This window comes from Caretta caretta, chromosome 4, assembly GCF_965140235.1.
Source record: "Caretta caretta isolate rCarCar2 chromosome 4, rCarCar1.hap1, whole genome shotgun sequence".
In the NCBI taxonomy this organism is placed as follows: Eukaryota; Metazoa; Chordata; order Testudines; family Cheloniidae; genus Caretta; species Caretta caretta.
Window position 1 is genome coordinate 95,585,332 of NC_134209.1, and position 258,059 is coordinate 95,843,390.

The 258,059-nt window shown below is 41.9% G+C and overlaps 4 protein-coding genes across 8 annotated transcripts; 2 read left to right on the forward strand and 2 right to left on the reverse strand.

Annotated features, from left to right (window-relative positions):
• Window positions 1–4,663: 4,663 nt before the first annotated feature.
• Window positions 4,664–101,102, forward strand: MTMR7 (myotubularin related protein 7). The gene is made up of 14 exons (XM_048848143.2): window positions 4,664–4,946; window positions 34,937–35,059; window positions 37,295–37,457; window positions 44,376–44,533; window positions 48,273–48,401; window positions 49,072–49,206; window positions 66,916–67,048; window positions 77,098–77,207; window positions 84,683–84,808; window positions 85,433–85,482; window positions 90,492–90,692; window positions 92,853–92,993; window positions 97,141–97,267; window positions 97,919–101,102. The coding sequence occupies exons 1-14, from the start codon at window positions 4,890–4,892 to the stop codon at window positions 98,273–98,275; spliced, it is 2,010 nt and encodes a 669-aa protein (XP_048704100.2). The 5' UTR covers window positions 4,664–4,889; the 3' UTR covers window positions 98,276–101,102.
• Window positions 100,962–123,283, reverse strand: VPS37A (VPS37A subunit of ESCRT-I). 3 transcript variants are annotated; one of them, XM_048848156.2, is made up of 12 exons: window positions 122,966–123,280; window positions 118,008–118,082; window positions 116,550–116,664; window positions 114,381–114,481; window positions 113,083–113,290; window positions 112,802–112,872; window positions 111,141–111,268; window positions 110,999–111,057; window positions 110,848–110,916; window positions 106,929–107,072; window positions 105,642–105,722; window positions 100,962–105,318 (listed from the first exon to the last, which is right to left on the reverse strand). In XM_048848156.2, exons 1-11 carry the CDS (start codon window positions 123,091–123,093, stop codon window positions 105,642–105,644), a joined length of 1,179 nt encoding a protein of 392 aa, XP_048704113.1. In that variant the 5' UTR covers window positions 123,094–123,280; the 3' UTR covers window positions 100,962–105,318. The 3 variants fall into 3 exon arrangements, with proteins under 3 accessions (XP_048704113.1, XP_048704115.1, XP_048704116.1); XM_048848158.2 differs by lacking the exon at window positions 106,929–107,072 and having other exon boundaries at window positions 122,966–123,283; XM_048848159.2 differs by lacking the exon at window positions 122,966–123,280 and having other exon boundaries at window positions 118,010–118,082.
• A 120-nt stretch (window positions 123,284–123,403) lies between these two features.
• On the forward strand, window positions 123,404–165,643 carry CNOT7 (CCR4-NOT transcription complex subunit 7). Of its 2 annotated transcripts, none has more exons than XM_075127883.1 (7): window positions 123,404–123,566; window positions 124,968–125,173; window positions 125,669–125,862; window positions 128,905–129,066; window positions 143,534–143,678; window positions 149,607–149,717; window positions 165,452–165,643. In XM_075127883.1, the coding sequence occupies exons 2-7, from the start codon at window positions 125,057–125,059 to the stop codon at window positions 165,500–165,502; spliced, it is 780 nt and encodes a 259-aa protein (XP_074983984.1). In that variant the 5' UTR covers window positions 123,404–123,566; window positions 124,968–125,056; the 3' UTR covers window positions 165,503–165,643. The 2 variants fall into 2 exon arrangements, with proteins under 2 accessions (XP_074983984.1, XP_048704127.2); XM_048848170.2 differs by lacking the exon at window positions 165,452–165,643 and adding an exon at window positions 153,388–155,047 and having other exon boundaries at window positions 123,406–123,566.
• Window positions 165,644–173,401: 7,758 nt separating this feature from the next.
• ZDHHC2 (zDHHC palmitoyltransferase 2) lies at window positions 173,402–245,570 on the reverse strand. Of its 2 annotated transcripts, none has more exons than XM_048848160.2 (13): window positions 245,315–245,570; window positions 220,789–220,815; window positions 209,536–209,630; window positions 204,815–204,935; window positions 203,599–203,668; window positions 200,889–200,921; window positions 194,684–194,804; window positions 189,516–189,648; window positions 187,443–187,569; window positions 187,142–187,234; window positions 182,824–182,933; window positions 182,186–182,272; window positions 173,402–178,296 (listed from the first exon to the last, which is right to left on the reverse strand). In XM_048848160.2, exons 1-12 carry the CDS (start codon window positions 245,463–245,465, stop codon window positions 182,223–182,225), a joined length of 1,131 nt encoding a protein of 376 aa, XP_048704117.1. In that variant the 5' UTR covers window positions 245,466–245,570; the 3' UTR covers window positions 173,402–178,296; window positions 182,186–182,222. The 2 variants fall into 2 exon arrangements, with proteins under 2 accessions (XP_048704117.1, XP_048704118.1); XM_048848161.2 differs by lacking the exon at window positions 245,315–245,570 and adding an exon at window positions 244,895–244,910.
• Window positions 245,571–258,059: the final 12,489 nt, after the last annotated feature.

The window sequence follows — 258,059 nt, forward strand, 5'->3', positions numbered from 1 at the left end:
TCTTATGAAGCTCCTACAGGAGACAGTGCCTCTATCATCCACTGTCTCGTTCTCCTCCCTCCTTTCCTTTCTTTCCTTATATTGAATGCTGCACAGTCTCACTCTTCTTTTCTCTCATGCTGCAGAGCATGGTTTATGCAGACCACTTACAGGTATAGCCCCAGCCGTTCAGGTTTTCTTCTTGAAAATTTTGGAAGTTGCTTTATAATCATTTTATTTTTATTATTTTTCAGACAGCAATCCCATGTTCAGAGAGAAAAAAAAGAGATCTGCTTTGAATACAGAGGTTTTATTTGTCTCTAAGGGAATGTGAGAATTTTGGAAACTCTCTGAAATCTGCCAAGGGTTTGAAAAATGTCCAGGCCTTCTCAATGTACTGCAGAAGATCATGGGGTGCTGGAAGAATTCCCAGTTCTGATTGACCTTCTGATTCTGAACTTTGGGATGAAAAGAACTTGAAAAGATAAAAATATACTTCTCTCTTTTTATATTACTCTCATATAATTTATGGAAAAGTTCCCTGTATGGGATCTTGGATGAAATGTTCTAAAAACATTTAATGTAACACAGCCAATGTCATCTGGAGAACCCCTACATGATTCTTTATGTGTTGGGATATACTTAACATTTCTTCAAAAAAGAGAAGATCACTCACTATTATTCCCATTATTCATGGTTCACATTTGCACGTCAGTAGAGTTAGTTGTAAAATCTCAAATTTTGAATTTGTTTTCTGAAAAAGGGACACATTTTCATGAAAAATGTTGTTTGTTTGTTTGTTTGTTCTAGTCTTCATTCTCTTTCCACAGTTGTAGACTTATCAGAGGACCAGGCCGGCCCAAATACATCCTTTCTGGGGCTGCTAGCACTGCTGATATAGTGGCTGACCTCCCTTTGCAGGATCCCCAGTAGAGACATCCAAATATAGTTGTTCAGATGCAATGAGGGATGAGGGGAGGAATCATCTTTCCTTTTATTATCTAACCAACTAATTGGCAAGACAATGTGGTTAGAAATATTTCCATGGTCTTGGTGATGGATTCATTGACCCAAGTGAAACTCTGTGCTCATTAGCTCCTTTGTTTGTCTACTGTACCTTTTGATGTGTTGTAGCGGATCTGTATTGTGTTCTTCTGTACAGTGGGTGCCCTTAAAATTTTGTACATTTTGAAAGATTGTAGCATTTCAAGTGAAATTCCCCATTCTGTACCCTGTAAATATTGCTGAATGGAGTAGGATCTTCCAAAACATGGAATTTTTTAGTTTGCCTACTGTATTCACAGTAGTTTTACAATCTGCTCTTCTAGTTATGGTGAATCTTTCGCTCAATAGGGAGACCTTTCTTATCTTGCCAATATACTAACAGCTGTTTGCTCAATTTTGAGGATCCTTGCCCTAGAGGTGATCCAAATTAAATCCTCAGTAGTTCTACAGTTGGATCTATTTTATTTCTCTTTCCTACTTCAGACCAATAGCATTTCAATTCAGGATATTCTGACCATAAAAGTCAGAAAGCTCCTCATTTCCACGGTTTCCCTAGCACAACTCATTCCCTCTTTCATTAGATCTAAGGTAAGGTAGCAATGAAATATTTATTTGAATGACAAAGTAAAAGTTAAACCAAATGGCTTTTAACCAAATTAAAGGTTAAAGTTAAAACTGACCGATCCTCAGGTGCAAGTTCTGTCACATGCAGCTTCCTGCTGGACCAACTGGAGGAGAAGTTTATTTGTCCAAGCACATCAGCATGGAGAAACTTGGGATATGCACTTTCCCAGAAAATGGCCACATATGTTTATATTTGTTATGCAAAGACTTATCTAGCATTTCCAGATCCATAAAAATTCATTCCTCTGGTTACATATACAAGTACTGTAAAAATACAGATGCAAAGTATAGGTGCATTTGCACACTTGGATGCATGCCCATGTTCTTTAAATTAAGCATGTGCTAAAATGCTTTGCTGATACTGGGGTCTGAAAGCTGTCTCATTCTAATGACTATTTGGGGGACTATATGAATAAGTGTAGTGGTCCCAGTTCTCAATGGACAGGTATTCACATGACAAAAAATATAATCACTGCTATGCTTGGTGTTAATTGACAACTGGGTTGGAGGTTTCAGCAGATAACTCAAGCACTGAATGGGCATGAAAACTGAACTATTCTGTCACCCCTGAAGATAGTCACTCTAGGTCAGGGTTGAGGTGCATTGAAGGAGTTTATTGCCACTACCTGTGCTGTACCTCTCATCTAGATAAACAAAGGATTTCAGTCTCCAGGGTTGTCAAAATGGCACATTTCATGAGCACTAAATACACATGAAAAATGTAAAAGAAACTTAAAAAAAAAGCAGAGCTTACTACAGCTTTCTATGACAAGTGCGATTGTCATAACTTTTATTTAAACACTGTTTCTATTGCCGTTTCTACGTGCAGTTCTCCATTAATGATTTAATCAGTTCAAGACAGTAGCAAATTCTTGCAGCATATTCAAAGGCTGGTAAATAAACAATACTATGTACACATTCTTGTCTTAGCACCCACTTAGGAATCTGAACTGGAGATGAAGGTACCGGTCATGTTCCCATTTAAGTCTGGTAGCTTTGCTATTGACTTGAGTGGGAGAAGGACTAGGTTGAGTTTGCACAAAATGTACCCAGGAAAATATAGATATCAGTGGTGACAGGCAGGAGTGCTAAAACAATTTTTATAATGGGGGTTCTGAAAGCCATTGAACCAAACTGTAAACCCTGTCAATAATGGAAAGCATTTCAAGCCAGGGGTGGTCCTATGGTGACAGGGCACTGAAAATTGGAAGCCTCTTTCTTATTCCAACATGATGATGTTCTCTTTCAATTTTCCCTATTGTACTGACAGCAATGACTGCCAAATGATGATAATATAAGCAGTGCACCATATTATTGTTACTACAAAGGAAACATTTAATGACTGGATAATTCTTAGCAGTTGTCTTTGCCAAAATGATCAGAAGAAAGAAAAAAGTGCCACTAGTTAAATGTCTGTGAGATTCAAAACCTAGTAAATGCAAATAAGTTTATGGATCCCACTCAGTGTATTTTCAAGCAAGGCAGTGCATCCCAGCCCTCATTCCAGATCATAATTAGATACTGTCAAATGAACCATTAAAACCTCCCACCCTATTAGTTGATGATGCCTAGTGGTGTCTCAAAACAGAGGAGTTCAGGGGCTGCACAGAGATGTAGAACTCCTCCATGAAGTTAAGATTTATGGAGGTGAGCACACACAAACACACATCCGGACCTCCAACCAGGGATTTTCCGCAGGAGAGTGCAGCAATCCCCACGCAGGCACAGCCCTGGCAAGTTTCAGGGTAGATTATCATCCTCCGTTAGGGAACGTGCTTAAGCCATCCGAGCATGCCCAGTAAGTAACATCAAAACATCCGCTGAAGCAGCTGCAGAAACGGGGAAGAGTGTGCAAAAATGGGGGCGAGAGAGGGGGAGAGCTGCAAAAATAAGGGAGAAGGACTGGCCCTTGATAGCACCCCGTACACAGAACTGCGGCACTGAAGTCCCAGCCCAGCCCAATGCTTACACAATGCAGCGGTGCTCTGTCAGGAGAGCTGTAAACAGCTGCCCACTAGGGATTGATCCAATTACTCTCATTCCGGCCCCCATCTCTCTCCAGGGTTAAATGCTTCCTTCCAGATATGGTTTCGGTGTTTAAAAGAATATCCTGCCGATTGAATCAATGCTCACACAGGCGCTTTTTGCCCCACATTCACCCCGCTGAAAAGCAGGGAAGAGGCATGAAACTGGGGCTAGGGGAGGACAGCTGCTGATCCAGCGGGGGCGTCGCTCCACACCCCCATTCTTCTGCGCTTTTGCGCGTGTGTTTGCCTGCCTCTCTCCCAGCCACGTGCGCCTCCAGCCCTCACGCAGGAACCGTCATTTCGGACAGATTCAGCACAATATTTACGTCCGATCCTCCCAGAGGATCAAAGTGAATCCCTTGGGTGGTTCACGCCAGTCTCTCTGTCTTATTGACGGGTCTAGCCGGAGGCACATAGAACCGAATAGTGGCTACAGTTTCCCCTCTCTGTTCAGAGAAGGGTGGCAATTCCCGGTTGGTTTAGAGACAGCTGTTTCTCTCCACTTTGCTCTCCGGCCCCAACAGCAAAGGACAGGCTGGGGGAGTCGAGGTGGTTCTCTTTGGTCCCTTAGCCTGCATCCTGGGGCAAGGAACGGGTGGGGGCAATTTCTGACGCAGGACAGTGATTGTGTCAGGATTGTGTCTCCCCTTGCACAAAGTTGGGGATGCGATTTCTGACAGGGCTGTCTGTCAGATATCAGAAACGCCATCTCCTGGACCTTGGGATCATGGGATGCGGCAAGGCCAGCGACCGCAGCGTCTGGAAGTCGCTTACACTGGACCAGGGGATGAGAAAAAGAGAGGGGATGCAATTCTGGCAGAGTCCCTTTCTCATCTGTCACATTTCCCTTCCCCAGGACCTAGGATAAGGGGATGCTTTTTAAATAATGGAGAAAATACTGATGTCAGCTAACGTCAGAATTTGCAACTGGATGCAAAATTAGACAGAGATGCATTCATTGGCACTACTCTGGCATCTCTGGAGCGGCACTAGATAAAGGCAAGCCTGAACCTGTCAGTCTTTAGGGCCTGGCTGACGGCGGTTCCTTGCAGCCTGTGCGGGCTCAGGCTGCATCTAAGCTGGGGGGGCATGGCAGCTGCCCTTGGGGGTGGAGCCAATGACTGACCTGCAAGCATCGAAACAGAGGTACAATGTATCCCCCCGCCCCATCTTCCCCGGCGCCCAGGAAAATAAAAATCTGATCTACAGACTAGAGATCCCTCTGAATCCATCCCTGCTCATTGTGGAAGGTGCATGAGACTCTCATCTGGGAGCTGCCTGGACGCCATGGAGCACATCCGAATGCCCAAGGTTGGTACCGGAGAAGCAAAGCGGAGGAGGTTGGATGGCTGCAGTGATGAGTGATGGCGAGGCTTCAATGCTTGGCTCAGGAGAAGCCAGCAGGAAAAAGATGTCTCTTGTGTGTTGCTGATGTTTTATTCTGGTTCGTATGGAAAGAGATTAGTTCATCTCTAGTTATTAAAAAAAATAATAATAAAGCCCTGTAGATATCAGGGATGAATATCAACCTACCTAGCTGCTTTAACATTTTAGACAACTTCCTATTAAATTAGGCAAAATATTCCAAGACATGCAAAGCATTGATCTGTAAAGTTGATTGAAATGTATGCGACGGCTTAGTTACCCTGGCTTAGCCATTGTTGCTAATGGAGACCTCAGCCATGGCTGCTCTTGCTTACCAGAAGTAAGGGAACCCAAGCTTATCTGCTTTTCATATTCCTTTACTTTTATTTTACTATTTAATTATCTTGGCCAAGATTTTATTTAGATTTTGGAATCTGGTATTTACCTAGTCTAATCAGTATATTTATATAGCTGTGCAGAGAGAAGGTCTATATTTATTAACAAAACTACAGGCTTCCTAAACAGAAGGAAATGTGATTTCAGCATACCAAAATTCAATATAACAGAAAATTCAATCTGAAGCAAAAAATTAAATTGTAGCTACAAGTAACATTTAATTTAGAGGAATAAATGCTAGTTTAGTTATTTATTTATTTTAGTTTTGGCTAATTTTGTGTGTGTTTATAACCCTAAATCTGTGCTTCAGCATTGTTGTTTTTATCTGGTTTGTATATATTCCTTGTTCATTATTGTTAGCCATCATGGTACCATGAATTCAAGATCAGGGCCTCTTGCTGCTGAACCAAGATTACTAGGCCTGTAGCTGCTGGACAGTGAGTATACTGTGAAAATAGAGTGATTTTCTGCATCAGAAAAGGCCTTCTTATTTCTTGGGATTTTGCTGCCTTCCTGGGTAGAGGAAGAATACCTGTTTTTAGGGTCTGTTCTACCATGGAAGGAAACACCCATTGAGAATAGTGTGTGTAGATCTTCTGCCCATCACACAGTGAAAGTGTGCATGAGTAAAAATTGAAAATACTGACAGATGGGAACAAAAACTTAAACTAAAATAAATATTTGTGTTTCACTTTAGATAAAGGGCCTGATCCAGCTGCCATTAAGGCAATGAGATTTGGCTCATTGGCTTTTCCAGAAGGAGGCTTTCAAATTGTTCCCACATAAAAAGAAAATATATTGTATATCAGAGTGGCAGTGACTTGAGACTCCCAATGTTTCTTTTGCATTGAATACTCTATTAAAAATTGGATGGCGTTGGCTCCTTGTCTTCCAGCCAGGCCCTTATATTGTGTATCAGTAATAATGAAAGAAGTTACCTCTCTGATATAATACAAGACATTTAGAATTAATATGTTTATTTAGAACAGTAGCGTTGTTACAAAATCATTTGTAATCATAATCATAACAGTTGATGAGAAAACAAGATGCTAAATGTGAGTGGGGTTTGAAATAACTCACCTGCCCAGTTACTCCCAGATACCACTGAAATATCACTACTATCAGCAGTTAGCTGACCTGCCTGGTAACAAAACAAAAATCTTTGGGTTCAATGTGAAAAAAAGAAAAAATTAAAAAAGGAATTACCAGAAAAATAATTGTGTTTCATTGACTTCAATCCTGAAGCACTTACATGAGAGGAAAGTGATCAGGAACAGCCAGCATGGATTCACCAAGGGAAGGTCATGCCTGACTAATCTAATTGCCTTCTATGATGAGATTAGTGGTTCTGTGGATGAAGGGAAAGCAGTGGATGTATTGTTTCCTGACTTTAGCAAAGCTTTTGACACGGTCTCCCACAGTATTCTTGTCAGCAAGTTAAAGAAGTACGGGCTGGATGAATGCACTATAAGGTGGGTAGAAAGTTGGCTAGATTGTCGGGCTCAACGGGTAGTGATCAATGGCTCCATGTCTAGTTGGCAGCCGGTGTCAAGTGGAGTGCCCCAGGGGTCGGTCCTGGGGCCGGTTTTGTTCAATATCTTCATAAATGATCTGGAGGATGGTGTGGATTGCACTCTCAGCAAATTTGCGGATGATACTAAACTGGGAGGAGTGGTAGATACGCTGGAGGGCAGGGATAGGATACAGAGGGACCTAGACAAATTGGAGGATTGGGCCAAAAGAAATCTGATGAGGTTCAATAAGGATAAGTGCAGCATCCTGCACTTAGGACGGAAGAACCCAATGCACAGCTACAGACTAGGGACCGAATGGCTAGGCAGCAGTTCTGCGGAAAAGGACCTGGGGGTGACAGTGGACGAGAAACTGGATATGAGTCAGCAGCGTGCCATTGTTGCCAAGAAGGCCAATGGCATTTTGGGATGTATAAGTAGGGGCATAGCGAGCAGATCGAGGGACGTGATCGTCCCCCTCTATTCGACATTGGTGAGGCCTCATCTGGAGTACTGTGTCCAGTTTTGGGCCCCACACTACAAGAAGGATGTGGATAAATTGGAGAGAGTCCAGCGAAGGGCAACAAAAATGATTAGGGGTCTGGAACACATGACTTATGAGGAGAGGCTGAGAGAACTGGGATTGTTTAGTCTGCAGAAGAGAAGAATGAGAGGGGATTTGATAGCTGCTTTCAACTACCTGAGAGGTGGTTCCAGAGAGGATGGTTCTAGACTATTCTCAGTGGTAGAAGAGGACAGGACAAGGAGTAATGGTATCAAGTTGCAGTGGGGGAGGTTTAGGTTGGATTTTAGGAAAAACTTATTCACTAAGAGGGTGGTGAAACACTGGAATGCGTTACCTAGGGAGGTGGTAGAATCTCCTTCCTTAGAAGTTTTTAAGGTCAGGCTTGACAAAGCCCTGGCTGGGATGATTTAATTGGGGATTGGTCCTGCTTTTGAGCAGGGGGTTGGACTAGATGACCTCCTGAGGTCCCTTCCAACCCTGATATTCTATGATTCTATGACTTTGTCTTTAGTTTTTACCACCTGGAATTTAGTATAAAGCAGACCCCTTTCAACCCCAGCAATTTTAAAGGAAATAAAACAGAATAGTGTGCAGGTAAAAGATATCCTCACTGAGCTGTCTGTGTTCCTCTGAAATGGATTCCCCCATTCCAAATCCATCCTCAATCAAGTAACTGGCTTGTTCTGTGACTGTTTCTCATCATACTGACACCCCCTTACACCCAAAGAACCCTAACCAACCCCTCAAAACAAATGTCCCAGGAAATTAATAAAATCTAAAAATTCAAAAGAAAATCCCTACCCAAAGAGAATTTTCACCCTGAAAAGGGAGAAGTGCTGAGATTCCTTGAGGTCCACTAGGGACTTCATTATTGCTATTGTTTTTATGAAGAAGGTGGTTAGATGCTACTTTGATGGCTGCCAGTATAAAACCCTGAGATAAACCAGAAGTGTTATACATATAGCTTTGAATATCCTGGCATGCAACTGTTTATTTTTATTTATTATTTTTAATAATCTATAATTATTTCACAAAAAGAGTGACTAGCCAATCTACTGTTGTTAAACTACTTAATAACTAGCATGTCCTCCCTCTGAAATATACTGTGTAAAATATATACCTATTTTAGGAATAGCGTATGAAATATAGTAAGTCCCTGAAGTGTAATTTATAGAGCTGTTTGAAAAAAAATCAGATTTTGAAATTGTCTAGCAAAAAAGGGGGACAAATTTTCCACCAAAAGTTCATGAAAATTTCCAACTTTTCAATGAGCGCTAATAATTTAGTCAGGCAGATCCACCTTTTTAATCTGAAATCTCCGTAAGAATCATCCTTTTAGAAGTTGAGGCATTAAACCAGGGGTGGGCAAACTTTTTGGCCCGAGGGCCACATCTGGGTGGGGAAATTGCTTGCAGGGCCGGGGCAGGGGGTTGGGGTGCGAGAGGGTGCGGTGTGCAGGAAGGGGCTCCAGGCAAGGGGTTGGGGCAGAGGAGGGGTGCAGGGTGTATGAGGGGACTCACGGACGGGAGTTAGGGTGCAGGAGGGGTGTGAAGTGCAGGAGGGGGCTCGGGCAGGAGGTTGGGGTGCAGAAGGGGTGCGGAATGCGGCAGGAGGCTCAGGGCAGGGAGTTGGGGTGCGGGGTGAAGGAGGGGTTCAGGCTCTGGCCCGGCGCTGCTTACCTAGAGTGGCTCCAGGGTGGCAGCGGCGCGCACCGGGGCCAGGGCAGGCTCCCTGCCTGCCTGCCCCGGCCCTGGCCCCACGCCATGCCACTCAAGGAAGCAGCCTGCACCACATCCCTGTGCGGCCCCTGGGGATGGCGGGGGAGTGCAGAGGGCTCCGCGTGTTTCCCTCGCCTGTGGGTACCTCCCCCGAAGCTCCCATTGGCCGCGATAACCCGTTCCTGGCCAATGGGAACTTTGGGGGAGGTACTCACAGGCAAGAGCAGCGTGCGGAGCTCTCTGCTGCCCCACCCCCACGGGCTGCAGGGACATGGTGTGGCCGTTTCCTGGAGCGGTGCAGCGCCATGCGGGGTGACAATCCCATGGGCCGGATCCAAAGACCCAAGGGGCCGGATCCGGCCCGTGGGCCGTAGTTTGCCCACCCCTGCATTAAACTATGGCTGTATTGATCAGGGTCCTTCCATTTCCAAAAATTTCACCTTAATTCTGAAGGTGTGCTCCAAGCACAGTACTTTTTGGACAGTACTCAAGTCAAGTAGAGAAGCCCATTTTTGCCACAGTTGACTTCAGCCAGTTTATCAGTTCCCAATATACTACAATTTGTGACTTGTTCCGTTAAGCATGTTTTAATCATAGAGGCTGACTGAGTTATTTAAATACTCTGTGGCCAAGAGAAAAAGATGCAAGCAATTTAACAATTATCTAACAGTGATATTCAGAAATGGTATAAGTGAATGTACAGCTTTTCCTGCAATTAGTGATAAGAAAGAGACATATTATTATTATTTACAACATGTATTACAATAGCACCTACATGCCTCAACCAAGATCAGGATTCTATTGGGCTTGGTATTGTACAAACAATTAGTCAGGGATAGTCCCTGCCCCAACAAGCTTACAGTTTAAGTAAACAAGACCAGCAAGTGTGGGAAGAGAAACTGACACACAAAGAGGTAAAGTGACTTGCCCAAGATCACAGAGCAGCTCAATGGAAAAGGCGGGAATAGAAAAGAGATCTCTTGATGCCTATGCCTATGCCAATGTGCTAGCCACTAGACCACACTGCTTTAGTTCAGTACTCTCTCTTTTGCATTCCTTAATCTCTTTGGGAGCCAGTCTCTTCCAAAAATTGTAGCTGGCATGGGAGTGGATGGTAATTTCTGCCATTAGCACTGTTTAAGAACATGAATTCTTGCCATTGAAACATTCCGATTCTAGTGTGCTTGATAGCTATGTTTTCTACAAACCTGTTAAGATCCAGCCTTATATTTCTAAGGGTGTTGTAGGTCCTCAGCACCAATCAGAATCAGGTCCAGTAACGGCAATAGAGTCATTCTAAGTTAAAAGAAGATATGGAGACCTTGAACATGAAGCATTCTATTTCCAGTTACACACAAACCAATGCACATATTTCTAGTAGCACATATAGTAATAATTAACTGCACATAATCCATTGAATTCCCCAGTAAGTAATTATGTAAGGCTACATATATATTATACTATGGTAAGGTCCTCTTCACACTGTAGATGCCTTCTTATGCAAGAGAGGTATAATGTGACCAGATTTAGCAGCAGCTTACAATCACCCATTGTTAAGCAGTGCTGTGCATAGCATGAAAAAAAGGACTATCTTTTTAGAAGCAAAAATGAACAGTCAATCACTTTTTGCCATTAATATGGATCAGACAGTAAGGAACTTTAGAGAAGCTGCCACTAAGTGAAACTAACAACCCACAACAATCTTCAAAAATTAATAAACTATGTTCATGTACAGACTAAAAATACACGTTGTTAATCTATATAGAAATGTTTCTGACCATGGACATGTTAAGAGAAAAAGAGCCCAAAAGATACATTGGCTTCAAATAGAAATTTCATTCACTGTTGCTAGTGAGATGTTACATTTTGTTTAGCCACATCTTGTAGCGTTCATCTTTCACTGTGTATTGGCAGCAGGCCTTCTGAACTGCAATATTATCATAATGAATATACCAGACTGATCCCTGGTGTAATTCTGTTGTCTTCAGTGGAGTTATTCCAGGGATGCATTTGGCTCAGTATCTCTTGTTAACATAGCACTTACGATGGTTAAGGTTGCTCTAGTACTTCCATTTTTACGCAGTTATAAAAAGATCTATTTTGATAGTCTATAGCTCAGTAATTATTTAAGGTAGTGGTTCTCAGCTGGGGGTATGCAGCAAGGAGGTTTCAGGGGGTCCACCAAAATAAATCATGCTTCAGCCCTGGGTGACAGGGCTCGGGCTTTGGCTTCAGCCCCAGGTGGTGGGGCTCAGGCTTCAGGGCTGTGGGGCTCGAACTTTGGCTTGAGCCCTGTGTGGCGGGACGAGGGCTCTGACTTCAGCTCTGGGCAGTGGGGCTCGGGGAGGGATTGTTATCTTCACCCCCTGACTCCCCTTAGTGGGCCACCCAGTAACAAGTTTCACACTGAGTAAGTAAAACAAATATTTTTTTATTTTTGTACCTATTTTATCCTTTTCTCTTTTATATTATATGTGTGTGTGTTTAACTGTATAACTATCAATCTAATACAGCTTTTAAGCTCCTGGGTATGCAGAAAAAAAGCCATGCACAGGTGGGCTGAGGCATTGTGAAAGCACGCTGGGAGGCATCAGAAAGCAAAAGGCTGAGAACCCCTGAGTTAAGATATAGATACCATTGTATATGCTTATATGACAATATTCTTGCCTGCCATATTACACTCCAAAGATAATTTTAAGTAGTCAGACTGAAAATTTGTATCAGTGTATTGTCTCCTTTAGTTTTAAATTCATTTTTAACTATTTTCGGCCAATAAAAATAATAATACTGTGCATTTATATCGTGCTTAGCCTACTTTTCTTCTGAGGAACTCAGTGTGGTTTCTTAAAGCTTTTTAACACTTCCTCTGTGAGGATGCAAATATTAGCACATACTTATATATAGGGCACAGAGTGTAGATGATTTGCCCAATGTCACATCTGGGTCAATGGTAGAGCCAGGAACAGAATTCAGGAGTACAGTCTTCCACTCTCCTCTTATGATCACAAGACTATGTTCCCTAATGGGAGCAGAAGCTCATACTTGAATCATCCCTGTTGACTTGCCAACATTCCAGTTTCAATGGGCAGAACATATTATCTAAACTGATTACAAGATTCAAATTGGTGAAAGTGGAAACAACTTCTGACCTCTGATCTTTTACTTGCAAAAAAGCACACGTGCTTTTTTTTTTTTTTTGATAAACCACTCGTGCATGTAGAACATGGACTGTCAGCAAGTTTCTTTCTTTTTTGGAGCTGTGTAATGTGACCAAATTATAACATATGTCCAGTTTCACTGCTACTGAATACCACCCCATGACTTCACTTTTGAATGCTTGGCAAGTAGCTTGGCAACAAATCTGTGTTTTCCATGACCTTTATGTCTCAAAAGAATTGGATTGGAGGACTCCGCCACTTCAAGGACAACCTCAACTAAAATTAGCTATTCTTTTTCTCATTCTGTATGTAGAGGCATAGCAGTGATGGGGCTTGTTTGGCCTTTGCTCCTGATTGAGGCTTTGGGTCATTTACTTAACACTGTGTAAGGTACTTGTAACACAGTGCAGACTCACCACCACAGCATCTCCTGCTGGTCACTCTGGGAATTAGCTCACATAGCCACAGAGCACCCTCTATGGGCCGGTGTCTCGCCCTCTGTTACTTGCCCCATTGTCTCCACCACCTCTGGCCCCGTGTCCCTCCCAGACCCCAGTGACCCTTACCTGTGGGTGCTGCCCCACAACAGTGCCCCCACACTCTGGGTCTCCGCTTCCAGGGGAACCCCAAGCCCCTATACCCACCTTGCTTCAGTGTCTGCTACAATTCCTCATCTAGCCCCTTCTCTCAGGGGCAAACACTCATCACTGGCAAGGGAGTTGGACCTGCTGTCTTTTTAGTCCCAGCTGCCTCCTTACAGTCCTAGTACCTCCCCTGGCCTTTAGCAAGGCCTTAGCCTGGAGACTCACCAGGCCAGAGCTCCTCAGCTCCGCCTGCCCTTCCCCAGCCCTGTTCTGCCTCAGATACCCTGCTTGCTCTCCCGGGTAGCCTGGTCCTCTCTGCTCCCCAGCTGAATCAAGAGTCTCTCCTATTGTATCAGCCTGCCCTTTTATTAGGGCCAGCTGTGCCCTAATTGGGTGCAACCACACCTGTGGCTGACTACCCAACCAGCCTCCCTGGGCTGCTTTTAACCCCCCACTACAGTACTATGACCCCTTTTGAGTGCCAAGTTTTTTGTCTGCTTTCCAGGCACTGTTGTGGCCATTATTTACCATTCTGTTCTGTAGGCATGTAAAAGAACTCAGCAAGTACTGGTGCTTTCAGATTTGGTAACCATTGTTCGATCTTTTACTGTGTTCAGAAGATTTTAGTTTACATTTTGATTAGCCTTTTTCTTCTATTTTGAATATGATCACGGTATTTGACTTAGATTTGAAGTAATGGATTTTAACAGTTACTCACTCACTTAACTGAAAACGGCCTTGATGTCATGATTTTGTGATAGTGCATTATTGAGTTTTTCTTACAGATAAGACTCCTATTTTTAGGCCACTATTAAAAGATTTTTTAAAAGATTCCAGTTACTTTGGTTTTGTGCCCTTTGACCTTGACAATGACTCAGAATCTGACTGCTAATGACATTTAAAAAGTAATGCACTGGAAATCATTGTGATCAGACACTCCAGAGATACATTTTCTAGAGATGGGCAAAAACTTGAACTTCATGTCTGAACCATTGGGAATATTTGTGGACAAAGGGTTGGATTTGAATCCCTAGATCTGTACTTAATCCTAAAATTTTGGTTCTGGGTTGAATCAGAGTGCTGAAGGGGCTTGTTTACTAGTATTAGTTTGGATGTAGCCTAACTCTTTCAAGAACAGCTATTCTAATAATATTTCATCATAAAATTGTGGAAATCTTATGAAAACAATTGGTTTTGTGCAATTTCCATCATTCATAGAATCATAGAATCATAGGACTAGAAGGGACCTTGAGAGGTCATCTAGACTAGCCCCTGCACTCTTGGCAGGACTAAGTATTATCTAGACCATCCCTGATAGGTGTTTGTCTAACCTGATAGGTGTTTGTCTAAAAAATCTCCAATGATGGAGATTCCACAACCTTCCCAGGAAATTTATTCCAGTGCTTAACTACCCTGGCAGTTAGGAAGTTTTTCCTAATGTCCAACCTAAATCACCCTTCATGATCGTTACCTAATGAAATGTCAACCATTTGGGTCTGAAATTATACACAAGAACATCTCACAAGATTTCAGTCCTTTCAAATCTCAGCAAGCACTCTAGTAGAGATTTGAACCCCAGACCATAGCCTAACTACAGTGTGGCTCAGAACAGCTCTAGAATGGATGTTTATGTTCTAGTTCACTCACACTATTTTATTTCATAAGCTAATGACACTGACCTACAAGCCAGCTAGGAATTTCCCATCTCGGTCTCAGTTTTCCTATCCGCTTCATGGTACTTTATGGTACTGACTACTTTATGGTAGTCAGTACCTCTTTAGGAGTAGCACTGTTGGAAATCCAGATCTGTCTTTGATTTGGGTGGGCTTCAACATGATTTAATTATCTAGAGAGTTAAATTAGCTTCTTCTAATCAGCAATACTACACTACAGTTTAAGTGTATGACATAGCCAGAATTGCTCTTCAACGGTTTTCTTCATTACTCTAAGCATCATTGTTGTCTCGCTCATTTCCCACTATGAGGAGACATTGGGATTTTTTTGTTTATCTAGATTAGCAGGATTCTGCTCAGTAAACTGTTTTTCCTCTTCCTTGTTCACCATCTTTGATATTTGATTCCTTTCCCCCAGGTTTATTTAGTAGTATTGTTGTGCTCGTGTCCTCTGTTAGAGTGTTAGTTTAAATTACTCCCCTCTGTCCACTCTCCATCCTCAAGTTCCACAAGTTATGGCTGATCCTCTTAACAGTATAGTTAATTTATTGCATGCATCTTGCTTTCTGTCAGAATTTCAATGTGCATTAATTGTTCCTGTTTATAAAAATGTGTCATTCATTCATAGCCTTCTGTAATTCACAATTTCTGGCCTATAGGCCTGATTCCAAGCTCGCTTATGCCAGTGTAAATCAGGATTAACTCCACTAAAGTCCCTGGGCCTCATTCATCTGTGCCTCACAGTTCCTTTATGCCAATGTAGCGGAGTCATAATATGGTTGTAGGTACCTGCTGGAGAAATTCCGCCAATATTGAGGGAGCTCTTCGGTAGTTGTAGAGACAGATTCTCAGGCACTACGCCATCCTCCCACACAGAACCCCAGGCATAGGAGATGTTCAGGGAGTTGGAGAAGACATGGCCAGAGTGTCCCTTAACCCATAGCAATACATCATTGCTGAAATTGGGCACAAGTTATAGGGCAGGCCTCAGGGCTGCTCGAGCTTGACCCAAGGGCCAAACCAACCTCCAGGAGCTCCAACATAGGAGAGGCACAGAGGTGTCATAAAGCCCCAAATGCCCTCCTCCCTCCCCCTATGCCAAACTTGACTGTAGTATGGGGTGAAGTTGGCCTGATGAAGTTATACTGATGTAAAATTGGTGTAAATCAGATCAGAACCAGACCACAAAATGTCTTGTTTTTTTTTTGTCTCAGAATTGTTGGAATTTAAAAATTTTATCTGAAAATTGAAAAGGAGTACTTGTGGCACCTTAGAGACTAACCAATTTATTTGAGCATAAGCTTTCGTGAGCTTAGCTGTAGCTCACGAAAGCTTATGCTCAAATAAATTGGTTAGTCTCTAAGATGCCACAAGTACTCCTTTTCTTTTTGTGAATACAGACTAACACGGCTGTTACTCTGAAACCTATCTGAAAATTGTTGCTCAGGATCAGTTCGTAACAATCCTCTCTCTTTTTTTCATCTGAGCTCAGAGTGGGTCACTCAACAGAAACTGATATGTGGTCTGTAAAGACCTTGACAAGTCTAAATCAAGTGGGTTGTCATTTCTCTTGATATTTTTGGCTCTGGTGACAGCATTTGACATATTAGTACATGCAATACTGGTATCTAAATGATGTTGTTCATTTGGCACCAAATCCTGTTCCTGTTGGAGTCAATGGCAAAACTTGCTTGATTTCACTTGGGAAGGATTGGAACTTTGGTGTCCAGTTTTGGTTTGAATTTTACCTCTCTGATCATTTTTTCCCCCAGGTAGTTTGCAGTACTATTTTCCCCTCATGATTTCCTTTTTGGTGGTCATTTGGGCTCTATGCTTTATAAGCACCTCTTCCCCTTATGTCTTTACCTTCTCATTACACTAATCTATGTCTCTGGTTTTCATTATTGTTTTAGATCTCTTCCCATCTCCTTTAGTCTGAGTCACATCTCTAAATGGATGTATGCTAATCTCCCATTATAAAAGAAACAGAAAACTGCTTTTGGCATGTCCACTCATCTTTCCACTTTTGAGCCTTTTCTCATTCCATATTATAGTACTTCTGTGTCTGTAATATAGAATCTGAGTAACATCTTTGATTCTGGCCTGTTGTTTCATATGCAGACTTGATTAAGTTGTTAAGACCTACTGAGACATTTGAAAAATTTAACATTTGAAAAATCTATTCTGGTTTATCAGTCATTACACCTAAAATCTGGTGAATGCAGTTGATTACTCTATAAATTCATTGCTGATTAGCATTTACTGGCTATGTCCGAACTGCTGTCTATCTAGAATCATCTGGCTCATCTGATCATTTGTTGTTCATACTTGTGTCAAGTGAATCAATTATTCAAGTGCATTATACAGAAATTGTCATACCAGATCAGACCAGCTGTGCATCTAGTCCAATACCCAGGGTTTCTGACAGTGATTACTAGCAGATGCTTCAGAGGAAGGTGCAAGAAGCCGCATAATGGAATCACCTGCCTATATGACATTTCTTTTTAATTTATGCCCTGAAGCATGGGGGTTCATGATCCTGATCCAAACCCCAGTTAAGTCAGTAGAAGACTTCCATTGACTTTAATGTGTTATATCCTTCAGACATTTTTTTATCCTATTTTCATTGGTGACTTTTATTTTTATACAACAATTGAAAGTTTGGGTCTAACAGCACAGCTCTCCAGTTTTGGATGTTTTTCTAAATGTGAGATTTGATTTTCATGAACATCCCTGCTCACAGTCTCTGGTACGATTCTAGTGTAATACTTTTTTTTTTTTTTGCCACTCTGTCTAAATATCATGTTTTTCTCACAATGTCCAAGCTTGGAGGAACTTGCTCCCTTGTGAGATCCATGTCATTGACTCATTGTATTAATTGAAAAGAAAAAGAAGAAAGTTTAAGTCTTTTTATATTTTTATATTTCTAGCTATTATTTTTCCTAGATCTTGTCTCTATTCATATTACATTGCTACAATTCTTGCAATGAATGATTTAATAAATCCACCATAATGTAAGTATTTTTCTCGTTCTCATGAAATTGGCAGACTATGCTCAGATTTTCTATACCAATCTTGTATATTTTCAATAATGTTAATCTTACTTACTGGATTAAGCAGTATAAAGTGTATGATATAGCCACCATCTTTCAATTTACAGCCTGTGTCGATATCAGCCTCTATCTAACACAGTGCATCCAAAGTTTAAATTCCATTTAAAATATGAAACTGATCTCATTAAGCAGCTTGACTGCAGTACAATCTCTTTATAAACTAGACTGGAACACTACATGTTTGTTTGTGACTGATGTTCTGGCGGGTATTTATAGGGAGCCGATTGTTAAAATTCTGCTAACAAACTGAAGGGAGGATTAGGATGATTTCCCTGAGTCCGCTAGAGCAGTGATTTTCAACCTTTTTTTGTTTGCAGATACCTAAAAAAATTTAAATGGAGGTGCAGACCCCTTTGGAAATCTGAGACATAGTCTGCGGACCCCCAGGGGTCCGTGGACCACAGGTTGAAAACCACTGTTCTATGATAATGACAACCTTTCGCAGACCCCTTAGACACAGCCTGTGGACCACCAGGGGTCCGTGGACCACAGGTTGAAAACCACTGTGCTAGAGTTAACCTCCCTCTGGATACTGCTGACCTATTCCTGACAGAAATCTCTTATCTCTGAGGCTCTACAACAGGGGTGGGCAAACTTTTTGGGCTGAGGGCCACATCTGGGTGGGGAAATTGTATGTAGGGCTGGGACAGGGGGTTGGGGTGTGGGAGGCGGTGCGCTGTGCAGGAACGGCTCAGGGCAAGGGATTGGAGCAGAGGAGGGGTGCAAGGTGCATGAGGGGGCTCAGAGAAGGGGGTTGGGGTGCAGGAGGGGTGCAGACTGTGGGAGGGAGCTCATGGCAGGGGGTTGGGGTGCAGGAGGGGTGTGAGGTGCAGGCAGAAAGTTGGGGGCGGGGGGCAGGAGGGGTTCGGGCTCCAGCCTGGTGTCACTTACCTAAAGCGTCTCTGGGGTGGCAGCGGTGTGCACTGGGGCCAGGGCAGGCTCCCTGCATGCCTGCCCTGGCCCCACGCTTGCTGCTCTGGGAAGCTGCCGGAAGCATGTCCCTGCGCAGCCCTGGGGGCAGGGAGGCACAGGGCTCCGCACACTGCCCTTGCCACGCCTCCAGGTACCTCCTCCGAAGCTCCCATTGGCTGTGGTTCCCCATTCCCAGCCAATGGGAGCTTCAGGGGGCGGTGCCTGGAAGCAAGGGCAATGCACAGAGCCCCTCCCCCCACAGCCAGTTCTGAGAGCAGTGCGGGTCCTGCGGCACCATGGGGGGCAATCCCACAGGCTGGATCCAGCCCGCGGGCCATAGTTTGCCCACCCCTGCTCTACAATATACTGTTGACATGCACATATTTTTGCATGTGTAATGGAGCAGCTTACTCCAAATGGTAGGTATTTAAAAATTAATTTTCCCCAGGAAAGGATACTTCTTGGTTTCATACAAGGTCTTCACTCTCCACTCCTGGTGATCATTGTGCTATGCTGTCAGAATTCTCTGTATATATTTCAGGAACAAAATATAAATATTTTGAGTAAATGCAATAAATTTGACTGGCAAGAGGGGTTGCTTCTTTTCATGGTCATAGCTACATGAAAGGATTTTTGTCCAAATGAGACACCAAATTAATACATTCCCTAGTCCTTCTCTTCCTCCCTCCGCCTGCCCCCGCTTTCCTATGGGCACACACATTCCTAGTACATGAGGTTTATCGCAGGCTAAGGGTGAGAAATTTTGTGGAAAACGCTTGTTAAAATATTCACATTGTATCATTGGGTTATGTCAGTGGTCCCCAAACTTTTCAGGGTCATGCCCCCCCTTACCCTTGTCCATGCTCCCCCTCCTCCAGAACCGGGGACAGGAATGTGGCCATGGCTCCCAGGGTTGAGTGGGGGACGTGGACAGGGATAAGGGAGCTGAGGCTCAGGCTTCAGCTGGGAGTGAATCTGGGGCTGGGAGCAGGGCTGGGGCTGGGAATGGAATCGTGGCCAGTGCCCGAGGATGGGGGTGGGGCTGGGTCCAGGTGTGGAGGCATGGCTGGGCCATGGCCAGGGGCCAAGGCTGTGAGTGGGGCTGAGCGAGGGGCCAGGAACTGGAGCTGGGGTTGGGGGCAGGGCTGGAGCAGAACTGGGAGCGGGGCTGGGTGGCGCTCCCTCCCTGCCTCCCATGGGGGCTGGCCTGGGCCCTGCAATGCCTCCTGAATGTTCTTCCCTGCCCCCCAAGGGAGTGTGCCCCATAGTTTGGGGACCTCTGGGTTATGTGAAACTGTAAAATGGCACAGGAAGTGAGTGCTGTGCTATCCAGCATATGATCACTTCTCAGTTATATGTGGTAGGATGAACATGACATCCTATCTGTCCTTCAGATCATAGTAATAAAAATTAGAGACGAGAAGGATCTATTAGTTATGCTAATTCATTCTCCTGCCAACGTACCAGTTGTTTCCTACAATATATTTTTCAGTGCTTTGTCTTTTCCAGTTTTAGCTATTTCAGTTAATGAGATTTCTACCATTTTTCTTAGATGATGGCCCTCTAGTCTAATTAAGTTTACCCTTAGGAAGCTTTCCTGATATTCATCCTAAGATGTCTCTGTCTTAATTTTATTTTATTATATCTTGGCCATGCTAGTTAAATCCTAGTGAGGAAAATAGAAAGGAGCATAAACACTGGCAAATGAAATGTAAAAATACAATTTGGAAGGCCAGAAAAGAATTTGAGGAACAATTAGCCAAAGACTCAAAAAGTAATAGCAAAAAGTAATAGCAAATTTTTTTTAAGTACATCAGAAGCAGGAAGCCTGCTAAACAACCAGTGGGGCCACTGGACGATGGAGGTGCTAAAGGAGCACTCAAGGACGATAAGGCCGTTGCGGAGAAACTAAATGAATTCTGTGCATCGGTCTTCACCGCTGAGGATGTGAGGAAGATTCCCAAACCTGAGCCATTCTTTTTAGGTGACAGATCTGAGGAACTGTCCCAAATTGAGGTATCATTAGAGGAGGTTTTGGAACAAATTGATCAATTAAACAGCAATAAGTCACCAGGACCAGATGGTATTCACCCAAGAGTTCTGAAGGAACTCAAATGTGAAATTGCAGAACTACTAACTGTAGTCTGTAAACTATAATTTAAATCAGCTTCTGTATCAGATGACTGGAGGCTAGCTAATGTGATGCCAATTTTTAAAAAGGGCTCCAGAGGTGATCCTGGCAGTTACAGGCCTGTAAGCCTGACTTCAGTACCAAGCAAATTGGTTGAAACTATAATAAAAGACAATATTATCAGACACATAGATGAACATAATTTGTTGAGGAAGAGTCAACATGGTTTTAGTAAAGGGAAATCATGCCTCACCAATCTACTAGAATTCTTTGAGGTGGTCAACAAGCATGTGGATCAAGGGGATCCAGTGGATATAGTGTATTTAGATTTTCAGAAAGCCTTTGACAAGGTCCCTCACCAAAGGCTCTTATGCAAAGTAAGCTCCCATGGGATAAGAGGGAAGGTGCTCTCATGGATTGGTAACTGGTTAAAAGATAGGAAACAAAGCGTAGGTATAAATGGTCAGTTTTCAGAATGGAGAGAGGTAAATAGTGGTGTCCCCAAGGGATCTGTTCTGGGACCAGTCCTATTCACCATATTCATAAATGATCTGGAAAAAGGGGTAAACAATGAGGTGGCAAAATTTGCAGATGATATAAAATTACAAAAGATAGTGAAGATCCAGGCAGACTGTGAAGAGCTACAAAAGGATCTCTTAAAACTGGGTGACTGGGCAACAAAATGGCAGATGAAATTTAATGTTGATAAATGCAAAGTGATGCACATTGGAAAGCATAATCCCAACTATACATATGAAATGATGGATCTAAATTAGCTGTTACCACTCAAGAAAGAGATCTTGGAGTCATTGTGGATAGTTCTCTGAAAATGCACAATGTGCAGCAGCAGTCAAAAAAGTGAACAGAATGCTGGGAATAATTAAGAAAGGGATAGATAATAGGACAGAAAATATCATGTTGCCTCTATTTAAATCCATGGTACGCCCACATCTTGAATACTGTGTTTAGATGTGATTGCCCCATCTCTAAAAAGATATGTTGGAATTGGAAAAGGTTCAGAAAAGGACAACAAAAATGATTAGGGGTATGGAACAGCTTTTGTATGAGGAGAGATTAATAAGACTGGGACTTTTCAGCTTGGAAAAGAGATGGCTAAGGGAAGATATGATTGAGGTCTATAAAATCATGACTGGTGTAGAGAAAGTAGGAAGTGTTGTTTGCTACTTCTCATAAAACAAGAACTAACAAATGAAATTAATAGGCAGCAGGTTTAAAACAAATAAAAGGAAGTATTTCTTCACACAGTGCACAAAACAAATAAAAGGAAGTATTTCTTCCACAGTCAACCTGTGGAACTCCTTGCAGGAAGATGTTGTGAAGGCCAAGACCATAACAGGGTTCAAAAAAGAACTAGATAAATTCATGGAGGACAGGTCCATCAATGGCTATTAGCCAGGATGGGCAGGAATGGTGTCCCTAGCCTCTGTTTGCCAGAAACTGGGAATGAGCAACAGGGGATGGATCACTTGATGATTACCAGTTCTGTTCATTCCCTCTGGGGCACCTGGCACTGGCCACTGTCGAAAGACAGGATACTGGGCTAGATGGACCTTTGGTCTAACCCAGTAGGGCCATTCTTATGTTCTTATGATAGCAACACCTTTCTTTCCTTTGATGTTTACACCCTTCAAAATAGTTCTGTTTCAGACCACCTATTATTCTACTGCACATAGCTTTCAAGAAGTTAGGAGCAGTCTTTTCAGTTAAGAACATGTAAGGAAGAACATGGTAACATGGGTGAGGCTTCATGACTTGTGAAATATTTGGTAGAAAAGCACATTGAATGGCAACATCAGTTCACAAATCAGTTTTCCTGTGTTCTTATTCCAAACCTGGGTAGAAGACTAACAATGTATATTGTGTTTGATGGACACTATATTATACTGTATTGGCATTAGCACTTTGTGCTACAAAACCATTGGTTGTCACTGTTCCACATTTCATAGGTTTTTTTGTTTTCAAGATTGATGGTAAGTGTAGCAAAGAGGCGTGGCCGCCCTCGGAGATTGACAATGAGGGACAGCTAGACACCCTCTGTTGGGCAGAACCAGGAAGGCCACGCTCTCCATACCGTAAGCAGAGGGGGGGACAGGAAGAGGAAGTATAAAAGGTGGGCCCTGTAGCTCAGGTGGGAGGCAGCTGCCAAAAGAGATAGATGTGTTCTCCCCACTGCTGGTGCAGGAGCCCACAGAAGACTACTGCAGTCCCGAGGAGGGCCCCGAGCTACCTGACATGCCTGATGTTGAGGAGTTCCTGGGACTGCTGCTTGCAGTATACCCTGTAGAGATGGAATATGACCCTTGGATGCAGGTACACCCAAGGGGAAGTGTAGAAAGCATCCCGGGGAACCAGACTACTGTCTGGCTGTGGTGCTGCCAGAGATATGGTCAGCATGTTGCTGGTGGATTCCCCGCTGACCCAATGGCAGACCACTCTACCACTGCTAGGATCCTGGGCTGGGATGTGGGGGAGTTGGGTGGGTCTCTGTCCCACCCCACCCCTGGGTGGCAGTATTCCCCCTCCTGAGGTCAGGAGGCCTGCACTTCTTGGATGAGCACGCTAGACTGTTTGCTGGGTGCTCTACCTCTGCCCTGCCTAAGGGCCTGAGCCCCTGAACTGTTTGCTGCTCTACGCTGCCTGTGGGTATGAGCCCTAGAGACAGCTAATTTCCCCCATGTACACACTGCCGTTCCAGGTGTGTGACAGCAAAGAGGCATGGCTGCCCTTGGAGATTGACAGTAAGGGATGGCCATGCGTGCCTACATAAGTATGTAGATGGTTGGAGTCAAAACTCAGATATTCCTCTTGGGCGCAAATTGTACCAGCTGTGCTCTGTTTTTACTGCTAGTCTCAGCCTCTTGGCTGTACAAGTTCTTTCCTGTAACTTTCATTACTGTAGCTGTGTGCCGGCAATATTGAAGTCAATGGGAGTTTTGCCATTGATTTCACATGAAGCAGGGCTGGATCCTAAAAGACAATTCCTGCTTGCCGTACTCACACATATGATACTATTGAAGCCAGTGAGATTATTTGAGTGAGTAAGGGAAGCAGGGTGTGGCCCCCAACTGGCTGTTCAGCCCCAATGGCTCCCAGTTCCCGTATTTCTTCCTCCATTGACACTTATGCAGCGTGTGTTCCAAATAGTCTGGATCATCGTTAATCTTTCCTTTTTTTATGTCTTTCTGCTGCTCCCCTTCCTGAGTCAACCCCAGACTTGCAAAAACCACATTTTCATCAAGGCTTTCTTGTAATAAAATCCTCATTGGGAAGGGGGATTGAGATATCGCTGTTGTCATTTTTACTCATGCAAGTTGCTCTGATGCTATGGTGATGGGGGCTGGGGGGCATAGAAGAACCTAGACAGAAAGACATGTCCTTTAGAGAAACTTTCAGAATTCAGTCTCTCAGTCATGGCTTCAGACGTTCCACTGGGCCTGGTGACGGAGATCCTCCCATATTCTCATTTTCTTTTACTAACTCCTGATGAGCCACAACAATCTCTATTTTTTACAATTGAGGCCAAATGATGTGGGCCTTAACTCAATTTATTCAGATCGTATTCAGGCAAACTCCGTTGAAGACAATGGAATTTTACCTTAGTAAAAACTAAGTCAGATCCTCAAGTTTTGGCCTTAGCCAGGACATTTTCTGGTTGCCATTAGCTACCAGAACTCTCAATACCTGACATGTAACATCTCCAGATTTTATTAACTGTCATACCTTTGAGGCTTGTCTTACTTTCTTTAATGGTGTTAAAGAAATGAGAGCTTTAAAGGGGTCTTTGGTGGTGTTCTGTTGTAGGAATATTTTTTTTCAGTTTGGCAGTTAGCTGTGGTCCTTCCATTTTCCTTCAAGATGTATAATTTTGATGCCTATTGCCCTTATGGCGACAGACCACAGCAGCTGCTGAAGAATCGGTGATAGTAGGCCCCTGTAGTTAAGGTTTAGTTAATAAACTGGAAAAACTGATGCAACTTGGTTTATGAGAGGGGTCCATTGGGGTGACTTTGCCTTCTGTAATTTTAACTTTCATTGTATTTGATATTTCTGAGGTGAGACTGTTAGTTTATGGCACTGAAACAGGTAGACAAATGTCACTGTCGTATGAAAACATTTATTGCACCCAGGGGCAAGGAGAAAGCAGGGCTGCAGTTGTGACTGAGAGGTATATCTCTGAGGCACAATGCTTCTCAAAGCTTCGGCGCAGCTTGCACAGGGCTATACTAGAAATAAAAATCTAGCCCACGTTATTTTAGCTGAAAATGCTTTTCTGTACGAAGTTATAAAGGACATGAAAAATAGAACTAATCCCAGTTGCCTGATATTACAGTGACGTGGTAACAAACCCCTGCCCTATTCATATTAAAACAAGTTGTCTCATGGTTGGAAGTGCTTTCATTTGCCAGCTGTAATATTTAGTTAGGCATGAGATTAAAGAAGCATTTAAATACAAATACTGCTGTCAGTACTTATCCAAAAATATCTGTATCAAATGTGAAAACATATTAGGGTATAACTAATATTTTTAGGGATGTTTTTAGGGGCATTCTGGCATGCTAACTTTTAAAAAAAATCTCATAGGGTCACATCTTTGGAGTCCTTACTTACTTAGATAAAGGTCCCATTGAAATTAATGGGAGTAGTTCCTGAATAAGGATTTGGCCCATGCTTTTCCTAATGTGACATTTTTCTTGAATGACCTCCCAGCAACCTGGTCCAGAGGTCATTTGTCATGTTTATTCTCTGAGTAAAAAGTGCCAACATCTGTTCTTAATTTACTTTCCCATTAACTTCTATTTTTGCCTTTTTTTTCTCTCATCTGTGTTTTATTGCAAATAGCATTTCTGGTAAACTTTATTTATACCCATGTAAGGGGTTCTTATAGTCAAAATAAGTCCCTTGAGTGTCTTTTGTTCAAGTTTCACATTCTCCTTTAAGCCTACAAAATCCAGAGTCCTCAAGCAAAAATAAATTATGAGGAACACAGTTTGATAAGTGACTGAAGTTGTATTTAGGTGCACAGGCTGGCACAACTCTGGAGACAGACTCAGTTCTCTCTCCCTCTCTCTCCTCTTTCCTTTGTGAGCGCTCCTAGCTCTCCACTATATTTCACAGGTTGGCTTAGCTATCTTTTGTCCATTACTGGCCATTTCAGATCTACCCTCCCTCATGTGTGGCTTATGTTGGGCAAGGCTCTTGCAAGTTACGTAGACAGCTTGACCCAAACTCCCAGATTCTATGGCACTCCAGTGCAGCAGAATATAGTTTATGTGGCATCTTCACATGAAAAAAATTGAATGGTTTTAGGTAAATTAAATAGGAAAATCAAGTAATTATTAGTTTCTGTTCTGTTCTGACTCCTTTGATGAACTTAATGAAATCAAAACTTGCTGCTGCGTCTCTTTCTGTCTAAGGGTGAAATCCACTTCTCTTGCATAAAGTTTGAAAAAGGGTGACAGAGGCAGGAGAGTCTTTGGGAAAAAATCCACACAGCCACCAGCCTGGGGCTAGGGAATAGAGCTTCAGCACAAATGCCCACAACTGCTATTCCAGCCCTAAACATGACTTGCTCATTACAATCATACAATTAATAGAGAATAATAAAGGGCGCCTTGTCACAGAATGTGCTATATGCAGTTCTGAATTCCAAATAAGCATATGGATTGGAAAGGGGATTATAGGAACAAGTCCAAACAATGCAAATGTACAATATTCCCTTTAAGAGGTGGTAACCATAAAGCTCTATCCATGCTACCAGTTTCAAACTGTGTGGGTTTAAAACTGGATAGTGTGCTTTGCATTTGCATGACAGCGTTACAATAGAGGTGTTCCAGTCCTGTGTTGGAGTTTAGAGTTTAGCATGACCCTGATTTAGCACAGTTCACGTTGCCTCTGGAAATAGTGCTAGATGCACAAAAATAATTCCCAGAGGGCTAGTTTATTAGTAAATCTGTTTTCAGAAGTGATTTAGCTTTCTGTTAGTGTAACCAGAGCTTGACATAGGTCTTCTAAGAACTCACCAAGACTAATCAGTGAATCATAGCAATTTTTATTGAGCCAAATCCTGAGGTCCTCACTAACTGTAACTTCCGTCACTCAGTTAAGTTGAAATCACTGATAGTAAGTATTGAGTAAACGCTCATTAAGGACACTAGTCACCCACCTCTCAAACATTCCCTTTTTTTTGTTTGAGTAGCTTGACAGGAAATAATTCTAGTTTGTTCTGATCCACACCCATTCACTCTGAAAAGCCTGATAAGGATTCGGGTGTGTTCCCATGTAGGATACTGAGAGTTTATAATATTTTGAACAGTTGGCTCATTTTAATGAGGCATATCTTACCACAGTGGCCTATTTGCAACTCTTTCCATTAGTTTATATCTTTTTTTGGGGGGTGGTGGTGTATATTTAATATACATACATAGGTCTTTAGCATTGTCATGTCTTAGAGTACATTTCCTATTTGCCAGACTGTACCTTAGGTACCTGCTTTTGTTTGGACAAGCCTAATTTTTTCTCTTTTGTTTATTTGTTGGTTTGTGATGGGGTGCACTCACTCCCCACTGAACAGGTAAGGGTTAACTCTGCATTGTGGGCTGAGGATGCCACACCCTCTTGACCCTACTGGGCATGCTCCAAGTGTAGCTGTAGTATAAAAGGGAGCAGATCAGCTCAGACAGGGCTGACAGCTGAGGAAGAAGGATGCTCACTGTAGGCACCAGCCCAGGAACTGCCAGAGACTGTGACAGCAGGTACTATGGATGTTGAAGCCTAGGTGGAGACCCAGACACTGGCAGAGGTCTGCGAGAACCCGGGGTTGCTGGTAGCCATCTGCGCTGGAAACCTCGGAGATGCCCCGTGCTCAACTTCAAGGGACAAGATAGGAAGTATCCCTGGGAGAGGTGGCAGCTGCACACTCGGGAACAGTCAGAATGTTTCAGTCTGGATCCCTGCTGACTCAGTGGCAGAGACCCTTGCTACTGATAGGGTCCTGGGCTGGGACCTGGTGGAGCAGTGAGGGCCCAGGTCCCCAAACCCTGGCTGTCACCCATCTCCAGATGGTGGCCCACTTTCCTGACTGGCTGCTGGGCCACTCAGCCCCAAGAGAGGGGGCAATCCTATTGACTCTGGCCATGAGGCCTTACAGACCTGAGAGCCAGGGTGACGCTATTGACTCTAGCTGCTAGGCCTTACGGGGTGAAATCCACTTCTCTTGCATTAAGTTTGAGAAATGGTGACATAAACAGGAGAAGTGCAGGTGGATCTTTCAGATAAAATCCACACAGCTGCCAGTCTAGGGCTGGGGAATAGAGCTTCAGAGGCCAATAGCAGTCCATTGAAATGATTCATGGGGTGCACTGACCCTGCACTGGATGGGGTACACCCACCCCATCACATGGCTCTTTTTAGAAAGTATTTTTAAGCTACCATTTTATTGCAATCCCTGTTTTGTATGACATTCAGTTTTTTTCATGGGATCTCCTCTTTCACTTGATACCAAACGTTTACTGGGGTTGTGCTGTGTTTCTTCCATTCTTCCTTTCCCCAGTATGTGACCTCTGAAGTAGATGGTCCTGGGAAAAGACTTCATCCAGGCTTTCTAGCAGTTTTATTTTTGTTTAAAACAGATTGTAACTGGCCTTGTGGGAGCATACTTGGTTTTATAATTTAAGAATTTTTCTACCAAACTGGCAAATGGTGGTTTTGAGGGCTTCTGTGTAAAATCACTGATTTCTCTTTCCTATTTTATAAAGTGGAACAATACACTCAGTCTGCATATTACATGCATGTGATTCTCAGGTGATGTCAAAAACAGAATAATGCCTTAATTCCTAGCAATTCATCTGAAGTTTGCATGTGTACGTCCATTTTTAATGTACTCGTTTTCTTGCATACCCCCATGTAAACAGTAAGGTCAAATCCAGCTCGTTTAAGGGTATGTCTACATGGGAAAAAAATACCCATGGCAATGAGTCTCAGAGCGTCGGTGTACAAATTCAGGCTCATGCTGCAATGTCAAAAATAGCCATGTAGATGTTTGGGCTCAGTCTCTAAAATCCACCCTCTTTCTTGGGCTGCGTTTGTTTCAGGATGGATTTTATTTTAATCAAATTGATTTAAAACACTAGTCAGGAAGACTCGATTTAATCATGGATTTCTACATAAAAGTGCATTCTTGGTGGTGGTTATAACCTTAATACATATTCTTCCCAACTCAGAGATGGATGTAGGTTTCATTTTTAGAAGGTACACACTATACATTTTTTTTTTTAAGTGATTGATTTTGAAAACTTTTCAGATTAGTTTTACAGCTGTATCAGAAAATGAATGATTGTTTGGTTATTTCAATTACCAAAGATAAGTGAAGCAGATATTTATGAAGTCATTGGGAGGTGAACTATCTCCAATTCAACAGGTTAATATTTGGAGGATTTTCTTGCCATGCTATATTAGGAGGAGAACATCACCAGACAGACATTTAAATTGTTTTATTTAACTAAAACAATAATGTTATGTATTCAACAGCGAATAGATAATATTTTAACAAAACAAGCATATGAATTTTTGAAGTTAAACATTCAAATTTTTTAAAATCAGTTTTTGTTAAAATTGTTTAACTAAAATAGTTAAATGAAATATATATTTTTTTATAAAACAAAAATTAAATCGACTTTGTAGCCAGGTCAACATGAGAAACTTAAAATATTGGCTCCTGCAGCTAACTCAGTCGTCTTCAGCTTCATTTTCCTGTTTGTTCATAATCTGGAAAAGAAAAACAAGCTTTCCTGCTTTTTCAGGTCAACGGATTTCTCAATTTGGAATAAATTAGTCCAAAGGAAGAAAATATTCTTTCTACACCAGCAGAAGAAGCTACTGCTGTTAAAAGTGAGACTATCTCCAACAGTCTCTGAATCCAAGTGCTTAAGTAACTTTCACCAGTTTACTGGTGTGACTTTCTTTAAAGCATCATCTGCAAACATATGTTTCTTGAATGGTTCTTATTCTCAAACTGGGTCTCTTTTATGGCCTGCTGCCATTATAGGTTTTCCCTTCTAGTGAGAGGATAGTATGGTAGATCTCAAATCAATGAAGGCTACACTCAGAAAGACCTCAAGAATTCTGGAATATGCTGCTCAAACAGTTTCACTTTTGTTTCTAATGCCTGTCCTTCCCTTCTCACATTTATTTCCAGACTTCTCCTTGTCCAGATCTATTCTGCCCCCAACAATCTTTGCATTTTTAGAGAGAGGTAAGGGATTGACTATGTGTACACAAATTTGCAGAGGGACAATAGAGTTGAGGTCTCTTATTTCTCACCTTTATATATTTATTTATTTTAAAACATTTTTGCTGTTAACTGTTAGAGGGCTTTCCCTCAACCCTCCCACTTCCCTGGTTCTTGTCATACAGACAGCAAGCAACAAAAGACCAGAAGTCCGAAGTGCAGACAATGCGATGTTCATTGGGGTTAGTTTCCAAGCAAGCATATTCCGAAAGTCCGACTGTTGTGAAGGGCATCTCTATACGCCAATAGAATCGGTTCCCCAGTGTCTCCCTTCCCAGCTCTGATGCCGCAGAGCCTTGCTTGTGTCCCTGTTCCCCATTCCCTATTCCCGTTTCCCACCCCCCCACTTAGCAAGCATGATTCCAATTTCCCCTTTCATTTCCTGTTTGACCCCAGTTTATATAGTAATATTCTCAACTATACCTTAACAAATCATTTTACTGAAATTAAACTAACCAATCCTAACACATTGTAACATAATTCTCTAACCAATTATATCACACTACCCTAATTAACTTACACCTAGCAAAATTAATTATACAGCAGACAGAAACAATTAGAGAACCAGACAAATAAACAATAGAAAGGTGGGGGCAATACAGATAAAACAATATAGAAATGAGGGTTTCACAACCATTGATAAGTGATTTCTTGCCAGACAGGATGCTATCAGACTAAGTTTTCTTTAACCATCTTAAGATCTGTTTCTTTAGCTGGTGGTGATGGGCACTATCAGGACAGGATGGTGGTGATGGGCACTATCAGGACAGGATTGTCTTCCTAACAGCCCAATACCACCTTATTTCAGTGTGACTGGTTTGGAATGTGAGGATGAGCCAAAGGCCTTAGCGTAAGAACAAGGCCTCAGACTAGCCTAGTGAGAGAAGGCCCATACACAGGCAGACTTGTAATTTTGATTCTTTGTCTTATACCTCTATAACTAGCTAAGTGATTAAAAATACACCTGTGTTCTTAACTTATGCGCCTTTACAGGCAGGCCTGAATATCTATATTCTAACATTAACAAGCATGGAGTACTAGTGGCACCTTAAAGATTAACCAATTTATTAGAGCATGAGCTTTCATGAGCTACAGCTCACTTCATCGAATGCATCAAATAAATTGGTTAGTCTGTAAGGTGCCACGAGTACTCCTTTTCTTTTTGCGAATACAGACTAACACGGCTGCTACTCTGAAACCTGTCATTAACAAGCATGTTATCTCTGGAGACACAAATCCACAGTTTGAGAACTGCAAAACTAAGCATCTCTGATGGTATCTTCTAGACTGAGTCCCATTGGATAGAGAAAGATTAACCTCAGTCTATAAAGAAACCCTTGGAACCCCGTAAGATTGGATCCCTAATCCATGAACTACTGGAACTCACTTACAAAATTTTTCATAAACATTACATGAATATGTTGTCTCATACTATAGAATTAGAATTTATAATCCCTATTCCATGATGAGATATCAGCAATTTCCACCCCACCATCAACCTCAGCCTAGACCAGTCCACACAAGAGATCCATTTCCTGGACAGTACAGTGCAAATAAGCGACGGTCACATAAACACCACCCTATACCGGAAACCTACTGACCGCTATACTTACCTACATGCCTCCAGCTTTCATCCAGACCACATCACATGATCCATTGTCTACAGCCAAGCCCTAAGATACAACCGCATTTGCTCCAATACCTCAGACAGAGACAAACACTTACAGGATCTCTATCAAGCATTCTTAAAACTACAATACCACCTGCTGAAGTGAAGAAACAGATTGACAGAGCCAGAAGGGTACCCAGAAATCACCTACGACAGGACAGGCTCAGCAAAGAAAGTAACAGAACGCCACTAGTCATCACCTACAGCCCCCAACTAAAACCTCTCCAGTGCATCATCAAGGATCTACAACCTATCCTGGAGGACGATTCCTCACTCTCACAGACCTTGGGACACAGGCCAGTCCTTGCTTACAGTCAGCCCCCCAACCTGAAGCAAATATTCACTAGCAGCTATTCAAGGGACACGATCATAGGACCTAACCACATCAGCCACACCTTCAGGGGCTCATTCACCTGCACATCTACCAAAGTGATATATGCCATCATGTGCCAGCAATGCCCCTCTGCCATGTACAACCGGACAGTGTCTATGTAAAAGAATAAATGGACACAAATCAGACATCAAGAATTGTAATGTTCAAAAACCAGTAGAAGAGCACTTCAATCTCCCTGGACATTCAATAACAGACTTAAAAGTCGCCATTCTTCAACAAAAAAACTAAAGAAACAAACTTCAATGAGAAACTGAAGAACTGGAATTAATTTGCAAACTTGACACCATCAAATTAGGCCTGAATAAAGACTGGGAGTGGCTGGGTCACTACAAAAAGTAATTTTCCCTCTGATACTCACACCTTCTTGTCAACTGTTGAAAATGGGCCACATCCACCCTGATTGAATTGGCCTCGTTAGCACTGACCTCCCCACTTGGTAAGGCAACTCCCATCTTTTCATGTGGTGTATATTTATACCTGCCTACTGTATTTTCCACTCCATGCATCTGATGCAGTGGGTTATAGCCTACAAAAGCTTATGCTCAAATAAATTTGTTTCTAAGGTGCCACAAAGACTCCTCGTTGTTTTTGCTGATACAGACTAACATGGCTACCCCTCTGAAACCTAATAAATGAGCGTACCCCAAAGTAACAGGCAAATCTGGTGACAATCCTGATCATGAACCGATTATGTAGGTTTTGGTAGTCAGGAGTTTTGTTAAACCCACAGAATTCCTACATTTTAGGTGGGCAAATGGACTCAGTCTCCTTTGACGTTCTGTAAAATTCTCTCAGTGCCTAAGAGCACTGTCTGCTGAAGGTCACTGATAAGTCATGCACTCCTAATGTGTTCTTTAGCAGCTCATTCATAACCTTAGGGTTTATTATTTATTTTATTAATACTGAAATACATCAGAAAATCTAAGTGGAGATTCAGGTAGCTCTAAATTCCTGTCACACATCACGCCCCCCAGCTCCCCTATGTATAAACAGTCATTTTGTGCAGCATCAAATGAACTTGGTTTTGGAGGTCTTGGGGAACATCATTTTGTCATACTTTTGCATTGTGGAGTGTATTTATCTGAACGTTTTCTGGTTACAAACTGGTTTAAACTCTGTTTTTTTCTGTGCATTTTTTCCATGCTGAGGCTAGCTTCCCTCATTATTTACATGTAGTTTGGCTGTGCTAATATTGAGTTTGCTTGTTTTCAATGTTATTCCCCTTGTAGTCATTCTGTACTAGTCTAAGAACCAGTAGTGCTATGGTTACCCGGTGGGATTTTGGTGGGGAATAAACTGTATTCTCTGCTGCCACACCTTTCAAAGCAAAACAAGAACCTTAGGGTCAAATTCACATCCCTAATTTCATCTGCCCCAAATTCCAGATTAAAGTCACTCATCCTGTCAATTGAATGGGGTTGCATGTATATTACTGAAGACAAGACATGGAACGCACACACGGCTTCCACTGAGATCAATGGGAGCTGCATGCATTTGGTGGCAGAATATGGGTCTAGATGTACTTTTTGCTTGTTTTGTTAAAGAAAATAAATACAATGGTGTCAAGGTTCCTCCCCGACTCTGAACTCTAGGGTACAGATGTGGGGACCTGCATGAAAAACCTCCTAAGCTTATCTTTACCAGCTTAGGTCAAAACTTCCCCAAGGTACAAAATATTCCACCCTTTGTCCTTGGATTGGCCGCTACCACCACCAAACTAATACTGGTTACTGGGGAAGAGCTGTTTGGACGCATCTTTCCCCCCAAAATACTTCCCAAAACCTTGCACTCCACTTCCTGGACAAGGTTTGGTAAAAAGCCTCACCAATTTGCCTAGGTGACTACAGACCCAGACCCTTGGATCTTAAGAACAATGAACAATCCTCCCAACACTTGCACCCCCCCTTTCCTGGGAAATGTTGGATAAAAAGCCTCACCAATTTGCATAGGTGACCACAGACCCAAACCCTTGGATCTGAGAACAATGAAAAAGCATTCAGTTTTCTTACAAGAAGACTTTTAATAGAAATAGAAGTAAATAGAAATAAAGAAATCCCCCCTGTAAAATAAGGATGGTAGATACCTTACAGGGTAATTAGATTCAAAGCATAGAGAACCCCTCTAGGCAAAACCTTAAGTTACCAAAAAAGATACACAGACAGAAATAGTTATTCTATTCAGCACAGTTCTTTTCTCAGCCATTTAAAGAAATCATAATCTAACACATACCTAGCTAGATTACTTACTAAAAGTTCTAAGACTCCATTCCTGGTCTATCCCCGGCAAAGACAGAATATAGACAGACAGACAGACCCTTTGTTTCTCTCCCTCCTCCCAGCTTTTGAAAGTATCTTGTCTCCTCATTGGTCATTTTGGTCAGGTGCCAGCGAGGTTACCTTTAGCTTCTTAACCCTTTACAGGTGAGAGGATATTTTTCTCTGGCCAGGAGGGATTTCCAAGGGGTTTACCCTTCCCTTTATGTTTATGACAAATGGTATAAAAAGAAGATAATTTCCTTGAATGAAATCTGTAGGCATGACCAGAGTACCAGGTATAATGTAATATTTGTATGTTTCACTCATGCAGTCATTTGTTTTCTTCAAAATATTTTTAGTCTTAGAATTCATTTTGTTTATATAAATGGAACAACCTCTGTTATAATTCAGTTAGTGTTCTTCTTTGTTTACATGGTAAAATGTGTTGTATATTTTAGCATATAAAACTATATTTGATTCACTTTGTTGTTATGGGTACAAGTATAAGCAATGGGATTGCTCTACAGTAAAATCAGACTTGCATGTCTTAATCTAACTTTCTTTCTTTATATGTCATCTTTTTGTTTAGGTGGAAAATGTCCGCTTGATTGATCGTATATCTTCCAGGAAAGCTGCACTGGGGACTCTGTATTTAACAGCTACTCATGTTATTTTTGTGGAAAATGTGTCTGAAACTCGTAAAGAAACCTGGGTATGATTATGTATTAGACCTAATTTTTACACATAAGCTTCTTGTAGTGGCGATCTTATCTTATTTTACAATAAAAATAGTTTACATAGTAAAATATTATGTAAACCTATGGCATTGTACCAATTAATAATGTTAACATTTGTAAAATAATTGGCTTAAAGTTGATAACTGAGCTGATGTATATTCCTTTATCCATTCAGAATCTGAATTTTAGATGAAAACTTAATTACCTAGATAAATTTAAAAATTTTATAAGAGAATTGGGATTAGAAACACAGGAATAGAAATGTAAGGACCCCCATAAAAATATTAGGGTACTACTGTAATCCCAATGGGAACACTGTTTCAAACTAGAATTAGTGGTATCCTGTGGGGAAGAATAGTCCAGAAATCCTGAGCTGCTCTGAATTTGTGTTCCTACATGAAGGTTAAGATGCTGATATCAATAGCTGTCTGAGCAGTATCAGTTATTTCTCTCTCTCCCCCTTCCGCACAGAGAGGTAATTTAGTACAGTAACTCTTTGCTTAACATTGTAGTTATGTTTCTGAAAAATGTGACTTTAAGCAAAACGACGTTAAGCGAATCCAATTTCCCCATAAGAATTAATGTAAATGGGGGAGGGGGGGAGGTTCTAGGGAAATTTTTTTTACCAGACAAAAAACTATATAAACACAGTATAAGTTTTAAACAATTTAATATTGTACACAGCAAGGATGATTGTGAAGCTTGGTTGAGGTGGTGAAGTTAGAGGGTGGAAGAGGTTGGGATATTTCCCAGGAAATCCCTTACTGCTAAATGATGAACTAGCATTCGGCTGAGCCGTCAAGGGTTAATACATTGTTGTTAATGCAGCCTCACACTCTACAAGGTAGCACAAATGGAGGGAGGGGAGACAGCATGGCCGACAGAGACAGACACACACCCTGTATGAGAGAGAGAGACGTGCATTGCCCCTTTAAGTACACTGACACCACTCTAAGTACATTGCCTTTTTAAAAAGAAAAGGACTACTTTTCTCCTTTCTCCACAAGTACTCCTTTTCTTTTTGCGAATACAGACTAACACGGCTGTTGCTCTGAAACCTGCCTTTTTAAGTAGATCAAGAAGTTGAGACAGCAGCTGCGGCCAGTAAGCTCCCTCCGTCCTGAGCCCTCTCGTGTTCCTCCCCCCGACTCTATGGAGAAGGGGTAAGTGGGGTGCAGGAGCAGGGGGACACCCTGACATTAGCCCCTTTCTTCCCCCCCTGCACAGCAAGTAGGAGGCTCCAGGGAGCAGCTCCAAGGCAGAGGGCAGGAGCAGCACATGGCAGCGGGGGGAGGCTCAGCTGAACTGCCGGCAATTGATAGCCTGCTGGGCGGATGCCGCACAGGGAACTTAGGGGAGCAGGGAGCTGATGGCGGGCTGCCGGTCAACCCTGGTTCCAAGCCCCCCCCCCAGCTAGCTGCAACGGGCTGCTCTTCCTGCAAGCACTGGACAAAGCAGGTGGCTGCCAAACAACATTATAAGGGAGCATTGCACAACTTTAAACGAGCATGTTCACTAATTGATCAGCAACGTAACAAGGAAACAGCATTAAGCAGGATGACTTTAAGTGAGGAGTTACTGTATCTCTGTCTACCTGTTTTGTGTCTCAACCAATTTGTCTGTCTATTTTATCAAATCTATCTAGGTACTGATGTGCCTCCCTCACTATATTGAGTGTCTATCTGTAGTTTAGTTACTAATTCTATTGCCCATTTGACATTAACCATAAATTCTGTCATTCTTCCCTCTAGTCCTCCCCTTTATTGTACAGTATCATTAAATAAGATCTGATATATGAGCTTTTGCCAGTGGAGAGGGGCAAAGTTTTGGCCTAGATTTTTTTTTATTCATATCACTGGTGCTGTTTCAACTTCTCATTATAAAGCTGGATCCAAAGAGCTGTCTCTTTTACAACCACTAACTTACATTTTAAGAAAGCAATTGGATGTCATGAATTAGTTAGTGTTTGTAACACCCTTTGAATATCTGAAGCATTAGAGAACTTTTTCTTCTGGGTTATGTTAGGAGCAATATCAGTCTCTTATCATTTGTGCCCGGAAGTGGAGAAAAGAGCTATAAGAGGAGGGTTGTGAGGATTCTCTGAAATGTCTTTGCTATTGTTTAGACCATGGGAAATCAGTGTAGTGTTGTGTCTCCTTACCACAGATGTCATTTTTGCTTGGCATACCCAATTTTTGTCTTTTTTTCAGATTCTTCACAGCCAAATTTCCTCCATTGAGAAACAGGCCACAACTGCTACTGGCTGCCCTTTGCTGATTCGCTGCAAGAACTTCCAGATCATCCAGCTTATCATACCTCAGGAAAGAGATTGCCATGATGTTTACATATCTTTAATACGTCTGGCCCGGCCAGGTATGCAAGGGGAGCGCAGCACTAGACGTTAATGCTTGTAAGCAATTAGCCTGATTGAATGCCCTTTGACAGGAGCTGAGGTTGTTAATGGACTGTTGCCTGCTGTTTGAAAAAGATGCTGACATCATCTCACCATCAGGGCAAGGGCAGTTTCTGTTTGTAATCTGCCTGGAGAGGCTCCCCTCGCTCCACCAGCAGCACTCCTATAAGAGGCAGCCATAATGTGGCAGTAAGTGCTAGTGAGCGCATATATAGTGGGACAACTAATGCTGTCAGTAGAACAAACAAAGCCCAGGGGCATGGCTAGGTAGAGGTCACTAGCATGCACTAGCTGGGGAGCACTGGGCTGATGGCAGGCTACCCCTTATGGAAAGTCTGAAAGAACTTAACAGTTATAACCTTTCCACGCAGTTTTGAAATGTGGCTGTACCTCACTGAAGCCAACCACAAAAAGCTCAAATACCCATGATCATGCTGTGAACAATTGTACAGTCTTCTGTGAATGTCATCCCATTCTGTGCCTCAAGTGGCTGGATCTAGTTTAAGTGACAAAACCTGGAAGAGATTTTCTGCCTTTTTTCTCCTCAGTTCATTCTGGCCAGTGGCACTAGTCTAAATTGTTTCTTGCTATGTGCAGATTTGCACATGACAACAGGAGGAAATGAACCTCTCCCTGTGTCAAGGTTCCTCCCCCACTCTGAACTCTAGGGTACAGATGTGGGGACCTGCATGAAAAACCTCCTAAGCTTATCTTTACCAGCTTAGGTCAAAACTTCCCCAAGATACAAAATATTCCACCCGTTGTCCTTGGACTGGCCGCTACCACCACCAAACTAATACTGGTTACTGGGGAAGAGCTGTTTGGATGTGTCCTTCCCCCCAAAAATACTTCCCAAAACCTTGCACCCCACTTCCTGGACAAGGTTTGGTAAAAAGCCTCACCAATTTGCCTAGGTGACTACAGACCCAGACCCTTGGATCTTAAGAACAATGAACAATCCTCCCAACACTTGCACCCCCCCTTTCCTGGGAAATGTTGGATAAAAAGCCTCACCAATTTGCATAGGTGACCACAGACCCAAACCCTTGGATCTGAGAACAATGAAAAAGCATTCAGTTTTCTTACAAGAAGACTTTTAATAAAAATAGAAGTAAATAGAAATGAAGAAATCCCCCCTGTAAAATCAGGATGGTAGATATCTTACAGGGTAATTAGAATCAAAAACATAGAGAACCCCTCTAGGCAAAACCTTAAGTTACCAAAAAAGATACACAGACAGAAATAGTTATTCTATTCAGCACAATCCTTTTCTCAGCCATTTAAAGAAATCATAATCTAACACATACCTAGCTAGATTACTTACTAAAAGTTCTAAGACTCCATTCCTGGTCTATCCCCGACAAAGACCAGCATACAGACAGACAGACAGACCCTTTGTTTCTCTCCCTCCTCCCAGCTTTTGAAAGTATCTTGTCTCCTCATTGGTCATTTTGGTCAGGTGCCAGCGAGGTTACCTTTAGCTTCTTAACCCTTTACAGGTGAGAGGAGCTTTCCCCTGGCCAGGAGGGAGTTCAAAGGGGTTTACCCTTCCCTTTATATTTATGACACCCTGCTTCACACCTGCTCAGGATCCAAGCACAATGTAGCTGAGGAGTGCAGAAAACAATCTGACCTTTCATTTGTAATATTACTGTTCTGATATCACAGCTGCAATATACAAAACAGCCTCTCTTTTTTTCACCCCTGTATTTAAATTTCTGGAAAAATGTTCAAGGAAGGTAAAATGAAATTCAATAGCCTTGGATGTTTTCATGCTTGTATATTCCTTGTCTGTACTTTGCAGTTTCACTTCTATTACATCTAGGGTCAATACGAGGATATAATGATCCTATTTTATTCTTTCAAGATAAACTAATTGGTTAAGTATAAAACTTAAGAGAATTAACTTAACTGAATTAGACACATTAGGAGTAAATATTTACATCATCATAGCACCCAAAAGCTCCAATTGTGCACAGCACTGTGCAAACACAGAAAAAAAGATTATCTTTGCCCTGAAGGGGATAGAAAATAATGGGGAAAATGTAGCTGCCTTTGTGCTTCCCAGTTTTAGGAGATATATTTCATCCAAATATACCATGTAAATTGTGTGATGGGGAAATAGGGCAATGAGCACAATGGGATATAATTAAAATAATGGTAAGTGCTGGCTGTACACAAAAAATTGCTTAAAAAGTGAAGAGTTTGTGTTAAGTATCTCCTGAGAAAGATTTAGCTGTACAGCATCAGTGGTATGACATTACTTTGTGAATAACACCTGCTTTAAGGATGTTTAGTTAAAAGTTAAACTTGGGGGCCTTATTGAATGTGCTTTGAATGTATAACCTGTTCAGTTTACAGCTGTTGCTAAAAGGCTACACTATATCTTGCAGATATGTCAGATTTCATTATGTTTTGCTTCTTTTTACACTGAACACAGATTGCCAGGTATCAAAGAAAAGCTGCAGAGCAGGTGTTGTATAAAGAATATGCAGGTTGGCAGCTTGGCAGTGATTTAGTCTACCAGTGAATCTGTGTTTTGATTCACCTGTATCTGGATTTTGATCATGTTCAAATCTAGGACCTACTGTCAGTTTAAAATACTGAATTCAACTGTGCAACCGAAGGTAATTTTGACCCTTTACCCTTAAAAGTGAGAATCCAAGTATTGTAGCGGAGTCCAGCATCTCCTCCTGTGTTTGTGCTGTTAATTTAAGAATTAATTGGAAAGAATGCTGGACGCAGACTGGTTTGATGCAAACAATCCAGTCTGAAGCACAAGGTCCAACTCTGTCTTTTAATGTTATTTTGAACTTTGTGTAAAGGAAACATTGCTATAGCTCACACAAAACTGACAACATCAATGTTAATTTTCATCTTGCAACAAGACAGCTTGTTAGAGTCGATTTTCTCTGGTGTGTTAGAAAAAATTGCATAGCAAGCCACAGCAGCAGTTGAAGTTGGTAAAGTGCTTACTATAACTGGAATACCATGAGGGGAATATGTACACTGGAGTGCGTGTATTTGAGTAAGCTAGGTGATGTAGGGTGAAAATAATTGGAGTGAGTTATAGAAACAATTAATCAATTTAAGCTCTTGGTTACGCTGATGTAAATCTGGATTAACTCCACTGGCTTCAGGAACTCATCATGTTTTCATACAAGACTGGAAAAATGAGATCCTGTAATGCTCCTTCCCTTGACAGGACAGAAGGTGTATATTAATGCCCGTGGAGAGGTGGGATTTTGACCCTGGTGTTGCTGTTCTCTGGAATGCCACAATGAAGAACAAATGAGGCCAGGAATGCAAATTGAATGGTAGGCAGCTTTTGAGAAGATGCCTGTTGGGCAGATCCACTGGTAGCATAGCAGAAGCAACTTGAGCAGGACACCTCTGTGAATGAGGACAGACAAAAGGATGGATTTAAGTGGCAGGCCACAACTCTATTAAACTTAATACTGGGGAAGGACATTATCTACCCCATCTCCCTCATTTAAGTGAGTCTAGTGTGGGATTTACAGGCCTCCTATAAGATATCCCATAACTCAGGACAGATATTCCTCAGCCTTCACCTTGGATTTAGCTCATTCTGCTGAAACATCTCATCCCTTTCTCCCATGAGGGAGAAAGACAATACCAAAGAGATCTCTGTCTGCAAAGGCTTATGGTCTTTCTCTTGCTCCCACAGACCTAAGGTCTATTATTTCTGGGCAATGACCCTTTTGGCCTTTTATTTGCACTGGACACTGTCTGCAAGTTGTGTAGAATAAAATATTCTTACAAATTACTGAGATGAGACTTCTAAATCTTATTCCTATTGAACCTAACTGTCCTTCCATGTTGCTGTCATGAAGCCAAAAAAAACCTACCAGGCTTCTACCAATTTTTTCCTAATTGGAAAAATATTTCCTGACCTCTAAAACAGGCAATTGGTCAGACCCACAGTATCCTAAAAATACAGTCTTTACAGTATAACTACAGAAGGGGAGGTTGGGGGTCAACTAAAGTGGAACAAGAGGCAAGAAAAATCTTGGGCAAGGATTTAAATTAATGGGGAAGGACAGGGAGTCCATTGGCTCCTATCTCCCTCTGGCTGGCCAATGAGTGGCAGAGTGCCTATGGGGATTAGAGACCTACCCTTGCAAGGACTGCCCCTCCCCTTTCCTTCTGAGGCTATCCAGTGCTCTGCAGATCCAGTCACATTTTCCACCAGGTGGGTGACATTGCTGCAGAGCAACATCATGTTTTGCCTCTAGCAGCAAAGCATCTGACATTGACATTGTGGGGGGGATGGGAATCTTACTCACCTGATGTTGAAAGGACTGATTGTAAAGTGAGCAAGATTTGGCTTACCAATACTAGTGGTTGCAACTTTTCTATCCTTGGTTTCCATCTGCCAGAGTGCTGCACCCTCTCGAAGGGTAATATAATTGCTGTACAGTTGTGGACTGCGAGTCTTCCCCAGGAGGAACTCTGGCTGAGTCAGGCTCTATTTTCCCTCCCCCACTTGCCTTTTTTCGTGCATTATACCGTACCTGAAACTGTGTCAGATCCCATCTTCTGTAGTGATATTGTGTAACGTATTGTAACAGTTTGTGACATAAGGTGGCCAAACCAAACTAAAGGGTCTAATTCTACTTTCAGTTGTACCTGTCAACTTCTAATGGAGCATGCACAGGTACAACTGAAAGCAGAATTTCGCCCTTTAGCTTAGGCTACTTTGTGTCACAGTAACATTTGAAGTTGTACAAAAGCAGGATTTGGCATAATGACTATAATACTGTGTCTGTGTCAGGTCCTAAATATTACAGAAGGTATATGTTAACTAAGCTTTAAGGCACAATTGATGCATTTGGAAAACCTGTATGTACCACCATATGATATTAAAACCTGAGATGATAGGCAGGCTAGATTTACATACAACCAAGATATGTATATTTTAATTTGATATACAGTAGTTGTGAAAGTTTCCACTTAATTTTGTGAGTAGGTACAATGGAAAGGAAATATCTGAAGTGTAGTTTTATTCAGCTAGTTTAATGCATGCTTTGGCAACTGGGGTGCAAAATAAATGTCAAGATTCCAGCCAAATTTGTTATTTGAAGTTAAGCTTAACCTGAAAAAAGTAACAATTGTACATTAGCAAATGAGACATAAGCAAATGAGACACAGGTTTATGAAACCTGTGCCATAAAAAAACAAACAGAACGAAGTTTGATCTATCAAACTGCGTTTCAGTGGTCTTCCTTCTCTTTCTCTAAATAATGACTTTGCTGATCTTGAGTTCAGTGCCTGAGTCACAAAGATTTAACAAGGGAACTTTCCTTCCTTTCTGTCCTCATATTTGTTAATAATTGTTTCGAAAGAGGGAACTGAGTTCCCCAAGGAACTGTGATAACATTACAAACCACACCAGCTTTTTAGTTATGGAAACCATGTTATTAGAAGCCACAGACGTGTTTAGCTTTATTTTTTACCCCTAGATTCCATATACTATATATTTAATGGAAACTTAACTACTCTTTATTGCTCTGTTAAATCTAAAAAAAAAAAAAAAAAGAAATTACCTATGATGGAAGTACAATAGATGCTTGCTGCAGAAGAGGATGGAAGTTAAAATGAAAACTATTTTTATTAAAGCCATACATAAGTCCCCATTCTCTATTTTTTGACCTATTCTCCTTATCAAGGGCATAAAATAGAAGTAACTGAGGGTTGTATTTAAACCTGTCTGAAATCAAGACAGTCTGAAACAGATTTATCAAATGGTGACGTTTTGATAACAGGTGTGACTCAGTTTACCAGAATTCAGTGTACTTCAGTTCGTTTATATACTAAAATCTTTGATCCAAAAGCTATACGGACCTTACAGTGAGAGGATGAAACATGAACTTTTGATGTGCTAGAGTTATAGTTCTTATAACCAATTTTCTTCAGTTTATATTCAGATTGGTGGGATCATCTCATCCACAGAACACAATAGTTGGCAGTGGAGTTTGGCCATGAAATATCTGTTTATATATAAATACTGTGTTTGAATCCAGTCAAGTCACTTCATATGCATAAATACAGCTATTCTTAAAACAAAGTTAAAACTATTTAAAATTATATTTATTGTACGTTCATGAACTGAAATGTGAGAATTGGCATAATTATGCAAACAAGAGTTTGAAATAATTTACATGCAATAATTTAGATAAATAATATTTTCATGCTGCTACAAAGTAGTCTGTGTAGCTAGAATGTCATTGCTAATCATTTAAGGACAGATTTTCCAGTCTTTACTCATACAAACCATGGAGTTAATAGAAATTTTACTTGAGTCAGGGCAGAGTAAAACTTGAGTTAAGATTTAAGAATTGATGCATTATTACTGAGTCCAGTGAAAACTTCAGGATTTGGTCCACTGTCTCTGCCACTGGCTCTGTAATCCACTAATTAAAACAACTAAATTATCTCTGGTAAAAGAATTCTGCTGGACCACATGTGTTGATCCTTTCTTGATCTTAGTTTTTCCTCCTTTCAAGGAAGCATGTTAGCTTTGACACTGCACCCTTTTGCTAGCTATGAGAATGTTTACAACTGAGCAGCAAAGAGGTGTGGGAGAGCTACTATATTGTAAGTAGGATCGATAATACAGGCCTATACAAGTAGGGGGCAAAGGGCCACAAACAGCAGAACAGCCCACTACTTTCAAAGTAAGCTTCTATGGAGTTAGATGCCGGTATGTGGGCTTTTGCATAGCAAAACATATGATCTGAATGGGATAACAGAGAATAGCATCCCATACAGAGAATAACATACCAGCTTTGCTTTTGGAGACTTTGATCTCAGCTTAGATTTATTGTCCTGTCTTATTGCCTCTTTTTCTCTTTCAGTGAAATATGAAGAGCTCTACTGCTTCTCATTCAACCCAAAATTAGATAAAGAAGAGCGAGAACAAGGATGGAAGCTTGTGGGCCTCAATAAAGAATATAATCGGATGGGCGTTCCAAATAACTATTGGCAGATCAGTGATGTAAACAGAGACTACCAAGTGTGTAATTATAATTTGTATTACAGTAGATTTTAGAGGCCCCAACCAAGGCAGGGGCCTCATGGTGTTAAGTGCTCTACATAGCATCCTAAGAGATAGTCCCTGTCCCGAAGAGGTTAGACAGAGTGGGAGAAAGGACTCATAATCTGTTTTACCCATGTGGAATGGAAGTACAAGGAGATAAAGTGACTTGTCAAAATCACTTTAAGCACATGCTTAACTGCTTTGCTGCACAGGGCTAGATTTAAGCACATGCATAAAGTTAAGCACATAAATAATGGCTTTGGTGAATTGGGGCTAGTGAGTATTTAAAAAAATTTTTTTTTCTACCTAATAATTACACAAGCCATTAGTTTGAAAGAATTAATTTAACACTTAATCTTACCTTCTTGTTCCTGAAATTACATGCAGTGCTGCTGAGAATTGTTTGTGATGGAATATTCTCACAATGGTCTGAGAAGTCACAAATCTTAATTCCACTCCTTTCTACCTAGCTAGTTGATGTTCCTATCCTGCCCTACATTTGTTCAATTCAAACTTTTAAAATGTGATGAAGTAACACTAATGGAAAGAGATAACAGACTAAAGTTCTGAAGTCAGCCTGTCGATACAGGTCAGCTCACTCCCATTATGCCTTGGCACTGGAGCACACACATGCTACACGTAGATCACTTGGGATTTTGAGACCTCCTCAGAGGGGACTGTATGTTCTGCCAGAAGTTAATTGTTTTTTCTTGTTTCTAATATAAAAAGCTTGAATTTATTATAGAATTGTGGAAATAGTATGATAGCAGTCATAATTTAGGGCAGGGGCTCTCAACCTGGGGATTACAACCACCCCTGGGAGTGGGGCTGGTGTTTCAAACAGGTGTCAGGGGTTGTGTCCACCCTTCACTTCCTAAATGATAAGGGAGGAGGAGAGAGAAACAGGTGGGACCTGGTAAGGAAGAGGTTGAAAACCTCTGGTTTAGGACAAATTTAAGGGTTAGTGTGACACAACTTTAAATGTAAGGGATCAGAATGAGCCACAGAAGGAAGGATGAATCATGAAATGTTATAGAAAAGCAAGGGAAATTAGACACCAAAAGCACTGGAAATGATTCTTCTAGATGGATCATAGAAGGGAAGAAAAGGGTAATGAAGGCAGGGTAAGGGAGAAAAAGGAGGAAAGGATACACAGAAGGAAGAGACAAAGTAGTTATTTTTATTATTTAATATTAAGTAATATACATTATAAATAAAGAAGTGTTTTTCATATATACATACATAAAAATCAGTCATTTTTTCATGCCCCAGAAACAGGCCTGAAGCTGATCTCACTTAATCAAAAATAACTACATTGGAGCCAGTCTTCATTGTTGCAAAACCAATTTCTCATGTGACAATGGTAAAGAATTACAAGAATTCAGTGCTCTCTTCCAACACTGAAAAGGGAACTCTATTAAAATAACATCCAAAAGAAATACCTTAAAAGAACATTAAGGTTGCAAAGTCAAGCCCTTACAAGTTAGGAAATGCCAGCATTAAGGTTGCATGTGTAACCTCAGTTCAGCCTCCCTTATGTGGCTAATTACATGATCACATTTTTTCTATGGCATCCCTGCCTCATCAGGGAATGAGTAGTTATTAAATATTTCTTTTTCTCCTCAGTCAGCTTGTGCCCCCAGATCTTAACCACACAATATCCAAACCCAGCACTGAATATACAGTTATTAATTTCCTCCTGAGTGTTTCTGTGGTGCTCATCATACTATGGTAGGTGGTATTTTTATCCCCGTTTTACAGCTGGAGAACTGAAGCACAGAGAGGTTTAGACCTAAAGTTGTCAAGTGTCCATCAATTTTGGATGCCCAGTTACAGATACTTAGGAACTGATTTTTCTAAAGAACTTAGCATTTTGATTGCACTTTTTATATTCAAAGTACAGCTCCTGGTGACTTCAGCTGCAGCTATGAGCACTTAGCACTTCTGCAAATCTAATCTCAGGTGTCTCATGTTGGGCACCCAAAAATGATGAACATACAGTTAGTCACTGACTGCAGACACTTCAGATGAAGTGAGCTGTAGCTCATGAAAGCTTATGCTCAAATAAATTTGTTAGTCTCTAAGGTGCCACAAGTCCTCCTTTTCTTACTTCAATTTAAGTGACTTGCCCAGCATCACCTAGGAACTCTGTGGCAGAGGCCAGATTCCTCAGGACGGCATTCAACTGTATAACCATGAATCAGCCAGGAAGAGAAAAGGCAATTTCCTTGCACACCTTCCAAATTCTGCAACTGATAAGACGGGGTCCTACAGACAATACCTTTCTTTACTACACAATCCTGATTCATTCCCAGAACCCCTGTTCATCCTGTGTACTGAAATAGGCACATAAAGTTATTGGATACACGAATATATAGCACTCCCCTTTTTCTGCTTCAGTTTTACCATCTGTAAAATTGGGATAATGATAATAATAATTTCCTATCTCCTAGAGGTCCTGTGACAGGCTGTCACATGGTGAACACACCATAGCACTGCCTCATGCCAGAACATGGCATTGCAAGCCTTCTTCTGTTCTTGTACTGCCTTCTCCACTGTTCTGGTTCTGCAATGGTCTGCAGCTTCCATGGCTGGGCCCGCCTGCCTGGTCACCTTTCAGTTCAGTCTCCTTCTGGGGTAACAGAAAAGTCCAAACAGAAAACCCAGAATCTTTATGCCAGGCCCAAGGTCCCCAGCCCCAGCTAGTATTCAGCTGTCTTTGCCTCTTTCAGTCCCAAGACTTGTACCTTCCGTATTGCTGGGGGAGGAGAACCCAGGTCCACCTTCTCCTCTGGGTTCCAGCCCAGGAACCCTGCGTTAGGCAGCTAAGGACCACTCCTGCCAATCTTTTGTCACTTCCTTGAGCTGCTTCTCTTTCCCCCCACATTTGTCCACCTTTCTCTCAGGCCTACAGCTTCCATTACTTCCACCCTGGAGTTTTGTCTCTTCGTGTGACTTTTCCCCAGCCTGCTGCTGAGGAGCTTCCTTAAGATCCTACGCAGTTTCTCTGGCAGCAGCTGGGTTGTACTGCAGACAACCACCCTCTCTCTCCTTAACACTGACGCCCACCCTCCTTCTGGAGATGGGGTTGTACTTCAAACAATCTTTCTGGTTTCCACTCCTCTTAGAGTCAGGGTTGTGATTTAAACAAGCTGTAGGGCCTTAGCTAGCTTTTCTTTCAACTAGCTTCCTTTCCCCCAGTCAATACTCAGAGGATGCACCAGACAACCTCCTCTTAGTGGTGTCTCCCTTGCTATGAAGGAGAGACAGCAGATATACTAGTCCCTTCCTAAAGCTCATCCCAGTTGGCTGAGAGAGAGAGGAGAGCCTTGTGCCATCCACTCTGCAAGGCTCCTGGTCCTAGGCCCTTAAAGAAACAGTAATGGGATTTCCTTCCAAACACTCCTTATTTCCAAACCACTTTCTTTCTACTGGTATCTGCTTGGTCCTTATATATATCAGGCCTTCCAAAATATTAAAAGGACCGTGCCAAGTGGTGGGGGTGGGTTAACTCTGAGGCCCTCTTCCATTAAGGGGATTAACTACCCCGTCACAGGGGCATAATTAATGTTTGAAACACTTTAGGATCCTCAGAATGAGGGTGGTATGTAATTGTGATTTTGTTTTTGTAATGGTGATGATTAAAGTTAACATTCATGCTAAGTTCTATTTGAATAAACAAAGCAAGCAGACAAACAAAAGTTTCCTTTGGCAGGTCTGTGACTCATACCCTACTGAAGTGTACGTACCAAAATCTGCAACTGCACACATCATTGTGGGGAGCTCTAAATTCCGGAGCAGAAGACGTTTCCCAGCCCTTTCCTACTACTGTAAGGATAACAATGTAAGTGTGGAGCTGTGGTTTGGGGTGAGAGGGTGTGTGACCACCTGCCCTGTAACCCTGGTGCCTTAAATGTTCTGCTGCTGTAGCTCACAGCCTGGACACCAACAGTCACCCAATAAGCATATAGTTCCCTGACCCCGCTGGTGGTTGCTACTCTGCAAATTATCTCTTCCTGCTGCAACCTCTAAACAAATGAAGAGCCCATTGAATTTGGCCACACCTGGTTTGAGGTGTTGGACTCTTTCCATTGCCTGAACAAAGGCGTTTATCAACGCCTCCTGACATGCCTGGTTTAAACGCCTTTTAGTCACAGACTTTAAAGCATAATATCAGTGAGCATCCATAATTTCACATACAGCATTGTTACATATATTTTACAATGATACTATTGACCAGAATATTAGTTTTCAAATGGTATTTCACAAAGCATATTTTATACAAAAATCATTGCAGTAATATGTAGGGTGTGAATACGGGTGCCTACAGACACAACAACATTAAATTATTAATATTCAGCTACATTTAATTAATAATATTGCTCTACTCTTCCTGTTAATTGTACATGTAATGGAGCTATTTTGTTCATTTCCTAGTGATCTGTTTTGTAAATAACTTTGTGTAGTAAATTATTAATGCACATTAAACACACGGGGGATTTGTTTTAATTCAGGCCTCAATCTGCAGGAGCAGCCAGCCCTTGTCTGGCTTCAGTGCTCGGTGCCTTGAGGATGAACAGATGCTACAGGCCATCAGAAAGGCAAATCCTGGAAGCAATTTCATATATGTTGTTGACACTCGGCCTAAAGTAAGTATGTTACAATGCTGGCACATTTAACAACACCAGGTATGTGTTGCGAAGTCAGAGAAAATATAAAAGTCCAAAGTATGGTGGCCACTAGGGGCTAGATTCTAATCTCAGTTGCTTCCAGGTAAATCCACAGTAATGCCGCTCTGTAAAGTTACTTTGGATTTACCTTTTGAGTCTGAACTCCAGGTTATAAATCTTTGAAATTTCACAGTTCACACATGCTTTGTAGAGAGTTGCTAGAGCTTAACAGCTCAAATCTCCAAGATTCTATCTGCACTGAGCCTCCTCCATCCCCTCACAACTCCTACCTGTGACTGGACTGAGTATATGCCATTCCAACAGAGTGACTGAACATGCTCCAGCCCAGAGTTAAGGGCTCAGAGAGACTTCCTCAGTAATGGCTGCTCACAGCTGCTCCAGGCCAAGGTGGGGCCAGGCACGGGTACTGAGAGCAGTGAGCCTGTCTCTCTTGGGCTCTCAATGGTGGCACCCAGGCAGTGTGGAAGAGGAAAAGATCTGATTCAAATTCAGGGTGGACAAAAGCTGAGTCGAGGGCATTGCAGAAGAAGGATGGGGGAATATATTGGCACAAGGAGCCTGGGAGGCAGAGACTGATACTGGCTGGGCAAGGAGACTGGGACCTGGGTGGGGTAGGGAGGCTAGGACTGGCTAGGTAGGAAGGCGGGAAGGGGAGGCTGGCACTGGGAGCCAGGGGAAGTAGAAGGCTGGGACTGGTTGAGCAAAGAATCCATTGGGAACCGTGGTAGGGAGATGGGAGTTGGAATCTGTTGGGACAAATAGGGGGGTTGGGATGGTTGGTTGTTGTTGCTGAGAGGCTACATCACTTTGTGTTCGAGAGAACACTCATGTCTAATTCAAAAGGAGAGAGAGAGAGATTTGAATTCAACAGATTATTTATATCCTCCTAGCAAGGCATGCTGAGGACCGTCCTGAAAGAACACTGTCCAGACGCAACTTCTTTTACCTTGTTCACTGACATTAAAAGATGAGCAGATGGGCGTTTAGTGCACTTGGTAGAAAATAGTCTCCCTACTTCTATATATATATAATAAAGTCTGCTTACTTATATATAAATAAATGAATGTAACCCTTCTGTCCATCAGAGTTGGCAGCAACAAGGGCCGGGTTCAATATCTAGGGGATCCATTCCAATAACACAATGCAAAACTGGCTCGAGCCCCCACCCAGTGACCTGGGACAAATATATACCACCCCCGCTGGGCGCCTCTAAGAGGCAATACTTCCCCTCTCGCAAGCACAGAGTCTGAGTGTAGCAAAAGCCTTTTAATAACAGAGAGAAACAACGTGGCATTATGTTGGGGAAACACCACCAACAGGATCCATAACACAACCCATGAGCAAAGAGCAAAACCCCACCCCAAGCAAATTGGGCCGTGTTCTTTCTCTTCGGCTCTTGAGTCCAGCAACCCAAAAGTCATCCAAAGTCCCAGAAGTCCAACAACCTAAATGTCTCTGTTCCTGGTCAGTGCAGCCCCAGAGTCTGAAAGTTTATCTGCAGAGTTTTACCTCCCAACCTGGGTGGAAATGGGGTGGGGGGGAGCTAAGGGGCACCTTACGTGGTCCAAAGCCAACTGCCCCACCTCTCCATGGGGGCTCTTCTCTGCTCCACCAGCTGTCCCATGAACTGCTCTGCTCTGCTCTGCCAGCTGCTCTGCTCCACCAGCCATCTCGTGAGCCACTCCAGCCGTCCTGCAAACTGCTCCATTCTGCCAGCCGCTCCGCTCTGCCAGCTGTCCTGTGAGCTGCTCCAGCAAACTGCTCCGCTAGCTGTCCCATGAGCCACTCGACGAACTGCTCTGCAATATATCTTCAGCCCCCCCCCCCCACTACTTAACACAACACTCAGTGATTTCAGCTCTTAGTAATTTTAGCTCTTTAGTGATTTCAGCTTGTAGTAGGGGAGCCTCAGTGCTGGTGCACCATTGGCTCAAAGTGAATTCAGCTCAGCAGCCTGTAACTAGACTCCAAGTGGAATCAAGACTAGCTCTGATATTCCACAGTGGAGAGAGGAAAAGGTGCAATTGGCATGTAGAGTCTCTCTCCATTCACTGGGTTTTGGAACCCATGACCCTTGCCTAGCGAGTGGTGCTTAGTTGATGGTGGGTCCCTCCATCATAACAAAAGGCCAAGTACAGTTCAACTGTCCTGGTTTCACGTGATCAGGATAATAACAGTTTATTTTTCCTGCCCCAATAACAGAGAAACTGGGGCTCCTACAGCAGCCAAAGTGACCGTCTAGGCGGGGTGGGTGTGCCTATGCAAATGAGATCAGCCCCTGAAGTTCTTTTCCACAACCCACCACGACTCGCCACCAGATGTCAGGGTAGAGCTCATCCTGACTCTGCTTACATCTACCTATCTGTCTATCTGTCTAACTATCTATCTATCTATAACACACACACTGCAAGTTAAAAGAGCTTTCCGTATTAGAGATCTGGGATTAGATTCACAGGACACCCAACAGCCTCTTTAGGCTGCTTTGTCCAACATTTAGGTGCCATTCTGAGTCACAATGATTGGGCAACTGAGCGGTCCCAGTCTCTTTCATGTGAGGGGAGGAGAGAAGCCTGGAGTGGGGTGAGGGCTCCATCTCTTCATGCTGCCGCCTCCTCTTTTGCTCCCAGGCCTGCTCCAGAAGGAGAGATTGTGACTTGGTTTGGACATGATGGTAGGGAACCTGGGAAAAAACCTGCTCCTTAGGAAAATTCTAGTTGTGCCCTTGCACCACTGGCATTCACAAGACCTTTGCTCAGCCACTGTTTAACCCAGCAGGTGCCTAAGTTTCCACTGCTGAAGTCTTATAGGTGCCTAAATTTCAGCCAATGGGCATGTGCAAAGTCCCTAAATCCTGACACCACCAAGCTGCTCTGAGCCTAACCCATAAACCCTGGTGGGATTCATAAACTAGGGGTTCCCCTGCCTGTGTCACCTGTGGGGCCCAAGTCAGTAGACATGCTCAGAGTACATCTAACCTGCATAAAAGACAGAGGAGGAATTGGAACCCACACCTTAGCCCGCTTGCTAAAATACCCAGTGATTAGAGCACTCATCCAGGATGTGGGTGACCTCGGTTCAAACCCCTCCCTGTTCTGGAGCAGAAATTGGAATCCTAGTGTCCCACATTTTGGATGAGTGCTCTAACCATTGGGATACTAGATGTAAGGAAGTGGCATCACCACTATCTCCCCATTGTTTTTCACAAGAAAGGGCTGGCTTAGGCACCCAGCTTTGGGAGAGGGTTCACAGCTGTGAATCCCAAGTGGAGATAGATGCCTCCCTCTGACTAGGACCTAGGCATCTAACTTCCTTTGAGAGGCAGGGCCACCATCCTACTGGCCATCTGACGAGAAGCACATTCCTGTATGCCTGCCCCGGTACCATTTCTTGAGTACTGAAATATCATACTATTGTCAATTTTAGAAGAATGTAGAAAATGAATTGTGTGTATAGAGCTGCTCCCATTTTAGAAATGTGGTACTCTGGTGGAATGAGGCCTGCAGATTAGCAATCAAGGGAGGAAATAGGGCATACAAACAAGCAAAAAACTCAATGAATAGTAAAAAGTTAATGAATTATAAAAGATGTAAGGCGGTGGCACAAATGATTATCAAAAAGCCAAAAAAAGAAAGAAATTGGAGAAATTTCGGTGGGAAATTGAACAAAGATTCAAAGCTTTCAGAAATATATAAACACATTAAAAGTGAATGGATTTCAGAGTAAAAGTAAATATCTATCTGGTCTTACTGTAAGCCATGAAACTGAGGTTTTCAACTTAGGAAAGGCAGGCACTTTAGGAAAAGAATCCCGAAAGGCCAGTAGTGATATGAATCAAAACAACGAGTTTGGGGGCGGGGGGGAAGGGGAAAGGAGGTTTATTGAGGATAACTGTGATCTATTATATGGCTGGAGGGTCTATAGTGATGATGTGTTAAACAAAAATGTTAGTGTGTAGGAGCTTATTGCAGCCATTAGAAACAGGAAAAATACAGCTCTAGGTAAAGATTGAACACTTGTCAGAAGGGAGCCTTAAGATTCTATTATGATTTTGTTATAATGATATATGGAAAAAGGACTGCTGCTAATAGAATGGAAACAAGTATTGGTGCTACTAATTAAGAAACAAGGTGTAAAACCCTGTGAGATTAGAACCTGGGACTATTGGGGATGCTGCTACATTACCATTGAAAGCTTAGGGGAGACTTTTTCTGGAGGACCCTGTAAAGCTAGGCTCTGCAGGAAGTACCACCCAGCAGGGCTTGAGTAGCAGCTCCTGCAGCCCACTGATTGGCTCATGCTGGTATATAAACAAGAAAGCTATCCTAGAGAGTGGCCTGAACAATGATGCAAACTGCCTGCTTGCTTCTGCTATAGACCCTGCTTTGTTGTAGACCCTAGACTCTGGCTTCTGTCACTGCTTTGTCTCTGACTTTGCTATTTGCCTGCTGTCTGTAAGCTGGTGCATGACCCTTACTTCCTGGTATCCTGACCCAGCTTGATCCTGATCCTGCTACAGAGAAACAAAAAAGCATGAGGACCAAGAACTTTATGATAATGGTCTTCCTGGACATTGAAAAAGCTTTTGACAAGCTATGGAGGGAAGTTTATAAACTAAACACACTTGAGTAAAAGAGACAGTATTTCAGTGGATAAGGGACTTTTTAAGTGACAGAACTATACAAATTAAAGTTGGAACAGCTTTATCAAAAATGTACAGACTTACAGATACAACTCCACAAGGCTGTATTATCAGCCCACTTTATTTTCTGTTATGATGTATGACTTCCTGGAAAGTGTGCAAATGGGAGTAGGTTCTTCCCTTTTTCCAGACAACTATGCTATATGGATTAAACATAAAAGACTTAAAGTAGCCATGGAAAAGACAAATCCGGTACTCCAGAGGATTTCCAAGTGGTGAAATGATTGGGGATTTGAATTCTCACTTGTAAAAACTAAGGAAATGCTTTTAACTAGAAAGAAAATTAGGGAAGAATAGGATTTATGGTGGAAAAAAATCAGATCATTCAAAAGTTTATGTACCTAAGAATAGTGTTTTGATAATAAATTAACTTGGAAAGATCACATAGATAATACCATGTAAAAGTAGGATCAATTTACAGGTGTAGCTCAAAGCAAATGGGGTACAGAAAAGAAGGTATTGATGATGTTCAGAGCATTGATAAGAACAGTTTCAGACTACAGATGCCAAGCTTTTGGTTTAGCCTCAAAAACAATTCTTAAAAACTTGGAACTACTCCATGCCCAAGATCTGTGATTGACACATGGTGTAATGTGACACCAATGTGTGTGCTGCAAATAGTCACTGGAGAGCACCTGTCATAAATATAAAGGGAAGGGTAAACCCCTTTAAAATCCCTCCTGGCCAGTGAAAAAAATCCTCTCACCTGTAAAGGGTTAAGAAGCTAAAGGTAACCTCGCTGGCACCTGACCAAAATGACCAATGAGGAGACAAGATACTTTCAAAAGCAGGGAGGAGGGAGAGAAACAAAGGGTCTGTGTGTCTGTCTATATTCTGTCTTTGCCGGGGATAGACCAGGAATGGAGTCTTAGAACTTTTAGTAAGTAATCTAGCTAGGTATGTGTTAGATTATGATTTCTTTAAATGGCTGAGAAAAGAATTGTGCTGAATAGAATGACTATTTCTGTCTGTGTATCTTTTTTGTAACTTAAGGTTTTGCCTAGAGGGGTTCTTTATGCTTTGAATCTAATTACCCTGTAAGGTATCTACCATCCTGATTTTACAGGGGGGATTTCTTTATTTCTATTTACTTCTATTTCTATTAAAAGTCTTCTTGTAAGAAAACTGAATGCTTTTTCATTGTTCTCAGATCCAAGGGTTTGGGTCTGTGGTCACCTATGCAAATTGGTGAGGCTTTTTATCCAACATTTCCCAGGAAAGGGGGGGTGCAAGTGTTGGGAGGATTGTTCATTGTTCTTAAGATCCAAGGGTCTGGGTCTGTAGTCACCTAGGCAAATTGGTGAGGCTTTTTACCAAACCTTGTCCAGGAAGTGGGGTGCAAGGTTTTGGGAAGTATTTTGGGGGGAAAGACGTTTCCAAACAGCTCTTCCCCAGTAACCAGTATTTGTTTGGTGGTGGTAGCGGCCAATCCAAGGACAAAGGGTGGAATATTTTGTACCTTGGGGAAGTTTTGACCTAAGCTGGTAAAGAGAAGCTTAGGAGGTTTTTCATGCAGGTCCCCACATCTGTACCCTAGCGTTCAGAGTAGGGGAGGAACCTTGACATGGTGGCAGCGGTGGGATTAACCTGAAATCATTTTGAGGTCAATTTGAGATTTTTTGAACTAGAAATACAGATTTAAAAAAAAAAAAGGAGTACAAGTACTCCTTTTCTTTTTGCGAATACAGACTAACACGGCTGTTCCTCTGAAACCTGTCAGATTTTAAAAAGGAATTTTTTTTTCCTTTGGAGCTGCTGGAAAAGCAGCTTGTTTTCTCTCTGCTTTGGAGCCAGAGCTGAGACAAAAGGGGATTATCTTTGTGAATTGCAGGTTTTCTTTGCCTGGAGGCAAGGTACTTAACTCCTGCAGGGAAATTCACAGTCTTCCAACCCAGAGTTTTTCTTTCCCTAAAAGTAAATGGTGTGTGTGGGGGGGTGTTCTACCCATTTGCCTGGAGACAAAAGTGGCAGGGTTTTTTTTTAGGATTTTGATTTTTTTGTTTTACAAGGAGCACAGGTTTGAAAAGGAATTTTTTTTCCTTTAGGCTGCTGGTAAGCAGGTTTCCAAGTAGTTGGAGGTTTTTTGCTTTGATTTGGGCCCAGAGCAGAGACAAGGGAATTGTCTTTTTCTGTAGGCTGACAATCACTATCAGAGAATAGGTATTCTATTCCAGCACAGCAAAATTTTACAGCCCAGTTTTGTTTGTTTATTTCTAAACCTCGGGTGTAAAGTTAGTTAAAAACAGAGAGGTAAAGATGTCAGACACCAAGGCACTACACAAATTGGAGTTAGCCAAACTGGAGACAATGAAAGCAACCGAAAAAGCTCTAGAAGCTGCTCACAGGAGAGAAATGGAGGCAAAGGAGAAAGAAAGGGAGGCAGCGAAAGAGGCAGAACAACACCAAGCGGCTGCTCACAGGAGAGCTATGGAAGCAAGGGACAAAGAAATGGAGGCAAGGGCCAAAGAACTGGAGGAGAAGGAAAAAGAGAGGAAACATGTGGAGGAGATGGAGAAGATAAAGGCTCAGCGGAATATCCCAACAAACCCTAGCAGTTCTTCTCCAAGTACCACTTCCCATCCCAGAAAGTTCCCCACCTACAAGGCAGGTGATGATACTGAGGCCTTCTTAGAAAACTTTGAAAGGGCCTGCCTTGGGTACAGCATCTCTACCGACCAATACATGGTAGAGCTGAGGCCACAGCTCAGTGGACCCTTAGCTGAGGTGGCAGCTGAAATGCCTAAAGAACACATGAACAAGTATGAACTGTTTAAATCCAAGGCGAGAGTCATAATGGGGGATAACACCCGAGCATTCTCGTCGCAGGTTCAGAGCCCTAAGGTGGAAACCAGACATGTCATTTACCTGACATGCCTACCACGTTGTGAAACATTGGGATGCCTGGATATCAGGAGCAAGTGGTGAGTCTCCAGTAAATTTGCCCTTCCTAATGCAAATGGAACAATTCTTAGAGGTTGTTCCTGAGGAAATAGAAAGATACATCCTAGACGGGAAACCCAAAACTGTAATTGAGGCAGGAGAAATTGGAGCCAGATGGGTGGAGGTGGCAGAGAAGAAGAAAACTGGTCGCAGTTGGAGCGGAGACCAGAAGGGACAACCCCAGACCACACCCTATCACTGGGGGCCGCCCAAAGTCCCACATACCTCCCAAAGAACCCTCCAGACCCCTTATCGTCCCACCACCACTTTCTCCAGCAACCCACCTCGCCCCAGTGACCCGTCAGCTGGACGATGTTTTAAATGTAACGAGCTGGGGCATGTAAAGGCCAACTGCCCCAAGAACCCCAACAGATTACAGTTCATTGCACCGGAATCACACCAGAGGTCCGCAGGCCCAGATACCTCCCAGATACCCTTGGAGCGGAGGGAAACTGTGAGTGTGGGCGGGAAGAAGGTCACCGTGTGGAGGGACACCGGAGCACAAGTGTCAGCTATCCATGCTTCCTTAGTGGACCCCAATTTAATCAACCCGGAGATCCAAGTGACGATTCAACCCTTCAAGTCCAACTCTTTCGATTTGCCTACAGCCAAGTTGCCTGTCCAGTACAAGAGCTGGTCAGGAACGTGGACTTTTGCAGTCTATGATGATTATCCCATCCCCATGCTGTTGGGGGAAGACTTGGCCAATCATGTGAAGCAGGCCAAGAGGGTGGGAACGGTCACCCGCAGCCAGGCTAAACAAGCCGTGAGGCCTAGCTCTGTTCCGGAAACTTCTATCAGGACCCAGTCAGAGGTGATGGACCCGGACCCCAGGCCAATGTCTGCAACAGCAGTAATGGATCCAATCCCAGAGACCCAGACGGAACCAATCCCAGAACCGGAGCAGCCGAACAACCAACACCAGACCCATGGCCAGCACTGAATCCAGTACTTGCAACCTCAACACCAGAGGGCCCCACCGAACCTGAACTGGCAGCTGCCGATAACCCTACACAAGAGGCTCAGCCGGAGCCTGAATCCCAACATAGTGCACCAGCGGAGAGCGGTTCACAGTCAACAGAAACAGCTCCATCCCCTATATCGCTTCCAGAGGGACCAAGCCTAGGTCCACAATCCAATGAGAAACTGATGTCTCCAGCATCAAGGGAACAGTTCCAGACCGAACAGAAAGCAGATGAAAGCCTCCAGAGAGCTTGGACGGCGGCACGGAGCAACCCACCGCCTCTCAGCTCTTCTAATCGATCCAGGTTTGTTGTAGAAAGAGGACTTTTATACAAGGAAACTCTTTCTGGTGGACACCAGGAAGACTGGCATCCTCAGAGACAGTTGGTAGTTCCAACTAAATACCGGGCCAAGCTCTTGAGCTTAGCCCACGATCACCCTAGTGGCCATGCTGGGGTGAACAGGACCAAAGACTGTTTGGGGGGGTCATTCCACTGGGAGGGAATGGGCAAGAATGTTTCTACCTATGTCCGGTCTTGTGAGGTGTGCCAAAGAGTGGGAAAACCCCAAGACCAGGTCAAAGCCCCTCTCCAGCCACTCCCCATCATTGAAGTTCCATTTCAGCGAGTAGCTGTGGATATTCTGGGTCCTTTTCCGAAAAAGACACCCAGAGGAAAGCAGTACATACTGACTTTCATGGATTTTGCCACCCGATGGCCGGAAGCAGTAGCTCTAAGCAACACCAGGGCTAAAAGTATGTGCAAGACACTAGCAGACATTTTTGCCAGGGTAGGTTGGCCCTCCGACATCCTCACAGATGCAGGGACTAATTTCCTGGCAGGAACTATGGAAAACCTTTGGGAAGCTCATGGGGTAAATCACTTGGTTGCCACTCCTTACCACCATCAAACAAATGGCATGGTGGAGAAGTTTAATGGAACTTTGGGGGCCATGATACGTAAATTCGTAAATGAGCACTCCAATGATTGGGACCTAGTGTTGCAGCAGTTGCTCTTTGCCTACAGAGCTGTACCACACCCCAGTTTAGGGTTTTCCCCATTTGAACTTGTATATGGCCGTGAGGTTAAGGGGCCATTGCAGTTGGTGAAGCAGCAATGGGAGGGATTTACACCTTCTCCAGGAACTAACATTCTGGACTTTGTAACCAACCTACAAAACACCCTCCGAACCTCTTTAGCCCTTGTTAAAGAAAACTTACAGGATGCTCAAAAAGAGCAAAAAGCCTGGAATGATAAACATGCCAGAGAGCGTTCCTTCAAAGTAGGAGACCAGGTCATGGTCTTAAAGGCGCTCCAGGCCCATAAAATGGAAGCATCGTGGGAAGGGCCATTCATGGTCCAGGAGCGCCTGGGAGCTGTTAATTATCTCATAGCATTCCCCACCTCCAACCGGAAGCCTAAGGTGTACCATATTAATTCTCTAAAGCCCTTTTATTCCAGAGAATTAAAGGTTTGTCAGTTTACAGCCCAGGGAGGAGACGACGTTGAGTGGCCCGAAGGTGTCTACTACGAAGGGAAATGTGCTGGTGGTGTGGAAGAGGTGAACCTCTCCATGACCTTTGGGCGTATGCAGCGACAGCAGATCAAGGAGCTGTGCGCTAGCTACGCGCCAACGTTCTCAGCCACCCCAGGACTGACTGAACGGGCATACCACTCCATTGACACAGGTAATGCTCACCCAATTAGAGTCCAACCTTACCAGGTGTCTCCTCAAGCTAAAACTGCTATAAAACGGGAGATCCAGGATATGTTACAGATGGGTGTAATCCGCCCCTCTGGCAGTGCATGGGCATCTCCAGTGGTTCTAGTTCCCAAACCAGATGGAGAGATACGTTTTTGCGTGGACTACTGTAAGCTAAATGCTGTAACTCGCCCAGACAACTATCCAATGCCACGCACAGATGAACTATTAGAGAAACTGGGACGGGCCCAGTTCATCTCTACCTTGGACTTAACCAAGGGGTACTGGCAGGTACCGCTAGATGAATCTGCCAAGGAAAGGTCAACCTTCACCACCCATCTCGGGCTGTATGAATTTAATGTACTCCCTTTTGGGCTGCGAAATGCACCCGCCACCTTCCAAAGACTTGTAGATGGTCTCCTAGTGGGATTAGAAGAATATGCAGTCACCTACCTTGATGATGTGGCCATATTTTCGGATTCCTGGGCAGACCACCTGGAACATCTACAAAAAGTCCTTGAGCGCATAAGGGAGGCAGGACTAACTATTAAGGCTAAGAAGTGTCAAATAGGCCTAAACAGAGTGACTTACCTTGGACACCAGGTGGGTCAAGGAACTATCAGCCCCCTACAGGCCAAAGTGGATGCTATCCAAAAGTGGCCTGTCCCAAAGTCAAAGAAACAGGTTCAATCCTTCTTAGGCTTGGCCGGTTATTACAGACGATTTGTACCGCAATACAGCCAAATCGCCGTCCCACTGACAGACCTAACCAAACAGAAACAGCCAAATTCTGTTCAGTGGACCGAAAAGTGTCAGAAGGCCTTTAACAAGCTTAAAGTGACACTCATGTCTGACTCTGTACTAAGGGCCCCAGACTTTGACAAACCGTTCCTAGTAGCCACAGATGCGTCCGAGCAGTTTTAATGCAGAAAGGACCTGATCAGGAATTCCACCCTGTAGTGTTTCTCAGCAAAAAACAAAAGCAACTGGTAAGTCACTGAAAAAGAATGTTACGCCATTGTCTATGCTCTGGAAAAGCTACGCCCATATGTTTGGGGACGGAGTTTCCACCTGCAAACCGACCATGCTGCACTGAAGTGGCTTCACACCGTCAAAGAAACTAGCAAAAAACTTCTTCGGTGGAGTTTAGCTCTCCAAGATTTTGATTTCGACATCCAACACATCTCAGGAGCTTCTAACAAAGTGGCTGATGCACTGTCCCGTGAAAGTTTCCCAGAATCAACTGGTTAAAATCGTCCTTGAGATGTGGAAAATATTGTTAGTCTTTATGTACTTGGTAGTATATTTAGAGATACATGTGTCTTATTAACTCTGTTTTCCTAGAGCTCCAGGAAAAAATCCCAGCCAGTGTTTCACCCTAGCTGAGATTTGGGGGGCGTGTCATAAATATAAAGGGAAGGGTAAACCCCTTTAAAATCCCTCCTGGCCAGAGAAAAAAATCCTCTCACCTGTAAAGGGTTAAGAAGCTAAAGGTAACCTCACTGGCACCTGACCAAAATGACCAATGAGGAGACAAGATACTTTCAAAAGCTGGAAGGAGGGAGAGAAACAAAGGGTCTCTGTCTGTCTATATGCTGGTTTCTGCCGGGGATAGACCAGGAATGGAGTCTTAGAACTTTTAGTAAGTAATCTAGCTAGGTATGTGTTAGATTATGATTTCTTTAAATGGCTGAGAAAAGAATTGTGCTGAATAGAATAACTATTTCTGTCTGTGTATCTTTTTTGTAACTTGAGGTTTTGCCTAGAGGGGTTCTCTATGCTTTGAATCTAATTACCCTGTAAGGTATCTACCATACTGATTTTATAGAGGGGATTTCTTTATTTCTATTTACTTCTATTTCTATTAAAAGTCTTCTTGTAAGAAACCTGAATGCTTTTTCATTGTTCTCAGATCCAAGGGTTTGGGTCTGTGGTCACCTATGCAAATTGGTGAGGCTTTTTATCCAACATTTCCCAGGAAAGGGGGGTGCAAGTGTTGGGAGGATTGTTCATTGTTCTTAAGATCCAAGGGTCTGGGTCTGTAGTCACCTAGGCAAATTGGTGAGGCTTTTTACCAAACCTTGTCCAGGAAGTGGGGTGCAAGGTTTTGGGAAGTATTTTGGGGGGAAAGACGTTTCCAAACAGCTCTTCCCCAGTAACCAGTATTTGTTTGGTGGTGGTAGCGGCCAATTCAAGGACAAAGGGTGGAATATTTTGTACCTTGGGGAAGTTTTGACCTAAGCTGGTAAAGAGAAGCTTAGGAGGTTTTTCATGCAGGTCCCCACATCTGTACCCTAGCGTTCAGAGTGGGGGAGGAACCTTGACAGCACCTATAAAATTATGACGCTAGTAGATCTAATCTTTTGGGCAAAGATAAAAGGAAATCTTGAAAATAAAAGAACATAAAAGATTTATGAGGATTGCTAGGAACTTAGTAGACAAAAGTAGTATGAGGAAGTCTTTGACAATCCATGTATCAGGCCAAAAAATGGGTAAAGGAATTTTATCGAAAGAAAAATCGAGAGAACTAAAATATTTTAATAATGGAAAATCAAACTACAGCTGGACAATAATTCACCCATATGTGGATATGGAACTGTATGGAAAAAACTGAGGGAAAGAAAAACCACACATTATGACTAAGGCTGCGATTCCGTGACTTTCTGTGACTTCTGCAGCAGCTGGTGCTGGCTTAGGGGTTACCCCCTGAGGTCAGGAGCAAAAGTTTGGGTGTGTGGGAGGGAACTTGGGGCAAGGAGTTTGGGGGTGCTGAGGGGTACTTACCTTGGGGTGGGCAGCTCCCCGGCTCCAACTGGCATGGCTCTGCAGCTCCTAGGTGGCAGAGGGGCCAGGGGGCTCCGTGTGCTGCCTGCATTTGCAGTCCCTGCCCCGACAGCTCCCATTGGCTGCAGCGGGAGCAGCACGCTGAGCCCCTGACGCCTCGACTGCCTAGGAGCTACAGGGACACGCAGAGCCGGGTAGAGAGACACCTTGCCCCCCAGCACCAGTGGGGGTCCCGGGCCATGCGCTGCTGCCCCCCCCTGCACCAGTCCCCCCCCCCCAAAGTTTTAGTTAGGGATATATAGTAAAAGTCATGGACAAATCATGGGCCGTGAATTTTTGTTTACTGCTCGTGACCTGTCCATGACTTTTACTAAAAATATCCGTGACTAAAACGTAGCCTTAATTATGACCAATTAAATTTTTGAATTTATTTGTGAAAAACTGGGCCTGCTTTGCCAAATCTATACAGACAGATCAAAAGATGATAGCACGGGTAGAGCGGGAACAGCCTTCTGTGTTCCTAGTCAGAATCCAGAAATCTAAAAGGCTGTTGAATTATGTGACTGTTCTGATGGCTGAACTAATGGGGATAATTGTGGCAGTAAACCTGTGTTGGCACTAACCTGGATAAGAGATGTGCATCCGGCTGCAGCTGTAATTTTAACTGATTCCTTCTCAAGCATAATGGTAATCAGAACAAGGACTTCAGAAAGCAGAAATGACATAAGTGAAATAACGTTCCTAACTATGGAAGAAATGTGAGCAGGTATCCATAACAACAGCACGGATTCCGGTTATATTGGAATACCTGAAATGAGATGGCTGACAAAACAGCAAAACATGCTCTACAAAATGAGGAGGTGGATATTAAGATACCTTTAAGCACATAAGAATTTAGAAGTGTGGTCACGAAGGAGCCTGCAAAGGAATGGCAAGAACTATGGACAGGTGATGGTGGGAAAGGACAAACTTTCTGTGATGTAGGCTCAAATTGAAGATAATACTGTACTCCCCCGCCATGCTAGAAAAAGTGAAGTAGTCATTTTTAGAGTGTTCGATCATTGTGCCTTAAATGATAAGTTAAACCTATTAAAAAAGACAAAGTGTGCACAACCAAATAAACGGTGGATCATGTTCTATGGCAGTGTAGTGGGCAATATTTTATGGAAAGAAAGTCTCTATATGAAAACTTGACTTGGCTTGGAATCAAAGATTTTTCCCTAAAGGGACCAGTGAGAATGCCAGAGAAATGTAACAGTTATTCCCCACCCTCCCCATGCAAAAAAAAATCTTTGCTGCATTTTCTTAAGGATACTAGAATGAGTGAAAGGATATTTTAAAAAACAAAAACAAACTTTGGCTTAAAAATGACGAAGATAGTGATGGTCAACTCGTATGATGAGGCTGCTGGGCCAAAAACCAAACAAAAAATAAATGGGGGAGAGAGAGACTATAGGAAGTAGGTTGCATCTTGTGGTAGTCCTTAGAGTAGGGAGAGAGATGGAAGAGGAAAGGCAACTGGGTGTCTGTTGAAACGTGACCCATAAATCCCTCAATGCCAGCTGACAAGGGGGTTACCAGAATATCCTGATACTGGTATGTACATTCTAGTTCACTAAAGAATATCATGTGAGCTCTTAAATGAAAGCCAGGATCACACTGGTTGTTAATATCATTGTAAAATGTATGTACAGATACTGTGTAAGGAGTTATCTGTGCATACTAAAACATGTTCCGAAAGTCTGCATTGAGGCAGAGTTGAAAAACAGGTTTCTGCTAGACAAAGGATGTTTATTCACCTGTCCTCTCAGTCAGTGTTTAAATTAAGCACTGTCGGCCAACACAATGGAATCTCCATTTACATACAAAGTTGACGGGAGGAGCACACTGGAGAATGAGCTATGTGAGGTCATTCTGACTCAGAGATACAAACAGCCAACTTTGGAGAATATAAGGAGAAGGCAAGGGAGACACCCCTTTAACCTGCACCTAGGATGTAATTGGGCAGTGTGATTACATTCCTGAAGATGGGATTACAACCAACTTTGGTTGAAACACTGCAGCCTCCCCAAACTTCAAGAAAGTGTGTTTTGTTAACTCTCTGGTACATTGGGCAAACTAATTCTAGCCATGGAAGATTAATGATCAGGGAAGGATTAGTATACTTACAAACATGAAGCTGTGGAGTGGTCAATAGGACACTTCTGGTTATATTCTACCATTAAAGACAATGTTCAGTAATTGATTAAAAAAATAAAATTAGGTCAGCTGTGTAAGAACAAATAAAACCCATGACCTTGCAGTAAGATCCCAATAATCTATATACAAATGGAGCTTATACAGAAACAAGGATCAGCCTCTCTGAACTACAACTTATATAGACCATACTTTTAGTCCTTAGGGCCTGGCTAAATCCTAGGTGTTTCATGCCATAAGGAAGCTAGGAGGAGGGAATGTTTCTAGCTACAGTGGGAGGGCTGGGTTGGGACTATTGGGAAGAGCCACTTCAGATCCAACCTGTCGCCACCCCACTTGGAACCCTCTCCAGCCTCCCTCAGCTACTCGTTTCGGCTAAGAACCAGCATGGCACCTCTGGTGCATGTCTAGAGGTCAGGCCAGAGAAGGGAAGAACTGGCACAGACACCAAAATGGCTCCATGTGACTGTTGGCCCACTAGAACGTGGGACCTCTTCTGGCATGCAGGGTTCAGAGGTTTGGAAGGGGCTCATTTGTGTTATGGGAAAGAGGGTCAAGAAGCAGGGAGAGAAGCTGAGCCCCTGATGACAGAGGGTGAGAGGAGTGTATTTGCCTCATGAGTGTAGAACCCTCAGGATGTTGCATACTCATCCCCACAGGGTTAAATTGCAGTGCTGTACTCTCCTCTGCCAATGTCTGATTTGATTATTATTTAAAATTCTGACATTCCAGCAGCTTCGTTCAAGGTGACAATGTTGGTACTAGACAGTGTCTGTCCACTTATTGACAGATTGACAGAGCCAGAAGAGTACCCAGAAGTCACCTACTACAGGACAGGCCCAACAAAGAAACTAACAGAACGCCACTAGCCATCACCTTCAGCCCCAACTAAAACCTCTCCAACGCATCATCAAAGATCTACAACCTGTCCTGAAGGACAACCCATCACTCTCACAGATCTTGGGAGACAGGCCAGTCCTTGCCTACAGACAGCCTGAAGCAAATACTCACCAGCAACCTCACACCACACAACAGAACCACGAATCCAGGAACCTATCCTTGCAACAAAGCCCGTTGCCAACTGTGTCCACATATCTATTCAGGGGACACCATCATAGGGCCTAATCACATCAGCCACACTATCAGAGGCTTGTTCATCGGCACATCTACCAATGTGATATATGCCATCATGTGCCAGCAATGCCCCTCTGCCATGTACATTGGTCAAACTGGGCAGTCTCTACGTAAAAGAATAAATGGACACAAAATCAGACGTCAAGAATTATAACATTCAAAAACCAGTTGGAGAACACTTCAATCTGTCTGGTCACTCGATTACAGACCTAAAAGTTGCAATTCTTCAACAAAAAAACTTCAAAAACAGACTCCAGCGAGAGACTGCTGAATTGGAATTAATTTTCAAATTGGATACAATTAGCTTAGGCATGAATAGAGACTGGGAGTGGATGGGTCATTACACAAAGTAAAACTATTTTCCCATGTTTATTTCCCCCCCACCCCCCACTGTTCCTCAGACGTTCTTGTCAACTGCTGGAAATGGCCCACCTTGATTATCACTACAAAAGTGATAATTATTCCCCCCCCACTCTCCTGCTGGTAATAGCTCACCTGAAGTGATCACTCTCGTTACAGTGCGTATGGTAACACCCATTGTTTCATTTTCTCTATGTATATAAATCTCCCCACTGTATTTTCCACTGAATGCCTCCGATGAAGTGAGCTGTAGCTCACGAAAGCTTGTGCTCAAATAAATTTGTTAGTCTCTAAGGTGCCACAAGTACTCCTTTTCTTTTTGTCCACTTATGAGTGATTGAATAAAAACCTTTAAGGCAGTGGTGGGCAACCTGCAGCCTGTCAGGGTAATCCGCTGGTGGGCCGCGAGACAGTTTGTTTACATTGACCAACCACAGGCACGGCTGCCCGCAACTCCCAGTAGCCATGGTTCGCTGTTCCCAGACAATGGGATCTGGGGGAAGTGGCGGCCAGCATGTCCCTGTGGCCCCGCCGTTTCCTGCAGCTCCCATTGTCTGGGAATGGAGAACCGTGGCCACTGGGAGCTGTGGGTGACTGCGCCTGCAGATGGTCAATGTAAACAAACTGTCTTGCGGCCCCCCAGCGGATTACCCTGGTGGGCCGCAGGTTGCCCAACACTGCTTTAAGAGTTGAAGCACCCTTCTAAAAAAGATAAAGCTACTAGAATACACAAGTGAGATGAGAATATTCAGTTACAAGCTTTGCATTTTTAAATAACAGCTTAATTAATCCCTTTTTCTTTTCTTCACTGCAGTAGACTGAGAGTTGTCTTTTGAGCATGACCTGTTTCCTGCTCTCACCCAGTGTTTTTTTTTTTTTTACCTTTGCAGCTCAATGCAATGGCAAACAGAGCAGCAGGGAAAGGATATGAGAATGAAGACAATTACTCCAACATCAAGTTTCAGTTCATTGGTATTGAGAACATCCATGTCATGAGGAGTAGTCTGCAAAAAATGCTAGAAGGTAAAACTTTTCTTGATCTCGATATACAGAGAGGTGGCCTAATTCTTCTGTCATGCAGGTGTAAATCCAGAGTAATTTTCTTCGAAGTCAGTTGTATTTCACTTGTAAAACAGGTGAGAGAGGAGAATCAGGCCTATTGATATTGTACAGTGTATATCTCCCTGTTTGCTAAAACACTTGTGCCAAATATCATCATCCAGAGAAGAATGTTCTCTTGATTACAACAGTGTTTTACTTTAAGTGATATTTCACCAATATTACTTTTCTTATGTGGTTTATAACTTGGCTGTTTAAAAAAAACCAACAGTTTGAATTGAGGGGGGAGAAGTGGAATGCCATGGATACAGACTGGAGCCAGGAGGTTGATAAGAGTGTGTTGGCAGTATCTGGGGGGAGCATGGGAAAGAGTTTTACAACAGCGGCTGCAGGGGAGGATGGGCGTGGAGCTGCTTGGTTTGAAGAGCTAGTATCTCCTGGAGTGTGGCTGCCTGGCATTCCATAACCTTTAAGAGCCGCTCCGTGGCTTCATTCTGGCGCACCGCATTCTCCTTTCGGTCCCTCTTCTCACTGTCCTGCCTCTCCTTCAGTTCCTGTTTGTTGGTGGCGGAGTGCATCATAACATCACGCAGAAAGTCCTCCTTAGTTCTTCTTGGCCGCTTTCTAATTCTGCGCAGCTGTTCAGCTGCCAGTAACAAAGAGGGAGGCTGGGCTCCCAAGGTCATCTCTGTGAAGTTTTTAAATGCAACATTTTACAGAAGCAGTGTTGTTTGCAACACAGAGGACACTGATTCAGTGGTTTAAAACACAGCCAATACTCTAACACCTCTCACTAACTGGCTGGCCCCAGGCAAGTACACATGAGCCACAAGACCCACAAAATGGTGACCTGGACCCTGCCATACACTGGGCACATGGCTCTTGGGGAGAGCTAGCACTGTAGGGGGGTGCCTGATAATCATTCCTGTCCCCACACTTTGCTGCTGAGAGTGAGCAGGGAATCAAGGGAGGGTCTTTTCCAAGACTGCGGCTTCCGCCCTTGTCCCTATGTGGCTCGCTTGTGTACAGCAATGGTCTGTGTGTCATTGTCCCCCCTCCCCCCCGTGACGGCACAGTGATGTGGGAAAGTTACCGTTAATGGGGCAAGAGACAAAGCAGCTCTGCCAAAGAACCTGTGGCAGCAGATTGCCCAGCATCTCCATGAGAGTTTCCTGGAGATCTCTGAGGGTGATTCCTGTGAAGTGAGCGAGTCAATCAACAGCCTGTTCCAGCACTCAGACTAGGCATGTGGTGGGAGACAAGCCTGCTTTCTGCAACCCTCCTGCCCCCAACAACTCACTTCAGCAATTCCCAAAATCAAATCCACTTACTAGTGGCCTCCTCTCCTGTTTGCGCTTCTCCAAGATTGAACAGCTGTGACTGGTTAGCCTCCTCCGGGGTAGAAAACAGCTCCTGGTTGCATGCATCTCTGGCCTCCGAGTCATCCCCTGCCTCTGGGTCCCCCTCCCTCTCCACATCCTCATCCAAGATTTCCTCTTCCTGGCTCAGTCCACTTTCGACTGGCCCACAAACCACCTAAGTATCCACAGTGGCCTTTGCAGTGGAAGTGGGGTCGCTGCCAAATATCGCGTCCAGCTCTTTGTAGAACCGGCAGCTCGTGGACTCAGCACCGGAGTGGCAGTTTGCCTCCCGTGCCTTGTGGTAGGCGTTCCGCAGCTCCTTCACACTGCAGTGTGTCCTGGTCATGTGCCCTTTCAGTCATGCATCATGAAATCTGCCCGTAGGTATCATAATTCCTACGGCTGGAGCGCAGCTGGGACTGCACAGCCTCCTCTCCCCAAATGCTGATGAGGTCCTGCAGCTTGGCATTGCTCCAAGCGGGGGATCGCTTAGTGCGTGGAGCAGGCATGGCCACCTGGACACGTCACCAAGCAAACAGGAAGGGGACTTTCAAAATTCCAAAGGAATTTATGGGGTGGGGATGACAGTTGATCACCTGAGGGCAGGGCAGTAGAGTTCAAACCGATGACCACAGAGGCGAGAACAGGCATTGTGGGACACCTCCTGGAGGCCAATCGCAGCGCTGTAATTGACCAGGGTGTCTACATTGGCACCGCGGTGCTGTAGTCCCGGTGCAGAAAGCTGTATGCCTCTCATTGGGGTGTTTTTTTTAGAGCACTGCAACTGCGCAGTTTCTGCACACTAAGTGGCTTGACAGTGTGTGCACCTTGGGAGTTACACCGAGAAAGTTTCTTCACTGCGCAGAAACTTCCAGGTGTAGACAGGGCCTAAGATATTAAACTCTAGAATTAACTATTGCAATAGCATATGTGTTGTGCAAATTACAGACCGCACCTGAATCTTCAGCTAATCAGTTAGCTAAAACCTCTAGAGTAGGTTTTGCCGCAATAGTGCCTTAATATCATAGTGAAATGACAGAAGCATGAATCATGGTAGTGAGATCTGCATCTGAAAGAAAATCACAGCCTCCTGGCCAGATGCAAAGGTAAGAAAAACTCCCTGGGCTGTCCACTTTTAATGGGAAGTGCAGTCACAATTGCTCTCCTTTGTATGGTGCAGCATAGACCCCTGCTGCAAACCAGTCTCAGTTTGTAGACTGATACAGAGTGGTGGGGAGGCCATGATACCCCCCCGCACCACCACCACCACCACCCAGTTTGGACACAGTACATCTCAGGGGAGTTTGGAGGGACTGTAGGCTTTCCTGGCCTGTTAAACATGCTGTCTGATTCGGGGGAGAGTCTCCTTGCACACGGCTCCCCAATTATGCACCCATGTAAACTCGGCCCTAAATGAGTTTGCTGGTTAATCCAATATCTGCAAGGCAATTTATTTTCATACAATACATCAGCTTCTCTACAGGGTATTATTATTAAGTTCCTTAATCTAAGAGTTTTAGGATTAAGGCGCAGTGGATTTCCAGTTAATGGTAATGTATTGTTTGGCTAGAAGTAATGCCAAGTGAAGAAACCTGTCCTTGTATTTGTTCAGCGCAAGTCCATCAAAGATAATATAGTAAAAAAACACCAAGCTGCGTGGGATACTAATGTGCTTTGGCTCTAAAATGATGCAAAAGTTCATCAGATGGGACCATGCCCAAAACCCCTATCAAGCAACATCATTTATTTATTATGTATCTATGGTCTTAACATCTCACACAGTTTGGGAACTAAGCATCACAGCATCTATTTTAAAGAAGACAGTGTGTTGAAGCAGCCTTTTTTTCTTATAATATCCCATCTATAAACCTGGAAAGATTGATAAAAATTAGAAGTTTGAGAGGCCCAGGCCATGATTACAGGTACCAAGATATTTAAGCACATCACCATTATATTGACAGATTTCAGAGTAACAGCCATGTTAGTCTGTATTCGCAAAAAGAAAAGGAGTACTTGTGGCACCTTAGAGACTAACCAATTTATTTGAGCATAAGCTTTCGTGAGCTACAGCTCACGATGAAGTGAGCTGTAGCTCACGAAAGCTTATGCTCAAATAAATTGGTTAGTCTCTAAGGTGCCACAAGTACTCCTTTTTTTTTCACCATTATATTGAATCTTTTACTGAGTCTTATGGCTTTCAGCTCATGAGGACAAGTTAAGTCTGGTTTAAGAGTCAGGAAATCAATTTTAAAACAGTTGAAGATGTTTTATAATATACAAAGATGTACTCTGGAGCCTCTCTCTTCTCCTAGTTACAGTAGCATGCCATCATCTGCTTCTCTTGTTGGCCTTTTTCAATAGGTCTTACCTAAACTGTTTACAAAAAGTAACTCTGATTCAAAAGGAGACAAATAATATTAATATACATTTAATACTAGTTTTAAACCTTTGTATCAATGTGTATTTAGCTTAACCCAGTCCAATCTACAATGTAAATGTTTGTTTTTCTTACTTTCAAGCAAATATTTAGATATTAACACACAAACTGTCTACTGAGTGTGAGACATTGTGGAGCATTTCAGGGAACATAGAAATCTTTTAAAAGAGTAAACTGTGGATGCTGATCGAAAGTGATTTCAGTTCACCATGTGCTGCTGCTGGTTTTAAGTGGGCAGTGTAGAGAAGAAGATACGGAGACACAGAGCACCTGTTTCTGATTTCCCACTGGCATAAAATAGGGGTACAGTAACTCCTCACTTACAGTTGTCCTGGCTAACATTGTTTTGTTATTTGGTTGCTGATCTATTAGCAAACATACATGTTTAAAGTCGTGCAATGTTCCGTTACAAGGTTGTTTGGCTCGCCCCACTCCGCCCACCTGGCGTTCCAGGCAGGGAGTGGGCAAGCCCCTAACCCTGCTCCCTGGCAGGAGTGCCAGGCGGGTGGAATGGGGCAAGCCCCCCTGCCCGAACTCCTCTACGCCCCTGCCTCAACCAAGCTTCACAATCATCATTGGTGAGTACAATATTAAATTGTTTGTTTAAAATTATTTAAAACGTATACTGTATATGTATATAATGTCTTTTGCCTGGCAAAAAAAAATTCCCTGGAACCTGTTCCCCCCCCCCCATTTACATTAATTCTTATGGGGAAATTGGATTCACTTAACATCGTTCCGCTTAAAGTAGCATTTTTCAGGAACATAACTACAACATTAAGCGAGGAGTTACTGTACTATAATTCCATTGACATCAATGGAGTTAAGATGGAGCAAGAGGAGAATTGGTTCATGAGTCTAGGATAGTGAAGGTTGCAGATGGCTTTTCTATGATGGAGCTCAGATAAATTCCCTGATAGAGCTAGCTGAATTTTTTTTGACAGAACAGTTTTCCATCGGAAAATCTAGTTTCTTTGGGACTGAAATGTTTCACCGGTACATGTCAATTGTGAAGAAGAAATTTTCTATGGGAAAATGTCAAAACAGTTCATTTCAATTTTGTTTTGATTAAAGTAAAAATATTTCTTTTTGGCTTTATCAATTGATATAATTTCATTTTGACTTTATTGTATATTGATGCATGTATTTAATATTATAATAATTTGTATTAAGATTTACTCATCAAAATGAAACCATTTGATATTATCAAAATAATTTGATGATTGTGAATCAAAAATTTTTCAGAATTTCCATTCCAGGAGAAGTTCTGAAATTTTGTCTTTTTGTCCCGATTCAGAATGAAAACAAATTTCAAAATGTCAGAATTTCCCATTTTTCAACCAGCTCATTCTTCGCTAATTAGTGTGAGAGAATTTAACTGTAATACTGTAATACACACTTAATGACTAAGGGAAAATCCTACCCCATTGTTCACCCATGGGAGAACCCAAACAGTGGATGAACTGCACATCCATTGCATGGGGAAGCCAGCTTGCAAAGGGGCTGAGCACTGCAGTGGCTCTTTGTGCTGGAACATAGCGGTGATATATGTGCAGTAGAGAGAAATACCTGAACTCTGGAACAATGATTATAGCCACTTTTCTTCTTCATTCTGTGGAGGAGCACATCTGTTGCGCCACCCCACACCCTAATTATCCTTCCTCAGTTTTTCTCCATTTTGCTTTACCCTCCCCCACCCCCCAACAGGATTTAGCTCTAATTTTAAGGACAATAAACTTTCACTGAATTGTTGTCCAGATGAATAAAAAAGTAATGTTTAATGTACTGAATTATATTAACGAAGGGCCAAATTCTGGCCAGTGTTCCACATACTCACCTCAGAAGATCCACAGCCAACATTGGGAGTGCTGGGCAGAAGTTGGCTGACTGTATCCTGCCTCCTGTGAAAAGCTGCAGGGAGATTGCTCCTCATATGTCTGGAAGGACATAACAGGGCATGGCCAAAGGGTCAGGCAGTGTGGTCCACACCCTCATGTGTGTACACATTTGTGGTCACTGTGACCAGGCAATAGCCCCTATGCACAACCCTGTGCCAAATCATTCCTGTGCTAAGCAGGAAAGAATGCATAAGGGAGCTGTTTGTAGGGCTGGTCTCAGCCAAGTAGGGGAACCAGATATCCCAATTTTATAGGGACAGTCTTGATATTCAGGGCTTTTTCTTATATAGGCACCTATTACCTCCAGCCCCGGTCCCAATTTTTCACACTTGCTATCTGGTCACCCTACAGCCAAGATTCAGGGGCCCATTAACATGGATTTGGTAGCATATTTGTATTCCTCACTGGGTGAGTTTAGTTTCCAGGTGGCAACCAGAATTTGATCCGTTATGATCTTTACATTTAGATGATGCACATCATGCTTTTTGTCTGTATTTGAACAACAAAAATAGTGAATAGGGACTTCTCTTCTATTTGTATTCAGAACATCAGTTGCTTAGATAGGAACAAAACCTACAGTCTTCGGACTTCATTGAGAGTTCTGCTACGGTAAGCACTGCAGGGTTTGGCCCACAGACTTTAACCCAGTGGTCTCCAACCTTTTTACACCCAAGATCTCTTTTTGAATTTAAGGGTAACCCAGAATCTACCCTGCCCCTTCCCCAAGGCCCTGCCCCTTCCCCAAAGCCCTGCCTCACTCACTCCATCCCCCCATCTCTCTGTTGCTCGCTCTCCCCCACCCTCACTCACTTTCACTGGGCTGGGGTAAGGGGTTGGGGTTTGGGAGGGGGTGCGGGCTCTGGGCTGGGGCCGAGGGGTTTGCAGTGTGGAAGGGGCTCTGGGCTGAACCTGAGGCAGGGGGTTGAGGTGCAGGAGGGGGTGAAGGGTGCTCGCTCCAGGAGGGGGCTCTGGGCTGGGGTTTGGGGTGCGGCCTCCTGCCAGGCACTTACCTCTGGCAGCTCCTGATTGGTGGTGCAGCATGGCTGCTGCTAAGGCAGGCTCCCTGCCTACCCCAGCCCCACGCTGCTCCCAGAAGGGGCCAATGGAGGCAAGCAGGGGTCACATCGCTCCATGCGCTGCCCCTCTCTGCAAGCACTGCCCCCGCAGCTTCCATTGGCCACAGCTCCCCATTCCTGGCCAATGAGAGCTGCAGGGGTGGTGTTTGCAGGCAGGAGCAGCACGTGGAGGGAAACCCTACCTCTGGGACCGAGCTGGCCGCTTCTGGGAGCAGTGTGGGGCCAGGGCAGGCAGGGAGCTGCGACCAGTTGATTGCGATTGACCGGTTGGTGACCACTGCTTTAACCCTTCCCCCAACTGAGCAAAGGCCAGCTATAGGATTTGTGGGGCCTCAAGCTGCTGGAAATGGGAAAATTAATCCGGCAGTTGCCTCCCCATCTGGTGCTATTGCTGGTGGGCACTATAGATCTGACAGTATGCTGTTTCTTCTCCCCCTCCAGTACAGTTAATGGGGAGAGAAATAAGGGCAGCTTGTGAGTTGCTGAGTTTCCATACAGTGTACTGCCCCAAGTGGCTCCTTGATTTTCCTGTGTGTAAAGTCAGCTCTGCCCCATACCATTCTCCTTATGAAATAGCTGAAGAGCCTTCTATAGTTCAAATGTTTTGATTCCTTTTCTGCTGATACACAGATATTTTTGTGTCTTCATATATGTTTTGCCTAGTAACTGAATTCAGCATTAGTTGAATTTAGTATTAAACTACAGATCAGTAGCCAGCATTACAGATCAGTAGCCAGCATCACTTAAAATATGTGGCATTTGTCTCTAATTTAGGACAAAATGGACTTTGCTCAGTAAAATGGTAAGTAAATATTGATTCTGATTTGGTAGCAGGAATGAGCAAAGTGTATTTCAGCTTTACCCTGGGCTTTTGCAAACAGAGCCAGCAGCTTCAATTAAAATTCAACGTCTAATTGCTGATGCTTCCATCTGCACAGGAGCATTAATCATCTGAAAGACTGTTTGCTTTCAATACTGTTACTCAAGGTGGTTTTTTTTTGTTTTGTTTTGTTCTTTTAAGCCTTTCAAAAATGACTTGTAAAATAAACTTCCGTGAGAACCTGTATATTCAAAGATTGCAATGCTTTATATAGTACACGTTAGGCTAATGTGCCTTAGAATGGAAAAGGGTTAAAAAAGTCCAAAATTGAGACCTGGTGTGCACTAATTCTGAATTTCACTTATAGAGTGAATTTCTAGCTACACTGAAGAAAATGGGAATTTATTTCTTAGGATCAAATTCACTGATGCAGCTGTACCCAAGTCACCAGAGTTGCATGGTCTTATGTCTGTGATGGATATGGCACATGAAACTTTATAATGGCTGACACAGAATTTTATTGCCCTTTTAAAGAAGGGTTTCTACTGGATTGAGACCACATACCAGATTTCAGATGAGAGCGAGGTGCTTTTTTATTTTTTGATTATTTTTTTTGCCAGTGTTACTAATTTTGGAATAGTTAAAAAGAGAGAGAGGGAGAATGAAGACACACACTTAACTACAATGGGATGAAACTATCTCTATCATACAGACTCTAAAAAAAATCAGACATTTTATAGAGATGAAAATATATAAATGTTATAGTAATTTATGTGTAGCATATAAGATTTCAAGGGATGAATTTTCATGTAAGATAGCATGTCCAATTTTCACTCACAGATGGTTTAGCAGGACATCTGAATCCCATGTTAGGTACATAAGTTCTCATTGTGTATATCTACAAATTGATTTAGCATTCACATTTGGGATTTTGACATCCTGTTAAAGCCACCAACGTTGGAAAGATGAGCTGAGTAACTCTCCTCCCTAATATTTGATATCTGCTTTGAATGTTGTGTGAATTGTGTGTTATTTCAAAATTAAAGGGAAATAATTAATAGAGATTATAAACTCTTTGAGGCATGGGCCATCTTTTTATTTTGTGTTTGTCCAGTGCTGGGCACCATGGGGTCCTTGTCCACAGCTAGGGCTCCTAGGTGCTACAGTAATACAAATAATACAAAAAAAACTACATGAGAAATCTTCACCCAGCGTAGTCAAGCTAAATGATGTTGTAATTTCAAATTAAACTCTTGCTGAGATGGTGGCTGTTGGGATTCCCTCTCAGACCTTTTCCACTTGGCTTGTCCAGAACACCTCAGCCAATTCTAGGAGAACACTTGTCTGCACCTCCACTAACATATACCAAGAAAATAACTTTTGGAATAATATGTGGGCTCCTAACAAACAGTATCGATTCTTTGTGAGAGGAAAAATTGTTCTGAATGGATTGGTGCAGTGGGCAATATCTCTGGCTATAGTGGATGAAAAAGGGCCCCTACGTATCACAGGAGGTGCCTTGGAGCCTGCAGGCAGCCAAGAGAATGGATTTTATTCACCCTGTCCATTTGCAGGATATCCAGATAAACATCAAATATTTTTGCTGTATACAGGGCTTCTGAATGTCACCCTTGGATGCTTAGCCCAGCACATATATGAATAAAATGGCCATTTACCTACCTAACAGCTGATTAGAGCATTAGAGTGTGGGATTTAGACTTCCTAATACATTTATTTTCAATATTATTTAACTTCTTTAGGACCTTCTATCTGAGGAGCTTAAATTTTTTTCACAGTATTATTGAGTTAATCCTCAGAACCTTCTTACAGATGGGGAAATTGAGACACAGTGAGATTAAGGCCAACAGCTTCAATGGCTGGCTTAATTTCTTTGTGCCCAACTTAATGGCCACTTTTGAAAATTTTATCCTGCAGGACTTGGCCAAAGTCACACATGAAATCTGTGGCAAAGCTGGGAAAAAACCACAACCCTCTTGACTCCAGGTTCTGATAATTAATAACAGGTTAATCCTTCCCCACAGTAATGGATTTAATTACTACTGTTAAAATGGTTATGCTTATGGAAAACCTGCACCACGGAAGAAATATTTATATAAAATTCCAAAGTACTGCTTGGGAATCTTTTAAAAGAAGCATTTCTCTTATAAGTTTTGTAAAACCTTCCTTTTTTTCAACAACTTTTTTTGAGGCCAGATTTCACCCAATGCTGTCCCTTTAATTTATGCTTTCATACATACTGTATAGAACCTTATATATACTTAAAAGTAATCTTTCCATTTCAGAAACTGTCTGTTTTAACCAGAGAATCTGCAAACATATCAATTCTTAGGTTGAACAGTCAGTCGGAACCTATGAGTTAAAATGTTATGTTGTGTGTTAAAAATGTGGCTTACTTTGCAGTTTGTGAGCTGAAGTCCCCTTCTATGAGTGACTTCCTCTGGGGCCTGGAGAATTCTGGCTGGCTAAAACACATCAAAGCCATCATGGATGCGGGCATCTTCATTGCAAAGGTAAATTATGTAAAACTAAATCAAAATTGATTGACCTGATGCAGAAAACTGAGGGCCAGCGTCTCTGCCGGTGAAACTCCATTGACTTAGATGAAGTTACACTAGAAAATAATCTGGCCCTAAATGTGTAATGTTTCTGTGATGGAAGAAGAGACAATTTTTAGTGTGGCAAAAGTTGTCATTTGGACACTTTGCTTGTAAATTAGGGTTTTATTTCCCTCTATTCTTGTGTGCTGTTTACCTGAATTGCAGTGCAGCCTCCACTACCCAATGCTGTATATCTTAATTTCTTAACTTTTCCCTGCAGACAGTTACTAAACCTGTTTCTCCTTAAGTTCCCCTTGTTGCAGGTTAAGTGTTGCAGCACTACCTCAAGGTATGATTGTCCCTGTGCACACATGTCAAACTTAATTATACTCTGGTCCCACTTATTTAATGGCTCAACTTCATTCATCGCCTGAACGAACTCCTTTGTGTTACCAAGGTATGCAGTGTTGTGACCATGTCGGTCCCAGGATATTAGACAGACAAGGCGGGTGAGGTAATATCTTTTATTGGACCAACTTCTGTTGGTGAGAGAGAGCCAAGCTATCAAGCTTACACAGAGCTCTTCTTCAGATCTGGGAAACTTACTCAGAGGGCAGATTTACAGTACAAACTTCCATCGACCCAGCTGCGTAGCACTTCTGGTGAAGATGTTCTAAGCTGACGGGAGAGAGCTCTCCTGTCGGCTTAAAACCTCCACCTCTGCAAGAGGCGGTAGTTATGTTGGTGGGAGAGCTGTCTACGCGGGGGTTAAGGTCAGTATAACTACCTCACTCATGGTGTGGATTTTTCATACCCCTGAGTGACATAGTTATACTGAATCAGTGTGTAGTGTAGACCTGGCCAGAGTGTCACAATTAAATACAAGGTGGAACAGATGATTTAGCATAAGTAGTTAACACATATTTCAAGGAACCATTCAAGATAAGTGGCCTGTTAACAGTCCTCCAGTCATAGGGCAGAGAGCTTGTGGGAGTGGGGAAAGCAGCTGGGGGGGGGGGCGGGGAGGAGTAGCATTGTTAGTGGGTTATAGACCGTTGTAATAAGCCATAAATCCAGTTTCTCTATTCAGTCCATGATTTTTAGTGTCTAGCAAAGTTATGAATTTAAGCTCCCAGTGTTAACTTACTTAACTAAACAGTGTTAATTAAACAATCTGTTCCATTTTGTATTTAGCTGTGACACTCTAAGTAAGTTTCCCGATCCTGAAGAAGATCTCTTTGAGTTCGAAAGCTTTTCTCTCTCTCACCAACAGAAGGTGGTCCAATAAAAAATATTACCTCACCCATCTTGTCTCTCTGTTACCAATATCTAATTCAAGAGAAGCCCCTTTTCTTCATACTTACCTATTTGTCCCAAGAAGCAGTTGTTTATGGTACTGAGAAATTGTTTATCCCAGTATTTTGCATTTCATAGAATCATAGAATCATAGAATATCAGGGTTGGAAGGGACCTCAGGAGGTCATCTAGTCCAACCCCCTGCTCAAAAGCAGGACCAATCCCCAATTAAATCATCCCAGCCAGGGCTTTGTCAAGCCTGACCTTAAAAACTTCTAAGGAAGGAGATTCCACCACCTCCCTAGGCAACGCATTCCAGGGTTTCACCACAATCCTAGTGAAAAAGTTTTTCCTAATATCCAACCTAAACCTCCTCCACTGCAACTTGAGACCATTACTCCTTGTCCTGTCCTCTTCTACCACTGAGAATAGTCTAGAACCATCCTCTCTGGAACCACCTCTCAGGTAGTTGAAAGCAGCTATCAAATCCCCCCTCATTCTTCTCTTCTGCAGACTAAACAATCCCAGTTCCCTCAGCCTCTCCTCATAAGTCATGTGTTCCAGACCCCGAATCATTTTTGTTGCCCTTCGCTGGACTCTTTCCAATTTATCCACATCCTTCTTGTAGTGTGGGGCCCAAAACTGGACACAGTACTCCAGATGAGGCTTCACCAATGTCGAATAGAGGGGGATGATCACGTCCCTCGATCTGCTCGCTATGCCCCTACTTATACATCCCAAAATGCCATTGGCCTTCTTGGCAACAAGGGCACACTGCTGACTCATATCCAGCTTCTCGTCCACTGTCACCCCCAGGTCCTTTTCCGCAGAACTGCTGCCTAGCCATTCGGTCCCTAGTTTGTAGCTGTGCATTGGGTTCTTCCGTCCTAAGTGCAGGACGCTGCACTTATCCTTATTGAACCTCATCAGATTTCTTTTGGCCCAATCCTCCAATTTGTCTAGGTCCCTCTGTATCCTATCCCTGCCCTCCAGCGTTCTACCACTCCTCCCAGTTTAGTATCATCTGGAAATTTGCTGAGAGTGCAATCCACACCATCCTCCAGATCATTTATGAAGATATTGAACAAAACCGGCCCCAGGACTGACCCCTGGGGCACTCCACTTGACACCAGCTGCCAACTAGACATGGAGCCATTGATCACTACCCGTTGAGCCCGACAATCTAGCCAACTTTCTACCCACCTTATAGTGCATTCATCCAGCCCATACTTCTTTAACTTGCTGACAAGAATACTGTGGGAGACCGTGTCAAAAGCTTTGCTAAAGTCAAGAAACAATACATCCACTGCTTTCCCTTCATCCACAGAACCAGTAATCTCATCATAGAAGGCGATTAGATTAGTCAGGCATGACCTTCCTTTGGTGAATCCATGCTGACTGTTCCTGATCACTTTCCTCTCATGCAAGTGCTTCAGGATTGATTCTTTGAGGACCTGCTCCATGATTTTTCCGGGGACTGAGGTGAGGCTGACTGGCCTGTAGTTCCCAGGATCCTCCTTCTTCCCTTTTTTAAAGATTGGCACTACATTAGCCTTTTTCCAGTCATCCAGGACTTCCCACGTTCGCCACGAGTTTTCAAAGATAATGGCCAATGGCTCTGCAATCACAGCCGCCAATTCCTTTAGCACTCTCGGATACAACTCGTCCGGCCCCATGGACTTGTGCACGTCCAGCTTTTCTAAATAGTCCCTAACCACCTCTTTCTCCACAGAGGGCTGGCCATCTATTCCCCATGTTGTGATGCCCAGTGCAGCAGTCTGGGAGCTGACCTTGTTAGTGAAGACAGAGGCAAAAAAAGCATTGAGTACATTAGCTTTTTCCACATCCTCTGTCACTAGGTTGCCTCCCTCATTCATTAAGGGGCCCACACTTTCCTTGGCTTTCTTCTTGTTGCCAACATACCTGAAGAAACCCTTCTTGTTACTCTTAACATCTCTCGCTAGCTGCAGCTCCAGGTGCGATTTGGCCCTCCTGATTTCATTCCTACATGCCTGAGCAATATTTTTATACTCTTCCCTGGTCATATGTCCACCCTTCCACTTCTTGTAAGCTTCTTTTTTATGTTTAAGATCCGCTAGGATTTCACCGTTAAGCCAAGCTGGTTGCCTGCCATATTTACTATTCTTTCGACACATCGGGATGGTTTGTCCCTGTAACTTCAACAGGGATTCCTTGAAATACAGCCAGCTCTCCTGGACTCCTTTCCCCTTCATGTTAGTCCCCCAGGGGATCCTACCCATCTGTTCCCTGAGGGAGTCGAAGTCTGCTTTCCTGAAGTCCAGGGTCCGTATCCTGCTGCCTACCTTTCTTCCCTGTGTCAGGATCCTGAACTCAACCAACTCATGGTCACTGCCTCCCAGATTCCCATCCACTTTTGCTTCCCCTACTAATTCTTCCCAGTTTGTGAGCAGCAGGTCAAGAAAAGCTCCCCCCCTTGTTGGCTCCTCTAGCACTTGCACAAGGAAATTGTCCCCTACGCTTTCCAAAAACTTCCTGGATTGTCTATGCACCGCTGTATTGCTCTCCCAGCAGATATCAGGAAAATTAAAGTCGCCCATGAGAACCAGGGCATGCGATCTAGTAGCTTCTGCGAGCTGCCGGAAGAAAGCCTCATCCACCTCATCCCCCTGGTCTGGTGGTCTATAGCAGACTCCCACCACTACATCACTCTTGTTGCTCACACTTCTAAACTTAATCCAGAGACACTCAGGTTTTTCTGCAGTTTCGTACCGGAGCTCTGAGCAGTCATACTGCTCCCTTACATACTGTGCTACTCCCCCACCTTTTCTGCCTGCCTGTCCTTCCTGAACAGTTTATAACCATCCATGACAGTACTCCAGTCATGTGAGTTATCCCACCAAGTCTCTGTTATTCCAATCACGTCATAATTCCTTGACATCACCAGGACCTCCAGTTCTCCTTGCTTGTTTCCAAGGCTTTGTGCATTCGTATATAAGCACTTGAGATAACCTGCTGATCACCCCTCATTCTCAGTATGAGGCAGGAGCCCTCCCCTCACAGACATTCCTGCCTGTGCTTCCTCCCAGTATCCCACTTTCCCACTTACCTCAGGGCTTTGGTCTCCTTCCCCCGGTGAACCTAGTTTAAAGCCCTCCTCACTAGGTTAGCCAGCCTGCTCGCAAAGATGCTCTTCCCTCTCTTCGTAAGGTGGAGCCTGTCTCTGCCTAGCACTCCTCCTTCATGGAACACCATCCCATGGTCAAAGAATCCAAAGCCTTCTCTCCGACACCACCTGTGTAGCCATTCGTTGACTTCCACGATTCGACGGTCCCTACCCAGGCCTTTTCCTTCCACAGGGAGGATGGACGAGAACACCACTTGTGCCTCAAACTCCTTTATCCTTCTTCCCAGAGCCACGTAGTCCGCAGTGATCCGCTCAAGGTCATTCTTGGCAGTATCATTGGTGCCCACGTGGAGAAGCAGGAAGGGGTAGCGATCCGAGGGCTTGATGAGTCTCGGCAGTCTCTCCGTCACATCGCGAATCTTAGCCCCCGGCAAGCAGCAGACTTCTGGGTTTTCCCGGTCAGGGCGGCAGATAGATGACTCAGTCCCCCGGAGTAGAGAGTCCCCGACCACCACCACCCGCCTCCTTCTCTTGGGAGTGGTGGTCGTGGAACCCCCCCATCTCAGGACAGTGCATCTCATGCCTTCCAACCAGCGGAGTCTCCTTCTGCTTTCTCCCCCCAGACATATCATCTGGTCCACTCTCCGCAATGGTACCTGTGGAGAGAACATGAAAGCGGTTAGTTACCTGTGTCCGTGTTGCTGGAACCCGGACATTCCCCCTTCTTCTTCTGGAGGTCACATGTTGCCAAGCTTCTTCACTGGCCTCTTGGCTCCGCTGTGCAACCTGCTCTAAATCTTTAGAGCTTTGTGCCCGTAGAAGCATATCCTGACTTTTGTCCAGAAAATCCTCCGTTTCTCGTATGCAACGCATGGTCATTATCTGTTGCTCCAGACCTTCAATCTTCTCTTCCAATATGGAGACCAGCTTGCACTTTGTACAGACAAAGTCGCTTCTGTCCTGTGAAAGAAAGACAAACATGGCACATCCAGTGCAGGTCACAACAGCTGAACCCCCCCCTTCCATATTACCTTCCTACTATGAGCTTTCTCAGAGAAGTTGGCAAGATGTAAGCCTCACTGGGCTCACTCCAGGCGAACTCCCAGGCAAACTCCTGCTGTGTGCTGCTCTGCTGTTCCCCGTTGCTCAGCTGGTTCGGGAAGCTCTGGCTATTTTTAAACAGCCAGGCTTCCCTGAAACAAACAAACAGACAGCCCCAGTGCCCGCCCCCTGCAGGCTACCAGCCAATCAGGCACTCGCTCAGGCTCTCCCACTGCCCTCCCAGCAAACACACACTCGGATACTTACTCAGCAAACACACACTCGGATACTCACCAATCCCTGGCAAACTCCTGCTGTGTGCCATCAGTGTTCTCCTTTTGAGCCTGCTATTACTCTCCCAGCTAGTGTATTTTATTGTAAAGACCTGGTGTTTCTGCCTAGAGCAGTTCTACTTCATGGTATTCTCCTCAGAAATTTTATTTTGTTAGTCTGTGATATCTGTTATGGTGACTGCTATTCCCCTGCCTATCGTTTTTATAGTGAATAGAAATTATGCCATCCCTTTGATAATCGCATACACCTCATGTTTCTGAAATGTCAGCTACTTGCAGGTCTTCCCAATGTCAGACACTCCAGTTCTCTCCTTTTGGCTCTTACAGTGGTAATTAGTATATAAGTGTTTACATGACTATTTTTTTAAAATGACGTGCCCACTCTCATGTTTTTGCTGTCACTCTGTAACTGTCAGAGTTCTCTTTCTTGCCTTGCTTCTACCTTTCCCATATGTAGCTGTAACTGTCTGTTTTATCCCAGGTGCAGGCTAGATATACGTGTTTGTCTATCTATAGCAGAATTCATTAGGTGAAATCTTGGCCCCACTGAAGTCAATTGGCATTTTGCCATTGACTCCACTGCTGCCAGGATTTCACTCACTGACCTCAGCAGTTGCCATCTTTCCCCCAGTGGCAAGTTTAAGTAATGTCTGCAAATCTTCTTTATTTTTGTTGCATATGTGCCCACCGTCTTCCTGTTTCTCTTTGTTCTGGAATGCAGATCTACTTGTATAATTTTGGTTCCTGGGTAAAAAGCTACTTGGAATTTTTGCTCTATTTCTGGCTAGTCTCTAGTATCCAGAATTTTACCATTGCCAATTGTTAAATATTGGTATTTTGCCCAAATGGATCCATTCTGGTGGAATTATCTGCCTCCTAAAATAAACATTGGTGATTAATTATTAGTCATTGTTCCACTTCGATTTAAAGTTTTCTAGAGTTTATTTTTCTAGGTACTATCTTTCTTAACTCATTTTATTTTTCCCCATTGAGATTTAAGTACACCTTTCTTTACAAATCATAAAGAAACAAAAAAAGGCAAAAGTCTTATTTAAAATAAATCCTTTTAATCCACAATGAATTCTAACTTCCCCAAAAGGATCTCCCAGATTTACTAAACATAACCCCTTCCTTGTACGAATCGCTTATACTAGGCATGAAACAGCTCTCTTCCTAATAATGTAAATTAAGATTACAGAATTATAGACTTCAAATCTTGCATATCGAATATTGACATATATCCCAAACACAGGGTTCCCCTGAAGTTTCCCTACGTGCTTTGGGGTCTGATACTCTTGTGTTCAGTAAGCTCCTTGAACTGAGAAAGCTATTTTTCAGATGGAGATACTACTTTTATCGGTCTAGATACCTCAGTGCTTACATATCCACTGTTACCATGGTGTCTGAGCACCTCACATTCTTTCATGCAATTACCCTCACAATATACCTCTCAGGTAGGGAAGACTTGCTATCCCCATTTTATAGATAGGGAAACTGTGGCACAGAGAGGCTCTTTTGAAATCAGTAGGAGTTAGGCTTTTGAGGACCTGGGCCTCGGCTTACACAGGAAATCTGTAGCAGAGCAAAGACCTGAACCCAGGCCTTCCAAGTGCTAGGCTACTACCCTAAACCACTGAACCAGCGTGCATCTCTACTGTTACCCATTGCCATAACCTTATTTACTACTTCTATGAATCTTTCTGTATTTTTAGGCTGTGGCAGAGGAAGGCGTGAGTGTTCTGGTTCATTGCTCAGATGGCTGGGACAGAACAGCTCAGGTTTGCTCTGTAGCAAGCCTTCTATTAGATCCATTTTACAGAACTATGAAGGGATTTATGGTAAGCAAGCGTATTTTACAGTGGATGTAAATGTTCTGTTACATCATGTGCACAGTATTAACACTAATGTTCTTCCTGTGTGTAGAGAAAATAAGCTTTTCCTTAAAAATGTCTTTTTTCTTAAGTAGAAAGTTTAAAAAAACCCAAAGTGGTTCAGATTATTGAAGCCAAATTATCCAAATTAACATCAAACATTTGGTTCCATCAAGTGCAGTCTGTCTTTGCTTTTTGAACCATGACAAAGAAACTGTCCTGGGGGCATCAGTTTATATTTAGGATAAAATTTTCAAAGATGGGCACCAAAGTTTTGCCTATCAAAATTGGGTGCAAACCAGGGGGGTCGGTTTGGGGAAACCATGTTTGAAATCTGTTCCTTTTCAACAAGGGGACCGATGTACAAATTGGCTCTGGCAGAGTATGCACGAATGTTTACCAACCTTATCGTCATTCCTGCGAAGATAGGTTTGCAAGGCTTGTAGAGTTTAATAAAAAATGATAGGCGGTCATTCTGAATCAAGCTTTGTTAAAATACAGCAGTGCTCATTTCCATCATTCTTTTGCTTGTTCTAAAAATTAATCTTGATTCCATGACATGACACTTAAGTGCACTTTTGCTCATTTTAGGTATTAATTGAAAAAGATTGGGTTTCCTTTGGGCACAAATTTAATCACAGGTAAGGGTACTCTCAGGTTTGTTTTCTATGTACACTTTTTTCATAAGGGAAGGTCAGCTCTCTTCTGATGCTATTTTAATTTTATTTTCAAATGGCAATGAGAAAGTAAATGAACATGATGCCCTCAAGTTATTCCTCATAACTTTTTTCATTATTTATTATAGACCGTTGGAAAATAAAATAGAAATATTATTTTCTTACCATTCTTTCCCCATTGTTTACTATTGAGTATATTGGATGCTTGTCTCATGCTTACTTTTACCATTGAAGCATTCATTTTGGAGAGAAATTTCTATTGAAGTCAATGGGAGTTCTGTCATTGACTTCAATAGGAGACAGGATTTCACTCATGCAGAATTAAGGCCCAGATCACGAAAGCATTCCTACTCAGGACAGCACTTAACTTTAGGCATGTGCTTAAGTGCAGTTGACATCAAGGATCTGTGATCTGAGACCTACTGAGTCTATAGGTAAATATTCTGTCAAATTAAAGCAAAACATACTTCAGGTAAAGGGAATATAAAATGTACTGATTTTACAAATTGTTTTATGCCTCCAAATATCATAAGAACGGCCACACTGGGTCAGACCAATGGTCCATCTAGCCCAGTATCCTGTCTTCTGATGGTGGCCAATGCCAGGTGCTTCAGAGGGAATGAATAGAACAGACAATCATCAAGTGATCCATCTCCTGTTGTCCGCTCCCAGCTGCTGGCAGTCACATCCTAAAGACACCCAGAGCATTGGGTTGCATCAGTGATCATCTTGGCTAATTGTTGTTGGATCTATCCTCCATGAATGTATCTAATTCTTTTTTTAATCCTGTTATAGTTTTGCCCTTCACAATATTCCCCTGGCAATGAGTTCCACAGGTTGACTGTGCATTGTGTGAAGTATTTTCTTTTGTTTGCTTTAAACCGGCTGCCTATTCATTTCATTGAGTGACTCCTGGTTCTTGTGTTATGTGAAGGTACAAATAATACTTCCTTATTCACTTTCTCCACACCATTCATAATTTTATAGATCTATGTCAAATCCCCCCTTAGTTGTCTCTTTTCCAAGCTGAAAAGTCCCAGTCCTTTTAATCTCTCTTTATAGGGAAGCTGTTCCATACCCGTAAATGTTTTTGTTGTCCTCCTCCAATTCTTATCCATCCATCCATCCATCCATCCATCCATCCATCCATCCATCCATCCATCCATCCACTAATGGTTCCTAACATTTTGTTAGTTTTTGTGACTGCCGCTGCACACTGAGCAGATGTTTTCAGAGAACTATCCACAATGACTCCAAGATCTCTTTCTTGAGTGGTAACAGCTAATTTAGATCCTATCGTTTTGTATGTATAGTTGGGATTATGTTTTCCAGTGTGTATTACTTTAACATTTATCAATATTGAATTTCATCTGCCATTTTGTTGCCCAGTCAGTCAGTTTTGTGGAATCCTTTTGTAACTCTTAGTTAACCCCAAAGCAGACTATCTTGAGTAATTTTGTATCACCTACAAATTTTGTCACCTCACTGTTTACCCATTTTGCCAGATCATGTATGAATATGTTGAACAGTACTGGTTCCCGTACAGATCCCTGGCAGATACCATTATTTACCACTTTCCATTGTGAAAACCGACCACTTATTCCTGCCCTTCCTTTCCTATCTTTTAACCAATTTCTGATCCTTGAGAGGACCTTCCTTCTTATCTCATGATTGCTTACTTTGCTTTAGAGCCTTTTGGTGTAGGACCTTGTTAAAGGCTTTCTAAAGTCCAAGTATACTATATTTGCTGGATCACCCTTGTCCACATGTTTCTTGACCCTGTTCAAAGAATTCTAATAGATTGAGGCATGATTTCCCTTTACAAAAGCCATGTTGTCTCTTCCCCAACAAATCGTGTTCATCTACATGTGAGATAATTGTATTCTTTACTATAGTTTCAACCTGCTTGCCTGGTTCTGAAGTTGGGCTTACCAGCCTGTAATTACCAGGATCATCTCTGAAGACTTCTTTAAAAATCAGCATCACATTAGCTGTCCTCCAGTCATCTGGCACAGAAGTTCCTTTAAGTGATAGGTTACATACCATACTTAGTAGTTCTGCAGTTTCATATTTGAGTTCCTATAGAACTCTTGGGTAAATACCATCTGGTTCTGGTGACTTATTACTGTTTAGTTTATCAGTTTGTTCCAAAACCTCTATTGACACCTCAATCTGGGACAATTCCTCAGACTTGTCACCTAAAAAGAATGGCTCTGGTGTGGGCATCTCCCTCACATCATCTGCAGTGAAGACCAATATAAAGAATTCATTTAACTTATCTGCAATGGCTTTATCTTCCTGGAGTGCTCCTTTAGCACTTTGATCATCCAGTGGCCCCACAGATTGTTTGGTAGGCTTCCTGCTCCTCATGTACTTAACATTTTTTTTTTTGCTGTTAGGTTTTGAATCTTTTGCTAGTTGCTCTTCAAATTCTTTTTTGGCCCACCTAATTATACTTTTTAATTTGACTTGCTAGAGTGTATGCTCCTTTCTATTTTCCTCAGTAGGATTTAACTTCCAATTTTTAAAGGATGCCTTTTGGCCCCTGACGGATTCTTTTACTTTGTTGTATAGCTATGGTGGCACTTTTTGGGTCCTTTTACTACGTTTTTTAAATTTGGGGTATCCATTTAATTTGAGCTTCTATTATGGTGTTTTTTAAAAGTTTCCATGTGGCTTGCAGGCATTTCACTTTTGGGATTATACCTTTTAATTTCTGTTTAACTAGCTTCCTCATTTTTGTGTCGTTCCCTTTTCTGAAATTAAATGCTGCTGTGGTGAGCTTCTTTGGTGTTTCCTCCCACCTCTCCACCCCTCACAAGGATGTTAAATTTAGTTATATTATGATCATTATTCCCAAGTGGTTCAGCTGTATTCACCTCTTGCATCAGATCCTGTGCTTCACTTAAGATTAAATCAAAGAACTGCCTCTCCCCTCGTGCATTCCAGGACTTGCTGCTCCAAGAAGCAGTCATTTATGGTGTCTAGAAACCTTATTTCTGCATCCCATCCTGAGGTGACAAATATTTAGCCAATATGAGGACAGTTGAAATCCCCCATTATTATTGAGTTTTCTATTTTTTTCGTCTCTCTAATTTCCCAGAGCATTTCATAGTCACCACCATGATCCTAGTCAGGTGGTTGGTAGTATATTCCTACCTCTACACTCTTATTATTCAATCATGAAATTTCTATCCATAGAGATTCTATGGTACAGTTTGATTCATGTAAGTTTTTTTTGCTCTATTTGTCTCTATGCTTTCTTTTATATCTAGTGCCACTTCCCCACCTACTCTGTCATTCATATATATTTGGTACCCTGGTATCACTGTGTCCTATTGATTATCATCATGCCACCAAGTTTCTGTGTTGCCTATTATATCTAAATCCTCATTTAATACCAGGCACTTAAGTTTACCAATCTTAGTATTTAGACTTCTAGCATGTATCACTTTTTAGTTGTTTGCCATTATGTGATACAATTGAATGGGACTCTTTTTCATTTGACTGTTTCTCTTCAGTTCCTACCTGTGCTTTATTAACTTCTATCTTCTCCTCCTTGCTAGAATAGAGAGAATCCCCATTAATAGATCTTCTCGTAGGGATGTCTCTGTCTGAACCATGTGCTCCTACATACCTGTCGGCTTTCTCCCAGCCCTTGTTTAAAAATCCCTCTACAATCTTTTTAAATGTACATGCCAGCAATCTGGTTCCATTTTGGTTTGTCTGGAGTCCATCTTTCCTGCATTGGGTCCTCCTTTCCTAGTCTATAGGCAAATATTCCATCAAATTAAAACAAAAGATACTTCAAGTAAAGGAAATATAAAACAATGTACTGATGTGACAAGTTGTATTTTGCGTCCAAATCTCAACTGTCTTTTTGCTAATTAAATAAATTGCAGGCTTTTTGTACATAATGTGGACATATGTCTACAGTTCCCTGGTTTCGTGGGTTAAGTCAAGTCCTTAGAAAAACATTCAAAGTGCAAAAGTTATGCTGAAGGTTCATTGTCATATTACTTAATTTCTCTATAGGCTGAGCTACCGTGAGAGTTATTAAATAACATTCAATAATTTGAGGCGGTTTTTACTGGAATAAAGTTTTATAAGATTCCAGCAGGAGTTTCAGTGGTTAAAATGACATTCTACAACATATTTATAATAATTTCTACATACATAGATTGTAGGCATACAATCACCATTGATAACTGTGATCTCCTTAATGATACTGTTATACCTCTTTGAGCACTTAAGTAATGGCAGGTTCTAATTTAGAAGAAATTATTTTTATGGTTTCCTACTCCATTGGCCTATATATACTATATACAGAATAAACAACTAAAGATACTTCCTCTTTTACAGGTCAAGGTCAGACATACAGCATATTGCCTCAACTGTATGCATTACATATTTTCAGTCCCCTCTTAATTGAGGTAATCCAGTGTGAACAGTACCAATAAACCTAATTCTATATAGAGAAGCGGTTGAAAGCACAGCTGCTAACACAACAGAATGTAACTGTGCCCCAGGATGCTCTCCCCAAGGAATTCCACCAACAAAGGGCAGCCTTAAATTACGATTGGGGGGTGGGGTGGGGGGGCACCATAAAAGTCTTTCAGCAAAGGTTGTCCTGGAGATGTGCTAATTAATAGTACATAGACTAAGGGTGTTCATGGAAGTGAGAGACTTGCAGCGCACACTAGGTATAAAACAGCAGGGGGCTCTGGAAGTTTTCCCACAGAGCTTCTCCTGTGTGCTCTGTTCCTGTCTGGCAAGCACCACGCTCCTTCTGTTCTGTGAACAGAGGTTTCCAAACCTGCCTGATTTTGTGATGTGACTAAAAATTCACCATGAAACCCATGACTCAACTCTCTCTCACAAAGTATTTTTTTTCAACCATGTAGTGCTCTGGTTTTCATAAAGGATTCCTATTGGATTTCAGGTTATAATGGTAATATCTTGCATTATTTTAGGTACGGCAATTTAGATGGAGATCCAAAAGAGATATCCCCAGTTATTGATCAGTTCATCGAGTGCGTTTGGCAGCTAATGGAACAGTTTCCCTGTGCCTTTGAGTTCAATGAAAGATTTTTGATCCACATACAACATCATATCTATTCCTGCCAGTTTGGTAACTTCCTGTGTAACAGCCAGAAGGAGAGACGAGAGCTGAAGTATGATTTTCTGTTCTTAAACTACATAGGTATATGTTGGTTTGGCAGATTGTGTGTGTATTAAAGATTAAAATGTCTATATAAATTTGTATGCCACAAAGTGAAGCAATGTAAAATTCTTGCCTGCCTTTATCTGGCAAGATAATTCAACAAAAAAAAGTTGAGCTTCTGTAATGTAGGGCGTCACTTGAGCCTTGGCATACTCCTCAGTGTGATTGTTCCAATCCCAGAGTTATGTATGTATGAGAAATCCATTTCCCCTTCTAGGGTTGAATCTTCAAGTTTCCCCAGAGCCAGATTCCTCTCTGTCCCACCCACTCTTTTTGGGTAAAGAACTGGGGTTCCCGGTGGTGACACCCTGGTTACCCTGGTCAGGGGAGACAGTGAACTGACCTCCTGCGCTGTTAGTTTTGTACTCTCTGATTGTACTGGAGTTCTTGTGTTCATCACATACTCATCCCACTTCCTGTCCAGCAGTGCAGATTTCCTGGTTTCTTGTCCACTAGCCCCATTTTAAGATCATGTGGCTGGACATCGTAGAACTGTTCCAACCCACCCAGTGCACACAAATCATCTAGTAGTGGCTGTCCCTGTTGCAGATGTACTCTCCCTTCTGGGTTGACATTTCCATATAAGTCATCTCATTGTGCTTTTGCAGCCCCAGAAATTTTTTCCTGTAAGCCTCAGGAGTCAGTTCAGGTTGAAGGATCGAGGCTTTTAAAAATTGTTCATAGTCCACAGAACCTGTCCCTACATTTGACTGTTTCCATCTATGCCTCTTACTCCCAGTAAGAGGTGTTATAGACCAGAATGTAAGCAGTCATACCTAGTGGTCAGAGCAGTAGTGGTCAGGAACCATAGGTCAGAGACAGAGTCAGTAATCAAGCCCATGGTAAGAGCTGGGGCATAGGAGCAGGGACTTGGAGCAAGGCAGGAGTACAAGACCTAGGAACAGGATGGGAAGGCAGGAGTCAGGAAAGAAGGCAGAATCCAATGTAGCATCCAGCCAAGGATTCCTGTAGTTGCTCAGACAACCTCCTTTGTCTCCTTCTGGCTTAAATAGTGGTCTGAACCATGCAAAGAGGCTGGACATCTCCTCCAATTGGGAACTTTGTGGGCAGTGCCTATGGTGAGCTAGGGTCCACCAGCCCACACTCCCTGCTGGTATCAGCAAGCTGCCATGGGGTGGCTTTGGCCTGAAGACCCAGGTTCAAGACCTGTGACCCCTCTGAAGGGGGTCAGAAAGGGCTCACCCTCCTTTCTGGGTTTCAGAGTCCAGGCTGAGCAACAACATCTACAGTGCTGCTTTTTAGCACCATAGGTCACACAGCACACAACTGTTTCAAATTGTATCTGCACAAACTGCTGATCCCTAGAACCTGTAGTGATCTACCCACAGATAAAAGTAGAACTTGGCATAACTCCTGTAGCCTGGTAAGGGAATGGTGCCCCATTGGTAACTGGCCATTCCTCCTGTAAAGGCAGAGTTGCCGTTATTTGTTACAGTGCCACTGTGGCTGATCAGCAGTCTGGTGCCAACTTGAAATGTCAGCACACTTGCATGTGGCTGAAATTCACCCATGGTGTGGAGAACCAGTGGAAGGTCCTCTGTCTACTTATGGCCTGTGGGAGGAGGGTTAATCATTGAAGAAGCAGCCGCAGTGGAGTGCCTGACTAATGAATAATTCATTACATGCTGCAGGAAGTGTCTGTGCACCAGGCCCATGTAGGTCAGCAAGGCCATGAAGAGCGGTGGGCAGTGAGAAAGTGTGGGAGAGGCCCAGGGATTCATGAATATACAAATTAGGTGGCCTCAACACAACACAGAACTGATACAAAGAATCAGGGGCTGCTGTTTAAACTCATAGAAGCCCTGGCATGGGCCCTGAAATGGAGGCTGTGTTTTATTTACTCAACCCCCATACATTCCATGTCCAGTTACTCTTCCTTTTCAGAGGTGCATTGGATTTCATCTTTAAAGTCCAATGAAGGAAAAGGGGCCTCTATATTCTACAGCTCTAATTTGTGTAATTTTCTTAAGAGGCTCTGAAGCTGATTCTAGTGACTAGCAAAGAGCACTGAAGTGTCTTCCCTAGTCTCTAGCTATACCTGCACCTCTGGAAAGCAGTTTATGTATTTTTCTTTTAAATCCTTTCTCAGAATTCAAGAACGAACATATTCACTTTGGGCTCACTTGTGGAAGAATCGTGCAGATTACGTGAATCCTCTGTATAGAGAAGACCACAGTCAGACCCAGGGGACATTGCGCCCACAGACAGCTCCCTGCAATTTCTTGTACAAGTAGGTGACTTCACTTGTTGTTGCCACTGCACTGTGCATTTTACTAGTGGGGTGTATTAGAACAAAACTGCACATCTCAGAACTTAATCTTGCACTGTATATTTTATTCTACAGTGGTTAATTCAGATAGCGTGGTAAATTCAGTGCCAGCTACAGTGAGTAAACTCCCTGCCTGCCAATACTCAGACAGGGCCTCTGCACTGTGTCACAGCATTGGATTGGCTACAAAAGAAGCAACTAAGACTGCATTGATCGTTGAGTGTACTTATTACATGCATAGGCACTTGTTCCATGGGGAGATGGCTCTTTGAATTCTAGTCTAGTCTGTGGGTACTAGATTTCTGCCATATCAGATTTTGTGATGAATCTTTGACTCCCTGGGTCAGTCAGCATCACAGGTGAAACAAGTGGTTTCAGAAAGATGGTAGGGTCTCACTCACACTTGTTCAAACAAGTACTTCATAAATAAGCAAATTCAATACTCTGTCCAATGTTGCTGCTAAATTCTGGGTAACACTGGGAGGGTAATTTAGGCCTCACATATTTTTTACGTGTGTACAAGTGTCTACAGAGTCTAATATAATCCAAAATGTTACTGTTGTTTTTTTCAAATAACAGTCTGGTTTGCTGCTAATACAAGAGAAGTGAAAGTGATTGATGGAAAGTATTAGAAGTACAACTACATAGTTAGTTTCATATTCCAAGCTAGAGGATATGTTAAAATGTAAACAAACAACCTAAATGATTAAAAATTAATTAATGTTAGTATTCTTTCAGGTTTAACACTCTAGGTCACATTTGTAACCCAGGTTTAAAAAACCAGTTTAACTAAAAACTCTCATTGTAATCTGTTGGTGTCCCTTTAGATACAACGATATTTGCAAAAGAGCTTTACAAAATAGGGGCCTGATACTGCAGACACTTACTCATGTGAGAAATCCCATTAATTTTAATCAGACTACTTTGAGTAAGGGTTTGCAGGATTGGGCCTTTTGTGTTAATGAATATAGGGTTGGTGGGGGGGAACATTAGTAAATTAACATAGGTTGTTTGGCAAAGAAAAAAGAAACCACTGAATACTAGGTAAAAATCTCCTAGAACTAGGGTGACCAGATGTCCCGATTTTATAGGGACAGTCCTGATTTTGGAGGCTTTTTCTTATATAGGCACCTATTACCCCCAGCCGCTGTCCTGATTTTTCACACTTGCCCTCTGGTCACCCTACCTAGAATAGCTCTGCCAGCCCTTTGGCTAGACAGCTGAATTCAAGTCTGTTACTTAATCTGTCTGCTGAGCTACTTACGTAGACAGTCAGGTGCTGGCCAAATATTACCAGAGAATTAGAAAATAGAGGAGTGATATTACACAATTATCCAAACATACTTATGGCATACACCCTCATCCAAGCTGACTTTTTATTTGCAGGCTAACGGGAACAGTTATTTAACTGAGGACTATGTCAACAAATCACACAAGAGCATGCAGATGGGTGCGTCGCTAAGGACCAAATACACAGAAACTGTCTTGTAAAACCCCATGCTGCTTCCATGTTCCCAAAGGCTTCTTTTTTAGCCTGGGTTATTATTTTACAGGTCTCTTACTTTAAATTAATTGCAGTGCAGTCTACAGTAGCTTGGTATTACTAACCTGCAAAGATTTCATAGAATCAGTTGTTGAGGACTCCTTTCAGGAATGCACTTTAGCATATACTTAAATCCATCCGTATTCAGCATGCTCTAAACCCTGCCTCTCAAAGGGAATTAGGTGCCGAAATCTGGGTTGAAGGAAAATGCCTACCTCTTTTTGGGATTCACAGCCATAAACATACGCCTGGAGTTGACACCTAAGCCAGTTTTTGAAAATGCTATACCAGGAGTCCCCCTTATAAACTTTAGTCCAGTAATTAGGGTACTCACCCTAGATGTGGTTACCCCAGTTCAATTCTACCCTCTGGCTGATGTGGAGAAGGGATTTGAAGTGGGGTTTCCCCTCTTCCCACAAGACTGCCCTAATCGCTAGGCTATGGGGTTATCTGGTTGGGTCTCTCACAATTTCTCCTATTGGAGCTGTTCCACAGTGTGTAAATAATTAATACGGGGGGGTAGAGACTTGAGTTCAGATCACGCCTCCACATCAGGCGAGGGGGGTGGGGGGAATTGAACCCAGGTCTCTCACATCCCAGGTGAGTGGGCTGACCACTGGGCTAAAAGTTATAAAGGGGGTGGAAGAGTGGGTGCAGGTCGTGGGTCTTTCTCTTCCTCTATTTTGTGTGGGTTTAGGGATTTAGGTTTAGGGTTTAGAGAACACTTACTGGATCAGGCCCCGCAGGCGAGAGCGGAAGGGAGGATCCCCAGTGGGGTTTAGGGGTGAGAGAGGCGCCTGGTGCCCAGACTGAGATAACTATGCATATGTTCACTGGCAGACACTGAGATGCTTAGGGTGCTTTAACAGTGGAAATTTAGATGCCTGTAGGGTTAGGCCTGTGTGGGGGTTCTGAGGATCTCAGTGATGCCTAAATATTGGACTTAGGCACCTAAAGTGGCTGTTAGGCATCCAACTGCTTTTGTGGATCTAGCCCTAAATGCTTTCCTGAATCAATCTGGGACCTAATCCTGAAAGTTGTAGAGTATCTGAGCAGAACCAGCAGATTTCATTAGTTTCATTGAGAGTTGTGGCACTAAGCACCTCTCCAGATCAAGTTCTATGATTGTTCAGTGACAACCTGAGAAGAAATCATCATAATAAAATACAGTTTTACCCATGTGATGCAGCAGGTGGAAACAGGCCCCATGAATCTGTCAGGTATTTCATTTTAAACACATATTGAGACATCTCTGTGCCAATATGTGTAATTTTGTCTTTTAACATTAGGATCAAATTTAGAGCAAGTGTAAATGGGTACAAGTCCATTGATTTCAGTGGAGTCATGCTTATCTACACCAAGGACCCAAAAGCACTTTTCAGCCAAGCCAACAAACTCATCCTTGAGATATTTTTTGGCTCTTGCTGTTAAACATTTTTGTTAAATATGAATTTTTAAGTAACATTTCACACCATAACTTTTAGATGACTCTTCTGCTTTTTACCCAAGGTTCCAGAAAAAACTACGCTCAGATGAGCTGTGGCATACAAAACTTCAGGAGGATCAGTTTTTGTGGAAAACTGGAGAAGGGCTGAAATAGGACTTATAATGGAAAGCTGGCTTCAACCTTAATTTTGATGCAGCTATTACTGCTCTATAGTATATTTAAATAGAGGATATAGAACAAATAAAAAATACAACTTAAGTTATTGTTCTTCTCAGCAAAGGTGTGTATTTATTTTGACAGACCATGCATTTTTGTTGACAGTAAATACCTTTAATAAGTTAATGTTTTTTTAAAAAAGAATTACTATCCATCAGAACTCCAGACAGATTAGATCAAAGCTGTGGTCTAACTCAAATGTAGCCAGATGTTTCTTAAAATTTTATATAATGGATTTATGCCAGTATTAGTCTATAGATTTACATTCTTATGCTTCTTTTTCATTGTCAGTCATATATATCAAAAGTAGTAAAATACGATTTTGTGGTCGTAAATCTGTTTTTCAATTAACATAGAATATCAGGGTTGGAAGGGACCTCAAGAGGTCATCTAGTCCAACCCCCTGGTCAAAGCAGGACCAAGTCCCAACTAAATCATCCCAGCCAGGGCTTTGTCAAGCCTGACCTTCAACACCTCTAAGGAAGGAGATTCCACCACCTCCTTCGGTAACCCATTCCAGTGCTTCACCACCCTCCTAGTGAAAAAGTTTTTCCTAACAGCCAACCTAAACCTCCCCCACTGCAACTTGAGACCATTACTCCTCGTTCTGTCATCTGCTACCCCTGAGAACAGTCTAGATCCATCCTCTTTGGAACCCCCCTTCAGGTAGTTGAAAGCAGCTATCAAATCCCCCGTCATTCTTCTCTTCTGCAGACTAAACAATCCCAGTTCCCTTAGCCTTTCCTCATAAGTCATGTGCTCCAGCCCCCTAATCATTTTTGTTGCCCTCCGCTGGACTCTTTCCACATCATGCAGTACAGTGCTTACATATGTTTAAGACTGTGTACTCCTGCATAACGCCTGCATTTAACACTTCTGAGAGTCCCTGCTATCAATTCCAGGTTCTGGAGTGGTATGTATACCCGCTTTGAAAAGGGGATGCATCCCCGGCAGTCAGTTACTGATTACCTGATGGCAGTGAAAGAAGAAACTCAGCAGTTAGAGGAAGAGCTGGAGGTCTTAGAACAGGTAATAGACACGTGATCTGATTTCCCAGACTTCATATTCTCTAAATAAGGCTAGTTACTGGGGAAGTCTTTCAATTGGTTAGTCTCTAAGGTGCCACTAGTACTCCTTTTCTTTTTGCTGAATAGGTAGTTTTTGTTCACCTTTCTACAGGACATGTGCAATTCAGGTCAGGCATATATAATACCAAGCTGGCAAGAATAATCCATACATTTATACTGTTATTACTCAAAAAGTGGTGGCACCTACCATCTGCTGTGTGCTTTTCAAACACAGAGGGAGTTTCTGGGATTGAATTCAATGAGAATATTTTGCCTTTGACATCTGTAGAAGCCAGGATTGGGGTTTCTTTTTGGGGAGAGGGAGGGTGAAATTTGGCCCTGATACCTTCACAAAACACACACATTCCCAAAGAAGTTAATTTTTCTTGGTCCCATATGGCCTAAAGGCTGACGTGATTAAAGGTCTGTGTAATCCCACTGCAGTTGAGGGAAGAACTCTGATTATCAAATAAGTAGTTGCAAAGGGTATATGTCAGATTTTGACCTCAAGTATTTACATTGTGCCCATCACCAGGGTACACAAGAGCAGAATTAGGCCCGAAACTTGTGCGTGTGTGTGTGTAATATATAAACTATATTGTTTCTCTTTCAGAGATTGGCAGATCTCAAAAAAGTGCAGTTAAACAATAGAAAAGAAAACTCTAAGCAACAAGACCAAAACACACATTTAGGGCTTTCTACCTCTAACAACAGCATAGCTAATACACCCCAGGATTACATTAACAGTGTGAAATCATTCCCATCCCGGAGCCCTTCACAAGGAGACGAAGAAGACTCAGCCCTGATTCTGACCCAGGACAACCTGAAAAGCTCTGATCCTGACCTATCAGCCATCAGTGATCAGGAGTCAGGTGTGGAAGATTTGAACTGCAGGTCCCCAAGCGGTGGTTGCCTGCCTAGTGAAGATAGTGGCAAAGATTCAGATGAAGCGGTGTTTCTCACAGTCTGAAATGACATCTGTTCATCAGATGAAGAATAGGGACTGTCCTTGAACATTTTTAAAAAAAAATTCCAAAGAAAAGGAGCTGTGCAATTGTGTATGTAAAGGTCCAGGCAGAACAAGCACTTAATAGCTGTAATAAGACACAATGTTAAAGAAAGGTAATCTCTGCTATTATGAACATTTATTTAAGCCCCTTGTGGTTGCTTCTTTTAACCTTATCAGAGCCATACAGAATTATTCATTTATTTTTGCTTTCCAAATGTTATTTTTATATTTCCATAATTATGCGTACTGTACATAACTGTGTTTTTGTTGAGTATTTTTGCCTTGAAGGTAGCTGTGTACATTGTGGAAATATTGGGTTTGTTTCTTAAAATTTTCAAATTTAACAATTTTATGAAAATTTTTCTATTAAAATCCTTTTAGCAAAGTAAAAGTAGAACTGAAGGAAGCAAATGAACAGGATTACTTGGGTGCGTAAATGGGACCCTGACCCTCCAGTTGGATCTGTGTGGGTAGGTCTTTGAGTAAAACTGGAAGAATATAAAAATAAACGCACAAACATTTTGGTAAACCATGACTTTGCACTGAATGATAGGCATCAGAGTTTACTTTATTTATGATTTGTATTACCATAGCTCCTAGGAGCCCAAGTCATGGAGCAGGACGCAACTGTTCTAGGCATTATATAAACATAGAACAAGGACAGTCTCCCCCCAAGGGTCTTACAATCTAAGTAACAAATAGCTTTGTTGTTTTTCTAGCCTTTACATAGTATTATTTCTATAATCATTCCAAAACAGACCAAAAAAGGGCAATTTTTAAAGACTAGAGGTAAAATTTTCAAAAGTGCCTATGTCCCATTGACTTTCAATGAGACTTAGGGTAAAATTTCCAAAAGCACCTAAGGGCCTAAATTACTTTTTAAAATATTTCCCCAAAACTGAAGTTAAAGGGATACTTTCAGTAGACTAGGCCCAGAAATTAGATATTGCAAAAAATATTTTCTCAAATCCTAATACTGATAGAAATGTCTTGTTTTAAAATAAATTCAATGAAGACATTTTCATCTGAATGTAAACTTTCTCTTGCTGTATTTGCCAACCCAAACATGGTTGAATATTACTAGGACATAAACCCCTTATGTGAAACGGACTAGAAATAAGTAATTTATTTTCATTGAATGAAATGGAAAAAAGCAACAAAGTATGCTGTTTAAAATGATTTTTTAAAACATCTATCCATTTTAATAACTTAACATCTTATTAGTAACAAAGGTCTGGAAATATGCAATTTTAAAAAATTAAAACTCTGTTTGAAACCAGTAAAATACTAACATTTTTGATTCTCTTGTTTATACTAAATTACTTTACTTTGTCTTTTATTTTATGTGCCAGCATTTACAATTGAATAATTTAAAAATCTTCTTGAAGTCCCTTTGGGCTTGAGCTATAGTTGAACATAAAATGGTAAAAGGTGCAAGTTTGCTTTAGTTATATTTCTTGTTAATCTTTCAAGAACAGGTTTTACAGGCAGAGTTTGCCTAGTCAGATGCCATAGCTATTCCTAAATTTGTTGATTTTTAATATATTTCTAGTAATCTGGTCCACTTTTGTAGGAAAGTTTTCATTCGGATAAGCAGCTTTGTGTGTAAAAAGACCGGCTAGCCCCCAGCCTCATAGGAGAGCTGCCATAATTGGACAAAAGCATAACTTGCTCTTATTTTAGCATTAAACTGAATGACCAGATCCTCAACTTGAATAAATCCTTGTAGCTCAATTGAAGTAAATGGAGCTATGTCAATTTATACTGTGCTGAGACTCTGGCCCTATATATATTTTAAAATGTTTATGCATTTTTAATAAATGAAAGTCCTGATTTTAATTGTACTTTGAAAAAGTGTATTTCACATTTTGAACATAAACTTTACAGCCTATGATGTTAAAGGAGATCTTGAATGAGTTTTCTTGAAGAAATATACACACAACAAGAACAACGATGCAAATACCTACACAACGAGAACAAGTGATGCAAATACATTTAAAATACAAAAGAATAGTAGTTTTCAGAGATTCTGGCAATATCGTTGCACATTAAAATGTAACATTGCAGATTATGGTGTTACTCTGGGTGGTTAGACATATCTAGAAATAGATGCAAAACTTAAGTATGTTATATATGCAAAATGGAAGCACCAGCTTCATGTTGCTTGTGAAATTATTGTAATGATCTTTATAAGTAAAATATGACTGTTTTAGACACCCATCTTTATAGAGCAGTTCCCATTTGTATACCTTACAGTGCCTGGAACTTTGGTTTAGTCATTTTCATTGTAAATGTGTGTGTTGTAGCATTATACCAGCCTGATGAAAAATACTTTAAAAAAATAAACTGCAACTGTTGCATGTTGTTGAGTCACATTAGTGCATTAAAGAGAGGCTTGCTCACACAGCTTTGTAACATAAGGCTTAGGAAATTCAAGAGGCATATCAATTGGAATGAGAGATTCCCCCCCCCCCATGTTCTCCTACATCAGATAGTCATTATCTCCATTTTTGCGGAAGACAGACGTGGCCACTATTATGAAATCCTGTTTTAGTCCCCCTATAACTGTTGCATGACTACTCTGTAATTTGAGACACAACACAATGAGTATGATGGGAGGAAGAAATAAATTAAAATAACCATGTAATATAGGTTAACTGTTTATTGTGGCAGATGGTTCCAACAGTGAAATCCTGTTAAAATCAATAACCTCGTTCCCATTGAGTTTATTGGAGCCATGATTTCACCCATCTTTAATTTAATAATAAAAAAAATCCCTAAAAGCTGGTATCATTGGTTGTCTAACTTTTTTCCAAGCAGGATATGGAGTGGGAATTTGAAGGGGTGGGGTGGTAATTTCACAAATTAATTCATTTCTACACACAGAGGACGCATGGATGAAAGCATGGAGATGGCATGGGAGAAGCAAATAAAAAGAGGAATGATTGGGCATTAGTTGTGGAGCACACAATATAGTAAAAAACAAGACAGTTGGGAAAGGCTTTAAAGGTGAGGCGAAGAAATTTGAACGAGATGGCTCAAAACCAGAGGCAGGCAATGAAGGTTTTTAAAATAATCAAGGAGAGGAATTATGTGGTCAGAGCCATCAGCAAGAAAAAGAATGCTAGAAGCCATATTTTCAGTGGATGGGGCGAGAAGGTAGAAAGCAATGCTGGTTTGTGAGGCTGGAGATGAAGGTGCACTAGTACAGATGGGCAATGTGTCAAGAGACATGCACACACGTCAGTTTCATAATGAGAAGGCAGGATTTAGAGACTGTGTGGTACAAAGCACAGGGAGTTGAAAAAAAAAACCCAATTACAGGCCTACATGACGAGGAAGAATGTGGTGCCAGCAGCGATTAGAGGCTTTGTCTTCACTCAAGAAGTAACATGGGCTCTAATTTGGCTGATGCCCTTAACCTGGCTCCTGTGCACAAAACCCTCAGCCAAGCATAATATTGATTTACATCAGAGCAAGCTGGCTTGTCCTAGGGTACAGGCTAAAGCCTTTGTGCTATTTACACGTTGGTTAGTAACCTGCCAGTTTGCAGGGAATATGCAGGCCAAACCCCTCAAGCGCTTATAGCCCTGCACTGCCTTCCCACAATTCACTGGGAAAGAATCATAGCGACTTGGCTTACTGCAGCACTAAGAACTATGGGCTGTGTGATTAATTCCAAACCTGTTTATAATATGGTTATGCAACTGACCCAGCTAGTAACTTACAATCTGCTTATATTTAGTAAAGTCTGTTGCTCATAGTGCTGGTGGATAGAGTTGAAATTTGATAGTTATCAACCTGACTTTAAAATAAAAGAATGTGAAACAGATTGGGAAGTATATGGCAGATGTTAAAATGGGCCCTTTCAGGAGAGTGTAATCCCAGTGCGAGATCTTGTCAGCCAGGTATAGTTGTATATGAGACATTCCCAAAGGAACATATTTGACTTCGCTGCTTTATACTGCAGGTGGAAGAAATCTTTTCAATATATGAAATGTTACAACCCCTACACAGAGAATTCAGCTCTGCATTTCGGCTGTCAGTTGATCCAAAGGAGAAGGATAGAGATTTACATTAAATACAAAAGATTTTACTGCCGAGATAGAAGTTAATATAAGCTAGTTACCATTAAACTGCAAACAGAAATTAAATCAGTTACTGCAGTACAGAAGTAATCAACTAAAGTAGAAGAATAGTGATGACAAATTAGGTCCTCTGTTCCTATTTTGAAAATTACTGAACTGCATATTTACTGAATATCACCATTTTTCACTTGGTATAACACATCTGTATGCACTTTGTCACGAAGTGTGAGGCTATACAGTGCAGGCTGTCAGGCATTAGTCTGTCTCTCTTCTCTAATAGTACGTATTTCCTAAAGTTTCATTAGGCCTAGAACATGCAATATTATAGAAAACAGACTTTCTATAGGCCCACAAGCAGCCTCCATGCTCCAGCACTCTCAACGGGACAGCTATTTCAAAGTGGAGTTGCAGTAAATCTACTTAATGTACATGCACTACAAGGGAAAGGAAGAGGGAAATTGTGAGCTACTTATTGTTTTGAAAACCACACCTACATACTTTCATTAATCAGTGTGCAGAACATACTGTAAGGGCTACAAAGGAACTTAATATTTGGTTCAGGTGAAAAAAAAAAAAAAAAAAAAAAAGGTCAGCCTGAAACAAAAATGTTTTGAAATTACTGGCAAACTAATATAAAAAAAAGTAGTGTCAAACCAAAACATTTAAGTTTAGATTGAGGGTTTTTAAAAATAAAATTGAGGAAAATTCCAAAATATTTTTCTTAAACAAAAGTTGAACCATTTAACTTTCAGAAATGCTGAAGTAAACTGTTTCAACACTTCTGATGGGTGCCCCTTCCCAACTGAAATCAATTCAAATTCACCAACTGTTTTAGTGGACCAAATCTGCATCTTTCAGCAAAAAAAATATTTGAGGCAAAACTTCTCCCAGCTGTACATTTTTAATGTTCAAATGTTTTTTGAGGATTAAAATGTGTAAGTCATCTTTCAGGGTAATGCTTTAAGTGGTACAAGGAATATAATAATCATATAGTCTCTTATTTGCCCAGTGCTTCTCATCCTGTAAGAGCTCTATCTGGTTTACAAACTGAAACTATGCCCAGAGATTACTTTGCCCACCACCATATTCAGCAGCTGTTTAAAACAGCACACCACGGTACAGAGGACAGAGAATAAGTTTTTCTAAATAAAACTGCCGGGCAACTATACGAATTTAAAAAGCACCCATCGACGTAATTTAAGTAAAAAGAATATTACCCCATTTGAAATTTGGGTAGCATATATGGTTTAACATTCCTACACTTGTAAGAAGTGCTAATGGATCTTTAATGACTACGAAGAGTCAGATTTAAGTTTTACCTCAAGCCCCCCCCCCAAAAAAGAGCATTTCCAGGAACACAGTGGCTATATTAACACAATGCTGGGAGCATTCAATTCAGGACTGACTTAGAGGTTAGAGTGACACCTACTGGTATGAAACCTTTAGTACTGACCTGGTCTGACCCTGTTTAGCTTGTCAGATTTGACGGAATTAAGTAGTGTAGCTGTAGACTCAAGATCATGAAAAAAATTCTCTCTTTTCAGAAAGAGTCTAATGTTTTTCCACCCTGCTTCTCTTCACCTTGTCAGAAGAGGTGTGCGGGAGAGAGAGAACAAGATCAAGATTCCTGAAGAAAGTTACAACTATGATAGAAATAAAACAGAGAATTGCAGTAACGTAATCTATCCCAAAATTCAGGATGTAGCAAATGTATCTATTTCTCTAGAATCTGTATTTTTACTTCATGACTCAATTAATTGGTAAGATAGACCAGAAAAAAAGAATATTGTACCTTGGGCTCAGTTTTTCACCTGTAGAACATTATGTGGCCTTTGTAATTTTCCTGTTCATGCATTTTAAATATATATCCCCTCCCCTCAAAGGGAGAGCACTTGACAGACAGGTCTCATGATCAAAGGACAAAGATCTAGAAATCACCAGATAAGAGTTCTATTCATGGCCCTTAACATGATTCTCTGCACAGCCACTGAAAAATCAGTTTCCTTGTATAGTAAATCCAGGTAATTACTACCTCAGAAGGGACTTGAGAATTAAATTAATGCTTATAAAGTGCTTTGTGTTTCTCAGATGAAAGACACTAAACACCACCAAAACTATGTAAAGAGGTGGCCTGACTTTTTTTTTTTTTTTTTTTTTTAATGTTGTGCAACAACAAATTCCTTTGGTTTTGCTTAAAATGAAAGGTGATGTCTGGCTGACAGCTCTGTAGCTAGTTAGTGATGGGTGCCTTGTCACTTCAGAATGAAGAGTCCATTTGTACTTTTAGTATAATAGATATATCAGCAGTCTGTAAACATACTATTTTTCCAAAGCATCTGTTCCTTAAACTGACTCTACTTATCCAACAAGATGCAGGCAACGTTTAGTTTGATATTATTTGAAATAAAAATAAACTGGCATTGAACATTTTTGGCATCAAGGAAGGGAAGTCTGATATTTCACGGACAATTATAAAAAGCACTACCAATCTCCTCCCCACAAAGTTCACTATCCTCAAGAGTCTTCATAAAATAACCCAAGCAAATGTTTTAAATTCAAAATACAAAAGATATGAATTATGTTTTATAAAATGTACAAAGCTAGCCAAAGTTACATGTTTAGATATTTAATCTCTAAAGAATGGCAGGATAGCAGTAGGAACTTAAATATGGTAAGGACTATCAACAATAAATACAAGAAATATTAGTGCAAAGATTGCAATAGAAGGATTTCTTGAATAAAATGAGAATATAAAGAATCATTCTAATTTGTACAAAACAGTCCCAGCACTGTATACAATCTGTTCTATAAATACAACCATTTACGATGAAATGCTTATTTGCAAATAGGTGTTAGAAAATGTGCTTTGTTGGGTTTGTTCACTCTTCTCTTGGCAGGTCTAGTTTGCAGGATAGTCTATGAAGACAAAAGTTTCTGTAATTAGACAGCTTAGCCCTAAAAAGCTATTTTGCAGCTCCTTCCCGCCCCCCAGTTACAGATACGTATTTCAGAAAGTAGATGTTCTCCCCAACCCACACTTTTTGAAGATACCAATTATTTCCTTCCTTTGTATAGAAACAGACAAACAAGGAATTTTGACTTGAAGTTGGTCTACATCCAGAAATGTTATGGGAAATACCAATAATTTTAACACGACGGTTTGCAGTTAGTAAATATAGAGTAAGTGCTATGAAGGTAATGCAAAGTGTGTGGGAATTTGTCTTCATGTAGCAGTTTACCTATAATGGAGCATGAAATTGGCTGTGCATTGTTATTGCCTGTTGAAGTTTCTCCTCTTTGGCTCTTCTACAGTGGCAAATCTAAAACACAAACAAAGTGGACCAGTTAGCTCTGAAAAGAATAACCTGCTGTGTTTTATTTTTGTATTTTACACACCCAATCCCTATTTCTTTTTTAGTTCAAAAGTTGCCTATTTCATGGAATCTTAAAAGAGAGACTGACCTGGGGACCACTTCCCCACCAGCAATTCCACCAAAATTCACTCATATTTGCAAGAACATTCCTGAAGCAGTTGCTTATGTAGAAAAGTAATTAGGAAAATATTTACAGTATCATTAGATGCCTTTACTATGATTTATCTTTCGTAAACAAGGACAGAGACGAAGAGCATGTGCAGTGATCATGAACCATATTTTAAGACTATCAATTTTAATTATTCTCTATTATTTCATCCTTAAAGGGTTAAGGAAATTTAAAAGTGATGAGGTTGAGACTCTTAACATAGCAGATTATTCTACAGATCCAGTCTCTTCCTTCCCCCTCTTAAAACTGCCCAACTGGTTTTCTTCCTTATTTCTGTGCAAGAATAGAAGGACAATACTATATGTGGGAGAAATCACAGAAATGTAGTACTGGAAGGGACCTAAATAGGTCAACTAGTCCAGTCCCCTGCACTGAGTCAGGACTAAGTATTACCTGAATCACTCAAAATGTACACTCAAAGATACATTTCATTGCTCTTGCTCAAAAAATGGGATGGAAGACTACATTTCAGCACTCATACACATTTCTGTCCACCTTGTAACAATGATATTATGTCTCTGACAAAAAAATCAGTGCACACTCTCCCTTTTACAGTTTAGCACACAAAAAAATATACATAGAGCAAAGAAAGTTACGGGGTCACTGCTATGTGAGTGTGGCAAAACCACAAGAGATGTAAGTCTCTGTCACAAAGCACCTTCTAAGATTAGGGGAACTGGGCATAATAAAAAGGGAGTATATAGAAGGCACATACAAGAATAACCTAGAGTCCAAGGACGTGAGAATGAATTTACAAGACTACAAACCATTTCTAAGGTTACGGACAACCTATATAAGAAGATATGTTGCCATCTTGGAAGAATCAGAATAAATTAGTTAAGACTTTAAGAAGTGTGCAGCAGGTCACAGAATCCAGCATTCTGAATCACAGAACTGCTCCACTCTTAAAAGTGATAACTCAAGTACTGGTTTCATACACACCACTTGTACAATTCATTTCAGCTTGAGAGTATATTACATACTGTTCTCTTTTCCATGAAGCTACTAAGAAAGTCATCTATTTCCATTTTTCCTTCCAAGAAATCTTCTGCAATAGTGTCAGACTCCTCTTCGGCTTCATGAGCAGCTACTTTCAGTCTGGCCTGCAAAGCACTGGGACTGCAACTCTGAGGAAAAAAAGTTTCCTGCTAATCTTAAATAATCATAGAAAACCACGTTTATACACCAGACCCTCGCTAGAACGCAGGATTTGGGATCCATGCCAAGTACTGTGTTATAGCGGGGACCACGTTAAAATGAAATTACCGTATACAGTAAATGTCACATCCATAAAGTAAAGAAAACCTTAGAAAATAATCTCCTACTTGAAGGAAACAATAAACGAGAAAAAAAGTGTTGCTTTATTAGAGATTTAAAGTAGACATTACAATAAACTAGTCTAGTTTTTCTTAAAAGAGTCGGTGAGATGCTTTCGCTTCTTGCTGCTGTGCTGCTTCTGCTTAGCAAACTGCAAAAGACTACGTAGCTGTATAATTTTTTTGGCTCAACGTCTTGCGTCTCAAACCATCTCAAAGCAGTCTCTAACCCAGCTACAGTCGCAGCGGATGTTGGAATGATGTCCACTTCATCTTCCTCTTCTTCCACCGCGAAGGCCAATTCTTCAGCTTCTGGAATGTTGTTTGGTTGTACCGCCTGAAGAATTTGGTCATCCATTAGACTTTCAGCAACGGGACAAAATTCTTCTGCTTCATTGTTGCCTCATCCAGGACTCAATATTTTGTGGCAGAACAGTTACCCCGAGCCCAGACAGTTGCTGGCACAGCTCCTGCATCCACTCCATGTCTGTTCTTCCAACTTCCTCCTCTGTAAATCCTTCGAAGTCGAATTCCTCGTCAGACTGTCATCTGCTTTCTTCATTTTCTTCCAGGAGCAGGTGGCCAAACGACACTCTCAGTCCCACCATCCAACAGCGGTTTATCGTTTCAGCACATAATAAATTCCAGGAATCGCTGCCAATGTAAAAGAAGTCTTTTATAGTCAACTTCTTCAGGAAATCGGTGACAGACAACTTGCTTTCTATCATTTGTCGTACCAAGTTCCGTCGCTAGTGCTGCTTAAAAATGGCGATAACACCTTGATCAAGTGGCTAGATTTTGGAAGTCGTGTTTTCAGGTAAGTATTGAACCCGTATTTTACGGTCATGGGTTCTGAGTCTTTCGGCTGGAGGATGCGCTGGACAGTTGTCTAGCAAAAGAACTGCCTTTTCTTCTAAGCGTTTTGCCCGCAAATGCTTTTGCGTAGAAGGGACAAATTCGGTGAAGAAACATTGTTCAAAAATCTCTCCTCATCCAGGAATTTTTGGAGTTCTTGTAAGAAAATGGCAGGCAATTCACATTTACGTGATGAAAGCACCAAGGCATGCGAGACTTTCCAATGCACAATGGTTTTAATTTATGGTTGCCTGTTGCATTCACACAAAACAATAAAGTAAGGTGATCTTTTGCCTGTTTATATCCTTCTTTCTTATATTCATCTTTTCTGACAGCCAGGGTTTTATCAGCCAACATTTTATAATAAATTTCTGTTTCGTCTGCATTGTAAACCTGTTCCTCTGAATAACCCTCTGCCTGTAAAATTTCCCTCAGCTTCGCAGGGTATGATTGTGCGTCGTCGTCGTCAGCAGAGTGTTTCTCTCCCAGAACTGCAATCTGAGAGATTGTGGGTCTTTTCTGAAATCACCACAGCCAACCCGAACTTGCCTTAAAATTGCTGAATTCGCCATTAAGTTCCCGGTCAAATTTTTCCACTTGCATGGCTATAAGCGGACCAGAGATTGGAATGCCTTTCTGCTGTTCTTGCACAAACCATGGGTACACCACAGAATCAAGATTGGCATCATTCGCTAAATGGGCTCGTTTTCTTTGAAGGCCATGCTCTTCATCCAGGTTATGAATGTAAGTTCCGAATGTTATGAATGTAAGTCAGTATTCTTTAGCCATCCACAAAAGATGAACTCGTTGATGCCAATATCGCGACTAATCTTTGCCTGGGTTTTGCAATTTTTAAGTTGTTCGATAGCTTCCAATTTCTCCTGCACCGAGTAAGCCTTCCTTTTGCCCGACATTTTTGACATCTTCCTAAAGATAAATACAGTACTGTACCTGTAAATTTTTGTTACATTACATTGGTATGGCGTTCTATGCCTACAGCAATCGAATTAGGGCTTGTCTACACTACCGCACGGGGTCGATCTAAGATACGCAACTTCAGCTACGTGACTAGCTGATGCTCTCCCATCGACTGCGCTTGTGCTCCTCGTTCTGATGGCATACTAGAGTCGACAGGAGAGAGCTCAGCGGTCGATTTAATAAGGTGAAAAAAAATTGTACTGTACTTAAATTTGGGATCCATGACCGCAACCGCGTTATATCCGAATTTCCGTTATACAGATGCGCGTTCTAGCGAGGGTCCGGTGTATTACACAAGGTAGATAAAGGAATGCATGAAAACAGCTTAATGGGTGTGGGAGAGAACATTACTGTAGTATCTTAAAATTAAGACTGCTAAGCAACTTAGAAATTTGCCACCTACAGGAATCAGTGAATGTTTAAATTGATTAAAAAAAAAATCTAGACGGGAACACAGAATGAAGACAACACTTGGAAGAGTAGCTGATTTGGGCTGACTTACCCTTACACCTGGGCAGAGCTCCACTGATTTCAGTGATGCTGTGTGTGGTTGTTAAAGCCCACCCTCACAGATCTGACTGCAGGGTCCCCAAGGCCTTTGAGATCACTGTTTCTAGAAGTCATTATTAAAAGATGCTCTAAAGCAAAATATAGAAAGTAATCAATAGGCTTCACACTTGAAGTTCACACCAGAAATGTAAGGACTGGTCACAAACCTGAGTAAGTGGAGCCAGGTGAAAGTACAAAATCTTTATAATCATGGCTTTCAGATACCTTTGGAATACAACTGACTGAACAATTTAGTTTACTTTTTCTAGGAGGAATCCTGTTCAAAAAAGTTTATTCTCCTAGTCCCAACAACATGCTTGTATCTGTAAATTGGTATCTACGTGAAACAAAGAACTGAATGCATCAAGACAAAGGGAAATTTAAGCTGAACATACTGGTATTTTTCCTTAAGAAACACCAATTTGACAAAGAGGAAAAGTTTTATGGCAGCTCAAAACCAACTTTTAAGCTAACCAATTCCATTCACCTTTTCTTTATCCAGCTAGGCTCAAAGTCAATTACACTGGCCTCATCTCTTTTTTTGTAACACACTTTAGCTTTGAAAATAGTCAAGTCTTGTTAAACTGCGATACTGATATTACGTGAGAATGGTTCACTTATAGTTGGTACTTTTATACATATTATGCGGAGAACTAAGCTGGACTTCAGCCCTGGTGTTCCTTCTCCTGAAGTAAGTTTATAGTGTCTGGCCTAGAACTCTTAACCAGGTTTTAACTGTGTTCTTGATTTTATTACCTCGTCTGTTACAACTCCTCCCATCATAACAAAGAGTTTGATTAAGTCATCCTGCTAACTGGTTTAGTTAATAGATTTTTTTGGGGGGGGGGGTGTCAATCTCTCTCCCCAATACCTGCCTTTGACCAAATTTGTCAGGAACAATTCTAATGGCACTATCACTCAGCATCTGACAGATTTTTTGCTACTGTACCACTGAATGTGAAATAGGATTTGGTTGTACTACTACCGTCTGTTTTGTTTTTAAGCTAACTTTACACCTAAGAATTGACTGTCGCAGAAATATTACATAGCTCCACTTTACTCAAATCATGGGAGCCATGCAGACTCACATAAAAGCAGAATCTGGCCAGAATAACATTCTTTACAATTTTTATTATACTTTTGTCCATAGTTTGCAGTATGTTATTCAAAAGTCAACATGAAATTAAAAAAAAAAAAGTTATACCTCACTAAGCTCATGCTGTCTTTGCATCTTCTTTTCAAAGGTGGCTTTCATCTGAGTAAGATGTTCATACTAGGGGGGGAGAAAATATTTCTTAAATACAAAGAACATTTCAGCTATTTCTTTTCCAGAAAATTTATTTTCATTCACTTACTTTATCAAGCACTGTTTGCCTTTTTGCCTCTAGACTGGGTTCCAACAGTAAATTTTTTTCTGTAAAATAAATAAGCTGTTTAATTTTAAGAGACTATGGTTCTGAAAACACACCCATAGTTATGAATATGTTGAAGTCTTACTTGCTAACTCTTCAATGCTTTTCACTAAGTCATCTTTATCCACTATGATTTGCTTCAGCTGGGGCAGATTCACAAACTGTTCCAGCAAAATATCCTCTTGCTCATTCATATCTGTCAGCTGTGGTATACTGGATTTAAAAAAAAAAAGGATATACAGCAAAAAGGCCAATCAAAAATGAAAGCTAGCAACTTATTTGGGATTTCTTTTCCTCCAGCAAAGAAGCCATGTTGTTTTATCTTTTCTTACACTGGACTCTACCATCTGCAGTGGACAGGCTTTGACAGGTGGTATATTGGGGCATGGCTACACTGGAAACTTCGGGAGCACTCCCACAATTGCGCTTTGAAGTGCGAGTGTGGTTGCGTGTGAGCACTGGGAGAGAGCTCTCCCAGCGCTCCTGGTAATTCACCTCCACGAGGGGATTAGCTCAGAGCCTGTTTACACTAGCGCTTTAAAGTGCTCTAACTTGCTGCACTCGGGAGGGTGATTTTTCACACCCCCGAGCCAGCAAGTTAGAGTGCTATAAAATATAAGTGTAGCCAAGCCCTTAGTGTCTTTAGTTTCAATCTTTACTTCCTTAATGTGCTCCTGAATGTGTTATCTATTTCTGATTCAACACAATTTGAGAAATTAGACTAGAAACATCACATTGTTGGCAAATTCTGAAGCGCTATGGAAAAGCTTAGAAGATGATACATTGAGTCCACATTTCTCTTTAGTCATCTTGGAAGGCTCAGACTTGCTGGTAATGTTTCTTTAAAAAAAAAAAAGAAAAGAAACCAAAACCCCTTTGCTATATATTAAACATATGCTACTAGTGCTTACAAGCCTCATATCTAAACTGCTTGTTGATACACCCTTAAGGAATTCTCTGTTTCCAGAGACACTAAGAAACTGTTGTTCATCCTGCCAAACCTGGAAATGTATAGGAAAGGTCAACTGATTTGCATTCTACAAGAAAGAGTTTTTGGTTTAGTCAACTATTAAGAGTAGGACATCAGAGTGTGAGCAAATCCATTGTCTCAGACTAATTTTAACTGAAGAATGTATTTCTTTCAGACAGATATATCTGGCTTCAGAGGCTGTTTCAAAAGCCTGAAGGAAATTCTCCAGTGAAGGCTACTTGTTAATGCCTTGCCACAGCTTAAAAAAACAAAATCAGCCAAGTGGCAGTATGGATAAATGTTTATTGTAAGAGCAAGTATTTACAACATAAGTTATAAATATTCACAAAAGTGGAAGTCTTTTTTATGGGCGATTGCCCTAAATACAGTATATGCCTTCCTGCCTTTTTTGTGACTCTTTCATTTTCCAGATGTTACACTCATTGGGTGCCTGGTGATGCACAGGAAAACAGTTTGAAGGACACAGCAAGAGACTCTTTTATAGCTTGTCAGAGTAATGTAAGACAGCATTACCTATAGTTCCCAATATATTTTCCTATTAAAAACCCTGAGCAAGAAAAAAACCTGAGTTAATAAAAGATGTCTAGCAACCTACAGAAACTAAGGAAGTCATGGTAAATATGAGTACTCTTTTCTCCTAATGAAACTTTTTGGTGGCTATCTAGCAACAAGAAAAAAAAAATCTTTTTCCAGTTCAAGCAGTAATTGTCATATGCATTACCACAAAGTAAACACTTTTCTCTCCAAGATCTTACCTTAATTCTGAGAGCTCTGGAAAAGCATCAGGAACATCAGGCATCTTGTAACTGAAGCCATTCTGGCCCACCTGAATTGAAGTTTAAAAGCATTATTTAAACTTTGAATAGTAATTTCTTTCTTTTGCTTCTAATCTCATCTAAAAAGCCCTTGCCATGGCAAGAATGGTTGCCTCTGCACACATCTGCCCTGAGAAGGATTTGTATTCAAATGTCTGGACTAGCTCTGAGGGATGTAGGTGTAGACTGCTTAAGTGATAAATCTCACTACACATACAAACCTGTAATAGTGCTTCTGTTGTTGGAACAGGTAATGGCAGGTCTGTGATCAAGCCATAGGATGGAGCAGCGGGTTTGTCTGTAGTGTAACCTGATTCAGCAACTGGCACAGAGGCTATAGATCTATTTGTTTCTTGTGGTGGGTATGGAGGAAGAAACGGAAAACCCTGAGGAGTATAATGAGGCATTCCAGCTGGTTTACTGTAAAGACTAAAAAAAATTTAACATCAGCAACTAATTGTTTACTCTTCATTTATGATATTTTAAAAATACATCTGAAATTACTAGCGCACATGCAAGGTACATGGTTGTTGAGCTTTTGAAGTAGTACACAAGTATTTATTATCTTAAAAGTAATAATAAAAATGAGAATAAAAAAATAATTCTGAGAGAGATACTTTACCATATGTTGCTATTTATACAATATTTAGAAAGTTTTTCATAATGCAGTAAGCTCAATTGTCTCAGTTATATGCTCTCAGATTTGATATAGAGCCAATTGCAAATGTAAACTCAAGTTTTATGCTTCTCAGAAGTTTGTGAAAACATCAGTTTAAACCTGGTTTCCACTAAGAAGCCCTTAAAATAAATGAGTTGCAATGTCTATTAGGGTTTATTCACCCTACAAAACTTAAGAGCATCAGTAACAGATAAAGCTTTTAAGCAGTTTCTGAAGTGATTAACTTTTTTTTAAATTCAAAATTGCATATGATATTGCTTGTCTGTGATCAATAATTTCTGAAGTATGGACAAGGCTATAGTGTCATTTGTGAATCTGTCCAATAGATAATATTTTAATCTAATTATCTATTGGACAGATTCACAAATGAATTAAAGAAAAGTTGCCTTCTGGTTTGGGAGTTTCAGATCCTGAGGTAATCAGCGGGGCACCCAGGAACAAACAACTGCTTACAGGAATCATTGCCTGAAGTGCTTGTTTTGCTAGTGGTACACATTCATTAATCTTCAGAAACATAAAAGCACTAAAGTCAAACTAACATGCTAATACAGGAAAGCCAACTATATTTATCATTTTAAAATTGACCCGAAGTGGCCAGATCCATACAAATCAATTAGCTGAATTATACATTTCCAGCCTGAAACAAAACCGTTCTTTGGACATTTTGCCTCTCCTTCAACTAATTTACATACTAATTGTTTCCAGTTTGTTCCTTGACATACTGTTACATTCATACATTTCCTAAGAAAATCTAAAGATTAATCTGGAAATTGCTTGTCCAGGTTTTGCATACACTTGAAAATGGTCTGATTTCTCAATTTTACCTTTATGTATACTTACTATGGAAATGACGTTGAGCTAGGAGCCAAAACTGGAGGATTCTTCCAAAACTCATCCAGTAAACTCTGAATAATTTTTCCAAGGTCAGAGTGCATTGTGAACTGGTAGAGAACAAAATCTATATTATATTTAGCACTCCTAAAGTATCAAAGAAGCTCACCAAAAAAAAAGTACATGAATGCAATTGTGACGTCATTGACATAAACTGTGACTGTATAGATTGTTGCAACCAAGGTCACATAGTGACATCAAATTTTGTACAAAAGAGGTTAAGTAAGGTGTCTATGACAAGGTTATGATTTGCTGGTTATGTTTATGCTACCTGTATGCATGTATCATTTTTGTATTTAAAGTTATAAGTATTGGCTTTATACTGCCTGTATTTCAAACTTGTGCTATGCTTCTGGGTGACATCCCAGACAATTTGGCATCAGCACTGCCTAGCCTGCTTGATGGCCCATTAAGGGCCATCAGCTATACAGCTGACCCATTGAGAGAAGGCAGATATACCTTGTGACTCAGCAAGGCATGCAGGGACATGCCAATGGACAGAACTCTAAAGTTTTTCCATGCCATGTGCTAGGTAGCTTGTTTTTGGAACAAAGGAAGCACAGGCTACATGGCAAGAAGACTATAAAAGGCAGCTGCATCTCCTCCATCTTGTCTTCAATCCTGTTTTTTACCTCTGGAGGAACTTTGCTACACTGAAGCTCTGAACAAAACCACTGAATGACCCATCCAAGCTGTGGATGTACTCCAGAGACTTGATTTGAACTTGCAGTTTATTCCATCACTGCTACAAGCCTGAACCAAGAACTTTGCCATTACTGTATGTAATTGATTCCATTTAACCAATTTTAACTTTCATCTATATCTCATTCTTTTATGAATAAACCTTTACATTTTAGATTCTAAAGAATTGGCAACAGTGTGATTTGTGGGTAAGGTCTGACTTATATATTGACCTGGGTCTGGGGCTTGGCCCTTTGGGATCGGGAGAACTTTTTTTTTTTTTTTTTTACTGGGGTATTGGTTTTCAGAACTATTCGTCCCCATCACGAGTGGTGACACTGGGAAACTGGAGTGTCTAAGGGAATTACTTGTATGACTTATGGTTAGCCAGTGGGGTGAGACCGAAGTCCTCTCTGTTTGGCTGGTTTGGTGTGCCTTAATAGTAAAGGAAACCCAGCCTTGGGCTGTAACTGTCCTGCTCTAAGCAATTTGTCCTGAACTGATACTTTCAGCTGTGTTCCGCCAGAGGCCGCATCATTATTCATATGATATTGTTGTATGCCTAAACATGAGTTATAACTCATGTATAATTGCATCCACATTAGAAGGTTGTATAACAGTACAGAAACAGATCATTAAAGTGGTAACTCAAAATGTGTGTAAACAAGCCCTTAGCGTTTTTAATAAGTCATTTCTTTAAGAGTTGAAGCCTCCTGAGCTGAGAGTGGGTACTGGAAATCTATGCATATCTTCCATTATCAGATATGGGCTATCTATATATGGAATTGTTTGATAGAAATAACAGAGCCAATTTTGTAGTTTTGACTATTTGAATGGCTTTTTATTTCAGATTAATGTGTTAACTTATTGAGCTTTCAGATGAGCATTAGGTCTGTTTAGTCATTTTTCTAAGTATCCAAAAATGACTGGGAATTTCCTAGAAAGAATTTTCTACTAAATGAACTGGAGTAAAACAACTCTGATATACATACATATACACACACACACACCCCGGCAGAGAAAACACAATATGTCTTTCATTTGTTATCTAGGATAGCTAACATCTTTAAGACCTGCTTAGTGTTGCATGCATCAGTAAATTGCAAAGTAATCTAATTTTAGATTACAACAATTTCACAACAAAGCAGGAAGATGTCTTTGCAAATCAGACTTAAGTCACAACACATGGTGCTATCCATATTTAAGAAACCCTACAGTAACCCTCCAAGTCACTGAAGCTTACAGCAGTGCAATAGAAGTTGTTCTGAGTGATTATTCAGAAATATTGTGGGTTTTTCTGTTTTTACACAAAGCACATATAGATTAAGTTTTCTATTCCTAGTAATTTGTTATTAGATGTACTAGAGAAGTCAGAGTGCTACATATATGAAATCTGCTATATAACCGTTAGGGTGTGACATTATGAATTATACATACATTGCTTATTAATGGACATGCCACATACACTCCTTGTTTGTCCATTAAGTGATGTCTTACTGGTGGGAAAACACTGATCACCGGTTTTTCCTGAGGAAACTGAGGAGGAAGCAAGCTGTAAACACAAAAATACTTTATTATTATTGGCATTTTTAACTGTCTATTATAAGCTTGTCTTATTAGGAATGTGTTGCATTAAGAAAAAATATCAGATTATCCTACTTCCTAACAGGAAAAACTATGGAGACAAAGTGAGGTGCACAAGAGGGATTTTTACTTCAGGTATATATTACTAAATTTGTGGAAAAAAAAAAAGAGACAGTAACATGAGTAGTGACCTCTTTGAATACGTCTTTTCTGGGATCAGATCAGTTTAAACAGCAGGAAAAAAAACTGCATCATGTCTCTTCAATAAAAGGAAGAGAATGTTAATCAGAATGTTAAATGGCACCGAGGAGGGCAACTGGACTGAGAAAAGGAGAGAGCAGATTGTACTCTCCAGTGCAGCTGAATAGGCTTAAATACCTCCATGGTGTTTTGGGATATACAAACTTTGGGCTTGCTTACAACAGGAGACACACTGCAGCAAGCCAGGGTGTGAATCTACAACTTGTATTGTGGACCCTCCAATGCACTAAAAGTTTGGTAGTGCACTTATACATACTCCTGTTTCAAACACCAGCATGTGAAAGGTTTCAGAGTAACAGCCGTGTTAGTCTGTATTTGCAAAAAGAAAAGGAGTACTTGTGGCACCTTAGAGACTAACCAATTTATTTGAGCATAAGCTTTCGTGAGCTACAGCTCACTTCAAGCATGTGAAAGTACACTATGGAACTTTCAGTGCACTGGAACAGGGTCTACACAGGACATTACCATGTGGCAAGCTAGTGTGCCACAGAGTCACACCCTGGCTTGCCATACACTAATGTCCCACATAGACAAACCCTTCGAGAGAAAAGGGCGATGCCCTGGGAACCACAGGAGAATTAGGTTCCATGACCAGGCACCAGAGAAAATGCTCTAGGCTAAAGCAGTAAAAATGTGCAACTAAAACAGCCTAGGGTGCCAGAGACCATGGCATGCAAATTCAGAGTAAACACTGTAAAAAACTTAATTTACAGTAGAAAAGATGAATGAAATAATGATCTTGTATGACTGATGTTTTAGTACAGAAAATAAAGAGAATTAAAAGGAAAGTTTCTATTAGTAATTCAATTCAAACTTTAGAAACTGCTTGCCATTTTATGTGACTTAGCTTCCTGCTGAAAAAATGTAGGCTTGCTTTAGAACTGAGCCTGAAAATATGACATGTACTTTGAGTGTTTACTAGTACAGTAAAGATATGCACATCTGTAAGTGTTTACGGGAATGGGGCCTTAAGTTTTATTATTGTTACTATTTACGAGGCAAGATTTTAAGTTCCTAAAGTTATGTTTAAGTAGATCTCACGCTACTCACACGTTAATATTAATGGTCAGGTTGTTTACGGTGAATGGCAACCTATATTCCACATCTTTCTGTATTTCGGCAATGCTATAAAGGAAAAAATTGTTAGAGTCAAATTAACAGTAGATACAGACATTACTTTGATTTATTTTTCTACTATACTTGTAAAAAATGAAAGAAAACAAATTGTTGCAATTATTTAACATCTTCACAGAATGCTGACCTAGATAAAATGAAAAAGAGAAGGACAGTTGTGAACTGTTAAGATACGTGACTGCAGGCAGCTTACATAAAGGCACGAGAAAAATCCAGGCTTCGTAAATGTAACGTCATCTCCATTTCCCCAAAACATAATTAATCCTTCTAATTGCAAAGATAATCTTCATACTCTGAACAGATTCCTGGTTGCCTTTGTTTCAGTGTGCAGCCAAGCAGGCTGAAACAACAAGACTAAGGGCTTGTCTACACAATGCAGCTTTTAACGACAAGGCAGTGTCGACACAGCCTTGTTGCTAAAAGTCAGTGTGTGTAAATGCTTTTTGTTGGTACTTTGTCGGCACTTTTGCCGACAAAATACTTCCAGCCCTGCGAGCGGTGTTAGCTTTGTGAGCAGGAGAGTGCTCCTGCCGACAAAGCCACGTTCACACTGCAACTTGTGTCAGCAAAACTTTTGTCTTTTGCGGGGAAGGGGGGCTTTTTAAAGTACCCATGAAAGACAAAAGTTTTGTCAACAACTTCGCAGTGTGTGAACTTCTTGTCCTCGTTTATGATAAATTAAATACCCACTTCACCAATTCACTGCAACTTTTCCTATTAGCCTGTCAAAAGTGCTGTTCTATGGCTTTGCCATAATAGATTAATTTTATATAGCACATTTTATCTATAGTTGAAGCGCTATATAAGAGCTACGTGAGCTAGCTATAGAAAGAGTCATTCTTGCACAATTGTGTTACAGTCTATTTTAAGAGTTATTAAAATTTAGTACAATAAACCCATAGCATGTCATTTTTGACAGATTAATAGGGAAAGTGAAATACATATCTATAAAAGACACTTTCAAACTGGAAGTCATATTTAAAACAAAATGCCTTACTTGTGTTGCTAAAAGTATCGTTTGCTAATAAAAGAAGGTTATTCATCTTTTGTTATTGCACTACCACCACTATAATGTAAATTGATTAGTCACTCTGACCTGTTTCTAAAGTTCTAAAGTTAAACTTTCTGTTTCACTTTCAGGTTCTCAGGCACAGGAACAGTGCTTCAATGTTCAGATTATAAATAATGTAGAAATGTTTAAAGACAAAACAGTCATTCCTGTAGCAACTTCACAGATATTAACAGAAAAGTCTGAAATTTTGGGGAAAAACAATCACACGCTCCAAGATCTTCCTTTAGGGGACAGAGCAGTGATACTCATTGAAGGGCCACTACTTTAATGAAGTGGAATCTCATCGTGAAATAAGTAATTGTAAAAGATGTTCTGAAATTGTGTTTGACACTTGACTATTGCAACATTCTCATTGTTGGCCTCTGAAACATACACATGGCATGCCTTTAGTCCATATAAAGTGCATCCAAAAACTCATCTTCACTGCCCATCAATTTAATTACATAACTCCCCACAATGGGTCTCCATCTACTATCACATGGAAATTAAGCTTCTCACCACCTCAAATCTTCCGTGTCAGGCTTTGCATTGTCCTCTGTTCCCTCTGCTCTGCCAGTGCTCCCAGTCTTGTCTGCCCATTTGTTAGCTTCTCTCAAAATCACCTCTATGCCTTCCTCTGCACTGTTCCCTAGGCATGATACAACCTCCCTGAACTACTCCACAAAGCTCCTGTCTTGTCCACATTTAAAGTTCCACTCTACCAAGCTGCTTACAATGAATCAAGCTGACTTGTACAAACTTGTAATGTATATATTATGCTGGCCAGGAGCTCTGCTAAAGTTAAATTTGAGATTAGTTTACTGTTTTACAGCCAATATTTCCAAGTGTTCTAAAATCCACATACTGACTCAGACTGCCTAGAAAATTTCTCTGCCTCATGGGGTATGGGGTAGGGCTAGTGGTCCAAATTTGAGCTCTTTTGCTCCAGATATAGTCTGCCTAAAAAAGTCACAGGAATCAAATTTGTACAGTTCTTATAATGAGATAATCTTTACTACTGATCAGCTAACACTTTTTGGTGCAAATTTGGAGTCAAGGGATTCCTCAGATAGCACACTCCAAATAAGGAGCTGATTTCAATATTGAAAGTGCTCTAAAACTCAGAAGCATAGTGAGTGTGTCTTGAAAACTGGTATTCCACAATCGGGTCTTGGGCAACCTTTAGCAGGAGGGGGAAGGAGAACACCCAATTAGATGAATGAGTCAGTTCACACTTCTGAGAGCGGCTGTTGTATTTATCTCCAGGTCCCAATTCATCTGAGACTGTCCAAATGAGTCAAATGGGCTACTTCACACCTCTGCAGCCCTCCTATTCCACAGAGGGTTGTACAGAGCCCCTTCCTTCTATATTAGCCCCCAAAGTGGAGTACAGAGTCTGGGACTCTGCTCCTCTCCACTCCCCCTTTGCTGCCTTACTGGTTACTATTTTCCTTCTTCCCTATGGCCCCTCCAGCTGTATCGGGGGCACTGAGTGGCTTCAGAAACGAGAAAGGCAGAGCTGGTAGCAGAGTGTCAGGCTATGTTTACAGCAACAGGAGTGTTTCTCTGGTCATCCTAATGCTATCTACACCAGGGGTTATGTTGGCTTAACTATGCTGCACAGGGGTGTGGATTGTTCATACCCCACAGTGACATAGCTGAGTCAACCTAACTGTTTAGTATAGACCTGGCCTCAGCAAGGTGTACCCAGAAGCCTCCTTCTCTGCGCCCCCACTCACACACGCCCTCACTATCTCCACTTCCTCAAAATCAAGGAAAATTCACTGCCAGAAACTTTTTTAATGCAGAATTCCTTAACTCTTTATTTTCTGGTTTTCAGAGGTTTAAGTATAACTGCACTCGATGTTCTGGAAAGGTATACGGCATTGCCAGCCATCTTTAACTCTGTGTTAATGACATTTTTGGGCAGTGAATTGTATATGATTTGCCTATTTTTATTCACATTCTCTTTCCCCTAATTTCTGTCTACTTGTCTGCCCTTAGATCATGAGCTCCTCAGAACACGGACCATCCTTATGGAGTGTTTTGGAAAAGCCTAGCTCTTAGCAGGCACAACCTTAAACAAACAATAGCAGTATCTCAACATCTGAGTAACACCACAACTCAAGCATCACAATGAAGTATCAGGATATTATATCAGGATTTAGTGGTGCTCTGCAACTACTAAACTTAACTTTGTTCCCCTCTCTTGGCTCTTGAAAGGGAGTGTGGTTTTCTTCTCCTGCCCTGCATTCCTGTCCGGCTGATGGAAGAGGAAAAAGTTCTCTCCTCTGTTTCTCATGCCAGGTTCTTGAAGGGATCACACTTTATCTGTTTAGCACTCTCTTGCACATCTTGAAAGTATGGTAATGCTTATGTGATCAGTGCAAATATGAATGCACCATGAGAACTGCACGTGGCTCTAAAGCCACAAGTTGAGCAACACTGGGTTATAGTGCTGCAAGACTTATGTTTAAGAATACACATTTCCAGTTAAATTTAACTAGGCAAACCTAGTTTTGGATTCTTATAGACCAGAAGTTTTCAACCCATGGCTCACATGTGGCCCAATTAACACCCAGCTGCGGCCTAGCTCAGCTGTGTGCAAAAGGTCACAGGCCGGATCACCAGCTGCCTCCTGGCCCTGCATGGTGGGCTCGGGGTCTGGACTGCGGGCCTCTGCCCGGCCCCGCACAGCGGTAGTGTCAGGCTATGGGCTTCCCCCCTCCCCGACTCTGCAGAGAGGCAGGGTTGGGCTGTGGGGTCCCGGCTGCCCTTCCCTCCTGCAGCAGCGGCAGGGTCAGGCTCTGGGGTCCTGCCTGCTCTTCCCCACTCCTGGCTCCGCACAGCAGCAGAATCAGGGTCTGGGGTCCTGGCTAGCTACCCCCTGGCCCTGCGCAGAAGCAGGGTCTGGGATTCCCACCCTGCGCTCTGCTCCTGGCCCCTCTCTGAGACACTTTACTTTGATTCTTGTTATACCTTTCACCACTAAACAGAAGAGCCCTTTAGTTCCAGGTACTTGTGAAGGTACTAATACATCAGAACCATGATGCCTCACACTCTTCTCTTTGATAAAAGAACAAACTGAGCGTTAAGTTTCTCACTGTAAGACTTTGTCTACAGTAGAAGGGCTTTGCCAGGATAGTTACACTAGCAAAACCCACCAGTGTGGAGGCCATTCATATCGGTACAAAAATGTCCGTACTGATGCAGCTCAAGTTCAAGAGAATAAATTATATTGGTATAAACAGATGTGCTAGTACAATTACTTCTACATTATGGCTTTCATAAGTGTCACAACTTTAGTCACTTCTGTTATGTTTTTGCATGGATATGAAAAAGGCAACAGATACTACCACCTCATCTGAATTAGCAACAACATTCAATTGGTTACTTTTTATTCCTGAAGAGCCAAAATAAAGGAGGGCACAGCTGGTCTTCTGCATCGTTAACAGAACCGCTTAAGGAATAATTGGAGGGAAGGTCCGCCCTTTACAGATGTGCAAAGGCAAGGAAGGAGATGAGATTGCCCGGCTGTCACAGCGCCTAGCACTATCTCTGATGATGATGCAGGAGAAGGAAGCCCCCGGCTTGCCTCTCGTGTCCCAGGGCTAACAGTCACAGAACGGCTCCCCACAGCCCCGGACTCGCCAGCCCCTGGCGCGGCGCCGAGTAACTCTCGGGCGGCGGCTGCCCTGAGGCTCCGCGGAGAGCGAAGCAGACGCCGGAGGGAGGAGGGGAGGCAGGTACGGCCGGGCAGCCCGGGAGGGAAATAACGGGGGCGGCTCCGGGATGACTCCCGCCCACCCCGCCGGTCACTCACGCGGAATGGGCGCTGCGCAGGGACTCGATCTGCCGCTGCTTCTGCTGCTGGAGGCTGGTGAGGGCGGGGAGCGGGGCCGCGGGGGACGAGGAGCCGCCGCCCTTGGACAGGGGGAACAGCCAGTTCATCCTCCCCGCGGCGCCCGGGCCACCCGCCGCCCCGAGGGGGAGAACGCCGCTCTGCCCGGCCGCTGGCGGTGCCGGTTTCGGTGCCCTCAGCCCTGGGCTCTGCTCGGAGACAGGAAGTATGCAGCGCGAGCCACTGTCCTCTCAGACATCAACACACGCCCCGCCTGATTCGCCACACGTCATCACCGCTCGGCGGACGCACCTATTGGGACACGGCGGCGCTGCCCCCAGAGTCGCTTGACGTGCCCCGGAACGCGGAGCGCGATTGGAGCCCGCCCGGGGTCAGGGGTCAGAATTGAAAGGTCAGGGCGCGGCGCGCGGAGATGATGTAATGGCTTTGTGCGGTGGGGGCGGCAGGTTCTGCGCTTCTCGGTGCGACTCGCTATTCTGGGGCCGCCTCCGCCGCCGGGTCCCAGGCAGACCCACCCCCACCCCAGGCCCGGCTCCGCCCAGCCCGTGTGAGCCCGGAGTAGGTGAGAGCGGGAGGGGCCTGGCTTCCGGGCGTGGTGGGCCGTGGGGATTCGGGCGGGAGGTTTTTAGGCGGTGGAGCCGGGGTGAGGGGTGCGGCCTGGGGGCTCCTCCGGTCCCCGTGGGGCGCGCGCCGCTCTCGGTTTTCAGTTCCCATGGGCGGAGCGGCCTCTGCTTGCGGTTTGGGTCCCGCGGCACCGGGCGCTGCAGCCCCTGACCCGCGCCGTGCTCCGTGTGGGCTGAAGGTACCTGCCCTTGGGGAGGGTGGATCACGGACAGTGGGGGTTATGAAACTTCTGTGTGTTTTTATGAAACTTCTGCCTGTCTTTCAGTAGGATGCCATTTTTTAGACTCATAGAGCTGTAGGGCTGAAAGGTCTCTCTCGAGATCTAGTCCAGCCCCCAGCGCTGAGGCAGCACCAAGTAAGCTAGACCATCCCTGACAGTCCAAACTGTTCTTTAAAACCTCCAATGATGAGGCTTATGCAACCTTCCTTGAAAGGCTGGACCACAGGTCAACTACTATTATAGTTAGAAAGTATTTCCTAATATCTTACCAACATCTTTCTTGCTGCAGATTAAGCCCATTACTTTTTGTTCTGTCATCAGTAGACGTCCTGTTTATAACAGCCCTTAACATATTTGAAGACTGTTATCAGGTACCCCATCAGTCTTCTTTTCTCAAGATTAAATAGGTCCAGGTTTTTTAAAACCTTTCCTCATGAGTCAGGTTTTTCTAATTCTTTTATCACATTTGTTGCTATTCTCTGGACTCTTTTTTACTTGTCCACATCTTTCCTAAAGTGTGGCTCCCAGAATTGTACACAGGACTCAGCTGAGCCCTCACCAGCACCAAGCAGAGTGGGACATTAGCTCCCATTTCTTATGTACAGTGCACTTGTTAATACACTCCAGAATGATGCTAGCTTTTTTAGCAACTGGGTCACATTGTTGACTCATATCACTCAGTTTGTGATCCACTACTCTCCCAGATTCTTTTCAGCAGTACTTCTGCCTAGCCAGTTATTCCCTATTTTGTATTTGTGCATTTGATTTTTCCTTCATAAGTGAAATACCTTGTACTTATCTTTACTGAATTTCATCTTGAGTTCAGACCAATTCTCTAATTAGTTAAGGTTGTTTTGAATTTTAATCCTGTCCTCCAAAGTGCTTGCAACCCCTCCCAGTGTGGTATCGTCTGCAAATTTTATAAGCCTACTATCCACTCCTTTATCCAAATTGCTAATGTAACTATTGAATAGTACCATGTTCATAAGCTTTCAGTGACTAACTTTTTCTTTCATTTGAGTTTCAGGAAAACTGTTGGATCTTGCTCTGAAATTTAAGGAAGCATTCTTTTTCAAATCATTGGGAATCAAAATTTATATTTATGTTCTTGTCTTTTAGGTAAACAAATAAAATCTATTTTATGAAACTGACCCTCAATCAAGTATAACTCTTTGATGCCTGGTATCTAAATCCCCCCCGCCCCCACTATGCCAGCAGCTACAGTAGATCATAGCCAAAGAATTTGTGAAGTTTGGGCTTGTAACCTGGATGAAGAAATGAAGAAAATTCGTCAAGTTATATGGAAGTATAATTATGTTGCCATGGTATGTCTATGACAGATCCCTATTTAGTGTACTACGTGGTCTTGTCATGTTTTCTCACTGGGTGAGGTAATATCTTATAGAGAGACACAGCTGAGTAAGCTTGAAAGCTTGTCTCTCTCACCAGTAGAAGTTAGTCCAATAAAGGATATTACCTCACCTACCTTGTCTCTCTAATATTCTGGGACCACTATTGTTACGACAACACTGTATACAAGTTTTCTCAGTGACAAGAAATTAGTCTTTTTAAATGGCTGGATCCAGAATCCATTGAAGACCATGGAAAGTCTGAATTATCGCTCCAGGTAGTCTATTGTGGTGATAGTAATGTTCATTCTTTTTTTTTTTTGTAAATAATACAGCCATATACCATATTTTCAGTGAGAGTTATAATGTTAAGTGTTTGGAAAAATGCTGTTCAAATATTTATATTTGGAGTGGGTGGGCTGCAAATAAGTTGTATCTCTTTTGTTGAAGCTGTAAACTTATTTTTTACAGGACACAGAGTTTCCAGGTGTAGTTGCAAGGCCTATTGGAGAATTCAGAAGCAATGCAGACTATCAGTATCAACTGCTGCGCTGTAATGTAGACTTGCTAAAGATAATTCAGCTAGGACTGACATTTATGAATGAGCAAGGAGAATACCCTCCAGGAACTTCAACTTGGCAATTTAATTTTAAATTTAATTTAACGTAAGTGGTGATAAAATCTTATTACTGTTGGGTTTTTTTGTTTTGTTTTTTTTACAACCAAGCATGTTGTTGTTATTACTTGCGCAGTATTTATTTAAAATCTCAAAGGACTGATGTTATGGTCCTTTCTACTTCGAGTATAAGACACTTTAGAGACAAGAAAAGGCCATTCAGGCAAATGGACTTCTGCTTTCTTGGTTTTAGGCCCACATTCCTGTATTTTCCTTTTATATATTCTGCTCTAATATCTGTGTAACTTAAGGGTCAGTCATGTGAGGGGCTGAGCTGGGAGTTGAAGGCACTCAGCCCCTTGAAGATTTATCCTGTATTTCTTTCATATGCATTTTTAGCCTTTAACTAAAGTAGTTCTGCCTAAATTCTTTGCTTCTAGATTGTCTAATTTCTGATGGTGCTAATAATGTGAAATATACTGTAAAAGGAATCTTTCTTAGTATGTAGCATGATATAATCGCAAAACCATTAAGTTGAGAGAAACCAGACAAGGATTTTTTTTTAAAAAAAGAGTGTTAGGAGAGAGAACTTCATTTTTGTTGCCAACAGAAGTTGTGTAGGATGTAGAACAAGATCTTGAACTTTCAGCCCAAACTTGGTTAGTCGAAAGAAAACAAGTAAGCTTTTTACAATTCAGAAGGAAATTTCTGGATTTTATGAATAAAATTTAATCTTGAATATTACATTCACTTCCTGCTCATTAAAATTAGATTTTTTTTGACATGCACTTGTGTAAGTAATGGATTAAAAAAATCCTAACTGAACATAGGACACCAAAGTCGTCTTCTACACAAGTACAGCATAGGCAATGACATCTAATGTTTATAAGATCTGACTTGGAGCGGCCCATTCTTATATAGTGTCATTCATTCGTAATGTATCAAAGCAATTTACAGAGTGAAATAATAATTAGAGAAATAGCAGAAGAGGAATGAGAAATTAAGAGACAATTGGGGGAGATTCCAAACTTGACATCAGCAGTTGCTAGAATGTTGACTTACATGAGTAAGTCTTCGAAGGACAAGCCAGTGAAAGAACAAAGCTATACTCATGTTTGTTTACAGACCAAAATATGGTTGGTTACCTGAATAGGGAACCCGGTTGGCTTCATTAGGCCCCAGAAGTTAATAACTAAAAGAATGTTGTTGGTTAGTTTTAGCTACAGTTAAGGATTTGCTTCTCTCCCAGTCTCCTGTGCTGGTAGTCTTTGTTTGGTGGACTTGTACAGCAGTGGAATATTAAATATATAAAGATCTGTATGGGTCTCATTTACCACAATGATAAGTGTTGTACAGGACCTACCTAAATGTATAAAGTTTTTTTTATGGGTACCCTCTGAAATACATAGTATTGGCAATAGTATTCCCTCTTCTTACTATGCATCATTAGTGAATATATATCCAGCAAACTAGAAGTTGTTTAGGTTTTTTTAATCTCATTATTACACTGATCAATAGGAGGAGAGAAAAAAGTCAAGAATAATAACTTCAGACCTGGGAGAAGCAGGGAAGGAATTTTCCCTGAGTAATCTTCCCTCCCTAGCCCTTCCAGTTTCTCAAAATCAATATGCTCAGCTTGTCTCTTTCTTGCTTGTTTTGTGTCTAGTAATAGCGTCACTGAAATTTTTGCAAGGGAAAATAAATTTCCTTAATATTTAGGGTGTATCTCAACTTTTAATTTCCTTGATTAAAGTATTGGAGTGAATAATATATCTTGGTTGAAATCCATTCTTACTACGTTAGTAGGGCCCAACCATGTTCACAGTCCATTCTGATCAATTTCACAGTCATAGGATTTAAAAAATAGTAAATTTCATGATTTCAGCTATTTAAATCTGAAATTTCAGAGTGTTGTAATTGTAGGGGTCTTGACCCATAAAGGAGTTGTGTTGTGCAAGGTTATTGGGGCAGGAGCGGGTTGCGGTACTGCTACTCCCCCCACACTTACTTCTGCACTGCCACGCTTGCTTCTGCACTGCCTTCAGATCTGGGCGGCTGGAGAGCAGCGGCTGTTAGCTGGGCACCCAGCTCTGAAGGCAGTGCCCCTCCAGCAGCAGCGCAGAAGTAAGGTGGCCAAACCATACCATGCCACTCTTACTTCTGTGCTGCTGCAGGCGGCGGCTCTGCCTTCAGAGCTGGGCAGGTGGAGAGCAGTGGCTGCTGGCTGGGAGCCCAGCTCTGAAGGCAGAGCCAGCAGCAGCAGCGCTGAAGTAAGGGTGGTGTGGTATGGTTTGGCCACCTTACTTCTGCGCTGCTGCTGGAGGGGCACTGCCTTCAGAGCTGGGTGCCCGGCTAACAGCCACTGCTCTCCAGCCACCCAGATCTGAAGACCATGCAGAAGTAAGGGTGGCAACACTGGACCCTGCACCCCCAAATAACCTTGTGACCTCCCTGCAACTCTCTTTTTGGTCAGGACCCCCAATTTGAGAAACGCTGGTCTCCTCTGTGAAATCTGTGTAGTATAGGGTAAAAGCGCACAAAAGATCAGTTTTCATGGGGGGAGACCAGATTTCACAGTCCATGATGCGTTTTTCCTGGCCGTGAATTTGGTAGGGCCCCAGACATTAGGGAAAGTAGTTTGGTTATGAGAAGGAAGAGTTTATAATCTTGTCTGAACAACCAGTCTTCTGCCAAATATCTATGATTAATATAAGAAAATAGTCCTATGTCGATCCCTAGAGAGCTTGGTTCAATTTCTTTGCTATTTTCTTTAAACATTCCTGAATTTTATCTTCTAATGGGATTGAGGATAACGTTAAAACTGCTTAGTCAATACTGTGTAAAAAATTGGTGATTATAAAACAATCAACTCTAAATGCATGGTTTTCAGATATGTATATATTTAACTGTGAATACTTACAAAATGGAGTCTAAATTGTTAAATCTATTTTAACATTGCCTATTGAAACAATGGGCAAAAGGTTCCAAGTATACACAGCATTCTGTGCTGGCTTTTAATTATAAACTTGATATTGAGGTTGTGGTCTTTGTGTGGATCTGAATGTTGTGTTACTTATATCTCTCATCCTAGGGAGGACATGTATGCCCAGGACTCCATAGAACTACTAACAACATCTGGTATCCAGTTTAAAAAGCATGAGGAAGAAGGAATTGAGACTCAGTATTTTGCAGAACTTCTTATGACATCGGGAGTAGTGCTGTGTGAAGGAGTCAAATGGCTTTCCTTTCATAGGTAAATACTGCACATACAGTAATATTTGAGTTGGCCATTTCTTAATCATCTATTCTGATGCCAGACTTAAAAATGATTGGCCTGTGCATTTTAAGCTGTACATCTAGTGCTGAATTAGTTCAGGGTATAGTGAAATAATTTAAAATGCTTTGTTAAGGTTATTCTTAGGATCTGGGCTTCCAACTTCACAGTAGTTCATTTAGAAACTAATGACCTGTGTCTTGTAACAAGATGCAAAAACATTGGTTTTCAGGAGCAGCCTTATAGAAAGGGAGCACTGTAGCTTTCTATTTGTTTTGCTTTGACAGTTTCCCAGGTCAAGGGAGAAAACAAATACATAACTCTCCTTGTGTATGCTAGTCAAGTAATTGGAAAACTGAAAATAGTTGCTTAACATTGTTTGGGGGGGATGGACACCTCAGTACAGCCCTGAAGACTTTAATAATGCTGGCAGGAAAAACATGAACATGTCATATTAAATGCACAAAAAACAAAACTTTCAGATGACTTTGAAAAACACATCTTGTTCTTATGTAGGACACTCTCAACTACTTAAACACTTTTTTTTTTTTTAAAGTAGACGCCTTTATGTTCTTGGCTGAGAGCATGTGGCCTCTCTAAAAGAACTAATTCCTTGTGAATTATTATTTTGGACATATGTTATTTAGGATGACAGTTATTAACTCAGTTGCAGCAATCAGCCTTTTTTGGGATGTTTTTAGCTGAGCCAAAAAAGGGAAAAGACTGAGGATTGTGTGCCCAGGAAAAGTGATGTTTGAAGAGTGCTCCTCCCATTTTACCATGCTTCGTGTTATGAAAGTTTTACATGAAACACTTCTTTCTGCACACATGCTTTGGGCTGTCTTGTGGAAGAAAGTTCTTACTACTTGGTGTGCTTAGCTTATTGAAGAGACATTATTTCTCAACGAGATGGAAGGGAGGGGTGTGTGTGTGTGTGTGTACACAGTGCATATAAATGAAGAGATCCGTGACTGAGTTTTGTTTTGTTTGGTTTCTTTAGTTCGGAAGTGACTGTAATCAGGTTTCAAATTCCATTCTTCTATAATGAGGTGGAAGTGAATATATAGCAGGGTGGATTTGATTTAAATCACTAGTGAGGAAGACTTGATTTAATCGTGGATTTCTACATAAAAGTGCATTCTTGTTGATTGTTATAACCTTAATCCATATTCTTCCCAACTCGGAGATAGATGTAGGCTTCATTTTTAGAAGGTACACACTATACATTTTTAAAGTGATTGATTTATTTTAAAAAAATTTTCAGATTAGTTTTACAGCTATATCAGAAAATGAATGATTGTTTGGTTATTTCATTTACCAAAGGTAATTGAAGCAGATAGTTCACCTCCCAATGACTTCATAAATATCTATCTCCAATTCAACAGGTTAATCATTAATATTTGCAGGATTTTCTTGCCAGAACATCACCAAACAGACATTTAAATTGTTTTATTTAACTAAAACAACAACGTTAATGTATTCTGGATTTTTTTCTTCAACAGAAAACATAATATTTTAACAAAACAAGCATATGAATTTTTGAATTTAGTTAAACATTCAAGGTTTTTAAAATCAGGTTTGCTTTTGTTAAAATTGTTTTTAACTAAAATAGTTTAAAGGAAGTATTTAAAAAACAAAACAAAAATTAAATCGACTCTGTCAGCCAAGTCAACATGAGAAACTTAAAATATTGGCTTCTGCAGCTAACTCAGTCATCTTCACCTTCATTTTCTTGTTTGTTCATCATCTGGAAAAGAAAAACAAGCTTTCTGGCTTTTTCAGGTTCCAAATGATTTCTCAATTTGGAATGAATTCGTCCAAAGGAAGAAAATATTCTTTCTACACCAGCAGAAGAAGCTACTGCTGTTAAAAGTGAGATTATCACTTCAACAGTCTCTGAATCCAAGTGCTTAAGTGACTTCCACTAGTTCACTGATGTAAAATTTTTTTAAAACATCATCAGCAAACATATTTCTTGAATGGTTCACCCTTAGCTCTGAAGTTTATTGTAGTTGGCATTATGGAGGGATGTCCATGTCGTAGCCAACTCCTCTTCTTCAGCAGTTAAGGTTTGATCCTAGTATTGAGTATTGAGAATATTTGCAAGAAAATGAGCTGGAGATAGTGCTTGTCCCATTTGTTTTGTTAATGCTTGTAATTTAACTCTGTCATTGCATATTTCTCTTTTTAAGATCTCACTCAGTTCCTTCCAAATTTCAACAGCATCAGCAATAAAACAGCTATTTCCCTCATTTTGTTCAAGGCTACAGAAATAGGCTTCAGGGCACTCAGCATGTGCTCAACATTTCTCTTAAGCCCAAAGTTGAGAACTTTGGCTGTGACAGTGCCATCTGTTTTTTCACTATTTTGTTCACACACTGTCACCAGATTAGGCCAGTTCTTGATGGAACCAGTCCGCTACTGAGTTCCATCACACATCTTGTGGGAGGGTTAGCTTGTTTCCTCACGCTTTTTTCGCAGCAGCTGCTGCAAAGTGGTTGTTACAGAAGTATTTTGCCATTTTAACAACATTAGCCTTTATTTTTGGAACACTGAAGTCTTTGGTTAGGAGGTGCATTAAATGAGCACTGTAACTGTATGTTATTAGCTTGGGACTCTCTTCACTCTTGTAAATAATTTCTTGGATACATTTGCAGCATTGTCTGTGACCAAGCTGTGTACTAGACATTTGAATTTTTTTCCAGTTTGTTTTAGCTTTTACTGCTACTTCTTCTAAGTGTTCTGCTATGCATGCATTTCCTGATGTATCAATTGTTTCTGTAAGGAAGACCTTCTCTTCTTCTGTTGTCACACAAGCACATACAACAGGATCATTGTGGACATTGCTCCACCTATCAAGACTCAGGTTAACAATTTCATCCTCTAGACCTTTTGCACGCTGCTCAATTTCTCTTTCATACACTTTATGCAGCAATTTGCCTGCGACATCTGCTCTGTTGGGTGGACTGTATCCTGGTCTTAATGTCTGAACCATGTTAATGAATTGTGGGTTTTCAATCATGCGGAAAGAAGAGTTTGTTGCATAAGCAAACGGGGCAATTTTTTCATCAGTTACCTTTTTTTGTAATCTGCTGGTTCTTATCACAAACTTATCTATGGTTGTTTTTGGATGGAGGTTTTTTTTTCTTTTTGCTACAGGTGATATATTGTGGCTATGTGACATACATGATGTGACTGAAACACTATAATTGGCAGATAACTCCGAAACTGTAGAAAATGATGGTGATCTTGAAGGTGGATATTCTTCAGAATCCTGTATGTTGAGGATGGATTCTCCTAAACAAAATGTCAGTGCAGTTATTCTATTATTAACATACTGCTCATTTAGTATTACTCATTGCATTCACTAACACTCAGTACTACTTTAAAGGTGAAATTGTAAAAGGAAGATCTGCCTATTTATTTTTTTACCACAACTGCATCTAAAATGATAGTACCATAGAGGAACAACTATATTTTTTGCTCAAACATGAGAATTCAAGAATAGTCCAGAAGGAAGACAGGCAGTCCTTAAGAAAGAAGTATGAAATAAAAAATGTTTACCAACCTGAAGATCCTGCATGATCAGACGTGTTCCTTTCATCATCTTCAACGCAGCATCCTCCTGAGAAAGAACACTTCTCATGATGTTGTTTAATTTGGGCATCCAGGCCTTGCATTTCTTTATTGCACTGTTTGCATTTTGCACACATGCCTGTCTTACCCACAGGTAGAGGAACTTCATTAAAATATTCCCAAACTAGGTCTCTTTTACTGCCTGCTGGCATTATAGGTTTTCCCTTCTAGTGAGAGAATGGTATGGTAGATCTCAGATCAAAGAAGGCTACACTCAGAAAGACCTCAAGACTTCTGGAATATGCTGCTCAAACGGTTTCACCTTTCTTTCTACTGCTGTCCCTCCCTTCTCACATTTATGTCCAGACTTCTTCTCCTTGTCCAGATCTATTCTGCCCCCACCAATCTTCTATTCATTAAACTTTTTGAAACTTTGTACTTTTAGAGAGAGGTAAAGGATTGACACTGTACACAGATTTGCAGAGGGACAATAGGGATGAGCTCTGTTGTTTCTCGCCTCTATATATTATTTATTTAAAAACCTTTTTCCTGTTAACAAGCATGTTATCTCTAGCAACACAAATCCACAGTTCGAGAACTGCAAAACTAAGCATCTCTGATAGTATCTTCTAGACTGAGCCCCATTGGGTAGATAGAAAGATTAATTTAAATAATCTATACAGAAGCCTCTGGAACCCCATAAGATTGGGTCCCTAATCCATGAACTGTTGGAACTTGCTTACAAACTTTTTTTAAACATTACATGAATATATAGTCTCACACTACAGAATTAGAATTTATAATCCCTATTCCATGGTGAGATATCTTTGAGCTATAATGTGTCTTAATTAAAACTATCTTTAGATAGGTTTTTTTCATCAAAAAGCATTTTTTCAAAAAAACATTGATTTTTATCCACCCTGATAGAGTGGTAGGGGGAGTGGATAGAGAGAATTCTTTTTTTTTTCCAGTGGCCAGAGGGGGTAAGAAGATTTTTCAGCTTAAGATGCCTGCTAGATTGAGTGTCCGTGGTAAGAACTGTTTCACTCCTGAATGTAAATTACTCCTGGGGAAATTCTGCACCAAAAAATTAAAAATTCTGCTCATGATATTTTAAAATTCTACAATATTCTGCATATGTTGTTTGTCAAAAGAACACAATATAATCATGCCAGTTTCAATTATTTTGGTAATTTATTTCAAAATATCTGTCAGCAAGTATGTCTGTAACAATACAGATTAAAAAAAAATCTGGTAATTTTTTTTTTTTTGGACAAATAGATTCCTTACTAGGCATATTAATACAGAACTTTTGAGTAGCGCATTTAATTTACAATACAGAACTGTATTTCCTGCTCTCGTCAGAAGCAGTGCAAAGACTTGGGAGTGTCAGGGGTAATGGAGGAACTGAGGGAGAGGGAAGGAGCCTGGAGTGAACCTGGAGGGTTGCTGGGTGTGTGTGGGAGAAGTACAGAACAGATTTTTGGGGTGATGGACAGGATTGTTAGGGAGTTGGAGAGCCTACCCCATGCAGACCCCAGCTGATCCCAAGCCTCTCCCATTCAGTCAGGCACATCTGCCCCTGTCCCTGCACCCCCCATCCTGATGCGTGTTTGCAGCCTCCTCCCCATGTGGCCATGTACCCCCACTCCCATTCAGCCCCTGACTCAACGCTGTCACCCCACTAGCTCCTGAGCCCCTGCCCCAATCTGTGTCCCCCACTAGCCATTTTGAGCCCCAGTCTGTGACACCTAACCCTCAGCAGCACCATGTCTCCTACTCTGTCCTAACCTGGCTCTGCGGGCAGGCTGCTGTGATGCATTTCTACTCCTGGGGGAATTCTGTTCCACTGCACGCGCGTGCAAATTTTTTCCCCCACAGAAAATACATTCTGCCCCAGAAGTGCTGCAGTTCTGCCTTTTGCCCACTAGAGGCCACTGTGGTGCCAGAACAGCCAATAGCTGTTGAGTTCCAAGTAGCTGAAAGTTGCAAGTTGCGAAAGTTCTGAAATCTGTATCTATCACACTGGATGCACTATGATTATAGAATTGTGGGGGTTCAGTAGGCTGTGGTTTGGTGACTAACTATATTTGACTTGTATTTCATTTGTGTGCTGTTTGACAGTAGTCTATGCAAACTTGGTCACTGCTATATTCAAGTTTTAAACAGATTGAAACTGTGGATGACAAATTAGAAAGTAAAGGATATTCTTGAGAGTCAGTTTAGAATTTCTTGTGCCTGTTCAGATGCCAATAGAACGCATTGTTGCATAATAGAAATTTTCCGTAATGATCAGGTAAAATATTCATGATACCTAAGTACATGCAGCTCTTGTTTTAGAGAAATAGTGCTAACCCCATTTTATAGATGGGAAAACTGAAGTTCAGAGCTGGGAAGAAAGGTCTTAAGACTCCTCCTGATCCAGCAGATGGTGCTTTCTCTTCTTTTTGTGCAACATGTGCACAAGTAGTAATGAAAATCAATGTTTTTTCCAATTTGGGAAAATATTTTTAAAATTGAGTGGATAATGTTTTAGATATCAGTGTTTATAGATAATCATGCAGTTTGAAAAATATTATATGAGCAGCTTCTAATAATTTTCTAGCCACAGAACCATTTTTCTTTAAATTGCCTCCTCAGCTAAGACTGAAGCTTGGTCTATGCTAAGAGTTAGGTTGACATAAAGCAGCTTATGTTCACCTAACTAGGTCAGTGTGTACACTACAGCTTTGCTTCTGCTGATGTAAGTGCCCTACTAAACCGACATAATAACTGCACCTCCGCTTATGTCAGTATAGTTAGGGTGACGCAGTGTCTTTGTAGACACCACGTTCCCTACCCGGGCTGTTAGCTGTCTTTGTCAATTTTATGGCTCCACTGAGCCGTGAAATTGACAAGAAAGCTGGCTCCCCAACTGGGCTGCTGCCTGGTCTCCGCTTCAAGCCAGGCTGCCACTCAGGCTCCGCACTCCGCAGTGGGAGCCTTGCTGCTTCCTAGGGTCCCAGCTCCTCGCTCCCCGCTGGGAGCAGAGCAGCTGACTGGATGCGGGGTGCAAATTTTCTGGCTTGGGGCAATAAGCCTTGGGTGACTGCCCCCCTGCTTCCGGCTGGGAACGGGGAGGCGAGAAGCCCGGGAGGCAACTGGGCTCCTGGTGGGGAGCTGCATGGAGCTGAGAGCCCTGGCTCTAATCCACCCACACTGCTCCTCTTCAGTTGGTGGAAGCGCTCCACGTGAGGGTACACAGCACTGATAGGAGGGTAGTGTTGACATCAGCCATTGCAATAATTACTGCGGTGGCTGAAAATTGACCTAACGTAGGTTGACTTAAGATTGTAGTGTAGACATGACCTGAGACTTAGTAGCCTGAGTTTCAGCCCACCCACATGGAATATCCACTCCGGATACCACACTGTGCACCTGCAGATCATTAAGATTTAGAATGAACAGCTTGAAGAAGTCCTAGCCATAGTAGTAACAATAAGCAAATTTTGAATCTCTCTTCCTTATTCCATTATATGAATGCATTTTCCAGCACAGAATGGAACAGGAAATATAAACACGAAGCCTCTAAAAATATCTGTACAAAGTCTACTTGTTAATAGGAGTTTAAATCGTGCATTTGTGTAATGGACTTGTATAGTCAATTGAGCACCAAAGCTAAATTTTGCTCTTGTAGCCAACATTGAATTTGAAGACTTATTGCTGTTTAAATGCCCTCAACTTGTTGTCTTAAGTGTTGGCTCCTAGGCAATGGAACAAAGCCTTCCTAAAAATGTGACAGAAATATCTTAGCTGAGAATAAATAGCTCTTTTACAGTCCTATTTTGTTTACCATACACAATGGTAACACACAATTAATGGTTAGTACGGGTTTTAAAAAGATAGGGAGAATCTTTATTCATCCTTAAATACTGATGCTTTGTTCTTAATTGAGAACAAAAGAAACCTCTTTTCAGTATTTATTTGTTCATGATTTTCAAATAATTGAGAGAATAAAAAAAAAAATCTAACAAAGAATGGAGCCAAAAGCATACCAGTGCAAATGTGTATACAAGGGAGGCAAAGCCATTATTATACTAAATTTGTTGATAATACTGACTTTGAAGTTAAGGGAATAATAGTCTGTGTATTTTGTGCCTAGAAAGAGGGGATGAAGAGCATGTAGGTAGCATACAATTTTAATATTTGTTTCTTTTATTTTGAACACTTAACAGATATCAACAAAACTGCTGTGCTTATATGTATCAGTCTTTTGGCATTAATATAGAATATTTAATATAGAAATAGTGAGGAGAGACCTCTTAAATACTGAGAAGGTGCTATTTCAGGAGACTGTAAAGAATTTTGAACAATACTTTTAAAGAAGCCATTGGAAACTTAATCTTTGGATATTTCTTAAATTACAGCTACAACTAACCAGGAGACCAGTCTCCTGATCTGTTTACAACATGATTTGCAACTAATAGTGTGACTAGGACCCGTCTGTCTTAAGTGTCCTGTAACTGGCATAAATCCTTGGATGGATGTTGCAACAGGATTGAGGACAGCTGTGTTGTAGAGAACCCCCTGACTCAATTATGTTTGTAGTGAACACTGACCCTAAAGTAGATCTCATCATCATCTTTGTTCTGCTCTACAGTAAAACTGAAGTGGCATAGCTATGTTGGTTAGAAGTATGGGGAAAATTAAATCCCCTAATTGACATAGCTATACTGGCAGAAACCCTAGTGGAGACACAGATATACCGGCAAAAGTCTTTTTGCTGGAAAAGCTTATTTCATTTAGGGAACTGGTATAAGTTATACAGGCAAAAGAGCTGTTTTGCTGGTATAAGTTTGTCTCCCCATTGGGAGGGTTGTCAGTAGTTATTTTTTGGAAAACCTTGTCTAGTGTAGACAAAGCCTTAAAGTCAGGAAATTTTTAGTCACCTAAGTATAAGCAAGTATACTCAAGACCTGATCTTGTGAGGTGCTGAGTGCTGCCCACTGTCACAGTTCAGAGCAACTGCACTTGTATTTCTCCTTTGTGGTCCAGCGGTGGCACTGTTTTTTTGGCTCTGGCTCTCAGACATTGCCTCCCTTGGGCAAAGCCCCATGTTTGTCTCCCTCCCCGATTTTTTTTTTTTTCTGTTTTCCTCAGGCTGCACATTTGCCTACCTACACTGTTATTTCCAGCAAGCCAAACTGTCTGTCTGTGCCAGTACCTGCTCTTTGCTTACTCTTTGAAGGCTGTGAACAACATAATTGCCAGCAGTTATGAGTTACTACACAGCTCTTACTAAGCAAGCACATTTATTCTTAAGTTGAAAGCATTACAGAGAAGACGTTTAAAACAATAAAAGTTGCTACACACATGCTTACCGGGTCACCCATCAGTCTTTTATTCCAAAGTATGTAGTTTCTGGATACCAGAACTTGTAAATAGGTATTCACTTGATTCCCCCCCCCCCCCCCAGTGGTTCCTATCTTTCAGTGGAGGGAAGTATTCTCTTTAAGAGTAGATCCAAAGACGTGGGGGGGGGGGTGGTTTTGTCTGTGTGTGTGTTCACTCCAAGTTTACTGAAACATTTCTTAGTGTCTTTTGAAATGTTGAGCAACTACAATTCTCGTTTACTGCAGTAGGAGTTGTGGATGCTTAGTACCTCTCAAGATCATGTTCTGAGAGTCAGTAGCTTAATCTTCACTTGGAATCTTGTTTCCTTGGAATTCACTATTTTGCAAATTGATTTTTCAAAGATACCTCAGAGTTCAACGGAGCAAAGCTGGAACCTGCTTCTCTGTCACAGTAGACAATCAGTGTTTTCTGTTGACTACAGGCATTCTCAGTTGTTGCGGTGGTGATGTTTGTTAAATGTATCCGGTTCTCCAAAACAAATTAGTCATTTTTAAGGGACACTACTGACTTCAAAAATTATTTGTGTAAATATTTTGTACTTACTGTAGTTCCAAGTAACGCTTTACATAGCAAAAATGTCTGTGTGCGCGCATTTGGCATCCTTTCATGCATAATTAATTTTACTGTCACCCTAGTCAGTACTTTTTGGAACTTTTACACAACTTTATTTCAAAGCTCATTTTTAATAAGCTTGAAGGAAGACTATTCAAGAAGTTATCTCTGGATTTCTAACAACTTCAGTGACATCCTGACATAGCACTAACAAAGCTATTGTGCAGCCAGAGGTTCATACAGCCACCAACATGGGATGCTTTCCCATGGCTATCAGTTTGTATATACTGTAGTTTTCCCACAGAGAGCCAGTAACCTTGCTAAACCAGAAGAGGGACAGCAACTTCAAAGATGGGTAGTGGAGTGTTCTGATAAATGAAGGGGCCTAAATAAAATCCTGAAAACCAAACCCCTGTTGAGGTCAGTAAGAGCTATGAGTGCTCAGCATGACAATTACAACACTAGTCAAATCATAGAACAGCTTGAATGCTAATTCTGAGGATAGTTAAGTTGTCCGAGCATTTGCATGGTGACTCCCTCAACAGTTGTATAGACTGATGTGCAGCTACCCTTTAAATCTTAACTTCAGTGCATGCCTGTTGTGTAGGGTAAGGGGGGAAAAAAAAGTTGTTCTGTTAAATTCTCTCCAGCAAGTCTTGTATAACGAGTGAGCTCCCCAAGAATCTTCTGATGTTCCAAACCTTGCAATTCCTGGTAGCCACTGTATTTTGCTAAGAAGATCAATTAAACTGTCAAGTAGGCAGCTACTTTCTAGTGCAGAAATAGAACTTACCATTATTAAAATGGGATAAAGCCTTTCCAGCCTATCTAGCTTTTGATAGTTCTCAAAATGTCTATTGGTAGCTTGAGAAAAGCACTTAACTCACAGTTAATTGGTTATTTTAAACTCTTCCCCACCCCCCCAAGATAATGGCAAAGGAAAGAAAAATATGGGCTTTTCTCATCTTTTCAGAAACTTTTGATTCTCGGTCAATTGCCTACAGCTAACTGTGCTCCTTGAACATACATGGTTTTGTGCACATGTTGCCATATAACTTCAGGGATTGTGGTTAGTTGTAAGCATCATAACTTTGAATAATTTTGTTAGCTAGGAAAAAAATATATAAGTAATAAAAGCCCTCATTTCAGGATGTAAACCACTAATTGCCGGATATTTGAAAGAAACTTCCCTAATGAGCAAGTAATTATATAATTGCTCATTGAGGTCTTTTTTGCCCCTTTCTCTACTGTGTCCAGTACTGGCTACTGTCCGATATGGAGTGCCAAACTAGGCTAACAATTGGCTTGATCTGGAATGATAATTGTAATGTTCTATAAGTGGTGGAGCATAAAGGCATTTTATATGATGGCTTGAAATTTGTACTGTGGCTTGTGAAATGCAGTCTGTGGTGGTTGTCATGGCACATTTGGGAATGTGTGTCTAAATACTTCAGATTTATTGAATGTCCAAGAGAGATTGACAGGTGGTGAACTGACCAAAACTAGCTTGTGTTTCTTGTCCAGGAGCAGATGTTTGATTAAATGTCCATGTACTGGGAGGGGTAATCCATATTATTGAGCATTCCACTGTTAACACTCCTGTTCTGATTTCCCCCCCTCCTCCACTCCCCCACCACGTGCAGGCCCTGGAACAAACTGCATCACTAAAACCACAGGAATACCTAAAAGAAACCATTTGTCTACTACCACAAACTACCACAAACTTCTATCATTTATTTTGGGGAAGTTCTATGGCCTGTGTTTTACAAGAGGTCAGACTAGATGATCAATTCATAATGGTTCCTTCTAGCCTTAGGATCCATGAACACTGTAAGTTGCAAGCCTGATGCTCTAGTCCTGCTCAGCCAGGACCGGCTCTAGGCACCAGCAAAGCAAGCATGTGCTTGGGGCGGCGCAATTCCAGGAGCGGCGTCATTCCGGCCAGCCTTTTTTTTTTGGCTTGGGCAGTTGCACTCTCGGAGCTTGGGGTGGCAAAAAACCTAGAGCTGTCCTGCGCTCAGCACAAAATCAGTACCTCTTTGCTTTACTCTTTTTGTAATGGGTGGGTGTGTGGGGAAGAAAAGAAGGGGGTGGGTGGGTGCTTGTGGAGAAAACAAAAGCTCAGATACTAAACTGTATAATAACTGTCCATCTATATTGGAAGCAGAGTTCTGGTGCAGCCTCAATTGTTACAGGGGATCACACTTAACTGTAGCATTATTTCAGTGAATTTCTGACTGCTACCTACAATCTCCACAGGGGCCCGATTTTCATTAATCTCTGAGCATTCTCAGGCTTCAGTTTTTGATGTCATTTCCCAGGTTTTTAAGATTTTCTTTTTAAATGCTGTATTTTGCTAGTGTAAGCAAAAGAAGCTGCTTTTATGATCTCAAGTCTACCTGTGAAGCAATCAAGTTGACTATTCTGTAGTTTTATGCTATTGGTCTCCATTGAAACTCCTGCCTTTCCAAGCCAGGGAGCAAAGGAGTCAATCTTCTGCTGTAAATTTTAGATTGCAGCCACAAAAGGACAACTGCAGCATTGGGAACCTCAGATGCTGGGTCAGATTTCTAGTTGTTTGAAGGAGTCAGTGGTAGAATATGGGAAACTCTCTTGGGAGAACCATAGTCAGCTGTACCATCGCTTGTTCCCCATTAGTGGATTTTAAGAAATGACCTGTTCTTCCCTGGTGTTGCTGTTAAGGATTTTCTAGTCTTTTTCTCCCTTTAGGCAGTATAACAGCAAGATCATAAAGATGATCAATAATATATAAATAGGGTGACACAAATGCTATAAAGGAGCATAACTCGTCTTGAACCAGGGGAAAATAGCATTCAAGATAGAAATGAATAATGCAAGTTAAAGCCCCAGTCCTGCATCTGAAATCAGGGCTCCACGCAGGTGTGGGCATCCAGTGTCCAGGAACATAATACAGGATTAGAGCCTTGTTTAGTAGTATCAGCCGAACAAACAGTCCTGCCTCAGTGCTTTTTGTGTTGTGGATTTTGAGTTAGTCATAGATCGGAACCAAATGGGTGGAGATGACAGAAAAGAAGAAAGCTAGTAGCAGTTGGAGCAGATATCAGAAGGGGCAACCCGAGACAACACCTTACCACTGGGGGCACCCCAAAGCCCCACCTACATCCCAAGGAAAACCCCAGATACCTTATCATCCTACTTCTGCCACCATGTCAGGGTCGTCCCATCCCCCCCATTCTGAACTCTGGGGTATAGATTTGGGGACCTGCATGAAAGACCCCCTAAGTTTATATTCTACCAGCTTAGGTTAAAACTTCCCCAAGGCACAAATCCTTTCCTTGTCCTTGGACGGTATTGTTGCCACCACCAAGTGATTTACATAAAAATTCAGAGAAGGGTCACTTGGAATCCCAGTTCCTCCAAAATATTCCCCCCCCCCCCCCAGCCCCTTTACCTCCTTTCGTGGGGACGCTTGAGACTAATATACCAACCAATTGCCTTAGCAATGTGAGCACAGACCAGACCCTTTGTCTTCAGGACACTGAAAATCAATCAGGTTCTTAGAAGAAGAAATTTATTTATAAAGAAAAAAATAAAAGAATCACACCTGCAAAATCAGGATGGAAGGTGACTTTACAGGGTAGTAAAAGATTTAAAACACAGAGGATTCCCCTCTGGGCTCAGCTCCACAGTTACAAAAACAGGCATAAAACTACCTCTGTAGCATAGGAAAATTCACAAGCTAAAACAAAAAATAACAACGCATTTCCTTGCCCTACTTACAATTTCTGTGAATTTAAATGGATTATTCCAGGTATGTTTTCAGGAGATGTTGTACCTGCTTGGCTTCTCCCTCCGTCCAGAGAGGGAACAACAAACAAATCCTCTTCTCCCCCCACCCTTCCCCCGCCCTGATTTGAAAGTATCTTCTTTTCTTATTGGTCCTTTTGGTCAGGTGCCAGCTAGCTTATCTGAGCTACTTATAGGTAACCCTTTACAGGTAAGGCAGTTGCTAACCTTCCCTTTATATTCATGACAGTCCGCAAAAGCCCCAGTCAAGATAGTACAGCACAAAAGGGCCCCAGACATACAAGAGGTACTCCTTGCCCTGAAGAGCTTACAGTCTGACTTTCTCAGCAGGCAGCAGCAGTACACGTTGCCCTTTAACCCAATCAATATATGTATTTTTATTTATGTAAATTAGTTTAGAAAATTCCCCTGTCAACTATCTATAAAATAGGTATATAACATAGTATTCTCTCAACACGAACTTACAGCTAATGGGTAAGTGAACTATCTAACAGTTATATCAAGGGTTTCCAATAACAAGATGTAGAGGCAGAAACTAAACTCGTATTGTTGCAGAACCCAGAGGAAGGAGAACTATGTGCAGCCTTAACTAGAGCAGGTGAAGTTCTTCAGGGTGCAAATAATCCATGATTCTATGTACTTTAGGTTCTGGCAGCAGTAGAAGTCATTTACTTTCAACCTCTGCCGTCTCATCACTAGAAACTTTCAATGCATATGAAAAGAGCCAGCTTGAAATCTGTCCATTATACATTCCGAGAATAGGTCCAGTGGTGGCAAAGTAGTGTCTCCTTCATAATGCTGCCCTGACAGTGTTTCTGCAGGAAAGTCTTCGTGTTCATTCCATCATTTGGCCTCCTTGAAGAGACTGCTAACATGGATTCCAATTTTGATAGTTTTTATGATGGTGGAAACTTGTCCTCTGCAAACTGCAGTGAGAACATCTGTGTTTCTCGGCTGTTAATATTTGAAGAGTCACATGATCCTCAAATTTTTTTGGTTAAATTTATATATAAAACGGCTCCCTATCTTTTGTTTTTAATTTAAATTTAACTAATTGGAGGCTTGACATTGGAGGTGAGAAGGATTTTTTTTATTATCTGCCTGACTTTGTTTTGTATATGTGATTAATTTGCAGTGGTTATGACTTTGGGTATCTAATCAAAATCCTGACTAACTCTAATTTACCTGAAGAGGAGCTGGACTTCTTTGAGATACTCCGGTTGTTTTTCCCTGTCATTTATGATGTGAAGTATCTCATGAAGAGCTGCAAAAATCTCAAGGTAAATGATTTGATATCTGGTTCAGAAAAGAATTTTTTAAGACGGCATTTTTTCCTACTGAAAGAACATATATGGCATCTGTTCACTGCCCTGTCCAGCAGTGAGCTCTACCTTGATGGTATTATTTGTTACACACAGTTGACTAGACTAATGGTTATTTGATATATAAAAAGTTATTGATGAAATGTAAGAGGCAGGGAGGAGCACATACTTTTGTTCTTGTGGCTCCTAGCTATTTAAAAATTACAAACCAATCCCATTTATTGGCAGCATCATAGATCCATGCTACCAAATGATAAACCCATGTTCGGAGGAAGTTACATCTTGCTGTTAACTTCTCAGGCTGTTAGAATTGATGGGCTTGGCCTCTGTGAGCAGGGTATTAATGACACACTCTTGCATCATTCCTCACTGCTCAGTCCACGGAGGGGTGGCAGTTATGATAAGGTGTAGTGAAAAGTGACTTTGTGAAGGGATGGAATGGCTAGACCTGCTGGTCGCCGTGTAGGCAAAAATGAGCAATGACAGATATGCTCAGAGCCAACTCATGACTTCTAGAAAAATAGACAGGGTTAGAAACTAACCTCTCAACTCAAGCCAGTTGGGCTATTAATTGGCTTGTTCTATTAGGCATAAAATTTGGAGAAGATTTGATTGGCCTGGAGAATGAATGTGAACTGGAAACAAATGTATGAAGGGAAGGACATCAAAAAGATATGCTGCTGGGATTGTTACAGCCATGCTTGCCAAAGAAGGCCACGTATCTGGACTGGTTTTGAAATGAAAGGGGCACAACTCATCTGAGGCAATAGGTGGCTCACTGTTTTGATGGAAGGCGACACAGAACACTCTGGGTTTTCTAAATGAGAATACGTGGAAACTGGACACAGACTGACTGACTAATGCAGCCACCTCCTGAGTACAGGGATGGTATGCTACTCTTCATCTCAGAATGCTGAGCAAGTGATTTAGACGATGCTGATGAGCTTGAATTTTGTGAGGCTATGCAGGTAAAGGACATGTATCTTTTAATGAGGATCTTACTGGTGACTGAAGTAAAGAACATAATTTCCACCATCTCCTATGCTATTCAGTCTGCACTGGATGTGGTGAGGAGTGGGTGGGATGGTCTTTTCCAACTATCAGGAAAAGCAAACTAGCCTAGTATCTGGTCAGGAGTTTTGCATCCCAGCAGCAACCCTCACCAGCTGAGTAAAGAATGTTTATTGGGGACCATCTCATTGAAACTGGGTTTCCATTGGGACCAAGAGAAGTAATGAAGTAGTTGGAAAAACTGCAGAAGTCAACAAAATTGTGCACCCTCATGGACTGAAACAAAACCTTTGCTGCTTATATATAGTTGTTTTGTCCCAAGTACTAAATGTGTAATCCACCCTTATGGACTTGTGGGTGGAGTTGACAAATTTAACAGCTGCTGTCATAAGAGCTTTGTGATAATGGCAACTAAACTGCAGACCAATTATGACAGGAGGGGGAGAGATTGGGACTACTCTGTTCCTCCAAACATCATTGCTGAAACAGACCCATTACTGTCCACAGCAATGAAATGATGCCAACTGTGTTGATCTGTCCCAAACTGAGAACAGCTGGTGTGAGTCTTTGGAAGCCGAATCCATTAATTACTTGCATGCACTGTTGCCTAAATGAATTTCTTCGCTTTTTTTGTTTAAATCTCTATTAAATTGCAGTGAATTGAATTGCTGTGTTGAGGTCCTTTATTGATTGGTGCAAGCCACTCTTGATGGTCACTTCATTTTATTAGACACTTGATTTTCCTAAGACACATTTTGGTGCTGATGGTCAGCCCTGGGGACCGAAACCCGCTCTACAGAATTGTGTGGATGGTGGTTGCAGCCATTCTGTAGAATTACCTCCTGACTCCAGCAGAAATACTACAGAAAGAGTATAGTCACTTGCTGTTGCTCATCTACGGCACTACTCCTGCTCTCCATCTTCTGTTGAGTGGGGACCATGGTGCAGCTGTAGCCTGGTGACCAATAGCAATACAGATTCTTCCCTAAAGAGGAAGAATGGTCCAGTGGTTGGAACACTAGCTGGGGACTTGAGAGACCCAAATTCAGTTCCCTACTCTGCCATAAACTGCCTGTGTGACCAGAGGCAAGATACTTAGTCCCTCTGAGCTGCCGTTTCCCATCTCTGAAATGGGAATAGTAATACCTCCCTGCCTGATGAGATGTTGAGGATAAATATGTTAATGATTGTGAGAGGTTCAGATTCTGCAGTAATGGAGGACAAATAAGTACCTTAACTAGACAGGTAGATTCTGACTGAATTTAATGGTGGGGTGGGGCTTGGCAAGCTGCACAGAGTAGTTAACACTCTATACCAATGTCCTGAGATTTGTGGAGTTGGGCTTGTGCTCCCCATTGATCTTGGGCCATCATCTGTGGTGATGTGGTTACAAAACCAAGCCGCTAACCTGTCTGTCTCAAAGGAATGATGCATCTGAAATATTTTGAAATATTTTTTCTTTTCCTTCTTGTGGCTATTTATATCTAAGGGGAGGGAGGGTATGTTTTGACCTACAGTTTATAAAGCATTTTTGGTTCTCAAGGTTATATTAAAAACCTTTTGATCAGCACTGCCTTAATCTGGAGTTTAAAAAAAAAAAAAGTGACTTAGAGAAGAAAGGCTCTGTATCCCATAATTAGTCTCCAGAGAGATCCAGTGTTTCCCTTGTTTTTCCAACAGTTGTAAACTATTTGGTGTGACAAACTTTTAGGCACCCTTTTTGGAAAATTTTGGCCAATATCCACAACCAAAGGTGATGCTTTTACCCTGTCCTGAATTTTTTTTCTAGATCAGTGTTACACACACTGCAGGGGTTGGAATGTAATATTTCCACATTTTTTCTTTTTCTTTGTAACAGGTAGATTTAAGACATATGACATTCAAGCTAAGTTAGAATTGGTAGGTGTGCTGTCTCACTGCTATCACTACCCAGTAATGAGAGAAGTGATCTTCAGCTACTGTCTAGTCAGGTGGGCATGTGGCTTAAAAGGGATGAATGTGGGTTTTAAGAGAGCCCAGTTTTTAATGAGGCATGTTTCTAATAGCAATCCATGTTAATGCTATGGGAACTGCTGAAAATGTCTATTCAGCAGCTCAGGTGTGCCCCTTCTTCCCTCCTACCCTTGTCCTCATGGTGCTTATTTAAAAAGGGGAAGTTAGGTAATAGTGTGAGTTGAAATGCATGCAAAATTCAGATTGTAGCACAAACCAGCAAAAATGGCAAAAGTCAGAGAGACATTGTCACGCTATAAAATATTTAAATTACCCCACACATTTTCTTATGTCACATTAACACCTTACATAATTAAAATGGAAATAATTTTTAAAATGTAGTTTTCACTACCTTACACTGTCTGTGTTTTTTTTAATTCAAATGGAAACTTTATTAATTCCCAAGTGGCATCTGCAAGCCAAACACTACAGAATTGTGCTAGGGCATAAGAACCTGACATTGAAACTAACTAGTTTATTTTAAATCATCCAACATGTGAAAAACAAGCAAACTACCTACTCATGGAAACATCCTTGTTGGCTGTAACATTCATAGTTCTTTTGAACAACCTGCGTTTGGGGCCAAATTTGACTTTGTTAAAGTTCAATCTTTAACTTGCATTATTTCACCTCAGCCTCTTCTCCATCTCCCAAAATTGTACATGGTCAATGGAATTCAAATACTATATGTTCCCTTTTTAATATTAAAAAGAACTTGCTTTGTGCTAGCTTCATTCCTGTCTTTGACTACTTCTGTGTTTTGGTTTCCTTTTTTTTTCAGATGTAAAAAATGTAGTGCAGGCTAAAAGCATTTTGATGGTCTTCCTAGTTTCAACCTATTGCTGGCAGAGTAGTGATCCAAAGCAGTCTGCCTAACGCACAGTTTCACTATGCAGTATAGTGTTTCAAAAATTATTGTAAGGTAACTGATTTTCTCCCAGTTGTACAACCCTTTAAAGAGTGGTAACCTCCGCAACGTAGTCTTGCACGTACCGTAACTATATTGTCCCAAGGGGATCAGTTTAGCTAAGATTACACTAACCTGTCTAAAGCTGAATTGATCTGCAGAGAGGCTGCTTCTGCTTGTAGCACCACAATCACTTTCGTGACACTAAAATGAATGGGCGGAATTCATCAATACCTGTTTTGGGGATCGTTATAGGAGATGCTGCTAATCTTAGGGAGAAACTGGAGTAGGGATAGTCTGATTTGTTCAGTTGTGTGTTTTTTATTATTATTATTTTTTTATTTGTCTGTGAAAGTCTTTTGGGCATTTTCATTCTGTGGACGATTTCTCAAGATAGGACTCATACCATTGGCAGCTCTCCTCCCAATCTCTCACCTGCTGCGCAACTGTAGTGTTATGAAGTTATATGAAAAAGTAGTGCTAGGGCAGGGTAAAGGAGTGAAGATGAAAATAAACGTGGTTTGATTAAATGGATACAGCTGCTTGGTTAGTTCCCCTCCCGTATTGTAAATTGTGCTATTTGTTTTCTCTCCCTGGATGTAGGACTTATATTTATTAGTTCCAAACCTTCCCCCATTGCCCGCAACCCCTAAAGACTCTGATTTCTCCTAGTGCTTTACTTTGGTTCTGTGTGTATGCACTACCGTGTCTATTTTGAGATTTTCTCCAAATTTGATTCAGCTGAATTTACACCAAAAATACACCCAGTAAAAGGACATGAAGGCGCTGTGCTTAGTTGGTCAAAAAGCTTCTGGAAGTCACAAGTTCCCCACTGGGCTGCAATTAACAGGAAGAAAAATTGCTTGAAGACTGAAGGATACTTTACCGTTGTTAGATAAGATGTGTAGACCACCAATGAACCATGCCCTACAATTAGAGACTCTCTGTAGAGCAGTTCCCAATTTTGAGCCCTATGTTTACTTGCTACACTTAGTGTCTAAAAGCTGTCCTTTTTGTACATGGGCTGTTTATATGTGTGTGTGTGTATCGAGGGGCTTTCAGCACAGATGTGGCTTAAAATGTTTTCTTCAAAAAATACACTCTCAGTAGCACAGTGCCTGTTTTTTGTGTGCTTATGGTATCTAATATCTTCTTGAACCTGGTTACGCTGCAGTTTACATTACTTTTTACACAGATGTTTCATTTACTCTTTTATGGCAGTTGTTAAAACAAATTAAAACATTGTTAAAGGTCGGTTGAATGTTAGCTTTTTCACTTTGTTCTTTTTTCCCCCTCTTGAATTTTACAACTTCACCTGGGTTCAGGGTTCTCCATTAATTCCTAAGGTAGACCATTTTCCTGGATTCCCTCTACTTTAGATGCTTTGAAGTTTTGTGGGGGAAGCGCAGAACCCTGAGCTTAGGTGGTGGCAGGTAAGTGAAGGAAAAAACTGTGTTTTTTAAATGAAAGCTAATTCCTTTCAAGACAAGTTGGAGTGCACATGTTTGTAGTGATTTGGATCTTAAATTGCTTTATGTTTGAATTACCATTGTTCACGTTTAAATTCTAGCCCTATTAGAAAAGTAGGGAGTTAAAGAAACACCTTGATTTCTGAAACTGTCATTCAGCCGCAGCATCAATCCTTTCAGTTTAGTCAATGTAATACTTGAAGGAATTGCCTTGTTCAGTAGTAATTCCTTCAACTTTAATTGGCTGGTGTGCCTAGGCTTATTAGGTCTAAGACAGTCATTAATACTTGAAAGTGCTTGATACTTAAAGCCTGAATGAAAAGCTTGGCTTTTCCAAGTGTGTGCTGGTTGTATACCTCTACTATAACCGCTGTTGTGCTAAGCTAAATATATACAAATGGTGGTTGAATAGACTTCGTTATGCAGAATTCTAGTGCTACTATTGAATGATCTGACTTCATAATTATCATCCCCGCTTTGACTGTGTAATGCTCCTTCCTTTTTCAGGGTGGATTGCAAGAAGTCGCAGAGCAGTTGGAGCTGGAAAGGATAGGACCACAGCATCAGGCAGGATCTGATTCTTTACTCACGGGAATGGCCTTTTTCAAAATGAGAGAAGTAGGTGTCCATATTGCTTTCTGTTGTAGTTTATGTGGATGAAAGTAATCTGCTTTAGTAGTCAATATTGACTACTGTTCACACTTATGAGATGTCCTAGAACCATTGACCCACCAAACCAGTGGCAGTATAACACATTTTCAGAAGAAGAAAGAGAAATGCATGAGAGGGCATCAATTCTGTGACAAAGGGCAGAGTCTATGATGGGCATTCCCATGCAAAGTACAATCTACCACCAACAAATCCTTTCCTTTCCTTGTTTTGGTTTGTGTGTGCACTTAGTGAGGGGATGTCTCTACACGGTTCTCTTTCTCCTCCTTCCTCCCCTTGCTGGTGCTGTTCCTTCCTGTAGTCTGTGGGCCTTCATCTTCCACGGCAGGGAGCCCTAGCTACCTGAACCTATCGTCCACTCCCTGGGTCTTCTGAGAGATTGAAGTAGGTGGCTCAGGCCACTCTGTCGGTGCTTCTGTTCACCACCACCTCCTCCAGCTGACAAGTCATACATTCTTCTTTCCACAAGTCATACCTTCTTCTGTCCCTATGGGTGCTTCACATCAGGATGTGCAGTCACCTTTTCATCAGCATTTTCTGCACATCCATGCCTACGTCCTAGATATCCTTGTGTCTGGTATGAGGGTATATGGGAGGACCAGACCTGTCACCTCTCCAGGTCCTTCTCAACTGCCTGTGCCTTGACAGAGCATCATGTCTGTTAGACACACAGCTTACTGTCTCTCTCGCTTAATCTTTCTTTCTTCTTTCTGGTATTGTCTTTTATTTAGAAGTTTGTGCTCTTCCTCCCCCACCCCACCTTCTTTGTTTGCCCAATCTGGGCCTTGTCTTTTCTCAGGACTTGAACCATAGTCTCGAGTATGGATTATGCCTGAGAGCCAGGGCTTCAAACCCTGCCAGACTTGGCATAAATATTTCCCCCTCAGTGACAGACATTCAGGCTGCCTCCACTGCCTGGGACAGATATATGTCCCCTCCAAATGAAAGAGCTGCTCTGGATTTAAAAGCAGATCTAAGAAATTGAGGGACAACTTCAAGTCCTCATAAGAGAAGGTCAGACAATTGCCAAGCTCTCTCTACAGGCCTCTCTCAATGTCGCCAATACAGCTGCATGTTCGATGGCTACAGCAGTAGTCATGTGCCAAGCTTCTTGGCTGCGCTCCTTCGTATGGCAGCTAGGGATCAACTTAGGGTAAAGGCACAAATATTTCTAGCCTTGTTAAGATGTGAGGAGTGTCCACGCTAGCTTTTACAAATGTGTGGCATACCTCGAGTTACTGGCAATCCGTTAACTTAGTGTACCAGTTTACTGAAGATGACTCTTGTAAGTCTCTTGCACATCCCTAGGACTGCTCTGTGGCTGGGGGGAGAAATTGGTTGCTGTTAATGTAATTTTATTACATTAATGTATTTATTTTTCACACAAGAGCATGTGTTAAAACATTGGCACAAGAAACTTCTCTTTTACCAGTGTGTCTGTATTCTGGCCACATGCTACAGACTTGTGGTTCTCATTTAATATGCAAAAAGCGTTCAGACAGTGGCAACCCTCATCTTTAACATCTTAATCCAAGTTAAGTTGGAGCATTGAATGCTGGGATGTGTAGCTTCTGAAGTCCATGTTGCCATATGAAGGAGGAGGCAGCTGCATGCCTCTGGCAAATATTGTTTCATTCTAACCCTTACTGTACATCACACAGTCTCCATGTGGTTAGGCTTGCATTAGTGTGATTGGCAGGGCACAGGCTAGAGCTGCAGGGCTGGACTGATCTTTTTCTGGTAAGATCCAAGCATGAGGCACTGGTACTGTGCAAGTTTCATAGAATCATAGAATATCAGGGTTGGAAGGGACCTCAGGAGGTCATCTAGTCCAACCCCTGCTCAAAGCGGGACCAATCCCCAATTTTTGCCCCAGATCTCTAAATGGCCCCCTCAAGGATTGAACTCACAACCCTGGGTTTAACAGGCCAATGCTCAAACCACTGAGCTATCCCTCTCCCCACAGTACTCCAACTCCTCCTTTGAGCTCAAGCTTTACATGGGATCTAAAACAATGAAGGGGGATAGAGGGGAAAAGTGAATAACATCCATATCTTTCTCAGTTCACAGAGTGTGATTCTACATTTAAATGTGATTTGAGAGAAAAGGTCCAAACCCATGAAAATTCCCCTAATAATAAAGTGCAGCCAACTTGCATTCTTCAGTTACTACCACTGTACCTTGTTACATTTTCACTAACTACTAGAGCTTAGCTGGGAGCAATAAGAATCTGAGTTTTCTAATTAAAATGAGGCGTGATCTCACTGTTTTTATAAAACAAGCAAAGATTTTTAATTCTATTGTTCAGACCTTCATAGGAGCTTTGAAAATTTTTCTCCTCTATTGACTCTTGCACTGTTTTATTTGGGAAATGGTGAATTTTATGTTTGTATTTTGAATGAATCATATCAACAAGGCTTTTTGCTTTGCTAACTTGTGTTTTTGTCCTAAAACACACGTAATCTTTCACCAGTATTATTTTAGCTCTGGAAAAGGTTGTGTATTGATTGTTGATGTAGAACCAGCAGGGGGAGCACAACTTTCTGGTCTGGCTTTTAAGTGCCACAAAGGAGGTCACTGATCTCTCTCCTTTTCTCTCCCAGTCTAAAAGAGACTTTGCTTCTTGATGCTGCACCCCGGGGGAATTTTTTTAGAAAAGCTAGTGGTGGGCTTTTTAAAGACTTTTTAAATTTAAAAAAAAAAAAAAAAAAAAAACACCCCAAAAAGTAAAAGTGCCCTTAGGCAATTCCTGGAATTCACTATCCTACATGCAGGAAATGCTGCTCTAGGCAAATCCAAGTTTTTTGGGAGAAGAGAGGGTGGATGACTTTAAATAATGTCTTGACTTTCTGCCTGCACTCATCCTGTCTCCCTTAATTTGTTGTGTGAGCTCTCTTCTCTTCATATTTACTCTATGCCCTTTCTCTACTTCTTCATCTTTTAGCTCTTCTGTAATTTTGTAAAGTGCTGCATCCGTGCATTATTTATTCAGTTTTTATTTTAGCTTTGCCAGTTTCTCGTTACAGGGAGAGGATTTGTTTAAAGGTGACATACATGTATTTGCATCTTCCTGCATTCCCAAAACTTCATCATGGATGCTGTAGCCATGTTCAAGCAATAGGAAATTAATGCCCCTGAATGTAGACCGGGATTTAAAGTAGATAATGGTGGATAAAATCTTTAGGAAAAACTGGTTTAGTTAGATTTACACCCCATTTAAACATTCAGTATATCTTGAAAACCACACTGAGTAGTGTGTGGTGCTTAATTAGGAAGGGTGAAGGAGAAGGCCCACCAAACTCACTTACAAAGAGAGATTGTTCTGTTGCATTTGTAAGACACAAGGCTCTAATTCTTGGGTTAAAATAGACTCCTGAGACTTCTAGAGTTGTCACCATTTACCACTGATCAAAATAAGGGAAGATGCATTGAAGGGCTAATATTTTTTCTCTCATGGCCAAGAACACTTCAGTGCCAAGAGTCACTTAGTTATTTTGGTTTAGTTTCACTTACATGTGGAGTATGAAAATTCAGACTTTTACAAAAGCCTGACAGTATTTGATCTCATTAAGACTCTTATTTTTCAGTATTGATTTTGTCTTTTTTAACTCCTTTTTAGATGTTCTTTGAAGATCACATTGATGATGCCAAATATTGTGGTCACTTGTATGGCCTCGGTTCTGGTTCTTCCTATGTACAAAATGGCACAGGGAATGCATATGAAGAAGAAGCCAACAAACAGTCATGACATGAAATGGGAGGTCATCTTTTCTGAGCTCTGTGTGCTTGTATATAGGTTTTATCTCTGGTTGAATCCCTTGGACAATTAGGCTCCCCCCACACTTCTCAGCACACTTTATTTTCTGCCTTTCTATGTACTAAATCTGACTGTTCCTATCACAGATCTGATCTTGATATGTTGAATTTTCTGAGTTAAATTTGGCCTTTGTACCTACCCAATCTGTAAAGAAGCATGTCTAGGATCAGCGTGGCAGAGAGAAGGGGAAAGCTAAATCATAATGAATATTCTGGTAAACTTACCTAGTTGGTCTTAGTTTTGTTTTTTTCCCCTACCCCCAAATTAACTAGCACTGATTTGTAACTAACTTCCCTGTTTCATGTCTGTCCCTTCCAGTATGCTGGTGTTTTAGCTATTCAAGATTGCGGACCATCAAATTTGCACTTTAGAGAGTGACTCTGACTCAGATCCTCTGTTTTATCTGAAGTTTTGGGGGGTTTTGCCCTGAGCTAGAAAAATAAGTCTGCCAACTTTAGCAACTTCACACTGTATTCCTTGGTTTTTGAGCCTGCAGAACGTAACACATTCACTGCATAACAACGTTTGTTTGTTCAAGCAAAACAAACTACTGAAATCTTAGTAACTGCTGTTATCTTACTGGTGTTCAGTCTTCCAAGCACATCCTTCCTGCGCATATCAGCTTCTAATTGGCCTGCTGCTTTAAAGCCACTCTGTGATGGAAGAAAATGTTTGAAAACCAGCTTTACACCCTTCAGGAAAAATTGAGAGACTTACTTTTGTATTTTTGCCATTGAGCTGAAAATCTGAGGATATTGGAACTGCAGTGGTTCTATTATGGCACACTTCCCTGGATTCAGTTCCTAGCTTTTATTCCAGTAATGTATTACCTAAATATTTTTTATTTTTTAAAGTCATATTTATTATGTACTTGATTTGATGATTTTTGCAAGTGAGTTTAGTTAAGGATAAAACCCAAAGACCTGAAGTAAACTTTATATTGAATGATTAAATTAGAAGGAAGATAAATTGTGCTTTTGTAGTTGCTACAAAGACAGATGGTACAGATATATTTGTTGTAAAACAACAAAATATAAATTACTTATAGCTAATAAAGTTACCTGAGGAGTGTAATGCTAGTTTTATTTTTTGAGTGTATCTTAGCAATATATTTTATATATATTGTTTTAAAGGACTGTAATGTACTTTAACCATGCATAGCAGAGCAATTGTGCAGGAAGACTTTTTTGGGATTGAATAGCTAAATACTAGCCTGAAATGATGGAATGCACGCCTCAGTGTGAGTGCGTTATCTTCACTGAAATCAATATTTGCAAATCTCCAAATGTTCGCCAAATTGATCTGTTTACCTTGTACTTTAACACATTCTTTTTTCATTAAGTTACAATAATATAACTGGGTGGTCCTTTTTAAAACAAGAACAAATTATTTGCATAACAGAGGGTATTATTTGTTTTTAAAGCTTTTGTAAATAAAGGCTTCAGAAATGTTTTCTTACATATCTACAGACTGGTAGTTTTGTTCTGAAACCTTTACTGGAATGTATATTGTACCCCATTCAGTCCCTGTATACTTCCTATTCCACCATGCATACTAATTCGTCTTTCTGGTGTCTGAAAGAGCTTTTAACAGCTCCCAAGTGGTGCCAGCACCAGCTTATTTCTGCCAGTTGAGAGCATAGCAGGAGTCTGTTTCTGTGTCCAAATTATTTCACTGCTGTTAGCCTAATTTATGAGTGTGTGGGTACAGCTACCCAATTAAGTTTCTCTCTTCAGGTATCTAGAGACTCATTCTAAGAAGTTGTGCTGGATCACTCTTTATTTTGACCTCTGAGTCAGATGGGCATAGATAAGGACACTGTTGGCATTTAACAAATAAACATAGGTATGTATCTTTAGGCCCAATCCTGCTTTCATTTGAATATCCAAATCACCTGATGACTTCAGTGGGAGTTCAGAGTATACTAGGAATGCAGGATTGGGCCCTTTGAAGGTCTGATGTACTTTTGTCAGACAGAAGCTGTTAAGATTTAAAACACTATGATGGGATTATATGTGGTTATGCTTTGAGGGAAAACTAGTTTTTATATGATTTTTTTTATATTCGGTTAACTTTTGTTTTGAAGGATCTTCTCAGCTGTGGATAAAAGGGACTTTTCTAAGTTTTTGAAATATTCCTTGGTTGTTTGTGGTGGTAGACATTTCTGCTCTCTCCCTCTCCTTCACAATGGGAAGGGTCAGTTTTTTTAATTTAAAATTGGACTAACTTGTTTCAAAGGTGGACATGATGTCTTTGTGGAGATAAATCCATACACATATTTTAAATTGAACTGCTCCAGAAATGTAGACACGTGCCTCCTTATTCTAAGGCCAAGAATTCTCCTCATGCCCCTGCTACCTCCCAACCTCCTCGAAATCTGTTACTAGATAGCCTTGTTTGTTGTTCACATTTCCTTTGACGTAAGCCTATTTATTTGTTGCGCCTAATGTTCCTTTTCTTGTCACTTGCATTTTGGCTTCCTTGGTTAGCTGTGTCTAACTCTTTGGGCACTGGTTTATGTGTTAGAGCTAAGTCGGTGCTGGGTGGCATGATGGCTAAAGAGATAAGCTCCATCAGATATTCAAGAAATTCAGCAAATGATTGAGAACTTAGTGTTTTTCTTTGAGTGATTGTCCACACGGATTCAATATGTGAGTGAGAGGATTCTTTTAGCAGCAGATTCTGTTGGGGCCAAGCCTGTGCCCTAGGTGTTTGTGCATCTCCTATCTATGGCAGAGCAGGCTCAACGGTTTCTCTTTACCACCTGTGACAGCAAGATGGAAGCCCTGCAGTTGTCCACTTTCTTTGCACATTGTGATTGTTTTAATTCTTTTTTTATTACCATTGTCAAAATACTTATTATTCAATTACCCTAAATGACTCCCCTTACAGGAGTACTAGCATTATGGCAGAAGCCAAGTTAACTGGGACTTAAGGCCTGTCCCTCATGTGACACTGCAGTGCTTATTGATGATGGGTATTCCTGCTCCCTGCTTTGTCTTGGAGAAGGACATGTCCCAGAGTGATGTTCCATCTGTTTGCTCTTTCTCCAAGTGAACTCAGAGTGAGGGCAGCCCCTTTGAAGCTGTTTCTACGAGACCAAATGGATGCAAGCCATCTCATGCCTAGAGGAGAGCTGCAGCCAGGCCTCTACTGTCCAGTTAGACTCTCTGTAAGTGTATTGGTGAGCAGTGATTCCACCCTGAGCTCTTGGGCCACATCTACTCAGAGGCCCCACTCATCTGCCACTACATCGGCATCAAAGTCTGACAGGCAGAAAGGAGCACTGTTCCAAAGATAAGCCCAGACACAGGCTGCCGTCCCTGGCACCTGGCAGAGTGAGACAGAAGGGTCAGCAAGGCCATGACTCATCCTGGGTTCATCCATCTGAAGACCCTGAGAAGGTCCATTGCATTGTCCTGGTACAGACTCCCAGTGGACAGCACTGCTCTCTGTAGCAACCCTTCAGCATTTACCCCGACACTGATTTTCTTGGTACTCAAGCCTCAGCACCAAGTGCCTCTGTGATAGTAGCCCCAGTACCATACACATTGGTACCCACTACCTGGGAACCAATTACATCTGCATCTAAACCATACACAGTGTTCAGTGATTTTAGCTGTGGGCACAGTGTCAGAGTTGTCTCCTCCAAAAAATTAAGGAAGGTGATAGCTAAACCCCCAGCCTTGGAGTCACTGGTATGCTGGGGTAGAGAAGTATTCCCAGTACCAACCTCCTCCGTAGAGACAGAGTACACCTGACAGAAGTGCCTCTCCCTTAATGGAGGTCTAGTCCTTTTCGTCGTCCTCCTCCTCTGCTGAGCATAGCAGAGAATCATCTACCACTTGCCCACCATCCCCTCCCTTGATAGCCATCTGGGAGTCAGGAAGGAGTCTGTGAGAGGTAATAGAAGTCTAGGCTTCATGGGGATCATAATATCTGTACTGTTCTCGGTTTCTTCCACCTCAATATTCCTATCCATACCAGTTTGGGTTTACTGGTGTGCAGCCGTACTCCAGGAGACTTGCTTCATCCCCTGTCTGCAGGGCAGGATTGCCCTTCCTGAAAGGTAAATCAAGCCAATTACTTAAGGGAGGAAGAGAGTTGAAGAACATCATCAGCTACCAGAGGAAGTGAAGCTGATCTCTGCTATAATCTCATCCTCTTCTGATGAGAGAGTGTCCACCTAAATTGGTCTCAGCTGAGTTTAATGAATTCCAGAACCTGATGAAGTGCATGGCAGAAACTTTGGCTATACCCCTGGAAGTAGTCAAACAGCTCTTGTTGGTGTTCTCGAACATTTAATATTCTTTTACAACAGGGAAACAAATCTAGTCTGTTCATAAAGGTCTACTGGAGCTTGCAAGAACTGTCTGGCATACACCTGCATCTATCCCAGCCAAGTCAAAGGAGCTGACGGGATGTACCAGGGCCCTCCTAAAAGTTTTGAGTATTTCTATTCACATCCAACACCAGGTTCTCTCATAGTGGTAACAGTTCAGGAGAAATCAAAACAGCAAAATCCTCGTATGTCCATACTTAGAGAAGAGAACCCAAACAAATTGTCCCTGTTCAGTGACCAGGGGTATTTGTTGGCTAGTCTCCCGATGAGGCTAACAACGTGGCCCTTCTCTCAAAATAGAACTACCTATAAAATGAGAAGCTTGTCCTAATTTTAAAAACTCTGTAAAGAACACCAGGATGATATGAAGCCTATTGTGGTGGAGGGACAACTGACTGCCCATAGATCATTACAGGCTGTGCTAGATGTTTGACAGTATGGCACATGCAGTGACCATTGCAGTAGCCATGAGGGGTTATCATGGCTTCAGTCCTTGGCCATTTCCAGGGAGGTATAGGCAACAGTGAGGACCTTCCATTTGAGGGTAACAAACTGTTCGACAATGGAACAAATGAGGCCTTCCGCTCCTCAAAAAAATTCACCGGCAACTGGGCTCTTTGGACCTCTGTTCCAACCTCTAGAAGAAAGCAGTCATGCCAACAACTGCCCTGCCAACAGTGCCCCGCTGTAGGAACATCTCTCTACCAATACAGAGTCCTGCCCTTTGATCTTTCTACAGTATCAAGGGTATTCAAGAATGGAGCAATAGTGGCAGCTCATCTACGGAGAATCCAGGTCTGTCCTTACCTCAGTAACTCGCTGACTTGTGGAAGATCACCGCAGCAGGTGACCGACTCTAGTCAAGTAATTCTAAATATTTCTGCTTTACTAGGTCTCAAAATCAACAGACAGAAATCCACATTGTAGAGTTCATAGGAGCACTGTTAGACTTGAAGGTCAGTGAGAACTCACTTTCCATGAGAGATTCCAAACTAACCAGGTCTTATCAATGAACTAAAAGCTCATCCAAAGATACCAATTAAAACATATCTTAGCCTTCTAAGACACGTGGCCTCATGCATTTATGTTACACAGTATGCCAGACTTCACCTATCCTGCATGAAAGGGTGGTTGAAATCTGTGTATCTATCCAGCATTCACCACATGAACATGATGGTCACAGTCCCACAAGAAGGCATTTCCTCATTAAACTTGTGGAAAGATCCTCTTCACGCATTCAGTGAAGTACCCTTCTCTACAGCTTTGTTTGCCAAATTTCTGATGACATCTGACTCCACTCAGGGATGGGGGCACCTTTAAATTCAGGGCATGTGGTTCCATCATTAAGCTTGCCTCCACATAAACATTCTAGAGCTCAGACTTATCCTGGCATGCAAAGTATTCTTGACTCCTCTTCGGGGATCCACAGTAAAAATGTGGATAGTCAATGTCACAGCGATAGATCGTCAACAGGCAAGTGTGGATGATCTTGCTCCCCCATCTGTCAGGAAATCACATGTCTATGGGATTGGTTCTTCCAAACCAAATCACACTGGTGGGTCTTCACTTTCCTGGCCTTCAGGACATCTTGGCAGATCAACTGAGCAAGCAATTCTCTGACAACCACAAGCGGTCTCTCAAAGACTCAGTCCTACAGAACATCTTTCAGAAGTTGGCATTCCCAGAAATAGACCTGATTACCACAGATCGGAACAAGTGTCAGATATTCTGCCCCAGAGGGGTCACAGCCCAGTCCTGGTATTGAGATTTGATTAACATTTCAGCAACCCCCTCCCCCATCTGCTCTGTCCAAAACAGTCTCTCGGAATAGTCCAGACCAATGTTAGTTGGATGAGGTTCAGAACAGTTTGCTCCAAGGCAGGAAACCTTCAACCAGACTGACTCTTATAAAGCTAAATAGGAAAGGGTTTCTATTTGGGCATCTCGGCACCAGCTTTCTCCCTTGACATCACCAATTTTCAGTAATACTGGACTGTTTGCTAGTCCTGAAACAATTTGGATTTTCCATCAGCTCCATAGGGATCGATCTAGCAGCAATAGCTGCACCCTCCTATCTAGAAAAGTGGGTCTCAACCAGGGGTATGCATGCCCCTGGGGGTACATAGAGGTCTTCCAAGGGGTACATCAACTCATCTAGATATTTGTCTAGTTTTACAACCAGCTACATGAAAAGCACTTGCGAAGTCAGTACAAACTAAAATTTCATATGGACAATAACTTATTTATATTTCTGTATATACTATACACTGAAATGTAAGTACAATATGTATCTTCCAATTGATTTATAATTATATGGTAAAAATGAGAAAGTAAGCAATTTTTCAGTAATAGTGTGCTGTGACACTTTTTCGTATTTGTATGTCTGATTTTGTAAGCAAGTAGATTTTAAGTGAGGTGAAGCTTGGGGGTACGCAAGATAAATCAAACTCCTGAAAGGGGTACAGTAGTCCTGAAAGATCCACTGGTCTAGAGCATTACTGTATTTTCCCTACCCTACATATTAAGGTTCCTGAAAGGTCTCATATGTGGCTTTCCCCACAGCTGGGGAGCTCCCTCCTCTCTCTTGGGATCTTCATATTAGCAGGGTTGATGAGTTCTCCCTTTTGAGCCCTAAGCAACTTGTTCCCCATGCTACCTTTCTGGTGGCCATTACATCAACTGGAACGGTAAGGGAAATTCAGGTCAAGTCCTCCTTATACAGTGTTCATAAAGACAGATTTAATCTGTGATCTCACTCCACGCTTCTGCCCAAGGTTGTCTAAATTCCATATAAAACAATCCATTTACCTCTGGGTTTTGTTTCCTAAGCCTCTTCACACACTTGATGCCGTAAGGTAGTTTTACTGAGACAAACAATAAACAGGAATCCCTGAGGACGGCATATTTCTAAGATCCATGGTAATGTAGGGAGTGATCTCCAACCTTTTTATGACCAAGATCACTTTTTGAATTTAAGGGCAGGATCTACCCCGCCCCTTCTCCAAAGGCTCCCCCCTCCCCACTCGCTTTCCTCCACTCTCACTCACTTTCACAAGGCTGGGGTTTGGGAGGGGGTGCAGGCTCTGGGCTGGAGCCGAGGGGTTTACAGTGTGGGAGGGGGCTCTGGGCTGAGCCTGGGGCCAGGGGTTGGGGTATAGGAGGGGGTGTGGGCTCTGGGCTGGGGCAGAGTGTTGTGGTGTGGGGTGTTGGCTCTGGGAGGGGGATCAAGGTTGGGGTTGAGGTGCAGGAGTGGGTTTGGGGTGTTGGCTATAATGACCCAAGCCAGTGCAATAGCAGGTACACTTCAATTGTACACCCAGTGTATTATTTGAATGCAATCTTCCTAACTTTTTCACCATTTAACTAATTGTGTGCCCATTAAGCATACTTACACTGATGTTACTTACACTGATGTTTCATATAATGTGGGTCACCTTGAAAGCTGCCTTTGCTGCAGTGGGTGCATTTGTGAAGAAAAGTTATATGGGCAAGTTAGACTCAGTCATACGAAGTCAAATGGAAGAATAATTTTATGCTCACTTGGTACACTATATTAAATATAGTCTAACTGTGCATTTGACATCTAAAGAAGTTAAATCCTATTGATTGAAAATTCAATGTTCCGTTTTGTAACACTGTGTAGCGCTATAGTGTGTTAATGTATAGCCCTGTTTGTGCTGCCAATTGTTCGGGTATGGTATGGTAGAGAGGACTATTTTAAATGTAAGCCAGCATTGAACTTTCTCTTCACATTCAGAAGGAAACCACTATCCTCCTGTGCGTGTCTGACACGGCTCATAAAAAAGGAGAATGGAGTAAATTGGTAGGGTATATGGAGGTGCAACCACAAAAGTTCAGAAAGTAGATGGTTTTCCTCAACCATGCTGTATATTAATGTGCAGTTTAAAAAGAAAAAGCAAGGTTACCAAAAATATCCTGGCTCTGATCCAGACATCTTTCCTACCCGCTCAATAATAGCAAATGAAACAGAACTTCCAGCAGAATGTGTGCAGTACAAGCAAAAATGACCAAGTTGTTGTGAGGAGATTTAGAATCCTTTCATAAGTCTGCCAACAGATGGGTTTCTGGTGTGTTTTAGGACAAGAGGACTTCTCTCTTAAACTGGGCCTTTTTGTTAGCTTGCTGGTTGCTGTGAATGGATTGTAAAAGGATTACTCTGAGTGGCATTGATTATATTGAATTCTGTTATGCTTGGTCTTTTGCATGTGGTGGACTGAAAAATCACAAACTGCTTCAGTGCATGTTTCCACTTCCTATAGTGAAGTTCCTCTCCAGGGTACCCAGGCTTGAGAGTACTAATCCTTTTCATATACTCATAGGACTGAAAGGGACCTCGAGAGTTCACCTAGTCCAGTCCCCTGCACTCAAGGCAGCACTAAGTCTTATCTAGACCATCCCTGACAGCTGTTTGAACCTGTTCTTAAAACCTGTTTTTAAAAATCTCCAATGATGGAGATTCCACAACCTCCCTAGGCAATTTATTCCAGTGCTTAACCACCCTGACAGGAAGTTTTTCCTAACATCCAACCTAAACCTCCCTTGCTGCATTTTAAGCCCATTGCTTCTTGTCCTATCCTCAGAGGTTAAGGAGAACAATTTTTCTCCCTTCTTCTTGTAACAACCTTTTTATGTACTTGAAAACTGTTATGTCCCCTCTCAGTCTGCTCTTCTCTAGTCTAAAAAAACCCAAGTTTTTCAATCTTCCCTCAAAGGTCATGTCATGTTTTCATAGAATCACAGAATATCAGGGTTGGAAGGGACCCCAGAAGGTCATCTAGTCCAACCCCCTGCTCGAAGCAGGACCAATTCCCAGTTAAATCATCCCAGCCAGGGCTTTGTCAAGCCTGGCCTTAAAAACCTCTAAGGAAGGAGATTCTACCACCTCCCTAGGTAACGCATTCCAGTGTTTCACCACCCTCTTAGTGAAAAAGTTTTTCCTAATATCCAATCTAAACCTCCCCCACTGCAACTTGAGACCATTACTCCTCTTTCTGTCATCTGCTACCATTGAGAACAGTCTAGAGCCATCCTCTTTGGAACCCCCTTTCAGGTAGTTGAAAGCAGCTATCAAATCCCCCCTCATTCTTCTCTTCTGCAGGCTAAACAATCCCAGCTCCCTCAGCCTCTCGTCATAAGTCATGTGTTCCAGACCCCTAATCATTTTTGTTGCCCTTCGCTGGACTCTCTCCAATTTGTCCACATCCTTCTTGTAGTGTGGGGCCCAAAACTGGACACAGTACTCCAGATGAGGCCTCACCAATGTCGGATAGAGGGGAACGATCACGTCCCTCGATCTGCTCGCTATGCCCCTACTTATACAAGTTTTCTAGACCTTCAATCATTTTTGTTGCTCTTCCCTGGACTTTCTCCAATTTGTCCACATCTTTCCTTGAAATGTGACACCCAGAACTGGATGCAATACTCCAGTTGAGGCCTAATCAGTGTGGAGTAGAGCAGAAGAATTACTTCTCGTGTCTTGCTTACAACACTCCTGCTAATACATCCCAAAATGATGTTTGCTTTTTTTGCAACAGCGTTACACTGTTGACTCATATTTAGCTTGTGATCCACTATGACCCCGCAGTACTCCTTCCTAAACAGTCATTTCCCATTTTGTATGAGTGCAACTGATTGTTCCTTCCTAAGAAGAGTGCTTTGCATTTGTCCTTATTGAATTTCATCCTATTTACTTCAGACCTTTTCTTCAGTTTGTCCAGATCATTTTGAATTATAATCTTATTCTCCAAAGCACTTGCAATGCCTCCCAGATTGGTATCATCTGCAAATTTTATAAGTGTACTCTATGCCATTATCTAAATCATTGATGAAAATATCGAAAAGAACAGGACCCAGAACTGATCCCTGTGGGACCTCCCTCATTATGCCTTTCCAGTATGACTGTGAACCACTGATAACTACTCTCTGGGGACGGTTTTCCAAGCAGTTATGCACCCATCTTTTAGAATCTAGGTTGTATCTCCCTAGTTTGTTTATGAGAAGTTTCACGCGAGACAGTATCAAAAGCTTTACTAAAGTCAAGATATACCACGTCTACCGCTTCCACCCTAGCCACAAGGTCTGTTACCCTTTCAAAGAAAGCTATAAGGTTGGTTTGACCCAATTTGTTCTTGACAAATCCATGCTGACTGTTACTTATCACCTTATTATCTTCTAGATGTTTGCAAATTGTTTGCTTAATTATTTGCTCCATTATCTTTCCGGGTACAGAAATTAAGCTGATTGGTTTGTAATTCCCCGGGTTGTACTTATTTTCCTTTTTATGGATTGGCATAATATTTGCCCTTTTCCAGGCTTCTGGAATCTCTCCTGTCTTCCATGACTTTTCAAAGATAATCGCTAATGGCTCAGATATCTCCTCTCTCATCTCCTTGAGTATTCTAGGATGCATTTCATCAGGCCCTGGTGACTTGAAGGCCTCTAAATTGTCTAAGTAATTTTTTAACTGGTTCTTTCCCTATTTTAGCCTCTGATCCTACCTCATTTTCACTGACATTCTCTGTTAGACGTCCAATCACCGCCAATCTACTTAGTGAAAACCGAAACAAAGAAGTCATTAAGCACCTCTGCGATTTCCGCATTTTCTATTCTTGTTTTCCCTCCCACCCCTTGAATAACAGGCCTACCCTGGTCTTCGACTTGCTTCTAATGTATTTGTAGAATGTTTTCGTGTTACCCTTTATGTCTTTAGCTAGTTTGATCTCATTTTGTGCCTTGGCCTTTCTAATTCTGTCCCTGCATACTTGTGTTGTTTGTTTATATTCATCCTTTGTCATTTGACCTAGTTTCCATTTTTTGTAGGACTCTTTTTTGATTTTTAAATCATTGAAGATCTCCTGGTTAAGCCAGGGTGGTCTCTTGCCATACTTCCGATCTTTCCTACACAGTGGGATAGTTTGCTCTTGTGTCCTAAATAATGTCTCTCTGAAAAACTGCCAACTGTCTTCAATTGTTTTTCCCCTTAGAGTTGCTTCCCATGGGATCTTACCTGCCAACTCTCTGAGTTTGCTAAAGTCTGCCTTCTTGAAATCCATTGTCTTTATTTTGCTGTTCTCCCTCCTTCCGTTCCTTAGAATCATGAACTCTACCATTTCATGATCGCTTTCACCCAAGCTGCCTTCCACTTTCAAATTCTCAATCAGTTCCTCCTTATTTGTCAAAATGAAATCTAGAGCAGCCTCTCTCCTAGTAGCTTTCTCCACCTTCTGAAATAAATAATTGTCTCCAATACATTCCAAGAACTTGTTCGATAATCTGTGCTCTGCTGTGTTGTTTTCACAACAGATGTCTGCCCCCCCCCCCCAGTTCTGTCTTCTCTCCTTTATTTCTGCTATAATAGCCCATTTCCCCCCAAATTCTGACCCTTTTTCCTAGCTCTCCATGTTTTTGACTTACCTGTGGCTTTGGTCACCTGCCCCCTTTGAACCTAGTTTAAAGCCCTCCTCACTAGATGTATCCAAATATGCTCTTTCCCTTCCTCAATAGGTGGATCCATATCTGCTTAGCAGTCTTTCTTCCTGGAACAGCATCCAGTGATCAAAGAAGCCAAAGCCCTCCTGGTGACACCATCCAAGCAACCAGGCATTCATCTCCAGGATGCATCTGTCTCTGCCTGGACCCCTACCATTGGCTGGAAGAATCTAAGAGAACACCACCTGCACTCTCAACTCCTTCACCCTTACTTCCAGAGCCCTGTAGTCACTTCTGAACTGCTGAGGGTCATTCCTCACAGTATCATTAGTGCCCACATGGATGAGTAGCATGGGGTAGTAGTCAGATGATCCTCAACAGTTGCTCTGTAACATCTTGGATAGGGGCCCCTGGCAGGCAGCATATCTCCTGGGATGTCATGTCAGGGCGACAGATGGGTTCCTCCGTCCCCCTGAGAAGAGAGTCACCAACCACCGCTATCCTATGTTTCCTCCTGGGAATGGTGGCTGTGATCCTTCTAGCCTTGGGGTCTTCTCCTCCTCCACCTTTTGGCATGATTCCTCATCGTTTGTTACCAGGGAAGCATAACGGTTCTCCATTACCATGGTGGGTGGGTTGGGAGTACGGGGGGAGCTCTGCCTGCTGCCAGACTTAACCAGCAGTCAGTGTCCTCCCTGTGACAGAGCCATATCTTCCTCCTCCCCCAGCGGTGTAACAGCAGTCCTCTAGCTGGATAGCGTCCTCAGCCTTGGATGTCTCCATATGAATACTCTCAAGGAATTCCTTGTGGGCACGGATGCTCCTCAGCCTAGCCACCTCCCACCTGTAGCTCTCCCACCTGTTTCCAGAGAGATTCCACCAGCAGGCACCTTTCACACTGGATGGCTTTATGTGAGTAGGAAATGCAGGCCACAGTCTCTGCAAATCCACACCAGGATCTGGGTAGAGGCACCCATGGTTAGGTTCTCAGTCTGGATACAGGTGCAGGTGGAGGAGACAGGAGCAGTGTTGGCATTGGCAATTCGGCCCTTCCTAACCATAGCGATTCTATTACTTCTCCCTCCAACAAACTCACTCTGAAACTCCCCTGTTGCTCTGGAGCAGTTTTATCCAGAGTTTTCTTCTCCTGTGGCTGAGTAGGTGTGGTTGAGGGGGAAAAAGTGCTACTGCTTGCCTCTGAGGAGGAATCCTCTACACTTACTGTAGCTGTGTTTAGGGGAATGAAGAATTGCTGGTCCTGCTACAGCTTTGCAGACAGCTAGCTGCTAGTTGCCTCCTGTTAGTGGGAGTGCTGAAGAGGCCTTGCTGTCTTTTCTCTCCTTTGCTGAGATGAGGTCGGGTTTTTTTTTGCCAGGTAGGTCTTTTCTTACCATAGTGAGATTCTGGCTTCAGTGATCTATTGGGTGGGGGAGAGGACAGGAAAAATCCTCTACAGTAGAACGTCAGAGTTACGAACACCTCGGGAACAGAGCTTGTTCATAACTCTGAACAAAACGTTATGGTGGTTCTTTCAAAAGTTACAACCGAACATTGACCTAATACAGCTTTGAAACTTTACTATAGTAGCAAGGGGGCGTGGTCTCTCTCCCTGACAGACTGGGAGAGAGCTGTGACTGCCCTCTGGTGGGCAGAGCTGGGACACCCACGACCATCCCACTGGAAGCAGAGGGATGGGACAGGAACTGGAAATATAAAAGACCAACCTTCCAGCTCAGTTTGGGGAGAACTGCCAGAGGAGCAGGATGTCTCCTCCCGCCCCCCACCCCCCAGCGGCTAGAGCTCAGACCCAACAGAGGCCACTACAGTGCCAGAGACCCAGAGGGACTGCTGGAGCTGCCAGACACTGGGGACACAGCGGAACTGTTGGGGCTGCCACTAGCTGTTTACCCCTGCGAGACAAATGATGACCCTGGAACCCAGGTACCCCCTGAATAGGAGTGCAGGAAGGAGCCCAAGGAAGCCAAAATAGGGTTCGGCTGCGTTACTGATGGCAAGCTGACCAATGTGTTGCCAGATTCCACACTCACAGATCACCACTGTTAAGGCCTTGGGCTGGGCTGCAGTGGAGTCGGGTGGGCCTGCGTCCCCCTACCTCCTGCTGCCCCACCCAAGAGGCCTACCTTGGTCTGTTGTCCACCCGAGCTAGGATGCCAGACGGTTTTGCTGCCTGCCCTGCCAGAGAGCTGATCCCCCTAGACCAGGGATGGCCAACCTGAGCCTGAGAAGGAGCCAGAATTTACCAATGTACATTGCCAAAGAGCCACAATAATACATCCGCAGCCCCCATCACCCCCCCAAGCACCTCTTGTCCACTGGCAGCCCTGCCAATCAGCACCTCCCCTTCCCTCCCCATGCCTCCTGCCTGCCACGATCAGCTGTTTTGCAGTGTACAGGAGGCTCTGGGATGGAGGGGGGAGGATCAAGGGTGCAGTAGGCTCAGAGGAGGGGACAGGAAGGGGCGGGAGCCTTGGGGTAAGGGGTGGAATGGGGGCAGGGCCTTGGGTTGAGCAGTGGAAAGTTGGCACCTGTAGCTCCAGCCCTGGAGTCAGCACCTATGCAAGGAGCCGCATGTTAACTTCTGAAGAGCCGCATGCGGCTCCGGAGCCACAGGTTGGCCACCCCTGTCCTAGACTGCTGTGCTGCCCTGCCTGACAGCAAGCCAGAGCCATTAACTGTTTGCTGCCCTTCCCTGATTGAGGGCCCTGGGCCTATAGACTCGTCGATGTTCTGCCTGACTTCAGGCCAGAGCCCTTAATTGTTGGCTGTCCCGCCCTGACTTAGGGCTGGGGCTCACAGACTCAATTGCTGCCCGGCCTGGACTGCAGGCTTGGGCCTACTAACTTGTTGGCTAATTCCCCCCTGAACTGAGTTGCTCCAGAGGCATTGTAGAGAGGGGGCGTGGTCTCCCTTCCTGACAGATGGGGAGAGAGCCACAACCACCTTACAACTATGCAGAAGAAAATGCTGCTTTCCCTTTATTTTTTAGCAGTTTGCATTTAACACAGTACAATACTGTATCTGCTTTTTTGGGGTCTCTGTGCTGTCTGATTGCGTACTTCTGGCTTCAAATGAAGTGTGTGGGTGACTGGTCATTTCAAAACTCTGGTGCTTGTAACCCTGAGGTTCTACTGTACATAAATGTTATGTTGCTAGCTTGATTTGAGATGTGGGAGGCAATCAGATGTGAATATTGGCTGCATTACCCAAACATACTCTATAGTCTTTCTTCCCTTTTGTGTAATGACCCAGGGTTGCCATTCCAGTGCTGCCTGCCCCTTTTGCTGTCTTGCACTTCAGCTAATACTGTTTTCAGTTGGGACAGTCAAACTGTTTTCTGCAACAGTACAACTTTTAGACTAGTTTTTGGAAATACTCTGCTGAATTAAGAGCCATGGTATCTGGGCCTTGCACAACGTCACGCAGGAGCTTGAGACTCTACTAAAAATAAGACCAAATATAAGCTAAATCAGTGGTGAAGGCCCTGTGGCTCAACATTCAAAGGTGGCTGATTGAGCCATAGTGGTCAGGCCCCAGCTCTTTTCTCGGTGTCCTGAATAAAGAAAGCAGGCACACTTTTTTGTTTCCTTGCTTGTTTGTGGTTACTCACTGTAACTAAAATATTTACCTACCTGGCAAGATTGGTCTAAAAATAAAATTTGTATAAGCACACAGTGTATGATTTCAGAGCTTGTCATAGAATCATAGAATATCAGGGTTGGAAGGGACCTCAGGAGGTCATCTAGTCCAACCCCCTGCTCGAAGCAGGACCAATTCCCAGTTAAATCATCCCAGCCAGGGCTTTGTCAAGCCTGACCTTAAAAACCTCTAAGGAAGGAGATTCTACCACCTCCCTAGGTAACGCATTCCAGTGTTTCACCACCCTCTTAGTGAAAAAGTTTTTCCTAATATCCAATCTAAACCTCCCCCACTGCAACTTGAGACCATTACTCCTCGTTCTGTCATCTGCTACCATTGAGAACAGTCTAGAGCCATCCTCTTTGGAACCCCCTTTCAGGTAGTTGAAAGCAGCTATCAAATCCCCCCTCATTCTTCTCTTCTGCAGGCTAAACAATCCCAGCTCCCTCAGCCTCTCCTCATAACTCATGTGTTCTAGACCCCTAATAATTTTTGTTGCCCTTCGCTGGACTCTCTCCAATTTATCCACATCCTTCTTGTAGTGTGGGGCCCAAAACTGGACACAGTACTCCAGATGAGGCCTCACCAATGTCGAATAGAGGGAACGATCACGTCCCTCGATCTGCTCGCTATGCCCCTACTTATACATCCCAAAATGCCATTGGCCTTCTTGGCAACAAGGGCACACTGCTGACTCGTATCCAGCTTCTCGTCCACTGTCACCCCTAGGTCCTTTTCCGCAGAACTGCTGCCTAGCCATTCGGTCCCTAGTCTGTAGCTGTGCATTGGGTTCTTCCGTCCTAAGTGCAGGACCCTGCACTTATCCTTATTGAACCTCATCAGATTTCTTTTGGCCCAATCCTCCAATTTGTCTAGGTCCTTCTGTATCCTATCCCTCCCCTCCAGCGTATCTACCACTCCTCCCAGTTTAGTATCATCCGCAAATTTGCTGAGAGTGCAATCCACACCATCCTCCAGATCATTTATGAAGATATTGAACAAAACCGGCCCCAGGACTGACCCTTGGGGCACTCCACTTGATATCAGTCTAACGGTGTTAGACTGATAATGCTAGAGCCCTTTATTTATCTACAGATCTGGTCCAGCTCAGTCAGTGGCAATGAAAGTTCCTCTATACTCCTTCATTGCTGTGCCTCTGCCTGACACAGAAGCATCTCTTGTGCGGGGTAAAGTGGCGTGCAGTCCTCTTTCATCACAGCTACCGTCCTTTGGGGAGTGATGCCTAAGCTTGCTTAAACCATAGCGAGAATTGATTGTATGTTCCCATATTTCAGATTGATATGGCTTCCTGTTAAGGTATTCTGCTTTCATAAATAGGGCCTTCTGTGTATATTGAGAACAGAAGAATTCTTCACAAAGTGAAGAGGGGCAGGAGCAGTGGCTAGTGGTATTCTGCAGCTAGGCCAAGAATGTTTGGCAAAAAGAGCGAATAGCCGCAAGAAACTGACGCAGGCCTTAAGGGACCAGGTACAGCTTTCTCAGTATTGGCCGCTTACAATAAGGCAGTTGATTACAGCCCAAAATACTAGGACTTATTTGTCAGATTCCAAGATGATCAAGTAATCAGATACTCCAAGAAAGGGAACCATTGTAGGAATTTAGCTAGACGGAATAAAGGAGGGGCTTTTCAGAATTGGAGCCTAAGAGGAGGTAGACTCTAGAGAATGCTGAATTTGAAGGAAGATTTCTTGTTCACAGTTCCAGCATGAAGAAAATAATTGCGGACAATAAGAGAGAACTGATAAAGGGTTGCAAAGGGAGGCTGTAGGCAAGTGTATTGTGCCAATACAGATGCCTTTTGATCAAATGCAGAGCAGCGGAAGCATCTGTCACGCCGGTGTATGCTGCTGCTTGTTTGTTTTGTTCTACAGCATCGTCACTGATGACAACAGTTAGCAGAGATGTGCTCTTCTTCAGTTCTGCGCCCTATACAGTCTGTCAACGGTCAGATTCAGCCACATTTGTGTTAACAGTGCAATGTTGTGTGGGCACAAGGTCAGGGATCTTACCGCTGCTGTGTGCAATTATGCACAGGAACTCTCCCAGCTCTAGAGCCAGCTGCAACATGCTGTGGAGCAATGTTGCTGACAGATGCTGTCCCTGTTGCTCTAGGTTAAATCCTAATTATATGTGCCCTGCAGTGTTAATGATAACTTGATCCAAACACTGCCCCCCCCCCCAAAACAAACCAACCAGTGGTACTGGGGGGGAAGATACAGTGAAATTCAATCCACCTCACAGTAGTTATATTGGAGCTGTTATTGGCACAGTGCTGTAAAATATGTGAGGGGTTTACTAAGTCAGCTTTGTAGGAGGAAACATGGACTGGGAGAATAGGGTTTAGTAATGCAGCAGGCTAACAATGCATATGCAATTTCACCTACTGTATGTAATTTGTTATACATGAGGGATACAGTACATTTCCTAGCCTCTGTGGGTGGACAGTGTGATCTGGTCAATTGGTTTGCCTTCGTACCTCTCCGCCTTATTCTGAAAAAATTTTCTTACACTAAGAAAAGTAAAGCCTTTATAGTCAGTGGCAAATTCATGATCACACAATTTCATCTTTTAGCAGCTTTGATAGTATTACAGTGTGTACACAGTCATCCACCGTGCACAAAGCCATCATGTTTGATGTGGAGGGGGAAGAGTGTGTGTGATGCTAAAGCACTGGAGCCCCTGAATTGAACTGCATTTGAACTGGAACCTACTAGCCAAATATTTACTCCACTGAGCTAACCACAGCCTCTGCTTTACTTAAGTAGAGTGGCAGCTACCACTCTCCAGGCATGCTGCCCTTATCAAAGGAGAGCCTGGGTTAAGGTTCTACGTGTTACCAAGCACTTAGGCATAAAACCAAGCAGCTACGATGACAACATGCTGTGGTACAATACATAGCATGCAAGTGAAAGGCAGCCTCTAGCCAAAAAGGGAATGTTGGACATGCCTTTCATTATGAAATGCCAATTTCTTTGGACTTGCTATTTGGTTGGAAGGAGGTACTTCTCTTTTACGGGAAAGTCAGCTTTCTCTTCCCCATGCTCAGAGCCAGAAAAGCCTTTGGACTATCTCCATAATCTTAAAAGCATGTTTATTTTTATTAGCTTGTCTTAATGGTGCAGGAAGACTGTACAAGCACCATCAGCGTTGGGGGAGTTGTTCTCCAAGAAAGGGAGTCTAGCTTAAGTGCTATGTAGGGGAGGAAAAGCTTCCCCCTTGAAATGTGTCTGCTTATTGGTTTATCAGCACAAAAATGGCCTATTGTACTAACAGGTATAGACTTGTAAGGGACCTGAATTTTGCAGTACATTCAGCATTTTGAACTTTGAATCCTGACACTCATCACTCCTCTTCCAGATGTAGGCATAGAACCCCAAAATCTTAAACATCAGTTAAACATGCAGAATTCAACAGCTGTGCAACCCACAGCCATGGGTTCAATCCCACAATAGTGACTGGTCCAGGGGGAGAATTAGAGTATGTGTTTGAGATCTGAGTGTATTCAGTTCAAACGCTACTGATGACCTACTGGCTATTTAGGGTTATACATTAGAACTGATTTTTTGAGTTTTCCTTTTAAACTGGCCTAATTCATACAATGATAAAAACATCTCTAAAAACAACTTTCATAGTTTGTTTATACTCTTTCAATTATAGTTCAATGGACAACAGAATACAGATGTCCCCTATTTTTGTAATTTGTCACATGAGCAAGTTTGAGTTCTGATGTACTTTCATAGGGAACTATAGAGAAGACACTTTTATATGCATTGTTTTCCATTCTGTTTGAAATAACCCTTAACTCTCCGCTGGTATAGAATTGGATTACGTCACTGAATAACGTCACTAGGCCTCTGGAATCTTTGTTTCCACTGGGGGCAATGCTGAAAATTTATAAGGAGAGCACAAGAGTCAAAAGATAAAAGGCAGCAGTGTACTCTAGTGCAGAGGACTGGGGAGACATGAGTTATTATATTCTTAATTGGGCTACTGCGCTGACATATGGCTTTAGCTTTCTGCCTCCTACAGTGTGTTTCAACTGAAAAGCTCTTCAGGAAGACTCTCTTTCCCTGTGCCACCTTCATCCCCCACCCCTCCCCAAATCTTGGTCTGGGCAAATCTACTGGCTGAAGGTGCTCATGAGAGGGGTGGATCTCTTGCTATAGTTGTCAGCACAGAGATGATTCAAATGGCACTTCACCTTTCAGTGAGATCAGGCTCGCTCTTCACCTCTGATCCTGTACTGAGCTGCTCTCATGACAGTGTAAGCCGCTTATAAGTTATAAGATCAGGCAGGTTCAACACTTCGAATGCTGATGTTTTCATACTACTTCTAAAAACAAATGGTTGATCTCTTGCATAAGCAAAATGAGTTTAATTTTTTTCCAGCAGCAAGTTAACATGATACAAAAATACATAATACTGTTTACAGAATACAAACAAAAGCAACAAGCTCCTCCAGGATTTGTGCAACATCACTAGGTATATACACTATCACTTCTCAGCAATGCATACTCAGTTGTTCTGGAACAATGGTCACTAAGAGAAAATATCCAAATTGTTTTGAGAGAGAGCTCTTGGAAGCTGATTTTTCTGACAGCTCAGCTTGTAGAGTGTTTTGCTACTCATGGTAAAGTGTGGGAAAAGTCCAGAGGGAAAAATGCTGTCCTAGTAAGCTAAAGGCATACCTAATGTGCACCTTAGTGTTCTCAAACTTGCTTCTTGTTCTTAGTACAATCTTGAAGGAAGGGGAGAGCATCAGTCTGTAACAAAATATTTCCCCCCACCCCACCTGTGAAATTGCCCTGTATATTATAAATGCTTCCTAGAGATGATAATCTAAAGCAGCAACAGTCATCCTCAATCCATTTGGTACCTAGTTAGGTGTGTTGCATGCAAAACACCACACTGGGCTCATAACTGAACAAGAGAGAGAGAGAGTGGGCTAAAGTCAGATCTCAGTTACAGCTGTAGACTAGCTATATAAAATCAATGGCAACATTATGTATCAGAGCAGAGGTGGGTTCATTGTTTCTTCCTCTCAACAATTCAGTCTCCCCTTCTGTGATGCAGTTGATCATTTATTTCATACACAGTATTCCTGTAACCTGGATCCTAAGCTACTACTTTTCCAGTGGGAGCTGCAGTAGCTTTCACTCCTACTATCTGACAAAATTCTGTATTTGGCTGCCTAACACCATTTACAGTTTATGCAATGGGATGGCTTGTTCCCAAGTTGTTAGTTGTCCTACAGAAGCTTCCTCCTAAACTAGTGGGACTAGTTTAATACCCTCACTGTGGGTAGAGATTAATATCTTTTTGTAGCCTTTTATTTATTTTATCCATTGACTATTAGGAAGGGAGAGCATGACAGTGCTGTCTTTTACTCCATAAGGTGTTCAAGACAACAATCATTCAAAATATTGTGCTGCATTAAATAGGGCCATGCACTAAAACAGGTCCTGATAGAAATATACCATGCTCTTCATTCACTCTTGCCTTCAGCATTTGATTTTTGTCTGGACAAACTGCAAAAAGACAGATGTGAAAAATCTACTGGTGTATTTATAGTAGACGTGACTAGTTTTCATTGTTTAACACCTAATACTCAAGTGATGCACGAACATTGGTATTTGTTTCTTTACTTGAAAAACTGACAGTATTAGACCACTTTCATTGTAGTTATGATCTCCACAGGCGTTAAAAACAACCTAGGTGCACCTGGTCTACAATTACAAAGTGATTAAATGGGTGGAGCTCAACATTTAAGTTTGCAATTTTCTTTATAAAAATATAAATTCCCTCTCTCTCTGGAAAAAGAGATTTCTAGATTACAAAATATTTCAGTTACGTAAGTGGGGTTCAGAATCCATGTGGACCTATGCACCAGCAGATGTGTAGTTATTTTAGTCTGTTGTAATGAATTGTTAAATAGATGTGAGTGTCCAGTAATTTTAAATTCATACAAATTATCTACACACCTGGGGGGAATTAATTCTGACTTATTATAGAGCCTGGATGAAATGGGGGGGACTCAGGCCCATCCAGAATCCCACTGAAGTTAGTGTCTGTGGGGTATGTCTGTGCATCCCAGGATCAGGACCATAATTAACAGAAAATCAGCAACAAGAAGTTGCTGGTACAATAAATATAGAACACTGTGTTCTTACATTTAAAAAAAATACGAGTCTTACACATGTTCGAGTACAGTCAAGTGCCCAACAAATTTATGCTGACCAAAAGAATCAATGTAATCTGACAATTCCTATAGTTACAGTCTTGCTCTAGGGTTGTTCTCCCCCCCCCCCCCCCAAAAAAAAAACACCAAAATCTCATATTTGCATTGTAATACCACAATGGCTGAACCACAAGGCTTTGAAAAGAAGCTATGTTCCCTCATATAGAAAGCTTTCAGAGTCCTCATCAAACACAAGTCAGGAATAATAATTTAATGAGGGCCCAGACAGCTTTGTCCTACCATAGAATCTGCAGTAGGTGGTGGTGGGAACTCCACAATGATCCTTTCTCAAATCATTTGCATGTGGGGATTTGCCTCCATACACAAAACAGGCCTTAGTGATCACACATAACCACCTCTACCCCTTCCTCCCTGGAGTGAGAGAGCTGCTCCAGACTACAGCTGGTCACTGCTGCTCTAGGAACCCCTCTGAGGCTGTATTACTTTTTAACCCTTCTTTCTGGAGAAGGGCTGAAGGGCATTCCCTGTTCCCAACCCACCGAAGAGCTGCCCACATTCTTCTTCCTTCCCCTGCACAGATCACTCTTCAGAGGAGGAAGGAGATCCAGATTTAGAGGGATCCCCTTCTGGCATGAATTTTACTGCAAAGATACTGTATATTAAATCGTATTTACTGTTACATAGAATATTAGGCAAGTTACATTAAAGCTAATTTTTAAGAAGTTGGACATGTCATATGTATATATTTTTAATGCACACTCGTGATTGACAGACAATACTGCAGCTGAATAATTACTTACAAACAAATATACAGATTATGAAAGCATGAAGAATAAAGTATTTAGTTCTTTCTCCACCCCATCTCTATAATCATGTTGACAGTTACCAACTTTTAAATAAACACTGATACAAAGTAAACTCCTGACAGAGTAACACTGAGGAAATTCTGGCAGCAAAATGTTTACATGTATCATGTAAACAGTGTTACCCTCAAAGGCTAGTTTAAAAATGTTCCACATCTATAGATCATATTCTGGCACTTCTGGTAATGGAATCCGTAAGAGATGTCTTCAGATGAGTAAAATTTAAGGAAAAAGCTCATTCATAATAATAAAAAAAAACATTAAAACCCTACCTACTGAACATTTTTCTACAGAGACATTGGTCCATGTCAGATCAAAATTCTCATCTAAAAGTGATAATGGTTAAAACCATCTCAGGAGAACAATTATGAACCAATGATCTAGAATTACATGGTTGTAAAAGAGGTAATAATAATAATAATAATGATGATGATGATTTACTGGAAACAAAAAAAATCCTATTAACAGTAATTCACTCCAGTTCCTCTGTGTTCTGAACATTTCTTGTTTCTTAAAGATTTACCTTCCTGCTATTACAAATACAGAAAGAATAATCGATCAGTTTTATATCCTGTACTTTATCTTTCTGTTTTATGTAATCCTGTGACCCAAACTGATCATCAACTGAGTTTTGAGAGCTGAATTCCCTATCTACTTCTCAACTGTGCCCTGATCCCATAGTCTTAAGTGCAATTTTAAAGATCCCTATTTTAATTTTTCTAGCTAGCCCACTAGAAAGTTAATTATTTTTAAAATGGTTTTGCAATTAACATACTTTGCATTTTATGTAAACATTTTGTAATACCGTAAGTGTAGTGCATATAAAGGCACAAGACAGAGTAAGGTTTGTGTCGCTGAAACTTCCTTGGTTTCAGAAACTAGCAATACACTTCTTTTTTTAAATCTGGCTGGTAAACTTTGATCCTTTAAAATCCAACATCTCCTTCCTACTTTCACTGTAAAAGGTTTTCTATGGGAAATAAGTTTGGGTTTTTGATGTGAGTGATCAGATGTCCAGTGTCCCTGTAATAGAGCAAATACTGCATATTGTTATGACCATGAAAGTCTCTTTGTAAGTACATCATTAAGTTGCAACATTTTAAATACAACTGAGAAAGGAATGAGCTTATGTTCAATAATTAGTCTAATGACTACCAAGCTATGAGAAGCATATTAATGTTCTTGGGCCATGTACTTCTCAAAGTCCACAATTTAGATTAAGCATTTTTTGGTCCAAATGTTTCTAAGTAACATTAAGTCCATACATTTTGTTTTTCTAAAGAGATACTGGCCCAAACCAAGAAGCTGTATCACACTAATCCCAATTTCATAGAAATCATCCTGTGCAGCTGTAACTGAAAGCCCTGATCTAAACACCTCCATTTACACACACAGTCAATCCTAAATATGGGCCTCTTCTTACTATTCTGCTAAGAATGAAGATTAACCTGAACTGTAAGCACACAATCCAGTTAGGTGAGAGGTTATTTCAGCTATCAAGTGTTTACAGTTCAGCAGTCATATCTGTATAGGGGAAGAGGGGATATTATCTGCAATCAAGTCTAAGATGATCCAACCTAATTCATGTAGGTTGATTTTAAATCATAAATTAGCTGACTCAGTCAATCTGAAATCAAAATATGGTACCTGACCAATCAGTAAGCCACCCAATTACCAAAAATCAATGCTAATAATGCTTTTCCAAGGATAAAGCCAGCAGTACAAAATGTATAATTCTTTTTTTTTAGATAACCTACTTACGGCCATTGAAATTCATAAGTAATATCAAGATTCAAAACTGATGTAAAAGCATAGACGGGCTATATATAAGGAGTTTGTTTTCTTGTGCTATCAGAATACCAAAGTAAAAACTAGCCCTAGAATTGCACAATTGTAAATTTTGTCCCGCTAATCCTAACGAAAGGATTCTCCCTTTCTCCTTTCATAATACTCAGAAATGTCCTTTAGCATTTTAACAGTAATTTGTGTATGTTGAAACATTCTTTATACAGTTCAAAAATATCAGTATGTCTTATGTTTCAAGCAATGACATGGCAACAGCTAATCAGCTGTCAATTTCTTCTGAGCATATCCACACAGGAGCAGACAGGAACAGCTGGCTGATGGGGGCTGATTTTTGGAAGATTGTATCTTCCTTTCATCAGCAGCTTTACCTTGAACTGGAACAGAAAGCATAAAACCCCAACAACATTTTAGAAACAAAGGCACATTTAGCAATTTAATGACATTTGTTATATATTTTACAGGAAAAAAACAACATATAGTGGAACATATAAAGACTGGATTGATAATAGAGCTGCCTTCAAATCAATCCATCTTAGGCTGGTAGTGACCAAAAGTTGTGATCATCATGTGGGTATTCTATCGCCAACTACTGTGTGCAATAGATGGGTAATCTAAGTTCCGTTCCTACGGGTATGTGCCTCATAAAAACAATGGTTACAAGTGGTACTAAAATGAACCATTTTTGTCAATCTCAGTAGACACACAGTGAATGACCATGTAGTATGAACTCCTATCCCTAACAGTGGTGCAAAGAAGCTGGTAGCACAGTGTCAGGAATGTGGCATTGTGCTGCCAGTATAATGGTGCTCTGGAGAGAGAAATTCATTCTTTGTTACTATCAATATAACCGAGTGAATGTAATTTTTCACTATTTCTCTATGAACTTTCAGAGGCACAATCCAACTCAGAAAAGTTTATATGACATACATGAAAGAATTTACATAACTGAAGTTGTGTTTATTAAGAAACAACAGAAATATTTGTCCTGGGAAAATACCTTGAAAAAGTTTTCAGAAAGAGTTGAATAAAATACTGAATTTACACCAGCTGTGTTCAGATTCTTTTCTGTTAGCTTTCCATGAATACTTGTATGAGTAAGTTTACTTGTTTAAAAAAACAAACAAACAAAAAAAAACCCCTCCCTCACAGGCATTGTGATTTTTAAGCAAATAGTCACAAAAAGCAAGACATACAAGTATTCAGACCAGAAATCTGATTCCAAGTTATTCATCAAATTAGGGACAGAAACGATAGAATGTAGGCTCTATGTCCAATCAAAACTAACAGTTCAAATTTTGAATACTTTCAGACTGCTTACAAACAATGTATAGTCTAATAATTATTAACAGATATTCATTGGAACAAGGCAAATAATATATAAACAAAAAAAAATCTATATGCTATTCACAGATAAGATGCAAACAGGAAAGAAGTTAAGTTTTTCCAAATTATTCATTATGCATTATTCACTCAATAAAAATATATTTCTTCTTCCTAATTTTAATTTTATAATAGGAGCTTTGAAAGCTTAATATATGAGCATGTGTATTGCTAATTGCCATGGCCATTGTTATACTCCATTTTTTGTGACTGCAGCCATTAAAGCAATGGATTCCTTTATTTTAATGGAAAATATCCATGAATTTTGGGATTTTGCATTTGAGTGGGTGGATGAGATAATAGTCAAACAATTTCAATGAGAACCTTGAAAGCTGCCAAGTTAAAAACTACGTTTCATAAGGTATTATAAAAATACCAGGAACTCTGATTATGACTAGTGATTTGTCACATTAGTGGTTATTCTACGGGTGATCTGAGAAGTCATTTTAATTTTAAAATAGCGTCTCCAGGTTTCCTAGGCTGCCTTGCTAAATAACGTCAGCCTGTAAATGGTCCCAGGCAAACAATGACATGCATAACTAACTGAGGTGAGCAAGGCAGCTATTTTTCTGTGGCAGCTATCGTTTTGCTAAGATAAGACTGGGTTAAACAGGGCGCTTGCATGTCATTTGAAGAATGTATCCCTCAACAACTTTTTGACAGGGTTCTGGAGAGGGCTGAGGGTATGCTTCCTATGATGACAAGGGGTGGAAATGCATTTCTGTAGGTGTCTGAAGAAAAGGTGCCACAAGTCCTCCTTTTCTTTTTGCGAATACAGACTAACACGGCTGCTACTCTGAAACCTGTAGGTGTCTGAGTTTCTCTTGGAATAATTATTTCAGTGCTGCTGTGATTTCATCATGTTGGATAGTTAGTGAAAGTGTTACAGTGCCCAGAGCCTTGGGTAGGCATTGTGATGTGGCACTCCATATGTTTTATGGAAATATGTTTATAAGTGTGAATATGAGGTAACTGGCATATGCTTTATGCAAAAGGTCTCTTGTAAGGTATCATTACAAAGCTTATGATCTACCGAGTGCGTTCATCCTATTCGTTTGCATGTATTAGTTCTATGTCTGGAGTTAGGAGAATAAGATACAAACTTGTGTTACTGATGTAAACATGTTAAGTGGAAGCCATTAAGGGTGCTTCAGATTCAATGAACTGTGAATGGGTTTGTTTACCTGCAAGCCTTCCTATGTAGTGTCTTTCAGCTACTAGGTAATGAAGAAGGAGGTCTTCCAGTGACATCTGATCATGTCACCTGAACTAGAATCCATCTTAAACCTAGTGCTTTTCCATTTAGAAGGAGGGGTGGGGACCCAGAGACACAAAAGATTCCCGCCTTGTGCCAAAGCGATAAAAGGGGGCTGCCAGTCATGAGAAATCCCCGAGTTACTACCTGAGCAGAAACTCACAAGTAGTGTACCAGGGAAAGGGATTAGGCTCAGACTAGGAAGAAGTCTAGTCTGTGAAAGAAGCTTATTAAAACATCTGAGGGTGAGATATTACCTGTATCAGTTTCTTAATGTATTAAGCTTAGACTTGCATGTTTTTGCTTTATTTTGCTTGGTGACTTACTTTGTTCTCTCGGTTATTACTTGAAACCACTTAAATCCTACTTTTTATACTTAATAAAATCACTTTTGTTTATTAATTAACCCAGGGTAAGTGATTAATATCTGGGGGAGCAAACAGCTGTGCATCTCTTTCTATCAGTGTTATAGAGGACAGACAATTTATGAGTTTACCCTGTATAAGCTTTATATGGAGTAAAACAGATTTATTTGGGGCTTTGAATCCCATTGGGAGCTGGGTGCTGGAGAGAGGAGTACTTGCAGAGCTGTTTTCAGTTAAGTCTGCAGCTTTGGGGGCGTGATTCAGACCCTGGGTGTGTGTTGCACCAGGCTAGCATATCTGGCTCAACAAGTCAGGGTTCTGGAGTCCCAAGCCATCAAAGAAAACTGGCTCAGAGGTAGACCGCCAAGGGGGTCTCTGTGATCGAACCCTTCACAGGCATCTTTTTATAATTTTAAATCTAAATAAATAAAAATAAATAACTTAATAAACAGAAGTCACTGAGCAGCCTTCAGAAGGTAAAAGCTTTCATTTACGACCAACCCAACGAAGAGTCTGATATATCACTACCAATTCCCAGATCGTCATCAAATCCCTTTGCTTATATTTCTTTGCAGATTAAGATTTCATCGACTTGTTCCCAGGAATCATCAATTTGGCAGTTCCATAAAATAGACATCATATCTATTTATCATCATTATTATCAATACGATATAGACGTCTGCAGTCTCCATTATTTCTAATGATTAATGGGAATTGGCTCTGTTTCTTTTTGGCATGAAAGAACAAAACTACAAGTTAATTTATTCCAAGTTGTACCACTTAAATTACCTTATAGGTCTTTGCCTACTTCTCTTGATTCAAAATACTATCACTCAGTAGCACTGATCTAGTGTATTGAGTTCAGGGATGAGAGTCACAAATTCTTTAATCTGAATCCTAGCTTTGGCACTGAGTTGCTCTAAGGCCTTGGCTAAGTCACAACGTCCATGTCTCGGTCTTCCTACTAGATAATGGCAATAATACTTACATGTCTACATCTAAAGAGTGCTGTAAAGATTAAGTTAATTATTTAGAAAAAGTATTGTTCAATCAAGAAATGTGTGTTTTAGGATAAACAGGAGAAATTGTTTCAATGTCTGAGGTAGGAACAAAATTAAATTGGAAAAAGCAAAAATGCTGACAAAGTGAGAATAGAAGCAAAACTACCAAGCATATTTTTAATAACTTTTCTATTGGGCAGAAGCACCTCGGAAGGCGTTTAATAGCAGAGTGGTAAATAAAACATAGAAAATACTAGCCTACCTTTCCTTGAGCATTTAGATGCTTCCATTAACAGTGACTAGGTTTCATTTTCCACAGTTAGTCCAGGATTGCTCATACCTTTGGGGACTGGAAAAAAATAATGTTGTAAATAAAGTATTGTATATTTTTTTAAAAGATATTAATCAAAACAGCTTTATATTTGGTTGCCAATCTTCTCCTAGTTTTGTTTCATGGTCTATTTTGTGTAAATACTTAAACATGTATAATTATACAACATCCACTAGTTGCAATAGTCATGAAGGTGCCATCACAGTTTGGAACAAACGATTAGATATAATGATTACCTCTCTGACTAAAAAATATTGGGATTTATCTTGCGAGCCAGTGAACATCTGCAATTAGTATTATCCTTTGTGAGAGCTGCAGGTATTCAATATCTTTCATCATCAGGCTCATTCATAGTTAGAAGTATAAGAGGGCTTAAAACGTGCAAGGGACATTTTACAAACATGCACCCTAAATATTACACTTTGTTACAACAGGAATTGTTTCCCACCTTATAGCTACATCAAATTAATTTTGTCTCACAAAGAGAAGTCTTTGGCAATTTTCAGATTACATCTTTCCAACAAGAATTTACATTAAAATTCAATGGGTGTAACAAATTAATCTCTTACCAACTTTGCCCTTTTCAGTATTTGCACTACTTTCCGTCCAAGACTGAGTATCAGTAAGAAGGTGGCTCTGGGAATCTCGTAATGTCTTTGGAGGAAAAATGTGATTCTCGCTAATATGTAATTAAAAGAAAATAAAAAAAGTAAAGATTAACTTTTAGTTAATACCAATACCATTACACACTTTAAACAACTGCTCATGTAAAGGTCTTAGAAAATCTTACCTTGGTCATTTTTTGCTGAATCTTTGATTCTAATAAAAACCTTCACTCTAATACACACTAAATTTTAGTTCTGTCACAGAGACAGGGTGCAGTCTAAAATGTAATGGTTTAAAACAGAACAGAGAAACATTTAACTTACATTTTAACTTTGCTCTTTGGTATTTGTTAGGGACTGGTTAACATGTTTTTACTAACTCCAAACCCACCTAAAGATAGTGAGTTCAAAAGAACGATCACATTTCATTTATAGCTGAAAAAAATGCCACACGTCATCTTCAGCTAAACGTAACCGATGCTCCATATACCAGCAGCCCCATTCTAACAGCACACGTGCTCCTAGCATTTCTATATCCTCAATCCCCCGACCTCAGGGAGTATGTCTACACACTCACTGGGAGGTATAATTCCCAACTTGGGTATGTGTACGCAAGCTAGCTCTGCTTGAACTAGTCCCAAAAGTAGCAGTGGGACCATGACGGCACAGGCAGCAACTTGGGCTAGTGCCAAATACGGATCCAGGGGCTAAGGCGGGACCACAGTTGGGGAGCTAGCCAGAGCTGCCACCCAACCTGCTGTGGCCACACTGCTGTTTTGACGTGCTAGCTCGAGCAGCACTTGGTGAAGATAAAAGGGGGAAAAACCGGGGCAATATCGTGGTGGGGGTCTACGAAAGACCACCACGTTAGGAGACGGTGACGGATGAGGCATTTCTAGAACAACCCAAAACACAACACCTGGTAAAAATGGGGGACTTTAACTACCCAGTCATCTGTTGAAAAAGTAATACAGCAGAACAGAAAATGTCCAAATAAGTTCTTAGAATGCACTGGGGACAACTTCCTGTTTCAGAAGATGACCGGGTAACATCAGTTTTAGATTTGATTTGGACAAAGAGAGGAATTGGCTGTGAATCTGAAGGTGAAAGGCAACTTGATTGTGAAATGATAAATTTCATGAATCTAAGGGAAGGAAAGAGTGAGAGCAGCAAAATAAGGACATGGATTTCAATCAAGCAGACTTTAGCAAACTCAGAGAACTGGTAGTATGTAAGGTTCCAGGGGAAGAAAATCTAATGGAAACATGAGTTCAGGCGATATTAAAGACACAGCAGTAACTCTCTCAGTGGAAAGGAGAGAAGGAACAATAGCAAGAAACCAATACGGCTCTACTAGGAGCTCTTTAATGACCTGAAAAATCAAAAAAGAATCCTAGAAAAAGTGGAAGCATAGACAAATTGTTAAAGAGGAGTACAAAAGGACAGCACAAGCATGTAAGAGAAGGCACAAAATGAGGTACACCTCGCAAGGGACATAAAAGCCAACACAAAGAGGTTTTATACATACGTTAGGAGCAAGAGAGAGACAAAGGAAAATGTAGATCAACTACTTGACGGGGAAGGAGAGCTAACAACAGGCAACACCAAGATTACGGATGTGTTTAATGCCTATTTTGCTTCAGTCTTCACTGACAAGGTTAATTGTGACCAGCTGCTTAAATATAATTAGTATTAAGAACAAGAGGGAAGGAACACAAGCCAGAACAGGGAAAGAACAAGGATATTTAGATAGCTTAAATGTATTCAAATTGGCAAGGCCTGACAAAATTCACTTATGTTACTTAAGGAACTAGCTAAAGCAATCTCAGAACCACTAGCGATTATCTTAGAGAACTCATGGAGGAAAAGTGAGGTCCCAGAGGACTAGAGAAGGCCAAACATAGTATCTATCTTTAAAAAGAGGGTCTTGGCAAATTATATACCAGTCAGCATAATTTCAATTTCTGGAAAGATACTGGAACGTATTATTAAACACTCAATTTGCAGAGGATAATCAGGTTATAAGTAATAGCCAACATGGATTTGTCATGAACAAATCATACCAAACCAACCCAACCGTCTTCTTTGACAGGGTTATTGGCCTAGTGGATGGGGGGAAAGTAGTAGTTATGATCTATCTTGATTATAGTAAGGCCTTTGACACAGTCGCACCTGACATTTTCATAAGCAAACGAGGGAAATATGATAAGATGAAGTTACTCTAAGGGGGCTGCACAACTGGTTGAAAAAACATAGTCAAAGAGTACCTATCAATGGTTCACTGTCAAACTGGAAGGATGTATCTAATGGGGTCTGCCTTAGGTCTGGTACTATTCGATATTTTCATTAATGACTTGGATAACAGAGTGGAGAGTATGTTTATAAAATCTGCGGATGACATCGTGCTCGGAGGGCTTACAAGCACTTTAGATGACCAGATTACTGTGACAAATTGGAGAATTAGTCTGAAATAAGATGAAATTCAATAAAGACAAGTGCAAAGTACTAAACTTAGGAAGAAAAATCAAATGCACAACTAGAAGAGGGGGAATAGTACCACTGAAAAGGATCTGACAGTAATAGCTGATCACAAATTGAGTATAAGCCAACAATGTGATGAAGTTCAAAAAAGGCTAATATTCTGGGGAGAGAGTATATATTACGAAAAACTTTCTAATTATAAGGGTAATTAAATACTGGCACAGGCTTCCAAAGGAGGTTGTGGAATCCCCATCACTGGAGGTTTCTGTGACCAAGTTAGACAACACCTATCAGGGACTCTCTAGATATACTTGGTCCTGTCTCAGTGTGGGGAGGATGGACTAGATGACCTCTCAAAGTCTCTTCCAGCCCTACATTTCAATGATTCTGTATCCTTACTGAAGTCAGTGAACAGACAGGACTTATACTGACTAAAATTAGCGTTTGGAAAGCCAAGCTGCCAGACACACTTAAACAAGCTGTGGGCAAGCCCCTGCTCAAGAACTCATGTTTGAACATTAACAGTCTCACCAAATATCAAGCTCTCTCAAGCCTCCCATTTTTAGGCAAAGTAATTAATAAAGATGATGAGCCAAATTCAGATATACTTGGTTTCTAAACAAATTTCTAATCTTTATAATCTCTTCTGTTATTGCTTTGTGATTGAATCTTGTAATTAAAGTGTCTAATAGCCATGGCCAGGAGTGCTACAGCAATTAGTAAAACAACATTAATAGTGATTATATATATTATTGCTACATATTTAGGAAAGTTTTTCCATTTTTCCAAAGTTGAAGAGCTAGACAACATTTCATGTCGTGTAACAAAATAGTAGGTCAGGTTGTAAGACGATAATGGTGTATTGGTAAAGAAATACAATTTGATTTGGATGGATCATTTATGTTAGAATTACTGACTGACTGTAGCTTGATCACCTTCTACTGATCTCTGCCAACATTAACAAAAAGTATCAGGCACACTTTCAGTTCCACAAGAAATTGCTAAAAATTGTGCCACACAATGTTAGACATGAGCTACTATTATGTAGCCATACCTACCTAGGTTAAGAGGCATATACCTCCATTTATACCGGTTTTGAAACGACTGCAGCTGTGAAACGTACTATCACTAGGATTGATAGCGGCATCTAAATATGAATGAATCTGACACGGAGACTGACCATTGTGGAATCCCACACTGGTAAAGGCTAAGGGTAATACAGAAGTCAAACACACTGATATTTTTTGGAATGTTATCGTTTGTATTGCACATTGCCCCAAAAGCACCACTGAAGATTGGGGCCCCCTTTGCAAGATGCAGCACATAATACAAAAAGAAACAGCTCCTATTCTGAAAAACTTGGAACTTAATTTGGGAATATCTCAAACAGGTTCACCAATTATCTGTTTTAGTAGCTATGCAAAGTACGATTTGTTGTGGCTAGATAGACTGTCAAAATTCAGGGGTTGGGAAACAGCTAAACTGAGACAAGCAACACAGCTGATAAAAAGAAAATAGAATGTATTGCTCCCACATTCAGCAGTATTATTCATATGGCATGTTAGGGAGATTGCTTTGCCAGGTTTAAAATGATGAAGGTATGAAACTGAGAAATCAGCTGAATTAAAAGAACTTTACATAGATGCCTTAAATTCTGTTTCTTAGTAGGATACTTTTAAAATGCACATATATATGACTGCATTAGTGACAGCTGCCTAAAAATAATAAGCAAATGAAAAGTGGAGAAATTCACAGTATGACAGGTAAATGACAAACTTAAGGCAGACATAAACAGACATACTTTTTGGTTGTTGAATTAAGTCCAACAGGTGTGGAAACTTGTTCAGGATCTTGGTTAACAAGACAAGTTGGGAAGGAGCAACCATCTCCTAGACTACAGAGAAAAAGAAGTTTAGAATCAGTGTAGCACTTATACAAGCAAAATAAAACAATACTTCAAATATTTATTTTACAATTCCTAATTTCAAAGCACCTGCTTTATTTCACATGATTTGGTGTAAAAAAAAAAAAAAGTGTTGCTGACTACTTTCTGATATCCGTATCTCATGTATTAAAAGACCGTATTTTTCTTCCAAGCATACCTTGTAAATACAGGGAGCAGCCAGTATTTCTTCTCATCACCAAACACCTGTCTTAGATTTTTGCTGAAGCCCAAGCTAAAACCATTCTTGTCTGTTCCATGACGAAATATAGGTGCTCTGAATGCCTCTAGAAAATGAAATAGGTTTGTCATATTTCCTGCCTAAATACATTTTTAATTAACACCCACTGATTATTTAGATAATTATGCTGGTAACAACAGGCTTATTGGCTTTCAGCTATGCAATATTTCCTTTTGGTGGGGGTTGCATAATGCCAGTTCAGGTATTGTGCAGCCTCCAAAAACTACTTCCTTTTGAAAGATGAAGACACTGGTATTAGTTCCCAATTGCCATATCTAGAGAAGCAGCCAAGAGTCCTGTGGCACCTTATAGACAAACAGACGTACTGGAGCATAAGCTTTCATGGGTGAAAACCCACTTCATCACATGCATTTCGTATTCACCCACGAAAGCTTATGCTCCAATACGTCTGTTAGTCTATAAGGTGCCAGAGGACTCTTGGCCGCTTTTACAGATCCAGACTAACACGGCTACCCTTCTGATACTTGACATCTAGAGAAGCCGCCCTACTGCTGGGGAGGAGGCAGGAGTTTTCCCTTGTCTGACAGATTCAGTGAGCCAGGGAGTTGTGTGGTGTAAAGAGGTTTCCGCATGTAACTGCCCCATAGCAGAGTCCAGCAAGGTAAAAGAGAGGCCTCACTGAGGAAACTTTTCAACCCATTCTCAAATCAAACAACTACAAAGGGAGAAAAAGGAAAGGAGCCACCCACTTTGACATTCGGGTTTCCCTCACACACCAGGACGGATGTGAGAAGTCCCCTTTTACTCCTCAGACTTTTTATAAGGGCCTGAGATCTTCATTCTACCCTTTTAGGGTTCTGTAGGGAAATTACTGCACCGACAATAGGAAGAGAAGAGACAGTTAAGTCTAGCACAAGGAGCTCCAGTGTGTCCGATCCAGAGAGCACATTCACAGGAGTTCTCCTTCCACCATGTAACTCCTATAGCTTGGTCTTTCCCTTATTGGCCTTATGGAATAAGCCAATCATTTCCTTGTGTAAAGTTTACTGCCAGTACACAAGACCCACCTGGGACACTCTAGAGATTTAAATTTTTGTAGCTTTATATGCCAGTTCCCTTGCACTAAAATAGCATATGATTGTTTATGAACTCACAAATCTTCATGGGTGCAGTTTATGGTATTAAAAATAAGTATTCTACTTATTTTATTAATGGCTTTTAAATAATCTGACTCATATTTCTTCTCTCATTATTACCAATTTGAATTTGAGTCACTTTCCTGCACTTGTTATTAATTTCTAAACGGACGTTAGATTTCCTGGGATACTGTGAAAGAGAAACACTCGAAGGAATGGGCTTGAAGCATGCACAGACTCCCCTACAACTGTTAATATCTGCATTAGCAGGAGAAAACCCCCCAGATCTAATTCTTCCACTCCCCTGCCTCAAACTGAGCGTGCATCAAGAGAAAGAGTGTTTAGAGATCTGGAAACTTGTTGCTATCATATCACTGACTGAAATAACGAACTAACAACAGAGAGTGAAGGTGAGAAACACATAGGCTATGCCTACACTACAAGCAATGATGAGAGCTAGTGCAAGTATATGTACACAAGCAGAGGAACCACACTCCTAGCTCGTAGTGTAGATGTAGCATAGACACATCTTTTAGGACCCATGTATCCTACAACTATTATGGAGTCAGGGACCCTGATGCAGTTATGGATGTCGCCAGACATGGACGTGGCCAAATCTGTTACCAGGTAATGGAGACACAGTTAGGCCTCATCCAGGCTACCAGTTTTAACCACGCTGTAACTGATTATACTTTTAATATAGTTAGGGCTTTACACTGTGGTACCATCATCCTGAGTATCTCTGCACTCATTTATTACTAAGAAAGCAAAGAGTCCTTTAATATCCACCTTTTCTGTGTGATTCATTACGTGATATCAACAGCTTGATATAACTGGAATAATCACAAAGGTAATAATACTCATTGATGGCAAGGTACACTATGACATTACTTACCTAATGTAGATTTATTCTTGCTGACTAGCCAACAATGATAACCAAAAAGAGAGGATAAACTGACTGAAAACATGGCTGCAGCAAAGAATAAAAACATGATATGGAACTTGGCTTGAGTATCAGGAAGGCCATTCTATAAAGAAGGAAAGAAAACCAAAATGTTAAGGCAGGAAAAATAACTACTCCTTTAGCCATATTAATAATATCCACTCAACCAAGATTCTGGATCAAGCTCTGCACTAACTCACAGACTCCTGTGCAACCGCATCTCTCAGGAAAGTAATATAGTCCCTTTAGAGAGAAAGGGCCAAATTCCACCCCCCATGTTCTTTCAAGGGGCATGAATTAGAGCAGAATTTGGCCTTTTTAAGAGAGAATATACAGCAACTCCTCACTTAACGCTGTAGTTATGTTCCTGAAGAATGCTACTTTAAGCAAAATGATAAGCAAATCCAATTTCCCCATAAGAATTAATGTAAATGGGGGGGGGTGGTTAGGTTCCAAGGAAGTTTTTTTCGCCAGACAAAAGGCATTATATACATATACAGTATAAGTTTTAAACAATTTTAAACAAACAATTTAATACTGTACACAGCAACGATGACTGTGAAGCTTGGTTGAGGTGGTGGAGTCAGAAGGTGGAAGAGAATGGATCATCTGGCTGCTCCTCTTGCTGAACTTTCCCAACTCAAAAAAACACATCTAGAGATTGTTGTTTTGCTTTCTTTTTTTTCCCCTTGGTAAACTTCTTTATAGCAAGTCATTACGTGACCAACTGCCCTAATCACTTTGGAGCTGCATTCCCTGTAAGGATCGTCATCACTGAGGATTTTCAAGCCAGCTTCAATCACTTGGAAAGCTTCAAAAAGACGTTGGCAGTCAAATTCCAATGGGTTGGTTCTTCTTTTACTTCTTGGCCCTCTTCTTTCTTTGCTCTCATCACCTCTAGTTGCATCAGATCTTCATTGGTTAGCTCTTCTTCGTGTGATTGCAGAAGTTGTGTAACATCGACTTCTTCCACCTCATCAAAACCCATTTTCTTGGCCAAGCCGAGGATATCTTTCTTCATAGCGGGGACAACATTTTAAAATCCTTTTAAGTCACTGACACATTCAGGCCACAACTTCCCCCCACACACCATTTATGCATGCCTGAGTAACTTCAGCCCAAGACTCACCGATGGTATTGATGCACTTGAGAATGTTGTAGTCATGCCAAAATTGCCGAATCATAGGTTTGCCTTCCCCATCGGTGCCTCTGATGAGCTGGTTGAAAGTACAGCAAAGTAAAATGCCTTAAATGCAGCGATGGATCCTTGGTCCATGGGTTGGATGAGTGATGTGGTATTAGGTGTCAGAAAGACAATGTGGAAGTTTTCACACAGGTCGTCTAGGTTGATTGGATGAGCCAGTGCATTATCAATAAGCAATAAAATCTTGAAATCAAGATTTTCCTTGGCACAGTATTCCTTCCACGCAGGGACAGCATGGAGAGTCAGCCATTCTGAAAAAATAGCTCCAGTTATCCATGCCTTCTTATTGGATCTCCAAATGACCAGAAGGTTTTCCTTTGAAAATCCCTTGAGAGCTCACGGTTTTTCAGATTGGTACACTGTCAGCGGTTTCATCTTCATGTGTCCAGCAGCATTACCACCTAGAAGCAAGGTTAGCTGGCCTTTTTAGCTGCTTTAAATCCGGGCGCTGTCTTCTCCTCTTGGAATGCAAGTCCGCTCAGGCATCCTCTTTCAGTAGAGGCCCGTTTCATCGACACTGAAGACTTGCTTAGGGGAATTGCCGCCTTCCTCAATTATTTTCTTGAGATATTCTGGGAATTTTTTAGCTGCTGCAGTATCGGCACTAGCCACCTCACCAGACATCTTGATGTTATGCAGGTGGAAGCGCCTCTTGAACCGATCACACCATCCCCGACTTGCCGTGAATGTCTCTGTCTGTGATCCTTTACCTTGGTCTCTCTTCAAATTGTCATACAAACTTTTTGCCTTAGCTTGTATCAGTAACAAATTTAGAGGTATGTTCCATTGGTTTTGGTCCTCTATCCACACTGAGAGAAGACGCTCCATGTTTTCTGGCAAACAATTTCTTGATCGACTTATTGTAGTAGCACTACGTGGTATTACACACCGAGCACTATCCCTGATCTTGTCGGCATTACTCCGAATTGTTCTCAGTGGTCGGAGTAAGACCTAGAGCAATGCCAATGCCTACCGCACGCTCACCTGCATCAAAAGACCTTAAAATGTCTAATTTAGTACCCTAACTAATGGTTTTCCTACTGCTAGGCACTCCACTATAACTTTGCTGGATGTTTTTGACTCATGATGCTGAATGATACTCCTCTGGACAGCACATGCACGTGCTACTCTTCACTCCCTTCAGCCTGGAGTGATTGGGGTCATGCAGCATCAACCAACTACTGAAAGAGAAAGAATTTGGAAAACCCATGTCATTCTCCATGCTCCCTTACTGGAAGCCCTGTGGGTTTAGGCTAGAACTAGTTATGGAATCAGTTACACCTGCAGGTTCTTACTTTCACAGGAGCCCTGCTGGAGGAGCAAAGACCCGTCTTCCAGGGTGCCCTGGACAAACCGGCCCTGTGTACCTCCCATAGTAACCATGCAGTCAACACTGGGGCAGCACTGCAGCCAATGTAGTTGTCACTGTTGTAAGAGGAGGAAATTAACATTTGCTGCAGGGCTGCGCCCCTCCCTGCTGTGTGCAGCGGGGGCAGAGAGATGCAGCTGGCACTGAAGCGTATGGCAAAGCTCCCGTGGATTTCGCAGACTTTCATGAGATCAGGGCCAGGTTCTGTGCATCCCTACACCACTTCTCCACACTTGCTAGAGCGAAGCAGATGCTAGAATGCTATGAGCTTGCTTTGGGTAGGCTGTTGCTCCCTGGGTTCTTACCCCACTCCCGCGAAGGGGCGGTGAGCAAATGGACATTGTGTATTCAGGCACAAGATATCAAGGTGGGGCTCCCACTGTGCACCCCCGCAGCTGCTCTGGAGGCAGCTGGTGGCCTCGGGCGAAGCCTCCACAAGCGCTTGGTGTAGTGCTCTATTCCCGAGCAGGGAGGAGAGCAGCGGCTGGGCCATAAAGCGATGGTGAATCACTGGGGGGTAGCGTGCATGTGGAATGTGATTACAAACATATAGTAGTTGGGAGGTGCCCTGCCTTACCCCACACAGACGCAGCCTACTGCAGACAATGAGATGGGCAAGGAGGCTGAAGGTGCCATGTTAGGCTAGGAAGCACCTTGAGCAGCGGCAGCTTTCTCCATTGTGACTCAGGTACAAGCGCAGACGCCGACTTTGCAGGACGGTGCTCAACCCCCGGCTCTGCCCCAGGCCCGCCCCCACTCCACCCTTTCTCCCCAAGGCCCCACTCCTGCCCTGCCTCTTCCTGCCCCCGCTCCAGTCCCTCCCCCCAGCACGCCGCATCCTCGTTCCTCCTGTCCCCCTCAGCCTCCTGAATGCCGCAAAACAGTGGATTGCAGTGGGCAGGAGGCATGAGGAGGGAGGCGCTGATCAGCTGCTGGTGGGTGGAAGGTGCTGCCCTGGGGTGGAGGAGAGGTGATAGGGGGGCTGTCGGCCCACCCTAGTTCCAAGCCCCCACAAGGACGGGCTGCTCTTTCAGAGAATCCTGCAAGGAGAGGACAAAGCAGGCAGCCAAACAACATTTATAAGGGAACACTGTGCAACTTTAAACGAGCATGTTCTCTAATAGAGCAACGTAACAACGTTACCGGGAGGACGTTAAGTGAGGAGTTACTGTAAATATTAACAGAAGTCCTTTAAACTCATCTGAATCTCAATTACACACTGAAGTGGCTTTTAGAGTAGAGCCTTTTATATTTAAAATAACCAACTTGTGAAACTAACCCTGTCAGAATGACTGATCTATAGTTCACAAAGAAAACAGCACTGTTACAAATCTAAGAACATATTCTTTGCTGTACATTCAGATGACAGTAAGCAGGACATTTTCATATGCATGCCTAGTGGACTGATTTAAATCAAAGTGATTTATTTCACCAATTCTAATTACGATTAAAATCAACAAGCCAGAAACCTTGAGTTTAATCTTGCTTTGCATTACTTTAGTTACCTTCCTAATGTGGGGTTGATTCTCATTGATTGGTAACCATTAAAACATGTTGATTTGTATGTCCCATGAACTTAAATGAAAGTTATGTGCACACAGCTGATGGGATGACAGGTCTTATACTTGAAATATACTAGAGGTGTTCTGTTACCACTGAACAACATATACCCACCAACCTGTTCGGAAGCAAGTCAAACTACCTGACATCCAAAAGCATATTCAGTTTTGCAGCTGAGGACTCTTAGGGTATGTTTACACAGGAACTAGACAACCGTGGCTGGCCAATGCCCATCTACTCAGACTCGCAGGGCTCATGCTGCGGGCCTGTTTCATTGCTGTGTAGACATCTTGGCTCGGGCTGGAGCCCAGGCTCCAGGACCCTGCGAGGTGGGAAGGTCCCAGAGGTTGGGTTCCAGCCCAAGTCCAGAAGTCTACACTGCAATGAAACAGCCCCGCAGCTGGAGTCCTGCAAGCCCGAGTTGGCTGGCCCTGGCCAGCCACAGGTGTTTAGTTGCTGTGTTGACATGCCCTTTGTTTGTGCTTATGATACAGCACATATATGAACACAAAATCAGGGTCAACTGCTGAGGCCAGCTTAAATTTGTAACTTAGTGACCAAACGTTACAGAGTTATATATTTCTTATAGCCTCTTTTCCATAGTCTCTCTTTTCTGCTTTTCATACATTGAACAATTTTATTGTCACCATCTTAGAAGTGTAAAGGACACACAGAAACTAAAATCTATTCATTTCACTTTCTTCCACATCACAACGTTTGGCATATCACCACCACTCAGGAAAACTTTCAGTTTTTAAGAGAAGACTGTAGCCTGTGGAAGGAAAGTTCATGCTTTATATGAACACAGACTACAAATTAAAAACTAAACAAATGAGTTAATGTGACTATAAATATTGATATTTTACAACTCAAAAAGAGATATATGTATACACTTGCTAAATATATAGCTCTGAACATACAGATCTGAGAGCTTTTACATTTACAGAACCACACTTTTCAAATAAGAATATGGGTTAAAGTACTTACTGTCCAGAATTTGATAAAATACTGTAAATCTGTTGCAGCAATGAAAATGCAGTACAGTAGAGAATAAGCCAAGAAAAGAAGGAAAAATTTGTAATTGGAGAATCCAACGCAGTTGTTCACCCTAGCAACAAACAAAAAAAATAAGTACATGAAAAACTGAATGAAAACAAATACATTTTAATAATCTTTCTTTAATTGCTTTAGTCTAATTTTTAATGTACTCATTTACTGTAAAATAATTTTAACATAAATCTGTAAACAAAAATAGTAGCTTCCTGTATATCTCTCTAGTACCATAAACTGTCTATGAAATTTTTCATTAAGACATTACTTTAAAAAAAAGTATTTAATAGTGATGGACGAGACAAGCAGCTGTTTGCTTTTGGACTCCAAAGTAGTATTTTAAAGAACTTCCACAAGTCCTCCCCACGCTCTCTCAATTTCAACAAAAATCCTCAGGCTGAAATCAGGCATAGAAAGGGCTTAATTTGAAAGGAATATTTTTGACAAATTAATATATGGATGAATATCAGGATTTTGTACAGAAACTTCCAAGCCTTAACTATGGCAATCTCCAATATGATGTTTTACTATTATAATATTTCTTAAACATTTAAAACTAACTAATAAAAGATAATCACATTATTGAGATGGGTACACTGGAAACCATATCAAGCCATTACCAACTGGAATGAAGGGACACTACATTTACAATCTTGTAACTATAGTTGCACGTATTTTGAACAAGACTAAAATTGCTTAAAAGGGTCAGAATTTTGGAATCACAATCCTTAACATATTGAAAGAAAGGATTAAATAAAGAATCCTAACCTCAAACAAAGAGACAAAATGAGAAGCTCTTAAGCCTGAAAGAATATTTAATTCAAAGCGACAAATAAATCAAGCTTATGAGGTGCTGAAACTTGAAATGACTCAATTAATAAACAAAGACTGTCTTTTAAAACAGATCAACACAAAGAAAAAAACCCTTCTCTTTACAATGCAAAAGATAACCATTTCTGTAGTCTCCAAAGAAGCAAAGGAGGATTCTGCTGCAGCACATTTCCTGAAATGTTCCTGACCTAAACCATCATTGGTGAAGGCTGGCTGCATCTTATAGGGAACGTGGGCCAGGTTTGAGTTTGGGTCTGGATAACTATTTGGTCAAATGCTAAATGAAGTTTACTACTAATAAGGAATGCAAAGGACGGTTTGATTTTAGGCAAACAGGCACTGCAGTAGGCCACAGAATAGAATTCAGAGACACCCGAGTTCTCCAACCTTCCATTAAGTGTGCATATGTGGGTTTTGTTTATTACTGTTTCCCCAAGTAGACATTAAAACCTTCCAAGTCTGTTATCTAATCAGTTAAAGATACAGGAACTATATTAATGTGTAAATGGGAAATAAGCTAAATAAATGGAGTATAACATAGGTTGTATGATAGAGAAACTTAAGGCGGAACTCTAAAGTGGCAAGCTACAAAGAAATAATTCAAAGAGCTTGTCCACACAGTGGGTTAGTGTGCACCAGGCTTGGGTGTAAATTCTCATGTGCATCAGCATGTTTCACACTAACCAGCCATGTGGACTCTGCTGGCACACACTAAGTTCCCTAGTGCAAGCATTTAGTACGAGCCAGCAGGGTCCACACAGCCAGTTAGTGCACGACCTACTGGTGCACACTAGAATTTAGACCCTACCTAGTGGGTTAATGCACACAACATAGACAAGCTATACTTCCTTAAAACAACGGCAAGAGTCAGCTTAATCTTTTGGCAGACTCTTAGCCCAACTGACTGGATTAATGGAAAAGCAATCTTCCTTAACTTTCTTTTGAAGAGTGACCTCACAGCATATTAAGCGGTGGTGGCCGTTGTTTGGCTTGTTGGAAAAGGTGTGTGCCCCTTTAAGGGCTAGAACCCCAGAAAGTGACTTTCTGCTGTGGCTGCAGATCAGGTCAGCATGGGGACACTGACCCATTTCCCCCCCCACCCCACATCACATGACCAGAAGAGAGTGGAGGGACTATATCGGTCCATTCCAGTGCAGAAAAAACCCTCTTTTACCTGGACCGGGCAGAGCAGCAACTAGAAGTGGTGACATACCGGGTTTTGTCAAAATCTGCTGTGGGCACTGCACTAGTCACTCCTTTATCCAGGGGCTGGGAAGGAATTTGCCCTCGCTGCCAGACTGTCCAAGATGAAGTATGGGGGGAGGTTTGCCTTCCCCACAGTGGGTTCTGAGGGGCTTAGTTGGGGCGAACATGAAACGGGAGTTAGGCTATTATGTTGCAACTCGTTATGTAAATGTGGAGCAGATGTCCAGTGAAGGTACTTCCTAGGGAAAGGATATAGTGATCAGTTGAACTGAATTGGTAAAGGATTTAAAAAAGGTATTCTTTAACGGAGTGGAAACAAGGGGGTTCAGGGCTTCTATGACTTCAACAAGTTAAGTACAAATCTGTATTATGGATTTCATAAAATGTCCCTTGAAATTCATCAATACACTACCAGCACCCACTCTATATCCTCTACCGGCCTCATTTTGGCTCAGGGTTTATTGGATTAAAATGAAAGACAGTGAAAGAGACTTGCTTTGAGCCTGATATGTCTGCCCTATACAAAATCTATCAATTTGGATAGAGAATGTCTTCAAATGGGTAAACAAAGCCAACTCTACTGAAAGGAAATTAGTTTGTATTCCTAAAAGCCTACGGTCTGAATAAATAGATCTGTTAACTGCCCTTTATGTGTCAAATGAGTGCTACTTTTGCAGTATGTAGCTTGAGGCAATGGGTTTCTAATTTGACTTCTAAATTCACATGAAAATTTGGGTCTCCCTTAGGATAACACATGACAAATCAAGTTTAGAAAAAACTACATGTTTTGTGAACCTTATAATAGCTTGATTTGTAATTAAATATTGAAGACCTCCAAGACTCTGAAGATAACATCAATGGAAATAGCATTTTCCATGACAAGAATCTAGTTGTGCTTATAAAGGGTTGAACAATTTGTTCAGCACTGAGAATTAACACTGTAGAAGAAAAAGCTAAATTTTATGAGAGACACGAGGTGGGTGAAATAATATCTTTTATTGGACCAACTTCTGTTAGTGAGAGAGACAAGCTTTCGAGCTTATGCAGAGCTCTTCTTCAGTTCTGGGAAACGTATTCAGAGTGTCACAGCTAACGCTACGTTTATGTCAGAGGTCATGGAAGTCATGGAATCCATGACTTTTAAAGATGTCCGTGACATTCTCTCCTTCAGCCCCAGGGGCTTGCAGGACTCTGGAGCTGACAGCCAGTGTGGCCCTGGCAGGGTTCCGGTGACAGCAGCGACAAGTGACAGGGGGCCCCCTGCAAAGTTGCAGCGATAAGTGACAGACTCCGGAGGGGGCCCTCCTCGGGGTTCCACCAATGGGTGACCGCTTCACGCAGCGGGCGGGGGCGGCCTTGGGAAATGGGTGGGGTGTCCCATTTTCTCTTTGGGAAATATGGTTACCCTGCAGTTCCCAGCTGCTGCGGGTGGACGGGAAACCCCACAGCTCCCAGCTACCACGGTGATGGGGGAAACCCGAGGCAGCAAAAGTACAGACAGGTCATGGCTTCCATTAATTTTTGTTTATTGCCCATGACCTGTCCGTGACTTTTACTAAAAATAACCATGACAAATCTTAGCCTTAGTCACAGCTAAATACAAAGTGGAAAAGATCGTTTATCATAAGTAATTAACACACATTTCAAGGGATCATTCAAACTGAAGTGGCCTGTTAACACCCCTCTAGTCATAGTGAGGAGAGGAAGCGGGTGGGAGAACACAGAACAGGAGGGGAGTGTTAGTGGATTATAGATTGTTGTAATAAGCCATAAATCCAGAGTCCGTAATTTTTAGTGTCTAGCAAAGTTATGAATTTAAGCTCCCAGGCTCATCTTTTTAAAGTATTGTGCAGGTTTCCTTTGAGGGTGAGGACTGATAGGTCAGATGTGGAGTGATCACTTAGTGAAAACTGTTCCCCACAGGTGATACAGTGTTTTTTTTGTCATTTATCATTTTCCTGTGAGAATTCATTGGAGAGTGTAGTGATTGTCTGATTTCACCCACATAGTTGTTATTGGGGCACTTAGTGCACTGGATGAGATGCACCACATGTTGCGATACACATGTGTAGGACTCATGGATCTTGAAAGGTGTGTTGTGGGGGTGCTGATCATTCTAGCAGTGGAGATATGTCTGTAGGTTTTGCACCTGTTATTCTGGCAAGGCCTGGTGCTGCTTTGAGCTGGTGTGTCTTGGTCTGCGGGGTGCTTGCTTCTGATGATGAATTTGGAGGGATAGGGGTGTTGTTTGAAGGCCAGAAGAGCTCTATAAACCAATGTCCCAATTTATTTTAGAAACGTTTATGCTACTGGGGTAGCCCACTTCTGTAACACATGGTACTGTGAGCATGAAAGTCACATACAACTGCTAGAAGTATTGGTGAAATTATTATTAACTGTTGAAATTACAGTAGTGCAAGAGGCTCCAGATTAAGATCACAACCCCAGTGTATTAAGTATTTTACAAAAAGACACTGTCCAAGGCACTGTAGAAAGACAAGACACCAGGAATGTGTTTTAACTAGGCCTCGACATTATTGAGGAACACATCTGGGAACTGTCCAAGAGTAACCCATCCATTGCAGGTCATCGTTCCTTTGTAATCCATACCAACTGGTGGAGGACTGCTGTCAGTTCCCCATCCCATTCATCTGGTGCCAGCAGCAGTGCTAGGACCCCATTGCCTCCTCATACAAGGACTAAAGGGGGACAGAAGAGGCATTTGTCTCCTTGCTATTCCAGACATTATGACTCCCTACCCCATTCCCCACCTTTATTAGGAGATGCCTTCTCCTAATCCACTTCCAACTTCAGTTTATCAGAAACTGGGCCCCCCTATTACCTGCACTTGGCACCTGCCAAGTTGCAACAAAACTTAATTTTACAACCTGACTTACCCACCAGGTCCCTGAGCTTCTGAGAGAAAGGCAAAAGAAAATCTCCACAATGCCCAGGTCATTCCAGCAGTGAGGGAAAAATTGCTTCCTAGCCCTAAGGGGTGACTAGCCTGACCACAGCAAGGCCCCAAAACATGGTCCTACTCTAATCCCAAGGGGGAGAAGCTTTTCTTCCCAGTGCAGAATGGTGCCCCTCTTCAAACTCCCGTAGAAAAGCCAAAGGTTTTTTTTCCCCAGACAAAGCCTCTCCCTCTTACCCCACACCTCTGAGGATGATAGGGTGGAACAATATGGTATTTGCCTAAGTAACTGACATATAAAGGGTAAAAGGAAAGGAATATGATTAAATCCAGTTAGTTTTTGTTTTAAAAATATCCCCAGCCATATACACATTATCAGCATGTTTGTAGTGATAAACAAATAACTCCATCAGCCTTTCAAGCCATCATTAATTAATTGATGTCTTATAACAAACATGAACATGTCTGCGATTCCTCCAAAGACATGAGTTTTATATCCTTTATAGATCTGACAATGGCTAAGATGGCAATGTAGGGGACCCTCTCAGGCTACCTTCATTGACATATGCTAGACTAAGTGGCTCCAGGAAGCAGGCTTCAGGAGCAGCTGAAAAAGGTAACCTTGAAATCCAAGGTTTTGGCCCCAATCATCAGTCTATCCTATGTCCTGACTAGGTTCTACTTATTCCTTAATAATTTTCTTCCCAATTCATGAAGAATGAAAAAATCTTTTAGTACCTAAAATATTATGTATATGTTCATCCAAGTTTAAAAAAATGCATATATACAGTGTAAAATGGGAACTGCATCACTCTACTATGCCAAACTATAACAGACTCGTCATTGGGCTGGAAAGAATCTTCTCGTCTATATACTCCAGTCTCTTGTAATAGTGAAACATGTTTCAGAGTAACAGCCGTGTTAGTCTGTCTTTGCAAAAAGAAAAGGAGTACTTGTGGCACCTTAGAGACTAACCAATTTATTTGAGCATGAGCTTTCGTGAGCTACAGCTCACTTCATCGATGAAGTGAGCTGTAGCTCACGAAAGCTCATGCTCAAATAAATTGGTTAGTCTCTAAGGTGCCACAAGTACTCCTTTTCTTTTTAGTGAAACATGTCTTTCACATGAAGCCCCTCAAAACTGTATCTCATCTAATTTGGGAAATAAAAGGTATGAACTATACTCACCAAGGGCAATGATGGTCCATTTTCAAAATACATCTTTAAAAGAAAGCAAACAATTATATATATGCTAAAATTATGGGAAAATAAACAGGAAGTTTAGAGTTTAAACTAAACACAATTGCTACAAAATATCTGATTTCATATATCCAGGAGAATGGGTTGCCAAACAGCTACATAGCCTTCTTCAGAATAAATCTCATTCACAGTTATAGTCAAGTCTGCTCACATAATGCACCACCTGCCTACAATAGAACAAGTAGACTTTTCCCCCCTTTGAAAAGTAATAGTTGGCAGTTCAAATTATATTTTTGCCATCTTTTATTACACAACTTAACAAGTTACTATATATGAGCACATTACCATGAATTTGTATTGACATTATCCACAAGTTGTTGCAGAAGTTGACAAAGATCAACCTACGATGCCAACCTCCAATGCCCAACCGTTACATTTTCAAACAAGCACATTTGTGCTTTCTCTCAAGCTGTTCCTCATGCTTGGGAGGTACACCCTCTAAACAGCTGCAAAGCTACCCCAGTACTCCTTCAAACTCTTTTTTAAACTCTCCTTTGCTGTGATGCCTACAAAATTCCTGACACCAGTTAGGCTGCTTGTGTACTGAGACCACTGCCTACCCATGCTGACCAATCCTGCCTCTTTCCTTGTACGCCCCTGTCGGTCTGTATCCATCTATTGTCTCTTTAGGGGAGGAATTGTCTTTTGGTTCTGTGTTTGTATAGCATCTAGCACAATGAGGTCCTGGTCCATGACTAGGGCTCCTAAGCACTAGGATAATTACTCCTGAGGGAATTCTGCACCAAAAATATAAAAATTATGCACGCAATATCTTAAAATTCTGCAAATTTTATTTGTCAATAAATAAATGTGGAGGCTCCAGGATGGCAGTGGGGAGCAGAGGCCACTGGCTGCACAGAGGTGGGAGATCACCCTGCAGCCCCCCCACTCCCAGGACATAGACTCAGCGATGAGCTACACTCAACCCTGACACAGTACAAGGGCCGAGCCCACCCCAGAAACACTTCGTGGCCCTGGCCCTCCATGCCAGGCACACCAGGTGTGGGCAGGCAGGCTCATCATGGCAGGATCCAAGTGTGGAGGAACTTAGTGTGGGGGGATCCAGGTTTTTATCCTTCAAAAGTTATGTCCACTCTGGAAGACAATGGATGACTGGAGAACGAATACGTTTAAGACCTCAGAGATACCAAGGAAGTGATGTACGATTATTTAAGAAGGCTAGAAATCTTTATTTGGACTGTTTAAAGCACCACATTTTGTTAACAGCAATTTAACTAAAACGCTCAGGAGAAAAGCTCTTCATTAACAATTCAACATCCTCACCCTTCTACTAAGGGAAGAGAGCACTCCTAATCCACATGCGAATTATCTACGGTGGATAAAAATCAGTGAAAGTTTTTTTTAAATTTAAATTCAATACATTTTTTCTTTTTAAAAATCAACCTATTTAAAATTAAAATTGAAACTGACAACCTACATTTAAGGCCTAAATTTACTATAATCTATTAAAATAATTTAAACTAAATTAAATTGAATATTCAACCAGTATATGTTTGCTGCCACAATTTTAAAGAAATTCAAACCATTGAACTGGTGAAAGTCACTGACTAAGCACGTGGAACCAGAATTTATTGAAGTGCTAAACCTAGCTTTTGACAGGGGCAAAAGAATAATATCTTAAATTCAGTTTATTCAACTAGCTCAGTTCAATGACTAGTTCATTCAAAGTCAAGCAACCCACTGGGAGCTGAAAAAGCAGGAAAGCTTGTTTTCCTCTTGCAATACATGAATAAAAACAATGTGTGAGGATGAGATCTACTAGTTCTAAAATCCCAAAGGACATAGTGGACAGAATCACTGTTCAATTCAGTAAAAGACAATACTACTTTTGTTTAATAAATCAAAGTTTGAAATACAAAACAGTTTGATTAAGCTGATTTTTTTATGCATCCAATACGTTTAGGGTAGTTTTATTTATTAAAAAAACAATTTAAAAATGTTTTGTGCATTTTTAATTGAATTCCAATTTCCATCCAAAGGCAGCTTGACACATATCACAAGTTAAAAAAAAAAATCTAAAAAACAAGAAATGGCTCTTTTGCTATTTTCTTACAATCAAAAAATACAAATCTGAATAAATGTATATTAAGCTATATAATTGCTTAAATAAATGTATACAGATATAGTGTATCCTACAAGTTAGCAAAAAAGAGTATCAAATGGATAATCAAGGCTATATTTAGTTACAAAACATGTTTTAATGGTTACCAATGAGAAAGTACCTCTCTTTAGAAAAATAACTAAAAAGTACAGATGTAATACAAGATAAAATTAATTATTTAAATCAAGGTTTCCTGTTTGCTGATTTAGATTTTAAACCACCAGTTTAAATCACATCTCCCTGAACTCACCCAAGAAATTGTCCAATAAAAAACAAAAAAAGAAAAGTAAACATTCTTGATGCTTGTACGGAAAATTAAAAGCAGAAACAAACCTTTAAAAATACCTTTCAGAGTGTCTTTGTAATGAAACACCAAATAATTTTTTGTAATTAACAAGAAAGTAGCAAAAAATGTATTGCTCAGTTCTTTACCATTTAGCAGAAGCATTTTTATAATTATTTTCTTTTGCATTAATAAGATTTAACAATTGTTTAACATTAAAAAATTGTTCTTACTTGTCACACACGGAACAGTGATGGCAGCGGTCTGGTTTTACAAGTTGGCATCTGTCACAGTATCTGATTGCTGAGAAGAAAAAATATCCATGTTGCATTAGATCTAACATAAAGTTATGCACATTTTAACATCTTTAGACCCACTCAAAAATAAATATTTATAGTCAAATCCTGAATTCCCTGAAACTTCCAATAAAATGATTCAATCTGAATTTAGTGGGAGTTGCACATGTTCAGCACCTAACATAACGGCTATTTAAGAGCTACTTGTGAAGTTCATTTTGAATTTTTAATACACATGAGAAATATTCCAACAAATTGCATTCTGGATTATTTATTAAAGCTTTTCACTGAAGCTACTTTTCAAATAAAGAAAAGTCAGCATTGCAAAACCTAAAAATACAATAAAAGGCTATGTAACATGATTAGTAATTAATAAATAAATTCACATTAATTCTAAGAAGCCATTTTAGGATTTTATCCTAATAATAGATTTTATTTTGTATATTGCCTTTAGGGTTTGCTTACTTGACAGACATGCGTAATCTGAAACTAATTACACTGAAGATATAATGCAAGGCCTTTGACTGTTTAGTTTTCAGATTTGGCGTTTGCTCTTGCTAATATTTCTTCATCACTGTAGCTGACGTGCATAGGTGCCACAATAGTAGGTGCCATAGACAATCTTATATTAATATTTACCTTTTCAGGAATGAAAAACAGAAGTCAAATTATGTAACCTTCAAATATATATTTCACCTTCCTGTAGTGTTTGTTAATACTGCAAGCTATCAAATAACTACAGGTAAACCAGTGCTGCTTTTGAAACCAGTCTTGACACTAGTTAGGATTTGAATAGTATTAGTGTGTTTTCAATCAGTCTTCAGTTACAAATCGTGGGTATGTATAAAGCTTAATAGAAAAATCAGATTAACTTTGACTAATATTTGAGTATTAACATTCTTTGTTTTTAGTGTCTTGTTAATTCTATTACCATAATTACTCATTACTACATAGAATCTGCATTTGCAGAATCTTAAATAATGTACTTCTACTAAATAATAATAATAGGGCATCATTCTTAGGTCAGTTTTTTCTTTTAAGCTTTGAAAGACAATTCATTTTTTTAAAACATTGTCTAAAAATCTCACTTCCTACTGACAATGAATGTATCAAGACACTTGTCTCACTGACCACAGAAACAAACAGAATTTACCTCCAGACATTGTCCTTGTATAGATAGGAAGGTCCTTGGCTGCTCGCCTAAAAATTTCTTGCTGGGCTTCACCTCTAGGCTCCCTTTCCAGCAGTTCTTTGTCTGCATATGACAGATGGAACTGGAAAAATAATGTAATTTTTAATTAGTAATGCCTAGAAAATTACATTTTTGTGGACTTTTACTTCAATTAAAAAGAAAGATATTCATTAAATAATGATGAAGTAGCCGTATGTGCAAAATACTGTAGCAAACAACCAATTGTTCCCAAGAGAGAGAAATTCAAGTTTTGGTATTTTTTCATTTCTCCTCTTAGTCAAAAGCAATTTAAAACATTTTCTGATTCCAGTGTATATCCACCTAATATTGATTGCTCTCCTTAAGATAAAATAGGAACTCCAAATGTTTAAAATTAAGCAAGATTAACTGATATATCCTTAGACCATTTGGTTACCATTCTCTTGACAAGTTTCAAAGAAGACTACCTCAAAGTGTATTAATGAACTGTTAATGGATGTCAGGAGGGTCCACAGTTCATCCGCAGCAGGCTAGTGCAGAGTAGATTTAAATTCACATCCCAACTTGACATGAATGAAATGTTCCTGTAGACAAGCCCAAAGTCCACCCCTGTGATACTGAATAAATCCAACTGGCTATTGAACAGAAGTTAGTTACTTTAGTCTTTCAATGTCATAAGAGGGGGCAAAGAAAAGAAAATATAATACATAATAGGTAGGAAAGTAGGAAGGGGAATTGTGTTAAGGAATCATACTTAGCAAAGTCAACAAATTAGTGCACACTATGCAATGTCAATTTTCTCCCTCAACACACCTGGACAGACTACTCAAGCAGCACAGGAAGAACATACTAGGGAGTTATGGCGACTTTAACCTTATAAAGGAACAGAAGCAGTATGTTATGGTAGAACCTCAGAGTTACAACCACCAGAGTTATGAACTGATCAGTCAACTACACACCTCATTTGGAACTGGAAGTATGCAATCAGGCAGCAGCAGAGACCAAAAAAAAAAAAAAAAAAAAAAAGCGGGGGGGGGGGGAGATACAGAACAGTACTGTGTTAAATGTAAACTACTAAAAAATAAAGGGAAAGTATTTTAAAAAAAAAAGATTTGACAAGCTAAGGAAACTGCTTCTGGGCTTGTTTCATTCAAATTAAGATGGTTAAAAGCAGCATTTTTCTTCTCCATAATACAGCTTGAAACTTTACTAAGTCAATGTTTAGTTGTAAACTTTTGAAAGCACAACCATAATGTTTTGTTCAACGTTACAAACATTTCAGAGTTACGAACAACCTCCATTCCCAAGGTATTTATAACTCTGAGGTTCTACTGTACATCATTTTATGCTTACCTAGAACCCAGAGTATTTTGTAGCACTAAATTACTTGTAATTAATTAAAGGGATGATGTCCAGTAGACCTGTCCTTTAGCATCCGTTTCTACACTGCTGAACAAGGATGTTGTTGCATAATGCTGCTGGCAATTAAGTTCAAAAGCACTACTGGAACAGTAGACATTGCCTTCTAATAACTAGATTTGCTACATTTAATCTGATAGTCCATTTTAAACTCTAACGGTATGAAATAGCGGCAAAGAGTCCTGTGGCACCTTATAGACTAACAGACGTATTGGAGCATAAGCTTTATGCTCCAATACGTCTGTTAATCTATAAGGTGCCACAGGACTCTTTGTCACTTTTACAGATCCAGACGAACACGGCTATCCTGCTGATAGTATGAAATAGTTGCTTTCCAACCCAGGTATATTTAATGATTTATCATATGACTAGCACTCAGTAGCAGCCTTTTCTCAACATCTTCTATTGAAATTGGTCTATAAGAATTTGAGTAGATCCCTTGTCTAATTATTCCTATATAGTCTTCACGCACAAACCGACACTCCAAAAGAGTATAATTATAAAAATTGTGGCATGTAAATACCAAATGAAAAACAGATTAAACTTTAAAAAATTTTTAATATCCCCCCCCCCCAAAAAGATACAGCAAATGTTGCTAAGTTAAGTCAATAGAAGTCACTGATGACTGTATTGTGGCAGAATGCAGAATTGAACTGTTTATTTAGAGCAACAATGATCTTTCATGATAAATTATTTGTAAATGTGTTCATGGTTCCCACGTTAAAAAAAAAGGGGGGGGGGGCATTTGAAAAAGCCTAAACATTAACCATGAAAATCACAAGTTAAGGTTACATAAGCAATTCAGCATCAAACTTACTATCCAATTCTTGTGCATAAACCAGTGAAAAGCAAATTGTTTCTACTTTTTGAAAAAGGCTCATGATGAGTGCTTGCCACTTGAAGTTTTTCCTCCTACACATGTGAACATTTTCTTTTTCTCCTTAATCATAAAAATTTTCATAGTAATAGCTCTTTGCTATAAAATGACAGTGGGTTTGTGGAGAGTAGGATGGTTAAAATATGATTTACAAAAGGACTCTTAATTGACCTGCAACTATGGAGGTCACATGACGAGCACATCCATAACATATATACCTACGAGTATTGGATGGTGCTCTCACTACTTCCCCCTGTATAACTTATGTTGTCTAATTATCTTGACTATTTTATCTGAGTGGTGGTGAGGGGAATATGGGAACCAAAAGTTGTGGGTCTGGGGTAGGAGCAGCACTAGAGCAGTGGACTTCTGGAGCTCAGGACGGAGGAGGAGTAACATAGGTCTCTACGTCCTTTCCAGCCTGAAGACAATTTTGGCTAGTTAAGCATCGCCAGCTTATTTAGACTTGTGGGGTGAGGGCCAATGGAGGAGGGTGAGTCTGTGTGGAGAACACAGAGGAGGGTGGAGTGTTGTGCAAGGCCCATGAGGGAATAAAGGAGTGTGCAAGGGGGCAGGGAAGCAGAAGGTAGCAGCTGGTTTGGTTGGCTAATAGATATAGTTTACTTTCATACACCAAATATCATGAAAGGGATTCCATTCAAAAAATGACAGTTACATTGTTATTCACCTTTTTAAAAACTACCTGAAAGGGTGTTCCAAAGAGGATGCTGCTAGGCTGTTCTCAGTGGTGGCAGATGACAGAACAAGGAGCAATGGTCTCAAGTTGCAGTGGGGGAGGTCTTGGTTGGATATTAGGAAAAACTTTTTCACTAAGAGGGTGGTAAAGCACTGGAATGTGTTACCTAGGGAGGTGGTGGAGTCTCCTTCCTTAGAGGTTTTTAAAGTCAGGCTTGACCAAGCCCTGGCTGGGATGATTTAGTTGGGGACTGGTCCTGCTTTGAGCAAGGATGACCTCCTGAGGTCCCTTCCAACCCTGATACTCTATGATTCTATGAAAAAACTCCATGCCTTTACAAATAATCCTTTGCTCAATGCAGGCCAAAGTATATGTGCCAATTCGGGAGTTTAAAAGTGAACCCTGTGGCGGAAGCAGTGGAGATTAAGAACATTTTCTGAAGCTCTGCATGATTTTTTCAAGCTGTTAAGTTTTGATTAACTTGTATATGGAAACTACGTGCACAGTCATGAAATTTTCTGGATGAAAAATTATCCTTCTCTTTTACGTTATCCAGAAAATTTTAACCGGTTTGCTTTCTGAGATCAAACAGATGAGGAAGAGGGGAACAAAATAAAAACTCTTAATGCAACCTCAACTATGGAGGCATGGTAGTGAGTCCATAGTATGGTAACCGGATAAATTACATAGGAAAATGTATTTCTTTCTTATGTAATGATTAGTTTGAAAAGCAACAGATAACTTTTCTTCAAAATTAGGGCCAAATCCTGCCTGTTTTACTCACACAAGTAGTCCCACTGACTGTAGTGCATAAGAGAAGCATAATTTTGTCTTCTAGTTTTTCTAATTTCAGGTGTGAAAGTTTCATATGCTTCAGAGAATGGTACCTAGAGAGTAAACCTGATTCAAGAGGCAACATGTACTATTCCTGGAGCTGTATTAGGATGAATTCAGCTTTCTGCTCCATCTTCCTCATATTCTTCCAGACAAGCGGATCCCTCTTATCCAATCCCTCTGTAGTACTATAACTAGACATTAGAATTTAGATTTAACTGATTAGCTGAGTCAACTGTAGCTGGACTTACAGTATGAACGTCTTAGACCTTACCTGAGCACAGACTAATTGGGATTCTCAGCGTCTGTAGGCAGCTGTTCTACAAGATGACCCACAAGTGAGCCTCTCTCTGGCTGAGCCAGTAGGGGCGTCCACTTTAGAAATCCCTCTTACCCCTTCGTGCAACGACAGCATGAGGACTTGATTGTTTATGCTCAGAAAACAGTACTTTTTGAATGGGAGGCAAAAGTGATTTTTCAGAATATAACTGACACTACGACAATAGGACATCTGAACTAATTTAAAACACTCCATCTCAAATAGATTTGCAAAAAATTATATATTTATGTGCACTACCCCCCAAAGAATGAACACCTCCCTAACTAAAACATTTGTATTTTATTGTCCTCTGTTAGCACACAAATGTTTGCTACATTTAATTTCTTTCCCATAATATATCAAACCACCAACATGATGGTAACAATCACTTATCACTACCAGTCAGGGTCACATTAGAACTGGTGACCTTCAGGTATATAAGGTATAAAGTGTACGTTATCCAGCCCCCCAAATGTCATTTGACCACTTAAAATCACCTGAAAACTGCATATATCAGAAATGAACATAAATGTAATTTGTCCCAAATCTCAACTTACTTCTTTTGAAGGATTCACTGGTAATGTAAAGATTGTTTTCCAGTAAGACCAGACAAACAGCATGAAAAATAGGTGATAGGCAATCAGGCACACAACTAAAATTAAAGAGGGATGTAATTAATATATTATACAGAAGAGAACAGCAACAGCATATTAATTATATTATATATGCAAACTATCAGCATCACTAAGGCTGTAAGAAAATCATGTGCCACAATTTTGTTGCAGAAACTGCAACTTTTAACACACACAGCAACTTTTTAGAGTTGCTGCAAATGTTAGTGGCATTGTGACCCATGCACCATGTTGCAATGCTACTCAAATTTGGCCAGCAGGTAGGCTAAATCCCAGAGAGTGGCACCGCAACTTGGCACACAGGGTTGCAATGCCAATCATTCAGATTTGGCCCAGCCACCCCTCCATCATGCTTTTTTGACCACCAAGTGGGACACATGGCATTTCTTCTGTCCTGCTGCCCTACTTTGGAAGGTAGGCTGCATGTCTTGAACCACAACTTAAACTATGACTGCAACTTTGGAAAAAAAAAATCACTATTTTTTTTTTTTACAGCCTTAAGCATACAGGTGTACAGGTACCCTAACGAACGCAAGTGTATCCATTTAATACAGTGTAATGATATTGGTAAACAAGATGTTGCACTGAAACCTTAGATGAAACACAAATTTACTGTTGTAAAAAATAATATTAAAACATTAAACTGAATTAAGGTAGTAAAACCCTAATTAGCAAAAGGAAAAAACACAAAGTACTCCCAGTATTTTCCTGGATGCTCTGGGTAAATTTAACTGACCCTTCCCTCCCTTTTAATATTATGAGCTATATGTGAAATCGTTAGCTGTGCAAGAAAGGGAATATGACAACCTAAACTTTATGCTGCATAGGCGATGAGAATCTTTCAAATACTGTACATGGATACATTTGGATGTGAACGTTAGCCTTAATGTGTACTAGTTTTTTGTTCATGGTAGTTTTGCTGTTACACAGTCCAAATACAGGTTTTTAAATGGTCAAAACAGTTTATTCTTTAGATCCATTGTGATGTATTCTTATGGCTCTTAATAGTACAATCAAGATTTACCGGGCTGTGGTATTTTGTCACATTCTCTATTCTTACAATGAGAACTATGTCAGTAAATCTGTCTTAAGCGGATGGTGAAATTTTATGAACACCACTCATTGCATGTCCAATAATTGCTCAATATTCTTGATCTCTCTCATATTAACATATAGCAAAATTCACTACAATGAAGGACAAGGCCAAACTCGAGTGCCCACTCCAAGTAGCCTGACCAGATATCAAGAAGATGTGCAGGGAAGAAGAATCCATCTCATTCCTCCAGGCTGCAGCATGCTGCACAGCTGCCACACGTGACACTTACACATCCCCTATATGGTGAATTGGAGAGAGGATCTGCACAGAATACTCTGCCCCTGCAGTGCAAGTGGGTTCTACACCACACAAAATGTCTGCACACATGTAAGCCCCCCTCCCCCTTTCTGAGAGTGACAATAACTGTCACCTATGCTCCCAAATTTATTGGGCAAGGTGATTTTGGCTTCTGTTGAAGGATCTCTCACCCCCACATCCACGTGTCCCCTGCCTGGCAATTATTTCTTCCCCTTCCAACCCCAGTCATCAGTTCTGGCCCTCCACAAGCCTCATTTCTGCTCCCTCCAAGCGGGGTGGGGGCAGGGGTGGGGAGGCTGCAGCAGAATCCCCTCTCTTCCAGCAGGCTTGGGTGGGGGGCAGCTCCAGCAGCTCTTCACCCCCTCTGGCCCCTCCCAGGCCAGATGCTACTGGGCCCTTTAGCTCCCTCCTCCCCTCCTGTGAAAACAGCTTCAGGTTGCGAGGGAGAGGGGGACACAGAACCCTGTATCAGCTCTGATTGGTTGTTCTGCCCCAGGAGGTAGTCAAGTGGGGCAAACAGCCAATCAGAGGGCTCAAATTCACTTGTGGTCTGGAGCGCCTCTCATCATTGTGAGACTGGTGCCTGCCCCCGTCAAAATCATGCCACTTGTGAAAAAGTTGAGGGAGTTGGCAACACTTGCCAAATAGTACACCAGATTACTCAGTGCTAATGACTTTTCCATAATGTACACATGCAAGAGGGCAGAGTAAAAGTTCTAGCAGCAAGTTCAGGTCTGAATTTCCCCACTTTCATGAGTTCAAAATATCAAAAGTAACAGAGGAGTAATGTAGCTGGCACTGAATTTTTGTTAATTTAAAGTTAAAGACAAGCAGAAATGCTTTACAAATTTATTCTTGGCTCACATGCCAGTCATAAATTAACTTATTTGTAAAAACAAAAACCTGAATCAAACCATACTGTAAGGTACTTTGCTAAACAGGACAAATTGGTCTCTGAATGGCTTAGGCAAACAGTAAGTCTGTTCTTCAGATCAGTCAGAATATCACAGGTCAATAGCAGGCAAATATCACTTTATTACATCAACACTGGTCACTTTATTTGATAGATTTAATCATTTGACAGAACAATTTGTATTTACTCTATAATACATATTACCTCAAGAACAATATCAGCTATTTTGAAAATAAGCAGTATGATGGTACAAAACATGAGTGAGAGAAAGCAAATATTGATTATATGACTTTCTCTGCACCATATCCTTTTGCTAATTTGTGAGTGTTATTCCCTGTACATTTTACCTCTACTACAATACTGGGAAAGATATCTCAATTTCATCTCCATTTTTAAGTAGGAGGAAGGAACCACTATCTACCGAAAGTTTTATTCCATTGACATACCAGATTCAATGCCTTGAGGTATCCAGTGTTTCTCCCTTACTTGCAGTTTAGTGTGTCTGCAGAATTCCTAAACTCTTCAGGCTTCCCTGGCTTTCCAGTTTCTGGGAATTAGGTCTGGGATCAGAAAGGTCCCTGGAAATCTATGAAGTCTGACTGGGGAGCTAGGGTGGCCAGAGAAAGCCTAAAGAGTTTAGCAACTCTGCAGACATACTAAACTGCAAGTAAGGGAGAAAGACTGGATTGCTTAGGAGTTCTGTGGGGACTACAGAAGTTGAAACTGAGCTTCCTATGTTGGGCTCCGATAAGGTGATGCTGACAACTGCCACCTCTCCACTACTGACGGATATGGACACGGTAGCAGACAATACGCTAGTCCTGTGAAGACTGACAAAGTAATTTGGTAATGGCATTTCATGGACAGATGCCATGGATTCCACAGTACTGCATCATTTTCTTTAGCCCCACAAATTTCTTCTCCCTCCATTTGCTGGAATCAAAGGTGTATCATGCCCATGACGGAAGATTCTATCACATACCTCCCTAAGTGAGTGAGGAGAGAGTTCTGCCACCTTCTCCTTGCATCTATAGGTGAAAGAGAACTCTTACTTATACACAGGACAAGAGGGTGTAAAGATTCTGTACCACCAGCCTTCCCAGACAGGGGGTGGCAGTGCTGCTGAAAAGCCTGCTACTGTGCAGGAAACTTTATACACCACCACATTTAACCTGCAGATGAGCGTGCTGAAGAGTTTACCCCAGAGAACTACATCAACATCCATGTCCAGCTGCCTTTGAGCAGATTCCAATGAGTCCGCATTGTTCTGGTGAAGGCAGTCTTGTGTCCAGAGTCATGGCAGTGAAGGGCAGCTGCACTTCCCTCCCTCACCAATGTGGCATGGGGATACCTGTGGGCTCATTTCCTGGAGTCTTTTCAATAGCCACAGATGCTTTCAAAAGACATTCCCAGCCTTTCTTCCAAACTTTTTTTCCCGGAGAGGAATGAGGAATAACGAAATTGGCTCAGGTGGTAAAGAAGTAAGAACAGATTCTCCTGGAATAGAACAGCTAGTGCTAATGAAGACAAGAGCAGAAAATTGAGGGGAGTGTATAAGAAATGAAAAATCTGCCGTGGCCAGTCTCTTTTAGTACGTAAAAGTATCAGATATGGCTAAAAGCATCATTAACAAGAATTTTAAAGATATGATTAATACTTTTTTTTTCCTAGTACCATATAAGAAAATAGTTTCCGAATTACCTCAAATTTGAACAAAAATGGTTCTTTGGCCACAGACTATTTATGCAAAATTTGAAGAGGAAATTACCATTTTGAGGATTTTACAGGAGGGAGCAAGGCTAAAAGAGGGCTTATATTATAAATCTAGAGTTAGCCTTTGTGAAGAAGCTACCACCTCTCCATACAAAAGATTCTTAAAAGCCTGGCACTGCTCAACACAAACATGTAAATTCTCTTGTCAAAATGAAAAACTCTTTTGCTCTTTCAAAAGCAAGTGCTATCTTTTTAGAAAATGTCACATAATCCGTTATACAAACTCGTAATGGAAACAACATGAATAGAATACTCACAATTCATTCATACTTTTTCAAGCAATCACTGATAATCAAAGAAAAAGCGACCTGACCATCTTCGCTGCTTTGTGTCAGGAGAAAAAGGGGGATGGCCAGGATTAAGTCAAGCCTTAGCTAATGTGAACAGAGCAGATAATGGTAGAAGTATTAGGCAAGCACTGTTGATCAAAAAAACACAAATCCTAGTTCACGAGGCTACATAATCCCTCCACAGTGACGTGACATGACAGAGAGTGATGGGTTATGACAATTAAACAGGGCTTAACTGCAGCATATAATAAAGAACTATATGGTACTGCAGACCACTGACAGAGAAATTCACAATTAAAGTAATTAACAAGGGCTATTCAAATTGCTGTCCTTCATGGCACTGACACAGCACAAAATATTGCAGTGCACTTCATACCCAGTAGAAATTATTGTACTGAAAATGGGAAACATTCATTACACTATAGAACACACTTGGAAAAAGGGGAAAATCATATTGCAGGGATGATTTTGAAAAACCGCATACTCATTAATTGACAACACAATATGCAATTCAGCATATTGTTTATTTTCCATTATGATTTACAACAATACGATGACAGCACCACACACATTCGTGGTACAAAATGACTATAAATCAGAGGACTTTCCTGGTGCAATATAAATATCAAATAAACTGTAATTATAATTATATTCAAAAATACGTTAAAAGAACATTAAGGTTGCAAAGCGAAGCACTCAGAAGTTAGGAGCCGCCAGAATTAAGTTTGCCTGCATACCCTTCTACGTATGCAGTATGATATGCTCTTTAATTATGTGATCACATGCTGTTTTTTCTCCAAAGGACCCCTGCCGCACTCAGTACCCAGAACAAATAGAGTTTACTCAATGAGTAGCTATTCAATGTTTTGTATTATCCTCATTTTACAATGTGTGGTCCTAGGATTTATTTACTGTGTACTAATCAAACCCTGTTCAGAATACAAAATCAATACTTTCATCATTGGCTTTTCTATGGCACTCATCACTATAGAATCCACGTGCTTCACAAACACTAATTAATTGTCTATCACTGTGAGGGGAGGTTGGGGGGGGCTACTACCTCATTTTATAGAGCATGATCTGAGACACAGAGGGATTAAGTCAAAAGTTTCCATTAATTTTGGCAGCCCAATTTGAGATGACAAGGACCTATTTGTTTTCCAGAGTACTTAGCCTTATATAGCACTTTTTATGTTCAAAGCACAGCTCCCATTGTCTGCATTTGCAACTGTGAGTGCTCAGTTCTTCTGCCAATCAGACCCCAGAGCATCAAGTTGGGCACCCAGAAAATGAGGCAAATACACCAAGTGACTACCTGTGGAAAGTTTGGTTTAAGTGACTTGCCCAGCATCTCTGTTGCAGAGGCTGGGACAGAATCCCATTTTCCAGGGCAGCATTCAACTGTATAACCATGAGACTACTTTCTCTTCCTGTAATCTCGACTCATTCTCCACACACCTTCCAACTTCTGCAACAAATGAACCAGGGGTCCTACACAGAACAGCCTCTTTTACTACACAACCCTGTTTGATCCCCTAATAGGTCCATCCTGTGAACTGAATGAGGCAGAAGTTCTATGGAAAAAAAAGAGTCTTATTTACATGATCTCATACTATCATAAGGCATACACACAAGGGGGCCAAATTAAGATTTCACAGGCAAACATAGTTCTGCAGTTCCGAACTTTTCAGTGCTTGACTTTGCAACCTTAACTTTCCTTTAATGTAGTGGTTTTGAGTCTCATTTCTTATGTAATTAAAAAGGCAAAGTGAAAACAAATTCCATCACTTGGCATCATATTGATACTGACATAGGTCATCAGTTGGAATGTTTAGACCAGGGATGGGCAAATCTTTTGGCCTGAGGGCCACATCTGGGTATGGAAATTGTATGGTGGGCCATGAATGCTCACAAAATTGGGGCTGGGGTACAGGAGGGGGTGAGGGCTCTTGCTGGGGATGCGGGCTCTGGGGTGGGGCTAGGGATGAGGGGTTTGGGGTGCAGGAGGGTGCTCCGGACTGGGACTGAGGGTTTCAGAGGGTGGGAGGGGGATCAGGGCTGGGGCAGGGGTTTGGGGTACAGGAGGGGGTCAGGGGTGTAGGCTCCGAGCAGTGCTTACCTCAAGCAGCTCCCGGAAGCAGCAGCATGTCCCTCCCCTGGCTCCTATGCAGAGGCACAGCCAGGTGGCTCTGCATGCTGTCCTGTCCACAGGCACCGCCCCTGCAGCTCCCATTGGCCACAGTTCCTGACCAATAGGAGCTGCAGGGGTGGCGCCTGCGGGAGGGGCAGTGCGCGGAGCCCCTGGGCTGCCCCTAAACCTAGGAGCCGGAGGGGGGGCATGCCACTGCTTCTGGGAGCCACAGCACACGCATGCGGAGCAGCCCCAAACCCCACTGCCTGGTTGGAGCATGGGAGTGGGGCAAGTCCCAGACCCTGCTCCCCAGTGGGAGCTTGAGGGCCGGATTAAATCAGCTGGTGGGCTGGATGTGGCCTGCGGTCTGTAGTTTGCCCAACCCTTCTTTAGGCTCTCAGAACTTGTGTCAAAGGAGAAACTGATAGCAGTAGTAGGTTGCCATTCTCCATATGGACCAGCACTAGAAAGGATGAGGCATACACATGGACAGCAAAGGAATAGAAAGACTCAGGAATCTTGGGTTCCATCCCGGGTACTGCAGTGTAACATGTTCCAGCCCTCTGTAGAGAAAGAAGTGGTTCGGGACTATTTAGAAAAGCTGGACGAGCACAAGTCCATGGGGCCGGATGCGCTGCATCCGAGAGTGCTAAAGGAGTTGGTGGATGTGATTGCAGAGCCATTGGCCATTATCTCTGAAAACTCATGGCGATCGGGAGAAGTCCCAGACAACTGGAAAAAGGCTAATGTAGTGGCCATCTTTAAAAAAGGGAAGAAGGAGGATCCTGGGAACTACAGGCCAGTCAGTCTCACCTCACTCTCCTGAAAAATCATGGAGCAGGTCCTCAAGGAATCAATTTTAAAGACTTAGAGGAGAGGAAAGTGATCAGGAACAGTCAGCATGGATTCACCAAGGGAAAGTCATGCCTGACTAACCTAATTGCCTTCTATGACGAGATAACTCGCTCCGTGGATGAGGGGAAAGCTTGACTTGTTACTTGTTACTTGACTTTAGCAAAGCTTTTGACACGGTCTCCCACAGTATTCTTGCCAGCAAGTTAAAGAAGTATGGGCTGGATGAATGGACTATAAGGTGGATAGAAAGTTGGCTAGATTGTCGGGCTCAAAGAGTAGTGATCAATGGCTCCATGTCTAGTTGGCAGCCGGTATCAAGTGGAGTACCCCAAGGGTCGGTCCTGGGGCCGGTTTTGTTCAATATTTTCATAAATGATCTGGAGGATGGTGTGGATTGCACCCTCAGCAAGTGTGCAGATGACACTAAACTGGGAGGAGAGGTAGATATGCAGGAGGGTAGGGATATGATACAGAGGGACCTAGACTAATTAGAGGATTGGGCCAAAAGAAATCTGATGAGGTTCAACAAGGACAGAGTCCTGCACTTAGGACAGAAGAATCCCATGCACCGCTACAGACTAGGGACCGAATGGCTCGGCAGCAGTTCTGCAGAAAAGGACCTAGGGGTTACAGTGGACGAGAAACTAGACATGAGTCAACAGTGTGCCCTTGTTGCTAAGAAGGCCAATGGCATTTTGGGATGTACAGGTAGGGGCATTGCCAGCAGATCGAGGGACGTGATCTTTCCCCTCTATTTGACATTGGTGAGGCCTCATCTGGATTACTGTGTCCAGTTTTGGGCCCCACACTACAAAAAGGATGTGGAAAAATTGGAAAACGTCCAGCGGAGGGCAACAAAAATGATTAGGGGTCTGGAACACATGAGTTATGAGGAGAGGCTGAGGGAACTGGGATTGTTTAGTCTGCAGAAGAGAAGAATGAGGGGGGATTTGATAGCTACTTTCAACTACCTGAGAGGTGGTTCCAGAGAGGATGGTTCTAGACTATTCTCAGTGGTAGAAGAGGACAGAACAAGGAGTAATGGTCTCAAGTTGCAGTGGGGGAGGTTTAGGTTGAATATTAGGAAAAACTTTTTTCACTAGGAAGGTGGTGAAACACTGGAATGCGTTACCTAGGGAGGTGGTGGAATCTCCTTCCTTAGAAGTTTTTAAGGTCAGGCTTGACAAAGCCCTGGCTGGGATGATTTAGTTGGGGATTGGCCCTGCTTTGAGCAGGGGGTTGGACTAGATGACCTCCTTAGGTCCCTTCCAACACTGATATTCTATGATTCAAGGGTTCTCAACCTTTTTTTTTCTGAGGCCCCCCCCAACATGCTATAAAAACCTCCATGGCCCACTTGTGCCCAAGAACTGGTTTTCTGCATATAAAAAGCCAGGGCTGTCATTAAGGGGTAGCAAGCAGGGCAATTGCCTGGGGCCCCATGCCACAGGGACCCCCATGAAGCTACATTGCTCAGGTTTCAGCTGCAGCCCCAGGGGTTCCGGTCCTATGCGGTGGGGCTTCGGCTTTCTGCCCTGGGCCCAGCGAGTCTAACGCTGGCCCTGCTTGGCGGTCCCGGACCCATGGTTGAGAACCACTGTTCTAGTGCTCAGACTCTTCTGCATGTTCCCTGTAAGCCTGGCCCCTTCTGCCTTTATCCCCTCTCCCAGTCTCATCTTTTCCTCCCCAGCACCTCATCCAAGTCTCCCCTCCCACGGGGTTTCTCATCTCAGTTCCAGTCTCCTCGCCCATTCGATCCCAAGTCTCCTTCTCTGCTCTCAACTTCCAAGTCCCTGAGATTTTTCAAAGGTTTATAACTTAGCCAAATTTGCAGTTTTTCTAGGCACATCCCTGACACAAAAGCAATCCACCTGCCAAATTCTGAGCCTTGCTCCGGAGGCACTAGAGTTTCTCAATGAAATAGTAGTAAGATTTTTTAAAACCAAAAATATGGGCAAACCGATGTATTTTTCTCGAATCTCATTCTCAGAAATGGCTGAACTATTTTTGCTGAAACTATTTTTTGCTGCATAAACATTCAGCCTGAGGCAGACAGTCAGCACAGGAAATTTCATCCTGAGTGGTTAAAGCTTGCCCAAGTTATAAGCAACTGAAAACTGGGAAATGCAGGCAGGACTACCAGTGCCGCCTATTATAAAAATGGGAATTTTGAGTGCCATCTAGTGCACTACAAGGGAATTACTGCAGAACTACCATCTGGTCTCTGCATGCAAAGACAGGAAAATCCACTGGCATTATTGTTTCAAAATTCTCAGATCAGGCGTGGGAAACTACAGATATGTTTTAAGTTTACACGTGTCAAATAGATCATTAATGGAAATCATGAACTGCACAAAATTTGATTATTTTGAATTTCTTAACTTGACAAAACTCACTGCTGCACTGAGAACCACATATGTGGCAACACAAAAACTACTGGAGTTACACAAACACAAGAAAAAGCTGAACCATTTCTTTTAAATGGGTGGAGAGGTGGAGGGAAGGGAGAGACTTGCATCCCTGAACTACCCCGTACATTTTCCTAGATGCTACTTCAATAAACTTGAAAGTAATATAGCCTAGAGGGAGCAATTCTAGTGATGACTGAGAAGGCATTTTCATTCCAATCCTCTATTTTCAAGGGTATATAATTCTGAAAAAATCCTTCTAGCTGAAATTATTCATGCTTCTTAGTCTTTTTCTGAAAAAAGTATGTTCAGCTGTTTGTTTTGTGTGTATGGGGGGGAGGGGGATCCTCTGGAAATTTCTAGATCTAATCCAGACTAGGCAAGTACTAAGCAAACAACATTGCCATTACAGCTGGTTGACATTTTTCAAACAAATTTTCCTGTCAGACATGTGGTTTCACTGAAATCAACATTTTCCTACAGGAAAATGTTGATTTTGACACAGGTTTTCAATTTTCCACTTGGAAGAATTGTTTGGAATGGATGTTCAGAAACCTTTTTTTAATTTCACAAATGTTAATTTGAAATGACAAAATTTGTTTCAACAATCTGACTTTAGTTTTTGATAAAAATGTTGTAATTTCCAATCTGAAGCTTTTTGGAATTTTGATTTGTAAACATTGCCATTATTTTGAGTTTGTTCTGCTTCAGAATGGAATGCAATTTCAAAATGTCAACATTTCCCATTAGAGGTACTTGGAAAATGTAGGTTTCCTCTCTTTACTGTGCAATGGCTATTTGGAGCTCAATGTGAAGGAAGTTTGATTATCAAAGTCCTGACTGAATAGATGTTCACATAATAGAAACCACATCACACCTGATCTCTCTGCTGGCTGTCCCTACAGACATATCAAATATTAAATAGGTGTAGAGAATTAATTAACCTCATCCAACAGAAGTAGATTTTTTTCTAGTCAAGTGAGTAGTGGAAAAGTTTTCACTACTACTGCCTGTCCCCAGAGGTAACTTTATTTCCACTAAAATTCACATATTTTAAAGTACTTTTTTTCAAAGGGGCCTCATTAAAACAGAACAGTACAGATAAGGAAGGAAAACAGAACTCTTCTATTCTACAGACCTAGTACTTAGAAGAAGTCTAAGCAAAATAACTTTTTAAACACTACAAACTTGAGAAAACTAAAAATCACTGAAATCTCCTTATTTTTTAAAACCTTACTTCTTACAGATAAATCCGTGGTCGTAAAAACAATAGATTAGCTGTTTGTAAGTGAGATTCATAGATCCAGTTAATGTGATATACAGGATTTTGCAATAAATTTGAGGTACAGGTCTGATTATTTTTAAATGATCAGAAGGCCTGCTTATTTTTCTTTTGTGTTGCTCAGCTTCATTAAATGACAGTGTTGTTTAAGATACATATAGATATATCTTACCTTTTTCTCCAATATTTGCCATGGATACTGCAAAAAAAAAGAAAAGAAAAAAGGAATAAAATAAAAAACATGATTTGCTATCATTTGGAAACAGATAAAGTCCTAAATCAAATATTTCAAACATTAGTTTCCCAACATTCCTTTGATAATAAACAAACATCAAAACTTCAAGTTTAGACACCCTGTATTTTTACACTGAATCATGCTTTTATTAAAAATATGTTTATGGTGTTGATTTTTTGTGATGATTAAATAAATTATCAATGCCACGCCAGAGCTAAGCAGTGGTGCTAGAACAATGTTTATAGTGGGGGCGCTGAGAGCCACTGAACCAAACGGTAAACTCTGTATATAATGGAAACCACTTGAAGCCAGGGGGTGCAGCAGCCCCCCCAGCACTCCTAGTTCCAGCATCTATGGAGCTGAGATTAGAACTCGGATGTTTTTGGCAGACACTCCGTTTCACTAGACCATACTGCCTCTCCCATTAGGCAGAATTTCACATAAAACTGCCAACATTCCAGCACCAAGGCCTTAATCAGTAATCCATAAAATTATGGAGACAACCTTCCGAGAGAACAAACAAGTGACCTAACAAGAAGCAAATTGTTTTTATTCGGAGCGTTATACAACAATACAGAAACTCATTACCGTCACTTGAAAAGGATGGTTCTTTTAAAAGCAGTCACTAGCTTCTTGATAGGAGCACTTGTGGCACCTTAGAGACGAACAAATTTATTAGCGCTAATAAATTTGTTAGTCTCTAAGGTGCCACAAGTACTCCTGTTCTTTTTGCGGATACAGACTAACACGCTGCTACTCTGAAACCTAGCTTCTTGATGTGCAGCTGGAGTGTAATACAGAGCAGATACTACAAAAAAGAATAAAGCCATTCCAGCAACTCCTCTAAAGGTGAAATGTAAAGCAAGACACATTTATGCCATTTACTGCTCGCTTATGATATATTAAAATGGGCTCTACTTGTTCATTTATTTTTTATTCCCTCCTCCCCATTCCAGCTTGCCTTGTTTGTTTTATCGTTGGGAATACCAAGTACTGACTTCCCTTTTTTTGATGAGGACTTTTGCAAGATTTTGGAGGACCAGAAGGATGACACTGCTAAAGACTGCAATCAGAAATGAAACCACCACCCAGGTTAGCTTACAAGGAAAACTTCATGCACAAAGGCCATCTTTACAATCGACTTCTGTTCTTCAAATTTCCTTGCTGTTACTACCACTACTGGAAACACTGTGAACTCAGCACAGATGGTCACCAGCATTTTAATCACTGCACAGAACTGACCAGTTAGGAGCAGGTTTACATGATAAGGCGGTTAAGATATTGGTGCCCTGTCTACACGCCAATGTTACTACCACGAGTGGAGCTCCCTTCCTTTCTAAGGGCTATCTGCTTCAATGGAATCACCTACTGTAGTACCAGATTGACTTACCAACTCAAAGGAAAAAAGGCATAAACAGAGTCCTGCTCAACCTGATACAGAGCAGCAGCAAATTCCATGGCCTTCCACTCAATGCTCCTCCTCTTGGTTCATGCAAGACACAGAAGATACCTAGCCAAAGTATTCCTGTCAATCACAGTTATTGTTTCACACCACAGAGGGAGAGGCAGTTACTCTCGTAGTTGATACAATAAGGATTCTGAAGAGGAGCACCAGCATCTTGAATTGGACTCTCAATTTAACTGGCAGCCAATGTTAAGTGCAGTGTAGCAGTATGATGTGCTCTCACTGGTGGGCATAATTCGCATGTGGAATGCTACGAGCAGCAGCAGTTGCACCTTTTGTTGACCTTCAGGATCAGCCTCCTGTGAAAACTATTGCAATATAGTCTCACCTTAAGGTGATAAAAGCACGGATCACCATGGCTAATCACATCCTCAGTAGAAAGGGTACATTCTCATCAAGTGAAGATGAAAACATTACTGACTACTTGGAAACCCACAGAAGAGTTTAAAAGGACAATAAAATAATGCGGCAACTGAAGAATATATGCAACTTATCAGATATCCACAGACAATCCATCCATTTCTCAGAATGCTGCTCTCTTCCAACCATCACCATCTCTATCTTGTCTATTCTGAACCTTAGCCTGCTGTTTTTCCTCCACATCCCTATTTTAACCAAACATCAGAACGGCAGGGAGACCACAATGCCAGTCCTAGGTAAGAGGACAGCTAGATCTCATCAGCACATTGGTGGCACAGCAATAGGTTCTCAACCTCCTTTATAAGTTAAGCGAGAGGGACTGGAAGATTGAGCTACATAGGACTCCAAAAAAGTAAGCGTTCTTAGTGAAGAGGAGCAACTGCTATCACCACTCAGATCTTTCCCAGAGGAATGCTCAAAGCTACCATAAACACTTCACACAGAAGTAGGCAGAAAGCACTTCATGATTCACAGTATCACAGCTACACAGTTCTGTAGAAGATCTGGACGGAAAATGGTTTTCAGAAAAAGTTTCATCTTGAACCAGGACAAAAAGTCAAGCCTGAAATTTTTCACAAGGGACTTCCAGAAAATTCCATTTTGGGAGAAGCTAGAAAGCTCTTGTGAATTTCACTTTCTACCTGTAAAATTGACAAAAGCCTTCCATCCAGTTAGCAGGGAGGCAGTGTCAGGGCACTCAGCCTCAGCAGCCCTACTGGAAGGTTTTTTTCAATTTCACTTTCTGGCTGCAGGTAGACAATGACATTGGCAAAAGCCTGCCAGGCAGGCTGCCCTCATTTAAGTTTTCCTAACAGAAAAATAAAATTACTTAATAAAATTGGAGTTTTCCCATGGAAAATTCTGATTTTGCAAACAAAGCCATTTTCCAGTGGGAAATAATTCCCAACCAGCTGTATTCGGTAACTACTTAGGCATTATATATTGTTGTAAGACTCCACTTGTGGTTATTTATCACACTTCCTTTTAGATGATCTGTTTAAGATCAAAGTTTCCAGAAGCTATTTACTAACTGCTACTGTCTAGACTCTAGAGGAAACTACCCTTTCATTTCAAAGGGCTTATCTAGACAAAAAAGTTTCACCAGTTTAAACTTGTTGTGATTTTAAACCTATTTAGCTAAACCAGTGCAAAAGACTGTGTGGGCATTCTTATTTTGGTTTAAATAAGGCTTATTTCAGTTTATTTTAAGTCAATTAAGAATTAGGGCTGGTCTACAAAAGCCACCTTGCTTTGACCTAGTTGTGCATGAGACTACACTTAAATTTCTCTCCTACCGACGTTAAGTGCTCTGTTACAGTGACGCAGTAACATCACCTCCTGAGCAGAGTTCAGCCATGGTCAATGTACTGAGGTCGACACAGGGTGAGTGTACACATTATTACTTATGTTGAGTCTAACAGCCTTCCAGCAGCTGTCCCAAAATGCCCAACACTGACCACTCTGCCGAGGGGTCATGGAGACCAGAAGGCCCCTCTCCCCTTTAAGGCCCTACTAATTTTTGAAATGCCAATTCCTGATTGTCCAGAATGGCAAACACAACATGCAGCTCTCCCTTGTTGTGTGTAACTGCCCAGCTGATCATGCCAGCTACATACTCCAGATGCACTCTGGCTTGGAGATACTGGATCTTCTGGGCCTGTGAGAAGAAGAGGCTGAGCAGGCACAGCTATGAAATAGCCATAGAAACATGGTCATCTACGACCAAATAGCATGGGGGATGGAGGAGAAGAAACTGCAGCAAGCATATCAGAAGGCCAAGGAGGCGAACAGTCATTCCAGTGCTGAGTCGCAGACCTGGTGCTTTTACAAAGAGTCACGTGCCATATTTAGCCAAGACCCCCCCGACCCCACAGACCACCCTGGATACCTCTGATGGGGGACATGTGACCAGGGGTCCAGCTATGCTGCAAGCCAGGACCTTTTTGAAAGTCCACTGCAGTCCAGTCAGTCCCAGCAGTTGAGCACAAGTAAGCCTGACGCAGGGGCAAGAACCTCAGGTTAAGTCAGTAACTGTATTTCCCATTGCAATGATGTAGTGATGGCACTCCCAACTTCAAAGGACACAGCTATCCACTCTTCAGTAATATACTCGTACTAGCAGAGGTAGCAATACAACAAAGAGAGGTAGCATTATCTTATTTTTCATTCCCCATAGTTAGGCCAGGGGGTCCAGGTGGAGCAGGTTGTTTATGTATCCAGGGTTGTCCCTTGAATCCTCCTGAAAGATCTCGATGGAGCTCTCATGGAGGTACTCCGCAATCTTCTGCTGAAGGTTTCTACATATGGCAGCCTCTTCCCCTGCAGTAGGACACTTTCCCTACACCAGTCAGCAATAACTTCAGTAGGCAACACTGCAATACACAGTCTAGCAGCATACAGGCCCGGGTGGGCGCTCTGGGACAGCAGCAGCAGCTGTACTTTCCATGAGATCAGAGAGATCAGCTAAAATCACTACCATCTGTGGACAGTGGTGCCAATTTACAGTGCCACTGCCCTATACTTATAATTCCATGCAACTGAGCAATTCCCTCCTCGTTTCCCTCTCCCCTGCAAGCCATACTCACCAGGGCTGGTGCTGTGAGTGGTGCCATACGCAAGCACTCCCAAGTAGAAGTGTCAATAGACATGTCTTGTTTAAAACTTTAGGGGAGCAAGGGAAGGGAGTTCTGAATCTTAACGCTTGCTCTCTGTTGTGACTATATTGACAATGGTACTTGTGTGTGATTTATCTGCAGCTGCTGCCATGGCACCCTTGAGGGGTTCCCCCTCCACACCCACACAACACCTGAGCCAGACAAGGAGGAGAAAGAAGAGGACCTGGGATCACATGTTCAATGAGATCCTGCAAGCCAGTGCTGCATCCGACCTTGAGCAAAAGGCCTAGAGGGTGAACACTGCAGATGGCCTGGAGAAGGAAAGTGCAGACTGGAGAAAGGCTCTGGAGTCCAAGCAGAAAAAGAAGAGGGAGATGCACCAGGACATAATGGGCTTCTCCAGCAGCAAACACAGGCTCTTATGGACCTACAGATTTAACAGTCACAGGCTCTCCTCTCTTTGCAGTCCATGGACATCTCCATTACAGCACCTCCCTACACCTGCCTTTCAACATTTTATGTGGCATCAGGGGCCTCATCCTTACCCCTACTACTCCACTCCGGTGGACATTAAGACAACCACAGCCTCACATACACTGACCTGTGAAAGCCACAGTTGCTGAATGCGTAGGTAAAATGGACATGAATGTTCTTTCCCCTTCATAAATTCTGCTCCATTAAATTTATTAAGTTTTTAATATATTTGCTTTTAAATTACACAGATTTTTCTTTGCACTGGTTTTGTTACTGACTACAATTCTATTATTTGGAAATAATTCATCTTTATTAGTTCACAACATATGCTGCAGAGTGCCTAGCACTTCTGAAGGCACCCACTTATTTGTTACTGTTCAGCATGACAACTCAAACGGTAGTAATCATAAATGTACAGCAAGCATTGCAAAATTAATAGGTGCATTGACAGTGTTATATTCATAGATCTACATCAAGTACCCCAAAATTCCGAACAAGTCCCAAAACAGCAGGACCAAGGGGAGCACAGTACACCACTATTCATTACTGTGGCTCTCTGTTAAAGTGCTTTTTCAAAGCCCCTCTTGGCTGTATAACTCCACATTGAGCTCCTGTAATAGCCCTTGTGTCTGGCTATTCACACTTAGCAGACAGCAGCTCCACCTCTGCGGGAACTCCTCCCTGTTTGTTTCAGAGATATTATGCAGGACACAACAGACAGCTGTAACCTATGGGATGTTTTTTCATTGAGTTAAACAATGTTAGCATCCCTTCAATCTACCAAAAATTCATTCAACTCTCATTCTGCCCCTGCTGAGCTGGTAGCTGCATCTTTTGTAGGTGCAGTCGAGGTAGTCAGTGTATGGCTTCAGAGGTCAGAGGAGCAAGAGGGAGGCTGGTGTGACGGGTTGGACCCCTTAAGGTGCCACATCATGTGCTGAGATACCACTGAGCCCACCTGTTATGCCAGCCTGGGCACCCTTTTTACCTGTCTTGCTGTGCTAGGCCATTAAGCCTTCTCCAGCACACACCCAGGCAGGCCACACCCAACTGCAAAGCCAAACAAACACTGAGATCAGTTCTGGGAAAACTCAGCTTAAGAGGCTTGCCCCAGCACTCAGGTGTCCACCTCTCTTGAAGTACAGACCCAAAGGTATATCATGAAATCTGCCTCCTCTCTCAATGTGGAGGAAGGCATGCACAGCCTCTTCTCCTCCTCTCCCCCCCATTATGAATTGTACAAACTGGGTTACATGATAAACAAGAAATAAATGTATTAACTACAAAAGGTGGATTTTAAGTGAACATAAGAGATAGACAGGACAAAACAGAATACTAAGCAAATAAAACCAAACACGCAAATTAAGCTTGTTTCACTAAAGAAATTGGTTACAAATAGTAATTTCTCACCCTAGATATCACTGCAAGCAGATTACAGAAAGTCTTGAAAGGCAGCTACACAGATCTCCAGGTTGACACCTCAAGTATTGTTATTCACAAACTAGACGCCCTTCCAGCTTAGGGCTTGTCTACACTGGCAAGTTTTCTCAATGAAACTAATGTCGACATGAAAAAATTGACAAAAGCAAAGTTGCCAAAGCATGTCTACATTTGTTCCCTCTGCCAACAGATTGTGTCCACATTCGGGGCACCATTGTCAACAGCGAGAGCAACGGAGTGTGGGTATGTATCCCACAGTGCCTGGCGACACCATCCATCGCTAGGTGTTGTGGGAATGCGGAAACGGAGCACGGCGCATCCTGGGATGTGCAAAATGTACTGTCATGCACCGCTGTGTGTCCCAGCCCTCCGATGGTTTCTGGCTTCCTTTTGCGACATTTTTCCAGCTGTCAGTCTTTTGTAGTGCACGCCAGCATCTGCAGTGAGAGAGGATGGATCCCGCACTTCTTTCCTATGTGCAGTTAATTGTCATGAGGACACTGCGCATGGCAGCAGAGTTACTCGCAAAGTTACTCACAGAGGATGAATTGCAGGCACCCGAGTGTGATACGGACAGCAGTTACTTATCAGTGTTTTGTGCATTCACAGAGCAGCTGCATACAGTAGATTGTCGCTTTCGGGCTAGAGAAACAAGCACTGACTGGTGGGATCACACTGTCATGTAGGTGTGGGATAAAGACCAGTGGGTATGTGCTGAGCTGGCCCCCGACCTGCGGCGCAAGAACACCAGAATGAGAGCTGCCCTTTTGGTAGAGAAGCGTGTTGCAATCGCTGTGTGGAAGCTGGTAAATCCAGACTGCTACCGGTTAGTTGCAAATCAATTTGGAATAGGGAAGTCCACTCTTGGGGCTGTATTACTCCAAGTGTGCAAGGCAATAAATTGCATGCTGCTGTCGAGGACCATGACTCTAGGAAATGTGCATGAAATAGTGGATGGCTTTGCAGAGATGGATTTCCCTAACTGTGGCAGGGTGATCGATGGTACACACATTCCAATGGCACCAGACCACCTTGCCTTTGAATACATCAGTAGGAAGGGATACCTCTCCATGGTGTTGCAGGTGCTTGTGGATCACCAGGGGCGTTTCACGGATATCAATGCAGGCTGGTCTGGAACGGTGCATGAAGCATGCATCTTCAGGAACAGGGGCCTGTACAGAAAGCTGCAGGCGGGACTTTCTTTCCAGACCACAAGATCACAGTGGGGGATGTGGAAATGGCCACAGTAATCCTGGGACACCCGGCTTACAGCCCTGGCTCATGATACCTTACACAGGGCACCCGGACATCAGCAAGAAGCGTTTTAACAACAGGCTGAGCAGGTGCCGTATGGCAGTCGAATGTGCCTTTGGCTGTTTGAAAGATCGCTGGAGGTGTCTCAGTGGCAGGCGAGACCTTACCAAGGACAACAGTCCTGTGGTCATAGCCACGTGCTGCACTTTGCATAATCTGTGTGAATCTAAGGGTGAAAAGTTTGCTCAGGTTTGGAGCACTGAGGCAGAGTGCTTGGCTACACAGTTTGAACAACCAGAAGCTAGGGCTGTCAGAGGAGCCCAGAGGGCTGCTATTAACATCAGAGAGGCTTTGAGGAACCACTTTGACAATGAGGGCAGTAACAGGTCTGCTTTGGAGTTGCTTCTCTGATGCATCCATGTACAATTTTGGGGTCCAAGATCCAGGCAACACAACGCTTTAGAAGCCTGTTCCCAAGAGTGAATTGATTGCTGTACGCTTCTGTAGAACACAGAATAAAAACGCTGTACCATTAAATACCTTAGCCTTTATTTATTGTTAAAAAAGGGTAAAACCTCACAACTGTGTGTAGCTCCAGCGATCATTGTGCAAGCTGTGAGAGGGGGTGGAGTGATGGGGAGGCTCAGGAGGGCCGTGAAAAGGAATGTGTGGGCATAGAGGGGGGTGGGGTTGGCAAAGAATTGTGCACGTGCATGTGGTGCAGTGGAGGTCGACCACGGATCTGCTCAGTCTGCAGCTGTGTGTCAAAGGCTTGAGCAGCTCCGTCTGATCCTCCATCACTTTTATCATCTGCTCCGTCGCTTGCCTAGCAAAAGCAGCACTCTCTTTTCTGTCCTCCCTTTCGGCTTCCCAGCACTCTTTCCGTGCCCTGGTCTCTCTCTCATCACGCTGCAGCACCTCCCGGAACAGGTCTTCTTTGCTGCGCCTAGGGTTCTTCCTTATCTGCCGAAGCCGGTCCGTGGGGGTGTGTGGTGTGTTCCTCAAGGTCTGTACTGCACAGAAGAGGGATTGTTACATTCCAGCAAACAAATGAAATATTTTAGTAACCAGGGCCTTCTACTAGTAGAAATCACTTTCTCTCCGAGACTCTAGGCAGGCACACAACTCTGCGAGCACCCCAATCATGGTGAGTGTCAGGAGTGGGGGGAAGCGGTTGTGCGTACAGACAAAATGGTCACGGCTTGCAGGGCAGCTTTGCATTTTAATTTTAAAATTATCACACACTTTTTCCACAGGTGGCCAACCTGCTGGCTGACAACTTACTGCTGCGCTTAACCAGGGAAACCAGGGCACAACTATGGCATGCTTGTGGCTTTCACCCTGGTCTATATGCAGCCCAGCTACGTGCCGCTTTGGGCCCAGCTCCAGTGATCGCTAAATGGCATGGTACAGTTTCCTACAATGGGAGAACTAACAAGACTGCAATCCCTTGGAATCTCGGCAGAGGATTAACAAGTAGCTCTTTGAAACTTTCCAGAGCCTCTCTCTGGAGGATTCCCTGCAGGTCTCGATGTCCATCGACACCCTGCTTGGCCATGCAGATTAGCTACACAGGGCAATGTCCAGCTTACAGAAAATACTACCTGCCTCCCACTTTTCGATTCTCTACACAAGCCACAGCAATGTACCCAGCGTCTCATCTGCTTCCTGCTCCCCATTGAGAGCTTCCTGAGTGGAGAAAAGTTCCTGGCTGCCTGCCCCACCGGGTGACCCTGCTGGGAGCACCACATCCTCTTCTAGCTCGACTTCTTCATCCACAATTTCAGCCTCTCTTTCTGCTGCCTCCGAAGTAACCACAGGGCTATCGGCAATGGAAGTGGGATCACCACCGAGGATAGCATTCACCTCCTTATAGAAGCGGCAGGTCTTAAGTGCACCACCGGAGCGATGGTTCGCCTCCCACGCCTTATGGTACGCCTGCCTCAGCTCCTTTATCTTCGCTCTGCACTGCTGCGTGTCCCGATCATAGCCCTTTTCGCACAAGCCTCGAGAAATTTGCCCGTATGTGTCCTGATTCCTACGGGTCACTCGCAGCCGCGATTGAAAACTCCTTTCCCCGTATACTGATCAGATCCAACAACTCAGCGGTGGTCCAAGCGGGAGCAACAGCCACCCATGCTCACCTGGGAAGCCACCTGGGAAGCCAACAAGCAGGAAATGAGATTTAACATTCCCGGGCCTTGCAATGGGGAGGGGCTGGTTGGCTGCAGGGCAGCGGAATTCAAACTGCTGACCAGAGCAGCAGCATGGGAATTGTGGAACACTTTCTGGAGGCCAATAAAATCGGGGAAAAAAAAAAGAACAGCTGTAGTGTCTACACTGGCTGTTTGTCGACAATAAAGGGAGGGGAAAAGAAAAGTCTTTCGCAGGGGTGGAAGTTTTTTGTTGCGAAAACTGGGTGGGGTTTTTTCGAAAAAAGTCACATTGCAGTGTGTACGCTATTGCTGTTTTGTCGCCAAAACCCTTCTCCCCACAGTTCAGTTCTTGCTTCCAAGTGTTTCACAGTGACTCTGAGTGGGGAGGCAGAGGAGAACCTCGATGATGTCACTCCCCTGCCTTATATAGCTCTTGTGTAAGGCGGGAACCCTTTGCCTCCCAGTGGAAGAACACTGCCATTCCAAGGGCTGGGTCCAGTACCAGGTGACTCAGACCCATGTTTCTGCAGGGCTGTGGCAGCCATTGCTCGTAGGCTGTCTGGAGTGATCACAGGAAGACTACACTCTTTCACAGTCCATTGTTTTTGCTAATAGGCCATTAGCCCTGTCTGGCATTTCCACTGTCTGAAGGGATAGTTGGAGGTGACACCCAAAGTAACACATTTGAAATACAGATACATGGTCAATATTCCTAACTTCAGATACCGAAATGACACAGGCAAACAAATTGGATAATCACATTCAGTAAATCATAACCTTTCCAATGATATCTCACATGAACCATCTTGCATAAAGCATATCTCAGTTATGTCATATTCATAATATAAGCATATTTTCATAAAGAATATGGAGTGAAACGTCACAGCTGGTCCCCCAAAATCACTACTGGCATTTCAACATAGCCATTGGTAATCTGCCAGTCAGGAAAGAGATCCCTGCTTGCAGCTTTCTGAACAGTTCTGTGTTCTTAGAGATGGGAAAGTCATGCTTCTTCCCTGACCAGCCCACACTGATGTCAGTGAAGCATCCCCAAAGATCCACCAATATTTACATAAACATAGAAAAGTAGCCCTTTCTGTTGATGTACTCTGTGGCAAGGCAATCTGATGCCAAAATAGGGATATGCATGGCATCTATTGGTCCACTGCAGTTGAAGAACCCCACTGCTGCAAATTCATCCATTATGTCCTGCATAGCAGGAGACAATTAATGACCCTGCACACTTGCATGACAATGGACCCCATAATGGATTTTCCACCTCCAAAATGATTTCTCACTGACCAGTAGTAATCCAATGTTGTAAGTTTCACAGTTCAATCCCCACTCACTTCACCACTGTCAGTGCAGTTCTCATTCTGGTGTTCCTGTGCTAGAGGGCTAAGGCAATCTCAGCACACAGATCCAAGAATAAAAAGAAAAGGAGTACTTGTGGCACCTCAGAGACTAACCAATTTATTTGAGCATAAGCTTTCATGAGCTACAGGCTGTTACCCAGATCCAAGAATGTGGCCTTGCACATCCAAAAGTTTTGCAGTCACTGCCCATCATCCCAAACTTACCATTATGATGTAATCCCACCAGTCAGTGCTAATTTCTCAGTCCCAGAAGCAGCGCTCCACCATCTGCAACTGCTCTATGAATGCTATCAACCACCCTGAATTGGTTCTCATCATGTCTCACAGCCATATGTCCTCTACAAAATCATCATGTTCCTGGCTGATTCAGTTCTTCTTAGGCTTCAGAGTAACAGCCGTGTTATTCTGTATTCGCAAAAAGAAAAGGAGTACTTGTGGCACCTTAGAGACTAACCAATTTATTTGAGCATAAGCTTTCGTGAGCTACAGCTCACTTCATCGGATGTAAATATCAGAGGATCATGCATCTATCTTACGCTTGCAACGCCTGTGATAATAGTAAGTTTGTTGGATTTTTTAAAAACGTGCAAAAATTATATGATATAAATGACAGTTGCATGCTGGGAAGTTGATCCCTTGCTCCCAGCACCCCTGAATGACGCGTTTCTGCCCCACCATGAATTGCCAAAACTTCCTAAAAGACAGCACGCTACACAATGGCAGATTGCACTAGGATACCTACACGTGGTGCACCACGCTGCATTGACAGAACCATTCCTGGTGCATATGTGTAGCACAGATACAAGGAGCCAAGTATGCACACACACAGGTGATATACTAACTGCAGCAGCCTTATGGTCGAAGCAAGTCACATAGGCAAAGTTTGCAGTGCAGACATGGCCTTAGAATAGTAAATTAACAATACTCACTGAAGTTTTCTAACTAACATTTTTTTTACAAATAATAAATCTTCATGAGGTGTTCTCCATAAGCAACATTATCTACACTCACTGGCAAAACTGTAAAGATTTTATTGGCAGCCATCATCATGGTAAAAGTTATACAAATATATTAACATATTTACTTATTTTGGATAGCTCTCACCTCACTCAATTATTCTGCTTTACTCCAACACTCAAGAGTTGTGCTCAAATTAAACTCAGGAAAAAAAAACAATCCACTTTCCACCATTCTTTACCCAGTTTAGTGTTCCTAATACAATACGGTCTTGTCTTAAATTTATCATTGGCATAAACTATCACCTTAAATTTGTTTAAGAGGAGATATTAATATTTTCAGCCTCAAGCAAAAAAAATGAAGAAAACTTTTAAAATGTAATAGTTAAAGCATTAAACCCAACAATGTACTTTGCCTAAATGTTTTCTTATTACTCCAGGTGCAAGAAACTAATATATGGAAAGTTAATAAAGACATGAATTAATAATGTCAAGCACAAGGAAAATTATAACTGTTTTACAAAAAAAATTTGATGACTCACTATTTTTGGTTTTAGAAAGGAACAAATGCTCATTTCACATAATGTTCCCAAAAAATAAGAAGCTGCCATAAATTTACTGAAAAAAAATCTAAAATGCACATTTATTTATATACAAATATTTCTATGTTATTTAGGGTGACCAGACAGCAAATGTGAAAAATCGGGACGGGGTGGGGGGGTAATAGGAGTCTATATAAGAAAAAGACCCAAACATCCAGATGTCCCGATTTTATAGGGACAGTCCCGTCACCCTAATGTTATTTTACAACACTTTATTATTTGATCCTTTATGGCCTGTTAGGCACAGCTCTTTGTAGGTTTTTTTTCCCCTCCCCTCTTCTCCTGGGGAGTAGCTACATTGCTGATACACGAAAGTAGGTCAAGCTTACAGTGTATTCGGTCATTGGTAAATGGTAGCTTAAACACGGAAAATTTGCTGAATGGTGTAAACATTAAGCAGCAAAAGGATGTACATTTAAAGAAACATATTTCATAGAGTAGTGACCAAGTTCTGTTAAAAACAGCAATTAGACACTGCATACCCAGCTCACATTGTTCTCAGCCCCAAGATTCAAAATATTCAAGTTCAAATATTTCCAATATATTACACTGTCTAGGTTTTGTAATTGTTACAGTTTTCCACACTACATCTTTCCCTCTGCAGGTCGGAAATCTGTTTTTTCCTCACCTCTTTTCAAAGTTCTGAACTGCTGAACCTCACCTCATTTCAAACCTTGCAGCGTTAACAGATTTGTGCAGGTTTTCAGTCCCAAGTTTCTGATTATTATACTCAGAAAGTATTAGCCTATCTGCTCATGAAATACCCACAAATTATTTTATATTTTTCTCTTTCTCATTGTATTGTGTACACGTATTATACTGCTCTTCTTCAGGTCCATTCCAATCCTTGCACCTGAGACTGTCAACATGAATCTTTCTACAAGTAAAAATAGCATATAACTTTTTAAATAATGCAAATATATATTTTTCAACTTGGCACATTATAATTTCTCAGATGAAAGTTGTAGCATAGCTAAAATTACTGGAGATTCCTATATGTGGGCAGGTTGACTGACAGGCAAGGAAGAACAACAGAGACAAGGAGAAAAAACTATAAACAGATCCTATGTCCCAGTGAGCAACCAACATTACTCAAAATGTACCCCTGGCAGCTTTGGGGGGAAGAGGGCTTTAGGTTGGCTGCGGAAAGAGGGCTCAATTGCTTCTTTCAGAGTCTCTTCTGCCCCCCTACCTTCAACATGGGAGCTCAATTCCTTCACGAGTTTAGGAAGGGGAAGGGTAGCTGGGAGGAGGGAGATCACAGCTAATTAGTTGGTCTATAGGGAAGCAGCAGAAGGCCACTGGCTCCCATGCAGAAGCACCTTTTCTCCCCTGGCTGGACTGCCATTACAAACTCAGAGCAACAGCTCCCACCCTCCCTCCTCTGGGATTAGAATAGAACTGGGGTCTCCTGTGGGCACTGCCCTCAAGTCAACTTTCTGGACTGGGAAGGAAATTTTCCCTGCCAAATTGGCCAGGGAAGAATGGGATTCTTTTCACCTTCCCCTCAGCAACCCAGTGAGTAGATTAGGAGATAAGTTCAAGTAGTCGCACCTTAGCAGGTGGTTAGCGCATGTAATTGTTTGATTGGGGTCCGGTTCCCTAAATTACCAGAACTGGAAGTGGATTGAGGGGAACACATCCCCTAAAGAAGCTGGGGAATAGGGTGAGCACATTTAGTGTCTGGGACAGCAAGGAAATAGCCCCTTAACACTCAGAGGAGAAGGTGATGGGGTCTCAGGAACAGGCAGGGGGAAGGTATGGAGGGGTGAGGAGCTGATGGAAGGCTTCCGCCATGTGAACAGGTTACAGACAGAAGAATGCCCTGTACTGGACAAGTTAATGCCAGATAGTTCTAGATGAGTTAAGTTTAATAGAGTTGTGGCCTTGTTAAGCCACATCCCTTGTTATCTTTTCCTTCTTCCTGCGTGTCCAGGTCAGAGGACCCAAAATGAAGAGTGACCTCTTGGAAGCTGTCATCCCCAAGTATTGTTGGGAGAGGAGGGAAAGAGGAGCTCAAAGGACAAATAGTTCTACTGGTGATGCAGAAGAGGTGCTTGGGTCACTTCCCTCCAACCCCATGAGCTTCCTCCTGACCACACTGACCCCTGACTACAGAATGCTGGGCAACATTTCCAGCTGAACAGTCCTCCAGAGTCTGATCATGCAGAACAACAACAGCACAAAGGAACAGGAGACCTCTCATCAGGGTCACTTCCCACCAATAGAAACATCTGGCAGCTTCTGCCCCTGCTTGCAGACAACTTCCCAACTTTGCCTTCTGAATTCCATGGATCACAGGATAAGGGATATTAGACACAGGACCCAGTACAGATTCCCATGCTAATTCTGGAAGGTGAACCAAAATGCACACTTTGTTTGCTCTGTGCCCTCCCATGCTGTTGCATATGCCGCAAGGAGTATATATTATATACAAAAAATAAGTTACAATGGAAAACTGCAACCTGATGATCACTGATACAGCTGCCCTAATGATTTCAGAAAGAAACAAACTGTTTCTTCAAGGAAATTTTCTTAAGAGTTTGAGACAATTTAAATAGATATTTTCATTTCTCTTAATTCTTAATTTGGGGCCACAAATGAGAATCTTTTTTTGGCATTTTCAATGTGTGTGTGTGACTTATCTATAAAACACATAAGTGATTGAGATGTACATTTGCTATAGACAGCGTGGAGGGTGTGTGTGTTGAAACGTTTTGCTCAAATTTTTTTTTTAAAACTGCATATATGTCTGGCTATGTTCAAGCATGGGGGTGAGTTTAAAAGTAAGTTAGATAGCATTTTGTGAAAACCTGGACATTTTCTCTAATTCCTACTCCCTTGTGGACAGGGCAAGAGCTTGTATACGCTCCATGATATTTTCTATACACTTATCAAAAAAATTCTTGCTTGCATAGCTTTCAGTTTTAATAATCTGAGCTGACTACAAGTGCTTTGTCAATTCATTATTATAAGGGGAAGTTTTATTATATATGACAACACAGGCATTTTCTTTTTTGGCTTTGAAATCAGGTATATCTTCTGGTTCAACGTTCGAAAATTGACAAGTTATTACAGTGGCCATAGCCCCCAGATTCCTATGGATATAGTGCTAGGAACACAGCCTGGTGTGTTGAAATTAAATACAGACACTTGTTTTGAATGTTTGTGGATGCACCCAACGTATTTGTATCCCTTCGGTTGCAAAACCCCCCAACAAAATGAAAGATTTAAGAGAAAGAGTGACTTATTACCTATATTAGATTAAAAACTGAGCTATCTGACGAAAAATGATACAAAGTTTCAGAGTCGGCAACCCCCAGATTTCTATTATTATGCTGGTAGGACAATATCTTGATTTACTGAAATTAAACAAAAAGAGATAGCTGTCTAGAATTTGTGACTGCAGCCAAACAAGTAATTTTATCACGTTGGTTATGGAAACAAATACCATTGCTCCACTGTATTTTCTTACCTTTTGCTCCCTCTTTTTAAAAATATTAATATATATAATAAAATAATATTAATATTAATATTAATATAATATGTCCTATTAACAACTGTTTATCTTTAAATAAAAAACACTATTTGCTTTCCAACAAAAATGTGTAACATATAATTTAGATCACAGATTATTAAAAGGTATAATTATAAGTACTTAGTTCTTTTACAATTTTTTTCTCCAATTATTCAGGGGGAGGGGGTCATGCACATTGGGCTGCTTTAGTTAACATTCAGATTTAGATACCCATTTTTCCTTAACAGGTATCTCTACCCAGATTTTAAATGCCTCTGAATTTTAGTATTTTTTCATTATCTTCATTGTGGTTCTTTATAGTTTCCAGGAATAGTGCTAGTTCTCAGTCACTGGTTTAGGAGTTCGGGGCCATACATCAAATCCTATTACCATCTCTCCTTAGATTGGGGGTCAGCTGTTAGAAGGGAGAAGTCCAGGCACCAGAAAAAAGGTTTTATCTCATAATGTCCCATTCAGTGACATCGTCACCCTTATCTCTCAATCTCATTCTGACAGAAGTCAGGGGTAAGGTACCACGTAGGTAAAATACTCAATTTCACATCTTCTTGATTTTATTCAAGTTTTAATGCAAAAATCTATTAGAAAAAATGAAAATAAGGAATTTCCATGTCCTTAAAATAAAAAGTGGCCTCTTAATTATAAGATTCTTTAGATAACAGCTTGTTGACGTGAGAAAAATCTATTTGGGATGTGAGACTATCCATTTACCCTAATGAATAAAATTATAAAACTAATTACTAAACAAAAATTCTAAACCTTTGATTCTCCTCTCATATGACTTAATATTCTGCATCTGAATTCACAACAAAATTTGCACATATTTTATCTTTATTGAAGTTTTGAAGCTGTAAAATGGTTTAACGCTATCTGAAAATTTACAGTAACCCCTATCCTCTACACCAGCAGTTCCCAAACTTGTTCTGCTGCTTGTGTAGGGAAAGCCCCTGGCGGGCCGGGCCGGTTTGTTTACCTGCCGCGTCCGCAGGTTCGGCCGATCGCGGCTCCCAGTGGCTGCGGTTCGCTGCTCCAGGCCAATGGGGGCTGCTGGAAGAGGCGCAGGCCGAGGGACATACTGGCTGCCGCTTCCAGCAGCTCCCATTGGCCTGGAGCAGCGAACCGCGGCCACTGGGAGTCGCGATCGGCCGAACCTGTGGATGCGGCAGGTAAACAAAGCAGCCCGGCCTGCCAGGGGCTTTCCCTGCACAAGCGACGGAACGAGTTTGGGAACCACTGCTCTACACACAAAAATGCCTTTTGCGCCTTTAATAAAGTGTGCTACTGTCATTTTCATTAATCCTGCTAGATTGTTTGCACTGTATTCTCCTGAACCATCTACCCCTTTTGTATCATTTAAACAAGTGCTGTTGTGATTTGTTTTGTGCCGGAAGTCAGAATGAGTAGATGGAAATAAAATTCATAAAAACAATTGCGTACTACTTGGGTGCTTAAACAAAACATTACCATGCTTTACCCTAGTGTTTTACGTAGTCACCAAAAGCCAATAATATCTGAATGATGTTTGATGCGCTACATGAAGTGAATTGGCACCTTCTGTTTAGTTCCTAGTGCTGTCCACATCACAAAACCCACCACATTTGGCTAGGCTTTGCTGGATAGATCAGAAAGGACACCAAGGACTGAGCATGCATGGCAACCAAACTATCCTCTTAATTAGGCAATCCTTAAACAAATAGCACTTATGTATTCAAAATCATAGCGATTACCTGGATGTATAAAGATTACTCACGTTAAGAGTTTCATGATCAGGTCCTTCTATGAGGTCCTTTCAGAACAGAGATGAAGCACACTTGCAAATAATTTATATCACATTGATGCTACTATGTATCAACTTGTGTAAAAGCCTTTCATTCCAACCCGATTCTCAGGGGATTATAATTTCACCACCACAAAGATTGATTTTGGGAGGAATGAAAGTATAATATCTAATCCTGGAAAGAATATTGTATGAGTGGAAGTTTTTTTCCCCAACTCAATGTGATGAACTGTAAGTTGAGCAAAAATCATGCTGAACACTGACTGAAAAAGTGTTTTTTTAAAGATTAGGTTTCACAAGCAGAGAATAGCAGCTCTGCAGAAACTGTACTTTGAGCAGACAACGTTCATCTCTGTTCTGGGGGCCAGAACAAGGCACATTCCCCAATGAAGTCCTATTTGGAGAAGTTAAGTGGGATTTTAAAGATGCATATGCATTTCACTGGCCCACTACACAAGGATTAATTTTACCCAGTCTTAGTTATAAGAGTTCTACAAATGTGTAAGTGTTCAAAGTTTTAGAAGGAGGAAAAATACAGTGCTTCCAAAATACAGTAGTATCATTAACACAAACTATCACGATTTCAGGTCAAACTCGATCTTCCTCCACCTAAATGTGGAAGTCCAGTTACAGTTCTAATGCCTTTTTCTGTGTTCTGGTATATGAATCCCTACAGCAGAAACACCCTCAATTTCCCTCTCCCCAAAATAGATAGAAAAAACAGTTCTGAAAAATTCTCCTTTTAAAAAAATACAACTATTTATAGATAGCTGCTGTATAATGCTTCCTCTTTACATCTCTCTAACCGAAGTAATATTTACATCATTTGTGAGTATCTGCTATAGTATTCTAAAATAAAAAACCATGCATTTATTAAAATAAATGGGGATTCTCTGTCTTTCCCTGAGCAACATGATAAACCTTAGAATTAAATTCAGCAATATTTAGAAACTTGTTAAACTAGACAAACAACAGCTGATTTGTTTTGGTCTTGGGAGCCTGGCCTTGAACGTTGGTCAATGTTACTTTCATTTTTACTATAAATCTATTCCTAGCTAGACCAGAAGATTTAGAGTTGAAGTAAGGAGAAACATGAAGGAAATTTGTTTTCTTCACACACCTACAAAAGAGCTTACTAAACTTAGTACAGTAGTATTATTGCCAGCTCTGATTTTCCTTGTACAAGGGTGAGGTGGGGAGAGGATTCCACTTAAATCTACTATTTCACTTACTAAGTTGCAAGGTCACTGTTTTTCAATGTTCAAAACGTATATCTACTGATTGTACCTAGCTTAGGTTCTTTTCCCCAGTTTTTTAAAAGTCATAATCAACTCTCATAATATGACATTGAACCTGATAAGCTGACAGAGAACAACGATGAAGAAAGAGGCAAATATTTAAAAACTCTCTAATTTAATTCTTATGCTTTTTCAGGTGTAAACCATTGTGGGCATAAGTGACTGAATTTAGATGTCTATGTCACTATGCCCACACATCTAATACAAATTATTTCATTTGTACCTACAATTTTGCCTGGAAACGATTAAGTGCAAAATCAGAGGCCATGCTGAAACTTAAAATTTCACACAAGGAATTTAATAGCCTTATTTTTAAAAAGTACTAGTACTCACAACTACTACTGAATTCAATAGGAGTTGCAACAACCTCTGCAAATCAGAACTTAAGTGATTTGCCAAAGGTCACATAGCAAGTCAGTGGCAGAGCTAGATTAAACCCTGGGAGATCCTGGCACAGATCTCAACCGGTCCAGGAGAACATGCTGCCCCTTTAGTAATGTATTTTTGGATTTACTCTTAGATGTGAGAAAACTGGTATCACAAATGATTAATATTTAAAAATAGCAAGTCACCAGGATTTCTGTTTAGAACTGCGTGCTATTTAGTATCTTGTGAAGCCCCCAAAACACAAGATTAGTGCAAACAAATTATATTTCAGTAAGTCACTAAGTAACATACTCAGGCCGCAGGGACTGTACAGATTTAGAGTTTTGTACTGTTGTGTTTAGTTGATAACTTTTTACAATTTAAGTATGTGTACATATAGCTCCTATTCCAACTCCTGTAAAATAAATCCACATATGCACATACTGACTAGGTATGAAATAGTTTGACACTGAACTGCATCCACCTGCACTTCCTCTAGGACAGTGGTTCTCAAATTTTTTTTTACTGGTGACCCTTTTCACATAGCAAGCCTCTGAGTGTGCCCCCCCCCCATACATTAAAAACACTTTTTTATATATTTAACACCATTATAAATGCTGGAGGCAAAGCAGGGTTTGGGGTGGAGGTTGACAGCTCGTGGCCCCCCATGTAATAACCTCGTGACCCCCTGAGGGGTCCTGACCCCCAGTTTGAGAACCCCTGTCCTAGGAGATGCCGTTCAAGTAAACCAAGCCCACACTTTCTCCTACAGGCCAGGCTTGCTGGCCAGACTACATCTCCCATGATGGACCCTCACAGCACATCATGGCAGACACATGGTTGAGGTGTATTGTGAGAGATGCAGCCTTGCTGGAAAACCCACCTCGGAGAAGAGAACATAGAGAAAAGGCACTGCAGCAGCTCAGAAGGATGTGGTTTAAAGTCACACTAAGTCAAAATGAAACATTTTCTTTCAATCCAAAGTGTAGAAAAGAAATGTTTCAACATTTCCAAACTGAAGTGTAAATGTTCATCTCAAAAACCAAAACGTTCAATTTTTCACTGAAAACCCAAAACACCCAAAACACCCCAAACCCAGAAATTCTCCACAGAAAGCAAACACTTTTTGGGAAATTTTTTTTGGCCGTAAACCCAATTTTCCACTGAAAAACTGTTTTGGTGGAATTTTTGTAACCAGCCTTCTTAATATCTTCTAATTACTAGAGAGGAAGGTGTTTAAAAATCCACAAATAGACCCTCATGTACTAGAAAACTTGCAGGTTAATGGAGGAGGTGGCATTGCAAGCTGCCATAAAACAACTTTGTGAAGATAAGGATTAAAAGAAGCACATACATTGATCTAGATGTGAGTCACCTAAATTTTCAGTAAGAAGTTTGTACTTGAAAAATTACAGTAAGCCCAAGGGTTATGTACTATACATGTTCCCAGTTGCATCACTCCTTTTCTACAACAGCCACTTCCTCAAATGAATATTTATCTTTAGCCATGGCCTTCAACATGACATCCAGAAAAAGTCAGAGAAAGCAGCTTCATGTTAGAACTACCAAGTCTTCAAGAGTCATTAAAAAAAAGTTAAGATGTAATTATTTTTATCATATTCTGTAATAAATAGTGGTCATGGAGCCTTTCCAACTAATTAATGGATCTTGTAGTTATCACACTACTGGTCTTTAGTGTTAAATCTACAAAGAAGCAGTTCACTGCCTTGTAAAACTACTCCACTAAGAATGTTATCCCTTAGTTGCATGTCAAAATACTTACTAAAGGCACAGCTAACGAGATTTATCATCATGATGTTATGTTTTTACCTTAATTCTTCAGTTTTGCTTTATACATGATAAAATGATTAACTCTTATACAGAGCCTTTGGTACAATCCTACAACATATTAAGCATCAACAAATTTGACTTCAAAATATCATTGTACTTTATGACTAGGCCAGATATGCACCTAAGTCTAATAAGAGGACAGTCTAGTTTATTAGCTAGGGTGCAATTTATCTTTTTTATAAGCTCCTTTGTTAGATAATACAAGTTATGTAACAGGAAGTCTGTGACTGAAATGGTCTATAACAGAGAAAGAGAAAATTAATGTTTATATTAATGAACATAACTTTTAGCAGTATCAGTGGGGTTCTTACTAGCACCTATAACCAGAATGACCACCTATGACAATCAAGGTCCAGACACCGGAAGAGAACAGGTTTGATTTGAACCCCGCAAAAATAAACAGTTAAACCAACTTGATGGCATACTACGCTATTCATTGTAAAAGTGTATTGAGTAAGATCTTTTATGAAAGCTTGCAATGCACTGAACGTAAGTCATTTGAGATATGTATAAAAATTACAGTTACGAATGTATATGTAGAAAATTGTAATTGTAACTGTGGTACAATTTCAGCATCATCTCACATGGCAGTGAAGCAATCAGGCAGAGAGAGGTTACTTCCCCAGATGAGACTGCTTCTAGCACCTAGTCATTGTCCAGACCAGGAAAAAACAACGAAGAAACAAGGCAAATGAGAACAGCTTGAAAATGAAAAGAAAACCGCAGTCTTTGAAAACTAAGAAAGGAGAGGCTCTCCTGCTGGCATATTTAAACCACTCCCAACAAGTGGCAGTAGCCAAGAGCAAATTTACCATGAAACAAACCATGCGGTGGCAGGAGGGCCCCCCCAACGACAGAGCAGCCCCCAAAATGCAGGACAAATCTCATCTGACAACCTGCCCCTGCGTCCCGGCCGGCGGTGCAGCAGGGCTCAGACAGGCAGGCTGCCTGCATACCGTGACTGGTGGCCCCATGCCGCTCCCAGAAGCGGCCGGCCGCTGGCACGTCTCTGTGCGCCCTCGATGGCGGGGCAGGGTGGGGCAGACGGCTCCGCCCGCTGCCCCTGGTCCGGGCAGTGAATGGAGACCCATTGCCCCCCCTTACCCCAAGACGCACACAGATGTGCCAGCAGCACAGCAGGGCTAAGGCAGCTCCCTGCCCACTCAGCCTACCTCACTCCACGCCACACCACTCCCGGAGGGGGGTGTCTCCGTGAGCTGCCCCCACCCTGAGCACTGACTCCATAACTCCAAGGGGAACTGCGGAAACAGGAGCTGCGAGGGCAGCGTATGCGGGCAACGGCACGCAGAGATCCCCCCGCCTACGAGCTGCTGCCAGAGGGATGTGTGCCGGTCGCTTTGGGAACTGTGCCACCCGAGGTAAGCGCCACCCCCTTGACCTCCTCCTGCACCCCAACTCCCTGCCCCAGTCAAGATATCTCACTTCATTTTCATTTATTTCCCATTATTTATATAGGAGGAGGATGAAGAAAAAAAGAATGAAAAACGGGGGAAGAGACCAAAGAGAATGTTCTTTTTCTTGGCTGGGTCCCAAGGGGGACCCCCCAAAAATGAAGCTGTGCACAGGGTCCCACTAACTCTAAATCCACTACTGGCAGTAGCTGTGTCACCGGGAGATTCTCCCACCAGCATAGTGCTGTCCACACTGGTGCTGCTGTCAGTGAAACTTAGGTTGGTGATGGTGGGGGGGGGGGGTGTTTTTTCATGTGCCTGACCAACAAAAGTTTTGCCAACAAAAGTGCTAGTGTACACAAAACCTTAATGAACACAGAGTTATGAAGAGAGCTTCTGTTCACATACCATTAAGGGAACGCACCCCAACAGTTATAATGTAACACATAAAATAGATGGGAATACTTAGCATACCTGTGTAATTTAAGTGTATTGTTTTAAAAGGGGAATGGGATCTAGACAATACTAAAAATGGGCCTGAACTGCCATGTCAGATCCAAAATTCCTAAAGCATTTTCAAATGTTAGGTCTGGGATGTTTGGTTTGGGATTTCGGGCCAAACTCTAGGCAAAATACTATATGACAGAGAAAAATATCATGCCACCAATAGGTGTTCCGCAAAACGGAAGGTGTATTTGAATATGAACAGAAATTCTAAAGCGCTTTGTTGGCTCAATAAGACTTGCAGACAGTATCATCAACCCACTACAACATCTAAGCCAGCATGCACAGTGTTTTCACCACCATCAATACTTATAGAGTCACAGTAACAACTAGTTCAGGAGTCACCGCTTATGACAAGGGAAAGGCTACTCTAGGAGGAACTAGACTATTTGATTAGAGCTGAATCTCGAAGCATGCATCTCTTCGCCACACCAGCCCTGCCACCCTAAAATCCTTTGCTGTCTAACTGGTCTCCTAGGTTCAGCTACACTGCGATGCGCACAAGCCTGGCAAAGCACGTCTCATGACAAAGAAACACCCACCAGGAGAAGTGGACCGGGAAGAGACCCAGGAACTGGGCGCTCAGCCACGGGGCCACTGCCCGAGCGCCTCCGCCACCATCGCCCGGGACACAGGGTCCAGAGGCGGGCTCTGCCTCTCGGGGCGCGCCCGGGGCTTGCGGGGAGCGGATCCTGCTCAGCTCGGCAGAGGAAAGGCAAAGGCCATAAGCCGCCAGCACCGCCCGCCGGGCCCGGCAGCCTCCTAGCGCAGGGCTAGGCTCGTGTTTACACGGTCACACCGCCCCACGCGGGGCAGCGTGGCGCGCCGGGATCAGCCACTGCCCTGCAGACAGACCCCAAACTGTCCCCGGGCCACCCGCCGGGGGTTTTGTCCCCTTTCCCTCCTGCGGGTCGGCGCTGCGGGGCAAGGGGGGTCCCTGGCAGGCCGCGGGCCCCACTCACGCAGGCAGAGCTGGGTGACATAGGCGTAGTAGGACCAGCAGAGGATGCTGGAGATGAACAGCACCGGCACCCAGTAGAGCAGCCGCTGGCAGCGCCGCCTCGCGCCGCCCCGGGTCCCCGCCGCCGGCGCCGCCATCTTCCCGCACCGCATGCCAGCCACTAGCCCCGGGCCCGAGCAGCGCAGCAGCCCAGCCGAGCCGCCGCAGCCTGCTGCCAGCGCGGGGAGGGCGCGGCGCCTGTGCCGCCGTCCCTCCCGACAGGCTCCTCCAGCGGGCGGCGCCGCGCCGGGGCTGCTCCGCCCCCGCCGCCGCGCCGGGGCTGCTCCGCCCCCGCCGCCGCGCCGGGGCTGCTCCGCCCCCGCCGCCGCGCCGGGGCTGCTCCGCCCCCGCCGCTTCCACAGCCAGTCACGGGCCCCCGCCTGCCCCCGGGGCGTGGGAAGGGACCGCGCGGAGCCGCCCCACGGAATGAGGCTGGGGCTGGCCGGGCTGGGACCCCCGAGGAAATGGGGCGGGGACAGGGCAGTTTGCTCCCACCTGCCCCTAGAACAGCCCCGGGCCGAGGGGAGGCGGCGATCAGCTCCCCCCGCCTCAGCCCCTCATTAGGGGCTCGCTCAGGCGGAGGGAGGGAAACCCGGAAGCTTGATTTTCGCTTCAAACGATAGGAGGACCGAGCACCTGCCTTGTATACTGACAGGAAAGAGCCACGTGCCCCCTGGCAGCGGGCCAGGAGATTAGGATGCGCCGCCCGCTGCCTTCAGTTGCAGTGCGGTGTAACGCCACTGAAACCAACGCAGTTAGCGTCAGCGTCAAATCGGAGCAACACTGCTGATTCAGGCGAGCTGGGCCTGATACCCCGTGTGATCCTGCAAACCAGTGACCCCGGCTTGATCCCATTTGATCAGTTCTCTTTTCTTGACTTTCATGGAAGCACTGGGCTTGCTCCCTAGACTCTGATCCTGCCAACGCTTATGCACCTGCTTAACTTTAGGCAGAGGAGTAGTTCTATTGAACTCAAAGAGCCTAAAGTTTTACACCTGTAAAAATGTTTTCATGCTCTTAGCCTATACAGACCTATGAACCGTGGACCTTATCTTTTTCTGTGTTCTGTATAGTGCTGAGCACATTGTCAGTAGTCAAGACATGCGTCCCTCAATTCCCCTAGCTGTAAAATAAGGATAATGATACTTAAACACCTTCGTAAAATGCATTGGAAGTATGGACAAAAGTGCTATCTAAATGCTAAGTATTACTGTAAAATAACAGATACAGTAACTGTTGTAGGCAGCCAGGGATGTCACAATAAATGGTAGCTTCAACTTTAGTGAACATGGCAGTCAGTTCTACTTTTGACATCACAATGGGTTAGTTGGAAAGAGATGAGCAGATACAGTATGCTGACTCACTTTTCCCCAAACATGGTTTAATGAGTGTTCCTCACACAGAAACACTTTTGAAATGGCATAGTAAATCCAGATTATAATTAGGTATGTATGCACAAATTAGTTGCTGAATTAGAGTTCCAAAATTAGAACTGCCAGGATCAGCAGGGAGCATTTCTCCAATCTACTAGAATCTTTGAGTGTGTCAACAATATAGTAGTTATGAAAGAGCTGGTTGATTTAAGTGTGCTTGGATTTTCAAACAGCTTTGGACAGGATCTCACACAATGGGCTATTAATGAAACTGAAGTCACAGCGTGAGAGGTATAGATTGTCATAGATTAGAAATTGGCCCTGAGATAAAAATAGAGTAAGAGTTTTCAACATCCCCAAAAGTATAGCAGGGGGTACCACAAGGTTCTGTACTAGGGCTGGTATTGTTTAGTGTATTTATTAATGATTTGGATAAGGGGATTTTAACCATGAGGTGGCAAATTTACATATCAGACAAAAGTGTTTAGGTTAGTCAAAACTAGGGAGACTGAGGAATTACAAAAGGATGTTATGACGCTGGCAGACCAGGTGCCACCTCATGCCAAGGCCCCTAGGCCTCAACTGAACTCTGACCAATACATAACTGGAAACCAGTCTGGTTTACCTGTGTATTAGCATTGTTAAAATAGATGTTAAGTTTATAAGAATGTGTTTAGTGTTAAGAATTTATGAAATGTTTGTAGGATGTTGTGTGTAGTAATCTCATTTATAAGATCTGTACCCCACCTTGTAAGGTTATATTGAGTAGTTGCATTATAAACCTCTGTACATTTGTAAATCAAACAGGAAAGGAGCATTAATTTATGTAAAATGCTGGCTTCCTACAGAAGATGGTAAGTCCTGCCCACTAAGAAGGCCCACTGAAACCAAATGAGCCACTGCGAAACATCAAAGAACAAGACTTTAATTACTCCCCTACCACACCCATGAAGAGAATCTGTGCATGTGGACTCATCCCACCAGTTTGAACCCTGGGAGAAGGGAATAAAAATCCCTAACCAGAAGAAAATGGATCTCTACGCTGTTTGGACTCTGGGAGGGCAAGATTTCTAAGCAGAAGCATCCCCAGTGCAAATAATCCCATCTAAAAAAAGGTACTACAGAAACAGAAAGGGTACAGAGTGGCACGATGAGCACTGTAGCTCATGAAAGCTTATGCTCAAATATATGCGTTAGTCTCTAAGGTGGCACAAGTCCTCCTTTTCTTTTTGCGGATACAGACTAACACGGCTGCTACTATGAACACTGTTAGTCACTGAAAGACTTTGATATAAGGGGAGACTGAAAATATTATGAGAGGAGACAAGATGAGACATGACTGAGGTATTAAAAACAATGAATGACACTGATAAGGTAAATTTGACACTCCTATTAATCATTTTCCATAATACAAGAAAAAAAAAAGAGACATTCAATTAACTAAAAGACAACAAATTACTTTTTTTTTACACAATACACAATAAACCTGCAAAAATCATTGCTACAAGATATAAAGCTTAGTAGAATAATAATGAAAATGATTAGACATTTATATGTCTAATGAGAACATCCACAGTTACATAAAATAGATTTTAAAAGTATAAGGGATAAAATGCTTCCTGCTTCAGGGCATGTGCCAACCATTTACTGACATGAATTAGGAAGAAACAGAGGCAAGTCATTCCATTATTTGGCTTCTTGCACCTTCCTCCGAAGTATCTGGCACTGTCCACTGTCAGACACAGGGTACTTGCATTAGATGGATCACTGATCTGATCTGTTCTGTTATTCCACTTCCTGTTTTGCTATATGAGGAGGAGCTGGGAGCTGGAAACTCCAGGCATAACATGGCGAGTTAATGTTTGTATAGTACTTTGAGGATTTAAAAAGCTATATAAATGCTATTATTATGTTTATAAACATTGCATTGTCAGACTAATATTTTAATATTCCAATATCTGATTGTGTCAGCCCTTCACAGGCTTTTTCAAGGATTATAGAAAAAGGAAGTAGTATTGTATTGCTTTTATTTACTTAAAATTCTGTGAGTGTTCAAACAGCACCTGCATGCTGGTTTATGTGCTGCAGCAGAACATTTCTGATGGCATCAGAATGTCCCCATCAGCCATTTTACAGCACTGCAGGCTACCTTAGGTGTATGCTGGAAATAAGCATGGCTCATCAATCGTAATACATGCCAAGGAAATGTTGTAAACATAAAGGCATACATTAGTTTTTGAACTGTTAATGAATCCTTACAAATCTTTTTGTTATATAATACTTACATGTCTGCGTGGTAGGTTGTCAGTGACAGGAGGAAAAAAAGAAAAAAAAGTGGTACAGAGAATATTTCAGTGTACATCACATACATGCTATGCATATGGCTTTTTCAGTTGCCTTCATAGAGGACTAGATGCTCTCATCCTGTTAGGGTGAAATTTAGCCCTAGTGTAACTCCACTGGCATTAATGGTATTGTACCACTTACCTGGGGGCTGAGTTAACCTTTATATCGTTAACCAGATTAAAACGAAATAACGATTGAGAACATGGAAAAGAAATTCCATACTCTATGTAAATGTAGCCTAATGTGATACTGCCACTCCTGCCTAAATAAATGAAAGTTGGATCAGTCCTTTAGTCATTTATTTCATCTCATTAGTAAGTCCTTCAGCACAGAGACAGTGAACCAACTCTTTAGCTGCTGTACATCAACATAGATCCATTAGCTTTAATGGAGACATTCTAGGTCACAGCAGATGAGGATCCGGTCAAATGTCTTCCTACATGTTTAGAACTCAGTGGGAGCTGGGTATTTGGCACTTTTGAAAGTTATGCTAGTCATTGCGGTTTTTGAATAAGGATTTAGGAGCTTAATTCTTGGCAATCAGATTTGAAAATCTTGGACATTAATTTCCCTTTTTAGCAACAGAGGTGGGGAAAATCTAAAATTACCAACCTTTCCTTCTCATTAGTAATAGTTGTTTATTCACAGCAGAAATCACGGTGACAAAAGGAAAAAAAAAGGGTGTGTGTGAAATGCTGCCCTGAACAAGGCCATCTCCTGTCCACAGCGACATTATGTGCTTCAGGATCCGCACCAGTTCCCTAAGCGTATTAACAGTCATGGGTTGATGTGTATCTTCCCTAGGGCCAGCGGTGCATCACTATCTTGCTAGAAACCTTCTAACTAAACAACCGCTGCAAGGATCTGGGTAACCATTTAGCCTGCTGACAAACATAAGGGCTGACAGGAGTTGAGGATGCCAACTGTCAGGTTGCTAACAACACCATTTACTGCAGCACATGTTCCTCTGTAGTGGGCCATATTGGTGACAGGCCTTCCATATCCTGAAATTGGACAAAATGATTAAAACTTCTCTCAGCTCCGCAATGTTCCTGGTTACACCAACCTCTGCACTACACTGACAACCATCATACGCTAAGGCAGGGGTGGGCAAACTTTTTGGCCCAAGAGTCACATCTGGGTGGGGAAATTGCATGCAGGACCATGAATGTAGGGCTGGGGCAGAGGGCTGGGGTGCGGGAGGGAGTGTAGGGTGTGGGAGGGGGTGCAGTGTGCAGGAAGGGGCTCAGGGCAAGGGGTTGGGGTGCAGGAGGGGTGCGGGGTGCAGCAGGGGTTGGGGTGCAGGAGGGGTGCAGCAGAGGGTCAGGGCAGGGGGTTGGGGTGCAGGGTGCAGAAGGGGTTTGGGGTGCGGGCTCCAGCCAGGTGCCGCTTACCTTGAGTGGCTCCGGGGTGGCAGTGGCGCGTAGCAGGGCTGAGGCAGGCTCCCTTCCTGCCCTGGCCCTGCGCCACCTCCCAGAAGTGGCCAGCACCATATCCCTGCGGCCCCTGGGGGAGGAGGGGGCAGAGGGCTCCGTGAGCTGTCCTCACCTGTGGGTATCTCTCCCGAAGCTCCCATTGACCAAGGTTCCCCATTCCCGGCCAATGGGAGCTGTGGGGGTGCGGTGCCTGCAGATGAAGGCAGCGCGCGGAGCCCTCTGCCCTCCCCTACTTCCCCAGGGGCCGCAGGGACGTGGTGCGGGTCGCTTCTGGGAGTGGCGTGGGGCCAAGGCAGACAGGGAGCCTGCCTTAGCCCCGCAGCGCTATGGGGGTGGCAGTTAAGTGATATTCACCTGGAGCATTCTTAGGGACCAAGCCTAGGGGAGAAACCTGCAAGTTCTGCATAAGTAACTAACTGAATGGCCCTGCTACCCTATTCTCATTTAATTCTTGTGCAATCTTTTTCTTTACAATATGTCCCAATCCCACTAAGGACTTCAAATTTTTACACATCACACGAATTATTTTCTCCATAAAAAGAATCCCCCCTACCGAAAACCCAGCCCACAAATATACCCTATCTATCCTGTTATGCCAGGTATACTAAACGAGCACCCTTAACACCTCCAGTTTAACTGGGCATCTTGCTCTTGTCCAACCCACCATTTCCAGCTTGTCTCCCACCCCTGCCTGTGTTTTGCCCCCATACTCTGTTCCTGCCCCCATGGGCCTGTAGGCAGCACTTGGCTACTACCCATCCTGTTCCCTCAACGAGGCCTTTCCCTACTGATCTGGCAAGAACAGGCTGTATGGGCCCCAAAGCATGTCACAAGCATGCCTAAATTCGCAGATGCTATATAAACAAGGACTTTTATTGAATGCCCCGCAAATGTCATTACGCACCTCAGGCCTCTGTCCCTGTGGACTCTGGGTCCCCATGGCATCATCCACTCCAACCTCAGTGTACGATGTGGGATGTCCTACCAAGCCATGCCCCATAACATATTATATTCCCACCTGATTATATCCATATATTTAAACAATGTTGGGCTTCTGTCTGCGAAAGCCTCTACAATAACTCCCATATGGATAAGGAAGGCAGCTTCCCAATTTTCGCATATTCTCATCAACGTTGGCCGCTTGGGCATTTCATTGTCCTGCTTATTCTTCTGTGGCTTATTGTGTGTCAGCACCTCCTTGTGCAACAATGATAATTTGTTCACATGTTCATCTCTCAAAATTTTATTCCTAGTAGTACTGAGAAGGTGAATCCCATTGGGTCAGCCACCCCAGCAGAACCATACTTGAGACTGTCTGTTGGGGCACCCTCAGTGCCCTGTTGTCCTCCAGCTAACCCTGAGCAGCAATTTTATTCCACAAGTTGCAGTCCTTGGCAATGAATGAGTTGAAAGGTGCCCAGAAATGTCCCCTCCATTAAGGACTCCCAGTCCCTGGAGAGGGGTCTGCTCCACCTGACTATCACCAGTCCCACAAACTCAAACCCATGCTGGGCTTCCATTACTTTGCTTCCCGACCCTCCACCTATGGGTGCTCCCAGCTGCTGCAGTGACTGAAGGGTAGCTTGTAACAACTGTGTAATACCATTAGCACTCACAGAAGGTGTGTGTACCCCAGATATCTCTGTTATAGTTCCTAGGACACCTGATCCTCCCCATATCCTATTTGTTACCCCACTAAAGTCCACCCTCTCCTCCACCATTTAAGCCCACCAAAGGGAAAAGTGTGCCAGGACCCTGAATCCCCCGAGGCCCCCTACAGACAACCATTGCCACACTAGGTAGAAGGAGCCCACCTTCACATCCTGCCCTTGCAACCTCTATCTGGTGCTGATCAAACTCACCCCTGCCAGCAGTGCTGCTCAGCTATCCTGCAATCTGTTCAAATGACTGTCCCAGCTCTGGCCAACCCACTGCATCTTGCAAACCTTGCAGTGCTGTGGAAACAATTTTGGAAGCAACTGCTCGGACCACTTGAATCAATTCTTGGTTGGCTGTCCCACCTGCAAATGCAGCCAATTCACCATCGGTGTGTTTGCTTCCCCAGGATCCACATCACCTCTCAGCTGAGAGGAATCCACTTGATAAGCAGACAGACCACCCTGGGATTTACCAACCCCAGTCCTGGGTCCAGCATCTTGCCCGTGTGTCCCCCATGGTCTCTCCAGCCCAACCTCATCCACCCTGTGCTGGGTTTGAAAAGCCCTCCCCTCTCTGTTCTAGCATGCCTGCTATGCTTGGCTGTGAAGGGGAGCCAGTCCCCACCTGCTATAACTTAGAGAGAAACCTGAGGCTGGATTCCCTACCCCTTCTCCCATGAACTGCCTAGTACTGGAACTGTTACTGGGGTGAGGACTTCCCCCCATCCTTGCTGATCTGTTATGACTCAGAGCTATGCCTGAAATTTCCTCTGCCTCTCCTACTTGTTATTAAATGCCTGCTTCTCCCTCTGTGGACTGGAATGGGGGGGGGGGGATTCCTCCGCCCTTTTCCTGCTCTCACTGCCCCGCTACCACAGGTTGCCATGAAGATTGCAGAGCTGAAGTCCTTGCTGCTCTGCCTGGTCCAGGTAAACAAGGGCTTCTCCTGCCTGGCATGTACTTATATAATGTCCCCTCTCTTCTGGTTACCCATGCTGACCAACTCTGCAGCTGCTGCAAAGTCACTCCACCTCTTTCTACCCCTTAAAGAGGAAGAAACCTTCCTCCAGCAACCCAGACAGCAGACCCCCGCTTAATGTGTGGCTCGGTCATTACTCCGATTCCCTAGCAAATACCTGACCACTTTCCTATCACCCTGTCTGACATGGTCAATCCAAGTTGGCTTGTTTGCTTCATGACAAACCCCTCTTGGGGTCATCTCAGACTATACCAATGAAATCAGGAGAACACTACTTAAACCAGGGGATTCCCATTTTGTGGGGTGGGTCCTATAGGGAAAGGAGAGATCCTGCCTGCTTCTCGGTTCTGTCCCTGTATTTGCTTTCTCTCCTCCCCAGTGTGGTACTGCACAACACTGCCTCTTCAACTTTCTGCCAGTAGTGGTAGTGCTGTGTAGAAATAGCAGTGGGGGACAAATGGATGAGTGAGGAAATGGTCAGTGAGGCATGGGGTTGTGGGGAGTCATCAATCCACATTGTTATGTTTGGGAATTCAGCTCAGCCCCGTTTCCACTCCAGCCTCCACACTGACACATACAGAGCAATCAAAATGATGGCCAATGGGGCAGGGTTTGCAAGTAGTTAGAATTGTGTGGACTTTACAGTGAAGCCAGTTCTCTATAAACTTGTAAAACTGGTTGACGTTGTAGTACTGCATTGTCTGTAGAGCAGAGTGAATAATTACAAAGAATAATTTATTTGGTACATTTATTGTGAGGTGTCAAGGTTCCTCCCCCACTCTGAACTCTAGGGTACAGATGTGGGGACCTGCATGAAAAACCTCCTAAGCTTATCTTTACCAACTTAGGTCAAAACTTCCCCAAGGTACAAAATATTACACCCGTTATCCTTGGAATGGCCGCTACCACCACCAAACTAATACTGGTTACTGGGGAAGAGCTGTTTGGACGCGTCTTTCCCCCCAAAATACTCCCCAAAACCTTGCACCCCACTTCCTGGACGAGGTTTGGTAAAAAGCCTCACCAATTTGCCTAGGTGACTACAGACCCAGACCCTTGGATCTTAAGGGCAATGAACAATCCTCCCAACACTTGCACCCCCCCTTTCCTGGGAAATGTTGGATAAAAAGCCTCACCAATTTGCATAGGTGACCACAGACCCAAACCCTTGGATCTGAGAACAATGAAAAAGCATTCAGTTTTTACAAGAAGACTTTTAATAAAAAATAGAAGTAAATAGAAATAAAGAAATCCCCCCTGTAAAATCAGGATGGTAGATATCTTACAGGGTAATTAGATTCAAAAACATAGAGAACCCCTCTAGGCAAAACCTTAAGTTACAAAAAAGATGCACAGACAGAAATAGTTATTCTATTCAGCACAATGCTTTTCTCAGCCATTTAAAGGAATCATAATCTAACACATACCTAGCTAGATTACTTACTAAAAGTTCTAAGACTCCATTCCTGTTCTGTCCCTGGCCAAGACGACTACAGACAGACACAGACCCTTTGTTCCTCTCCCTCCTCCCAGCTTTTGAAAGTATCTTGTGTCCTCATTGGTCATTTTGGTCAGGTGCCAGCGAGGTTACCTTTAGCTTCTTAACCCTTTACAGGTGAGAGGAGCTTTCCCCTGGCCAGGAGGGATTTCAAAGGGGTTTACCCTTCCCTTTATATTTATGACATGAGGGATTTCAGAAGTGAGAGGTAATGAATGGAAGATGATGATGAGGAAGTTATGACAAATGGTCATGTTCAAAGTTGGGAAGATTATACTCTTTGGAAACCTATTTTTCAGATTTAGTAAATATATTCAGTATTATGGCAAAAGTTGTATTTTTAATTGCATGGATATGCCTTTGAGACTCTTAGATAGTGTCTCAAAATGGAAACAACTCGATCTATTTAGGTTAGTGAAGAGAAGACTAAGAAGTGTACATGGGGAAAAGATTTCAGATTGTAGAGGGCTCTTTAATTTAGCAGAAAAAGGCATAACAATATCCACTGGTTGAAAACTGAAGCTAGACAAATTCATACTAGAAATAGGGAAGAATTTTATAGCAATGAGTATAATTAACTATTGTAACAGTTTACCTCTCCATCCCTTGGAGTCTTCAAACTAAGACTGCATGTCTTTCTAAAACAGATGATCGATGCAGATATTACTGGGTAAGGTTCTATAGCTTGTATTATGCAGATCAGACTAGATTATAATAGTCCCTGATGGCCTTTAAAAAAATATCTATGAATACGGTGGGGTGAGAGCTAAGTAAAAGTTCCCTGGAAGTTCTTCTGGAGTCAGCTTTCTGCCCTGAAGCTTCAACCCCTCTTCCATGTAGAGATGTTAGTTATTTTCTATTTCTGGTCAGGTGAGTGAGGCACAGTATGTGACCCAGCAGCAGAGGAGGTTTATGGGAGAGGAGACATTTGTGTCTCCTGAATACAGGACTGAAGTGAGCTGGATGAAGTTCATCATTTGCAGCCAGAAACCATAGTCTTGAAACAAAGCACATACCATGTAACTACCTGCTGTAAGGCTAAGAGGATGAAAGTAGATCACATCACCACATACTTTCATCAACCAAATTTAGCCTCCTCAAAAAAAGATATCAAGTTAGTTTGACAGAATCTATTTTTCATAAACACACGTTGACTGGCATTAATTATATTACCCTCTTTTAATTCTTTATTAATCAACTCCCGTATCAGCCGCTCCATTATCTTGCCTGTGATCAAAGTCAGACTGGCAGGCCTATACTTACCCGGGTCATCCCATTACTAATTTTAAATACTGGTACAACACTAGCTCTCTTCCAGTCTTCTGAAATGTCCCCAGTGTACCAAGAGTGATTGAAAAGTCAACATTAACAGTTCAGCAAGCTCCTCAGCCCAAACCTTGCCCTCTATTGGTGCCTCCACATTGTTTAGTTGCAGCACATACATTTTCCAGGCTGCTAGCCAGTTGGGGACAGTCTATTTGCAATGATCTCTTTAGCCAAGCATACCACCTCTGCTCCCTATCCAGAGGGTGCACCCCCACCAGATGGCATCTCTCATTGTCCTGCTTTGCTTTACCTATGTGCCTGGAACCTTCTCCCTCTCTGTGCAGAATTCTGTGGCAGGACAGCATATACATCTTGTGACATTCTATACCTTGGGGGAGCGTACTGTAACCCCCATAGTCCTCATTTTCATATAATTGTGATCTTATATATATATATAGCATGCCTTGTAAGGTATCAGGGGAAAGGTTATGATCTGCTGAAAGTAATTTCTCTATCCGTAGATGTGTATCATTAATGCATATGAAGTTATGAGAACTGTGTTGTATGGTGGTCACTAAAAACATGCTGTAAGTTGGGGAATCAGCCAGATATTTGCTGCCCAGAGGCAACAGCAAGGAAAGTAACCAACGCCCAGGCAGGGTGTCAAACAACCCATCAACAGCCACCGTCCAGCAAGGGAGCTACAATGCAATGACTCACCTATATGTGGCCAAACCAGTGGAATTGCTCAACCTTGCTGCGTGACTCAGCAATGCCCCCCAGACATGCCTGAACTTGTGCTCCCCAAGCACATGGACTGAGGGTATAAAACAGAGTGGATACATACTGGGACCTTCTCCTGCCCCCACCTATGCTGCAAGCAACCAAGACACTGAGAAGAAGACAAGTCTCCAACACAGGAGATTGGCCCAGGATTAAGGAACAAACCTGTATATTAAGGACTACAATAGCCAGTGGGGTGAGAAAAACTACTTAATCTACTTGTTGTCCAGTCTAATAGGGTTGAGAGTTTAGACCGTGTGCTTATATTTTATTTCTTTTGGTAACTAACTCTGACTTTTTGCCTATCACTTTTAGACTTTAGGAATTAAAGACTAGTCTTTAATTAAAGATTATGTCATGTGATGAAACCTCCAGGAATATGTCCAACCAAAATTGGCAGCCCCAACCTTAGGGATAATGGCAGCATGGGTGAACTTGTATTTTGGTGTTCCCCCATCACCCCTGGCCCCCACAGGCTCCCCACCCTCCCATCACCTCTGGGCCCAGCTGCCTCCCCTCAGTGCTTAATTTGTATTGAAAGAGGTGCCAGAGCTCAGTCCCAGCACAAATTAAGCACTGGCAGGGCAGCCTGATAGCAGCAGCTGCTGGCCAGGCCTCCAGTTCTGAAGGCAACACCACAGCCAGCAGCAGTGCAGAAGTAAGGGTGGCATGGTATATGGCCATCCTTACTTCTGCGCTGCTGTGGTGGCTCGTGGTGCCTGGCACTCTGACTGAGGCTCAAGGCGAGCTTTGCGCTATCACATGGGGACTTCATCTTGCCAGAGCCCATTGCCCTCCTGCAGCCCTCCGGCCACTCTTGGTTCACCAAGGATGCCATTTCAGATTTTGGCAGGGTGGGGCAACTTTAACCATTATTCCAGAGGCCAGTTAGGCACCTAAAAACTCTAGGATTATTTTTGTAGATAATAACTTAGGAATTAGCTGACTGGAGCACTGTATTTAACTCATATATAAAGAAAGAAAGAATACATACAAACTCCAATTAAAGCCATATTTTAGATTTATATGTAAATTTAGAACAATCAAGAGATAATACAGCAAGATACTCCCAATCTCAAGCCTTCAAGTATCAATTCTGGAGCTCTAACATAGAAATCAGAAACATAAGTTTGATACTTTGTAAACTATCTTTAGTAGAGATAAATAAAAATAAATAAAATATGCTTAAAATCTCTAACAGACAAATTCTAGGTCACTGCCGTTATCTACTCTATTGTAGTTAATTGATTTTCACTCCATGAAAAACATATTTACTTAATTTTAACATATGTGATTAAGGTTTATTTCTCTTTTATTAAGAACGAGGATTTATTTTTCTAATTATTTTGGCATTTATGTTTACCAATC

What these genes read in the sequence shown, in the direction of transcription:
- MTMR7 (XM_048848143.2), top strand. Translation starts at nt 4,890, where the DNA reads ATGAGACTCTCATCTGGGAGCTGCCTGGACGCCATGGAGCACATCCGA. An exon ending in ATGTAAACAGAGACTACCAA is followed by an intron (nt 44,534 to 48,272) that starts GTGTGTAATTAT and finishes TTCCTTTGGCAG; the next exon opens with GTCTGTGACTCATACCCTAC. An exon ending in AAGGAGAGACGAGAGCTGAA is followed by an intron (nt 90,693 to 92,852) that starts GTATGATTTTCT and finishes ATCCTTTCTCAG; the next exon opens with AATTCAAGAACGAACATATT.
- VPS37A (XM_048848156.2), bottom strand. Translation starts at nt 123,093, where the DNA reads ATGAACTGGCTGTTCCCCCTGTCCAAGGGCGGCGGCTCCTCGTCCCCC. An exon ending in CAACAGAAGCACTATTACAG is followed by an intron (nt 112,873 to 113,082) that starts GTTTGTATGTGT and finishes ACTTCAATTCAG; the next exon opens with GTGGGCCAGAATGGCTTCAG. An exon ending in GCTTCATGGAAAAGAGAACA is followed by an intron (nt 105,723 to 106,928) that starts GTATGTAATATA and finishes TTTGTGTTTTAG; the next exon opens with ATTTGCCACTGTAGAAGAGC.
- CNOT7 (XM_048848170.2), top strand. Translation starts at nt 125,057, where the DNA reads ATGCCAGCAGCTACAGTAGATCATAGCCAAAGAATTTGTGAAGTTTGG. An exon ending in AGTATAATTATGTTGCCATG is followed by an intron (nt 125,174 to 125,668) that starts GTATGTCTATGA and finishes TATTTTTTACAG; the next exon opens with GACACAGAGTTTCCAGGTGT. An exon ending in AATTTTAAATTTAATTTAAC is followed by an intron (nt 125,863 to 128,904) that starts GTAAGTGGTGAT and finishes CTCTCATCCTAG; the next exon opens with GGAGGACATGTATGCCCAGG.
- ZDHHC2 (XM_048848160.2), bottom strand. Translation starts at nt 245,465, where the DNA reads ATGCGGTGCGGGAAGATGGCGGCGCCGGCGGCGGGGACCCGGGGCGGC. An exon ending in ATTTTATCAAATTCTGGACA is followed by an intron (nt 189,649 to 194,683) that starts GTAAGTACTTTA and finishes CCTTCTTTATAG; the next exon opens with AATGGCCTTCCTGATACTCA. An exon ending in CAAGAATAAATCTACATTAG is followed by an intron (nt 187,570 to 189,515) that starts GTAAGTAATGTC and finishes TTCATTTTCTAG; the next exon opens with AGGCATTCAGAGCACCTATA.